This window comes from Acanthopagrus latus, chromosome 22, assembly GCF_904848185.1.
Source record: "Acanthopagrus latus isolate v.2019 chromosome 22, fAcaLat1.1, whole genome shotgun sequence".
Classification (NCBI taxonomy): Eukaryota; Metazoa; Chordata; class Actinopteri; order Spariformes; family Sparidae; genus Acanthopagrus; species Acanthopagrus latus.
This window is the reverse complement of record NC_051060.1, coordinates 5,626,307-5,914,664: the sequence shown is the minus strand read 5'-3', so window position 1 is coordinate 5,914,664 and position 288,358 is coordinate 5,626,307. Positions and strand designations below refer to the sequence as shown.

Sequence of the window (288,358 nt, the reverse complement as noted above, 5' to 3'; positions counted from 1 at the left end):
TGATAACGCTGAAATATTCCGGTTGTAGCTGTAACTGTTGTTTAAAGGTCAGGACTACAGTCAGAATTAGGTTACATTTAACGGGAAAGTTCAGGGCGAGACAATGTATGGTGTCGGCTGAGGGTGCGCACAAGTGTAGAAATACAATATTGTGTGTGTGTGTGTGTGTGTGTGTTTGTGAAAGCCTAAAGCTCCTGGCTGCACAGGATTAGCAGTCTTGCGTTTCAACCAGAGAGCGAATGTCAGCCAGCCTCCCTCTCTCTGTCTCTCTCTCTCTCTCTTTCTCTCTCTCTCTCTCTGCAGAAGCTAATAAGCTCCACTGGTTTTCCTCCTGCAGTGAGCTGATTACAGCGTTATATCTCATATACTCCCATTCACCTCCCAATACACCCATATACTCCTCGGTAAACTACAGTACGCTGTACTGTACCTCCACATCTGAATATTCCCTCAAACCCAGTAAAAGCCCAGTGCCCTCCTGTTACCTCTTGCTTCGTGTTGGCGAGGTTATTTTTTGCCACTGAGATCACGTCTTGTTTGTTTCCTTAATTTTTATACCCCACAGTAAGACTTTGTGTTTTCCTCCAGAAAAATAGTCCTGTGACCCCTCATGAAAATAGTAAAGTGTCCTTAAACGTCTAGCCCTGTGTAGCTCAGAGTAAATTCAACCCTGTTTCTGAACCGTGTGGTTATTTATTTATCTAATTTTCTCTCCTGAATTATTTAAGGCAAAAGCAGGCCGCAGGTGACCTGTAACTGTTAACTAGAAAACACAATCATATAGTCTTACATGGTCAAAGTTCCGATTTAGCAACAAGGTCGATGAACTTAGCGCGTGCTTCTCTGAGGAAACATCCAGTCTTCACAAATCCTGTGTGACCTGATAAAACACCTGCCTGAGTGTTAAAACTCATTATAATTCTTTATTCCCCCATTAACAACTTTAGGAATATAAAGTAGTCAAAAACATGTGCTTAGGTGGAAAAACAGCCTATACAAACTGCATAAAATGTCATGAACTCGGGTAATTTCCCAGTTTAGGACTTTGGGAAACCAAATTAACTTTTATATTCACAAGTCTGAAATGGTGTTGGCTTCATGATGCATCAATTATCTGGAAGCTCCAGAGAGAGGAGAAAGGAGAGGGTGGGTCCTATATGTTCCTGATCGTTTGTTGGCTGTTGCAGGCCACAGGGTGGGCATAGAAGCTCCTAGCTGGTCAAATGAGGTGTCAATCAATAGGTCAGAGTTCGGCATCCATCTTAGGTAATAATAGTGGGGTTTATGACACATAAAGCATGACAAAGTTTTCACAGTCGCAGTTCATCACAGTTTTGTCACCATTTAATCATAGAACACTGTTTTTATGACTAAATATGCTACTGAATTGGATCTTTGGGAACGAGGGAACAAAGCTTATGTTGGAGGTTGATTCGCCACTGAAACACCCAGATGCATCATTGGTGAGTTGCCAGAAACCTTGTACCTCTTGATTCTCTGCTAGTTTTGTCTGTTCATTGGTTGGTGGTTTATAAAAGCTGCTTTTTCTACATTGTTTTCACCAACATATCCCCTGAAAAGACCAACACCAACAACGATGTTCTCTATAAACAAGTATTGGGTGTGAGTGAGAGAGAGAGAGATTGGGGGCGACTCTACTGGTTTCAAAAAGAAGTCTGACTGTATGTAAGCAAATGACACCACTTCTCACTTGACTTACTACTTCAGTAAATAGTTTCCTCGTGAGTTGACAGTGTCAATCACTAGTTTCAGGTGTTCTTCAACACTGTATCATGTTCATTTTGTAATTGATGGTCCCATTTAGGGTAAAATGGATGATAAGCAGGGTATAATCAAGGGCGTGGCTGCCTTGTGAGCAAAAGTCACTACCTGTCCTTGACTTCTCAGTCAGATCCAATCAGGGAGCCCGACCGACAATAAATGTTCGCAAAGTAGATTACTGCAAAACCACAGGTAAGTTTAAACTGAACTCTTCTTTATGTTGCATATTTGCATTTGTTGTTACATTTAGTTGGTTGGATTTAGTTGGAACCTTTACTTTGAAAAGCTAAGTATTCAACTGAATAAGTATGTGTACTCTTTCTACTGTTTGCTCACTGCTTCCATCATTGCTGAATAATGGTGTTAAATATGTTGAATTGACATCTCACCTAACTAAATAAATAATAGTACATATATAGAGCATACTATAGCACTACACTACACTCACATGGGACATTTCTCTGCGTTGGATGCTTTTACTTTCGATACATTTTCCTGATACTGTCTTTATATTTTGTATTATGTACTACATTTTCAATGCTCATGTGGTATTAGGACTCAAAACTTGGGAAAAGAATGTGATTACGACCACAAACACTGGTACTTAGTTACATTCCGCCCCTGCAGATGAGTGTAAGAGAAGGCGCCAGGTGAGCGTCTGTGAACGTCAGCTGTGCATGTTTCGGGGAAGCATGTTGCAGGATGGAGAGACAAAGGAAGGAGAGACGGTGGATGAAAGGATCTCTCTCTCTCTCTTCCATTCTTTTCTTCTACCCGTCCGTTCAGAGACCGTCAGTGTGTGTGTGTGAGAAAGTGGGAGTGAGGAGCGGAATATAAAGCAGGGAGGCAGAGACACTTGGGATACGGTCTGTCCCAGCACACACAGGAAGGAAGAGAGGAAACAGCGGTGGTAGAATTCCGCAGCTCTGCCGGTCGAATTGGCAGGAAATTTTTTTTTTTTTTTTAAAAACTTCACCATCGTGAACTCAGGACCATCAGGATTTGCTCTCAGAATGTGGGAGAGTATGAAGATATGTAACAGCATAGTAATTATATGTGAGGTATAAGGGATTTATTATGAATATATGAATGCTCATAAAGGTAGAAGTGGGAAAAAAAATGGATATCTTCTATGCAGGCATGTATGGCGAAAACTGGGATACACTGATCTAGAGTACAGAGGACATCAGGTTAGAGAACATGGGGGTATATAGACGGGTATATATGCCCTACATACAGGGGGGATAAATTATGGGAAAATCAGAATCAGCATCCTCAGGATGTGTTCTTTAGCTGGCAGCAGCAGCACGGCAGTAAACTACTCCAAGTTGTCTCCCAATTAAAGATCTAAAGGAGAAAAGTAAAAAATAACACAAATTAAAGAATGAACAGCAAAAAGTGTCAATTATGAAACAGATGTTGTGCGCTGGTGGTCATTGCGGTTTAATGTGCGTCGTGTACAGTTCATCTAGTTGTCCTGTGAGAAGGTTCGTGGTGCTATAGCAACATCACACTACTATTGTCAGTCCAATCAGATGAGGTTGATGCCAGGAAAACAGATGTCTATTTAAAGGACACGGCTAGCAGATGTCTATAGCTGGATTCGTTAAGAGGGGATGAAAACTAACAATGAGCGAGTCTCTCTGTCGGTGCTAACAGTCGAAATCTGCGACAGCTCACAAATATACAGATAACATAAGGTTCAGTAGTTTCCATGAACAGCTGCTCACTGTAGTTTTTATCAGTCGTGACTCAAACAGGAAGAAAAAGCGCATTTGTCGGGGACTATTTTCAGTGGCGGATTAATCTACATAATGGAGGGGTTTGTTGCAGCGGGACAGTGAGTGTCTAAGTAAACAGCAGTGAGTGTCCTTTATGGTAATGACGGAACAACAGTGCGGCTCATTGATGTGTTTTTAATAATTTTTGGATTCACTCGTGTGTTTTTTTTTTATGTATTATCCTGCCAATGAAATATTGAATATCAGGAAAAAGTCAGAAAACGAGTGTGTGTTTATTATTTTACAGCCATTTCTCTGTCGTCATGACGGTGTGTGTGAGGAGGAAGTTGTTTTCAGGTCAGTGGGCGTCACACGACCTGAGATACATCACAGCCTCGCAGCCAGTTATCAGCTAAACCCTGATCACATCAGCAAACAGGGTGTGTGTGTGTGTGTGTGTGTGTGCGTGCGTGCGTGCGTGCGGGCGTGTGTGTGTGTGTGTGTGTGTGTGTGTGTGTGTGTGTGTGTGTGTGTGAGGGAGAGAGAGAGCCAGCTGAATGACCTACAGAGAGGACACCACACACACACAAACATCCCAAACTTCTGCAAACACACAGTGGGTGTCTCTCTCCTGCAGTGGTGCATCATGGGTAATAGAAACATCTGGATGACTCCTCTCCTGCGCCAACCTCCCTTTAACCTCTTTCTCCACCCACCCCCTCCTTAATTTTTGTCCTCCTCTCTCTCTCCTCCTCCCATGTCTTCTTCCTCTTTCTCCTCTGCTTCCCACTTCTCCTCCTCTTGTATTATCTGCCATATTTCCTCCTCTCATCTTCTTTTCTCATCTCTTGTTCACCCCTTTGCTTGTGTCTATTTTTTTTCCCCTTTTATCTTGTTTGGTTTTCCTTGTGTACTTTCCTCATCTCTTTGTCTTTTATTCTCCTCTCTCCACTTCTCCTCCCTTGTTTCCTCCTCTCATTTCCTTTCCTTCTGTCCACTTGTTTCCACTCCTCTCTCGTTTCCTATTCACCTCTCCTCTCTTCTCGTCTGTCCTCTTCCCGTATCTCGTATTCTTTATCATTTCTTGTTTCCTCTCCTCTCTTTTTTCCCCCACTCCCATTTTTACCTCACCTCCTCCACTCCCGTCTTGTTTCCTTCTCTCTTCTCTCTTGTTTACTTCTCTCCTTTCCTTCACCCATCTAATTTCCTCCTCTCTTCTTGCTCCCTCTCCTCTCGTCTTTTGTGCTTCTCCTGTCTCCTCTTTCTAATTCTCCTGACCTCTTACTCTGTCTTGTTTCCTCCTCTCCCGTCTCCTCACCTCTCTGTCATGTCCTTTCCCCCTTTTTTTAAATTTTGTCCTCCTCCACTCCTCATCGATTTCCTCCTCTCTCCTCCTCTTGTGTTTCCTTCTCTCTTCTCCTCTTACTTCCTCCTCGTCTCTTGCCTTCCCCTCTTTCCTCCTCCAGTCTTCATTTGAACTCCTCTCTTTCTCCCCTCCTTTCCTCTCCTGTTTCCTCCCCTCATCTCCTCTCATTTCCTCCTCACCTCCCCCTTTTCCCTCCTCTCCTTTTTACTCTTGCCTTCTCCTTTTTCTTCCTCCTCCATACAGAAAGTTTTCACCTGTGGTTTCTCAGCGTTGGCGCCTCAGGCACAAAGATCTCCTCCCAAAACCTCCTCAAAGCCTATACCACCTCCTCCATAACACACACACGCACACACACACTTGAATCCATATTTGAATTCAGTTATGTGACTTTACTGAGGCCTGTCATGCTGCGACGGGCTGTACGTTCGATGTTCGGATGAGGAGATTTGGGAGTCGTGTGTGCGTAAATTATTCATCGCCCCTTGAAATGCAAACGACAGCCGAGGCGAGGGAGCCGCCACGCTATGTAGGTCACTTCCTATCTCGCACGGCCGCGGTGCTGCAGGAGAGGGAGGTATTGAAGTGAAGCGACCGGCTGATGAATCGCCAATCAAGAGACGCACGCAATCACCGCCGACAGGAAGCGCAGGTAATGGTGACGGCGAACTCTTCTTCACTGGTTTTTTTTTCCCTCGGAGGGACGAACGTCTCCGTGAACTTTCAAATTTCCTCCCAGGTACTTCAAAGTCAAATCTCTCGATTCAAACACGCTCAGGTGTACTTACCGTCTATTAATGTCTGTTTCTAATGTCACTAACTTTTTTGTTTCAAAAGTTTTTTTTTCCTATCAGATAAACTAATCTGCAGGAGAAACACCTCAGATCGCGACAAATCAGAGGATATTATAATCGGTGTCCTCCAGGGCTGTAACATTTTGGATATTCCCGTCGAACAGTCAGCATACGTGGCTGAAGGTGTAGTTTACGCAGCCGCGGGACACTTGGATTGATGCACGCGGCATGGAATCAAACTTCCACAAACTAAAGTTCCTCCTGGAAACTTTGAGCTGTTTGCCATTAGCAGTGCGCGCTGATGTTAGCACAAGATGCTGGTTGGCGTGTGACTCAGACAAGCCAGGCCGACAACTTTTTTTTCTCCTTGGATGGCGAGGGAATGACCCGCCCTACTCCGCCTCTGATTGGTTAGATATTGTTGCCTTTGGTGGCTGGGTTGGTTAGGTTTTGGTCCAAAGTAAAGTAGAAATACTTAATTGCTGTATCTGTGCTCTACTTAGTATGTATTTATCTGACAACTTCTTAGGACACTGGGTCCATGTTGCGCCAACACAGCAGGGTAATGAATTAAAATATAATAATAATACAGAGTAATCTGGTGATTTCAGTTTTTAAATATAGCCAAGATGGAACTAATTAAAAGACGTCTCCTGCACAAGTTCTATCTTTTGTTATTCTGTTCCATTTTGTATTTCCAGTTGCAGAGAATAACCTGATGCTTTTCAGTGTTATGGCCTGTTGTGCCCCCATTTCCCTCTGGATTGTTCAGGGTTTGCACAGCGCAATAGATGTGTTTGAAAATGTTCCTCATATTTGAATGAGCGACGCTACCTCAGCCACAAGGTGATCGTGTTCACCACTGTCTGTTCATATTTCCTGAAAAGGAACACGTGGGTTTTTAGTTGTTCCCCAAACCAAAAGTCCTAAACCAGAATATGAAATGAGCCGAGATCTCTGTGCACCCTTAAAGATCATTTAATCGAAAGTTAACTGAAACTGCCGTAGTTTTCCCACAAAGAAATAATCCAACGCAGAAGTTCTTTTTACCAGCCAAAGTCAGTTACGTATATCTGGCCTCGATCTAAACAAACAAACTTCTCATGACTGTGATTTCAGACGGAGGCACAAAGTGGATTTCAGACACGACGTGGCTGCAAACAAAGTCAATGGAAAGATGTGACTAAACACGACTTCGAAGCTCAGATACAAGCGACGATGTGTTTGTTGTTCGATGTTTGGTTTCTTTTGTGGGGCTGTTCAAGGTCAGAAATGCGTATTTGTCGGCCTGCGGTCGTCACTTGTGCTTTCGCACTGGACCGTGGAGAAACACCTGAACTGTTGTTATTGGCAGAGCAGGTAACCGCAAAATAAATCACCTCGAGCAGAGGGAACGGGACTTCCTGTTCGCCGTAGAATGTAACCCAAAAAACAAAATGTGACCTCCCTCGCTTTCTCTCTCTTTTTCCCGTCTCTCGTGGAAAAAAAGGGAGAATTTCCATTCATCTCCTTGGCGGGGGGGGGGGGACGTCTGTTGTCTCCGTGGAAACAGGCAGCCATTTTAGATTCTCACAGGGAAGCTGATGGCGTAAATGCGGCTGCCATCAATCAAACTACAGTTCCCCGTGGTGACGGGGCTTCTGATCCGAGCTGCAGTGAGAGTCTGCTCGCACGCACGCACACACACACGCACACACACACACACACACACACACACACTACAGTAGATTTAAAGGTAATGCAGTCAGTACACTGTAGTTATATCTCACATTCCCCGTTTATACATTTTTTAAATGTGGTTCATGCATATAGTTAACATGTTTTCCAAAAACGTGTGAAAGGAACAAGAATGGTGCAGACTTGACAGTGAAGTAAGAAATAAAACGGTGATGTGATGATGAAGCTGCTGGTTATCTTTACATTAACTTAAATCTCTCCACTGATTAACAGTTTTGAGTAAAAAAAAAAAAAAAATCAAAAGCTAATGTAAAAGGGCACTGAAACTTCAAAAAATGATATATAAGGTAAGATTATCAGGGTTGATTGTCATACTGCCCCCTAGTGGGCAACATCTAGACCATCGTTCAGTGTTTGTTTAGTTGTCTACTTGCATTATCAAACCATGTCACTTTATCTAGATTAACGGCGTGCTTCATTCGGTTGCCTGTTGCCACAACTTCCAGGAGAGCAGGCCAAACCACAAATACGTTCATCGTTGACATTTCTCGCAAATGTGGCATAGCACATTCAAATGATATGCTTATTAGCTGATTTTCTGGATGGCGGTGGCATTATCGCAGCCAGCAAGGCTGCCAAACGGCCAACCACAGTTTGAGTCACACCAGATCATATTTGCGCGGACATCTGGAGACATTTCCAATTCCATTTGTTCCGACCAAATCCGTCTTTTTTTCTTTTTTTTTTCCAAGGAAGCCTCCATCTCCATCTCCATCAGCATTTTTACGAGAGGAATACAAAATTCAATCTGAACAAACCGATATTTGCAACGTAACGAAACATTTGGTTAACTGATCTGTGGTTTTGCAGAAGTTACTTACCTACCTATTTACCTACATGCTGGTCGTCGCATCTCAAACACACTCGTAGCTGCCAGGAGCTCCTTTCAGAACGCTGATTGGTTCAGCGCCTGTGTGTTCAGGCGCAAATGGCTTGAATCCTGGCGAGAGGGATTTGCGAGATCACTTGTTCGCTTGATCTCGCAAATCCAGCAGCCTCTCGGGGGGGAAAGGAAGTCGGTGAGCGTGACTCAAACTAATGTGAATAAAACCATTAGCACGTTACCTCATTCGTGTACATGTCCTGCCAAGTCGCAGCAGATGCAGCTCCCGCGTTCCCGTGCTACATCACAGCATCATCAAAATACGCTTTTTGTTTTAGCTGATTTGATTCAGAGGTCCCTAGCAGCAGAAACAGTTCTTTTCTCAGACTGGTGAGCAAGCTGGCTGGAAATGTTCAGGCGATATTTATTGTCCCCAGAGGATGAATCGTGGTGATTTTGGCGGCTCCTTCACCTTCAGTCTAACACCGAGATTACTGCAAATATTCTGCATTAAAGGATTATTCAATACTGCTGCAGTGAGAGTCGGCAAATTATCCTAAAACTTACTGACAGTGTTTCAGCTCCCCAGAGGATGATCCCACTCCCTGTCCTCTGGTGGCCCCCTCAGGAAAAAAAAAACTGCACAGTTTTCTAAAGATAACTATCCCGTCTCTCTATCTACCTTGTATTTAAGGAATCTGGCATGTCTCTCAGCAGGGTCTCGGCTTTGAAAAGTTTTTTTTTTTTTTTTTTTTTTTGGGAGGGGGCTGATTTCTGCATAAAGAATGAGGGGAAGATTTGGAGCTGAATTAAGACACACAAAGCCGGTGAGAGCAGCTGAGTCTGCAGGAGGCTGATTAACATTTAATACAAGTGAGAGACGGATAGACAGGCAGAGATGGTGCTGTCGGTGCTACTGAAGGAATTCAGATGAGCTGCGTTAAATGAAGAGAAAAACATCACAACGTTCAGACGTCTGATTATCAACATTACGTTAACGCGTGTTGCTTTGACAGCATAGTTTTGTTCCCTGTCTTGTCGAATAAATGAAGTCCACGGAGCCTGAAAGAATTTCTCTCCAAAATATTGTTTAAAGTCTTCTGCTATTTGTGTCTGTGTAGATTACTACATGCGTTTCCATCCCCGTACTTTAATGTGAATTCTCGAATTGAACAACCCAGAGTGGAAACACTTCAGATTGGAGAAAATACTGAAATATCGCAACAAATGTTTTTTTTTTTATTCTTGGCTCACGTGGGAAAATCAGTGTATTGATAAATGCACAACACAACGGATTTAGATAGACTTACATGAATAATCAGATTAAAGGTGCAGTGTGTAATATCTAGTGGCATCTAGCAGAACAGACTCGGCAGAAATCTAATATTCATAAGCATGTTTTATTAAGTGTATAAATCAGCCGAAAATAGAAGTCGTCGTGTTTTCATTACCTTAGATTGAGCCGTTTATATCTAAGGATGGAGTTGCACCGCCATGTTTCTGCAGCGGCCCAGAATGTTCGCTTGGCTCGCCGGAAATGCACCGATTGAAAGGCAAACAGGAAGACGAGTGGCTGCTGTTTCCTGCGAAACAAGTTGCAATGTGAGTTTGAAACCACAATTTGGTGGATCATACTTATTTGTAAAAGAAACTCCAAGCTAGAAGCTCGTAGCTACTGAAGCGGCACCGCTGACATCTCACCTGAGGAATCCCCGCAGGTCATTGAGACAGACAGCAAAACAAATCTCACTGTTACCTTGAGTAAAATTACGTATTTCTCTCATTTGAACATGGTTCGGAACACTTGAGATAACCTAAAACGGTCAAGTCATTTTTAGACGCGTTTATAATGCAAACATCTGCAAAATCGTTAAAGAATCGACAGAGATTGAAAGACAGACAGACAGCGACAAAAGGAAAAAGGACCACATTATTAAAAATGCTAATTGTTAATTGACAGTTGGCTGTCGAGCTGCCAAAATCCAGCCGTGAGACGGGAAGACTTGTTGAAAAAGTTTCACAATGTTGGTTCCTTCATCTGAGTTGCCTTCAGTCGTTACTGTGCGTTCACAGAAATGAGCCAGTTAGCAGGAATGAGTCATCCGCGGCATCTTTTTCGCCCTGAGTTTTGCCTCTCAGGACACATACAGGCCGCCCTCCTCTATTTATGGATATTTCCAGCCCCACCCCCCCAGCCAGCTGTAATTTTTTTGTATTTTTGATTTGTAAAGGATAAAAAGCATGCCTGATCTCTGATGATAGCATTCGGCATTTCGTGGAAGAACGCCTGACTTCTGAAATCGACGGCGCTCTCCCGCTCGTCGATTCTCGTTTTCTTTTTGTTTTGTTTTGGGTTTTTTTTTTTTCGCACCGAGCTTTTGAACAAAGCCGCAGACAAAACAGGAGCACAGCACCCAAAAAAATCGAAACAAAAACAATTACAGGGGCTCGGGGCTGAGGGAATCAATAAAAATCTGTTTTGATAAGTCTTTTTTTTTTCAGATTCTACTCATTGATACAGAACAGCACAGTACGGTCTGCGGATCGTTTCTATTCACACATCTGCTCTGTTTATCCTAAGATCCTGGGAGTGGGTTCCACTGAAGAAAGAAGGAATTCGAAAGTGATAATAAATACATATAAACAGTCCTGTAAGAGTCGCCCATGGACTTTAAAACCTACAGTTCTGACTCACTGAGGGAGAGGAAGCCCTTTTTTTTTTTTTTGCGAGGCACTGCTGAGAGATCACTAAGCAAACAGCACTGGAGATACTTTTTTGTTTCTTAGTCAATTACGAAACGCCCACGTAATAATTATTCCTCCTATAAGTGAATCACAGAGGAAGCGCCGGTTCCCCCGAAGCGAGCGATGTGAAACTCTTGATACTGAGGGAAGGAATGAGCCAAAAGCTAAAAGCTAATTTATGCAGAAATATGCAGCCGCTCGTTGGCCTGTGGCAGACCTCAGAGGGCTTCACTTCGGCTGCCTGTGATCAAACGATTCAGCAGCAACACACGATCGGTCTCCTGTCAGTGTTTGCGGTGCTGTTTTGTCATATTAAGACCACATTTCCCATCGGCTCCGATTCCCCCTCGCCGGCCAGGATGGGGGGGAGTGGGATTTCACCCCCCTCTCTCGCAGTGATCCCGCGCGTTTGTGGCGAGTTATCGGCGCAAACACGCGCTGCGCAAGTGTGAAATGTGAGGATGGAGATGTATTCAGCGGAGGCAGGGTGTGTGTTTGGGATTCAGACAGTCTGCCTCGGCTGCCGGCTGCCTCCCTGGATCTCAGCCTGCTGCGGAACCTGTGCAGCATTTTAAGAGCCAGCAGGCAGCTCACAGCTCCACAGTGTCCCATTTCTACCAGAGACGGTACTGACGGCAGAGTGCATTCACTCCCCTTCTACACTTAAACGCAGCGTCGAGCCACTTCCCGCCTACATTTCCTTCACAGGGCTTCATTTCAAAGGTTAATATTCTACTTTTAAACCTATTACGTGAGAGGTATCGTCAGTTTCCTTGCAGATTAAAAGCAGCACAATGCGATGGCTTTAGAATAACTGCAAATGGGTGTCTGGATTATATTAGATTCAGCCAGTGCTCCTCAGGAAAACCACCATATAGGTTGACAATGCAGGCAGGTCATCACGACTCATATTGATGTTTTCCCCCAGTGGCTGCAGACGTTATTACAGCTATAGAGGAATTCAGAGGATTTCAGAAACTTTGAATGGCAGTGACAGGAGAGGGACACGTTATTTTATCAATCCCATTCGAATTGTGTCTGAACACACATTAAATAAGGCCCAAAAACGCAACGGTGGTCTTATTTGTTTCTTCTTGACTTGTCATGCTTGTATTATCTTGTAGAGTATATCTTCATGTGTCCACTTTTACTTTCCACTTCCTGTCTTTGTCTGTTTTCCTGGCCCTTTGACCTTTTGTATCAATGATTATCACGTTTAGTTTTTCAACCCACCTGTCCTTTCTATGTACTTGGATCCCATTTTTTTGTAAATTGGGACAGACTTGCCTGGTTAAATAAATACAATTTCTTTAAAAATGAATAACCCTCACACTCCTCACACTGTAAGCTCGTTGACCTGAAATTGGGGTCCAGCTCAGTTTCTCTACCAAAAGTCTCTCGGACCATAAAAGTCCTCCATGATCGACTTTCTGCCATTTTGAACTCCTTGTTAAACAAGGAAAACAGAAAAAGTGTCATCTTGATTTCGGCCCTTTCAGCTGCCTCCTCCTACTGAGTGCAGAAGGTCTTGAACTCAAAATCGCCTCTCGCGTTTGTCTTTTTTCCTGATGGCTGTTCCTCGTTCCCTCTGATTCTACTTTTCCTTTTCTTCTCTGTCAGTCTCCCATCAGTCATCGCGATTCCGTTCCCTCGACCACCCCACTTTCCCTCCCGTTCGCCTTCTCGATCTTTTCATTTTCCCTCCCTTTCTGAGTCACTCTTTCTCCCCTGAAGTTCCTCCCTCACCTCCCCCCTCCTCCGTTTCTGTCTATCTTTGTCTTTCGCCTCCTCTGCTTCCTCAAATGTCCTCCGACTCCCTCGCCGTCGCCGTCGCCCCTTTTTTTCTCTCCTCCTTCTCTTCTCCCTCCCCTCCCTCACCGGCTCTTTCTCCCGCTCTCAATCTCTTTTTCCCCCGCTCGCATCACGTTTGTCCTCTCTTTCGTCTCGTTCCTCCTGTTTCCTGCCTTCTGAAACATCAGCGCTCACAGCGGGCTGTCGAAACCACCCGCGGATTCTACCCACAATTCACCTCTCCTCGTAATGAGGACGACGGGCGCTCGCGGTGCAGAGTTCAAACACTGAACGAAGCAATTAAAAGAAGTTTATGAGTCAGTTTTGGTGGTGAGGTGAGGCGGGACGGTGGCGTTTGATGCCGCAGTCAGCTGTCAGTGTTTCCCTCTGATGTAAAGCTTTTAAAAATCTTTTCTTATGATAATTCTGACATAATGACTTTTATTGTGCGGCAGCGTCTGATCACATCTCAGCTGGACTTCCTGTCTGTTGAAACACGTCCTGATCTGTGTTAAAAAAAAACAAAAAAAAAAAAACAGACTCATCAGCACTTATCCAATGTACAGAAAACTGGAGTTCTCTCCCAGCACACAGAGTTAAGATCCATCAAACCGTTTGCAACTGAATATTCTGCCGCTTCTGGCACTTCGGAATCCTTCCTTCGGTTTTGCGCCCCTGTGGTCACTAAACAGGAAATCGTCTTTCAAAACAAAAGTGCGATGACTAACTACAGCATGTGGAGCGGTTGTGGCTGTACTGACGATGGTGGTGGATTTAGACCTTTTCAAGCATCGTTGTTGATAATTGAATTTGACTTGGAGAACTGGGAATGTATCTGATTTGGGAGGACAGTTGAGATAACTTAACTTGAGCAACACTTCCCAAAATTTTGGCCTATTCGAGGGATTTTTCACAGGGCTGCAGACGTGAAAGTATCCATCGCCCTGGCTCCTATGTTATCTTTGAAGCCCCCCTGACACACGACACTGTAGCTTCCAAACTTGGCGTTGTTGCCAGAGAGGGACGACCTTAGTTGTTTCTTTTGAAAGTGCATAAATGATCCACAACGACTTGTAAAACCGAAAGGGATGCTAATAAAAGACACTGATGGCGGTGGCTGCCAAGCAAGGTGCCAACCAGCACATCGGGAGCAGTTCTGGGCTTTAGTATCTTGTCTAAGGACACTTTGAAAGACGGACCAGGGGAATCAAACCAGCGACCCGCAGCATCTCACACAAAGCAGCATTTCGTTGCGCCATCACGCGAACAAATCTTAGCTTAGCACTGAGTCTAGCTAATTAACAGGCGACTTCATGAGGTTTTTGTTTACAGGTTACAGCGGCGGGCCCTCGAAATGTCTGTGCACGTCCCTGCTCTCTGCGAAGCCTCCGCCCCCCCTCCTCCTCCTTCCAGCCGCTTTCGTCCGTCGCGTTTTTCGGGTGATATCAGAAGCGCGGCAAAGCACGACATCAAACGTCATCTGAAAGCACGAGGCATCTGTGTTTGCATTCATACAGAGTATGTGGGAGCTGACTTCCAGCCATACTGCCTCTGATAATGAACGTACACACACACACACACACACACACACACACACACACACACAGTGCTGAAGAGTGATGCAGACTGACAGACTCACAGACAAACAGATGCACGCTCGCTCTCCTCTGGAGCTCCATCTGTGTAATGACATCTCACGCTTGGTTAGGACTCTGCTGCATAATTAGAGCTCTGGCAGCTGATGGATGGCACTGCAGCACCTCCACCCCGTCGACCTTGGCCTCACCTCGGCCCGGCTGAGGTCTGCGCGGCCCTGAAACTGAACCCGGATCAGAAAACGAATGGAAAACAAAGACGCTAACTCTCTTTTTTTCCCCCCCCTTCGGTCTTCAATAAACCATTTTGGACTTTTTTGTCACGAAAGAGACAACTAGGAACATTAATGACGGTTCTGACTAGTTAGATGTTCTATTGAGCACATTATTATAAATGCAGCCATTCTTATTTGTAACATCAGTTCCACCTATGACATGACAAAGGCCTGTTAGTCTGACACCAGGCCACAGTCTTTAGATCTGTGATCTTTACCGACAGCTTGTGCTGCTTTTTTTCCTGTCTGAACCTGAAGTCCAAGGGAGCAGTAACTGACCCCGACCTGAACTCGATAGGTGTTATTTTTCCCTCGAGCATGACTTGAACCCAACGCAGTTAACGTTACTCTGTCACACAGAGGCCCACGAGCCCACGCCGCCTGGAAGGTCACCAAAAGCCTCCGTGTTGTGTTCAGTGTTGTCAAGTAAATAATAAGCACTTGATATCACATATTTCGCGACTGTATTATTGATTTCAGTAGTATTTTATCACTAAAAGAAGTTGAAAGCACCGTGTCAACCATTGGGCTGAACCTGACGCGCACCCTGACATATACTCTGAATATTTTCAGCGTTTGGTTTCAGACAGGTCCTGACCGATTTGGGTCGAGCATCATGCTCTAATCTGCGAGAACAGCTCCTCTTAAATAAAAGCCTGCCCGCGCTTCAGCTAATAAGATAATCTGCTTTTTTTCACTGCAGACATTTTGTCTCGTTACAGCAGGAAAAAGCACTGGTGTTACTAACAACATTAACCATGGCTCCGTTCTATTCAAGTGTCCCAGAATCCATAACGCCAGGACCCTGAATCTGAACAAGCCAAATATAACCCAGAGAGGTATATTTTCTCATGGCTTATTATCTGACTACATATTTGCAATTCATAGAAAAATACTGCAATACTGGAAAAAATTGGAGTAATTGCATTCTCTGTCATTATTACAGGATGAACGTGGCAACAGTCCACCTTGGGTTATTGTCAAACGTCGCATAGAAAGACGCAATCAAAAACCAATGTGTGGATGTGTCTCATGTCTTCGCTCCCCCGTTTATGCTCTGTGCTCCAAGCACATTGGTTCCCGCTCAAGCCGTCACTCCCTATGAACGCCTCGCAAACACACAGAAAGCAACAGTAAATTTCTTTAAACAGCTGGTTATTGTAGTTCCTCTCAAATGTTTCTTAAACAGTTTTCGGCAGACAAAGCAAACAGGAGGAAAAAGTGGATTAATGTGCATTTGGTGCTCTAGTGAGTGTTTGCGGCAGCAGGATGAGGTGCGTGTGGGATCGAGTCAAATTCGACAACAGTGTGTGTGTGTGTGTGTGTGGGTGTGTGTGTGTTTGTGGTGATGAAGGAACCTGGACGACGGATTACACACACAGTACTCGTCATGAGATGCATTCACTGTCAGTTTTTTCCGATGGGCTTTGTAGATAATTACACAAGATATAGACCCTCACCAGAGTCATCTTCAAACATGGCAGAGCCTCACAGTTTCATTCAATGAATCTAAAACAAATAATTGTTTTTTTATATTTGACTGAATTGCTGATGATAATGAGTCGGAGAGTCAAAACTTTACATTCCTGGAGACTAACTCCTCATTTGCAGGCGAACCCCATGAATAGTCAATAAGTTCAATGTATTTCCATAATGAGTTTTACTTTCATGCCAGTATTCGATTCTTTTTTTTTTTTTTTTTTTTTTCCTTCATCAGAGTAGGCGTCATAATTCCTCCGTGCTGGGAAATCTCATTTTGAAGTGGAACTTTAGAGATGGCTGCAGGGGTGCCGAGCGCGCCAAACTTTTTTCGACGAGGGCACCGATTGATTCACGCGCTTTCTGTCCACGATGCAAATCAGCGGGGAGATGAGATAATGAAGCCCCCGATGACAGGAGCCCTGCCAAGCTGCTAATAGCTGAACCCGCTGATCGGTTAAGTATGAAGAAAAAAATTGATCCCGGAGATTGACTGAGGCCTGTGGTGTGCTGACCCACCTCACTGACCAACAGCTCCATCCACCCAAGTCCGGGCAAAAAATTTTGTCTTTGTATCTGATATGTTGGCAGGCAGCAGTCCATCTGGGACACATGGATGAATTTGCTGTCCATATGCTTAATAGTTAAAGGAACAGTTCACCACCAAAATCAAAATTTGGTTATTATCTTCTGTGTGAAAGTCTGGTGATTTTATATAGTCCAAAACTTATTTTTACTGAACAACTGCAGCTGTTAAGGGACCCAAGCAGAAACATACAGGACTGTTTAATGAAGACAACAAGGAAGTACCAAAATCTGCAGTTCCACAAATGGCCACTTGAGGCTCCGCCCATCGTCACAGCACAGATAAACCTGCTTACAGCCTGCTACAAAAGACAGCTTTGGTCTCTGCACCTAATCTCTTCCTTCACGACAAATGTGCATGGGTGAATTTTTAAACGAATCACCGATCTTCACCTCTGAGACGTGTTTGTGGTGTCGATGCCTTTCGGAGAATTTATGATGTGAATATCATAAAAGTGTAACGTCTTTGTGTGCTGCTAATTGGGCTAACAGACTTGGTGTGGAGGGACAAAGGCCGGTATTTTGGATGAAGGGCGACTCTGTTAACGAGCGCAAACCGGCAGACGGCTGCTGGAGCTCGCGAGCTCTGGAGCAAAACGATGGGGAGTCGAGGGGATCACGGAGTTTTGTTTTTTTTTAACTTTTGGTATTAAAGAAGTGGATTTGTCTTCACTGCATCTTCTCTGTCAACGAGTGACATGAGGTCAAATTCTCACATCTTTATGTGTGAACACAGAGAGCTTGTCAGCCTGAGTTAGCAGACTAGACTCGCTTCGGCGCCACCTTTGCCCGTATTTGATCATCCAGGTGGGGTCGGCCGCTGCCCAGATGGTGACGACCAGCGCCGACCACTGTGAGCTTCATTCTGGCCTTTCAGAGACACGTGGGTGACGTCACGGTGGCTCTTGTCCGCAGTTTTTACACAGTCAACGCTGGGGACTAAAACAACAATACCAACATAAAATGGCTCCATGCAGCTCATGCAGCGTAATCCAAGTTCCCCGAAGCCCCGAGATCCCAGATTGACTTGTTAAGAGGTTATTAACATATTTTCGAAATCAATTTGGGATTTGAGAAACCTGGAATACGCCAGATGAGCCGTGTGGCGCCATTTTATGAAGTCCCCGGCTACTTGATTTGTTTAGGAGAACGCTGGGACACTGTGAAGTCCCAGAAATGTTTTGTGGACTGCAGAGCTTCACCTGACTCTCCATCAGCATGGAGGGGGGGGGGGGGGGATAATGACTTTATTTACATTTTTAAAAGGGTACTTTCGCCAATTTACAAAACTCACAATTACAGACTATTTTTTCAATAGCGTGATCTCAGAATAATTGATGGAAACACCAATGCAGAAATAATTGGTTTTGCTTTAACGATAATTCTGGTGTTGTCTTAATGAGCACAGTCTTGGCAGGTTTTGTTTTCTCTCTGACCTCTTGCGCCTGCTGATATCTGTGATGAAAACATCTTCAGCTGGAGAGGAGGAACAAGCCGCGGCGTTCCAGTTTTCTTGCGAGTTCGCGGGTTCACCCGGGTCCTGCTGGGAATGACGATCCTTATGTAACAAATCAGAGGGTTCTTTGAGCCGGTGCCCTCCTCTAGCAAAAGCCATCGCCCCCGAAAAAACACGAAACCCTCTCTCAGACGCCCCTGCTTTCTCATCATATCAAACGTCATGTTGGGAGCGGAGGAGGTGGGGAGCTGGTTTCAGAGCCAGATGCAGACAGCTGTCATGGAAACAGACACCACTTTGTTCAACCCCGCCATCTTCGAATGCGACTCCTCCTGCGCTCCTCTCCTCCCGGTGCAGAGCTGAGCGGAGCTTCTGCTTGATGCCGGATCAGAAAGAAAGGCGCCAGTGTAAACAAAGTCAGCGGAGTGGATGGAGGGATGATTTGATGAATGCCGGTGAGGAGAGGAGAGGAGAGGCAGGAGCAGCGTTGTCGAAGCCAGATGTGCTCAGATGATTAAAAAGAAGCAAACTCAAGGTTTCACTTTCCAGTAATCAGCGGGTGTCCTCCTGAGTGCCTCTCAATGAATTTGAGAAAGGAGAGTTATCAATTTTCTCTCTGATTTGGACTTGATGCCGGGCAACTCGGTGCTTTCAGGGCAGCACTGGACATGACCTCAGAGACTCTGACATCGGATCAGACATAATCAGAAATTATATCGGCGACTCCCGACCTGACCACAAAGACACGGAACAGTAGATGAGGCCTCAGTGACTCAGACATGAGCTTTGTAAATTAGACATGTTCTCATCAATTCCAGATGTGACCTCGGAGATCTGGATGATAACTCCGAGACTTCAGAAACAAAGGCAGGGACCTCGGCATCTCGAACAGGACTTGGACATTGATTTGGAGGCTCAAACACGACCTCAGATGCTTAGATGTCAACTCGGAGGCTCGGGCACGTCGGCTAAGACGTGACACCTGTAAATGCGGCCCTTGTAGAAGCCACGACTTTCGCAGAAAAATCTGAGACTCAATCAACTCAAGAGGCTCGAATGTAGCCTCGGTGACTGAAACGTGTCCTCAGAAAACTTCAGATATTTACTCCATTGACGAAGATATGACACCTGCAAATGAGGACCTCGGAAAAAAAATTTATCACAGAAACTTCAGACTCACTCAACTCGGAGGTTTGATTGTGACCGCAGCAACACAGATGTGATGTCAGCCACTGCATACGTGGCCTTTAAAGGTGCATTATGTTGTTTTGGGGGAGGAAACTATAATCACAAGTGGAACGTCTCTCTCTTCCTTTTCATTACTGTAGAAACAAGCTGACCTTAAAGGACAGCACAGTTTCATACTGTTTTACTTTGTGTATACGTGGCGGACCCTGCCACCTTTCTAGCTTCAGACAGTGTTCTGGGGACCTTATTTTCCTCTGAGCACAGCTTGTTTATTCATGTGTTAAATAAATAAATAATTCTTCCAAAACTACATAGTGTCCCTTTACCGTGACCAACTTGGCTGTCGGTGACTCGCACAGAACCTCAGCAACTGTGGACATGAGGTCTGTGAGTTGGTCAAAGTTCACTCACTTGACCAGACCTGATCTGTGCGAGGCGTGAACATGAACAACTCGATTGAATCTCACTCCACCCCACTACATGCAAGTAAACACGCTCCTCTTTCCGTTTCTAAAGACCAACCGTGCTGTGGTTTTTTATCAGTAGATCAACCGGTGGAGCCAGCAGGCCAGTACAGACTCACACAGATAATGTGGGGCATTTGTTGAATTTTACAAGAAGGCCCTCGTGATTAAGAATCTGTCAAAGACAGGGAGGGAGCCTGGGGAGTGTCAAAGAAGTGCTGTTTCAGTCAGTTATTAGTAAAGTTTGACATGTTTACTGTCAATAAAATGTGCACTTTCATAAAATTGGTGAAAATTACGGATTTGGAAACTGACTGATCAGTGTGTTATACTGCAGCTAGACACAGCGATGCCGTGACAAACTGATGTTTTTTACAAGTAAAGAAACAAATGAACGTGTCACATTTAGTGCCGGATTTTCACAAGGAGGCACTAACGATTAAGAATTTATCATATAAATTTGAAACTAAATTGAGCCAAGTTTCCCTTCACTCAGCAGCTCTTAAAATTGCATGATTTGTGAGGGGGTCTGGGGGATACTGTGGTTACTAGTTCCATGGTTTGTAACATGCATTTTTAAGTTTAAAGCCCGCGGGTTGAAGTCAGACTCGCTTTTATGTGTCCGGGACCACGCCCAGCAGTGATGTCACGGGGTTACGTAACCACTGCAGGTGAGAAGTTCAGCTGACTGCTGGTAAACAAATTCAAGACTTTACGGAGGTGCTGCCGTATTTTTTTACTCTTTAACCCTTTAACTGGCTGGTCAGGCGTGACCTCAGTGGCTCACGCATGAGCTGGATGTCTTCGCTGCAACCTGAAAAATAAAAAAAAAAAGACAGAAGCTCATCAATCTTGACATGACCTTGGACGAACCACGGCAGCCGACACCCGACCTCGGTGGCCGAACCTGACCCGACGCAGTCTCCCAACTTTGTGGGACTCAACTTGGACCGAAGCGACTTGGCTTCCACCGCGGCGCAGTCTGGTCTTGTTTTCTGTCGAACGGCGTGAGCGCCAGCGCGAAGTTTTTCCTTTTCTTCCCCATCAAGACTGCGAGGCACTTTAGCGAACATCCCCCGCTCGGTGTCAGACGGTTTGTGGTGTCAGAGAGTTCTTCAACCCCGGCAGAACATTCTGGTTTATTTTAGACGCTGTTGGTCTAAAAATTGACAAAACCCTCTCACTGAAGTGTGAGCAGGATGTTTCTAATGTCTGGTTTGTTAAGTTTCTTTACAGTTAGCTCGGTCTTCCTCCCCTCCAGCAGGGCAGCGGTGGACCAATGCCAGAGCTCGGTCTGCTGAGGAGACATGTGTGTGCTGAGGAGGAGTGCTAACAAGGCTCAGCCCGCTAGGAGGTGAAGCTGCTGCGGGGTGACCTTTGACCTCCGAGAGGCGCTCTCTCTCAGGCTGGGCTGCCTCTGGCGGGGTCGTGGCGCCCCACGCTCGCCGCAAGGCAGCAGCCAGGGTCAGAGCGAGGAACCCCGAGCCTCCGTCCTGCCGTTTCCAACATCGACACCGACCAATCGACCGGCCGCAGGAGGACGGAGGAGGAGGAGGAGGAGGATGAGAAAGGGAGCAAGTGAGGAGGGGTGAGTCTCTAATTTCTGTTTCTCTGTGTTTCCATCAGCAGAAACAATTTTTTTTTTTTTTTGTACGGAGACGTACAGAAGGTCTGCCAGGGGGAAGCAGACAAGAGGCAGATACTTTCCTGATACACAAGCGGTAACACAAAAAAGTAAAAATACTCCATTACAAGTTAAAGTACAGTGCTCAAAAGTTGGATTGTTTGTGTTTACATTTACTATACGACTATACAAATAGGATTATTATCACTGATGCAGTAATGTGGGAGTCGCCCTTTTACTGTGTCGACAGGGAACTTTGAGCAAATTTTAATTACTTCCTCTTCAAAACCCACAACTCCATGGATACATTTCTGTGTGTGTAAACATGTCCTAAAAAGTGTATTTTTTCCCTATAATGAGTGGAAAAACCTGTTGATGCAGTATGTTTAGTATAGTATAGTATTTGGTGTAGTTCAGTATGTTTTTTAAACCAGTTTGTTTTTTTAAAAATGCGCTAGAAAGGATTTGAAAAACTCTGTCTGCACTGTGAGATTTTTTGGGGGGATGTAGAAGAAGAAAAACTAAAAAGGATCAGAAGAAGAAGAATGGGAGAAGCATGAGAGGTAAAAGAAGTGGATGATGATGCAGGAAAAAAATTAAAGGATCAGAAGAGGATGAAGAAGAAGAATGGAAGGCGCAGAAGAAGTAAAATAAGTAGAAGAGGAAGAGGGCGATGAAGAAGGAAAAGGGGAAAAGAAGAGGAGGCGGAAGGATGAGGGAAAGAAGGGGGAGAAGAGGAAGAAAAAGACAAAGAAAAGGTGGTGATGAAGGAAACAGGAGGGGAGAGAGGAAAGAGAGAGAGGGAAGGGGACAAAGTGAAGTGATCCACGTTTCACCGCTTGTGCTGAGGCATCTTCTAAAACTCTGCTAGTGAAATAAAAGTTCTGTCGGGTCGGAAAGGGCAGAGCAACAGGAAGTTGTGCAACGGAACCGTGGACAGTTCAGCTAGTTTGAGTTTTGGAGGCGAGGACGAGCGAATATTCATCAGGTGGGAAACGCGGCTCAGAATCAATGGCAGCATTTCTCTGAGTCTGCAGGATGTGTGTGTAAAAAGACAACTGGTAAGATTCTGAGGTGATGTGTCAGTGCGTGTGTGTGTGTGTGTGTGTGTGTGTGTGTGTGTGCAGCGTAAAAACACATTTCCAGCAATAACATTGATTAAACTGAAGTTCCCCTTCAGGTCTCTTAGCCTCGGAGAACTTCTCTCCCTCCAACTTCTCTCGGCTCGGCGGCCGCTTTGACACTCGTCTCTCAATCTATTAATAAAATACAATAATAAAGTTTGATCTGTTTTATTAGCAGCTTTGCTTGAGAGGTCGACCTGCCTGTGCGCTCCTCGTCCTGGTAGCCGCTCGCCTACTGAGGGCTCAAATGTTGCCCGTTGAGCCTGATAAAGTTTGAACGACATAAACCCTCCGTGATTTTTTTGTTTGCTGTACACAGTCTGACCTCCACCTGACCTATATATAGGATTGCAGGCGCGCACTGCAAAGTTTTCGCGCCATTAGCTTATTGTGTTTCATCCCTCAATATCTACTGCATCTATTCAGCAACCAACTGTAATTTCTCTGCTCTGTTTTGACACAATTTCTGTTACTGAGTTTACCAAAGATTTCCAAATTATGGTACCGCTATTTTGACAAAACTGCAAACAGGTGTATTAAAAAGTGCATGTAATGTGTAGAGCCAGGCATGGAAGTCTTTGGCCGTAAATGGAGCATCAAAAAAGAGCGAAAAGGTTTTCTTTTTCGACAGGTGCCGGCTCTGTCAGACATGTAAAGTGCTATGTGAGGTAAACGTTGTATTTCTCCACCTATGAAGTGTATTTGTTGTGTTGTTTATATCTTTGTTTACTCACCATTTCCTCATGAATGTGTATGAACATGAATTTATCTATTAACTTGGTGTGAGATGAAATCCCGGAGAGAGAGATCCCTCCGTTTGATGATGCTAAAGGGGATCCTAATAAATCAAACTAAATGTTTAGTCGGTTTCCACTGGGAGGCCGTGTTTTCATCCTGCCCGGTGTGAGACGATAGGAGGCCTGCTTTGAACTGAACCGGTCTGTCAAATTATAGCTATTTATAATGGGAATGTTTGAAGCTCTTTCTATCTGGGAAATGAATAAATGAATTGAACGCTCGTCCGTACAGGCAGCTTCGGCCGGACACTTTGCGCCAATATTGTTTTAGTAATAACACTGACTGGTTCACAGTCTGCTCAGCAAACTGGATGCAGACATCTCCCAGTTTAATTTTGTGAAAGAAAAACAGGACTTTAGGTCCGGATTTGATTCCCCCCTCGCTCTCAACGGAGTTCTGTTTTTAATAAACGTCTTCCCAAAGCAACAATGTGTGTGAAGCAATATGAATCTAATGTGCCGATCAGTATTTAAACAGATCCTTAAATAAACAGACATCCTGCTGGGTTTGAGCTTTGTCTGAGCTGTAACAACAACCTGGAGCTCCTCCTGCTGGACGACTGACTGCATTACAACTACTCTGAATCAGTTCTGCAGGTTTTCTCTTTTAAGCAGTCAAATTAAGGGTGTTTCTTTCTTTTTTTTTGGCGTACATCACATCACTATCTTTTCTTGTGTCCTAGCTCCTCAGCATGAGTGAAAGAAAGATGTAAGGATGGATGAACCCGACTCCTCTCCAGAAGCTTCCTCCATCCACAAGGAGCATTTAAGGGATTAGAAGATCCTTCACGATGGAGGGGGAACAGTTTTCAGTTCATGAGGAGAGGCTGCATGGCGGTAAAGTCAGCATAAGAGAAGGCTCCCTTTTCCTCTCCTTGTCTCCTAAAGGCTGCATTTCAGGGATTGGAAGCTCCTCCATGATAGTGAAGGGGAAAAAACTGCTGAGTCATAATAATAAATAATGTTTTTTATGTAACAACTTCAAAGGGCAGAAGGTCAAAGTGCTTCATTCTTCATCCTTCCTGCTCATCTCCCTTCTCTTCCTCACTTGTCAATGCTGCCTTCTCTCTTTCCAGTCCCTAACTTCCTTCACGCTGCATCACAAAATACAAATCAGATGTTTGAGGCAGAAACTTAAAACTTTATTTAGAGCAGAAACAAAAAATGAAAATCAACATGTCGCAGAAAATTGGACAAATACAGATTTCTGGTTTCATCTCAGAACGCAGAGAGAAAAAAAAAAGCCTCTGTATCACAGAGTGGATAAACAGTCCTGCTGCTGATCGCTTTAATCAGTGTCGTCATGCTGCTGTGGTAAAGGCTTCGCTGCCCCTTCCCTTGACAGTCTGTCGGCCTCCTCGTTGCCGTGGAAGCCTGCATGCCCGGGAATATGCAACTGGAAATAGAAGACAGAGAAATGATGTCCCCAAGATTAAGCACTTTTTTTTCCTTCTCCATCTCTTCATTCTTGAAAATGTTAACTAACAAGAAAGCGACGGGCTGAGATCAGGGTGAAGTGAGTGGTGATGCAGGCTGATATTTACCCAGACGACCTCCAGCTCTGCGTTCAGTCTGTCCAGCTTTATAAAGTCGTCTTTGTTGGTGATCGGACCGCCAGATTTCAGCCTCCAGTTATTCAGCTTCCAGTTCTTCACCCAGCTGGTCACACCTGCACCAACGACACCACAGACTTCAAACTAAACTGTTCAGATGTCAATCATAAGCCCTGGACCTGTGACATGTTGGAGATGAACAAGACTTTGATCAACGTTACACCACTTGGGTTTCATGTACAGAAAGCATTTCATTTTTTTTTTGACTCACCGTTGATTGTAAATTTGCTGTCCGTGTACAGAACCAGCTTCTTAATATTCTTCTCTTTAGCTTGTTCCAGCGCTCGACAGGCTGCCTGGTCCATACATGAAAACACACAAAAACTCAAGCTATTAACACTGTTGTACTTCTTGTATTTTTTTAAATGTGTATGTTGTCTGCATACTTTAGAGACCTTTATAAGACTTCACTAAGACCTAATATTTTTCAAAGAATAACATTTAAGGACACGATTTTTAAAAAAAGGTCTTATATTTGCAAAAATGTTCACTGATTCGTTGCACAACTTTACAGACCTGCAGTTATACTGAAATTCTTATTATAAAAACAGTGATTTTAAGTTTGTGATTTAAAACACAAAATGCGTCCAGTTTAACTAGTCCAAGCATTCAAAGTTTTCTAATATGGACACATTACTTCCTTCAGAATAAATCAGGAGTTTTGGACTGTATTTAAATCCACCGCAGGGAACATTTTTCATTGATTTTGGCGCCCCCTGTGGACAAAATGACAATAGTCATACAAAGTCCTCTTTGTTTTCATGCCATATCAATGAAGAGCGTCTTTCCTCAGGTTGTGAGGCTCAGCAAATTAGTCCTCAGCACTTAAACATGATTTAATCTTGTGAATTATCCAACCCAGTGACAGATATTACAAATAACTATATCACACAGCTTGCTTATGTAGGTCTTATGTAGTTTATAGAGGCAGTGGTATTCATTTGAAATGGTTACATAAACAGTTTAAAACTCTTTTCAGTACATTTGAGTTCTGGTGTCAAAGGCATGTGTGTGTGTTAAAGGGCTTGCTCAGTTCGAAAGGGAACAAAGATTGTTGTTTTTCATCTAAAATAACTCCTGCACACTACACTGTTAACATCATAGTTAGAATCTGGCTTTTAACACTGAAGCACTTGTGTTGAGTGGCTTACCTGCAATTCAGCACGCTGATTAGTTTGTCTTCCCTGCAGTCGATCTGCAACATTTCTGCAGGAAAGCAGTGATAAATATGTGTCCCATGAATTCATTTATGTTGGAGATTTTGTGTGCGCTGGTAGCCAACATAGGGAAAGCAAAGTTTATTAGGAACTAAACTTAAAATGTGATGGTGTTACAAGTCTATAGCCATTACACTGTGCAATCAACATTCACCTGGTAATAAGTTAAAGCAAAAAAATGTATGTTTCCAGTTTTAATTTAGATAAAACTCATCTACAGTCTGTATGCGCGTGTGTGTGTGTGTGTGTGTGTGTGTGTGTGTGTGTGTGTGTGTGTATTTTCTCACAGTGGGTGGTTGCGGCCCCAGTACACCCCGATGCCAGCTCGAGCACCACGCTGTCCATTGGCTGCACAACAACCGTCGGTGTAAACAACAACGGCATCACCTGGACAGAGAGCGAGCAGTGGAGAGATCATCTACACATTTTTAATTAGAAAAAAAAAAAAAAAACTTACATATTTCTTGTCATGTTGGAGAAAAACAGATGAAAGCTTCATACCACCATTTATATTTTACCTTTACCTCATTCTCCAGACTTCTTACCCATGTATGTGAATCCGTCTGGGCTGACTGAAGACGAACTTTCTGACTGTTTGACTCGTTTGGGTTCAGACTCAGCCTCCTCTTCTGAGTGACATCTTTTCTTTCCCAGAGGGATGTACTCCAGAGCCTCCGGACCTCTTTTTGGAAGCAGATGTTCATTTGACTCCACAATCTCAGCCACTGAAAGCCAAAAACACAAATTGTTATTTTTTTGTCTGCAAAGTGCCATTTAGAGTTTCAAAAGGGGGTATTCATCCCTAATCCAGAACCATATACTACGCATCAAATTCCTGCATAAATGTCCTGATTGTTCCAGGGGTAATCTAGCCTATAAACTGGGGAAAAAGTATGCCAAGTGAGTGTAAATTATCATATACAAAGTACAGAACCCTGTATCAGGCAAAAAGTATTTGATTAAGTGTCTTCCCTGCAGAAAATAAAGCTGAACACATCTGACTGTTGATGGATTAACTTGCTGCTGGGATCAAAACGTCGACCTTTTAAAAGGCAGAGCCTCATGTTGGTCTGGACCAGCGTACCTTTCTTCACCACTGGAGGTGCAGACAGTTCGACTCCTCTGAAGAACGCCCAGGCATCTTTCTCTGAAGAAAATTTCTTGAAAGAAGCCGATGGAAATTTGTCCACCTGGCTCTTGCATTCATCCCTAGATCAAAGTGAAAACTGGTGATCATTCCTAGATAGATAGATAGATAGATAGATAGATAGATAGATAGATGGCTTCCAAGCCTAATTCAAGAGTGTATTCTTGCAATTGCAAAATACTTTCAAATGATCTTTTGGCTGGTGTGTCATTTTCACAGAGGACAAAGTGACATTTAAGTACCTGATATTTAGATGGAATTTGGCGTATGCCTCCTTTCGCTAAAGGGAAGGCGCTTTGAGGAATCAACGGCTTTGGTTTTCCTACAATCAGATGTGCTGACATTAAGATGCAAACAGTCTTACCATGAAGTGTAGACTCCTGGTTTGAATCCTTTCCTAACTGCGTAGAAAAACTTGCCCTTCGCCATGTCGTCGGCGGCGCTGCAGACAGCCCTGCGTGCAACTCTGAAAAAGCCAGTCAGTCTTAACATCACTCTTTGCCGAGAAACTGTCGTGAAACGGAGGAGACTAACATCGTGACGTAAGCTCAAACAGTGAGGTACCACTGAATCTGACTGGTCATTTGTGTTTTGCGAGGAAACTCAAGCCAAATTCAACAGCACGGCATACGCTCTCAGTCAAAATGCCAAAATTAGCTAGCTAGCACGGTTATTAGCTAGCTGGTTTTCTTTTTCTTAAGAACAAGACACATACACGCAAATATTCCAGATAAGTATGACTCCTCTCTGGTGTTATATCTCTGGGACTAAGCGTTTCTTTAGAATTTTTATACTGCTGCAAACAAAGAAATCCAAAAGTCCTATTTGACAACAGTTGACAACCACAGCAAGTCACTTCCGTTTATGTTCTCACACAGCTCTCGCGATGTTCTTTTCACTCCCAGCGAGCACATCAACACTTCTCGCGATAGCGATATGAGTCTCCCGGATTGGATTAATACAACTCTCGCGATGTTCCGGCCTCTTCCTTGGCCGTCGTTGACAGAGGTTAGTCGTGCTATTTTTCACAGGACTGGCTTTTCTGATCCAAAATGTGCCTTAATGTCGTTTTATTTGTGTGTTCGCCCACCACCGAGAATCTTAAGTCTCTGATACCTTAGATTATGTGGTTTGGGGTGGCGGATGGCCGATTTATGTCATGAAATAAAGCGTAGTAGAGAAGCTCGGGTGAATGGGTTCTTGTAACGGCGAGTAGCTAGCTAGGCCGTGCATGTGTTCAGATAGCTGCTAAAGTAGCGACTGGAGAAGGCAGCAGGTTAGACCGAACACTCGAGGCCCTGTGTATGAGTCGTTTTTCTGAATTAAAACTACTAACTTCTGTTTATAACTGAACTGACGCGAAATTGTTGCAGAGACAAGTGACAGCCGGCTAATTACTGTTAGCTAGCTAACCTAGCTCGAACTTCTTATTGCTAACATGAAGTTTGTATTGATATAGAGAGTGTCTAGCTTGTGTCTGTGTGTTCTTATTTGAGGTAATTATTTTTGCCCTAAACCGTCTTCTATGTTGGCTATCCTTCTGAGTTAGCCTGCTGCTCCCGGCTAGCATAGAGCTGCTCTGCCTTTAGCCTGGCGCGGTAGCGTTACATGCTGGTTTGAAGGCGTTCTTCCAGGATCCGTATCAGTTAAGAAGCCTGCAATTGGAACCCACATGTCTTTTTATTTCTCTCCACAGAGACAAAGGCCATGTTCAGTACCAGCGCCAAAATAGTGAAGCCTAATGGCGAAAAGCCAGACGAGTTCGAGTCTGGGATCTCCCAGGTAAGAGGACCAGGATCACATCAACTCACGGGTGCACTGTATACTTTTGTCAAGTTGCATGTAGTGTGTGGAGTGTGGCTGTTCTACTGAAGTGACCACCAAAGACTTGAATGTTGGGACATCGTTCAAAGATGGCATAACATGCATTGTTCTGATTCAGTTAAATGGGCTCCTTATTGCTATTTGTAGTTATTTCAATTGTGGTGTCCAACATTCACTTACTTTGAAATTCAAGTGTCAGTTGATATAGTTTGAAGGTGAATGCTGGAGGGAAATGTTGATGTACATGTAGTGTGTGTTATAGAAACTACCAACAAAATCTACTGGACTTGTTGACTGAGCAAGTTGCTCTTTAAATAATCATTCGTTTTGTTTGCATGTAAACACAAACATGTAGGGAATGTAACTTGATCTTGAAAATCATTGTCCAATCGGACAATAAAGTTAGTTGCAGAGGATGTAAATGTGTCCAGGAGTTGTTTTAGAAGGGACAGTCACAAGTGCTTTTCCTCTTCTCTTGCAGGCTCTGCTCGAGCTGGAGATGAACTCCGACCTCAAGGCTCAGCTGAGAGAGCTGAACATCACTGCAGCAAAGGTAAGGTGGCTTACAGGAGTCCAGGATTCATTTTTTTTTTAAATTCAGTTGAAGTTGCAGTTTTAAATGAAATCCCGACGTGGACATCCAGCGAGCTTGCTCTCCTGGCTCTGTCCTGGTGGCGTATGGGAGCGTAGCTCTTGAGCTGAGACGTACAGTCCCGTTCCACATCGTCGGAGACAAAGCTCTGTCCCCGGCCTCTGGTCGGTGAGGACGGGCGTCCTGCATATTCCTACATCTTCCCAGAGTCCTTTGGGGCCATTACTGGGGAGCTAAACCATGCAGTGCACATTATGCAATATTAAGGCTCGACTTGAATTGCTATAGGTGTAACATTCTCCTGATTAAAACTTAATTGTTCAGTAAATGAGCTGTCAATGCGCTTAATGTTTTTTAATTGGGTTGTTGTATAGGATATTTTCAAACAGGTTATATTAAGTCTGTTCTGTTTTTAGGAAATCGAGGTTGGTGGCAGCAGGAAAGCCATCATCATCTTCGTTCCCGTTCCTCAGCTGAAGTCCTTCCAGAAGATTCAGGTGCGTCTGGTGAGGGAGCTGGAAAAGAAGTTCAGCGGAAAGCACGTGGTCTTCATTGCACAGGTAAGGATGGTGATGGATAAAGCAGAGATAATAGAGGTGTCTTGCCTAGTCAAGGGTGTCATGAGTGCCGATGACCCTCTGGTGTGATATAGCGAGGCTCTTTTTCTACAGTTAAGTGGAGGATTACAGCTCACTGGGATAGTATTTTATTCTATGAGTTGCACCAAAACATCAGGGGAGAATCGGAGATAGCTGGATTTGTGGTCGAAGCTGAAGGGGTCTTTCCATCTTGTCGAGGGCGGAGTGACTATTCTGTTCAGGAAAATCTGGCATGTTATAGATAAATTGATTTTTGAGTGCCAGTAGAACATTCTGAAAATGTCTTCTTGCACGAATATGCAATTTCATTTTCTGGAAAGATCTCAAGCCTAGTTACCAAGCTTAAATCCTGTGAAAAGTCAAGGTTTTTTTTTTTTTTTAAAGATTTCATGGATTTTCACCACCTGCAATAGTCGGTCTTGTTTTGACTCGAACAACCGACTAGATGAATTCATGTAGACAATTTGAAAAAAGAAGAAAAACAGACCTCTGCCATGACCTGCCACAGGAAGGATCGGGGGAGATTGTGATCTGTGTTTATCCGACGTGGACATCCAGCGAGCTTGCTCTCCTGGCTCTGTCCTGGTGGCGTATGGGAGCGTAGCTCTTGAGCTGAGACGTACAGTCCCGTTCCACATCGTCGGAGACAAAGCTCTGTCCCCGGCCTCTGGTCGGTGAGGATGGACGTCCTGCATATTCCTACATCTTCCCAGAGTCCTTTGGGGCCGTTACTGGGGAGCTAAACCATGCAGTGCACATTATGCCTGAAATGTTTCCCAAGTCAGATTTTAATTGGTTTATTAAAATAGTTTGTCATTTGAACTTTTTTCTATAGAAAGTTATGCTGCTATGGAAACGTGAAAGCAATTTTCAGTGCATTGTTTTTGACCATTGTGTTGAAAGCAGAAAGAAGCCAATAAGTACAGGTTTACTTGATTACTCGACTTCAGAATATCCTGCACTCAATAGACTGTGATTTTTTTGTTTTTTGTTTTGTTTTTTTGTTGTTTATGCTGAATTAAGTTTAAATGCTTGTAAATCCTGGCTGGAGATTAATTAGATTATGTCATTTTTCAGAGGAGAATTCTGCCCAAACCCACCAGGAAAAGCCGCATTCAGCATAAGCAGAAGCGTCCCAGGAGGTGAGTAGATATTCTCAGTTTAATGTCACATAAACTCAAAGTTGTTGATGGACTCTCAAAATAATTTATTTAGGATGTTAGTCAGGATGATATCAATATAGATTTTAGTTCTTTTGTATTCCTGTTCTTGGCTGCTGTGGTATAATTTAGTAAAATAAACCTGCAAACACTGGGGTTGTCTAATATAAAATGTTTTATTAGCCAATGATGGTAACAGATGAAGCAGTTATGAGAAATTGGTTTATTAAAGTGTTGGAACAAAACAGGACTTCAACTTCATTGAAGTCATTTTATGCAAAACTATGTTTTTTGGGTTTGTTTTTTTATTGTGACCATTTGCTGGTTTTCATCTATGAAACAGTTTTACGGGAAATGTTTCCTTAAGTTTGCGGTGCAGAGTGAATCAGACGGTGATGATCATGTTCAGTATAAACCCAGTGTTTATCCGACGTGGACATCCAGCGAGCTTGCTCTCCTGGCTCTGTCCTGGTGGCGTATGGGAGCGTAGCTCTTGAGCTGAGACGTACAGTCCCGTTCCACATCGTCGGAGACAAAGCTCTGTCCCTGGCCTCTGGTCGGTGAGGACGGGCGTCCTGCATATTCCTACATCTTCCCAGAGTCCTTTGGGGCCCTTACTGGGGAGCTAAACCATGCAGTGCACAACACCTGTTTTACAGGATTTATTATGAGCTGGAAACCTCAGTGTGAAGTGGACTTCATGTTTTTATATTTAGTTGTACTAGCATAAGGAAATGGAAAATGCATTACAAATAACTTTTCCAACTTTTACAGGTTAGATTCATTTAGCTTTTATTTAGGCAGCTGCTAACAGCTACCTTCCATCCGTTATGTGTTCGATCTCCAAAATAAGATCGGATCTCCTCATTGAACACGTTAGAATCAGCAAGTGTTTAACATTCTTGCTTGAAAAAAATATCAGAATAGTTTGCAGTAACTGACTAATCATTGCAGCTCTAAGCACAGATCCCTGAGCTTGCAGCTCTTCCTATGTGATTTGAGTATTCATGTGATTTATTGTTTTCTTCCCTCAGTCGTACTCTGACTGCGGTCCACGACGCCATCTTGGAGGACCTGGTGTTCCCTAGTGAGATCGTGGGTAAGAGGATCAGAGTCAAAATGGACTGCAGCAGGCTCATCAAGGTCCATCTGGACAAGGCCCAGCAGAACAACGTGGAACACAAAGTAAGTCATTAAAAAACAGTTGGAATAGCTGTGTCAGGAAGTGTTAAATGACATGTTTATGGCTGCAGTTTTCTATATCAATTACCCTGCTGATTATTTTGTTCATCCTTGTGACTATAAAACATCAATTTAAAATATCATAAATAAAAAATATCAATGATTAGAGCTCATAGTGACGTTCAGTTTCTAGTGTTGATGGCTCTGATCTTCTTCAGATATGTCAAACTTACTCATCTTATTGGGCCTAGCATTGATCAGATGCTGAAACAATGGGCAGCAGTAATAATTCCCCACATCTGTGCAGTCCTTGTGTTTTGGTTTTGTTTTATCCGACGTGGACATCCAGCGAGCTTGCTCTCCTGGCTCTGTCCTGGTGGCGTATGGGAGCGTAGCTCTTGAGCTGAGACGTACAGTCCCGTTCCACATCGTCGGAGACAAAGCTCTGTCCCCGGCCTCTGGTCGGTGAGGACGGGCGTCCTGCATATTCCTACATCTTCCCAGAGTCCTTTGGGGCCGTTACTGGGGAGCTAAACCATGCAGTGCACAAAGTCTTCACCTCAGTGATGATTTACATGTCGCTGACTGAATTCTAAATGTTAAATTAGAAACCAGTTAAAGGGGTCCAGTGTAAAATCAGTTGCAACTTTATTGGGTAGAGTGTAATTCATCCCACTGTATTGCTGTGAAGTCTACTGGTGTGTTTTAACATGTGTTTTGTTTTTTCTTAAATATAGAATCCCTAGTAAATGGGACATGGAGTATAGAATGTATTTGTACATCAGTGCTGAAATTGATCTGTCAGTTTTTCATTTGAAGTCGAAAACTGGATGTTGGCTGCTTTTAGACTGTCAAATTTGAAATCTTTTATTATAGCATTGGAAATTGGCTACATTGGAGTTTTCTCTGTTCTGAGACAAAAGTTAAATTGTGACATTTTCTTGGATTTTAAATGCAGGTAATTCTGTCGATGTCTGATTTATTCTTAATACAAAGCTTGGGGTCTTAATGTGGGTTCAGTAAAACCAGCTGAACCCCTGTTAAAACTGATCTGAATAAACTATCGGGATATTGAAGTATAAACTGTTGGGATATTGAAGTAATGTGTGTCCTGTTGTCTTTCAGGTGGAGACTTTCTCTGGTGTCTACAAGAAACTCACAGGCAAAGACGTCGTGTTTGAATTCCCAGAATTCCAGCTGTAAAAAATGCAGATGACAAAATAAATTTGTTTACTGTCAACATTGTTGGTGGTTGTGGTGACTTTCTACTTTGCTGAACAGAATCCTGAATAGTTTCATAGGTTTTATTTTTATCCCACAGGGGCAGCTAAATGCTTATAGGGTTGTGGTGTGAATAGCGATGAACAGCAAAAATAGTTTAAAACAAGTGTTAAAACAATTTTTATTACGCAAAAAACTCAATGTCCAAACAAATGACTAACAAGACAACTATAATCTCTATACTGCTTAACCTATGAGTGGTGGATGTTATAAAACATTTTAAACTTAAGGTGATTAGTTTTTAATTGAAACATCATTTCATGGGCATTAAATGCAATGTAACCTTAATAAAACTTTTAAACTTAAATGCATTTAATGAGTAATACAGTTGATATTCTGCAATCGTAAGTTTATCCTGTGGACATTTCAATTTGGCCAAGCTCTTAAGTGCAGTTTAATTCAGTAATTTGGTTTTAAATTGAAGTGCTCTATCTAAACTGTCAAACACCATGCTGTCAGTGAGGTCTGGGCTCTGTCTTTGTCTCATTTCTTCATGGTCTGAGCAAGCATCACACTGGAGTTCCATTTACAACCTCTGTAGACTTTTCCCCACTAACTTCACTTTTGAGATCATTTCACACGTGAAACCAACTTTGTAGATTCCAAGTGATTTAATTGGTATCCGTAAGTGCCAGCAGGTATAGTTTCCATTTGGCATTTTTTCATCTAATTGCCCATATTAGAAATCTACAGCTGATTTCTCCATGAAATATTCCCAGAAGTGAGGAAAAGGTATATGAAAGATGGTAACTAAAACTACAGCATTGTGCTTACCTATAATTTAAGGACTAAGGGGATGAAAATAATCAAGCCCAGATCTCACAGATGGGTGCAGTGGATAGACAGGTTAGATGCAGCACTCTTACCATAGTTTGTCACAATGGCTGGCACTGCAGCACATTTGTTAGAGCTGCTGTTGATCCACAGCAAGAAGGACCGGGGTTAAGCCCAAGCAGGGCTTTGCTTTGTGGAGTTTGTATGTTCTCCCCGTGCCTGTGTGGGTCCTCTCTGGGTACTCCAGCTTCATCCCACAATCATAAGACATGCAAAAGTTAGGTCCATCGGTTACTCTTAGCCAGTGTGATTGCAGTTGTTTGTCCCTATATGTCAGCCCTGTGATGATCTGTGAAAATAACATTTCTCTCCCAGAAGAAACATTTTATATATGTGTGAAACAGTACGAGAAAAAACCTTTAACAAGATTTTCTTTCTTATGTTGAACCAAGTGAAAATTATTTTATTTAGGAGAAAAAAATTTTTTTGTCATGTGTGAACATGAAAAGAAAGTTTGGCAGGAATAAAAACATTTTTGTTTGTCTTTGTAATAATCATTTTGACCACAAGAGGCTGTCGTGCACCACCACCACGTTCAGGAGGATTAGTTATATTTCACTCAGTTATAAATAAATAAAATCCTGTGAAAAACAAGATATAATGGAAAAAAATATGTTTGTCTTTTCACACATTGGGGGGAATCTAAAATGTTTTTTGCACTCATTTTTACACATGAAAAGTTTTTGCCTTTGGGGGGCAAAAAAGGAACTAAAAAGGAGGTCAGGTCATCCACACAGGAGAGAAAACAATTTAGAATACCAGGCGAAAACGATCTTTACCTAACCCTCAGGGCTTCCGTACTCTAATCTAAAATGAAACATTTAATTCATGAGAAACTTTTATATCAAAAGTCAAATTGTATCTAATTCCTGTCAAATGAAAATTTTATTAAAAAAGCATACGAATCACAATTAGTTTTCAATATATGTTTAAAGTATCCGACCCCTCATATAACCTCTAGTACATCATAATTTATTCATTTATTTTGCATCAGTACAAATCTGCAGAGCTTTAAATGTAGTGGAGTAAAATGTACAAAATCTGCCTCCAAAACTGTAGTAGAGTAGAAGTACCTTAGCATACTACTGAAGCACAGTACTGGAGGGTACGATGACACAGCACCATTGCTTAGTCCCAGTTCACCCAGTGAGATTCACCACAGTAACCTGCTCTCTGGGCATGCTCCTCCATGCTGATGTGGCCTCAGGTCTCAGGAGGTCTGAGCTCCGTGGCGCCCCCTGCTGCCTGGCTGGATTGAATGATCTCCTGCAGCAGGACGGGGTTGGACACTTTCCACTTCCTGTATGTTGGCGCTGTGAGTGTCGGGTGTGCCAGGAGCTGATCGAGGGCCCGCAGCTCTGACTCTTTGGCCTGAGGGACATGAGGCCAATATTGTAGTGAAACCGTTTTACAAATGAGAGTGCAGTTGTGTTACTGTACGCAAATAAAGTGTCATGCAGTTTTTCTTGCAATCATGTTTAGCCTACGTGGGAGATAATCAAAGATGTTTTTTGTCTCAAACAATTTCTTTCTTAAATTGAGAAAACAATCTTAAAACAATGTTATTTTGTTATTTTTAAGTTTTAACATTCTGGGAAATATATCCCCATATATTTGCTTTCTTTCTTTCTTGAGATTATAATATCAATATAAATCTTTTGTCTTTCCATCAAGCTAAAGGCTGGAGGCTAATTAGTTTAGCATAATGCCTGGAAACAGGAGAGTAGCTAGCCTGGCTACGTTCAAAGGTAGAACAAATGCCTAACCAGTAACCCTGCAGCTCACTGATCAGAACCTGTTTCATTTGTTTCAACCAGTTTTTGACAACCAGTTGCTGTAAGTTGCAGGATTTTTAGGATTTCAGGATTGTCCCTCCTGACCTAAAGCATCTTTCCGTAGCCCCTATGTTTTTGGCTTCTATATCATTTTTCTCTCTGGTCGGCTCACCTTTAAAGTGCTCTTGAGGATCCGGAGCACGTGGAGCTTTTCGTTGACTTTGTCGTTCCGACATCGCCTGATGAACGACGCTCTGAAGTCCCGCTTGCTGGACTGACCGATCGGAGACAGGCTGGCTGCCTTCAGGTGGTTGTAGAGGCACTCCATCTCATCGGGAGGCTTCTCTGGAGAGAGGAAGATGAGAACAACACAGATGTAAAATGGTTCAAATTGCCCTTTAAATCAGCAGTTGCTACGGTAACCAGGTGTGGTTCCAAGTGTTCACCGAGGACGTCGTCTTCATCTTCTGCGACTTGGATCAGACGGATGGACACTTCTCCACCTGCCCCGTCTGGTCCAGGGAGGTCAGGACAAGACAGGCGTTTACCTCCAACTACAGGTGTTCTTCTTCTACTGTGTCTATTCAAAGTACCGCTCTCCGAGGTGCTTCTGGTTCTGTTTCCATCGGTCGCTGTAGGGGGCGGGGCCGAGGCGCTGGACGGAGACTCGCAGACCGGCTGAGGACGAGAAGGACAGATTGTTGGGAGGATTCGAATTGACGTCGTAGTTCTGTTTCACTCTTTGGACACTCACACTTTCAGGTTCTGCTGTTTCCTGTTCGGGGTCCGTAGAACAGGAAGTGGACTCACACTCGTCGCCATCCTGATCGCTGTCTTCACTGTAACACTCTGCACACAGAAGAGACGGACGAGTGAAGGGAGGAACTGTGGGAGACAGAGTGCCGCAGAAAAGAAGAAATGGAAGAAGAAAGTGACCTGCTGCAGACAGCGTAGTTTCTTATTTTTCCTCCATCTTCTTCATTTTTTTGATTATCTATTTATTCTGGATAACTTTCCTTCCATTCTGTTGAAGAAATACGTTGACAGACCCTTTAACGCCTATTCTCATTCTGTTTTTTATTACCATTGCCAATTTATCTTGTATTCTGCACGTATCGTAACGTGTTTCGTTGTTTCACACAATGACAATCCAATCTAGAATTTTAACAATGTGTCCTCAATGACTTTGTAAGGACACTCCCATAGCTCCCAAGTTTAAAAGCCTGCAACTCCCCCTCAGGTTAGTTAGACCTGAAGAAGCCTCTTGGATGAGAGGTCTTCAAGAAAACTAAAACAAGTCCAGCTGCCGGCGACAGTGTGCTTAGAAAAAGATTTAAGAAGGATAAAAGAAAGGTGACAGGAAGAAAAATTAGAAGACAGAACGACAAAAGAAAAGGTCAGTAAAATGACAGAAGAATGCGTTCGAAGGATTCCAAGGAAGGGTCAAAGGGTGGTGGTGAAAGGGAGGGGACATTTGGAAGATGTGAAAATTTAGCAGGAATGGAGAAGAGTAACCGAAAGAGAAAATGGGAGAGCGAAAAATAGGGAAGAGGAGACGACAGAAAAAAAAGACAGGAAGGAGCTGATGAAGTTGAGAAGAGTTAAATACTTTCAATTTCTGGAGAATTTATCATTTGTTTCCTGTATACATGATGTATGTGAATCCTTCTTAAATGGCCTGTGTTAATTATTAAAGACATGAAACCGTGTGTGAACAGCCTGACCTTCAGCGTTGATCACCTCACACGACTGGGCTGCTTCTGACAGTTTACTGATCCACCTGCAAACAGACGGCAGGCCTTTTAATGCTGCCGCCACCCTCAACATGACTGACTCATCAGTTTCACATTACAGCACAAAACAAGAAGTGGATGAATACTGAGAAACGACAAGAAGAGGAACTCATTCTTAAAATAAACAGCAGTGAGCACAGAGAAAGACAATGAGTCAACGGTGAAGTAACAACTATCAGCTTGACTGACACGGAGTTTCATCCCCTCTAAAATCTCCTCCGCTGGCATCAAAATGTGACGGATAGATTTTGCTCAAACTTGCTGATCGCATTTCTGCTCCCCAGAGATGGAACCTTTTTGAGTTCAGTGCATTCAAACCATTACTTACTTATTATCAGCTAATTTTTTTAAAGTATCCAAAGTAAAAGTACTTTTTTTAACAGTAAAATGCTCCCAATCAGTGTTTTATTATGATATCTGGGGGGAGTTGCAGGCTTTTAAACTCTGTGTGGGAGTGTCCTTACGGAGTCTCTAAGGACACTGAGCTCTGAGTTTAAGAGTGGGTTTCTTTGGCCGGGGGAGCCCCAGTGTGTATGGTAGTCAAGCTGTCTGGGGAGAGTGCTCAGTAAAGCTCTGTGGGTGCGTGATAAGTAATGTGGTCGGCGCCGTCTCCTCCGTCCAAAGACGAATGTTCCAGTTTGACGTAGATGCCAGCATGCAGACAGACGCGAGCCATTTAAACTGCTGTGAGAGGGTGCTTTGAGCTACGTGCTAACAACAGCATGCTCCCAGTGACAATGCTGGCACATTGGGGTTTGACAGGTATGACATTAGCCATGTTGGTTTCACATGCCAGCATTTGCTAATTTAACAGCTCAGTGGCTAACGGGACAGCGTTTTTTTCTCCAGTGTTCATATTGCAGTTATTGTGTTATGTACAGAAATATGGAGACATCCGAGTTTTTATGTTTTGGCAATGTTGTTGTCATTATTTCAGTGTCAGTAAAGGTCACTTGAATTGAATTGGAAAAAATGCTGCACTGTGACAAACTATGCACAACGGTCTGAAATAATCGTTAGCAACCAACTTGCTAAATTTCTGGTTTTACGGTATTTCTGTGCGGTTCGTCCAAGTGGTGTCGCCATACCTAACTAAAGAGGGGGGGCGACAGATACTGACCTACTGTTGCTTGAGTACAGGCACGCACTTAGCATGGCTGAAATGATTTCTATCATTAGTGGATGAAGAAAAATATAGATACAAGAACAATCGAACACAATACACAGACACACACAGAGTAAGATGCAATCAAATACTCACTTGTTCATGTCTGTGAAGCTCTCTGCAGCGATGAAGATGGTCACAACCTGGGGGTGACTGGCTGTCACAGCACTGTAACACAACAGTGAGCTTTTAATGACATTGAATAAAGATTTCATCAGTTCTGTCAGCGTTTTTTTTTTTTTTTAACAACTGCCGCTGTGCTGGGGGTTTGACGGATCGCAATCTTACAGAGGATGCGTTGACTTGTTTGAGTGATACTTTCACAGTTTTTAGAGCACATTTACACCTGCTTCACAATCCAAGGGACAGGAAGTCTCACTTTACTACATCTCGGGGCCTTTGAGAGAGCTGGATGTGTGCGGTGTGTTGAGGTAACTTCACCCTGACTGAGAGCGAACTAGTCGTCAGTGGCAGAATGATCGACTGCAGACAGAGATACTGACTGTGGTTTTTGTTTTTCTTCTCTCCAGCCAGACCGACCTTCACTGCATGACACACAAAAAAAACCAAAAAAACATGTCGTACTGTTTCTTCCTGAACTGTTTGGCCTGTTCGATGGTGAAGCCGGACAGGTTGATGAATCCCTCTGCTTTTTCCGCCTGCAGAACAAGAAAAAAAAAAACACTTGTCAGCAAGCTGTCCGATACACTGAAATCTGTTCACAGTCATAGATCTCTACTTTGGTCTCAGCTTCCTGTTTGAGCTACGTTGGAGCTCAGTGGGCTTGGTCACGGGCTGTGCTCTCGCCACTTTGGGCAGCGTGCGAAAGTGTGGTTTGCTTGTATTTGAGGCCCTGAAAGGTCCTCCTCGCCCACAACAACTCTCCCCGCCTCAACATCTGGCCCCCGGAGCAACATTAGTCATGATGTTCCAGGAATAACACTGACAGGCCCGGTATCAGATCTGAATCTGTGAACTCTCCTCTTGAAGAACATTACGAGCACTTTTAAGCTCGGCTGGCACTTACCATCTGGTCGGTGTACCAGTACAGAGAGCTCTTCTTCAGGACAAACCAGTATCTTTTCCATTTGCTGCCCAGGAAGCTGCGGCCCTGCTTCCTGCGGAGGAGCCAGCCCTGACAGTCCACCACGCCCAGATCCTTGACCGAAACCCGCCGTCGACTCATGGCTGCGAGGGGACGGAGACAATTGAGCTAGTTAGAATTGGAGGTCATGGGTCAGATTTAACACACAGGCACAAAATGCAGATTTTTAGATTCAGTGTGACTTACACTTTCTGAAGACAGAACCACATCTTGATCACTTCTTATCACACCAAACTTGCCTTAAAATCGTCACGTTTTTACTTTTTCATCAGTATCAGAGTAATCCAGCGATTGTTTTTTTGTAGATTGATGGTCACACTGCAAACTGGAGCTGCTAACAGATAATTCGGCATTCTTTAAATGATGCTTTTTTGCCAAAATAGAATGTATATATCTGGGATTGTATATCTCCCAAGCATCAGGGGAACAGTAGTTCCTCAACCTAAAGCATGATTATGCCCTGCGTAGAAGTAAGACAAGGCTTAATTATAAGACTATAATTCTTGCTGTGCTTTTCAATTGGGGATGTTTTTTGTTCTGCTTTTTGTTGTTTCTGCTGTAGTGAACACATATTTAGAGTCAGTGTGACTAACACCTCTTGAAGATACCGCTATCTTGATGTTATCTTGACTAATTAATATCCTCAATTCTGCTTAGAAATCGTAGAGAAGAGCAAAGCTCTCTTCACAACTCCAGAACTTGCCTTAAAATCGTCACGTGTTTAAGTTTTCTTCAGTGTTAAAGTAATCTAGTGACAGTTGTTTGTACATATATGGGCACAGTGGTAACATGAACTGCTAAAGGCTAATTCAGCTCACTTTAAATGATGTTAGTTTGTCAAAGTATAGGCTTGAAAGAGTTTGACCTCAGGTTGTTGCCCAGAGCGAGACTAACTGAATCCTTGGCAGTAAGAGCAACAATATTCTTTCCAGTTGAACTATCAATATATAGTGGTTTTTGTTGTTGTATCTTTTTGTTTGTTTTCTTGAATTATTCCTATGCATATATTATGTTTTTGCTACAAGGAGTGAGGTGGATCGAACAGTCAATTGCTGCTATCGATAGTAAAACATCTATAAAACTTAAATCTCAATCTGTGACTCCAGAACTTGCATGAGAATTATCACATTTTTATGTTTTGGTTTTTTTTTTAATCAGAGTAATGCAGCGGTAGTTATTTGTACATTTATGGTTAATGCACAAACAGGCGCTGATAACAGATCATTCGGCATACTTTAAATGATACCAATTTGCCAAAAAAATAGGCAAAAAGTTCAAATCATAGCCCACAGTGCAACTCAGTTAATATTTGGCAACTTCATACTTCCTGTTTGTGACCCCAAAAGCATGAAGGGAACTGTAGGAACTTTGTCGTTTTTGTTTGTCTGCACCGTGAATACACTTTAGATTAGCTGTGTAGTGTTTCTCAATCATTTTACACCCCCCAAAATCAAATCTTTTGCTATTACCCTAACCCAAATGACCAAAAACAGCAAAACCTTGAAACAAACAAACCTTGATTATGGATTTGACTTAATTTATCCACATTCTCAGATACATTTCTGCCTAAACGTTTAATCAAACTAAACAGAGACAAGTGTAATATTGTGACTTCATTTTTGTTTACTACCTACATTAAACTGACATTTGATAAGAGAAAAAAAAACGCTCCTGATCTTACCTGCTGCAGTCTGGACGTCCAGCAGTCTGGCGTCTTCGCAGCAGACTGATGCTCAGCAGAGGAGGAACTGCATTTTCACAGCACTGACTGTGAAACTTTAATATACCGGCCCACAAACAGACCACAGAGTCAAAATCACACTCTGACATGCATTCACATACCCACACCATCCTTCCTGTTTCACATGTTTTTCGCGACCCTTCTGCTCTCTTCTGTTTCTCACAGACTTCCTCTTGGTTTTTCTGCAAAATTAACCTTTCCTCAAATAAGTTATTTATCCTGCTGATGGTGTTGTGACATATTATCACAGGGGACAGATGGTGAGAAATTTGGTTTAGGGGTATTTTACTTCGACTGGCCACTTCTTATATCACTTATATCAAGTCACTTATCACTTATATCCTGCCTACTATAGCAAACGACAGTTTCAAACTTGTTTTCTTCAGTCTCTAAACATGGAGGCAAGAAATTTAAGATTTTTCTCTGTCATCTACCATGTTGCGAAAGGCGTTCTTGCATCAGCAACTGGTCTGAATAATCTGTCAAACTTTAGCGCCACAGAAAAAAAGTTGTGTCATATATATGAGTTCATGGCCTATTTCCCACCAGACTTCATTCAAAATCTGTAACTTTTGTCAGGCAAGCTAACAAAGAAACTACAAGTGTAAACAAACTCTTGGAGGGGGTAAAAATGGTTATATATTTGAAAATGCGTTATGTACTTGTGTGTTTCTGTTTTGAGGGCTGCACTGAGGCAGATTCCTATAAATTATCGACATGGCAAAAAATAATGATTTGATTTGATTAAGCCTTTATCGGGCACTCATTGAAATACTTGGAAACTCAAAATGTCAAACCTAGAGTGTCACTGCAGGACACTACAAGACTCTTTTACTTTTGTGACATTTCTAAAAATATAGATCTTTTGGTTGAAAATCAAGATCAGTGAAGTTGCCATATATGGTTCCTCTTCCATTGAGGGTTAAACATTTACAAAAGGTGTATATATAGAAAAAAAAAGAAAAAACACATAAACTGAAATGAGCATTTATTTTTAGCATGTTTTATGGAACTTGAATATTTTATATGTCATATATTTACATATATGTATATAAATAAAAAAAACAAAACATGATATAACATAAATAACAAATGTAACATGTATCAGAGTCCACTAAATCCAACCCAGTCATTCATGCAGCGGACTCATGGAAGTCAATAAAGCAGTTGCGCTCAGCACTGAGGCACAGGTGGACCTTGTGGACCTTGCACACCCTGCAGACCACATTTGACCGCTTGATGTTTCCCTTCCTGCTGCAGTGCTTGCAGGTCTGCCAACTGGTGTAAACAGGGGCATGGAAATGGGACGGATCAAACCCAAACCGCACAGGATCAGCTGGGGTGTGGCTGCGGTGTCCCCGGACAGGCCTGGGGACATCGACAGAGGTGCTGAGGTCTGCTGAGCTCCTTCCAGGGCAAAACGTGACTGGCTTCTGACTGCTGGCATCCTTGAACACCTGGAGCCTGAAGTTCTTTAGTGACAGGCCAGCCAAACCAAGAGCCTTGCAGTCCCGCTGGTGGACGACCCATGCATTAGTGAGGCTGACATCAATTGCATATGAAAACAACCGCATTGTACTACCTCTTGGATTTCCAGGGGGTGTGGTAGAGGTCGACCAGCATGTCGCTCTTGTCGGTGCCCCCCATGTTTGCATTGGAGCTCTTGGTAACTGACTGGTGACTAAGACTTACAGTAAAAATAAACAATATATGCCATTTATGTATGATAAAACAATTTACATGGTCACGAAACTGACACAATAACACATTTCACTATTTATAACTGTAAGATTTCTGTAAATGGGTTAAATTTCTCATTGCATCACTGCGTGGTGTTATACAAACCTGTGGCAACATCCAATACACTATTGAGTACTATTGTCCTTAGTCATAATGCGTGATTTGTAAAAGAAACAAAAATGCCCAGAGTATGGCTTCAAGTATGGCTTACTACACGCATCAGGCCTATGTATAAAGATGGACATTCCGTCACTCGCACTAGTTTTTTTGTTTGTTTTTTTTACCTGTATGCTCGAATATGGTCTCACCATTTTTCACGCCAAAAATTTCATTAGTTTATTAGTCATATCAATCATTTGTTTCAACAAACAACGCCAGTATAAACATTAAACACAGCTATTCAAACAATGTGTGAGTTTCAGTCATTTACCATTGCTTGTTTTGATGCTGGGACTTCCTGGGAGTACGCAGCCGTACTTCGCGCGTTCCGGTATAAACAGGGAAGTTGGAAATGCTCTGGGCCGCTGCTGATTGGTCCGATGGCTTGGACACTATCCAGTCTTCGCTGATTGGCCGAGAGAAGTCACTTAGATGTCCGACCTTACTGTGCCGCACAGTAACGCCATTTTGGATGTCCGCGGATATTGTTACGTTATTTACGGTTCCTTGTTGGATAAAGGGTCAAGGGTGTCACTGTTAAGGTTACATGTCCGGGCTAGTCTTGAGGGGAGTAATTCATGCGAGTACATGTGCAGGACTTAACTGAACAGTAACAGAACTTACAGAGGGGTTTTTTCTTTACTTGCAGTAGTTGACTCCGTCCACTAGATGGCGCCATCAGCCATCTAACTTTACCATGCTTCACACTTGAACTGTGTTCATTTTAAGTGTGTGAGCCGCTGGTTCCCAACCCTTTCACTTATGCTGGAAGCATTTAGCTGATTCAGTTATCAAATGAATTAATCGCCACCTATGTTGATAATCGATTCATAAGTTCAGTCGATTTTCAAGCAGAAATGTCAAACGCTCACTGGTTCCAGCTTCTTAAACTTTGAAATTGTGAGTTTTGGAATTTTGGTGGGACAAAAATAGGCAAATTTAAGATTTCAATACATTACATAGACTTAACAATTAATTGGATGTTGTGTGGCTTCCGAAGCTCGACCCAGTTGACCTTCCCCTCAGCCACATTCTCCCATCTTCCCCAGGTGCCCGGTTGCCTTGCAGGTTCCCTTCTCCTCAGTTCTGCCCTCACATCCTATGTAGCACCTTTCCTTACCTCTGAAGCTGCCCAGCTGGAGAGTTGTAAACTGATCCTAGCGCAGCTCGGACCCATGTGACCACTCCCACCGGCCTTGCCTCTGCTTCCTGAACTGCTTCCTCTGCCCTCCCCACTTCCTACCTGTCATCACTTCGTCGAATCGTCTCCTGCTGTCATTGTCTTGAACTCCTCAAACCTAACCTAAGCTCCACTTGGCTTAATCCGATAAATCAAGTTTGATCAGTTGATATTATGTATTAATTGTATGAATCTGTGAAGAAACTGGTGACTAAACCTGTTAAATAAACTATAAATTAAAAAGCAGGTTAAAGTTGCAAGAAATAGAAGTACTGAAGGTGTAAGTGCCTCAAAATTGTACTTAATTACACAACCTGAATGCATAGTTACTTTACACAAAACCTCCACAAAGACAAGACACAAAATGGGGATTCTTAGTGGGTATAAATCTGCATATACACACACACTTATTTAGGTGTAAAAATAAGTAAGTGATTAAGTTGATCAAAAAGTTGTTAATTCACATCAAAATGATGCTGTTAGATAGGAAGATGAGAGCTTTCAAAATAAATTGCACTTTATTTTTTAAGATTTTTGACAAGTTACAAAGCAGTACAGAGGCATGATACTGCAGAGCCTCAATAATCCAGATGTACACATTACACAAATGAAACCAGCTAAACTGAGTGACTCTTACAAAATACTCAACTGGACATAACAGATACAAACAGGATCATCCTGAGCGAGAAACAAAAGATCAGTTTCATCATAAAGTGTAGCTATGTAGCTTTAACTGAACAGCAGCCGCATCGTTCAGAACAGAAATGCGATGTTCATAAATCAAAAATCTAAACTCTTCAAATTGTTTCCATATTTCCACATTTCCATCCAGTAAAGAACATAAAAGGTAATCTCTGATATTTACAGTTTTAATTACACTCGCATAGTCTTTAATACAGACTAGTTCATACTGCAGCATAATGCCATGTTAGCATAAAGGCACCAAACATGAACAGGAAATACTTTGTAAAAAGAAAAGGAGCTGTGAGGAAACACAAGAAGCTTCTTAGAATGTAAACATCAGGGGATCCTTGACGCTTCCCTGAGGAACTCCATCAGAACGTTTTTTTTTTGGTTTTTTTTACATAATGGCACAAGGAGAAACCTCGAACACACAGGCGTTCTTCAAAGAACCTGAACAAGAACCGCTGAAGCTGTTACAGCCACACCTGAAGTACTTCGGATCAGTCAGTTTCAACTGAAACGTGAAGCTGCTTCTGGCAGATCTGCGGCGCGCTATCAGTGGAAAACTAACAATAAAGTCAAGTGTACTTTTGAGATTTACAAGGAAATATCTCAGGACTGTGCAGCGTTTTTGCGAATTGAACAATGACATTTCACTCTCAAACCAAAATATAAGAAAAAAAAACCCAACCATTTTCTGTTTTGCAAAACTTGAGCTGTGAGGCTCACCAGCTCCTGCGAGGGTTTCATGCCCATTTGAACAAATTCAAACTTTCTCTTACAGCAAGTCATTCAGTTTAGTTTGTTATGAAAATTTTACGACTGCTTTCTTAAAATGTATATGTCATTAAAAAGAAAATTGTTGGTAAACTTTGTGTTGAGTATAACTGTCTTATTCATGCTCCCTCTGACACTTTGCTTATCTCAAAGTTGATTTATTTCTCCTAAAACAAGTTTTTATTGTCATCACTGTTGTAACAAGACCTTTGTGAAGCCTCAGAAATATTTAGTAACAACGTTGAGCTTTATTCACTAAACTATTCATTATACTCTGAAAAGCACACTATTCTTAGATATATGAAAGAAATATGCAGTTATAAAATACAACCTATAAAACATATTTACAAACTGTTTTGTCCAGACAATTGACAGTGAAAGGAGCGATAAGAGAGGCACTATGGTCTCCTGAGACTGAGAGGAAAGACGAGATATTGCAGCTTTGATATTTAGAAACTCTTTCCAAGGTTTGACTCGTTCCTCTTTGAACTGAAACGTCAATGTTCATGCCTTCGGCCTCTAAAATTTCACTCAGATTTTAAAATCTCTAACGGTACTTTCTTGTCCTATAGCTCTGAAAAACAATTGCAAATAACTCACATCTGCTGAAAACAAAAACCAGCTTCATTTCCAGCAGATTCAGGCCGCCGTGAACAGAAATCTTCGGGTGTTTCCGAAGTGTTTAAGCCCAAAACAAAGAAGTTTCCATTTAAAAACTGGCTGCGTTAACTGATTCCTAGTTTTTTCATTAGAAACTATTTCATATTCAGGACTACAGTTGCTTTTCAATAGTTTTCTGATTCTGATGTGATTAATATAACTACATTTTTAATTGGCTGTAGTGAAAAAGTAAGTGTCCAAATTTTCTATGAAAAGTCAAAACAAGACATTGAGGTTTCAGCAGCTAAATACACTTCTTGAATATCTTTAAAAAGGTACGGTGTGCAAGATATCGAGGATTTAGCGGCATCTAGTGGTGAGGTTCTAGATTCCAACACGCTCTCGCTCACCTCTCCCTCTCTGAAGATGTTGGAGAAGCTCCGGTGGCCCTCACGGACAGAAGATGACTTTTTTTTTTTCCCCCAATTTCCAACTTTTTACATTATATTTCTGCCGAGTCTGTTCCGCTAGATGCCACTTCATATCACACACTGTACCTTTAGGCTAAAAGAGAGGTATGGTTCAGATGTGTTTTTCTTTCTTGGTTGGAGTCTCAATGTGGCGGTCAGAAAAAAAAAACAAAAAAATCTACACATTTCAACCTCAGTGGCGTGATAGGAATAGTGGATCATCAAAGTCTATAGTATTCATCCTCTGGGGATCATGAACATCCATCCGGTGTTTTCTGAGATACGTCAGTCTGGACTGAAGTGGCTGTAGAGCTGCTAGTGCTACTCAAAAGTTGTAGCCTGGGTAAGATCAGAAACCAGCGTGACTGACGGATGTGGTTGGTTGTACTTTGTTGCGCTGGTGACCTCAGACAGCAGTGACGTCGCAGGACTGAATATAAAGATGGACACTTTCTCCCACTGTGCAAAAACAAACGCACGTGCAGCGTTTTTCTCTCAGACGCTTCATCTAAGCACACCTGAGAGCAACACCAGCTCTTTTCTGCCCAAAGAAAGAACACTATGTGGACATATGATGCAAACTTGGAGGCGGTGGGCTTTATGACCTACACTTCAGCCTGCCACCACGGGGCGATCAACATGTTTTGGCTTCACTTCAAGGAGCTGCCTTGTTGTCCATCTCTACATACTGAGCTGGGTGGCCCCATTGGCCAATCAGATAAAAGTCCAGCTGGGGTTTCAAATGAGTTATTTTCCGACTTTCTTGTATTTATTGTTCAACTGTATAATCAAACTGATCGGTGTGAACACAAACTCTTTAGTAAAACGTTCTTGGTGATAAGTGACATGGAAAATCCTGAAAAACTGTCCAGTCAGTGTAGAAAAACAAGTAACCCTTTAACATTTCCACGATAGAAGTTTGTTTTCCATGAACTGTTGTATTTTAAGTCACAGCTGCTGAAGGCCTCGAACAGACATCATAAAACTTTTTTTTCCTGCCAACACCTTGAGGTTCAGGCTGAGAAGAATTCGCTTCAGTCAGTGGCTGAGCAGCCTGAGACGAGCCAGCCAGCCTCCGAGCAGCGACGTCGACTGTTTGGTGACGGGCAGGGGAGGAGGGACAGCGGCAGAGCCGGAGGCGGCGGGCTTCTTGGACGCCGCCTCCTGGTAAGGGATGGTGGCGCTGTTGTGGAGGTCGGCGTTAATGAAGCACTGGCTGCCTCGGATGTGGTCGACGCCGCGGACAGACGGGTGTCCTCGGTACGGCAGGGGATAACACGGCTCCTCCTCCGTGATGGTGTTGATCCCCTCGTTGCTCAGGTATCTGTGCAGGACGTTCTGACCTGTTCAGGAGACGAGAGCCATGAGTTAACAAGTGGAAACTAGAACAATCCTGTCAGTTTTGAGAGTGTTTACTATCAGACAATCTCCTGTTTTAACTTTTCGATAGAGAAGCAAACTCCCTCATGTTCCTTTGAACCACGAAGGGACCTTATTTCAGAAAAGGCAGAGAGATTATACTAGGATCAACATAAAACATGACGGGTTAATACTAATCCTTAGTCTAAGTGGAAGCAGTCCAACTCTTAATGTGTGTTTGTTTAAAATCCATTAATAGCCTGCTATCTTAGACACACACACGTCCAGATTTCCACAGTTTTGTTCGTCAAGGTGAAGTGCTGTAAAAAAACGAGGCAGCAATCAGCCGTGTGGATGCAACGGCAGCTCCCAGGGTTAATGATTGTCGAGGTAAAAATTCAAAGCACGCAGCCTGTCCTGCTGCAGCTGTTAATGAGTCAGACGGACGGCGGCCGCTGATAAACAGTCAAATTAAGGTTCAGACGGACAGGTGGAGATTACCTTTCCTTCCCTTGGCTCCGGGCCTGGAGGACGGCTCGGAAACTCCCGAAAACGCCTCCGCTGGCATGGAGACGGGTCGAGGTTTACCTGCGAACAGAGAGTTATAATGAAAACGAATTTTGAAAAATATGAAGACAAGATTCTTCTCTTTGTGTTCATCTTATCTGCTCCCATTGATCTGAACAGCTGCAGTGGCCACACGGCAGAATACATTTATATTTATTCTATCTTGATAACCACCAACCGCTGACATGTTGTGGTGAAATTCAGTCTTAAATGAAAATGACCCAGTGAACAGGATGATGCCAATCTATATGAATGCACCATATTCATCCCATAAGACTGGACCACATCCTTTAGAAAGAAAGTTACTGTCTGTGTGGGTTTGTTCTTGTACTTTTTTATTCGTGAGGAACATTTTGAGCTGTACATGTTGACAGTAAGGAATTTTTCTGAAGAGATGAAACTTTTTTTATTTGCTTCTTTGAAGTGGAAACAGGCAACTTCCTCCATTCTATTATTTGCAAAGGCAATGGGATGGTTTTATTTTGATTTAAATGTATTTATCAGAGTTGCAGCTTCCAACAACACAGGATACTACGCAAGTTTATTCATTCATTTAGTCTGTAATTGAGGAATAAAAGCAGGGAGAAATGGTGCCAGGCTGCCTTCCCGGGAGATTTCACACCTTGATGGCAGTGTTTGTTTGTGTCACTCACATCGTTTCGAGGAGTGCTGTCTCATGCGAACAGGGACTGACGGGTTGGGTTCAGGCAGGGGGTTGACTGATGCCCTTTTGTCGTCGGCAGTGGAGAGGCGTCGCCTTGTTTCAGCGTCCAGACACGAGTTTGGAGACTTCGGCCTCATTTTCACACCTTGAGACGCGTTCTTGTTCGCGTCTCTGCAGAAAAGAACAGAGAGGAGGGTTAAAACTCAAATATGAAACCAGTTAGAATTAATGTCCAGGCACTTCTTCTCCATAGCCAAAGAGGAAGTACTTGTTTTACTTTATACTATAATCAGTGTAGACGCAGGCACTCACAGTGGTACGTAAGGTGCTGTGGGAGGAGGAGGGACGTGCAGATCCAATATGGTTGTCTTCCCTCTCTTTCCGGGAGCATCTGAGGTTTCTGGTTGTGGAGTTCTGTAGAGACCCGGAGCTCCCTGAGAGGTCTGGACAGGAGAAGAGAAAGAGAATAACCCTTCTTGTTTGTTTTACACATTTCCCTGCTCAAACTTCTTCTCATCTGTCTTTCTGTTGAGCTTGAACAACATTCGGTCTGAGGTAATGATTCCTGCAGCAGTGTTTATCATAAAACAACAAGACGTTCCTGCTCGAGAGGAGAAACAGCAGACCAAGCTCTTCTGTTTCCTTCCTCACCCCCGAAGCTTCTGAATTTCCTTAAACACAGGAACTTCACTGAGCCTGCTCTGTATGTTGCAAAACAAAAATGTCTCGAGGAGTTTAAAGATGCAGCTGAAAACACGTGCGACTTTGATCACTTCTGTGATGACATGCTTTCATTTATAGATCTGCGATTATTGGGGGTTTTTTTTGTCATCAACTGATCCTTTGGTTCATCATTTGATCTAATTTATGTTCAAAAGGCTGATCAGCGGTCAGTCTTTGTCTTAGTGACACTGGAACAATACATCATTTTGCATTTTCACTTGACAAACATCTTAAATGATTCGTGGACTCACTGGAAAGAATGCCACGCTGAACATAAGTGAAAAAAAACACTTTCTTTATTTCTTATAATAAGTAAACGTCTTTGTGATCGCGTCATATATTAAGTGAAAGAAGAGAGATTTTTTTTTGACAAATCAAAATTTTTGACCATTATGTACTTTACAGCGGAAGGCGGTGAGTAGAAGCACAGCTGACGTAAGTGTTGACTTGCGATGACCTTTGACCTGAATGGTGGGAGTCACAGTGAGACTTCATTGCTGTTTTGATAGCCGAGATTAAAGACGTGAACGCGTCGACCGGTCGAAGCCTATCTCCCCCAAACACACACATCCTGAGCCTCTGTCAACACAAAACCCCCGAAGGCGGATCGCTGAATTCATAATTGTCACATTGTTGCGGCAACGAATGAGTCATGTTCCAAAGATGTCTGACATCGACCCAGCCTGATGCTCGGAGTGTTTCCTCTCCTCTTGTTTTCCAGGAAAAGGGAAGAAAAGATCCATTGTTCCCACACACACACACACACACACACACACACACCTCAAAGGAGCAGCAGCAGACCGGACGGCTGCTGCGTCTTCTGGTCGGATTCCCCGCAAACAGAAACTCTAAAAGCCACGATGACAGACACGGAGAATCCAGCGCGAGGAACGATTTGTTTATGCTGAAGAAGACACTCTGCTTCACTTTCATACAGTCAAACACTGTCACACCTTAGAGGTGGTACAGGGGGTTCCGTGTCTGGCTCAGTGGCATTGTGACAGTAATGACTGTCGGACTGTTCTCATCTTTACTTCCATAGTTTGAGATTTTTGAAGCTGCATCAAACTCTAAAACTCTTCAATAAACCAGATTACTTAAGCCTAATTTGTTAATATTGTCTCCGTTTTTGGTCTCCAACAACTCCTGAGGGGAAGATGTGGCTCTGCTGCTGCTGTGCTTCTATCAACTGGAGAGAAAAGAAGAGGTCGACAGCAAAGAACATTTTGTTTTCGGTGTCTTGCTGAAAAAGACTTCAGCAGCGTTTGATGTTTAAACCTGTTGTGCCGACACGACGATGGAAGGCGGCTCACCTGCACTCGCGGCGGTCTCCAGCGCAGGTTCTTCAGCGGAGCGGCTGCGAAGCCGGCGGATATTCCCGCCGGCCTCTTCTTCACCACCAGGACGACGCCCCCAGACTCCGCCCTCAGCTTCTCCACCAGCTGTTTCAACTGCCAGCCCACCTGGACCAATCACAGATGAAAACTCTGAAGAGGGCGCTTTAAACTTCATCACTTCAACATTGGTTTCCTAATAATTGATGCTATCTGATGTAGTTGTTGAGATGCACTGAGGTTTTGTTTTACCTTGGGGGTACACCTGTTAAAGCTGCTTTTTAATTCAAATTACTTGGATGAGGAGGGTGTTTCATTCTGTAAAACAGCACAGTGAACTCAACCCCAGTTATTGACTGTGTTGGTAAGAATTCCTGTACCTTAAAGTTTTTTTAAATTTTTTTTTCATGTACAATCTCAACAGGTGAAAATTAGGTAACTGGGTATGTGCTCCATCCCTCAACAGTGGCATTTTATGACGACAAGTGAAGAGCAGCACAAAGAGGGGTGACTCCACTGGTATCAAAAAGAGGTCCAACTGCATGTAAGCTTATGAGAAAATGACCCTGCTTCTCACTTGATTTATGACCGCGGTAAACAATTTCCTCATGAGTTTATGGTCTCAGTCTCCTTCCACACTACATTTTGCTCATTTCGTAAATTAGGGTTTAATTTAGTCAGTCAGACCCAATCAGGGAATCCTCCCTCTCATCTTAATCTGGTGACTCTGGCTCCGAAAAAACCTCGATGGAGACAGCTGTTACACTAGAATTAAGGCTACAAAATGGTAATCCACAAACCAGAGGGTGACGTCACAGCGGGTTCACACTGCACACCACTGAGCCTGTATCATTTAGAAAATCAGATCTCCAACTGTTTGAAATCAGAGGTTTGGCTTTTTTGCTTTGTACAGCAAAGCTAGCCGTTTCCTTGGTTTTTCAGTCTTTATGCTACGCTAGGCTAACACCTCGAGCATCATATTTTACACACCAGAGAGAGCCATCGATCCTCTTGTCGATCAGCTGCAAGAAAGCCGATAAGCATATTTCCCAAAATTTTCTTTAAAGACTCCTGACTCACCACCGTCTGCTTGTTGACCTGAACGACTTCGTCTCCAGCATGAATCCTCTGGGTTTTATCTGCAGGAGACTGAAGAGCAGAATCGGTGTTTTACTTGGACACAACACAACATAGTCTGGAGCGTCAACACACAACCTGAGAGTCCATCTGACCGCTCTCAAACCGCTTTTTAATCAGCACACTCACATTCTCTGTTGTCCCTGTGATGACGTGAAGCCCGTCGTAGGTGGATTTGATGTAAATACCCTGAAAGGTCAAACACATTTAAAGGACTCAGTGTTTAAGAATGTATATATGACTCTCCTTTATAAATAACCTGCCGTGGTTGCTCTATAATGCCTCGCTGCAGTGGTGGTTTTTCTCTCTGGACCACCATATGTTTCTGTTTTGGCCTCGGTGCTGATTGTGGTTCATGGTGCAGCAGTAAAACATCAGTTAGTGTTTCTCAGGGGAAGTCGGATTAAATTCTGGGTTTTCTTTTTGCTGTACTCGGCACTTATATGTGACGGTGACGTCCTGCTGATATGCTCTGAATGTAAATACTGATGTCCCTATGTATATATACTCTGTTTTACTGTATTTTCTCAGCTCACCAGTCCCTCGCCAGGCTTGACGTTAGTGATGTGCACCTCCTCCAGACAGGACAGCTCGCTCTTTGAGGGGTCAGAGGTCGCCTGCACGGTCTTCTCGCAGACGCCGTTCAGAGCTCGGGACTGAAACACACACAAGGATACAGAAAACAACTCAATGTCGACAGCTGATAGTTCCAGGTTCTCTAAATGGAAGAATTGCTACTTTTCTCTTGTCTGGAGGGCTAAAAACGGTCAAAATAAGAAAAAGAAAGACAGAAGTTGCCATTTCAATTAATAAATATACCACAAAACACACCACAAATAACATTAAAATTAGCATTACAAACTAAAAACAGGCATTAATTATTCATCTAAAATGTGACATTAAGTTTTAATTTGTCTGTATTCATTTTCTTTTGTATATATTCACCTATTAACTTTCCCATTTAACATTAACATTTAACATTTTATTGATGAATTTAGTCATCTTTAGTTTATCTATGTTTTTATTATCTTTTTTTTGATTGATTTTTTTGATTAGTTTTCTTGACACTGGATACTCAACTCCTCTATATTCTTGGTCTACTGTAAAATCCATTATTTTGGTCAAGAAATTAAAGCATTTTTAAGGTGTCACCTTGGGCTCTAGGATTAATGACTTTTCAAGAATGTACTGGTATTTTTCATACTTTCTTCTTCTTCTTCTAATCTAAAAGATTAAAAGATTTTTAAAAATTAATGTGCAGATTTAACAATAATGATGTGACGAAATTCATACATCTTGTCAATTTTCAGGGTAAAAACACGTTGCAACATTACATCTTTTGGGTCAAATCTTCTCTGTTTGGAACAAGATTCTGCACACTACTCCACTAAACAAGTTTAACAGGGCCAGAGAACACCTTTTCAAAGTCAAAAATGCATTTCAAACTTTACAAACTGAAATCAGAAAACCTCTAAAAGATTTTAAGAGAGGAAGTCAGTGGCAGCACGGTGGTCTCGCACCAGCTTCCCTTCTGATGACTGTTAATGCTGAAGAACTACCTGCTGTGCAGCACTAAAGCTTCCTGTCCCTGACCTCTGACCTCTGTGTCGAAGGGAAACAGAGTGATGAAGTCCTCAGAAATCAGAGCAGGTCACATCGTAAACTCTCTAAATGCTGCAGCACTGTAGTTTTTGTTGAACAACAGACAAGAGGAGGATCTTCAACACAAACTGAACAAAGTCTCATATAATACTGATGAGACGCTGAAGCTCAGCAGGAGGTCGGAGCTCAAGGGAAAAGCTGGGAGGTGCTCAGGAAAACAGAAGTCAACAGGAAATTACAAATAAATCAGGAAAGCATGCTGCTTAGGAGAGTTAATCCCTTCTTTGTCTTTTGATTTGCAATTTTTATGCACATTTCTGGTGTTTTTTCTGCTTTATTTTATGTCTGTATTCACACGTAACTTCATGGCTGTCACAGCTTTTTTTTGTGCTCGAGGTTCCTGCTACTCTATCCTTCTTTGTAGTGTTTCCCATTTGGTCACCTGGACAAACAAACTAAACTGAAGCCTTTCACTGAGGAACAGAACTGAAACACCCACAGTGCTGTTAGAAGTGAGAAAGAGTATGAGACACTACAGGAAAGAGACTGACAGCAGAAATATCTGGGAGTCTGACAAAGTTTAGCTGAAACGGTGACCATCACTCCATGTAATATATACTGCAATACTGGTTTTAATGTTTGGGTAAATGTTGAGTTTTGTTATTTATGTGAAGTAGTGAGCGTCTTGAGACAAGATACAAATTATAGATTGTGTATTGTATATTTATATAAATCAAATATTAAATGAAAAAAGATGAGTAAATAACACAGCTGGATTACACAAAAACTACAAGGGATTTGGTGTGGAGATAAACTTCAGTCTGAGGCCATGAGGTCACATCAGAATCTAAGTGAAAGTGGTTCAACACCAGCCGATTCAGTATTCCGAGAACAACAGGACAACCAACAGGAAGCGTTATCCAAGACAGGAAGTGGATGGTCCTGAGCTGAATAAACAAACCTGCAGGTTCACACACACACACACACACACACACACACACACACACACACACACACACACACACACACACACACACAGGACACTCAGCGGATGACAGGAAAAGGAAATCTGCGTTCCACCGACTCCGTGTCTGTGTCTGTCTGTGTGCGCATGTGTTTTCCGATTAGCATCTCCAAACATCCAAACCAGAGGAAAAAGGAGAAACCATACTCACCACTTCCAGAATCTTCTCCTCGATCTCATAAACAGTGCAGTCCTGCAATTAAACAGACAGAAAGACAGACTGACTGACCGACTGCAATACACTCACAAACATCTGGATTTCCATCAACATATGCCTGTCAAATACGTGGACACTATTTCAGAACTCCAGTTTCAGTTCAGACAGATTGAGAATAAAACAGTTAAATGAGTGTGATATGATTTATTCCTCTGATTTGGGGTTTATACAAGTCATTTCCTCTCTGCTGTGCAGTTCAAACTACCAGAACTTTACTTCTGATTTGAGTCCAGGTGAAATGTTTATGAAGGCAGATCAGCGGTGACAGCAGTGGTCGTGTCCTCAGTGATATTTCTGGGAACCTCAGGACGTTCATTGGTTGGACATGAAGAAATCTGAAGACGTCATTTTTATTGTCATTTTACAGACCCAACAATTAATCGTGGAAATAATCAGCAGTTTAATCAATAATGAAAGTAATCGTTCGTTGCAGCCCTAAACAAAAATATTTTATTATACAATGTGATCAGGCTTTTTGGGGGGCAGAAAAGCTGTACGCTCAGGAGGGTTTGTGCGTCGCGTCTCTGTGTGTGTCTTGATTCTTGACAGCTGCCGCTGAATGATCGACGCTGCCCCTTTGTGGTTTACCATCTCTTTGCTTTATATTTGAAATCGGGCATCAGAGCAAGGAAGGTGTGGGTGCATGACACGATCCATCGGAAACAAAAATACGGCAAATGTCATCGCCTCGCCCAGGACAAAGAAGATGGAGCGCTCTGAAATACAACGCTGCGCATTTTCTCTGAGCGGCCACCTGCTGCCACAAAAAGAAAAAGAAAAAGACCCTGGCGCTCGAAAAATATCCCATGTGGACACAGGGTTATTTTACATTACTATTTTTAATTCGTATAAATACACGTTTGTTTTGTTTTTTTGTCCATTTATCTTAGGTGAGCTTTGCTCAGACAATGGGCTTCTACCTCACCTGCACCTGCATTTTACTAGTATTCTAACTTTTCTTGTTTTCTATACATAAAAGTGCAAATAAACTTAAGCTAACTAAAACTATAACATCAGAATGCTTTTATCAGATCGGATCAGTTTTTTGTCTCTTGTGTATAATCATTACATTCAAGTCATTTAACTACAATCCTCAGACACTTCTTACCAGCTGACTAAATCAAATTCCATTCGCTGCATGATAGATTTTTCTTTTTTTTTTTTTACTTGTTTCCGTTGTGACTCAAAAGAAGACGGCTGACAGAAGAGACGTGTCCCAGCTTGATTTATGATATTTTTGGAACTTTTGAAAGCTCGCTGCAGAGCCACAGAAGACAATAAACAACTGTTGTCACAGGCTGAGTATCGCTCCTCCTGACAGTAAACTGTACTTCATGAGTACAATCTGTAGAGAGCTTCTTCACTAATTTATAACCCAGATGGTTCTGATAGCCTGCACAAAAAACTGCAGATTTGATAATAATAAAAAAGGATGCAGAATAGTGATTAAAAAGCAGTTTTACGCCGTTTATCTTGTCAATACTAACATTCAATATTCAGACACACTCCAGAAACAAAAACATATTTTACTTGTTTTTAAAAGTAATTAAAGTTCAAGTTAAAATTCAAAGAATTTCGAGCCCATCACATGAAATGACACAGTTTCCCTTTCCACAAGCCTGTCTGTGTGACTGTGGTGAACAGAAACGGGATGGGAATCAGCGGGAAAACAAATATTTGAGAAATGACAGCCTTCAGGAGAGTGAAACCAGAGGGAGTGACCGCAAACGCCTCCCAGAGACACTGAGAGGATTCCTCCCGCGGTCGGAGAAATAACAGCTCCCTGCAAAACGGGCTGACAGGATGATTGCATGACAGCGCGGCGGGGCGACGCCTCAGCGCTGCGCTCACATGACGGGAGGCGACACGCTGCAGCACACATCCGACCGAACAACTTCAATCCCTAAAAAACTACTCTCCACATTTTCACCTGTTTATATCGCTGCTGGAATCATGTGGCTTTTTCAAGAGTTTAACACAAATTCAAAACAGCATTTTAAACCAAGTGGGACAATCACACCTTTCCAGTAAATGTCTGGTAAAGTTCAACGAAAAGGAAGGTCTCATAAATGTTTACAAGTTCACTGCCATGTTCAGACAAGGGTTCACCCGCCGTGAAAAGAGAAGGTTGGATCTTCAAGCTGCTATAATTCAGGGTATTTTGACGCAATGAGTGTTTTGCTGGCTGACACGTCACGTTTGACAGCTCAGCAGTCAACAACAGTTCAACCTGAACAGACGAGAAGCAGCAGCAAGAAACACAAGTGAACGCCTGATCGACACATGATTCGACGAAAAACAGCAACTCCTTCTGTTATTAACAAACTAAGTGACGTAACTTCAATTAACTTCAATATCCCCGCCATACAAATAATAAGGCATACATACAAGTTATTTGGTGAATGTCTAACATGTATTAGGTGGAGTAGTTTTAAAACCAACAAGTATCATAGGGAGAAGGAGAAGCACAGGATTTTCAGCCAGGAGACCTTTCTTTGTGTCCACTGTGAAATCAAATGCACAAATGTTGTCAAGTTACGTCACATGCATGAGTAACATGTAGTAAATAAAGCAGTTATTGTAATCCAAATGATGAACACAACCTCCTACTTCACCTTCAGTCTATTCTCAGATTTGCATTAGTGGAAAATGTTTTTTAGCTCAGACTCAGCTACCTCTGCAAGTTTAAACCAGTCAGAGATTAATTTTTCATGTGGATGTTTGAGACCTACACCAGAACAAACCTGTCACAGACTGAATCATCACCAGAGGACACATGCAAAAACAAACAAAATGTGTTAAAATACATATTTAGGACCTGGATGTGATTTCACATTTCCTCCTGGCCTTACGTCTCTCATGCTTTAATCTGATCTACTAAGATAACAAATATGTAAGGCTGAATCTTAGGAAACGCATAAAAAATAATGCACAAGAAACGTTCTGAAACTTAAGTCAGGGGGAAAATCAAAGGATCAACAAGTTAAAATGTAATAACCGCCTCTTGATTTCGCTTGTTTTGGTTAAACTCATATCTGAGAGAGATTCATCATCGGAAGGACTTTGTACATGTAAACAGGAGTTATCTGTTTCATTATCATCATCGACATCAAAGCCTGAAAACAAACAGTCCCAGAGGGGTCACGACATGACAGTTCATGACCTGCTTCACTTCTCTGATGTCCCGTCAACACACAACGCATCTCTTTCAGCATCAGAGACGACGATGTTCTAAACAATGAATCTCTATGTATGAGCCTCACTGACCTTCTGGACGGTGGAGGTGAGCTCCAGGCACAGCTGGATGATTTTGCTCTTGGTGGAGGTGAAGTCGTTGGCGCTGGTCAGAGGAGTCCTGCAAAGAGGCAAAATACAGATGCAATCGCAGTGTGATGACCTGGAGCAAAACCACGAACCCCCGCTGCTTCTGTCGGTAGCTTGAAGGCTCGGAACAAAAAAGCCAGATTCACGGCATTCAAAGTCGACGATAATAACATCACATTCGAATCACATGGCAACATTTGTTAGCGTGAAACCTCTGGCTGTTTTCCTGCCAGTTTGTGTGTTTTTGACGAGACAGCTGCCAGACTTGTGTTGAAGACAGCGATCCAGTAAGCATGAAACCACTGAATATTTTCATTTCTCAGACAGTTTTGTGGCAACAAAACTGGATATGTGTGCTGTTTGAGACTGTTTTTCAAAACCTCTGGATATCAGGTTAGATTTGGTATTAAAAAAAAACAAAACAAAAAAACATTTACCAATATTTTTGACGATGCCAGAGACCACTGTTGGACGCAGCGTTTTAACGAGACAAGGAGACATTTTCCAGCTGGTTTGTGGCAACAAAACTGGATATTTTTGATGAGACGACTGCAAATGAGAGACCACTGTTGGAGACTGCATTTCAACATCTATTGGTGTGAAACCACTAAATGTTTTTCGAGGAGACATCGGGACACTTTTTTTTTTTTTTTTTTAATGGTTTGTGGCAACATAACTGATATTTTTGACGGGATGTCTGCCAAACTAGAGTCTAAGTGTGAAACTTGAAAGTGTGAATATATTTGACCAAACATTTTCCAGCTGTATCTGTGGCGACAAAACGAGGTATTTCAAGCCAAAATATGACCTTTTCCTTACTCTAATCAAGTCATGTTTGTGCTTAACATAACCATCTTTCATTATCTTCTGCTGCTCATGTCTCTTTAAAGTTGCGGCCACCAAAAGCTGCAGATCTCAACTGGACCTGAAGTTTTTGTTCAAGCAATCGTCCAGATTCTAAATGGTATGGAGGCGATACGAGATTCAGATTCAGTGAAACGACTTCACCTCGAGGAGCGTTTGAGTGATCGGACACACGACAGATGTCAGGTGCGTTGCGAGCGTCGGTGCAGTGACTTGACAGCGTTTAACAGCTGCAGCGAGCAGGAATGTTGTTCAAGCTGATACAAGCTGGGAAAAAAAAAGCCGAACGAGTCGAGAAGCCGACAGACAGCACGCGTGTTAACGAGGACCGGCGCTAACAACCGCGAGTGTGAGGCAGGGAGAGTGTGTGAGAGGCTGCTCTTTTACCACCGCTTTGTTTTCCTCTGACACACCTACTGGACCATAAAACCCTCACTGGCTTCATCGTCACACAAATGTGGTGTTTTCTCTCGATGCCGAACTCGCCAAGTGGTTTTTTTTTTTATTAACACATTTAGAATTTACTTCCTCTTCTGACGAGGTGTCTTTATGACCCTTTCTGGAGTTTTGTAAATCTCGCAAACACAATTCTTTTGGCTCCTTTAATGCATAATGGTTTTTTGGTGCAAATGCATAAAATAACTAAATGCTTTAAATACAAAAACATTATGTAGAAACAACACGTGTCCTGTTTTCTCTTTCTCTTTGTCCTGAATTTAATTAACAAATATCTGGGATAGTCAGTGATCTTTAGAACAATCTTGGATGGTTTATACATATACAGAAAGTGTCTAAATTAATATAATGCATTTGAATTAAATGCTCAACTTTGGACAGTGGCTTTTCTCTGAAAGTTAAACGGAGGAGCCTGTACAAATGGTATCTGTGAACTGAGCGCGTCTCACCTGTCGAGCCAGGCCAGCAGACTCTTGGCGGCCCCGATCAGCTCGACCACGGCGGTCAGGAATTCGTTGGAGGGCTGATGGGAGATCTTGCTGTGGTAGGCTGGGTTCTTCCTGCGCTGCGACACGGCGCTGTTCAGGCTGTGGTGCGCCGCTCTCATCTTCCCCACCAGAGTCTTCAGGTTGTCCGACTCCACACCGTAGTTCTGTCCCAACACAAACACAAACACGACATAGATGCTCATTTTAAACATCATCAACACATTATTAATATACAGGAATCTTATATGTTAAAGCTGCAGGGTGAATATTACTGGTAGCTGTGAAATCAATGTTGCTGCCTTGATCTTCTATCATGTACCAGTGGGATACTAAGTGCTCCTCTAACTAACTGTCATTCTTTAGTTGTGTTTCTTTTTATTCTTTACCATATCTTCAGGGGTAGACTGGTTACACTGCCATCCTGAACTATTATCCCAAAATAGTAAGGGAATGTAGCTCCCCTGTGTTGTTTTCTCTGAAATTGACCCATTTCATTTAGTATTTGACCCTCCAGGTCAATCAGCCAGCCACTGGGAATTCTCCTGTTCAGTCCAGGCCTGCGTATCTTATTGTCCTTAGCATACCAATCTTTGCTTATTCATTTGATTGCTCAGTTTTAATGCATAGCATTGTTTTAATTTGCCTGTTTTAATTTGTTTCCTTGCTTTATTGTAAAGCATTTTGATTTAAACCCCCTGTATGAAAGGTGCTATATAAATACTGCTTATTATTAATAATTCCTTTATTGTTTCTATTCTTTTATTTGTTTATATTTTGCATTGCTTTTTCTGTGATTTTGCCTGTTTTATTGTGTTTATTCCTTTGACTTATTATGACTCATATTGACTTTTTTGTGTTGTGAGTCACCTTAGACGAGGCTTCCTTGGGTTTGGCTCCACTGTTGAGTGCTTGTTCCTTAATACTGTCTTCCTGAGTTTCCTGCTTTTGCTTGACTGTCAAAGCACTTTGTGAGCTCTGTTTTCAAAAGTGCTATATAAATAAAGCTTATTATTGCTGGGCCAGTTATAGACAGCTTTTTTTCTTTATAGCTGATTTGAAAGTGCTGCTTCTGTAAAGCTCCAACTGCCCTGAGGCGCTGAGATAATTTTGGCAATGCTCTAATCAGCTTATACATCCTATATCCCTTAAACTGCTCGCTTAGTTAAAGGAGCACTATATAGTTTTGGGGCAGACATTTTAAATCAGATTTTCATTGACTGATTTTATTCTGCTTAAACCAACTTAATAAACAAACTCTCTATGTTTTCATGACTGAATAAACTGCTGTTGTGAAAAAATGATCTGTATCATTTGCTGAGGTTAAGTTCTACATAAGATTAAGAGAAACAACAACAACCCCGATGAGCTCTGCTCAGGAAAATAACAGCCTTCACGTCAGACACAGGACTGATGGGTAGAGACTTTCATGACAACCAATCAACATCCCCCCAACACACACACACACACATTCCTACAGACCAGTCACCATGGAGATGGTCTGACTATAACCTCACACAACCTAGACCCAAAGAGCGCCATTTCATGGTTTACTGAAGCAAAACACTAATGATAATCAATAATTGTGACACATATGAATGTTCAATAAGGACTCATTGGTTACTATAGTTACATATGAGCAAAACAAAAAAAACTTTTTTTTTTTTCTTCAACAAAGTCAGAGTAGAGAGAGCTGCAGCTGAAACATCTCATTCATGCTTTCCTTAAGATTCTTTTTACATGAATCAGTTGATCAGTTAATCAACCAAGCAGCAAATGTTAGGGTGCACAAGCTCCCCGGGGTCTGACAGCACACAACATGTGAAATCATGTGTGCATCAGGACGCATTTTTCCACATTTTTCAAACTTATCAATAACTTGCAGCTGATTAAAATTCCTCTTCTCGTCTTAACTGATCTGTGATTTATTCTGTCAGCTGACGTGTGAACACGCTGGCTTGCCTCAGGCAGCTCAGATGTTTGAGGCGTTGAGCCAATCAAAACATCTGCAGCCAAACTGACGCTCCACCTGTCAACTGACTGCGCTGTAAAATACAAAAAATTTAAAAAAAAAAAAAAGTTTGAAATCCACCTGAACAGAACATGACAGGAGTTATAATCATGTTTCAGGTCAAACTTAAAACCATGTTTGAAGTAAGATGATCTCAACCCGCCAGCAGCAGATATGTCAATCAGAGGAGAGCTCCGAAATGAAGTTAAACCTCAGACACATGGGAGTCTTGCCTTCAATTAACTAAAAAAATCTATATCAAAAATAAAAGCTTTTGCATCAAAAAACTGAAGTCACGCTGCTGAACAGAAACTCTCCTATGGAGCTGCAGCTACAAATTATTTTTAATCACTGATTAACGTCCTGACTGTGTTTTGTTTAGTTTATTAAATGTCAGATAATAATAAAAAAGACTGTTCAGAATCAAAGGCGACATCTTCAGATGAGTTTGCCTGTTCTTCAGTCTGTGATAACACACTTATGGTGTCTGGAAAAGTGAAGTCAGAGCAGAGAAAGAGTCTCTGCTGATCACCGACAGCCAACGGAAACTGCTGCTGGAACAAAACTACAACGGCTCTCGGTGTGTGTGTGTGTGTGTGTGTGTGTGTGTGTGTGTGTGTGTGTGTGTGTGTGTGTGTGTGTGTGTGTGTGTGTGTCAGGGGAAGGGTGGGGGGGTCTCTCTGACAGGTGGGAGGGGTCACATCTGTTTCCTGCTCCACACCAGAGAACAGTAAACTCTGCGCTGCAAAAAATATCCACAACACGTCAACTGACCTTCAATTCAGACCGACAGGAAAACTCTCCCTGAAACAGTTGAGCTGCTGCTGATGAACAATCTATTCATGACCCTGTTCTTTGATTTAGTTCATCTCTATTCATCAACAGCAGGGACAAGGGGGTGTGATCTCTCCTCGACTGCATGTTGTCACATGAATAAAATTCTATACTTTCTATTTACTGAGGAGGGCCATGGGATATGGGTCAAATAGTTTATAATGTACACAATGTACTGCAAACTCTAGGTGTTTTTTAGGTTGACCTCGCTTCTTGCTCAGTGCGCACTGGGGACGACTGAACAGGATGAGCAGCAGAGAGAAAAGCAAATCAAAGTAAAATGCAATGTGTGGTCCATGGCTTCATGACAAAGCAGAAATGTTGGCCCTGAGGAGGGATCGCTGGGAAGCCACTGAACTAAACTAAAGTTCAAACTGGAGCTCTTCTCTCTGCCTGCACACCCAGTAGGAACCAGAACTGCTGGAGCTGATCTGCTTTACTTCAAGATAACGTCCCCATTTTATTTCCAACCAGCTGAGTCACATCAGAATTGAACTTATCTCAACTAATTACTGCATTTTCCACTTACTGGTTAAATGACTGACACTCTCTGGATGAATCCCACACTGCAATGAACATCTTTCTAATCCGATATTTAAACAAATATCTTGAAATAAACATCTCATTGATTCCTATTTTAAGTAAGAACAAATGCTTTACAGATCTTCAGTAACACAGCTTCACACAGTGACTGCCTCATTGCTGCAGTCAGTCGTCCTTTTATTTCCACTGTTTGTCAGCGGAGTGTCAGGCTCCATTTTAAAAGGCTGCTGGACACCATTCATCCCAGTCGCACCAGTAAACCTCAGCGCTGACTGTAAATCCTCCTTTTCACTGTGACACAGACAGACAGAGCTCATAAACAGCTGACTGAGGGCTTCTGTCTGCGGGTCAACACTTTAACTGTTTCAGACTAAAAAACAAATGTTTTGCTCTCGTCATGGGAGGTCGGCCTCAGCTGAGGTCAAACACTGTACCTCAAAATCATCGGTTTAAAACGTTTGCCTTTTTTCCTCTTTTTTTTGCCATTTTAGCAAAATATAGCAAGTGTCACAGCAGGACGCCATGTTTTATTGCTGTCAATATAAAATGTGGATATCAATTTTTCATTTTCTTTTTTTTCAGTCTAGTTTTTCTCAGTTCATCCCGTCGGTGTTAAGGATTGTTATCTCACGTCGTTTTGTTTTACAGTGTAGAGGTATTAAAGCCAGCAGTGTGGGGGCGTGTTGCCATATCCGATAAAGATTTAACAGTGTGCATTTTATTTACATCAGCACATTCTCTGGCACGAGAGCCAGAGCCAGTATAAACCACAGCTATCAGCTACCATGTGACTGGCAAATTCACACGTTTGGAGAATATGTTGCTACTCTGCAGCTGTTGAACTTTAATAGACATTGACAGATGAAGACTGGTAGTCCTGGATAGATCGTACTCTCAGTTAATTAGCCTCAAACGGAGTCATTATGTTTAAATTCTGGTCTTGTGCATGTATTCTGCCACTGTAAAAACAGTGGAATGACCCTTTACACTTTAATGTGACTACAGCATGTAGCATATAGTGGTACAACATGACTCAACTGACTGCAGGTGACTGATAAAAGGAGTTTAGGTGAATTCTGAACTCCAAAGAAGTCAGACAACTGGCTGAAACCTGAGGTGTGTGAAGCTTCCTCTGGCAACGTTTTTGGTTGTAACAGAAAACAGCTGTTTGGATTTAGTTCAGGACGTCTGTCTGTATCGCAGCATGTGCGAACTGAACTGTAGGTCTCACCCAGGAAGCTCTGGGAGTCGCTGGTTGTTGACTGTTAGCTAAAACACGCTAGTCAGACGAACCGAGCCCATGTAGCTTAAGATCACCTGCAGCACACCGACTGGTGTTACTGACCAGAGCGCAGAGGAGATCCACGGCCTCCAGCACGAGCTCCTGGTGTCCGACCCGCGACACGCCCAGAGACAGCAGCTCCTGGTGGGTCATCCTGAGCAGCTTCTCCCCGTCCACCTGCTGCTGCTGGAAGGACGGGATGTACTGCTGCAGGCTGTCGTCCAGACCTGAGGGAATAGGAACACATGCTCTAGTTGATCTGAATACTTTGTGATGAATGCATATGATAAAGAAGATGACAAATACTGTATATGTAAGAAAGGGCAAACAGAACTAAAACAGAGTTCCCGCTCAGCGTCTGAGTTTCAGTGAACGTCAGCTCTGTTATGATCCATTCAAGTCTGACAGCAAACAGAGCTGCTGAGTCAACATTCACTTATTGACTCTTCCTGCTGATCCATCAACGTGACGGCTAACAGCTCACACCGTCCGTCCACCTCACCACACCTCAGCTCAGGATCGGTCCAAGTTTATACAGACAGACAGTCCTTTGACCCCAAGCATCCATCATCATCAACTGTACTACATTTGACTGTTTGTAAAAGTTTAGTTTCAGAACCTGAATTACCAACTCCATATTTCTAAATTGGTTGGCTTTAAGCAGCTCCTATTGGAGGGTAAAGTAACTGACATATAATGTCTTTATAGAATTTCAACTAATATTTGAAGAGATTTCAATGCCAAGTACATCAACTAAGCTGTCTGCAATCCATCAACATCAAAAGCATTAATGTTTACATATTTTTGTCCTTTTAATAAATTCATCCCGCAAATATGTTTTGAGGGAAACACAGAGGCAGATGAATTTCATTTTCTCTTCATATAATGAGGAAATGTTAATGAACGTACATGGCAAGTTGCAAAAATGTCTTTACTGAACATATCTGTGAAATGTTTGCTGACAAAAAAAAAAAAGCAATCTTGCAATTTCTATCCACATGTTAGAGGACGATCATTGTCTCTTTTGAACTTCAATTTAACAGACCGGTCTGGAAATGAATCCTGGACTCTATATAACTATAACTTCATAAATATAAGAACAATTTGATAGTACATAAAAACTATTTCTAGGAGACAGGGTTGACCATTCTGGGCTCGCAGGATCCCACCTTCAATCCCTGTGACCCCATCTGACCTTGAGCGAGACGCCACTAGCTATGGCGGCGCCACTCTGTTCTCAACCCTGAACTATAACCTCTGACCTCTGTGTGAAAGGCAGCGGCGGGAGATCAGATAAAAGGTTTCCCACCGCAGAATCAATGGAGGATCATCAACCACCATCCACCACATGACACGAGTCAGAACCAGAGGACAGAACGGGCGGTGGCAGGATGTGTTTGGTTTGTAAAAAAATGCGTTGCGTCTGCAAGTGAAATGGTTTGTGGATTAATCGAACTGACAGAAAACTGATTGAAAATCTACCCTTAAAAGTTCTCAATTGTGAAATGAATGTTGGTTGAATAAAATTTTTGAGATCATTCAAAAGTAAAAATAATGAAAGGTACTGTTTTGTTGAGTCCTTTGTTATTGTGTCCACCTCCATCCAAAATTAAGATTCCTCAAATACCAGGTGAAGTAGAAGATTGACCAACCAACTACAGACAGACCAACAAACACAAACCACACCGCAGATGGTTTGGTGTTATCCTGGACTAAAAATACACGCATGTTTGAGAACGCTTGTCCGCCAAATGGCAGATGTTGTTAGGCCCTGAAGAACTGGGCCGGACATCAGTTGTCCAACAAAATGCCCTGAGCTGGTGTGAACAGTGGAGAAGAAAAACAACTGCCCCTGCATGTGGTCATTAAAGTGTCCCAGAGAAGCTCTCCCTCCTGTTTGCGTTCAGACGGACACACAGAGCGACAGATGGCCGACACTCAGGCTGCCAGCAGGGAGGAGAAATTCCTCCTTAACTAACTGCTGATGTGACACCTCAGAGCTTTCACCAGCCCACACCTCTGACACCGACACGCATCAACGGCAACACACCCCGAGACTCTTTTTGTGAGACTTACCACAATACAGAGAGGATTTTCGTTCATTCAGTTCTTTGTTTTTAGCAACCAGTGCTAAAGTCAGGGTAACAAATAAACCACCTGTCTCTAGAGCTGAGAGGATTTGTCAATTAACAGATGAACTGAATAAACTAACAGTTTTTAAGTCATCTATAAAGAAATATATCTGGTCATTGCTGCACAAGTGTAAATGTTCTGGCTTTTTTATGTCTTATACAGTATGGAACTAAAATGTGTATTTGTAGTTTCGGGACTCTTAAAAAAAAAAAAAAAAAACGTTGAATCCCCAGGCTATGGGAACTTGTGATGGACAGTTTTCATTATTACCTCAGCCAAGAAGGTTATGTTTTCATCGGTGTCTTTTTTTTTCTTTTTTTTTTCTTTTGTTGGTTGGTTTGTCAGCAGGATTACACAAAAACTACTGGACCAAACTTTTAAGCAAACTTGGATTTTGATGGGAAAAAAACTAACATTTAGCAATAAATTGAGAAAATAATAGGCATCATGTGATCATGAAATCACATATTAGTTGAAGCATTCTATGGAATCAGTGTATAGCTACAAACAAGTAATTACTGATCGATAAAGTAAACATTTAAAGCAGGCACAAGTATATTTCATTTTTGGTTGATTCTGGCGGCCCCTGTGGACAAAAACGGAACAAGCAGCGCCTACTATTGTATAGATCTTGATCTGGCTAGTGTGTGCATCAATAACTGTGATATGAGGGTGATATGATGGTGAAACAAAGTAAAGTATGTACCACCAGACTATAGTGGAGCGTCTTTCCATAGCCAATCGTCTCATTCAGAAGGCATCCTCATGAAATTAATTCATTCATTCATTAAATCATAACTTTGAAAACGCATCCTTGCATCTAAACATATATATATTTTCTATCTTAATCCCAACACAGTTTCAGTTTTGTCACACATCATGCAAAAAGGCAAGATGGGATGGCAAATGAAAAAAAAACGACTAATTGATTGATTAATGTCGGCAGCCTTGAACCTCCACACTGAAGATCTTCTTTCCTAGTTTGTTTTGGTTTCTGCTTGAGTTGAGCTGCAACAACAGATTAGTGATGCGAGGAAAAAAAATGTTCTGCTTCGGCATGTTCCTAGTAGAATACCCAGTTTTACACTTATATGACATAGTCCCTGCCTGGAACACACCCCTTAATGGTGAAATTGTGGAAAATATTTCAAAGAAGTCCTTTCATTGTTGTCTGTCAGAGTTGGACGGCGGCTGGCGAGAGTTTGTGGTGAACAGGAATGTGTTGGCGACAGCCTGGATCACATTACTGACACCCGAGGAGGCCGATAATCTCTCAGCCGCGCAGCAGGGCCGGCTAAATGTCACGCGACAGCCAAATCACCTGCTAATGAAAGCATGACAACGGCAGTCCGAGCCTCCCCACAGAGAACAGAACCCCTGACAAGCAGAGCTGAGCTTCTGTTGGGTCTTTACGCGTGATTATTCATTCAACACGAGCAGAAGGTCCAGATTTGTAAAAACAAATAAAAGCGAACCCTCCGCTGGTAACCCTGCTTTCAATTTGGTTTAAAAATATGTATAAAGACATAATGTAAGCCATGTAAGTGCAAGATACGTGATCCAACCTGAAGAAAAAAGTGCATAAGCAAATATAAAATATAAACACCTCCTGGGTCTGGCACGGTCCCAACATCCAGAGCTGGATCCAATGTTCTCGTGAGAAATAAAAAGACAGTTGAGACATTTTTCTCATTCCACGTTTTGAGCATTGAAGTCGGGTTGGCACTGGGTGAAGCAACTTCAAGCGTCTGGCAGATGGCGAGGATCGAGCCGGGATCACGGCGCTGAAATACTGCTGAGCGGATTCTGGCTTCAGAGACGCCTCTCGAACAGAAACGATTAAAGAAGCATTCTAATTCAAACGCGCTAATCTGCACGGCGCAAACCAATTAAAAACAACCCGTTACTGTGAAATGTTCTTTTATGCTCACAATTTTAATGACAGAATATAGACTGACTGAGTAGCTCAGCACATTTGTGTTTCTCAATGACTGCTAAATCCTAAAGCCAAATAAACTTCTGTTAAGAACAGCAACGGCAATGATTACTAGAATAATCATTGAAGATTCTATTTTTTAGAGCGTGTTTCTTTCTGGTAATCACTTCCTGTATTTCAAAGCTTTCCAAAACTTATGAATAATTATCATATTATTATATATCATTATACATCATTTATTTACAGTAGAACCATTGCTCACCCTCTGATTTACCACAAAAACCTTTACACCTAAATCTAATCAGCTCTGAGGGTTCAACATCACAGCACAGTTCAGCCCGGAGCTCCAGATTCTGTTTGAATCTGGAGCGTTGGCCTTCAGTTGCTCTTTGTAGAGCACTTTGAAACCGACCTGTTTGTTGACAGAATAAATCTGATTCAACGTGAAAACACACGGGGACTGATGAAAGTCCACAGATAATCTCGACCTGACGACTTCGTCACTGACGTCCGTTGCGAGTTTTTTGATCATACCGACACTATCTCGAGACAAAGCCGGTGACAGATCGGTGAGACTTTTACCCCAAGGAACTACATTTCCAGAAGCCCAGTTTCCACAGTTGTCTTTAGCGCCGATGTAACAAAAGTTCATTTCTCTGCCTGTGGTCTCGTCTCCGACCAGTCTGATGTTTGCAGACGCCTCGAGGCCTCTGCCCTCCAGTCATTCAGCTGCCGGTGGGAAACTCTCTGTGTACAGACCGACAGCAGTGGGGTGAGAGAGTTTCACTTCTTACCGCAGCGACAAAACCACTGCTTCACCTCAAAACAAAAAGTCTAGACACAGTCACTGCTTCGCCCAGCTAATGCGAATACTATTAGATTATGAATATCTGATATCAGCTGATATTACACCTGCTGAATAATCTGTGGTATACGATATTTATGCAGTTGGTCGAAGATGCACTGACACCTGCATGTCTGTCTGCTGATCGTAATACTGCCCTGATAAAGAATGATACTGACGATGCAGGATAACAAACACGAGGGCAGCAACTAACGCTTATCTACACTATCAATAAATCCTCAGATTATTTTAGCTATCAAATCGTGTAATGGTTGTCTGATAGATATCTGATTTACAACAATATAAACACAGTATACTGTTACATTTTATAAAGATTAAACTAGGGAATATTTGTCATATCTTGCTTGATACATAACTCAGAATACTCGATACTTGCATATGATAGTGTTTATCAGCATATCAATACAATGACTTATTGTCTTGGTTATAGTTATGTAAGTTAGGGCTGTAACTACTGATTCATTTTATTATCCAAAACCAAAAGACTCGTCATTTACTGTCATAGATGACAAGGGAAAACAGAGGATGCTCACTTATAAGAAGCTGGAACCAATTGATTGACATTTTTTCTTCTTCTACTGCAGCTTCATCCATCACAAACACACACAGGATGAAAACGATCTTGTTCAGCTGTATAACAGGGGGATTACTTAACACACTGTAATGGACTTAATGATCTGCCAAAGTACACAGAGTATAATACGGAAAATCCTGCACGCACGTGTTAACAGATCAACATGTTACGACGATCGCCAAATTATTTGAAATTAAACGTTGTTATATCTGTTATATGTGGCTTATACAGATTAACACATCTCGACACTTTTGAGCTATTGTATTGCAGTTTTGTTATCAAGTCCTACAATCACAGAGAAGAAAGTCTCTCTTTTACTACTGTACAACTCTGGACCTTGTTGACATGGTTACAGTTACTATCCATATCCTGAATTCCTGCCTGACAGCAACTCAAAGTATTTATAAGGCCTGCTGATGATAAAGTGGGTGAGCGATCGGGCTCCAGTCAAACACGTGAGGAAGCCGGTAAAAGGAGCTGCAGGAGAAACTCCAGCTCTCATAAACAGTCCAGTTAATCATTTGTCACAAAGATCTAAACAAACAACGTGTTCGACCTACGTGTTCGAGATATGACAGGACGTCACAAATCCTTCTCACCGAAAGACAACATCTGACATCAGATATTCATCATATTTACCAGTGAAAAAAGGGCTGCAACTAATGATTATTTCAATTATTGATTAATCTGCAGTTTGATTTCTTGATTAATCATTTAATTTAAATGGTGACACCATCAGATGTCTTTTTTATCCAAACAAAGCGGCGATATGAACTTTCAATCAACAGTTAAAAGTAGAAGTTAAAGAAAAAATGACATTAAAATTGAATTAATGACCAACCACAGACGGGCCGACACACAGAAACCACACTGCAGATGGTTTGGTGTTATCCTTATCCCCCTGGGGCCACATGGTATCAAGAAAAACGGATGTTGAAATCCGTGCGCTCGGATTTGTAAATCCATGTGCGCAGATTGTGCCCTCTCCTCATTGATCGGCTGGAGGCATCATGGATACAAGCGACCCAGCACAGCTACTGACAGTCCCATCAGTCCACAGGGAGTTTGCCTGTGAGAGTGATCAATAACAAATAAAGATGATGACAACGACTCCGTTTAACCATACATGAGCTAAATACTCTATTTAACTGGAGGAAGGCTGCGGTGGGTCTCTGTGTGAGTTATGTGGTGAGCGTATCTTAGTCCTCTGATCTGACAATGTAGAATCATTCTGACGAATAGGGGATGGGCTGTGGGTGGGTGAAATAATTGATCTTTGATGAGGAACATAAATAACATAACTTAACATTTTTTGTTTTGGTTTTCTGTCGATTCAACTAATCCAATTATCAATCTGTAAAGAATGGTCACTAAAAAGGTCTGTGATGTCTTTTATTTCATGTTCACAATGTTGTATACTTACTACTATAATTTAACTTGCACTGTTTTTACATATACACAAATGTTTATTTGTTTATATCAGTTGTTACTTGGATAAAGTTGGTTAATAAAGTTCAGAATTCTACATTTTTATCCAATTGATCTGGTTAATTCATTCTTGATCTGATTTGTTTTTTTTATTCAAAAGCTAGAAAGGAAACAACAGAAGGATTATTTCTCATCTTATTTGAAACTCCAACTATATTCAAATCAGGGCATAAAACATCACAACTGTAATTTTGACATTTTAGCTTGATTTTTTTTGTTGCCGATTTTAACGCAAAGTGCCCAGATGAGATCAAACTGCCCAATTACATTTCCCTGCTCAGTGGAACTGAATTCGCTACAACAAATGGCACGTGTTGAAGCACAAAGACGGACTTCGCGCCCGACAAGGCCCAGCTGGGGGCAACAAAAGGAATATTTACCCCACCTCCATCACAACAGGACAAGGGTGGAGAGCTGAGAGGAAAAGTGGCAAAAGAGCACTGAGGCTATTCATAGCTTCACTGGGCCTCTATAAACCCTTCACTATATCACACACACACACACGCACACACTCACACCCTGGCCATTCATTTCACTGGTGCAAGGCAGCGGGGGGAACACACTGTTGAACAAACACTGTTCAAGAGGAAAAAGGATTTCCTTGAGGCCCAGCAGACTTATGAAATCAAACAAACAGGAATTGTGGGGAGTTCACTGTTTAGAGCCGAGCTAAACTGATCCAACAGCTCAGACCGATGTGCCAATCTGCTGCAATGTGGGGGAATTACAATAACCGTCTAAATTAAAAGGTTATAAAACTGTCAAACTGTGCCAGGTGGGGAGGTGCTATAATGTTACACAGTGTTTGTAGAGAAATCAGATTTCATTTTCAGGCACTGTCAGAGAACCTAAAACGAAAGGCTCAAAGCTGTTATCATCACTTCTAAATGTTTCTATAACTGCAGTGACGAAAAATAAAAGTTGTAAAACATGTAGATGAAGGGATCACTTCTTTTGAAAAAATAAAAAATAAAAGATTTCTGGTTTAAATGAATGATTGTTTGGATGAAACAACAGGATTATGTTGGAAATCGGGCGTTTTTCAAGGACATCAGCCATATTTCAGTTAAGGGAGAGTTTGCGGAAATATGCTTATTTGCTTTCCGACTGGCGGTTAGATGAGAAGACTGATACCAATCTTGAGTATGAGCACTTAATATGAAGCTTCACGTTTTCCAGTCTCTGTGCTAAGCTAAGTTAGCATGCTGCTGGAGGTAGCCTCACACTTCGTATACAGACATGAGCGGGATCTGACTTTTGCAAAAGAAAATTCATTTTCCAAAATGTTTCGACTTCAACTTCTCCTTCGCTCACTCCACTGATAAAACTGGGTGCAGCTTGTGAATACGTCCTGCTGTGCTGCAGTTGGAGCCGACGCTGCCGTCACATCACCGTCCTCTGTGACATCATGCGGACCAGTCCTGCAGGTTCTGATCGCGACTCTGAGGCTTGCTGCAGCCGTTATTTCTCACACAGGTTGAACAACTGTTCCTGTCTGTTTTACTAGAATCGATTAAGGAGGCGGTACGTGAATCACAGTGATGTATTACATAGCTCAGTTCCCACAGAAAATACTACGCATGACTCACTCCAGCAGGGACATGGGAAGGTTTGTTTCTACTTACAAACATGACTACCATCGCAAAATTCTATTAATCAGGAATAATTCCCATCTTTGTATCATTAAGGCTTAATAACATTAAAATGTAACAATATTAAAACTTCATTATGCACTCTGTAACTCCAATTCAGAGTCTAGGGTTTATTTGATTCAGGGACATCGGTTTAATTACATAAATGAAATATAAAAAAGTGGAAGATGTTAGTTGCAGCCAGAGATCAACATATTTTCTTATCATAGAGAATTAGAATGTTTTACTGTCAATGCTGAAAGATACTGTAGCGGAGTAGACACGTCGCTGTACATTGACCCACTGAGGTCACTCCTCACGAAAGGGGAAAAAAAGCAGGAAGAGGCGCCGAGCGGAGAGGATCAGGATGTTTCCTCTGATTCATCGAGCTCCCTCAGTGAACTCAGTTTCACTGATAAGACAAATTGTTCGGGTGGGAGACGAGCGGCGAGAAAGAAACGCATCAGCCGGATCACAAATCCTCTCCGGAGACAATCAGTCCACTCTCATCCGGGTAATTGCAGTTAAAAGTGCAGTTAAAGGTTGAGTTCATTTGAACTTTGAAAATAGCAGATTGACAACTGGAGAAGACTGTCAGATCTGGGTTAAATACTGTTTTATATACTTTACTATAGTATTTTATTGAACTTACACGTATATGGTTTACATGACTTTTTATCCATGTTTTTAACTTCAAGCTCTCCCTACCAGCTGGACTGCATCAGACCACGGTGACAATGTTCTCGTGTGACAGAAATGACAGGAGTTCTCCTCCCACTGAACAAATACGCAGCCCTCCTGCTCGCCTCATCACGTGCACCTCAGATCCTCCTTTATCAGAGCAGAGCCAAAGAGTTTCTGTTATCTCGTCGTACAGGAAAATCACTCGTGTGAATCCTGCAGCGACAGGTGCAGGCAGGACAGGAAGCACCGCTCTCTTGATTGTTTGCTGATCTACTGGAAGACAATTACAGCAAAACACAAAGGATTGTGGGTAGAAAGAGACCGTTTCAGGTTTCTCGATATATTTATACACCACTCTATATGCACAGGTTGCGCCATGTAGTATTGGGGAGGAAATGTTAATCAGAAGAGGAAGATCTTCACTGACTTGATTTTTTTTTGTTCTGCCAGAGATTTTATTTATTTATTTTATTTATCTTATCTATCTAAAATAAAGACTGGATCAATGAATGCTTGAAGGAACTACATTGTTTGTTTGCTGCGGATTGCACTTTGGCCAACATTCTTTATTATTTTTTAGATATTTCAAACAACAGACAATTCAAAGAAGAATGAATTCAGTGCTGTTTGAGTCACACTCAGCAGACAGGTGCACTGGAAAAAATGTAATAATTCAAAATTAAGTTTGATTTCCCACACGCTTCATCTTAGGGATTTGTCTCGGGGAACTGTCTCAGGTATTTTTGATTTGACCGCTCTTTTATTGACTGCTGCATCCTGTGTCTTTAGAGCAGTTGCTTCACATTGTGTGTTTGAGTTTATGACCAAAACACTGCATTTACAATAATCTTAAAAAGTTCTTGCTGCCTTCATACTGGTCCATGAGTGTCAAAATCAACTAAAAACAAAAAATGAAACTACGTGTCCTTTTCCTCTTTAACCGCTCAACCGCAGAATTATGTGGAGGTTTGATCACACCCTTCAAATTGCTCTTATTTGGATTCTAACGTGACAGTCTTTGTGGTGAACCTGAGACTGTATAATTGGTTATACGGTTAGAGATAACGGATATTTACAGCCGCCTGGGCCTCTTTTCAATGATCGATCGCACATTGTTTAACAAGCGCGGTTAAAATATATTTCTCAGTCTCACAGACCTGCGACCTTCCTTCCTTCGTCTGAAAAACAGAAAGAGCAGCCAGGAAGGTCTTTGTTCTACTAAATTCTCCAAAACCGAAAGCACAGTGATCAAAGTTTTGGCTGCTCTCCACTGGAACAGGGTCAAAGAGTCAAAGTACACGATAACAATCTGAGTTCATATGCTGAGCACTTTCAAACTGTTGGCTTTTCATGAAGTGGAAATTACAATCCTGTTAAAGGCAGAAAGAGTTCACTATGTGCAGGGGTTTGACAATCTACAATATGGGTTGTCAAACTTCTAATCCACTTAACTTGATAATGCACAGAAACAACTTGCTGCTGCTGCTGCTGCTGCATCCGTCTCCTTGTTTACTGGCTTCATTTCTACACACTCCTTCATTAAGAGACCTGGATGTGTCATCTTATTTATGCAGCCAGCAAACAACTCCAACCAGCCTGCCGTCATTTATGTTGACATGTGTGACTGCACCTGCCAGACAAGAAGAGAAGTATGTGGATGTGTCTGAACACGCTGGGCTGTGTGTGTTTACCTCCGAGCCACAGCTGTACGATCAAGTCTACACCACTAATACGGACCGTGCCTGATCTGTTTGCCTCGGATCACGCCGGCAAGCTGATTGGGCACAGACTGAAATGTGTCGTAAACACTGAAAAGTATCAAAAGCTGGCAGTGAATGCTCCAACCCAGTCTGCAGAATAAATGTTGCAACTGTACGTTTCTGCAGAACAAACTGTGCATTTTCACACGTTGCAATTTTTAAGCTTCATTTTCCACCTCTATGTTGTGACAGTGCTGTGCTCCCGGTCAGTTTAGGTTTAGACACAAATCCAACTTGGTCTCTAACACACACACACACACACACACACACACACACACACACACACACACACACACACACACACACACACACACACACACACACACACACACACACACACACACACACACACACACACACACACACACACCACAATCACTAGTGCAACTCAGAAACTTCCCAACATCTCATTAAACCCGTCCGCTTTTGTCACGACAAACACATCCGGCTCACTGAAAATATCCAGGGGGTTTCACGCTCAATGTAAAAACGCCATCATGAACAGAGGTTTCTCCTTTGTCAGCCATCCGATCAAAAATCTCCAGTTTTGATATCACTAATGCGACTCGGATATGTCCCAACATCTTGTCATAAAATATCAGTTTTTGTCATAACAGATGTGGCTGGAACTTAACACTACACAGGGAGATGTCTGTTGTGTTCCCTCTGACTGAATAAGTCTGAATTCAGGTTTTAAAATGTAATTTTGGGTAAATCAAGTTGATATATTAAACGAGTAATAAAATAGTGATGGTTAGATTATTCTGAAAAATTATAGATAGATTAAATCGATAAATATTGTTGCAGCCCTAATAAAAATTGTTTTTTCATGCTCAATTTAAGATTGTAGACATTTTATTGCCAATTTGATAAGAAAATTAGATGTCAAAACTGAAAGATTACAGAGGAGACTAATGGTTTGATTTGGCCATCAGAACAAAACACCATACAAGAAAGCAAGAACATTTTTAAGCCTTCTCCGAGGACATGCAGAGATCTTGAATATGGAAGAAATTCTCATAAATCTGCTCGATAACGTGCCGTAAGGTCTTCTTGATGATTAACTGTGAATAAAAAAAGTCGCGAGCATTAGCAGAGATCTTAAGCATCCAGATTTATTAACATGGCTCCATAAATCAGCTGTTCTTTGTAGTTAAGTACACTAAGTGTCAAAATGTCTTGTACAGAAGAAATTATGAAGTTGACCCATATTCTCTGACTTCCCCTAAAGAATTCATGGTATTCCCTGACGACACCTCCCCTGGTATACGCCTCAAACTTCAGTGTCAATCCAGGATTATTCCAGGAGTCTGTTTTGCTCCTGGAGAAAGTGTTTCTGGGATTTGTGGTCAGCTGGAGCGGCTCAGTGACAGTCGGGATCCAATCCACATCAAGCACAGAGAGACCGACTGAAGCTTCCAATGAAAAGAACCTGTTGCTTGACTCGTACGATGTGAGTAAACACACACACACACACACACACACCCTGCTCTGCTTACACTGTAAATATTACAACAGGATCTGGATCAATGACATCTCGTGTTTCTTTGACAAAGACTGAAATTCAAAATGAAACCTGAATCTCTGCCCATCGCCTCACCGATCGGATTGAGGTTATCAGTGTATTGTGACTCAATAAAACACACTTCATCCTGCTCGAGTGACAGGAAACACTGGGAGAGAACGCGCCTAATTGAGACAACCAGGTCATGTGACTGACCCCCATGCGTTCCTCCTTCTTTTCATGCAGAACAAAAGTCTGATGGTCAGATGTGGTTAAATGGCTGTCGCGGCAAAGAGTCACGGTGACCTCCTGACCCTCCACGCAGCAGGGGGCCGACCTTTGTCAAGAGCTCCGATTGTCTGGGTCTTTATTGACCGCCAGCAACACTCGGCTCTGTATTGTCTCTGCTGCTAAATGACTTGTATAATGGTGTGTGTGTGTTTGTGTGTGTGTGTGTGTGTGTGTGTGTGTGTGCTTTCGGAGGAGAACCGGGCTGAATGGACGCTCACTTTCTCACAACAGTAAATTCAACTTGTACAAAAAGGAGAGTCGAGCGCCGACTGTCAAGAGCTCCACAATGAACGAGACGCTTCAATCATGCCGCCTGTGTCTCTGCCAATGCTGCACACGAACGCACCGCAAAGACCAGAGCCAACAGCCAACTAGCTGGTACTTTCTGCGCCTGCATGGGGGGGGGAACCATAACAGCAGGTGTCCTCAGTCTGCAGCCATCATTCAAAAAGGGAAACTGCAAGACTCAGGACTGCAATTAGATACAAACTGTTGTTAAGAAAAATATTTGGGACAAAGATAATCGGTGGAGAAGAAAGTGCAAAAGATGTACAGGAAGTACAAAAAGAAATGCAGCAGAAATTAATCTCCTCCCGAAGCTGCCTGTCCAAACCTCCTGCCAATTAAAAACAGCTCTTTATCAAACCAGAATTATGGGCTTGAGTGTCACTTTATGGCTGAACTGTTAACTGGTCAGGCCTGTTTATTGCTTAATGACATGCTGCTATGAATGTGTGTGTGTGTGTACACCCCATCCAGCTGCTACTCAAGAAGGATTTTTTTTGTCATTAGCTGTGCGGCTGCAGTGACGGCAGAAATATGACTGTCAGTAAAAAAAAAAAAAAAAAAAAAGGTAAACAAGGCAATAATCTACTAACACACACACACACAAACACACACACACAAACACACACACCACCAACGCTTATTTAATTGGACCATCATTACATTAATGATGTAAACAGTAAAAACAGTAAAAACTACTAAAATATGGTTTGCAGTTGATGATTTTGTAATCTCATTTTTTGGTTTGCTCCTGATCTACAGTAGAATCTCAATTTGAGACCAATGTCCTTTAAGCAAACTTCTTGCACTGTTGCGTGTGTTTAAGGCTAAATTAAGGACAATTATGTTATGTTTAATGATAAACCATAAATAGCCTTCGTCCATTACCTACATATGTCTTCAATAACCACATTTTACAATGTATAAATGTAAAAAAATATATATAGATTCTGTATAAGAATATCGGCTAAAATGCCGTTATCATTGCATTAACATATCCAGTATCGGTCTGGCTCTAAATAATATTGCAATACACAATAAATATAGCAATATTGTCATCAACAAAAAACAGACATCACAACTTTTTTACCCGAACACTTCAATGACTAGTGGTGCTTTCACAAAATATTAGCACATTTCTTGCTAAGTAATCATCAATAATGACATTTAATGACTATGTGGGTAGAGAATTACATCACTTTACCGAAATGCAGCTTTAACAAACAGGAAAATACAAGGTTTAGGTCACATTATGGCGCAAATCCATCATATCCAAAATCAAGCAGCTGATGTCCAATACCACAAGCTAACAGCTCCCCAAAAATACCAAGTACAGGACTGGTATATCGTCATGCCATATCATAATTTCACAATATTTCCAGCAAAATACCTCGATATCGATATTGCAACAAAATGTGCGGACGATTATTGGTGCTTTCACGAAATGTACACGATTTTGTATTAATAATAATCAATAATGTGGATATAATGACTAAGCTGGGAAAGCAAAGTGTTAGAACAAGTAGAACACACTGCTAAATTAAGAAAATGAAAACGCCCGATCGTGATCTGGAGTATCCAAAAATCTAATACCATGAGCAGTATCCCAGACACGATGTTGCCCAGCCCCATTTAATATCATGTTATTTGTTTCATTTTGCAGGGCAGGAATAAGCAGCTGAGAAACTATTATAAATCTTCATACTTTCCTTAATAAGTTTAAACCACATACTAAAATACAGAGGCTAAGGTAAACATCAGGACCGTTAGCTTCCCCAGCAGGGATCCTCCTGGCAGCCTTACCTCTCATCCAGTCCACCACTTGTTGAGGGCTCCACTTGCTCACAGCCTCCATTTCTCCAAAGGTGTATTAAAATGTGCCTCTCGTGTCACCAAACAGCCGAATTAAACCGTTAGTGAGACATGATGAGCTCCTGTTGAAGCACGGGATAGTTCCGCTGGAGAGCTGACGCACAGACGGTCCGCCGCTCACTGACGGAGTGAGCTCGTGTTCAAAGTTTACAGTCAACGCACACGAGCTGGGCAGCGCGTGTGAGGTTACAAAGTCATCAACCACGCCCCTCTATCGATTCTCCTCCAATCGCAAGCCCCCTGTCGATGCTGCCTTTACGTACTGTGGGAACGACTGAAAATTAGCGCATCATTAGGTTTAAAAACGATTTGTACTGTACAGCGTGTTGTTTAATCACGTGATGTTAACTTACTTAGTAAATTGCTGTCATGTACATGATCTTTTTTATGTTAGCGCTTTCATAATTGATCAACCCTCGTTGAATTTCTTTGCATCATTTAATCATGTTGTAAAAATTGTTTTGTGTTTTTTTAACCGGTATATTGTCTTAATCAATATACACAAGAAAACACTTCATCAACAAACTTTAAAACTTCACAATAGCAAGTTATAGCAAGTAACAAAAAAATTAAGTTGCAATACAACCTTTTTTTTCTCCTAAGACCAACTTAATTTATGAATATAGAATTATACAGATAAAGCTACAAAAAATACAGAAGTAGGCTGTCATTTTGTTTTTAGGAATTCTCAATCATGTAAATCAGCATCATATTTCCATGAGGTCTCCCCTTTCCTGTCATCAGCCAAATAAACATAATTAACCAACTGTAAACTGTACAAATATATTCTCTGAAAAAGTAAACATGTCATTTTTAGCAAGACTTATCTCAGAGAAAACCTTAACCTACCTGTGCATGAACAAATGCTAAAAAAAATGTGTTAATTAAAGCAACAAGACAGTATCCTTCTTTTTTTAAATATATCAAATTAGGTTGTTTTCATACAATATGATGTGTGCATATGCAACCCAAAAGCAGCATGTTGGAAAATGTGTCTTTTGCGTAACAGACCACACCAGAATCAAGCTAATTATCTACTTGTACTTAAGCTGTTATGACTTCCATTCATCATCAGTTGAACTCACATCTGCCTTGATTCAGTTTGTTCACCAGCATGTTGCACTTAAAATGCATGCGAAGACATATAAAAACTGAAGAATGTAAAGTGTTTACATCCTCTCAGCCTCTGTATGAAACAAAGTCTTCAAATGAGCGATTATCACATTAAACATCCTCCTCCAGCCTCTAATCAGACATTCTCTCTGAGCTCCACAGCAGCTCTGTTGTGTGTGCTGGGTGTTGGCTTGTAAAGCTTTTTTAGGGTCTGCAGATGTTTCCCATGGGAAGAGCACATCAGGACACTGAACCGAGCTGACTGACACAAGTAAGATCAACATGGAGTATAAAACAGAGTTGCAGTATTCACTGTACTTCTGTTAGACCAAAGACACAGTAAACAAACGATGAAACTGTGAAGTTTGTCCTAAAGGTTTGAAAAACTGTCATTCAACATTAAGTAAAATCATTCAACCTGATTTCAACTGCCAAACACTGAAGTAACACTGAGGGGGGAAAAAAAGGCATATCCACAGGCTTCTAATTACATATTGGCTTTCTGTGACAACAACAAATCTTTTATGCACATATTTTGATATATATTGCCATATATTTTTGGTTCCCAGATGTTTTGGTTTGTGGTCTTTGAAATTACAACAAACGATTACAATTATCATGAAATTCACTAAAGACAAAAAGCAAAGAAGAGAGGAAAATCAGAATAAAATGTCTCATCATGTGTCCCGCAAGTCGCGACACCTTATAGAGGATCAGAGCCATAGGCTGGTTTAGGGATGAAATAAATGGATAAAATGGACATTAAATGTAAAATGCATTAATAAATCATTAAGTGATATGATTAACTTAAAGCCAATTTGATTCAAACAGTCACTGACATGATGAAAACAGAGTGATGTCTTTATCATATTCCCCAATCATACATTCATCATTCATCATACACAACACAAAAATGCCATTTATCATTTGAGGAAATTGGCCTCAAGGGTGGAAATAAGAAAATAATTGATAAAAATGGAAATCACAAAAATGCTTTATTATTAATGAAATTGATGAAATGAAGGTGATTTGATGGATTTGATTCATGCAAATCTTAAATGAACTGACTCAGCTGATAATTCATCACTCTATTTTTGTTTTATTTCCCATGCATTTTTACCCCTCTGTTTCAATTCACTTGCAATTTCACAGCCTTCCCTTGTTTTTTGTCATTTCAAGGATCTTTTTTTTTATTGCTAGGGAAAACTCCTTTAACAAAAACCCTTTAAACTCAAGAAATTAAAAATAGACAATAATCAATGATGTGATAGATCCCTGTGTTGACGTTTGACTTTTACGAGTAGCAGATGTAAGACGGTAAAATGTTTAACAGCCCCTGAATGCAGCATTATAAAAAAAAAATGACGTTGTGGGCGGGGCTTTCTGTTGGATTCAGTTTATAAAGCTGCTCAGTGTGGTGGAGGGCCTAATAAATCTTTATTTAACCTAAAGAGATGGAGATTAGAGGAGTGTATGGATGATAAATAAGAGGAAATGTACTTGTACATTGTTTAAAAAGTCACAGTTTTGGCCTTTCGGTTTTAGGGAAACTATTGTAAAAAGAAAAACAAAGTTGCAGTATTGTTAATGTAATCAACCATATGTTACAGTCACAGTCATGAATAAAAAACTATAAACATGTATTAGTATGTTTGTTCTGTTAACTTTCTTAATACCGCTCCACTAAAGAACAGAAATGTTATTCCCAGTTCTTTCTCGTTCGCTATAGCTAACATACACACTTGGGTTTTCCATAAACCTACAAATACTTCCAATGTAATCATTACTGAACACTTGCAGTTGCAGTCCAGAGGGACTTTTGCTTTAAACCGATTTAATGATTTCCTGATAAAAAGAAATCCTAAACCTGTTGCTCTCAGGCTACGTGGATCCACTACAGCTATTTTTAGAGAAACGTCGCCCTCCTTTGACACAAGTCAGCAAAAGCAGGCCCAAACACAGATAAATAAATAAATGAAAACATGTAGGGCTGCTTTCTTTCCAATTATTCAGTGATAATGTCATGGGCACAGGGACTTGCAATTAAAACTACTAAATCAAAAGGAATTGCTCTCAAATTTGGAAAATATGTTAATCAATCTAGGATTATATTTCGTTTACTATGGAGGTACTGAAAGAGTGTTTCCACGATGATAACCAGGCAAACCAAGCACCATACAATGCATTAAAATCCATTAATTACTCCAGCCTCTACGTGAAAAAAAGATCACAAAACATTGTAATTAATGCTCTTGATTTCAAAGGGGCAAAACAAGGGCCCCTTGTGTGACCTTTGACCTTCTGTTTCGTTGTGCTCATGCTTGTATGTGAGAGGTCTGACGTCAGGATTCCTGTCAGAGGAGGGCAGAACCCTGGTAACAGACCCTCAGTGTTTACCCTGAGCCGGCTGCAGCGCAGCTCTGGACAATAGGTGCAGATGAAGGTGCCTCTGACTGAACAATATGTATTATCACACACAGTGACTCAGGAAAAGGCCTGGTGGAGTTATTGAGGCATGAGGAAGGTGGAGAGCCAGAAAGGACCTCGCTCCGAGCAAAATAACTCAGTAGAGAGTAGACCTTAAATGGAACAATTGTCCATGTTTTCTTATAAATAAAACATAACTTAAGTTAAAATATTTTTGTTGTGTTTTTTTTTTTTTTTTGTTTTTTTTTTTACAGTAACACAATAGCACTCTCCATTAAATGGGCACATTTAGCAAGGTTGCTTCTTTTTTTCCTTTTCTTTTCTTTTCTTATTTTCAAAACGGTATGCGGCTTTAGGTCACCTGAACGGCTCTTTTTGTAATGCAGTGTATTCATCAGTAGATGGCGCCACAGATTCAACTGATGATTAATTTTAATGGAAAGGACCAGATAATGGTTGTCTAGAGCTGAAAAGAGCAATCACTCTGAGGTACATTTGAGGGAGGTTTATTTGCTTTTGTATTCACTAAGTAGAAATATCCTGTAAATGCCCTGTGCTGTTCAATAGGATTTTTTACATTGCCTCACAGTACTATTGGAATTTTTTGCTTTTTTATTTCTTCCAGAGGTAGATAACTAGTAAGTGTTAGTAAACCCCAACTAGTGACTCATACTTATTCATTGGAGTTACAGAGGTAAGCATTTAGTTAGCTTAGCATCAACATGAGTTTACTTGTGTTTACTTGTGTTCAACTAAGTAGAAACTAACTCGTTACATTTACTAAAAAACAAATGTTTCTTAGATACTTGAAGACTCGTGAAAAAACATATAGGAATTTACACCTAACAGTGTTTAAAAATAAATATTTTCATACAGTAAAGGGAGCCATTTCATTTAACATTATGGTTAGCCTATGGTCTATATATGGGATTAGGGAGATTAAGAAAAAGTCTTATTATGGTGTCATCATTGACTGGGTGTACTCATTTCTCCCCAAATTGGCATAAAAGTTAAACTATTCAGGAAATACGTTTAAACAAACAAACAAACAAATAAATAAACAAAAAGTAATGAGTGAGATAATTATCTTTAAAAGCTAACTGTGTTGGGGCTAGTGTGAGCTAAGCGTTAGCATTAGCTGTGGCTTTGGCACAACCGAATCGATGCTTGCTAAAACTAAAACGTTTGCCCGTGTCACTTGACTTTTGATTACTTTTCACAATATTTAATATTTTTATGATCCCTGAGTCAATATTTAAATACATTTTGCAAAGTCACAGCGGTGGCCGTTTTTCAAATCGGGTTGTTCTAGCTACGTGGTTGTCCAGACGCTTGAAATTCCGTCAGAGTGAGACCTCCTGCCCGTCGCTGCTCCTCCTCCCGGTGCTGTAGTTTGTGTGAGATCGTCGCAGTGATAATCAGATCCGCATGAAGCTTGAGCTGCTCGGTCGAAACGCTGCCCGTCAGAGAAGTTTGGAGAGAAACGAGACGACAAAAAAGTCGAACTGTTTCACGCAGCAGCTGTACTTCTCTCCCCGGGACCTGGAGGACCGAGGACGGCGCACCAACCGGGACTGTGCTCGTTAAATCCCGCCGTTTAACGGTCCGAGCCGCTGCTGGATGAGTTTAACGGACACTTTTCTCCTGACGCTCAGTTTCTGCACCGATGGAAGAGGAAACCCGAGGTAACGATGCTTTTAACTTCACTTTCTGTATGTGTGGATGAACAACCTGCCTGCTGCTTCAAGGGGAACTTAAAACAGTCAATTATACGCACGTATTGTTTTATCTACTGCCGAAAACGATGCGGGAATCCAGATGTGATCAGGTAGAGATAAGGTACATGTGAAAATCAAGTGATCGATAACTTGTATTAATCCATGCTGGTATCCAATTTGTTTTGCTGTTGCCCCCCTCAGCGAACACAGGGAATTAACCTGCTGAAACGCGACTTTGACAATCCTATAAAGTATAACGTTTACAGTAGTTTTTTTTTTTAAGGAAGCAGGGTAAAAGTTAGATTTAGGGTCTTCGTAATGAGTCACATGGGGTTTTAATTGTGTCATCACAGTTACATTCTCAATTTACCACGATCAACAGACGATAACTTCCTACTATACTAAATGAATCCCCTTAGAATTGTCTAGGTACGCTCAGATTTGCTGCAGTATGTTTGATGCATAACATAACATAACATGGCCTTCCTCCCTGTTCTTATCTGTGTAAATGATCCATTCACAAAAATTAGCTTAAAAATATCAGAAGATATGTTCTCACTGCTCTATTTGTTTGGTAATTTGGTTGACCTGAGCTTTTAATTTGCATTCAGAAGGTGTTTCACAAATCAGAATGTTTTTATTTTTTACAGCATTAATGCCCTCTGTACACTATATGATATTTGCTGAAATGATAGTATGCAGTGATGTTCTATAGGTATAGACCTGATAGCCAAAGTTGAATTATCCAGAAAGATCAATAGCACACGACTGATGCTAGATTTTTGACCCATGCCATTATTGATCCCTGAGGTCAGTGTCTGTGAACCTCTGCCGTCATGCGAACCTGTTAGCTGGGGCAAGGTTTGTGTTTGAGTTTAATTCATTCAAAGGAAAAGGCCAAGAAGTCTGTAGTAGCCTTTAAACTCCAGGTTCATCACCATTCAGCATCATGTGTTTCATAAAAACATAGTTTGGGGGTATTTTGATATTAATCTTTAGGCTAAAGTCACCTTCGTTGTCAGTTCTGCCATACGTGCAGGACACACCAAGGAGTGAAATCTTGTTCCCTTTGACCCATGGTATGAAAATAAAAAGATAAAGCACAGGCAAGGACCGAGACCAAAACTGATTTTTGAAATAATAATGTAACGTCTTTTTTTCCCAGAGTATTGCATACACTCATGACATTAATAGTTTTTTGCTGATTACAGAAAGTAATTAAAGTACCTGCGTAATACAATATATGTTGTTTTTAACCATCATTACCTCAGTACTCTTCTTTTTGTTTTTTGTATGTCTGTTTGCCATATTCATTTATTAATTTAGTGTAACAGTGATTTTTTTCATCAATTGTGTCTGCACATTCTTTTACGTCTATCATTATTCTAAATAAATACTTGTACATTTTTCCCATCAAAAAGTCAGCTTTACCTAGAATGAATGTTTCAAGGTGATTAGGTATCTAAATGTGGAGTATTACCTCCATTGTTTTATGCACCTTTGACCAGATGTGTTTCAACCCAGGGCATTCTCAGAATATATGCCTGTGGTTTGCATCCCGACCTCCACAGCCTCTCCAGCGATTAGTGTCTTCACCTGTGTATTGAATTCTTAGCTTTGGCGTTATGTTAAAACTTCCTTAAACATTTCCATGCAAACTCCCTCTATATGTGTGAGCAAGGACATTTCAATTGTAGTTCACAGTAGCTGTGCCATTCCTTCTTTGTTATCTCAGTCTCTCTCTTTTTCCCATTTATTTTTGATAGAGTCTGTGGACCACATGTTTTGGGTTTTTTTTGTCAGGAAACCTTTATACATTCTGAAAATAGTACCTTTGTTATATTCACATGTCTTATACATGCTTAGAATGTCTTTCAACACTGGATCTTCCAAATCTATTGGATATTTTGTATCACATTTATTAAAGTATATATGTAGTTTTAAATATCTATAAAAAAAATCTTGTTGTGCTAGAGAAAAATCTCTTCTTGGAGTTTGAGAGTCCCTTAATTGCCCCTCGTGTGTTTTCTGAGGTCTGGTTGATCATGTTTAAAGTCAGGGTCATGTTCACTTCATCCAATTATCCATAATTTATACAGCCATTTATATTCTGCCTTGATTGTATTCCAGATTTTGAGTTGAAACCTAAACCATGATTTTTTTCTGCTTATTTAGTATTTGACCCAACTCCTTATTGCCTACAACTGCCTAAAATGGTGAATCCTTGATTAAGGTCTTTTCAGTGTCCTTCTTTTTTGCATCATAATCTTGATTACATATATTTTAATAGAGGCCTGATTTGGGTTAAGTAACAGCAATCCCACCTTCTTTTTTGGTGAGTTGCAATGTTCTGAATCACACTGTAGATTTTATTCAATAAATTGCTGTAGGAAGGATATTCATCTTAATAGACATAATTATATTGCAGCTCGTTCCCAACTCAGATGAAACCGGTCTTCAAGTTCTCTCGGAGGAACGTAATTTGATTTCAGAATTTGTGTTTTTGGATGTTTAGTTCATATCCCACACATTTACCAAATGATTCCAGTAATTTGAATTTGATTAGCTCAGAAGAGATTTACAGAGTTCATTTAAATACACCAAAACATAGTTTGCATCTTGTCGTCAGCATTATTTATGTAAATTCTTTTGGTGCTATCTGTTTGTCTGATCCAAATGGGCCAATGGCTCGATATGAAGAACAAAAAGAAGTGATGACATACCAGCCCTGTTTAACATCTCGTTTTAATTCAGTTGTTTTTTTTAATACACACGCTCTTGTCCGTTTTCTATGATTTGTGCATTTAGATTATTATATAGAGAGCTGATTCCTGTAAGCCAATAATGAAAACCAGCTTTCTAAAGACCCCTATACAAAAACTTCCAGTGCATCCAAAGTAACCAGTAGAATGTGCTCATTTTGTTCTTGAATATTGCTATATATGTTTGCAGATAGTGTATAATATTGTATAGTGTATTTCAATATTGTAATGATTGTCTCTGTGAAATAAGTCCTGTCTGATCTGTATGGATGAGCAGGGGAAGGACCTCTTCGACTCTTCTTGCAAGAACTGATGAGTGTAATTTATAACCAACGTTGCAAACTGAAATTGGTCTCAATGAACCGCAGTCTAATGTATCTTTCCCCTCTCTGGGTATAACTGATATAGTGGCCTCTGTCCATGTTGGAGGAACGTTACTTTCTTTGGCTTAGTTTTAATGTGGACACGAGGGTTTTATACCATTCAGAACAAAGTCCGTCTGGTCCTGGTGAATTGTTCGTTGTCTGGCCTAGAAATCGCTATATTCAATTCTTCTTCTGTGATCTCTGCCATCAGTTGATTGTAGTCGTTGGTTCCCTGATTGTATAAATGATGTTGTTCTTGGAGTTTAACTATTTGGCACATTTGGGAACATGGCAGGGTTGCCACCTGCCAGTAGCTCATGAATGTACCAGCAAAAAAGATCAACCACTGCAACTGAATGTCATCTTATTTGTCAACAGGCCAATAGCAGCCAACAAGGAGAGTAGCTGCCAGTACCGATGTTCAGCTGATATATTGCCTTTATCCTTTTTCATAGGATGCTTTTCGTTTTATGCTTCACAACATGTCACTGGTGACATTTTGTGTCAGTGAAGTTGTGTGTGTGATAATATTCTGATCTTCATATAACACTAACCCTAAATAAAGTAAACTATAGAGTTGTGAACTTATATTATCCCAAATGTTTCAACAATGCTCAAACTCTTTGCAATCTAATTTTATTCAAGGTAACAGTGCATTTTAGTGGTAACTTCCAGGAAAGGGTGAGAAAGGAAGTCAGCGGACGAGACCAAACCTAAACGTGAATAAAACTTTAAAACATTACTTTGTGTGTGAGCATTTTTGCCCAAGTCACGTAGATAGATTTACATCTACTACTTAATGTCTTTTGATTTGTTTTGATTGAGAGACCCCTAGTGGCAAAACTTTGAGAAGTTACTGTTGAACATTTCTAATACAGTTGTAATATATAGAAAAGGAGAGAGAAACTTTTTGGAATACTTCTTTACCATGCTGTCTTTGATTCTCAACAGATGCCTGTGGTGAAAACAGTTAGCAGAAACCACAGACCTGCAGAGTGTTTTTCTGCTCGCAACACGATCAACAGCATCACCCAGCAGGAGGCCTGACGATTGAACTCTGTGACTCTTTAAAGTTAAACTTCGGCGGAGCTGTAACTTCATGTATTTTCTCGGTTAGCCTCTACTTGGAAATGCTCAGGAGTGAGAGGAAACCTTTCTCACAGGATTTAAGCGGTGAGAAATGTGAACCGGGACAGAAAACACTCGGCTGACGAACGAACTTGTGCAGTCGGACATAATCTTTTGGATGTCGTTTCTCCCGCCCGCACGACATCACAGATAACAGACGATGTCCGCCGACAACAGCCCGCCGCCACCGCCGGCCTCCCCCCGGTCTTTCTCCGCCCTCCCTCATCACGCAGCCCCACCCACGCCGTCGCCGTCCCCCAGCCCGCCTGCCACGCTCTGCAGCCGGCTGTCCAATGGCAGCCAGACAGCCCCCAGCCGCACAAACTCGAGAGGCTCCATCCATGGCGTCTCCTTCCTGCTTCAGATTGGACTCACAAGGGAGACGGTCACCCTCGACCCCGGGGACCATTCGCTGTCGGCTGTCAGGGAGCTCGTCTGCTCCATTGTGGACCAGAAGGTAAATATAACTTTTTTTATTCTATTATTTATTCTGTTATCAAACCAACCAGTCTTTACAATCAGTCGCAGAGTTTTGTTGTAATCTGCTGCTTCTCAGACTTCTCACGTAGCTCAGGCATCTGTTCTCGACTCCACGTTATCTCTCACCATCTACTGGTTTAACCTGCTGCACCACCTGTCTCTACTGCACCACATGCATTTCCCAGCCCTCCACACACACACACACACGCACACACACACACGCACACACGCGCACCCACACATACACACACACGCACGTGCGTGTACACTTTGCAGGAAACCAAATGAATTCAACTGTTTTGCAGGGCATGACGACAGAGAGAGGAAGCCCAGACGATGCTATCATCTCATCTCCTCCCAATAACTCTTACTTTTAAGTTCTTACTTTTACAACCCTTCAGTAATTTATTGATTGATGAGTTGATTGATGGGAATGTTGGGAATGTCTGTCGAGATGTTTGGCTCCGAACCAAATTGCATGGCAGATTTGTTGTCAGATACTTTCACTTGTTGTCTCCTGTCACCGGCTGAGGAAAGGTCTGTTCACAGGGAATGTCACTTCCTGGTTGGTGTTGCTTTGTCAGCGCTCTTCACTTCCTGTTTCACAGCTGTGTGTTCTGTTGGAGGAGCAGCAGGGTGGTCCGTTTGTTTCTAAGTGCTGCTCCGTGTTTCTCAGATGAATGTGTCTGACCGAGGAACCTGGTAGGGTGATGTCAGAGGTTGCAAACGTGTCTCACAAAACCATAAATTATTTATTTTAGAAATTCACATGAAGAGGTGCTTCAGAAGAGGTGAAATGATCTACCGAAAGCTGAACTTTGTGAGGACGAGGTTAACTGACTGCAGAATGTTGTGTTTTTTCTTTCTGTTCAGTTGCAGGTGTGGTAGCTGGTCATGAATGTAATGAACGATGACATGATGTGATATCAGCATTTTTGATTGGCTGCTGCATCATGTTATCTGTAAATGTTCATCTCAATTATGGCTGCAGCTAAATATGACTCTCATTAGTGATAAAACTGACCAGTATATTCAGTATTAAAATGAACATGATCAGCTTATCTCTTTTGATAGATCATCAGAATAGTTGTCCAGGGGCGCCCCGCTGGCCTGCACACATTTCTCCAGCCAGAACCAGGCCTGGGCAAGGTTATCTCTTCTCAATATGTCATCACATTGTAACACAGTTGCGGCACAATGCAGAACAACCTAGAGAACATGACTAACTCAACTTGTGACTTATTCTGCTTTGTTTTGGTCATAGATGGCCCTCTCACATTCCTGAGTTTCTTGATTGTGCAAGGCGGTGTGATACACATGATTATACTTCATTTACACTTTGCACACCCGTGCTTGTGCTTGTTCATGAGCAAGCGTACTGTGCCGAAGCACTTCTCTTCCGACCGTGCCAGGGCTCTTGAGCATGGTATGGAGCGCTCACACTAGTCAAACAAACAGGACTTTGGGGGTCAAACACTCTTGGGCACTGTGTCTGTGCCTAGTGTGACAAGTCATCAGTATTTGGTGAAGGTTCTGGTTATCAGGCCATGGTAATGCTAAGATCTATATTGTATGCAACTGGACGACTTTATATCCTGGAAGTAACTAGGAAATAAAGCTGCTAAATATTTCACTTTGAAATGTCGAGGAGAAGAAGCAGCAAGTGAAGCTCAAGTGCCTGAAACTTGTACATGAGCACAGTACTTGAGTAGATGTACTCTTTACAATTGTACAGAAAGGGGGGAAAAAAGAAAAGGAATAAATGAAAAGAGAAAAACATCCTAAATTAAAACAAAAATAAGTCAAGAAAAACATGCACAAACACAAATTAAAACAAAAACAAAGTGTTGCAGAACATTTGAATATCACAGCTTCTTTCTAGTTTTAAAACTTGCAGCAGGAACCTTCAGTGGGCAACATGGTGGAACTACAAAATGACATCATCACTGGAATGTTCTTGTTCCTGCTTTTGTGTCCACATCATGGAGCTGTGAGCTGTTACTGTGGGTGGATGGAAGCTACAGGTCTGATTTACTGCCGCTAACGTCACCTCGCCGCTGCTGTCAGTGTTTGTGTGTGTATGTGTTTAGTGGGGTCGGGGCAGTGGTAAGGAAGTGGGGAAGTTCCCCTCCCTTGTAGGTCACCACATTGACCACCCCCACCGTACAAACACACAGTCCCATCCTGAATTGTGTAATGAAACTTTTTACTCAACCTTTTCTATCAGTATTGACTCAGTATGTTATATGAAAGTGGAACTGACGAACCTACAGAGAGTTTTCACGAACTCTGCAGCTCTGCTGAAATTTTTTGCCTATTTCAGCTCATTGTTTTGATTAAATGGCATATTTACCAGCAGCGGCAGGCAGCTATTTACTCTGTGCACCACCTGCATGCCACCAGACAGCAAAAAGTTAGGGGATTATAAATGAGTTTACCAGATGGCTAAGAAAGTAAAAGAAAAACATGAAGCAGTTCAAGAGCTAGACACATTTCATTTTCAATCCAGAGCAAAAAGAGGATTGAATAGACTTCACAGGGATGATCATGTTGCTCTGTGTCTGCTGTATGTGGAACTAGTCAGCTGATTGCTAACATGTAAGCTAGAACAACTTTATAAAGTGACAGTTCCTCAAGTGGGTAAAACTAAGTGAATGCAGCTTTTACAAAGACCTTGAAATTTAATGTTTTGTTGTCTTGGCGCACATAAAAAGTCTCCCAGCACTGGGGTTGTGTGCCATTTGTATTAGAACCAATACTGGCTCCAGTAACTGGAATGTGGTAATGTACTTGGTGCTACCTTTTTCGAAGCTTGATTCATTTTGTGATAACAAAAAAGTAGATATCTGAAATAACAGCGTGTTTCATGCCTGGAAAAATGTGAAGCAAACATCAGCTAAGACAGTGAAAAAAAAGTTATCTCGAACTAAAACGTACCCAGCGAGCCGTGGCAACAGCTGTATTTATAATTTTATGGCGACATGAAGATGCTGCAGGCGGTAGCTCCTTCCAATTAAGTTTAATTTTTGTTCTCTGTCTTCTCTCTCACTCGGATCCTCTCTCAGGTCCTGAATGCCGGCACTGATTAATATAAGGGGAATTTAAGAACTTTATATCCAACCCCGCCCTGCACAATATGAAACATTTTGTTTTAAAGATAGATTTATTGTGAGTGATTTGCGGCCTTGTGAATAACCTGCGTTATGACATCACTTTTAGTGGCTGTTTTTAGCTTTGCTGATGGCAAGTAAGTTATCTCCAAGTCCAACATTAGTAAACAAATGTAAAAAAAAAAAGGTTCCCTCTAGCACTCCTTTTGAATCTGAAAATTACAGTAACATATGTTGTAAAGTACTAGTATTGACTGAATTGGACATTCATGTATCATTACTCCTGTAAGTCCATGTGATTAAAGAAAAAATGTCATCTTGGTTAATTCTGAAGTTTGGGAATTAGTGAAGAAGCACAGGCAAGTGTTTCGACTGGTAATGATGAACCTGGAGTCTCTTTATTTTCTTTTGGAAAGATATACCTGTGTTATTACAGCTAAAAGTTTTTGCAGATGTTAGAAAGGGGACCTGGGATTATTTAATCACAGTGACAGTTTTCCAGAAATGTTTTTTTTTTAAATTTTGTTTAACTGATAGGAGATTAAAATGTATAATTAATCATTACGATGTAAACAAGTTTCAGAAAGACTTCAGTAAGACAAATTCTGTAACACAAAGTTGAAAAACATACTGGGAGAGATGGGATATAAAGGACTGTAAATAAATAAAAGTGATTAAAACGGTCCCTGAACCATCATTTAAACCATAAAACAGCTTCTCTGTCTGTCGTCAGCGGCAATGAGTTCTCTGCTCAGCTGGTTTCCACGGTGACCAAGGCCAGGCGGTGGTTCAGGTAGAGACATGAATGATATTGACAGAGAGAGAAAGAGAGATTTCAGTGTTGTTATCTAGGCGCTTGACCCACCTTCAACTATCAACTCCAGAATGTATCAATATGCACTTAAATTTCCTCCTTATCATTCTTTGAACTCATTATTTTACCACAAAGAAACAAAGGAAAAATAATCAGTATATTCAGTTGGTCACTGGCAGAGATGAAACCTTGTAAATAAATGTATAGAGAGGATGAAGTTACATTCGTTTTGCAGACTGAATCATTTATAGATCTGAGTTTTCAGCTGAAAGCAGCTCTCATCTTGTAGCTGACATCCTGCTTGAGTTACAAGGACACACCGTGAATACGTTTCTATCTTTCTCCGTCTTTTCCCTTCCACTGTTATCTCAATTCCGCTCAGTTAGATAAATCACTACCTGGATCAGTATTTTTAAAACCTCCAAGACCAGGCAGCCCAAACTTTTTCACCTTGCGAGGCCTCAAACTGAGACAATGGGCCAAAAGCAAACACCTAGCTTCACATAAAACGGCTTTGTACAGCTCATCTGGCACTTCTATCTCATTATCTCTACTTAAATGTGGGGATTTGATAATCAGCACAAGAAATGTAGAGCTCAGACTGATGGGAATGTCAGTTTTGCACGTTTTAGGTCATTAGGACTGACATTTACACCTGAGAGTCTTGCAAATCCCAGCTCTGGTCAATAGATTATCAAAACATCCTTTAAGGAGGTTGAGAAACGAATGAATCAGATGATTTATCAGATGATCAGATTCCTGTTTCTGTCTTACTCCCACATTCCAGTCTTCTCTCAAATGATGTCTTTTTAAAAAGGCCAGATAAGATGAAACTTTGATGTATCATTTTCTTGGCAGCAACGAGTTATCATCAGAGATAAAGTGATCAAAAGGTGATAAGACCACATTGAGGATGACTGAAACGGGACTATGTTAATGACAATGATGATACAAAAGTACAGGCAGGTGGATTTGTCTTACTTAATGTGGGTTTTAGATGTGATTCATCATTGAATGGCGAGGTTTAATTTTCTTTTATCTAACATGTTACATTGACAGCCATTAACAGCGTCTGCCTGACACTTATTTCAGCTCTTTGAACTTTTCATAATCCCGGCTTAACTTTTTGAACTCCATCCTGAACGTCGCTCACAGCTTCTGTCTGAAACTAAATCTTGTTTTGAAATCCTGTCACAGTTCCTCTTTAATGTTTCTGACCTGCTCTCGTCCTCTAACCTGTCCAGGTTTGCTGCTTGGGTGAGAAGATGCACATCTTAAGGAGACCCAAGCTGCCGTTCCTCACTTCTCTCTAGAAATACAATACAAATGTGTCATTAATTCTGCAGGATGTTTGTCTCAACAAGTTGGCTTGTGAGCTTTCTTCAGGAACGGTTGTCTTGTTCCTTGTTTTCTTGGATTTTCGGAAGCCCTCTCAGACAGTGACAGGGAGGCATTGTTTATATTTTGATGGACAGGCTAGACACACAATTGGGGGAAATATCATATGTTTTTTCAATGTCCAATAGCCCAACACTAACATTTTGTCATAGTCATTATCAGGGGCTTTTATGTCCTGACAACTGCAATTAACATTTTCATTTTTATAAGGTGGACTGGCTAAACCAGACGGTGGCTGCTCAACAGGGAAGATCGAGTATTTCCCTGCCTCTGAAGTCAAACTTTTTTGGCTTTTTTTTTTCTTTTTTTTTTTTTTTTTTCATAAGAATGAACAGGGCTCCACCGCCAACGCTGTGGCTTGATTTATATAAATTGTCCGTGGTGGACGCATATATCCTTCGCTGCGAGAAACGATGTAGAGTTTAAGATGTACACCTGAATGCATCATTAAGTCCATCTGAGTGACAAACTGTGGTACAGTCAGACAGCAGAGGAGAGAAGCAGAGATAAATCTATGTAGATGAACGCCACCAAAACACTGCAGAGATGCTCAGAGGAGTTTTTTTTTTTTATTAAATTACTTTCAGTACAAACTGTGAATGTGGTGGAGAGTCTTATGAGATTTACTCACCAAAATGAAATCATGTCCTCGTTTAGTACTTGGCAGACTCTTATAACTGCATTTACAGTGGTTGTAGAAAGTGTGTGCTGAAAAAAACAGATGCTTTATGTATCTGCAACTTTAGGAGCATTCTGTTGGAACACGCATGAACTCAGTAACGACACACAACACTCTCTTTGCTCTCTTGAGCAGTGGACTCCGCAATGATCACCTCCTTGTGAGCCGCAACAAGCTTGCAAAAGAAAATCAATGTTTATTTACGAATAATACCAAAATGATGGGAGTCTGGAGGCCAAAATGAACAGAAAGATTGAGGAAGTCTGGTCTAGCCACACAGTACCAAGAGCTACTTTTCCTAAATTAAGAGAAGACTACATAAACTATCAATGAAACATCAGAGCTCAAGCCAGAGTGGCCACATCTCCAAAATCACAGTCTCTGTCACAGTAACTCTGAGTGTCCTCTGAGAAGATTTGTGGTCAAGTTGCAGCTGAATGAATCCAGAGGAAACTCGGAGGTCACTTTAACATACATAAGCACGTGCACGCGCAAACGCGCACAGCCACACACTGAGGAGGAAGTGCTGTATGTTATTGTGGTAGTAATGACAGATGTGGAACATAGAGTACTGTCTGTGTTCAGTGTGTGTCATCCTCACAGAGATGCTGTAACACTGAGCCGATAAACTCTTGTCTTCTCTCTCTGGAGGTAGATCAAGACACTAGCGCTGCAATGATTAGCTGATTAATCAATTTGTCAATTCATCAGTTTTAAGTACAGTTTTCAAGGAAATTCATGACATGAACTGGCTGAGTTTGTATGGAATGATCGTTAGTCCAGTACTTTGATTTATGGTCAAATACTGACAAAATCAATGACACTCTTCTCAGCGTCAGCTGCTTTTTTTTTTTTTTTTGTTTACTGCTAATTATTGAACCCTCACACACTGACATCCAGGTGTTAATGTTTTTACATTCGTAACATTCAGCAGTGATTTGAGCGTTTTAAAAAAAAGTGGATGAATGAAACTCCCCCGCACTCGCACACTGAAAACCTTGACCCACTCAGCGCTGCTTCCTGTTGTTTCCTGAACGAGGTGACAGAGCGAGCGGATGCAGGGAAAACAGGCGCGCTGCTGTTTACCTTCATATTTCCCATCAGTCCCTTTTAGCGTCATCCCTGCAGGCTTATTGCACGTGTACGCCGAAAGAGTTGAAGAGTTTTATTGGAGCTGAAAGGCTCTCAGCTTTCTGCAGCGGAAGGGAAGGGCCGTTTTAATCTGTTTGCGCTCTTTTCATCGCCGCTGGTTCAAGTTAGAAACTGCTGTCAGATGTTTGGGGAGAAATGAAATGATAAGCTGCTGTTTGTACGTCACGGAGTCATGGTGTTAGGATCACAAGTGGACAGCTATACAGGTGTGAATGCCCCCAAGACACATTCAGGACAGAGCAGATATGCGCCACGTATGACTCTGATTGAAGGACTCCCTACTCAGCTGTGGTCTGTGAAACAAAAAGGAGAAGAAACTAGCAAGCAGAATGGATGACGCACCGTCTGATATCCATGTGGTTCACAGTAATGCACATTACATGTTTGAGGTCTCTTAACCTGCCGATGTTGGCAGCAGGTGTTGTGAACACACTGCCTGTATCAAGTGACACATATGTTGAAGTAGTAACCACAGTATCACCAGACTCCCTGAACAAATCATGCAATTTGGAGAGTTGTGGAGTGAAAAGAAATGTATCAAACTTTGCAGAGCACCTACGGCAAACTCTAAATCATTTGAGCCCTCTTGCGTATTCAGTGTGTCAAATTTTACAAATACTGTAAACCGCAACACTCTTTTCAAGGGAGTGTGGGGACTTTCTTTAGCGGTGTCAAAGAAGTAGCGTATTACTTCTTTGACACCGCTGAAAAAAGTCCCCAGACTCTTGAAAATTGCTCAGTTCTAACTTCATAAACTTCTGGAAACACTGTCTATAGCAAATTCTTAAAGTTATTGGTGCCTTCTCATGAATTTGGCTTTAAATGTCAGTTTGCCACAGCATCACTGCATCAGCCTGTCTGTTTCCATGTATAAAGTGCATCTCATCTGCAAGGGGTTTCACCATCTCTACCAAATTTATGAAAGGAAACGGCATTTATTGATGCTAAACATTTTCAACATATACTAATTATGTGAGCATTCTTGTAAATGGTGCATTAGATAAGAAACAATAAGTTGGTTCTTATCTTTTTGAAATAAGACAATTATCGAGAATAAACATGTCAAATTTTACAAATACAGTAAAGAGTAACCAATGTAGGCCAGTTTATTGTTGCCCGTGGAGAAAGTCCCCAGGATCCCTCAACAAAAATCTCATAATTTCTGAGTTGTTGTGTTTGGAAAATCAAACTATGGACTTTTGGAAACACTGTCTTTGACGAATTCTTAATTAGCTGAGCTTTCTTGTAAATTCGGCATTACATACAAAAGTTGTTTCTTTCGTTGTAAAACTTGTGTTGACCTGCAAACACTTAGAAGCTGTTTGAACACACTGATACTACCATTTACATCAGATTTCTGAAAGGAGACAACATATTATTGATGGTAAACATGTTTAGATACGGATACAATCAACTATAACCACTTCTTTGTTGTCTGTGGCAGAAGATGCCAGACTCCGTTATAAAATTGCTCAATTTTGCGAGTTGTTGAGTTGGATAAATGTTATGAACTCTAAACGCTTTTTCATACAAATTCTTAAGTATTTGGGCCTTCTTGTTAAATCTGCAAATGTAATGTATGATCTTCTTTCTTTTTTGTGTGAAAAAGTGTCTGTTTGTCCCAGTGAGACATACACATAATACATATTTATTTGCATATAGAGCAGATAAGTGAGACCAGTGGTCACTCTAGACGCATGTCCATCCTTTACATTACGTCACATTCCAGATGTAAAGTTATGAAAGTGATTCAAGAAAATTGCACATTAAGAAGATTAATTCATGACATTTAACTTCATGAAGCAGTTGTGTGTTTTGTGTGTGTGTTTGTGGACTGGATATTTCCTTTTGAGAATCGGGATTAAAGGGCTCCATGAACACTTAATCTCTGCAGCACTCATGCCATTATCAGGGAGGCTAAGAGGTGATGGATATGCTTTTGGCTCAGTAAAAACAACTGAAGTTAGAAACACAGACATCTCTCAGCCCCCCTGCTCCAGCTCCTGCATCAGGGTCAAAGGTCACGACAAGGCCTGGAGGCTTTGGCCTCTGCGACCCTGAGGACCAGAGACTCTGGAGGCGTCAGACGTATGGCTCCAGATCTGTGAGGCAGCTGAGTTAGAGAATGTGAAAGGGATTGTGCGCGTGTGTGCGTGTGTGTGTGCATGTGCGTGTGTGGAGGTTAAGCCCGGTTGATGGAGGATTAACCATAAAGAGGGGATCAGTGTGTATTAAACACACACTCTTGTCCATTAACAGAACTCTTAGTGTGTTTCTCTGCTCACCTCAGAGAATGCCGCAGCTGACAACTGCCTCTAACGTGATTGGACGGAGTCCAAATGCGTCGTCATGGCAGCTGAACAGAAGTGTTTTCACTTCTGGTTCAGGCCTCACCCAGTCCTCGTGAAGGACCTTTTTTTTCAGCTTCCTGCTTTGTCATGGTTTCATAGCTGCTGGAGAATGAGAGGACAGGCAGACACAGAGCTGTTTGTCCTGGTGCATTTTCTTTACTTATTTCATAACTAGGATTTAATTAGATTCAAACATCAATTAGGATGATGATGAGATGTAAATAGTTTGCTAGTTTTGCCAGAGTCAAAATAACAAGATAACAAGAGACATAAGATGACAAGAGAAGGATGAAAGAGAAGGAAAAGAACACAAAGAAACACAAAACAAGCATAAAGAGTTGCACAAAGTTGACTAAAAATGACTAGAGGTGCAAAATGGCTAGAAAGTGACACACAAAGAGATACAAACAAACATAAAATGAGCATAAAGTGATGCATAGCAACTAGAAAGAGATAGAGAACGACCACAAAAACACATAGAGATAGAAAATAGCCACAAAGCGATTAACAATCGATTTAAAAATGGCCAGAAGGAAACACAAAACAACCTCACTCACAGAATGACCACAAAGTTGACTAGAAATATATGCAAAATCATAAGGAAACAAAGCAAAAACACCACCTATAGACAGAGAACATACATAAAGAAACACAGAGCTAGTAGAAAGAAGTACAAACTACCACAGACACAAATCAGCCACAGATGCACATAACTAGTTGAAAGAACACAAATAAATACAAAACTACTAGGAAGAGATGTAAAATGACTCCCAAGAGAAGACTAATGACTGCAGAAAGACTTAGAACAACCACAAGGAGACACAAAAATACTAAGGAGAGATGCAAAATGACTTCAGACATGAAACGGCTACAAAGAGATCCAAAATGACAACAAAAACATCCAAGAAGAGATGATGTTGTATGTTTTTGGTCAGTTTTTTTTCACCACTTCAGTCCAGGGCTGTCATGTGTCTGTGCTTTTATGATACATTCATGTGCTTCAGTTTAGAGAAGGATATTGTGAGAGTGCAGCAGAACTGAGCTTGTCCTTGAATGCTGAGAGAACTCTTCCATTATAAAACCAACACTATGACTTTTCTGTCTTGACTTAAAGACCAGACTGATCCCTGTGTTTCCATCTGTTATTGTCTATTTGTTGGAGCAGTGGTGTGTAGCCACATGGATAATGACTGCTGGGTGTCAGTGACAGGACCTTAGCCATAATTCATGATGGATGTTTTGTGTTTGTGTGTGTGTGTGTGTGTGTGTGTGTGTGTGTGTGTGTGTGTGTGTGTGTGTGTGTGTGTCTGCGCGTGTGTGGTATATTTAATGCGATCCGTGCAGCTTCTGCCTCGTCACCTGGCTTCCTGCTGTTGGTGTGGGATCCAGGCTGCATGCTACCTGCACACTGCTAACATCCTGCTAACACAGAGAGCAGCTCAGGGCAGGAAGCTACTTTATCTGCCTGTCTGCAGGCTGCAGAGTCAGTCTGCTCAAGCCTGAATCCACTACACACACACTTTAATAACAAGGAGCAGAAAGAAATGTGAAACAACTCGAAAGATATGCCCAAAAAGATGAGAAAGGGACATCGAAAAGATGAAGAAGAATTGCCAAAAAAGACTAGAGGGAGATGCAAGATTACCACAGAGATGCAAAATGACTAGAAAGGGATGCAAAATCACTAATAAACACCTAAAATAACTGGAAAGAGAACCAAAAATTACTTGGAAGAGACTCAAAATTACATCAAAGGGATGCAAAATGACTAGATGACGCAAATTGACTTGGAATTGCCAAAAATGACTAGAAAGAGACCTAGAATAATTGTGCCTGTCTTTCTAAAACGGAGGCATAATATTCCTCCTTTACCAAAAGCCGCCACTGAGGTAGGCGTAAACATGACGTGCGTGAAGCACGAAGTTGGGTAGTGAACAGCGACAACAAATTTGTCTTCAAAATAAGAGCTTTACATTGCACCCGATTGGAGTTTAGAACTGGGTTCTTAGCGGGGGGCTTTTAATTTGAAAGTAACTACCGTTAGTAGCTTGCCGCTACAACAAGTGGACAATGAAGACAGCTACAGAGACCAAGGAGGTGCTAGCATCTCCCGGATCTGAAATAAGTGTACCCTCGAGGCGGCAAATTGGCGGACCAAAACGGACCCCCAATTTGCCAGCCTCTGTCTAAAACCGCGGGCTGCGCCGCAAAAAAGGCAGCCAAATTGGCGGCTTGCTGCCCCGTATAAAAACAGCTACAGAGACGCTAAAAGACTACACAAACTCAAACAGAACGACAGAGGACGCCTGATGAGGGCAGTGACCCAGACTTGAACCTCCACAGTTTGTAAGGTTCTTTTATAAAAAGGGATCTGGCTGCTGGGAAATCTTCATGTGTTAGAAGCTGGAGTTTTTAACCAGAAAATCAGATTTAAGTTGGAGTTTGTCCGCTGGAAGTTTCCCGGTGTGGTTTTTCTCTGAATGTGTTTCATCACACATCATGTGTTCCTCTTATGAAAAGGTTAGGTAATGGTTAACTCGGCTGCACTGACACCAGAGATGAGGTCATGTGGAAAACTCTGCTCATATTGGTTATCAGGACATAACATAAGAGGGTTTGAAGGTCAGCAGGTTGGAGAAGTGACTTGCTCATGAGCCATGGATTAAGATAAAAAGATACATGGTTTTTTTTTGGCTTTTTTTCATGTTTGATTTACTTTGATTTTTGTTTTTACCCGAGCATCGGGAATCAAGTCAATTGAGTATTTGTTTTTTGATAGTGGGGTGTTATGTGCCTTTTTGAAGCAAATTTATGATGAGTAATTTTGGGCTACATAAATATAATTGACTTTATTTGTCTAGTTTTTTTAACATTGAAAATCTCTTTGATATAAAATATCCACCATCAATGATCAGGAATGTTTTATTGAACTTTTTCGTTATTATTATTTGGTGATATTGAAATGATTCGATGAAATACTTTGATTTGTCATTTATGTAATTTGGTGGATTAAACACAAAAAAAAATGCAAAACAAAACATTCACCTTTGGTAGATTTTTAAACTTCATTTATTTTTTCCTATACTATTCCTGTATATGTTTATATATGTTCTCCTATATCTCCTGTCTTGTGATTTTTGTATGTGCTCATGAAGTGTAGTCACACTGTTTACAGGTAGCTGCCAAGTTTGCGCTCAAGTCATAGCATTCGAAGTACTGGTAGCAGTAACATCACTCAGTACACGAGACTCATCGATGACCTCCTTCTCTTCCTCAGTTCCCTGAATGTGGATTTTTTGGGATGTATGACAAGATCCTGCTCTTCCGCCACGACCTGAACTCAGACAACATCCTGCAGCGCCTGACCTCGGCGGACGAGATCCACGAAGGTGACCTGGTTGAGGTGGTGCTCTCCGGTAAGAAGCTAATTCGAGGCGTCGAGTACTTGAGACGTGTACTCAAGTACTGTTCATATAGGTGAAGCTTGAGTATGACTTTTGGATTTAGGTACTTTTTACAACACTGTTCAAAATAAATGCACGCACTTACCAAATCAAGATATTTATGACAGGAGGCGGCAATGTTCATGGTGCTTTTGTCTACAGGAGCCGCCAGAATCAACAAAAACTGAAAGTTCCTTTGAGCAGCTTTAAGTACCGGACAGATTAAAAGTTTGATCTGATGACTCTAAAATCTGAACCAAATATCACTGGTATCAATTCAAAATTTGAGAATCTAAGTAGAAAAACAAATTGATAAATACTTAATCTTTATTTGGTTTAAGTCAAATGTGTAGAATTAGACAAAAGGATTTACAACAAATTTCATTTCATCTCTTTTCCATCATCATCATTATTATCAGTTTAACAGTTGTTTATGTTGCACATTGACAGTACAGTCTCTCAAGTTTCAAGTCAATATATTTATTTATTTATTTATTTATTTGTATGGTTTGTTTTGTCTCCTTCTCCTCCTTCTGTCAATCCACCTCTGAGCGAGAGCGCTGAGGTTGCCTTGTTTTCGTTTCCTTCGCTGCGGCATCGCCCCAGGTCACCCCGTTCAACCATAATATTGTGTATAGGATTGTCATTTCCTTCGTCGTGTCAGCGGGTTGGGTTGTAAAAACTAAAGCCGACACCTTCACAGCTCAACACCGGGCGCTGAGCAGCGGCAGGTTTAAATTACACGGGAGGAAGAAAACAAAGTTGCAGCCTTGAACCGCATCGGGCTCGAACCCGCGACCACTTCCTCCTCCTCCTGCTCCTGCTGCTGCTGATGCAAAACCCTGCAGAGCTTCAAGAGTTTATTTCACTGTCAGTATGTCTGCCTCTGGTAATAGAGCATATAACTCACGCCTGACGGAGAACAGGCTCAAAGAGAAAACAAGCTTTAGCGAGGGCTGCAGCCAGAGATTATTTTCATTATCGAGTAATCTGCTGATTATTTCCCAAAATAACGTAAAATTAAATCAAACCAAATCAAATAGTTTCATTCGCCCAACCAAGAGTCCAAAACCTAATGACTCTTCGTTTATTATCATAAATGACAAGGCTGTCGTAGCAGGATGGGAAGCGTCCCGTGTCATCTCATGCTTTTTTGTTTTTTACTCCTCTGTGTCTGTTCATTTCAGCTCTCGCCAAAGCCGAGGACTTCCAGATCCGACCTCACACGCTGTACGTCCACTCCTACAAGGCGCCGGCATTCTGCGATGACTGCGGGGAGATGCTGTGGGGGCTCGTCAGACAGGGCCTCAAATGTGAAGGTAACAATGTGGAAACAAGACGGCAACAAGAGGCCAGGGGGGGGAATTTAACTCCCCCCACGGTCATGTTATGATGAGTCTGTGGTTAACTCCTGCAGTCACATTAATCCTGAATCAAATTACTTCATTCAGCCTGAAGCACATTCAACTGAAGTGTTGGAGGCGGAGTTTATTTGAGATGCATCCAGACTGTGATTGATGTATGTCAGTGTGTACAGATCAAGTACAGTATCAAGCTACAAATCAGGTGGTCGTGGATGAACATAATTGCGGCCGCTGTCTGTGGCTTTCAATCTCCTTGCAGCTTCATTCTGAACAAAAAAAAAGATTTGCATTCCACCAGTCTAGAGTGAAACTGTAAGGAACCTTCTGTCCCTCTGTTCTACAACTGTTGATCAACAGGGTCTACTAATCTTAACACAGTCAGTACACATCACACTCATGCTCTTCCTGTGATTCTTTCGTATTTATACATTTATTTCAGTTTATACATTTAGTGTAAACAGCTTGAACAAGCATATTGACCAGCTGTGGGGCTTTTCCATTGACACTTGAGAGATAAACCCTCTGTGTGGTGGGGGAAAAGCTCACCTGCCCCGCTTCTGAGCGAGCTGCGGTGATGTCTCGCAAGCTGTGACGAACTCCCTCCATCCCTCGTTCAGTCGCGTGTTTTGTTTGTGAGGTAGACAGGAAGAGAAGACATTTAAAAAAAATCTGTGTATTCAGCTGTCAGTACTTTTTTAGTTCATGGCAGATTTGAACAGACTTCATAAACACTCAGCGGGTCAAATTACGTCACCTGAAAGCTCTGTAGCAACTACAGAAATAGAGAAACCTACGTACAGGTGAGAGGCTGTTCAGATTGTCAGGATATCTGGTCATTTAAAACAATTCAGACTGGCTTCCTCGCAGTTAAATTTATGAGAGTGTGTTTGTGGTGACGTAAGGCAAACTTTAACGAGTATAACAGAGACGAACAGGAAGCTACACGTCAGTGACTGTTGCTACACAGTGATGAAGAACATAAAATCGATTGTTTAATGGTAGAACTCGACTCCTCTTGCCTCCGTCCATCTGAGAGATCAAAAGTTCAGCTTCTTGGACAGATCCAGTCTGATGTCATGATAGTTTTATTAGATATAATCAGGTTTTGTTCTCGCCAAGGCTGTGTGAAGTGACTCGTCAGGGTTCAGCTTCCACTTTGATTTGCGGCATGTCCCATCTGACCTACTCATCAAGGTCCAGGCGCACCTCCAACACACACATACACACACACACACACACACACACACACACACACACACACACACACACACACACACACCCTTTCACACACACACCTGCACACACAAAGATTTTCACACTGGTTTTTAAACCGGGCTGTACAGCAGGATGTCTTCATTGACTCTGTGACTTCCTGCCTGTATTTTTCACATCTTTGATGTCCTGATCTCAGCATTGGAAACCTCAGAGCACCAGAGAATCTTAACTGTAGTGATTCCAACAGAGAACAGAGACGTTTGATGCTGCTGTCAGCTCAGAAATACGGCCTCTTCTTATATAACTTGTTTGGAGGTTGAAACGATTAAAAAGCTGATTTTTTTTTTTTTGCTCTGACAGAAGAATCTGCCCACTCGCTCTGTTGAAGTGGGGGACCTTGATGGAAGAAAAGGACTTTTGTCACTTTTGTTAATCAGTTTAATTTCTTGGTAAACAAATTCTGTGTCCTGAAGCCACATCCTGAACTCTTTATAAGTCACGTACCTGCATTCTGAAAAGTTCTACAGAGATATTTTAGTTGTCTCACCATTTTAGACAGTGGTTCAGGTCCTTGGTTCAGACCTGGGTCCTCGTTCTTTCTGAGTCTACTGCATGGATAAACCATTTCATTTTCGCATCTTGAACACGCTTATCCCTTAATAGGGTTATTCAGACATCTTGAAAGATATCACCTTAAATAAATAGTTTGATACTACTACTGGATGGCCTGGGTATGGAGGTGAAATATTGTGTATTATTTCCTCCCAGAAAATCCCAGGGAAGCACGTGGCCTTATACACATGCCTCCGGTCAGCATTGGGAGCTAAGTGATGTTACAAGATTGCACGGAACAGTCATGTCCCAATTTATTCAGGCAAAAGTCAACAGGTTAAGTTACAAATCTCAAAAGAATGGTTCAGGAAATGCACTTAATAGCTATCTTGCCATGACTTGGATGAGGACATCGATATCCCTCTCATGCTCATGTTGGTGTGCAACTAGAACTTGGAGTTGATTATCTTAATCCTTTAAAGTTCAAATGTAAAAGTAAGAAGTTCTGATGTCGATCAGTGTCCTGTTTTTTAAATGAGCAGCTGTCTGACGCAACACCACTGCTGCTCTTTTTTCTGGCTACAAAACTGCTGGGTAAAGGTCAAAGTAGAGGAAACGGTAGTAATATGACATGATTAAAGGTCCAGTGTGTAAGATTTAGGGGCATGTTTTGTCAGAAATGGAATACGATATCCCTAATTAAGTTTTTATTGGTGTATAATCACCTGAAAAAAAGAAGTTATATTTTCATTACTTTCACTACTATTATACCACTCCTAGCTGTTCAGTAGTACATGAAGCCAAAAAAGCTTGACTTTGTGGGATAAGAATTTCCAAGATCTTGTTGTGAGGCCCAAGCAGCGCGCACAGTAGAGACTTCCACCAACTGAGCCAGCAAACTTCCGTTTAGGCCCTCGACCAACTTGAATAGGAGTTAAATAATTTAGTCTTGCAGCTCGTCCGAATTGTTTCGGAATGTCTCTGGACAGAGCAGCTGAAATTATGAGTCATTTCACAAGGTTAGTGAGGCACAAAGAGATGTTTACACCATTTCACCACTGCTTCTTTCACAATGCAAGTTTATGGGTAATGTTTTTTTTGGTCCCCAGTGCATCATGTAATGTCGTAATTACATGGTAAGATAGCAGGCTGCGCTAACCAGTTTCGTAAATGTTTATAGCTCTAGAGGTGTAAATAAGACTCGCTTCATTGATCTGTCTTTTGTCTGAGGGTAAATAGATGTGTAACTTGGTGTGTGGTCTGTGGTTGCAAAGAGCTCTGTGCCTTCATGCAGGCTGCTGTATGTTAGCATGCTAACAGGCTAAACTAAGATGGCGAACGTGGTCAACATTATACCTGCTAAACATCAGCATGTTAGTATTGCCTACTTTAGCCTAAAAGATTTGGAACTTTTATAGTTTTTGGAGTTTAAACAAAGTTTGGCTGCACAACTTGGGCTTGACTGAGCCGCTGCTCAAGACAAACTGGTTGATCATATCAGAAGACAACACCTCAAACCAAGAGCCTAACAGCAGGAGAATCAAATGAAATGACATGACAGTGAATATCATTTTCCTCTTTACAGGATGTGGACTGAACTACCACAAACGGTGTGCGTTCAAGATTCCCAACAACTGCAGTGGGGTCAGGAAGAGACGGCTGTCCAACGTCTCTCTGCCAGGCGCCGTCATGTCTGTAGCTCGTCCACCTTCAACCGAGTTCACCCCGACGCCGCAGGAGGAGGTACGTTCACCACCGTCACCTAAAGTCTTTCACACCAGTTAACCAACTTCTTGTGTTAAGGAGAAAGATGATTTTTGCTGGACCGATTTTTTTTCCCCTCTCTCTTTTTTAGTCTGATTTGTCATCATGTTTTCCTCTTTCCTGACACGTTTCCTTCTTCTTACCTAGTTTAATCAAGGCTTGGTGGTGACCATGAGTGACCCCACCTTGACTCAGCTGTCTGGCATTCAGACATCACTGACTAGTAAACGTTAGTGTCGCTCTCATTTGTTTGTGTCCATGAGATGTGTCAGTCTGCACATGTGCAAGGTAACGGTGAAAACATGGTTGATTTGGACATGTTATCAACAAGCAAGTGGAATGGATTTGATAATGAAACACTGACACAGCGCTCTGATAAACTCATGGATCATGGAGTGGGTGTATTTTGGTGATGTGGCCCTTTAAAAGATGATGAAATGACTGTGAAGTTACTGTATTGCTCCTAGAATATTTTAACAGCAGCTGATTTGATTCTCATTTGAAAGAATGAATGAGAATTGTCTTTTCTCTTTGTGTCCAATGGCTCTGAGTGTGTGTGTGTGTGTGTGTGTGTGTGTGTGTGTGTGTGTGTGTGTGTGTGTGTGTGTGTGTGTGTGTGTGTGGATAACATTGTGATGGAGCTGATAAAACTTTGTTCCAGTTAGCGTATAGCTCTGAGTGTGACTCATTTTGTTCGCTGGTTTGAACGGGATGGAAAATCCAGTGGTTTGCCTCCAGGCATCGGAGAGAGCGAGAGAGAGATTGTGAGTGTGTGCGTGTCTGTGTGTGTGTGAGAGAGAGAGAGAGAGAGAGAGAGAGAGAGAGAGAGAGAACTGGAAATGGCTCACTGGTTGCACAACGTAGATCTGCAAGCGTGGAAAGTGTTTTATCGTCACGTCATTGTCACGATCTGTCAGAAACAAATCAAACCTTTAAACTGACTTTCACTTCACTAACAGCTCATCATCATGTGCCGGATTTTCTACACAAACCTCTGAACAGCAAGCCAGTAGGAACCGATGTTCTTACAAATACTTGATTTGAAGGGTCTTGACACGTAAAAGGGTGTCAGAGTCAGTTAGAACAGATGTGTGTGTGGTGTGAATTTGGGATCAGCTAATGTCATGGATTTGATGAAAGTGGTTCCCTTAAACCTCAAAAAGAGTTAAATGCAACAAGGAATTATCATAAATGGATGCTTAAATGGACAAAGCAGCAACAACAACAAGCATAGAATACAGAATATAGAATATATATGTGTGTGTGCATATATAATATGTACAGAATTACATATATACACAAACACACAGAGTAAATCATTCTTTCAATATTCCAAGCTTTTCTTTCATGTAATTTCTAAACTGGTGGAGCAGGTAGGGGTTGCCCATCCAGCCAGACCCCAGCATGCACGGGGTGAGGGACAGGGTACATTCTGACACACATATAAACACCTACAGGCAATTTAGAGTTTCCAGTTCGGCCGACTTCACATGTTTGGACTGTGAGAGGAAACCAGAGCACTGAGAGGAAACCCAGACAAAAGACAACACATGCAGATGAGTCACACACACGTCTTCTTATTGTAACAGGATATTTGTTCCCACATGTGTCCTTACAATCATTTTCTGGAGAACTGTTAAGTATAGAGAGCTGTCATGGAGTGCTTCATCATATAGTAAAGTAACACTATGTTGTGTTACTTATCACTGCGCCCCCACACAATTTGTGAGTGCAACACCACTGTCAGGAGAACTCTTTACATCAAAATAATATTCTGTCTTGAAAACTAAAGATGTAAGTAATACTGGGATCCCACCTGCCCACTGAAGTTACATGTGCCGTTTTTCCATCACATCTGCCGGCCTGGCTCTTACCTGCTTGACTTGGCACGGCAGCCCGGCATTTCCGTCACAGCTGGGCCACCTGCTTGAAGGTGTGTCTTAAAGCAATGACACACTTGTCAATAAAAAGCCCCTTGGTGTTTAGTCATTTAAAAGCTTGACTGTTTGAAGTGATAGTTTGGGTTTGACATGTTGAAGTTTATAGTCTTTTTCACAACATTTTGTACCGCTCAAAACATGCATTAGGAAAGGATAAATACAAGAGCCCGACTGATACTTGTATTTTTGGGGCCAATAAAAACATAAAACATTTTAATATCAGTAAATAGTTGGAGATACAATTTTCCTTTGCATTGTCAAACAGTTGTGACAAAAAGTAACAAGGCGAGATATTTTACAGTTTCACAATAAACTGTAATATTTAAAATGCCATTGGTGCACTGAAACAGCAAACTTATTGAGAAATGTCTAATCTTTTTACATTTCTGCATTTTAATCTCTAAAAAAAGATTGTTGTATTTGGACACAGCAAGCAACTTATAAGCAGACACCAATGTTCAGTATCTGTGAAAGGCCAATTTTGGCCAACCAATATATTGATCAGATGCAGTGTTTAGCTTGTTTTACACCTAAAAATGGTTTAAAGAAAAAAATTGACTTAAACATCTTCAGAGGAACTAATGTTGCATTTTCTGTTTGCTTGAAGAAAATCAGACAGGCTTAACTTAACAATGTGAAAATGTTTTCATCGTCCCCTCCGGCATTTCATGTATGTAAACAAAAACAACATGTGCACTCTGGTAGGCCTCACCGGGTTAATGGTGATCATTACAATCTATAACACAAACATATTATCACATCTGTTGTGTCAGAATCTCTTCATCGAGCATTTCGACATTGATTCAACGCCACAAGGTTTATCCAAACACTATTAATCAGACTGATGATGTGAGAAGGAGGATTATCAAACTGTTCTGTACTAATTCAGGCCCATTGTGTCACATGCTTCCTGCTCTTGCCAGGCACGGCGGCCTGTTAGCAGCATGTTGTACAAGGACAGCCATTGTTCTTGTGGATAGAAAAGATTTCATCGGTGTTCTACTTTCCCAATGAGGGAACAGCTCTGCAGATCTCATGTCCCAGCTGAACCACCTGAACCCTGATTGTTCACTTTCAGGGTTTTCGATCAGTCACTTCAGAAGGAAGGGGGTGGGGGGAACTTTGGTGTCTTTCAATTAGAAAAAGTCTTCAAATGTAATTCAGAAATTAACAATAGCTGTACTGTAATCTTTGGAGTGTTTGTTTGCCATCTTAACTTCTGGACACGAATCAAACTCATCATTGTTCTTTATCCTCTCCTGGTGGAAGCAGCGTCCTCTCCTGGGTGCCGGAAAGCGTAACTCTCTGCTGAGCGGTCGTCCCATCTGGATGGAGAAGATGGTCCTGGGTCGGGTCAAAGTCCCTCACACCTTCTCTGTCCATACCTACACCCGTCCCACCATCTGCCAGTACTGCAAACGGCTGCTGAAAGGCCTCTTCCGCCAGGGGATGCAGTGTAAAGGTGACAGCAAACACAAGTCAGCTAATCAGATAACCATTTTTTATGGATTCATTAGCTTTGAGGGATGGGCCGTGTGTTTAAACGTTCCTGCAAATTTGCGCTGGTGTCAATTAGAGCCAGCGCTAGCTTGTTCTGGAGGTAGAACACTAAAACTACCAAAATAAAAAACACAAAAATCGGCCCAACAAATTGCCTAGAAACTTAACTGCCGATCAACTCAGTGGCTAATATATTTTGTCCAGTTGCCTAAACCTGTTAGCTTGACACTGTGGTCACCAGGTGAGAAGGATTGACAAAATCAGTCATAAGGTTATTTTTATTCATTTATTTTTTCGGGGGAATAGATTAATGTTTGATTATATTTTCTTTCAATTCTATGTTTCTCCTCTACTCCAGACTGTAAATTTAACTGCCATAAAAGATGCGCAGCCAAAGTACCTCGAGACTGCCTCGGGGAGGTCGACTTCAATGGAGGTGAGTTTGTTCAACTTAGTTTAACGATAACTTTGTACAGACAACACGCCTAGCCGCCAGGTATTCTCATTGTAACATGTATGTATATGAAAAAACTAGTTTTAAGGTTAATATACTCCACACCGGTCTTTTTGCAAATCTGAAGCAAGAATATGGGGTTTTCCTGTTCACTTCAATGCAGTTGCAAGTTTTTGTCTACATTTTGTATTATATAGCTGACACTTAGTGGCCATTAGAGGAGCAACAGCTTAATGAAAATGTTGAGAAAAATCTCAATTTTATTTATATTGCGCATTTACTCAAAGACATTTCACATAATATAAAATGAAAAACAACACACTGAAAAGTTATTTTAAGCGTTGTACTCAGCCTCTTTACATTGTGTCTCTGCAGAACCTATCAGTCCCAGTCCAGACTCCGAGGCGACGATGGAGGTGGACAACTGTGATGTCAACAGTGACGGTGGTCACAGCATGGATGAGCAGGACGAGCTGTCCACGCCCGATGACAAGCTCTTCTTTATCGAGGGTCCCTGCACGGACAGCGAGAAGGACGATGAGACGATCAGAGCCATCAGGTGGGCTGAACCTCTGGATTTAACGTACAGATTACATTATGTGCCATGTTATTATCGTGTAAACTTTTAGTGGAAACCAGTGCCAGTTTCAACACTTAAATCTCACCCCACGCTTTTTTAAAATATATACTTTTAAACTTATATTAAATAGAATTAGATAGATCAAAAATAAGATTAATAATAAAATAAAACCCAACCTTGCTCAGTTCAGTGCAAACAAATTTTACTACTACAGGCTTATTTGCTCTGTTATGACCAGTATCTAAAGTAAATATTGCACATTGTTGAATTTCCTCTGTGTTATTTGTTGACATGCAGCCCGTCCACCAGCAGTAACATCCCTCTGATGCGTGTGGTTCAGTCCATCAAACACACCAAGAGGAAAAGCTCCACAGTGGTTAAAGAGGGCTGGATGGTCCACTACACGAGCCGTGACAACCTGGTGAGTGCCTTGTTCTTGTGTAGGCACGGTGAATCAGGGCGAGAATGGCAGACTTATATACTGTAATAATCCCAAATTGGGAAGTTATTTTTTCCATTCACATTCCACACAGAAGCACACACACACGCACGCAGTGTAGAGGAGATGAGTGACGGGGCTGCCACACATACTATGGTGCCCAACGAGCAGTGTTAGGGGTCGGTGCCTTGCTCAAGGACGCCTCGGCAATGCCCACGATGTGAACTAGCATTCTCCAACTGCCAGTCGACGTCATACTTTTTTGGTCTGAGTGGGACTTGAACCGCTGACCTTCAAGTCCCCAAGCCAATGGCAAAATAAAAGTAATTTTGGAGATTTTTCTTTTTCTTTTTTCTTGGAATATTACCCCCATCTTAGTAATGTTTTGAATATTTTTTTTTTATTATTGAAATACACAGTAACCCGAAAAAAATCTATATCTGTCACATATTGGAAATGCAGCCGAGTAACAAGGTGTATCCAAAATGTAGTGGAGTTGTATAAAATAAGAATAAAAGATACATTCAATACAAATTAGTAAGTAAGTACAAATATCAAATTGTTAAAGAAGAACTCTGTCTAACCCTGTGGCTGAAATCAAACATGTGTATATATAGTTTTTAAGTTTTTATCCTGATGAACTTCTTGTGTGTTTGCAGAGGAAGAGACATTACTGGAGGCTGGACAGCAAGAGTCTGACTCTGTTTCAAAATGAAAGCGGAGCCAAGTTTTACAAGGTAGGAGAGCCGCTGAGCTCAGATCTGGTTTCAGCTGCTCGGCCAAACAAAGCAGCAACACGAAGACGACTGTAGGGAGTCGGGTTCATACAGTAACATTCATGAGACAGTAACACACAGTGAGGTATAATTATATCCAGCGTATTCGGTGTGATTATTCTTACCAGGTATGACTGTTTGCAGTAAGTTAATCATCCAACAAGAATATTTAGAAAAGAAAAATATAATAAATGTGGTGACAATAAAACATTTGTCCTCAGACTGAGCTTGACACAGTGATGCTAACAGAAGAGAAATATTTGGTCTGTGACAATGAAATAAGGAAAAAAAGTTATGTACCACTGACCTCAAAAATGGAGGTTGAATTATGAAACAACTGCACAACAGGCCCCATTTAGTTGCTGTTCTGGAGATTTTTGTTTTATTGTATTACATGTTCTTCCTTCTTTTAGGTGTTACAATACGAGCATTTTAAGACACTAAATGGGATTTGTAGTGAGATTGTTTTGTCAGTTACTGTTTTCAGAGTCAAGAATAAACTTTGAGGCTCAAAATTCAATTAATGGTCTCATATTATGAAAAACGCGTTTTCTCTGGTCTCTACATATATAAACTGGTCCTCCCTGAGCCTACCAACTCTCAGAATGAGGAAAGCAAACGAGTCCTGCATGGAGTCTGCAGCCCACCCACTGGTAAAACGGCGATCCTATAGGCTGTTCTGACTCCTTTCGTTACGTAACAAAAGGAGTCATTTACATAGGCCGGCCTATCGTTTTGATAGTACTTACAGTTGCCTACGAGTATGGCGAAGTCAGCTTGAAATTGGCTAACTAGTTGGCTCCCCTTCGGTCCACTATGCAATGGCGTTTGAAGGGAATTTAATGTCAATAGTATTACGATGGAGCTTGGCTGTCACATCCGATACATCCACCGTAAACATTAGCGCATGCTACCGCTAGCGCAAGTGGTATCCTCTCCGAGAGGGAGGTGTAGCAGGCCAGGCAGGTGTTGACAGACAAAGCTCATTAGCATTTAAAGGTGCAGGCACAGAAACAGCCTGCTCTCAGTAGAGCTCACTTGAGCAACTTTTAGACAGCTGAAATTCAGGACCATAGATGGGTGTGGGCCAATGTATTTCAAATACAGTTGTTGGACCTCTGACAGCTGTGTGAAATTGATTAAAAACAGTATAATATGGGACCTTTAATTGACAGTGACATGCAAACAAACAGTCAGGATTTGTTGTTTCGGACTCTCACCACAATGCCTGAGGTGCCTTGGTATGATAAAATGATGGTGAAATCAGCTTACGGGATCCTCACAGAGTAAGGATGTGAAAGAAAATAACGATTGAGCTTTACAGCTTTAGTGGTTACCTGCCAACCGTTCAGAAACCTAACTTGTGTGAAGCAGTAGGTTAAAATTTGAATTTAAAAGGCCTTTCCTCTGACTTTTACAGCTTTTTTTGTCCCAATTTTAAACATCCACTGAGGAGAAATTTGTTTCCTTGATGTATCAAATGATCAGACATGAATCCAGGTCAGTGCAGCCACAGCGCTTTCATTCTCTATCATCTCCCTCTCTTCTGCTCCACCTCCTTTCATCTCGTGTCTGCCAGCGACCTGTTGCCCTTTACCACAAAGAGCTGCTGAGACCTTCTTTTGAAGAGTAGGCAAGACCGGGACGAGGGAGGACGGCGAGGCAGAGGGGGAGATTTGTGGTGGTTTTTTCGGGAACCTCGGGTTGCTTCCCTGCCGTCTCTCTGGCTCGTCGCCACGCTGCCTCGTGCCCAGAGCGGCCGAGGCACGTCCTGCCTTTTAATCAGAGCGGCAGGATGAATGGACACTGAACGCAGTCTGTGGTTAGTGGTGAGGAGGGGAGGGGGTGACTTGGCAGAACACAAAACGTTCAGCTGACACTGAGGGGCATGAAGACACCACTGGGCCGATCATTCTCCCTTTATGTGTTTGATCTGGCAGGGTTTGGGTTGTTAGGAGGGGTGGGGTGGTTTTTAGGGGGGGTGGGGGAGATGAACTGTGCCAGAGAAGGAAGGAAGGGAAGTTTCAAACACTCAGACCCAAAGAGCGTCTCATAGTTTAGCAGAGAGAGGAGAGGTGTTAGGATGGAGGGAGCTGGGAGTAAAAACCAGCTGAGGAACATTTTGAAACCTTTTAGATGCTTTTTGTTGACTGAAATTATTTTCAAGTGGTGGTACTTTCAGTAAGAGGAACGTTTCTTAATTGTATCTTTGAATGAGGTTTTTTTATCCAAACACACTCCAGGAGATCCCCCTGTCCGAGATCCTCCAGGTGGAGCCAGCGCAGGACTTCAGCAACCTCCCCCAGGGCAGCAACCCTCACTGCTTCGAGGTGATCACGGGCAACATGGTGTTCTACGTCGGGGAGGATAACAACGGCCTGTACCACAACCCCGTCATTGCGGCGTCCGGCGTGGGCCGGGATGTGGGCCAGAGTTGGGAGAAGGCCATCCGACAGGCGATGATGCCCGTCACGCCCAAAGCCAGCATCGGCACCGGACCGGGCCAGGCGAAGGATCACAGTGAGTATAAAATGATCACATGGTGAAGACTCAAAGGGAATTTTACCGATCTTCACCAAATATACTGCGATTTCTAGTGAGAAATACAGTAACTGCAGAATGTGGAGGAAGGCTGTTGTTAGATATGTAGCCTACTGAAACTAGCGAAACCAACACAGTATCAAAAGACATTGCAACAGCCAGGCAGACTTACATAGGAACAGTTCAGGTCTTTTGATGTGTGGTTGTATGAGGTACTTATTCCTCGTCAGTGTACTCCCTGCAGTAGATGACCGTCAGGAAGCAGGGCTTTGTACTGCTCAAACCATACCAGCAGCAAGACATATTTCAACCACCAAAAATAAGTCATACCTAAAATACATACATCTGTTTCAGTGTATGCTATGTTTAAACATTTTTTGCACTTTACATTGCCATCAAATAGCCTCCACCATTTGGCACTACATTCCCTCAACAGCGCATTGTCTCTATCCCCACACACAGGTGGAATGTAGTGCCAAAGTAAAAGGCTTTTTGATGGCGCTGTAAATCGCCCAAAATGTTTAAAACAATCTCTCTCTTTCCCTCTCTGTTTTTTTTTTCAATAGACAGAAGGTTAGTCCACCAGTTCATTGATCATGGATGGTGTTAGATGAAACAAGAAAAGAAAAAAATCTATAAAATGGGTCCCCAGAGACACTTGGGTGACTGTTAATGTACCTTGGTGTCTATGTGTGGGAAACAGTAGCACAGACGCTAATAACTGTTTGTTTACCACAGCCTCAGCTTCTGCGCATTTTGTTTAGCCCTGAGTGGACAGATGATAGTACAGGGACCAATAGGAAATAAGGGGAGAGAAAGATGGGTATGACGTAACAAACCCTATGAAAACACTAAAACTTTTTGTTTCATTTGGTCAGAGTTTCAGTATTTTCCTTCATCTATTATGTATTACTTAAACAGGAGAAAATAGTGCATTTTACGGTACTATTTTAGCTACAGATTTGTTACATCAGTGCGTATTTACTGAATGGTAGCTGTTGGTCTTATTCTTTAAATGGGATTAATTGACAGAAGAGAAAAATATAAAATATAAGACTTTAAACAAGTAGATGTTAAGCTTCCCAATGATGTGTCCTTGGTGAATTCAGGAAAATGAGCCTGGTCACAACTAAAAAAAATAAACTTCCATTCTCCATACACATATTTTGATCTGTATTAATGCGTAATGTTTGACAAAAGGCAGATTTTGTTTCATGCTTATTAGAAAGCCATACCCATTAACTTCCACAAGGAACTGAACCCACAACTCTGGCAATTTAACGGAACGCCCTCACCCTCTGACACAGTAATGGATTAATTCCTCTGATCAGATTAGACTCTGATGTGTTTTTATGTTTTAATGGATGTTTGGATTTAACTGTGAAAAAGGTTCCAAATATTGTTTCAGGAGACAACTGTTATACAACCCGACCACCTCCACCTGCACACACGCACACGCGCACACACACACACACACACACACACACAGCCTGACCGCCTGCTGACATTTCAACATGATTGAAGGGATTTCAGAGGATTTTCCGCTCTGTTTCATCTCAGGTTAAACTGTCTTTTTGTCTGAAAATAAGAGTTTTAAGTTTAATCCCCAAATTAGATCTCCACCACTAAATGCCTAAATGGAGCTCATGGAATTAAAACAAAAAAAAAATAAATCACCATCAACTTTGATGGAATATCTTCATTATCATAAAGCAGTTGTGAGGAAGCAGTCAGCTGTGTTTTCCACCTGTTGAGTAATTAACGTTGAGCTTCAAGTTCTTTCCAAAAATAGACGTTTTGTTTTGCAATGAAATTACGGCGACACACATCAATAAGTTAATGGAGAGATGATGTAACAAGGCTTTTTGCTTTTTTATCATCTCTCTGACAAACAGTCTCTCAGTGGACCCATGACACTAAAATAATTCATAACAGAGTAACGTAAAATCAAAAAGAGTATGGCAGGAAATGAAAAAAACCCTGCACTTTAAACAAAGCAGGAAAGCATTTAACTACATTATCAAACACACTGAAACTCTAATACAGATACAGTTGTGTCAATAAAGTTATATAAACTCCATTTACAGTGATCTGCAGGCACACAATGCTGCCTTCACAGTCAGCATGTTCTGATTTATACAGTAATCTTTTTTCAGTTATTTCAGTCAATATTTAAAATTAGAGCAATATAATTTGACTGTGGTGGGGAAAAAAGTAACCAGTAGCATTTAAATTGAAATGTCACTCCATCTTGCCTCTGATCATGAAAACACATTCTACTGCAGCTGATTTGAATTCAATGTATACAGTTTTTCAAAAGTGTGTTTTTATTTCACAAAACCAACCAGATTTTATGTGTTTTGTCTGTGTTTCTACTAAAACCTTCATAATGACTGAACTAACAATGAAAACTAGCACTCGTCTCCTCTTCCAAGAAAACACTGTTAAAGATTAAAGTGAGAATTTGATGACCCCAAAACACAAAGATTTAAGAGAAATTGTCTTTGCAAAATGAATAATATATTTCTTGGATTTATCCTTCTACCCAATGAGAAAGTGCCCTATATATGTGGGGAGAAATATGTTGACTATTGACTTTAAAAGGTGGAGTTGAAACACTGCAGACCTCTTACTGGTCAGTTGGAACAGAGTAGTGGCCAAATTGTGTAATTACAACGTCATGATATGTACTCGTGCCCAAAAAGACCCAAAAGCTTACACTGTGAAAGAAGTTTATGTAAAACGGTGGATACATTGGTGACTTGTGTCCACACCATTTGATCCAGACAGGACAACAGACACTTAATCACATAGAAATGCAGTGTTTTCTTTCCTCACAGAAGATGCTGAAGACTCGACCTGCTACCAACTTACTCGATGTTTGGTCTTGTAATGTTCTTTTGTGGGTTGAAATCTCGGACATTTCTCTTTTATTTGATGAGTGAAGGATCTGTTTAGTTGACAGTGAACACCATCGGACCGACACACCCTGATCTGCGCTGGCGGCATTACCATTCACCCAGATGTCTGTGGAACGAACGGTTCCCCACGTCGCCTCTGCATCTGTATTTCACACAGACAGCGAGGCAGAATATCGCCGCATGATTCCCGCCTTGAAAGGGCGGTTTGAATGGGACTTAAGTCTTCTCATCTAAGTCAGAAAGAAAAACAATAAGTTCCTGTGGCTCCTCCTGTAAAATAAATTCAATGCTTAGTGCACATTTTTCAAAGTAAAAGCCTTTTAATGGGAAAATAGTTGGAGGAAGTGTTGCATTTTCATTAACAGCAAGCAGATTTTTACCAGAATCTCATCAGATATATCAAATAGGTCTTTTTTCAAAATAAAAGCCTTTTCAATTTAGATCAATAAATGCACTGCTGTTTAAGGGTTTTAACTACAGATCAGGTCTTCCCACAGATCTGTCGATAAAGTTACATAAACTCCCTGAATGGTGACCTAACAGATGGCCTGAATATCAACAGGCTGCCTTCCTCAGCAGCAGACTGCTGCTATCTATCGCAGAGGGGATGACCCGATCAAACCCTGACCTGCGATCTGAAATCAATATCAGCTCATCAGTGGAAATTCACTCGCACACAGTATGCGCCCTCGGCTTTTTAATGCCTGGCTGGATTAACATTAGCAGCAGTTTGTGAGAGGAAATGGGAAACAGAGGTTTTAATTTAGTGAAATCTGGAAAATGATTCGGAGATGGAAACATCCTCCGCGTTCTTTCATCATGTGTTGAACAAACAAACGCGTTGGTTTGATCTCAGCTGGAAATCTCCTCTGTTACTTCATTCCTTAACAAACAAGGAAACAGAGGAAATGAGATTTTAATGATTTGAAGGTTAGAAAAATAAAACCTCACACGTCTCTGCTGTAAGTGAGGGGGTTTACACGTATGTGTGTGTGTGTGTATGGTTTATGAGTTACAGTATGTGTGGCTTGAACATTTATATAATGTGTTTGTTGTCTTGTGTCTCATCAGAGGAATTATCAATCAGCATATCAGTATCCAACTCCCAGATACAAGAGAATGTGGTAAGTCCTCACTCATGTCATCTTCTTATGTTACAGATGTCATAACCAACATGTTATGTGTTGAATTTTAAAAAAGTGGAGGGAAAGATAACAAAGATTTGAGTTTACTAAGGAGTCTGAAGTTGAGATCAAACAGATTTGACTCTTTTGGAGTCCTAATGCGACAAACTAATTCAACCGTTATATAAATCCTGAAAAACATTGAGGTAGAGACATCATTTAGAATATATCCAAGTAAAAAATTAGACTGAATATTCCCCTTTTTTCTTGTTTACTCTTGTTTATTATTGAATTTGTGTTGTCCAAGGGGAGAATGACAATTATGTCTTTGTTTTAGCAGTGAATGCAAATTGGCCCCTTTCATAGTGTTGAAGTAGGGCTCTATGGCAGACATTTTAAAAGTCCGCATTTCAGCAGAATTATCCACAGTGCATAGTGTTGTAATGTAAAACATACAGGCATCATGTGTTATCAGGTTAACCTCCAAAAACACTTCAAATAAACAGCGATGATGTTTTATCATATCACATGTAACAAGGTAACAATATAGCATAGCTGAGCTTGATGTATCTGGGTAAAGATAATATTTGTCCTTATTATTAGTAGAAATTTTTGTTTTTTAATATTTAAATTAGATGATTTGCTGATTAATTTGATCTCTTTGTTGTTCAGGATATCAGTTCAGTGTATCAGATCTTTGCTGACGAGGTCCTCGGCTCCGGACAGTTTGGGATCGTCTACGGAGGTGAGTCAGGAAAATCCAACTAAACTGCACTTATTGCACTGATGAAAACTGGTTTGCTGCTGTCTGACCATATCACCCTCCTAAATCTACCAGAAACGGCCTCAAAGTGTTTTATATGAGGCGCGATCACATGACTCTTCGGAAAAATCTAGAGAACTACATTTAACATTAATGATCGTATTTTACATTTTACCTGCTGATTCCACATCACTCTCAGTCAGTGGAGGGTCAAAGATGTTCTCCCTTCCACTCGTCTTCTGCAGGTAAACACAGAAAGACGGGCAGGGACGTGGCGATCAAAATCATCGACAAAATGAGGTTTCCCACCAAACAGGAGAGCCAGCTGAGGAACGAGGTCGCCATCCTCCAGGTGCGACACACACCGACTGCTAGCAGCGTCACACAACACTGAATAAAGTGATATTATAAGATATGATCTAATCTAACCCGCGTTCATCTTTTACCTCTCGTTTTACATGTTGCACTGCAGTTTTTTGTTTTTTTGTTTTTTGATTAAATAGAATATTGAAAGAAAAATGTTGTCAAACTTTGGTTAAATGTTTAACCTGTTGTCATTGTTCTTGTCTTGTGTCTGACAGAACCTCCATCACCCAGGCATCGTAAACCTGGAGTGCATGTTCGAGACACCTGAGCAGGTGTTCGTCATCATGGAGAAGCTCCACGGCGACATGTTGGAGATGATTTTATCGAGCGAGAGGAGTCGACTGCCCGAACGCCTCACCAAGTTCCTGGTCACGCAGGTCAGTGAGACCAGGGACAGATACTATCAGTAGTATCTGTAACCTGAAGAGGCTCAACCCATCAACGGTGAGCTGTCAAGGTTTAATTCAGCATGTACATGTTGTATCTGTAGATCCTGGTGGCCCTCAGACATCTTCACTTCAAGAACATTGTGCACTGTGATCTGAAGCCTGAGAACGTCCTCCTGGCCTCAGCAGAACCCTTCCCTCAGGTGAGAGTAATTCATGGGTCACTGTCTTTTCTTTCTGTAGCTTTAAATGTTTGATGGGACTTCAACATTCACCTCTCTCGTCCTCCAGGTGAAACTCTGCGACTTCGGCTTCGCTCGTATCATCGGTGAGAAGTCGTTCCGTCGCTCAGTCGTCGGCACGCCAGCATATCTGGCTCCAGAGGTGCTTCGCAGCAAAGGCTACAACCGATCTCTGGACATGTGGTCAGTCGGCGTCATCATCTACGTCAGTCTGAGCGGGACGTTCCCCTTCAACGAAGACGAGGACATCAACGACCAGATCCAGAACGCCGCCTTCATGTACCCACCCAACCCCTGGAAGGAGATCTCAGAGGAGGGTAAGGGATGATTCAGACCCTCCAAATTTTCAATTAATTGACATTACTTTGCAGAAATCCATTTTCACTTTGATATTAAGGAGTTTTTTTGTACATTCCTTGTTTTATATATTTTTTTATATTGACCATGATTCCATTTATAAAAGCAATAAAACAAGAAAACAATTAATGGGGCGAATACTCTTGATAGGCACTGTACATTTCTCTTTCACTTAGGCCGCAACTATCAATCATTTTCCATCACTGATTCATCCGCAGAGCATTTCATTATTACTTACTTTTTAAAAATCTTTTGTCATAATATAACAAAGAAATTTGAAAAATACTCAATACAGTTTCCCAAAGACCCAAAGTGATGTCTTCGGTTTGCCTCTTTTGTCACGCCAGCAGTCCAAAACCCCAAAACACTAAATTTACTGCCAGAAATGACAAAGCAGCAAATGTTTGACTTTGTTTACTAGATAAATGAATGAAAAAATAATTAATTACCAGAAAATTGGCTAATAATTTTCTTTCTAATTGTTGCAGCTGCACACGCCTTTGATAATGAAACTGAAACATGACTGTGAATTAATATTATTGTAGTTGTACAGCAAAGGACTGGAGATGCTTCAGTACAATATGACTTTTACATTTATTTCAAGACTTCAAGGTTCATGAAACCTAAATGAGACGAGTGTGCTGGCTGAATGATTCAGAGCAGGTGGTGTCCTGTGTGTATGTTAACACTGAGTGTTTGTTGTTCCTCTCAGCCACAGACCTCATTAATAACCTGCTGCAGGTGAAGATGAGGAAGCGCTACAGCGTGGACAAATCACTGAGTCACCCCTGGCTGCAGGTAATCAGACTGATTTCTACTCTGATGGACCTTCAGAAACACTGCAACAGTAGAGGAAATGTGTAAACTGAGGGCATTCCTACAGTTCTCCAATCACGTCAGCTTTCTCTTTTAATATAGCATAATATCACAAATTACAAAGGAACTAAGGCCAGTGCTGCAGGAAAACATGTAGTAGTAAAGGGACCAGCTGTTGCTTTCCTTTACAGTTTGAATATGTCTGAATTTTGTTTAAAAAAAAGACATGTAGAAGCTTTTTTGTGTCAGTTTCAGTGTTTAAGCGTCTAAATGTTACAAAACAGTGCAGTGAAGAAGAAAGTAATGAAAGAACTGTTCCCACTTTAAACAACCTTCACAGCCATCAGAGTATGCTGTACATTGCCACTTGAGCGGTGTGTGAAATGGACTGACAGCAGAGAAGACAGAAGCATGTCTGTAAATAACAGCAAAAAATGGAAGGGACTCTCAGCATAGTTTTTAATCATATGACTGTTTTGGTACATTTACCCAACAGTGTCGCTGTAGTTCTACCTGCATCTGGTGCTTGGCAAGTGCTACTTTTTGATCTACATCCATGTGGAAATGCATATTAAAAGTTTCAAAACTACAAATCTGTTGGGAATTAACCGAAAACCGTTCAACTTGGATTGCAGGATAAAGACGATTGAGAAAATGTGTTTTCAGCGTTCTTAGGTTTGAGTGTTACAGCTGCCTTTTTCTTTTTGTTCTCTTCATCTTTCAGGACTACCAGACCTGGCTGGACCTCAGGGAGTTTGAGACGCGGCGAAGAGAGCGCTACATCACCCACGAGAGCGACGACGCCCGCTGGGAGGAGTACGCCGACGAGAGAGGCCTGCACTACCCCAAACACTTCATCATGTCTCCCAACCTGGACGACATGGAGGAGGACCCCTAGAGGCCGAGGAGGGTAAACGCCTCCAACGAGGAGGCAGCAGAACTGAGAAGTTCATCAGCGTGACGATCTGGAGTCCATGGAGACTGTCACCGTGGAGACCGGGAGCTTTCCCCGAAGGTGGCATGGGATTACATGTCCGCTGACCATCAGGACGTGGTGCTCAGACAGCTGTGAGGACACTGTGATGATAATTCAGGTCCAGACAATTAACATTTTTCCCATTTTTTTTAAAAACAACCTGTGAGCCAAAATCTCTTTTTTCCCCCAGGATTCAACTCAAAATGTCTGCACTGCCAGTCAAGTCGCAGAAGGGCTAAATTAAAAAAAAAAGAATAAAAAAAAAAAAAAAACTTTTTCACCCAAACAGAATATTTTTATGAAGTCGTCGTTGCATTTTAGATGTTATAAAGCTGTCCAGATGTGGTATTTTCTTAAAGTCGTCCTGTGTGAAGCTAACTGGAACCCAGAAGAAACAAAACATGCCTCGCTGATGTTTGATTATGATGTTCATTTTTTCTTTGTTAATTGTTGGGATGTTTTTGCACTATTGGGAAACTCTTAAGGAGAATTTCACTGATAATACCTTTTTTTGTCCGTTCATCTGCGAAAGTAAACTTTATTGCTTCATGAGATCTGAGTTGAAGAACAGAGCTGCAGGTTTATCTCTTGTACAGTGTTCAGACTGTTTGTCACGTTTCAGAGGTAATTTTAAATCTTTGACTTGTAATTTTTAGAAGGAAAAGTCAGAAAATCACCATCACATTCAAACTAAGAATGAACAATTGTATGTTGTCTTTGTCATGTTAAAGCCTAAAAAGCCAGAAAAACTGTTAAAAATGATGTCTTACAACTCAGGACTCAAACTCTTTTTATAAAGCAGACATCAGGCTGCGGCATGGAATATTTTTGCAGACAAACATATTATTGAGTTAATTCAAGAGTGATTTCTTCTAAAACTTTGGATGAAGACGAGCTGAGAATCGAGCTGCTATTGTCTCTTTGTCTTTCTGTGGAAGCTGCCTGAGAAAAGACTGACGCTGGTCCTGAGAATTTATTTCATGCGTTTTATATTTTTGCAAGAAATGTCGTGTCATGTTTGTGACTTTGATGGAAAAATATTAAAGCCAAATGGTTTACCTTGGGAAAGTCTCATTTTATATTCTGGCTGTCTTGTTCAGAGCAACTTACTGAAGCAGCAGTAGAAAGAAACTTGTTACATTTCAACCAGCAGCAGCAGCTTTTGTGTTTACATCTCCATCTGTGAGATAAAGGGGATTTTTATATATTTTTAACAAATGGCAAACTGATATGGGCCCTGACCCTCATATAGTTAAAATCGCTGGCGAGCTACTCAAAGAGGGACAACTGAAAAATATGACGTTAAAATCTGAAAAGATGCATCCCATCTCTCCCCTGCAGAGTCTCGGTGTGTGTGGCCAGTGGAGCTAAACACACAGCAGGACAGAGTTTCTGTCCAGAGGAACATGAAAGTTTAAACAGTGAATTTTAGTCTGAGTTACAGTAAAATGTGCTTAAGTATTTTCACCTACAGAGTACAGTTTGGGGGTAAATGTTAATGCTTTTAACTATCATCTAAAGTTGATGATTAAGTAAACAAACATTGTTTTTGCAACTTGTTTGCTCTGAAGTCTGAAAAATCTTGATACTCTTGTTCGGTTTCAGGTTCTTTGTTTATCCTGCAGAGTCTTTTGGTGAGTAGTTAATAATTCACTATGTTTAATATCCAACAGACAAATGAAATCCATTTGTCTGTTGGATATTAAACACAGTGAATGGACTTCATTTGGCTACACCAGGATTTAACAGTTAACTTGCCACTAGTTTTTGGAATGTAATTTTTTTTTTTTTTTTAAATAACCAAGTAACAAACTGATAGCTTTTGCTGAAATGGTGTCCAACCCCACGCTACAGTCGCATTTAAAAGGAAATAAAGTTTGAACCAATCTGGTGGCAGCTTCAAGGTGACAAACCTTCTAACCATCTTTTGGAGGAGTTCATTAAAATCCTCCTTTGTTCCAAACGTTCGTGTCAGACTCATTAAACCTGAATCAGAGGGAGGGCTGATAACGATCGGCAGCAGGATGTTTGGAAACGATCATTTAATTACCAATCCTGAACACGATCGCCTCGCTGCGCCGCTCTGGAGGACGGGCGCTTGTTTTGGCAGCGGTGACCCCCCCCCACACACGTGTAACTGAATCTTTTAATTGCTACCGGAGTAGCGGGCAGCCCGCTGTGAGTGGCCGCTGCACAACTGTGAGCTCAGCTAACTGCTTCAAGATGTGGACGGAGGCCGACGGGGAAGAGTTCGTCCTGACGGGGACGACCTCTGACCTTTTAGCAGCGTCACAGGTTTCTCCCGTGGCTCAGCATCTCATGACCGACAGCTTCATTATGGAGAATTTTGTTGCCATTTGGATTATCAGATTTTTTTCGCTCAAGAGAGTTCAAGAGAAACTGACTTTTTATTGCACTTAATGTTCGGCATAAAAACCTAGTACAGTATAGCACATCTCTTATCTTCTCTTGCTCACCTTCTCGTGAACATGGCCTTTCGGAGATATCCCATAATATTTGTCAAGAGTTCAGATACATTTCCAGTCTTTTACCGAAATGCTAAATGAGGTTCGGAGTTCGTTTCAGCCCATCAGGAGAACTTGAGCTTGGTAAATCCGGCCACAGGCAGCGGCGCCGGGCTCCTCTTCTCCAGCGTCAGCCCCTCTAGCTTCTTGGGTTTGGCCAGCCGGCTGCGGTGCAGCAGGCTGAAGAAGTGGAAGCGCTCGCCCATCTTGCTGGGGTTGGTCAGCATGTCGTAGCTGCTGATCAGCTGCTTCCTGGTGGACGGGTCGCTGCAGTTCCTGAGCAGAACCTGTGGGAGAACCAGGTGAGTTAAAACCCTCCCTTTACTAACCCTGACTCCCATTTCTACACACTGAAAATAAATTACGTTGCTCTTCGGTACTCTTATACTTCCTGTGATGCTGAGCTTGCTCTGGAGAACCTGTCAGACCGTCAGTCTCACCTGCATCCTGGAGTCGATGCCCATGTTTTTCAGGAACGTCCCCTGGGTGACGGGGCCCAGACAGGCCACGTCACCTCCGGCCATCCTCCGCAGGTAGCTGAAGTCCACGTCGGCGGTGAGGTCGGCCGAGCCGGGGGAGGACAAGACGTCATGGAGCTGGTGACCCTTAAAGCCCTGACCAAGAAACAGTTTCCCCATCAGGTGCTGTTCACTTCAGTTCTCGCCAAAAAACACAGTCACAAACACTGCTGAAGCTCCAGAAATGTTTTGTGGACTACGAAACTTCACCTGACTTTTCATCAGCACGGGTGGATAAGATGATGACCTAATTTCCATTTCTGCATGAACTGTTTCTTTAAATATTAATTTCCCATTTTTCCTTGAAACAATGACAGTTCAAACCTTTCGGGATTGAATGATCCTGATTCTCCAATCATCTGCTCATAAAGTACAGATATCTTTAGGCAAGCTGATAATGACCGAATTTCCGTATTTTGCGTGACCTGTTCCTTTAAATTATTTTGTCAATACTGAGGAAATGAGAACATCAGAGGCAGATGAGGAGCCCATCGACCCTGGCTTCCTCTCCGCCTGCAGCTGACGGGCTTCGCTGCTTCCTCCATCTGTTTCCTTCAGCTCCAACTAAAGAGAGGACGGGACCAAATGTCCAGAAACGTCCTCAGCGTCCTCCTTTGAGGTCCAGAGTCTCACATTGTTCCTCATAAAGACTTACGTGTTTATCAAGAGGAAGGAAACATGTAAAACTGTAATAACTCTAAATACAAATTCTGAGTCAAACACTACTCTCTTACATTACAACCTTCTTAAACACAGGTTTTATGAGCAGATTTGTTGTATCTGACTGCATTAGATTCTACAGGTGTACCCAAGAAAAATGTCCCATCTTACTCTGAATGTGTCCGTCTTGGTTCCGTCGTGTCCGTAGTCGGCGATCAGCGCCGCGCCGCCGTCCTCGACGATCCGCCGGGCCAGCTGCTGAACGATGACGCCGCCCTCTGCACACACCTCCACGTGACTCCGGCTCTCATCTGCCTGACGCACACAAACACAAGATTATCTTTGACATGATCAATCCAGCAGCCACAAATCTAAAAATAATAAAATAATGACATTCATTCAATATTCCTTATTCAAACCTGCCCTGGCGCTGCAGTGCATTCTGGTCAATTTCTGCCCTCTGTGCCTCTTCTTTGATCATTTCCCCTGCGTATGTTTGATAAATGCTCATGCAAAACAGCATCAAATAAGAGGACATTCAAACAGCTTCTGGAAATGTCTAGATGCACACTCGTAATCTGGAAATATACACCTAAATAAGACCAGAAATGTTCGGTTAATCATCACCAACTGCTGCTTTACTGAATTCTTCTCTTGTTTACAGTCGCCACATCACTCACTAATGCCTCTTTGAATCTATAAAGGCAGCCGAAACGGCCAAGTGTTTCAGCTTTTAAACAGACGACCTCAATAAGAGATGAAGAGCTCTTTTCTTCCTCTCTGCTCTCTAAAGTTTCATAGTTTGAAGACACGGGGGCTGGACTCTGATTTCAGAGCAGCTTCTTCATCCAAACAGACTGATGGTGATGATCGTGATGATGATGATGATGATGATGATGTCAGCCTCTGGCAGGAGGTTCAAAGTGTCTGAAGTGAGCCAGTAAAGCCAAATCAAACAGGCTGTGAACGTATAGCTGGTGGAACTGTGGGCAATAAAAACCAGATGGAGGCTGTAAAACAAACCTCAGAGTTTATCTGAGGAGTTCATTTCCACAAAACTGTACAGAACCTCTTCATTGTTAACTTCTAAGTTCAAACTACACAACTCTTATAAATGTCATCAAGTGTAGTTAAAAACCTCCTCTGCTTTAAAAAAAAAAAGAAAAAAAAAGAGTCGACATTTGTAGTTCTGGTCTTTTTTTCATGTGTTCAGAGCTTTAGCGCTACATAAATAAAGTTTATTATTATTATAATTATTCAATGCTGTTAGTCCACAGACAGAAAAATATATCTCTGGTAATCATTTGTTGAAAAAAAAATTCCAGCTGCTCCAGAATCTGCTGATTTATTCTGTTTATTACTGAATTTCTTGAGCTTTAAACTGTCGGTCAAATGTAGCAAAAGATTTGATTCAGTGACTTTCTACATTTTGTTCTACTTCCTAAATAAATGTAATGTCCTTGTGTCAATTTTGAGAAGCACCAGATGTAAAACTGGAGGAGTAAAACCATTCTTTGTCTTTTGAAACAAGACGAGAGGACATAAAATCTGCTCCAAAAAAAACGGAAATCTAAACATCGAGTCATTCTGACCACTGAACAACTCCATCTGCTGAGGAAGACTGTGTGATGCGTTCAGAACCCCTCGACCAGCTCCAGGTGAGTCACGTGACCGAGCCGCTCGGGTACTGACCTGTACGAGCGTGGACGAGGACAGGGTGGGAGACGGCGCCACGACAAATCTCAGCTGGCCCTCTTTGTCTGGGTCGATGTCCACCATCACCTCCCGCCAGCCTTTCTCTGTCCGCTAAAAAAACAAAACAGATGTAAACAGGTTGGCAGTGAACAACCAAGAGAGGGTTCTGCTTATTTCTTCTTTTCATAGCAAATCATTTATCACAGGTTTTTTTTAAAAAAATCTATAAATGAAGGTCATAGCTAGAGAAAAAAAAAACTGAGTTTCTCTTCGTTGGATGGAAATAAATGATCTCAATAAAGGTACGTGTTGTCTGATCTTATCTTAAATCAAACATGAAGGTGATAAATGTTGACACAATCTAAATAAAAGACCATAAAAACCTGCTGTTGAGAAATCCACACTGAAACTACAAACTCCTCTGATCACTCTGCTGGGACCTTTTTCATTTTCAGATCTCTAGAGATACTGTCATTCTGTGAGTTCATGTAAGCTCCACCTGGTGGCAGTATGATATAATTACACTGTGACTGACTAACGCAGGCCACTGGTCTACAACCCAGGGAAAATCTTAAAAACAAATGCTTATAAAAACATCTGTAATCACACCGGGATTCTGCCCACAGAGGCCTTAAACTTACCTGAAACTTGTGGATCGGCAGAGCGTCAAAGAATTCATGAGCGACAAAGATGCTGAACCCTGTGAGAAGAGAAAGAAGAGGAGTGTATGTACAGATGCAAAAATGATGATATGCTTTATTTTTTGTGTTCAAGTTCATATTAATGACAGGATTGTTATTCTATTGTTATCCACTTGAGTGCCTGAAATGTGTTATTTTAATGCCACATCGTTGTGTTGCACAGCCCTAGTTTTCTGGTGATAAGGCACTTTGCATTCCTGGTTCTTTGTGGTACCTGCGGGGACGTCGTCTAAGCGGCGGTACCAGGACACCGGCAGCCCCGCGGCAGTTTCCCCGCTGCGGTAAACCGGTTCGTCCTCGGCGTCGGCCTCCCGGCTGCTGTCCCCCGTCAGATTCTGGGCCTGAAGGCGACTCAGCGCCGGACTCACCTCGACCAGGTGGAGAGACACCGAGGCCCCGCCGAGCACCGACCGCAACTGACCCAACACCTGCGGGGGATAAAAACACAGAACGTCATTTTTCTGATGAACAGGATCATAATGTTGTTATTAACATGTTCATGTTGCATCAGTAAGGATACAGCAGAGAGGAATTCATTTAGATCTGAAAGGTTTTCGGGTTTGCACGCCTAATTTTTTGACAAATAATACATTTGTTCAAAATGTGAAACTAGGTATGTTCAAATTACTTGAACATAAGTGATTCAAGAACCAGAGCTAACTTGGTTGAAAAGAGGAATTTGTGGGCAGGACACCAGGAAGCAATAAACCTCAAACTTCTAATGTGTTTGTAAAATTCCCTCCGACGTTTCAGCTCTTAAACAGACTGTTGATTTTCAGTCCTGCTGCTGTGAGTAAAGTTCGTACTCTGAGGACGTCGCTGGCCAGAGATCCTTTTCCCGGGCCGAGCTCGACCAGCTGCAGCTGTTTGGGCTGACCTGCTCCCATCCACTCACTGAGGATCCACACACCGACCAGCTGAAACAAACCGGAAACATGTTCACAACATGAACGATTGACTGTTTATTCAGTCAGCAGGAAAACAAACCATTGAGAGTTTGATTTATCATTGCAATTAATTGAGTCAGTTCTCAATCAAAGAATATTAGTTTGCTTTAATCATTTTTTTTTTTATAAGTATTAATTGTTTGGGGAGTTTTTACTCTTGATGAAGCAAAGAAATTGATCTGGTATTGTGATTGGAAAGTTTTAATAAGTTTTTCTTTTCAAAATTTTTCAAAAACAGAAAACTAACTTTTAAGCTGACGTTTTCCAGGCTTTCCATGTATTTATGGAATATTTTTATTGATGGTGATTTATCATATACACAGTAACACTTCAAACAGTCAACAGTAAATGTATGTGTAAAAAAAAAAAAGATACATCATGTCTAACTGAATCTGCGCGTCAGTAACTTTTTTGGTGAAATTTTCAGCCTCACCTCTCCGAAAATCTGACTGATTTCTGGTGACGTGATGAAATCCCCTTCAGGTCCCAGCATGTTGTTCCTCACATAATAACCCTGAAAGACAAAACAAATCGGTACGAATGAAGGACGATGAGCAGCAGCGAAAGGTGTGAAACTCTTTCAGGTTAAAACAAATAAAGGAACAGTTCATCTTAAAATCAAAGAGTCGTTCATATGGATAAAGGACATGCTGGAGAACACCAGGCTTCTTTAGTTTAAACATTATTTTAGTCAGAATGCTTGTTGGCTGTTGTGACGATAAATGTAAGTAAAGGTTTATTTATCAACACTTAGAATTGGAATGATGGATGCACTGTGGACAGAGACCAGTTAAGGCTGCTACATATGTCTCCCCCCCCCAAAGCAATAATGACAGTGGGGGGAAAAAAGATTCACCCTTTAATCTGTGTTTCAGTATTACTCCAAAATAAAATCAAGGACACAAGGACACACATTAAACTGGCTGCAGGTCAGAGCGCTGAGACAACACTGCGCTGACTGATGATCACTTACCGTCACAGGGTTGGTGAGCACCTCTCTCATGTACTCGGCCACTGTAATGGGACCTGTGGACTTTATTTTGGAGGTCAGGTGCCTCAGCATGGAGGGCTGAGGCTTCTCATCTGTCGATGGGCTGCAGAGGAGTCTGCTCTGAGCTCCTCGCCATCGCACTGCCAGACACAAACATTAAACAGACACTTTGTATGATTTTTTTTTATTACATTTTCTGAATGAGGTGTACAGTCATTTACACACACTGATCACTCTAAAGATCACAATATTGCACATTACGGTGTTAACATGTCCCCACAGATTAAAATGTGGTAAACAACATGTAAATCTTTAGCAAAAAAAATAGATCCAATATCACATAAAAAGGATGTTTATATGTTTATCCCAATTCAGTCGTATTTGAATCAAAAGTACTGATCAGATCATCTCTGCACTCACCTGCTGCCGATGGACCGACAGGATGAATGAAGACTCTACTGATAAGCTGCTGTGTTCTAGCACCAAAATAAGCCCTCATTCTGCCTTATGTAACTACGAGTACACCTATAGTACTTTTAATATTAAGTTTAATATCATTGTATGAAAACAAACATAACTGTCAAATCTAACTTGAACCACATGGACAAACTCTGCTCACTCCTCTGACAGGAGAGCGGCTAGCCGCTATGGCATTAGCCACGTTAGGTAAGTTACAAGTACGTCAGCGGTCATCGACGAACGGAACCGATGAAAGAAATAACGTTTCAGTTTCGGGTATACACGATTAAAATATTAATATGTTTATTTGTGTCTGTCGGCCATTTAAAGCTGCTAACAGCCACAAAGTCCTTGTGCCGGAACGCAATGCTAACGCTGACAAAGTGATAAATGATGGGCACGCTGCATTTAAAGATGGATGCTCCGGCCAACCTTTCAAAATAAAAAAAGATTTGCCGGATATGTTTGCACATCCAAATGAAAACAAAACGTAGCGTTTTTCAAAGCAATGTAACATAAATCTGAGTCAGTCTGAAAATGTGCGTGTATTTCCTTTATTTGTGGGTAAATTCATCAATGTAGAAAACAATGCGTCCATCCTCAGCTACAAAAGATGCGTGTCCCTTCTAGTGGCATGTGCTATTTTATTTTGAAAGACACTCGGGCTATTCTTGTGTCATAGTGAACTTGACACTTCGAAGGCACGATAAACGCTCTGATTGGACGAAAGTTGGTTACGTAAAACCCTGGTTAAACAGATTAGCTGCGCACACTTAGTATACAAAAATGAATTAAAACAATCAGAAAGAAATGTCTCATGTTCTATTTAACATTACGTGTGAACTGAAAATATATATATATTATTAGTTTAGTTTTTTTTTTTAATCCGGAAGCGCCGTCGCGACGTCGCCTTCCACATCCGGGTCACGTCTTCCTCATGCTGCAGCAAGCATGGCAGCGAAAAACAAGCACCGTAAAAAATCCAAAGCGACCAAAAAAGTGACGTTTCAGCCCGAAGAAAGCGACATGGAGGCTGAAAACAGCGGCAGGGAGGAAGACGAGGATGGGGCAGCTGCTGGAGGTGAAGACACAGCGGAGAAAGATGAAGAGTTCAACCTGGAGGAAGTTTTACGGCTGGGAGGAACACAGGTGAATTTACCAGATACAGCCTTACTACAGGCACAGCTTCAGTTGGTAAACGTGGAGGTGTTCGAGGTTTAACGAACGTAAACCCACGCAGACAATTTTTTTATGTGAAATTTAGAGGTGAGGTGACGTCAGTATAAACTATCTTAACATCTTTCTAAAAGGTAAACTGGGTTGACTAACCCATATACATATACATGACCATGGCTGCAAAGAAGGACTATATCCATGAATAAATTATATTAATATTTTAGTTTATCATTTCAGCTCTGACTGGAACAACAATGGGACAACAAGTTAAAAGATAAAAAGCTGGAAGTGTTGTGGGACTTGATAATCTGTGAGAATGTATTTAAAGGAAAACATTTCTAAAAGTTAATTTTTAGTCCATAAAATGTCACAAATTGACGATGTCCAAGGTGACATCTTCATATGACCCGTTTTGTCCGACCAACAGCCCGACACCTAAAATCGCAACCAATCAGTTATCAAGAGAGTCTGCCAAATAATATTCTGTTTGGAACAGAATCAGTCAATTGAAAGAAAATAAATTGGCAGCTATTTTAATGACTGATTCATTATATTGTCCCACTTTAAGAGTAATGTAATTTGATTTTGTTTAAACTTATTAAGCAGGAATATTTCCATTGACATTCAGAATCCTTTACAAAGATGGCCTGGCTGAGACGGCATAAAAGCTTTTCATGTGGAAACAAACAATAATGACTTAAAACAAACAGCATACATTTTCACATGAAAGGAAAAAACATCAGCGTTGAAACAGGCATTAAACTTGTAGTAGACATGTATTGTACTCTATAGTGACGGGTTTCTTATGACATTTTCTTCTCTTGTCTCTCTGTAGGCTGACTATGTCATGCTAGCCGCTCTGGACGACTCCAGTGAGATCGTGGACGGAGGGAAAAAAGGAGCGATAGACGACCTGGAGGAGGGCGAGCTGGAGAAATTCATCACCAAACTTGGCATCCGGTCGTTCAGTGGAGTGCAGATCATCGCAGACGAGCCTGAGGACGCTGCCGAAAAGGAAAGTAAAAAAGCCAAAGCCAAGACATCTTCAACAGAGGAACAAGCTTCCAACTCTCAGCAGAAAATCAAACAGGAAGTGGAGGACAAACAGAAGGCAAAGAAGACAAAAGATGCTCAGGCCAACGCTGTGAAAAAGGCAAAACAGAATGTGAATGTGTTTGAGTTCCAGCAGCGACAGGTGCTGCTGATCAAACCTGGAGGGAAGTGGTACGACCTGGAATACTCTGCCGAGGGCTCGACGTCCCCGCAGGATCCCTCGCTGGTGTCCCAGTACAAGACGCTCGCCCAGCGACTGTTCGAGGCCGATGTGGCGCTCTACAAGAGCAAGAAGAACCTGCAGAAAGGGGCCAACTCCAACTGGATGAAGACCGTCGTTTCCTCCGGCGTGCTGGCTGACAGGATGGCGGCTATGACGGTTCTGATCCAGGACGCTCCTGTTCACACGCTGGAGCACATGGAGAACCTGGTGTCCATGGTGAAGAAGAAGGGCAGCCGGCGGATGGGTCTGATGGCTCTGGACACCCTGCGAGAGCTGCTGCTGTCTGACCTGCTGCCGGAGAACAGAAAGCTCCGCCCCTTCACCCAGCACCCGTTCGACGAGCTGGAGGAGAGGGCCAGCGGCAACCGAGATGCCCGCGACCGCCGCCTCATCCTCTGGTACTTTGAGCACCAGCTGAAGCACCACGTGGCCGAGTTCGTGGAGGCTCTGGACACGATGGCCCATGACACGGTGGCGGCCACCAAGGCGAAGGCGCTGGCCACCGCCCACGAGATGCTGTGCAGCCGGCCGGAGCAGGAGAGGGCGCTGCTCATCCAGGTGGTCAACAAGCTGGGAGACCCCGAGTACAAGACGGCGGCCAAGGCGTCGTACCTGCTGGAGACGCTGCTGCACAAACACCCCAACATGAAGGTGGTGGTGTGCTGCGAGGTGGAGCGGCTCATGTTCCGCCCCAACGTCAGCCCGAAGGCGCAGTATTACTCCGTCTGCTTCCTCAGCCAGGTGAAGCTGAGCCACGACGAGGCCGAGCTCGCCTCCAAACTCCTCACCATCTACTTCACATTCTTTCGCGCCTGTGTCAAGAGGAAGGACATTGAATCGAAGATGCTGAGCGTGCTGCTGTCGGGCGTGAACAGGGCGTATCCCTACGCCAGCACCGGAGATGAGAAGGTGAAAGAGGAGCTGGACACGCTGTTCAAAGTAGTTCACCTGGTGAAGTTCAACACAGCTGTGCAGGCGCTCATGCTGCTGTTCCAGGTGATGGACTCACAGCAGACCATCTCCGACCGATACTACGTGGCTCTGTACAGGTGAGACCACCGTCTGCACTGCATCAGACAGTCCCTCCAGGGGTTTAACATCTTACAATCACACAATTTCAATGAAAAAAAATGGTAGCATGCTTTACTAATCACTGTAAACTGATTGAGCTGCATTAATCGATTAACAAATGTTAAATTAATTGCCTGCTATTTCAATAAGCGATTTCTCACCTCAGGACTGAGGTGAAGAAGTCATGAAAATTAAAAGAACGTAAGAGCACAGACAGAGTTAGATAATGGATGAGTATGTTATCTTTTCTTCTTCGTCTGTGCAGGAAGCTGCTGGACCCCAGGCTGTCGTCGTCCTGCAGACAGAGCATGTTCCTCAACCTGCTGTACAAATCTCTGAAGGCCGACATCGTGCTGCGGCGGGTCAAAGCCTTCGTGAAGCGGCTGCTGCACGTCAGCGCCGAGCAGAGCGCCAGCTTCGCCTGCGGAGCGCTTTTCCTCCTGTCTGAGGTGATGAAGGCCAAACCCGGCCTCAAGATGCTGCTGCAGGAGGGCGGGGTAAGAAGGCTGCGACGAGTCAGCATCATTAACTCAGCAGAACAGTGGACAGGCGATCCTTCTCTTTCTCCCCATATGCCACAGTGAATAGTTCTTCTCATTCTTTACATTTCATCAGTTGGCTCCATAAATAAAAATATATCATCAATCTCTGAAAATCTTTAAAATATCTTCTTAAATACTAGTTTTGTTAAATTGTACTGTAAATTTGTAATTTATCTTGTCGGTACGCAGGACGGGGAAGAGGAAGACTTCAAAGACCTCGCTGAGGAGAATGAGGATGATGATGATGAAGAGGAGCGCTTTGTGGACGCAGACAAACTGGAGGAAGCAGCGGAGTCACAGAGTGCAGTGACAGAGGAGGCAAAGCCCACTGCATCATGGGTACATCACAAGAACCTGGAAGGTCAGTGAGCTGCTCTGAGATTTGTCATCAGTGTTGTGTGTTCAGTCGTGGTGATGGGAGTCAACAGATGTTGTGGGATAAACAGATTTTAGTGTGATGACAGCTGTGTGTGTATTTGTTTTTATATATCTTTACATGAACCCAAAATATTCTCAAGATTCTATCTCTGCTGTGTTTTTGTTTTTTTTATGTTTTTATAAACAGATTTAGCTAATCTTGAAAATGTGAGCGAACTATCACATTTCGTCTAATTAGTGATGAGCACTTTCGTATTTCATTTAAAGATTTGGATTCTGTAGAACAACAACATCAGAAATTAGTCATTTTTTTAAAGTATGCTCTCATTTTAAGGTCAAAGTTTCAGCATAATTACTGTGACTGACAGTCAGTCTTCTATATTTTAAACTGTGGATACAGCCATGTTCCATGTTGTTGTTCTTTTTGATAATTAAATGTTATTATTACTTCCTGTTTATTTCCAGGGGGGAAGAGCATGCAGAGCTACGACCCGCTGCACAGAAACCCGTTATTCTGCGGTGCCGACCACACGACTTTATGGGAGCTACAGATGGTGAGAACAGCCAACTGTTACAAAGTTGTTTTTTTTAACAGTAGAAATAACAAAATGTTTGAAATTTAAGACACTAGACACTTAAACCTTTCTACTCATTATATCAGGACATTAAATGACTGCAGAGTTTATCGCATTTATTTGTGGGACAACACTTTTTTCAACAACAAGGTTTTGGTTTTTTTTTTTGAGTTAACCCTCAGCAGGGATCTGACCTCTATAAAAGTTTCTGACCACATCTAAACAGCTTTTTCTAAATCTTGAATGTTTCTTGTGTTTGTGTGTCTGCAGCTCGCTGTGCACTTCCATCCGTCAGTGTCGCTGTTTGCAAAAACCATCCTGCAGGTAAAATGTGTTTTAATACTGTGGAGTTGGTTTGAAACATTTCTGCTCTTACAGAAACTCTGTCCTCTTTTTCTGTGGTGGTTTAAACATGTTATTAATTTTCTCTGTTAACATGTTGTTTGTTCATCAGAAGTTTTATTTGTTGTTTCCACAGGGAGGGTCCATCCAGTACTCAGGTGACCCTCTGCAGGACTTCACCCTCATCAGATTTTTGGACCGATTCGTCTTCAGAAACCCCAAACAGCTGACGGGAAAACGTAAGAAATACTGCCTGTATTTTATTCCATGATTCCTGCTGTATTGGTGGTAACATACAACATATTCTAAAACACATTAAAAGAGAAGAAAACTGTGATTTAATATATTCTGAAATCTACAACTTTAGTCATGAAAAAAAAATTAAAAATCTAAATTTTTTGCTTTTGATGTTTGTATTTCTTAGAAAACACAGTTGCTGCAGCAATGAAGAAGTTACCTGTCAACGTTTTACCAGGTGAGTCCCAACAAAAAACATGCTTTTTTCTTGTTTTAAAGGATTTATGCATCAAATATTTCATCATTAAGTGAAAAGTCTCCAACATCTCTGGTTTGTTTTGTTGTTAAAATGTGAGTTTCTCATCAGTGACGTGAACTTTTTTTCTGTCTCCGTCAGTGAACAGTGAGGAGTTTCTGTCTAAAGAAGAAAGTCAGGTCCCCGTGGATGAAATCTTCTTCCATCGGTGAGTCTGAAACTTTTCCGTAGAGATATTAGAATTATTATTATTCACCAAATTAAGTGTTTATTCCTAAATATATTTCTTTGTCTTCACACACACTGAACAAAACTAGTTTTTTTGTTTGGTGAGAGTCTCTGTGACCACCTGCATATTTATAAGTTACAAAGCATGTTATATACAATACAAAAAAAGACATTAAGCAACACTTTATTGTAAAGTACATGAATAAATTAAAAAAATACAAACAAACAGTAAAAGCAGGCAAACAAACAATAATTCTGGTTTAGAAGATTTTCCTTTGCATTGTTCTGTCACAGATATTTTGGACAGCACCTGTCTCAAGTCGACAGATTCACAGTTTTGATGCAGGTTGTGATTTTCATTCCCTTGACAGTTTCTTCAAGAAACGGCAGCAGGAGAAGCAGCTCAAGTGGCCACGACCAGACGGCGACAACGAGAGCGTCGAGGACGTGGATGATGACGAGTTTGAGAAATTACTGGGTGAGTTGAGACACTCGGTTCAGGTTCAATTAAAGGCCTGCAGAGGGCGCCAGAAATGTGCTTCATGTCAGCTGAGTGTAATTAACAGTTTAATTTGCTTCTTCAATTAATTAAATGAACAATGTGTTTTTCTTCTTGTGGTCTCTGTTTTAATCTCTAAAGTTCATTATTTTAATAATGTACGTACAAATCTTTTGTGACAACTTGTTCTTGATTTGAACAGATTCCTGTGAAGGAGACTCGTACTTCACTGAGATGGCAGATGATAATCTGGACTTTGCAGGGTGAGCAGATCAGCTCTCAGCTTCATTTGTGTTTTGTTAAATGAGTAATTTCAGTCACACCATCATTCAATCGCTGCCGTTTTCCCTCCACGTCTCTTCAGTTCTGTAAAGGACAAAAAAAGAAAGAAAGCTGCAGAGGACTCGGAGTCGGACATGGATGACTCAGACATGGGTGACCTGGATGACGAGGAGGTGTCTCTGGGCAGTATGGATGAGGAAGACTTTGGAGACGAGCTGGAGGATGATGGAGGGATGTTCATGGATCCAGATGGAGGCGATGATGATGAGGATGATGATGAAGGTAAGGAACATCAGTGTTTCACTTTGGTTCCTGTATTTCTGTTGATTTGAGATTGTATCCATGGTGATGTTCTCGTGTCATTAGGATCAGGATCTTGTACAGTGTGAGTGTAAAGTGATCTTGGCTGTTTAACTGTTTGAACCTGTGATCTTACAGTTAGAAGATGTTTGTTTGACTGAACCCTAAATTAAATATCTCCCTTTTTTTATTAATTAATTGATACATATTTTGGTCTTCTTTTAGTTCCAGAGCTAGAGGAGGACAACGACGAAGATGGTGAGTAAAAGTTCACATACAAAATGTGACACAATCAGTTATAGTCACAAAAGGGCCCTTTTAATTCATTCAAAGAAACAATCTTTTCATTTAGTTCTTTTACTTTGCTGCTGCTGATTTCTGTTATTTCAAAATTTACTAAAGAATGAAAGTAAAATAAGGAGCTATTCTTGTTACTCGATTTTAAAAGATAACTTTACTGAATATATCAGCTCGTGTACCTTCTACAGAAATTTTTAAAGAAACTTTCCTGCTTCAAATAATGAAATAAAACATGATTTTGTGTGCAGGCTCAGATGATGGGATGGACGCTCCAGACATAACTCCTCATACCAAGAAAGGAAAGAAACGGAAATCCTCAGAGGAGCTCGACTTCTCTGGATTTACAGGTCAGTTTTACAAGTTATTCATATTTTGTCTGACCCTCACAGAATTAAATCATCTTTAGTCTGTCTGCTCCCAGGCTTTGTGAGTAAAGTAAATGATGATGATGAAGTTCAAGCTGCTGCATTAGTTTTATTGCAGGTTTTAATGTTGATGTACTGATCACTGCCCCGTCTCACAGGATCCAAACAGGGGAAGAAGAGAGGAAAGAAAGATGTGGCCATGTTTGCTTCAGCTGAAGAGGTGAGACGATAAGAAGACAACTTTTTCTTGTCTCACTAAAATAGTTCAGTGGTTCAGCTATGAATCTAACCTGAGTCTCTGCACCAGTCTTGTGGAAAAATGGCACTCACAGCTTCCAACGTTGTCCATTCATTACTACAACTCAATCTAAAAACAGCTGAAAATAGTTTAAGTTAATCAGCTAATGGTTTCATATTTACTTGATGCAGATTTTCAAGTTGATGTTTGATATGTGTTAAATATATTGTTTTTGTTTTCAGTTTGGCTCCCTGCTGGATGAAAACGCCGGCTCCAAGTTTGATAACCTGGGACTGAACGCCATGGCCAACAAGGACAAAGCAGGTAGGAAACGCTTGGGTGAACCTTTCACCACATTTTTATATTAAAAGTTCTGTATAAATAAAATCTATTCATTTTGTGGAAGTTTAAAAGTAGAATCTAAAGATGTGTCTACAACAGTGCTGGAAGCTCTGGGTGTCATATCAGAAGTAAAAGACAAGATGAATCCAGAAGTCAACAGGAAGTTTTTTTTATTCAGTTTGCTGGATACCAGCCAGGTTAAAAACTTCTCCATGGAGAGAAAATCCGTCACATCAGCAACAGTCAGTTTTACAGAAGCTCTACTTCTCCCTGCTCTAGTGCCTTTATGTCCATGTCAACTCACCAAAAACCCAAAACTTTTCCAAGTTCACATCATGGATTTTGTAAAAAACAAAAGAAAAATCATGCTTGAAACAATTTGAAGATGTTGCTAAATACTTTTAAAGTTTAAAATAGTTGTTGACAGTCATCAAACTAATAACAGGAAGTCCTGTTTAACTGGAACGAAACATGTCATTTCCAACAGTTCATGTCTCCTCTGGTTTTTCACTTTTTTACAACTAAACTTTAGAAGTTATTTGGTTCTGAATTTAAAAAGTGCCACAGATTTAGTAAATTATTCCATCATTGTTTGCGATGTTTTTAAATTAGCATTTTTTGTACATTTTTACTGGCTGTAATGTCACATTCAGTTGTTTTATTTAACCATTAGATAATGACACTGTGTTGACTTTGAGTTTTCTGTCTGTCTGATACCTATTGAGCCTGTTTATCATTGGTTTCTGGAAATTTGCAAGTCACAGCTTGAAATGACTGTTGTATATAGGTGATGTTAAAGTGGGTTGTTCAGCTCTGAAGCTATACATTTATCTATGGCACTCAATTTTGTATGCACGACCAAATAACGTATATACATACTAACTACACAGAACCAAAAAATTGACAGGTTCAGTAAAAAATGACATCCTGTCATTAATTTGATTACTGTAACCATTCAGCAACAACTACTTAATTGAATACACATTGCCACATCTCCTAAAGGTCACTTGGATGTTTAGGACAAATTTTAACCCAATCTGGTGAAAAATAAGTGATTGGTGAGGTTCAGAATTCACATACAAGTAAATCACTAAATGCAGAAATTAAGCTCAAAATTAAAAATTCTAGCTGTAGGATCTTGCAATGTGCTATGAATGTAATAGATAAATTAGTAATAAATTATATTTTTTATAAATCCTAACTAACTGAAATGGTACAGAATGAGCCTATTGTATTAAAGGTCGAGAAGTCCCATAAAAAGATCAAAACCAACTAACAAGTGTGATATCTTCTTCTTCTTCTGTCCCTCAGAGCTCCACTGTAAAATAGTCCTTAAACTATTAAATTTGTCTTTTCATGGGATTTGTTGACAGTAACTAATTGTTTGTCCGTGCAGGTCTGAAGCAGCTGAAGTGGGAGGCCCAGCGTGACGACTGGATGCAAGACCGCGATGTCAAGACGCTACGCAAGAAGAAGACAATGTTCAAGAAGAAGATGTTCGGCCGAGCGAGGGCGGGAGGAGGAGGGAAGACCTTCAGGAGTAAGAAGAGGAAGAAGTAGACCATCGGTAAACTTCAACTGACTGACAGCTTCAGTCCTGTTTGGCCGACCAGGCTTGGTGGTCCCCCTCTCGGATGCCGTAGACCCCCGCCCACTCGTTGGACTGGTAGTAAACTGGGAGGAAACACAGCAGGAACTGGTTTACAGATCAAGTCAGCTGATGGAAGAGACACAAACTGTTTCTGTGGTTAACGGGACAAAATACGATCTGAAGAGGAGCCGGATTTAGTTTTTTTCTAAAATGAAAGACATTTCATGGTTTCATGTTTCTGTCAGTACAATTTAATAACATACTAGATTTTTCTTTTTCTATTTTGACTCTGTACAGAGTTCATATTCATATTGCAACTGTGTTATATGAAAAACAGTAATTAAAGTTATTGATATTTTCTGATGCAGCTTGTTTAATTATGTAGACTGCAGACAGACAGTTCTGATTAATTAAACACGTTCAACGTTTTGTCTTGTCTCAGTATGATAAATGTGTATAACGAACACCTTTGTGCTTAAACTATATACACCAAAGAAATTCAGTTTACCATCATAGAAGAAGAAATAAACCAGCAAATATTCACATTTAAGAAGCTGCAGAAGTTCAGAGAATGAACTTTTTTCTTTTAAAGAATGTAAATTAAACTTAATAGTTGACAGCTAATCAATTAATCATTCCAGCTGGGAGGTTTTCTTTTTGAAGAACTCATTGGATGCATCATGAGTTCACTGCAGAAGGTCATAGCTTACAATCAGATCCTTTTAAAATAACACTGACCTCGGTATTCACTCACAATAGAGCAGCTACATGAAATAAATATGGCTCCTTTTCTAAGCAGGTTTAGTGACTAAATCAGGATCAAACATCAACACCCTGCAACACTACATTTAGTCAAAAACAAATCCACAGTGGAGGAGAAATATCTAAATCTGCTCACCTTCTAACACTGATGGGAACCTTCTGTTCATGGTGTTCCTGAAGTCTGCAGGTGGAGGAAATTAAACATTAATTTTTTAGAGAATATAAAGTCACTCAACACAGGTTTAAGTGTTCTTCAGTTTGTGTCTGACAATAGTTATTGTCAGTGTTTTACCTCGACTGTTGTTCATCATGTGAAAAAGACCGTACACCCCGAAGACGCCCGCCAGCTCCAGAGCGATCACTCCCTTCATCAGCTTCTTGGCCAGAGGCGCCAGAGGTTTTGGAGGCATCTGAGGACAGATCGACACACAGAAACAAAACTTTATTTCTGCCAACCAACACAGTCTATTCATTTCAGTAAGCTATGAAAACCAACTTAGAAAGACATAAACCTGGATGTGAGAGATAATCACAGTTAACATCTTGTTTCTTTATGCACTTGAAAAGAGTCAGAGGATAAATCAGTGCATGATTTTAAAAAGCATCCAAGAAATCCCATAAATCTTTTATTTATTTATTAAATGGGGCTTAAATGATAAGTGGATTAATTGATTACTCAATTAACAGAAGGTTAAAGGAATTTAAGGATCACCTCAATTTTCTTACATTTGATAACAATGAACTAATTAATTGAGAAAAAAACTTCTTATAGAGTGGGTTAATTTGTGCCAAGGGGCAAGTAGTGCCACCCCTGTTATCTAGAAAACCATAGACGTTGTTGGTCATGTGACCACATATTTTTGAAGAGGCATCCATTTCACTCATCCTGCAAAGGGAGACACATGTCTTGAGAGGTGAGCACATTTAAGTTCAAAAAACAATTTTTTGCCCTCCAAAGTTAAATTTCTATGATCAAGGTTTTCTGATTGCTGTGTTTGAACAATTATAGGCAATTTTGAAAACAGTTCACACATATTTTAGTAAGCTACACCATGAGTCTATACAGTTAACATGATGCTAGCTCAAAACAGCTGAGGGATGCATTTTTTTCAAAATGGTGGGCTTGGGATGTTTTGTGCCAAAGGGCCAACTTATGATTATTTACAAAGCATTACTTTGTTGTGTTTTATTGTCATTGTACATTGTATTCTTACATTTGATCACTAAAACTATGTGACATTCTTAATTTTAGACCAAAATCCATCATGCTATGCAAATACGAACGGAAGACAGACAGGGTTCCAACTCCTTTTGAGGTGAAACAGGGGAAGACCATACAAATTTGTCTGGCTTTTAAACAGCACTGTCATTTGTGAGATTAAAATGATCTGTTTTACTTAAATTATATATGGCATAATTTACCCCAGCGTATTCCATCTACAAAACCACTTTTTTTCTAAAGCTATTTTTCTCAAACAGTTTAGTTAAGAGCCAAAGTGATTGTTCCCAGGGATGCACAACTTCCTAAACTATATGTACATATTTTAGTTGGAGGCATTACTGTAATCCCCTTGCTTTAAAGGCACTTTAAGTAAAAATTGGCATAAAGTACCCCACTCTCCCCTACCTAATTTAACTGTGGAGATTTCCATTATGTTCTATTGACTTCCTTCAATAGAAATTTAGTTCTACTGCAATAATTCATATTGTGCAAGCCTTCAGCATTACTTGATGTATTTTGCTTTTGATTTAAGATTATTTCATTGTGATTCTCTGCATGTCACAGCCTCCAACATAAACATAGTCTGTCTCACTGATACAATTAGTCCTGGAATGTTTCAGCCATGATCTAACCTGTGTAAAACAACTTGAAACTTAATCAAAGTTAAATTAAGAAAACTTAAGTACTTTATAAGTAGTAACACTATGACTATTATCATTAAAAGTACTAACGTTAACGCTCCCAACAAACTACTAAAAAGGAACAGTATTTTATTTACACTTTTATTCAACGGTCGTCCAAATAAATTATTTATCAAATTCATTTTCATGCATTCAAAGCAACAGTGACTACAGTAGCAGTGATTTCTAATGACAGTCAATTCAACCACGAGGTAACTTGAAAAACAATGAATGAACACAACGTTTATCTATTCCTCATCATACAGACATGATGAACATGAGCTACAGGCTCGTTGCTAATTTGTTAGCAAACATTTTGAACCTTCCTGAGTCAACAGTGGCCCTCACGGTCTCTTCAGTCTCTAAAATAACCTTACCTTCAGATTCGTGGCAAAGAAAACAACTCAGACAGTCTAATGAATAAATTTAAACGCTAAAAGTTGTTAAATAACGCCAGAGTTCCCCCTCTGCCCTTGTGTTATACCATCTGTGATGTACAAGAACAGCTATCAGACGCTACTTCCGGAGTACGGAAGCTCGGTTGGTACAAAAAAATCGACAACAGTAGTAGAGTGTTGTGCGCTTTCTCATACAGCCATACAGACGATCTCTGCTGTTGTTTAAAAAACCTGTTATCGCCTCTGCACACTATTTCAACGACTGCTACTGCTATTAGTAATAATAATAAAACATCTTCATTTATTCCCTTTTTTAAAATCAATCAATTTTTTATTTTAATGACCACTAAACCACTCCTGGTACCTTACTATTAAGAGAAAAATGTTTTACTTGACAAAAAAGAACATTTACTTATCAAAGCTGAAATAGTGTGGGCAGGAAAGACAAAACAAACAAAACGATATAAACGAAAATGTTAGGCGATCAACACTTATTAAAGGGAACCAGAATGAATGAATGAATGAATCAACATTGGGTACTGTATTAGGGAAAACGAAAAAAAGCAGAGATAAAATAAATGAGTGTGTGGGTTCTAATCACTTTGCTGAAACAATGCCATTTATTGGGTTATTACATGCCCAGGTAACAAGGCTGTACCATTAAATTGAGTTAATCTTTGTAATGTAAAGTTGAGCAGATTTTTTCATTACGCTTCGAACAATTAAAGATATAGTATGTGTATTCATAGCGAACATCGATGATAGCAAAATAAACAACACAAATGAAAAGAAGAAGTGCTTTGCCTTTGACATTGTGATTTGGGACCTTTCTGTTTTTTTTTAAACATCCTAAAGAAATGACAGACGTCATTGTCATTTTCAAACGGGTGCATCAACTCACACACCTGCAAAAAGATCCACAGCCGCCCTTCTCTTGTGCCCACACTGCTCTGAGGTTCCATTCGGCTGTAGTTTCAGCAGCTCACCAGCAGGTGTCAGCGTGGTCACAATGAGCCGCAGCTCTCAGAGGTTTTAAATGAGAGGAAAGTTTATTTAAACCTGAGAAGTGTACCTGCAAGAACCGGACGAAAAGATGCAGATTCACCTGAGCAAAGTGTGCAGGTTTATGAACACAGTGAGGGCGGTTATTGTTCAGTGCAAATCACGCACAGGAAGCCAAATCAAGTCATTAAAATAACTCATGAAACATGCAAAGAAAATGCTAAATAATAAGCAGACCCCTCTGTTTTGGGGTATTTTTCTGAGGGAAAACAAATAAATTGTGGGGTTTTGTAAAATATTTTTCTTCATGCAGAGTCAGTATTCTCTCAGGTGAGTGATCACCTGCTGCAGGTTAGATTATGCAGCATGTGGAGAGTCTCACAGGCGCTGCTCTCTCAGGACTCCCAGCAGCTGCACATGCTAAACTATGACAATATTTGGTTGCCTGAGTCACAAACACATCAGTTTACTGCAGCAGGTTCAAGTTTGCTAGAGCGAGGGAAGAAAGTGAAATCTGACTGATAACTTTAATGTTTTGGACACACGTCATTCATAGAAAATATAACAGCGCTGTTGGATTATTGTCTGTTAGTTTTGAATGTTAGACATTACTACATTACCCATGAGTCTCAGCAGCCAAGAAAAAAAGGCAAGGTAAGCTATGGCCATTTTACATTTTAGTCCATGTAGTTAACAGGATCCAAAGTTCGCACGTGAGTAAAAGTAAAGATGTCACATTATACATGACTTTGGTAGCAGTGAAATTCACTCATACAAATTGTACTTGTACTATTACTTAAAGTATCTAATGTTAGATGTAGTTAGGTATCAAGTAAAAGTAATTCCTGCATATATTGTCATGTCTGTATATACTCTAGACATTGGGTGGACTGATTATCAGATTTAATACTGAGCATTTTCCTGATGTCAGATTCAGTGTTTTTAAAAATCTGATTGCTGTTCAAATAAATTACTTGGCTTAATGTGGCTCTGATGCGACATGTAATCTGCAAAGTAACAAGTAACTAAAGTTATCAAATCAATATAGTTGAGTAAAAGTAAATCTTTACCTGCTGCAGCCATCAGACTGTCTAACTCAAGTTCTGAACAATCACAACAATTCTAGTGCAACAATAATCAAGTTGATTCATCGAATACGTAACCTTTCTCAAGCAAAAATGCCAACAGAACTGATGATTTCAGGTTCTGGGTCTGTAGATTATGATTGATGATGATTTTTAACAGCTAATCAAGAAAAATCATCACCATTAATGAAATGTCTCTATAACACTCATGTTGTCTTCAGCTGCGGCAGGATTCATCAACACCACCTCATGTAAACATCAGGCGTCAACAATCACCATCAATAGAAGATAAAAGTGATGGATATCAATGAGAGTGGAAGTGGAAAGTAACTGCATACATTTACTCAAATACTTCAAGATAACTATACTTTTACTTATGTATTTCCATTTTATGCAGCTTTGTAATTCTGCTGCACTACAGAGGCAGAATTGTGACTGTTTGCCTCTGAGATGTCACGGTAAACAACAGTTTACACTTGAGTACAGTACTCGAGTATGTGCTCAGTTACATGCACCACTGCTCAGAACCAGCACAGTTGCTTGTGATTCAGTTACATACAGATAACTAGTGGAGGGTCCAGGTTTCCTCTCCTGCATCACTGCTCCAGGAAAAGTTCAGATTTTGTGTATTTTTTAGAAAATGTTGTAACTTTTATTGTGTTTATTGCTTATTTTAAAAGAAAGAGTCTTAACTTTTGTTGCTTCAGCAGATTTTCGCAGCAGCGGATGACCTCAAACCGAAGAATTTCAGCCCCCTCTCTCCCGCCTGACAGTCTAAGTCTCTCGCTGGACACAAAAGGTGAAAATATTTGGGTTGTTTGACGTCCACACAGGGAGGACAGGTCTATGTGTGCAGAGAGCATGGTGGTCCAGCGTCTCTTGTGTCTTCACCTCGGCTGTGTGTACCGTCCGCCCGCTCGTCTTTTCAGATTCATCACCAGGTAAATACACTTGGTCCGACCGCAAACAGTAAAACCTGCAGAAGAAGAGGAGGAGGAGGAGGATCCCAGACAGTCTCGGTCTAGAACAGAGCATTGTACAACATGAGACCCAAACTGTGGGACGTTTAAGTTTATCTAAAACAACACAAAGATCAATTTCTACGAGTATAAAACAGACAAGAAGGCACTGCAGCAGGAGGAGTCATGGGAGAGTTTGAGAGTCATTTTAGGGAAAAGCAGTGAAGACAACAGTGGAGAGTTAAAGGAAAGTAGATTCACAAAAAAAAAAGTCACTTTCATCCACAAAATAAAGGACAAAAAAAACAAAAAAACAGCTTTGAGATTGTTTTGAACTTTGAAGTTATAAAAGATAAGGTTTTTGTGAAATCGAACCCTGTTCAACGCATTTACAGTCTGTGATCAATTCTAGTTTGAATTGTTAGTGACAGAAGAAGCACTTAGTGTAGAAATACTTCACTGTACACTGAGTTATAATCATAAATACAGGCTTTTTACTAAATGTATTATAATCATTCAATTATATAATGTAACTAAGTACATTTACTCAAGTACTGCATTGACGTACAGTTTTGAAGTGATTGTCCTTTTACTTGACTATTTCCATTTTCCAGTGTAGTAAAAAGTGTCCTCAGGTCTTACAAAGTAAAGATATCATGTTGAAGTACTTTGGTAAACGTGCTTGAGTGAAAGTATCTGATATCAATCATACTTATTATTAAAATTATTATAAGTTCATGTAAATTACACAGAGAAGTCTGTCAAACAATTATCAGCCTGGCTGATGATCAATATCAGTGTTCAGTTCCTTTTTCAAATTAATCTTATAATGTGTCACTTTGGCCCTGATGCGAAGTAACTAGTAACTGAGGTCAGTAACTAAGATTATCGAGTGAAAAGTACATTATATTTGCCTCCAGAATGTAGCTGAATGGAGGCGTGTAGTACCAGAAAATGGAACTACTCAAACTTAAGTACAGCATTTGAGTAAAAACACATTTCCAAATCCTACTTAACTTGAAACAGAGTACTTTTAGTGTGATCAGAGTACTTTCACTTTTGATACCCTGAGTACATTTTCTTGATCACACTTAACCTATCACAGAGTACTTTTACAGTTTGGTATGAGTACTTTTACTTTCAATAGCAATTTTCCCTGATCGTACTTAACTTAAACAGAGTATTTATACAGTAGGCTATGAGTACTTTTCATTTAATACTTTAAGTACATTTTGCTGATCATACATATGTATAACAGGGTATTTTAGTGTGATATGAGTACTTCTACTTAAGTAACCCACACCTCCCTCCTGCTCGTGCCGAGGTGTTGACTGAATATTTAATTCGCGAGCTCGAGGAGGGCTGACGGAGCGATCTGATTGGACGCTGGCTCCGGCAGCAGCTCGGGCGCAGGTGCCAGCGGCTCAGTGAGCAGAGTCGGTCCCGGTCAGTCGGTCACAGCCGCCGCTGCAGGTGCGAGTCAGTCCCGGGTCTCAGCAGCCAAGGATCCAGCGGCCGGTACCTGGAGGACAGGTGCGTTCCATGCGCGTTTTCCCGCCTCGTGCGAAGCTGTTTGGATGAGCGCGTGCTGGAGCGTGCACGATGCTGAGCGCCGTTAAAATGGAGGGACACGAACATCCGGACTGGAGCGGGAGCGGCTACTACGGAGAGACCGAGGTCCGTGCACCCTACACCGGCAGGGATCTGACCCGATTACCGCCACATTAGTCCGGAGGGAATGTTATAACTTGCTGACCGCAGGCTGAGAGTGGATCTATCAGAGGAGGCAGATAAACATCTGAATTTACATTATTATATACAAGTCAGAGTAACATAGGCCAGGTTTGTTTAACAAGCCTCCGCGTTTTAATCTAAAGTCACAGATACACTTCACAGAACATTTTAATCTGTGTTTTGCAGTTAAAAATGTAGTTTCTCGCGCTACCCGTTATTGGGTTAGCTAATGTTTATATATATTTTTGAATTATTTTATTACCATTAACCTTGAATTCCCGCAGTGCACTCAAATCAGAGATAAGAGGGAACCAATTTTGGAGCAAAAAGAATGTTGTGAATGTTTTAAAAACGTCTTGAATCAACTCCAACCTGTTCATTTGATAATGAAAGTTTTTTTTTATTATTATTATTTCTATTATTATTCAAATCCGCACCTATATGTTCTTTAAGAGTCTTGAATTGTTCTTGAGATAATTCCTTCAATTTCCAGTGCAGGCGGACATTTAATCATGCCACTGAGACGCTGTTCGCTCTTGAAACAAGTGACTTCACCTTCTCTTTACCTATTATGTTTTGGGTTTTGTTTTTTTTTTTTTAAAAAAAAGGATTATTTGACTTTTGGTTACAGTAATGTAGTTACTGCCACACAATGACTCCTGCCATAAAATGTACTGCATCATCATGATGAGCAAAGACTGCAAAATAAAAAAAGAACATCAGAGCATCATAATCAGTGTTGAGGAAGAGGTTAGATCATCATTTATTCAGGCCTATTTTGATATAATTAATATTAATTAGAATAAAAGACAAAAAATAATTAACCAAATAACGGTGTGATAACTCTTTCTGTAAAAACATTTTTGGGCAGATTGCAGTATTTAAATGCAATACTTTTCTTTTGTTGTCTCTTTTTTTGCCCCTGAGGAATTAAACAGTATTTCCTTTCATATGTATAAGTAAGGAGAAAGGTCGGTAATATCCTAATAATTTAAAGAAAGATTCCTGGAAAGAGAAAAAAAGGTAATTTTACAGTGAAACGTTCTGAGTTTGTTAGAAATGCTCAGTCTAAATAAAATAAAATAAAAAACTGCAGAAAATATGGTGGGGGCTAAACAGTAACACTATTCACTCTACCTAATTAAATATGCAGATTAAATATCTCAGGTTGATTGTTAAGATCATTCATGGAGTTTACAACACAAGGCAACCTTTAATACTCAACTATATAGAATATGGCTGACACTGATGATCAGCCTGCATGTTTGGCTATGATGATGAGGCTGGTCCTTTGAGAATGGAAAAAATGCACCAAAAATAATTTAAAACAAATGTATTAGAGCAACATAATGTTTAAGGAGCCACAGAATTTCAAGTCAGTTGCTGGTAGGCTGTATTACAATTAGGCCTTTAGGCTACAGTAGAAAGAAAAACAAATCCATCTGTCAGTCAATTGTTTTGATAACCTAATGATTTAATAGTTGATATATATAGATGATTTAAGTCATTTCTAAACTAACATATCAAACGTTTCCTCCTCTCAGACGGGAGGATGTGCTGCGTTTTATTGTCTCATGAGATATCTTTGTGTTTTGGACGAAACAATTGATCAAGTAATCCGAAAAATAACCAGCAGATCCATAATGAAAATAATCAATAGGCTAAGCTACTTGCGTCTATGATTTAAAAACGTATTTCTAAGTTGATTAAAAAGGAAATTTCGTTTAATTTTCGGGTGCTTGTTCTTGTGTGCAGCCTACTGTTGGTTTGCTTGATCACAGCTAGGTTTATTGATATAATTGTGATTTTAATTCAAGTATATAATTAATTTCTTGTCAATTGCCCCTGTATAAAATAGTGTATAGATATACATATATGTATACAAACAATGGGCATTAACAGTTGTGTGAACTTGTGTTGTTTCTGTGTCTCAGTGTTATTCTGCAGCAGGAAACATGACTTCCGGTCTCTCCATGAACTCTATGAACAGCTACATGAGCGCGCCTGGCATGACCGGCACCGGACACATGAACGCGCACTACGTGAACCCTGTGGGGGTCAACCACTCGTCGATGCCCGCTGGGGTGTCTCAGAGCCCGGGGGCCGGGATAACGGGGCTGGGCGCCGCGCTGCCGCCGAACATGAGCTCCATCAGCCCGCCGCCGTACGGCAGCATGCCGGTGATGAGCCCGGTGTACGGCCCGGCCTGCGGCGGCCTCCGAGCCAGAGAACCCAAACCGTACCGGAGGAGCTACACGCACGCCAAGCCGCCGTACTCGTACATCTCCCTGATCACCATGGCCATCCAGCAGTCCGGCAGCAAGATGCTGACCCTGAACGAGATCTACCAGTGGATCATGGACCTGTTCCCGTTCTACCGGCAGAACCAGCAGCGCTGGCAGAACTCCATCCGACACTCGCTCTCCTTCAACGACTGCTTCATCAAGGTGCCCCGCTTACCGGACAAACCGGGGAAGGGCTCCTTCTGGGCCCTGCACCCGGACTCTGGGAACATGTTCGAGAACGGCTGCTACCTCCGGCGGCAGAAGCGCTTCAAGTGCGGGAAGCATCCCGGGGCAGGTGAGAAGGAGGCGGCGGGGAAGCCGGGCTCCGAGGGGGGCTCGGTGAGCACCAGCAGCGGCAGCGGGCCCGACTCCCCGCCCCCCTCCTCCTCCTCCCCTCCACCGGCGTCGGAGGTGAAGACGGCCGGGCTCGACCTCAAGCCCTCCAGCCCCGTGCGCGTGCCCTCCCCACTCGCGCACGCGCATACGCAGCACCTGTTCACCCACCACCACCATCACCAGCACCACCCGCTGCTGCTGCACGAGGCCGCGCACCTGAAGCCGGACCACTACCCCGCCCACCCTCACCACTACTCCTTCAACCACCCGTTCTCCATCAACAACCTCATGTCCGAGCCGCAGCACCACAGACTGGAGCCGTACGGAGGCTACGGCTGCCCGGTGTCCGGGGCGCTGGTGGCCGCCAAAACCGGCCTGGATCCGGCGCACACTGACACCAGCTACTACCGCGGCGTGTACACCCACAGGCCCATCATGAACTCCACCTGAAAGGACTTTATAATGTAAAAATCAAAAAACAAAACAAAACAAAACAAAAAACATTTATAAGAGGCTCTTAAAGTGTTTTTGTTGAAGGCCTGAAGGATTTAAAAATGTTTTTTCCACGATTCTACATTTCTCATTTGTGTGTTTGTACATGTGCAACAGATAAAAGTCTTTATATGAAAACCTCTTTTTTGTTTTATTTATTTCTCCTGAGCCTGAACTCGCGTGCTCTTTATCTGAAATAAGATATTGCATATTTGTTTTAATGCAACAGACAACACACACATGCAAACAGAAGTTATCATCTGAAAACAGTGTAACCTAAAAGTCACACTTAAGTAAAAATAGAGATATCATGTTAACTTATTACTTTAGTCACCCTGATTGACCAAAAGTCTCAAAGTAAGCTGTCTATATTAAATGTAGGCCTACTTAAAGGAGCACTATGTAGTTTTGGGAACTATGAATGTTAACATTCACAATATTAATGAGGTAATAATATGAACAGGAAATATTCATTTTTTCCACAAGTGATACCACAAGCTGTTCTCGGATGAAAATAATGTTTTAAGGTAGACAGGTGGCAGGGTCCGCCACATATAAAAGTAAAACAGCATGAAACTGAGCTGTCCTTGAAGGTCAGCTCGTTCACACATAAAGAAAAATCTGTCAGTGAAGATCTTTATCATCGGAATGATATTTCTTCCTCAAAACGAGTGTTAAGTTATTTTATTAGCATTAAATGTATACTTTAGATTATAACCGTTACTAATAATGGTCAATTTATTGACAAGTTAAACAATGATGATGAGGCAAACTGTGATTCAATGACAGGTACAATGAAAACAAGACAAGAAACAAGATAGAATATTAATACTTATTAAGACTGTATAGTTCATCAACATTAAATCATGTTTCTAAACATTTACAGTTGTTTCATAAATGGTTTATAAAGAATTTCATTGTTTGGTAATGTTAAAACATTAATCTTATATATATTATTAATTATATTATATATATTTTAGTATCAAAATGCAAGTCAAGTTAATTATACATGATATATCTACATGTATGTATAGAAAGGCTTAAATGATTATCGGATCTGATTTTCAGTGTTTTTCTGATTTTTGGAGTCAGTGCTTTTTAAAAAAAAATCTAAAATGAAAAAGTTGATTTAAAGAATGCTCTGCTTTGGCTCTAATGCAGCATGTAGTCTGTGAGGAACTAAAGTCGTCCAATAAATGTGGTTGAGTAATAGTAAATGTACACTTCATCGCTGACATTTTCAGACTGACACTTCACTACATTCTTGAGGGAAATATTCTAGGAAAAAAAAAAAAAATCAGATTTAGAACCAACAGTCAGAAAAATGCAGAATATCAGTCGGCCTGCAGGGTAAAATGTCAAGTAGCACTTTCGACACATTTGATGCCAGCATTGCTTTTGATACTTAAGTTTTACCGATATCTGGAATTTGTGATTGTTGATTCAAATGAATTAATCTTAAAACGCTCTGCTTTGGCTCTGATGCAGAAAGTAATCAGCAAAGTAGATATCAAATAAATGTAGTGGCTGTAAGAAGGACAACATTTGCCTCCAAAATGTAGTGAAGTGAGATAAATAAAGTTCCATCACTGGTGAAAACCTGTTTTAAGCTCCACACACTGTAGCTATATGTTAATAAGAGGCAGTGTCTCTCTTTAAAGTTCATCATTAGCACTAAATGGATTAATTATCAGCTGCGGGTCACAGAGAGACCCATGAATCAGCAGATAAGGACCAGAACAATGACACAGTGACAAGGTGAACTGTTCTCCTCTCACAGCACATTAACATCAGACAGACGAGATGTTTAGCAGCAGATAACAGCTCGCGGCTCACAGATGAGGGAGGATGGGAGGATATCTATCAGCACCGTGTTAAGTAGTTTAAGTGTCAGAGGTATTAGGAAAACATCTAGTGTTTGATGTGACACAAAAAGGACACTTTTTCACTCGAAACTTAGATGGCGATCACGGTGAAGATACCTGCTGTTGTTATTGTGAGCATGCTGACATTAGCATTCAGCTCAAGTGCAGCCTCACAGAGCAGACACTCTTTTATTTACTATTCAAATAGATTAATAAATAAATACTCTTGACGCAAGAACTGACCAAAAAAATAAATAAAATAAATAAATATGTCAGGGACATTCAGTATATCGAATATGTAAAGTTAACCAGGACAGGGGAAGTAACAAAAAAAAATAAATCACAAAAACCCAAAATATGCTAATGATTTTTAAAATCTTTTTACATTTGATGCATTTGAACTTAAAGGACTTAAGGGACTGATTCCATTGAATGAAATATTATGGTAAATAACAAACGTTTAAAAAAAAAAAAAAAAGGTGAAAATATAAGATGTGTTTCCTCCAAATCTCATAAAATGTTTCGATTACAAATTTAAAATAACTTCAGATGGTAAAAGCCATTTTACTTTTTTTTTTTATATACATTTCCTATTTTTCAGACTGTTTAGACAGACCAATAGTTGGTCATTTTGGTGAAATCTCTTTTAATCAGCTTAAAAAAAAAAAAAAAAAAAAAAAAATGAAGGTTAGTATCAAATGTAAACTGCACGCTTCAGTGATGATCAGTCCATCCATAACCAAAGAGCCAATCCACATTAACTGACTGATGTTTATCTCTCACATACAGACAAACAGACTGTTATTGTATTAGCGATTTAGACACTGGTCTGGCCTAACTGAAGTCAAATTATTATCATGTATTAAAGGGTGGAATAGGCCTGTGATAAATTAATAACATGTCCACTTACGACAGGTTTGTTTCAGCTGCTCATTACTTTGATTTATGATTACACTGTTATTTAAATGTACTTGTTCGGAGTCCTTTCAGACAAATGAATGTACCAAATTAATCTAATGTAATATTATAGCTCACAGACATTAAGTAAGGGCTTCCATGTTCATAGTGTCAACACATTTTCCCCCACAGACAGCTGCTGCAACAACTAAGTATAGAACCCCAAACAACCTGAAATATTCATATCATCTTAGTCATCCAGTAAAATGCTGCTTACATATAAATATGTCAGGAATAATCTAATAATGATAAGAAAATATGATATATGGTTGTATAATATTTACATGCCGAAGCTATTCGGTGGCCTATACAGTTTATTTTCATTTTGCTTTTGTTTTTTTTCTCTTTTAATACGGGATATTTATGTATATTTAGATATATATTTTTTTACAGTGTATTGCTACTTTTGCATAAGTAAAACACTGAGACAGTTCCTCCTCCTCTGGACACTAGTGGTTTAGTGTTATGTGTATCCTTTACAGTTTGAATGCTATATGCAATTTAAAAAAAAAAAATGCATGTTTTTGATTAAACTTGAGCATACTGCAACAGAATACTTCTAAAACAAGTACATTAGTGCAATATAATCAAAAGTAAATAACCCAACAACACTAACACTGGGTCAGAACAATGCAGTGGTACAGGGCAAATGTAGATAATGGTGTTCTGTTAGGAAATGTAGGGGGCCTGTAATATTCTTGGGAATAGTTTTTAACACTACTACTAGACAAATCACTAACTATCATAATTCTGGCTAATAATTGACTTCATAACTGAATTTTCTTCATAATGTCCTGTCATGGTCTGGTTCCTTGCATCACAGTTCACTAAATCCTGCAGTCTCATCAGAAACAAAAGCAGCTTCAAACTGACTTATTTACAGAATTAAGTTGGTTTCCTTTCTTGTGAATAAGAAATTGCATTGCGACTCCCTTGTCTGTAAATTTAAATGTGCCTCAGTGTGAGCGGTGGTGATCAAAATCTTGCCTGTCATCACGACACAATAGTTTAAAGAAGAGTTAGATCGCTGCAGGAACTGAAGTTGACCTGAACGGTTCGGGTGCGTTCCTAAGAACACCACTCCTCCCCGCTGCTCAGTCGGACTCGCTCATAAAACATCCAGTCTTTACTACTGAGAGACACTCTGTGTGTTGGCAGTGAAGCAGTTTTTCATGAGACTGAAGAGAAATAACGTCTACAGACACGTCAGGTTGTTCATTAACTTTACACACAAGAGATCAATGCAGGACGGTCAAACAAGCCTCTACACCAGCTCATGTTGAATATTAAACACTTCAAACTCTGAGGGTGGAGCGCTCGCAGGAAAACCTCGCTAACAGCCAGTCAGATGTTGTTCGTTACGACCAACGTATTTAGCTGAACATGGTGATGTAAGAATGCAGGATCAAAAACAGAAAAGTTCTTTTGACGTAGTTACTCACTGTGCTGTTTTTGCATACGTAAATACCTCCAACATCTCTGAGCATGACTCTTGTTGTTTCCAACTGTCACATGTGAGTCTGTGTTTCTGACGGGAGTTTTTGTGTTGAAAGTGGTTTAAAGCCACAATGGGCCTGTTGTAAGTCAACAAAGCTTAAAGTTTGTTTATTCCCCTTTCAAACAAGACTAAGAGTCTAAAGCTATGCTCAAAGCTCTGTGAGGCTGAGCTAAATGCTAATGCTAGCCTGACAACATGCTCATATTGACAAATGCTAACGTGCTTATGATTAGCCAGTACAATGTAAATGGACCTGTTGCTGTTCCTGTTGTAATTGTACTTGTTCTTATTCTTGTTTTTTTTTTGCTCATTGTTGACGTTCTTGTTGTTTTTCTCATTGTTTTTCTTTTCTTTTCTTGTTGTTGTTCTTGTTGTTGTTCTCCTTGTTGTTCCTGTTGCTGTTCTTTCCGTTGTTGTTGTTCCTATTGTTGTTGTTCCCACTGTTGTTGTTCTTCCTGTTGTTCTTCTTGTTCTTCTCCTCACTGATGTTGTTCTTGTTTTCGTTCTCGTTGTTGTTCTTCTCAGTGTTCTTCTCCTCATTGATGTTGTTCTTGTTTTCATTCTTCTTGTTGTTCTTCTCAGTTTTCTTGTTGTTCCTCTTCTCGTTGCTGTTCTTCTAATTGTTCTTGTGGTTCTCGCCATTCAGCACAAGCGAGGGTGGGACGAGGGGTTTTCAGTTGGATCTAATCTGCAACCTCACCACTAGATGAGTAAATAAAATTAAATACAAATGGGCCTAAATAGAACTGGACCTTTAACCATACTCAGCATCTTAGTTTAGCAAGTTAGTGTGCTAACTATAGCCTGACTGATATTGAATTTTTGAGACTGATATTTAGGAGCTCAAAAAGTCTGATACAGACCGCAGTTGGAGTGACACCCGTGGACATTTTAAGGACACCTGGGGATATTTCCAGCTCTTCATGTTTTGATTAAACTTGATGTTTCTTAAGGAAACCAGCAGACATTTACAGCCCTTACTGTGGCATCAAAAACCAACATTTTTTCACCGAAAATCAGATCTGCTTTATCTCTGATTGTTTTCCTAACCCTGACCAAGTGGTTTTGTGCCTAAATCTAACCAGACTATAATCCCTGTGACAATAGAAAAATTGACAATTCAACCTAAACAAACCAAAAGTGCAACAGAAAGAAATGCTCAGGTTTATCTTATCTGTGGTTTTGCAGGATGATTTATTGGACTGCTTCGTGAGGACCAAAGGGACCATAAAGCCATCCATTAGATATCTGCCAACAATTTGAACATTTCACTTGGTGTAAACATCATGTAGCGTTAATTAAGAGCGGGGACATGATGATTAAATATACACAGTATATATGTGTTTTCTGAGAGACAAATACGTAAGTCACGAGGACATCTGAAGGGAAAATGAAGGGCAAAAACAAAAGGCACAGATCTGCGTTGAGGTGTGAGGAGGTTCTCTGGACTCGCTGAGCGTCTCTGTTTGCTCAAGAAAGCAATCAGCCTGTTATGAATAATAATGACCTCTCTCTGACCAAGAATAATGGGAAGGCTGCATGCCGAGCAGCTCGAGGTCAGAGCTTAGCCAGCGGTGCTGTGTTTGGACAAGGAGCTTTTACCACACATACACACACACATGCATACATATGAGGGATGTCCTAACTCGAGCTTTGCATGCACCCTCCAAGAAATAAAAGGGGCCTTTTAACATTTAACTCAAACAGTGGTCTGACAAATATGTGTTTAAATGCGTGCCAATATTGCCAAACACGAGACTGATTACCAAAAATTGGCTTGTGTCGTATGAATTTTCCTCACCAGTGCTCTTAAAACATGTATTACCACAACCATAATTTTCATGTTAAGTGTCTCTAATCTCTACTCTTGACACCATGTTGTGATTTTAATATCCAGAACTGTCCTTGATTTTGCGGAGGCTCAGAAAAATCACATCTTTTGTCTCTGAAAACACCAGCCTTTCCGCCTCTGCCATGTTTAGACAGCGAGGCTGTAATTTCTGCGCACCATATCGGTTCCGGCTGAAATATCTCAGCGAATGACCAAGAAATTGTCCTCATGGATGAATCAGATTGACTTTGGTGAGTTCAGGTTGTACCAAAGTACTGTACCTTTAGATATAGACTCAGTCTGACTTAAGAATGTTACACATGATGCTTAATGTTTTCCTTAACCGTACTATCTTTATTCATGTTAATATGCTTAGAACAAGGTGATCAAATAAAATCATTGGGGCTTGCTGTGTGGTCAACATCCTTTCATCAGATGTCAGCAACAGGATCATTTTCGGTGTGAATTCACCAGATTACTCATGCTGAACACGGCGCCATTAGCATGCTAACAAGCTTACGCGCGCTCAATGCTGCATTACATACTAATGTCACCATGCTAACAGGATAAACTGTTGACATGCTAACAGGCACAATTTCAGCTCAAAACGGCAGCCGAGTGTGACATAGAGGCAGCAGCTGACGTGGGCTACACTGGGCTAGCATCAAAATGCTTTAATGCACAAAAGATAACAAAGACATAAGAAGGGTGGGATCATGAAAGTTGTTGTCTTCATTGTTAAACAACCAGCATTGCTGATGTAAATCTATCTATTGCACTCAGGCAGAAACGTTCACAGATGATGTTATGTTTCACTTCATTCATGTGACGTCATTTGCTGTTGACTCTCTCCTGAAAGTGACAGCGACAGGAGATCAAAATGCAACCTACCCTTACCTTGAATAACATTACAGATCTCTCTAGTTCCTGGAAACATTTGGGATAATGTAAGTACATAACTCAACAAAATATAGAACTATGGTCTAGTTGTTTTTTTGCAGTCTTAATGCAGAAATTGAACATATTATATTGTATCTTTAACTCCAACACTGATAAAAGAGCCCATAAATTGATCCCAGTCTTATAGTGTGAGCCTAGAATTGCCACAGAAAAGAAATAGAAAGTCAAAGTCAAACAATTCAGGTTCCAAAACTATTATTGCAGCTGTTTAATGAGACAAGAAACTCTTTGACTTTGTTATGCATAAAGTTGAATTAAAAGCATCCTGGTGGCAAAAAACGTAAATAAAATTAATACTATCAATATCTGTGACAACTTTGTTTCTTTTAACCTTTTGAGTGTTATTATTGCGGTGGAAATTCTATGACATTTGTCTGCATTAAAAAACTACCTTCTAACTTCAGTTTTTAAACATCACTACTGTGCTGGGTTTGGTTCTCTGGTGGATGACATAACTAATAAAGGTGTGCAACTTTATGTTTCTTTTATCAGTTTTTCACCCTCAGTCTACAACACTTTTCTGAGTCTGTGCTGCTGTTGTTCTCTCTGCCTCCCTGTCCTCCTCAGACCTCTGGTTGCTCTGCAGAGCTCGGCCGAGCCTCTCCTGCTGCCATCAGAGTATGTGTACACTGAGTAAACCTCCACATGCTGATGAACGTCTTCCTCATATTTGCGCTTGGCTTTATCAGGCCCTCGATTGGTTTCCGGAGCAAACTCGCCAGAGAGAGAGAGAGAGAAAAACACTGCTGACGGGGTGAAACCCAGCAGACGCTTCTCACCTAAAAAGGGCAGGGAGTGTTTTTATTTGGTTTATTTAAGGATGTCAGAGAGACGTGACGGGATGGTGCTGGAGGTCAAGGTGAGGTCATGTGAGCTGGACAGCAATCAGATACAGCAAGATCCAGGAAAACTGAGTCAGGGACACTGCCACCATCTTAACTGAATCCTAATTTTTTGTGTTTTTAGCTGCAGTTCTGGGAAAGTTACTCAACAGTGTCAAAAACAAACACCTTCTGAGAATTACTGGGATGGGAGTGAGTAGTATTAATTGGCATTATTAGGATTATTTATGTAACATTTGAATTAACAGTCCTTTGCCTGTCGTCAGTACTGAAGTTACAGACAGCATCATATAAATCTACAGGAAGAACAACAGACAGGATAAAGACAAAGAGCTCCCAGGATTGATCATGTACTCCGATTATTCCAAAAATCTGACCAAGACCAATAACAACCATGGGCTACCGTAGAATTCATCCTCAAACTGTGGATGTTAGCAAACATTATCATTCTAACATGTTAAATTATAACAATGAAATATAGTCAACATACCTGCTATACAACAGTATGTTAGCAGCAGCGTCTCTATTTTCCCAAGGTCCTATGTTCTGACGGTTTTGATCGTAAGTTCCAAAGATCCAATGTTACCCAGGTCCTAAGATGTAGCATTGTTAGTTCCTAAGGTCATATGTTCCCAGGGTCCTAGGCTTAAAAGGCTAAAGATCCCAAACTCCTATGTTTCCAAGGTCTTATTTTCCAAGGTCCTATGTTCCCAAGGTCCTGAGTTCCCAAACTTCAAAGTTCCCAAGGTCTTATGTTCTTAGGGTTCTATGATCCTATTTTCCCGAGGTACTTAGGTCCCAAGGTCTTAAGTTCCCTGGGTTGTATATTCCTAGGGTCCTGAGTCCTTGTGTTCCAAGGGTCCTAAGTTCTTAAGGTCCTAAGTTCCAATGATCCTTTATTCCCAAATGCTATCTTCCTCCAAGTACTATGTTCCCCCAGTCCAATATTCTGTTAAAACACATTAACTCTCCCACTGTGTTCAACTCAAAACCCTAACTTAACCCTGGGGACAAAGAACTTAGGGAACATAGAACACTAGGAACATAAGAGCATTTGTCTTGTTCCCATTATGTGCCTTACACATCTGCGAAATACAGAACCCCGGGAACAAAGGGATGACTCCTGCTGACATTAGCCTTCAGCTGAAAGCGCTGCACACAGAGCTGCTAGTGCGGCTGCAGTTTTCGTATTTGTTTATTTATAGTATCTCATCACTTCCTGATGTGTCTCCCATTAATCATACTTTCATATTATACATTTGGAAGAAAACATGTTGGAAGGATTCTATGTATTGATTAATCAGTCAAGATAAATTGCTCCCACTGAGTCAGGGACACTGCCACATGTCGACGTTTAACCGAAACCATAATCTTTCCTTAATGTAAACCTTTGGAGTCTGACGTTAGATTCAGGATGCAAAACCACGTCTCGGTTATAAAAGCAATCCACCCCAAACTCCCCCAAACTGAAGCGCTTCCCTCTCTTATCCTGTGAAAATGATCCAGGAAGAAATTTCCCAACAAATTGTCTCAATTGAAATGTGATATCAGCCCTCAAAGCCCACCATCGGTTAAACCCTGCAGTCTCCAGGAAATGTCCTTGTTGTTGTGGGTTGGTGTGTGTCAGAGTGTGTCCTCCCTGACTTGCAGCCACCTGTGTTTGCTCAGCAGCTTTCCCTCGGCCGGGCAGAGTGAGTGGCAGCAGCCAGATAACCCAAGGCTGCGTCCGTCTGCAGAGGCAGCAGCAGGTTTTTTAATACAGTTAATCATCATCTCTGCTCCGCTTTGTTCAGCGGCTCAGCGTGGACGCCGAGGATCTGCGGTGTTTTGTGTTGGCTTCAGGAGAGACACGAGGCCATGAGTCAAACACCAGAGGCTTTCATGTTGACTGTGATTTGATGCATTGTAGGATTTGAATACAACTCTAGTAAACCCTTGAAAAACTGCTGAGCAACTTAAAATTATGACATAATGATGAAAAACGTAATTTTAACTTCATTTTTTTTTTTTTTTTTTTTTTAAATAGCAGCTGGGCAGAGTTTATATGCTGAAGTTTATTCAACATTTCATACACGTACTTCCCTAGTCAATCCCAAAATGTCGGCATTGTACTTTACTACATTATAATTCTACGTTTCGTATGTCCCATACAGAGATTTGTACAATGTGTCATTACTCTTGGATAATGTAATATATGAGCTGAATTTCATGTCAGGTGGAGGATGGAATGGTGATCTTACAGCAACAAAAGATTGCTGTTTGAGACGGTGTTTCAAAATTTGTACTCATGAAACTATTGGATATTTTTGACAAGATGTCAGAACATTTTCCTGTCATGTTTGTAGCGACAGAACCGAGTACTTTATGCCAAACACAATCTTTTCTGACCCTAACATTTAGTTGTTGTTTTTTTTTTTTTTTGCCTAAACCTAACCAGACCACAAGCACAGCTCTGTACCAGCATTAATTGGGCTGAAGTTATTTGATATATGCAAATATATAATAGAGAATAAAACATTCAAACCAATAGTAAAGTGTAATGTGAATAGTCATTGCTCAGAAGTTCATTAACCTGTATTTAAAGCAACAGTAACAGTTTTTTGAAGTGCAGTGACAGATACATTATCACCTCTTATGGCTAACTCTGGCTAACCCACTGCAAAAAGCTATCTGCATCCAGAATATTAGCATTCATTTGGGCAGGTATTTGTGTCCATCCAATGACTCAAAGTCCAATATTTGCTCCCATTTTGGCTCCTCAATAAGACTTGTGGAAAAACTTGTGGTTAACAGTGCAAAACGGTTGCAGTTTGGTTGCATTTAGGCAACAAAAGTTCCACTTTGTAAGAATTCACAACTCTTAAAATACCGATGTTTTGTAATGGTGGCTGACCTAATCTACAATCCCAAAGCATTTGTATCTGACGAATCATAAATGAGATTACAAAAGCGACTTTCTTACTAATTGGACCTTTAAATAGAAGAGTAAGTAAAAGTGTCTTTAATGTTGCAACTTTTCCAAAGCTTCATAAAGTGCTTGACAAATAAAATTAATTAAAACAAACAACAAGACAAGTTTCTAGAGTTAAAAGTACATGATGTTACGTTACTTACATAACATTAAAAAAAGTTAAATGAATTGAAGACAGAAGTTAAAATCAGTTAGCACTGTCTTTTAGTTTCACAAGGGACACAAAGGGCTATCTCCTCAGTTAAAGTCTTATGTTTTACCCATTTATCTTCCCTGGATTCTCCCTGCATGGACATGTTGTACACATCATGTTACCTTTTCTGAGAGCGCAATATTGCCAGTTTGAGACTCTGAGGAGACCGAGAATGTTAGCAGACCGTCATCAGTTGATCTGAGATCTGAAGATTCATTTTGATTTTACAAGATTTGAAATTTTTAGTATAAAGTTAATCGAAAACTTAAGGATACGAATATATTTATTCCATGCTAAAAATGAAATAAACCTCCATACTTCAAGATCACAGGACTTTGACATTAAAATCCTGCCAAGTGCAATAGTTCCGCGCTCGGACGTCAGAGTGATGAGAACAAACGGTGAATTTGTGGACTCACAGCAGCTCGAAGTCTTTGAACTGCAGATACTTAAAAAAAAAAAAAAAAAAATCGGGTCCATCTTAGATAAACAGCAGTTTGCCATTCATGGAGATGTACAATGACGCTTTCTTAAGGTGAAAAGAGCTTAAGCGTCAATCTGGATGCCTTTCAGACCTCCAGGCCGGCCACCCAGAGAGCTCTGAGTCTGGGGGTTTGGGGATAGAAATTGGCGGGGCAACGGTCAACTACGGCTAAACGTCAGAGTTATTGGCCTAAATGTCGTCTTCATTCTCCCACGTTTGAAGTGCGGAGACACTCGATGAGCGCTGGATATCAGGCTGAATATTTAGCCGTTTTGAAGTTGAACTGCAGCGCCACGCGCAGCGCCAAACTCAGCCAACCGCCTCGACGTCAACCAGCCAAATAAAACAAGTGAGAGCGGGTCACCTGACTGTACAGTTTTACAGAGAAAAGCCTCTAAATGGCATGAAACCAGTTATATGTAGTGTTGTTTAATAACTGGCGACGCAGACCCGCCACAACAAAAAGGCGCCTGAGACGGCGCCTTGATTCATGGGAACGCCTCGGCTCTGCCTTTGTGGCGGCTCCTCCACTGAGCAAATACTCCAAACTGTTCATTCCCCGCCGGCCCTTTCTCTCCTCCGGCACATTGTTTGTGCCCTCGCATTTCATTCAGGCTGGGGGGAAGATTGCTCTCAGAGCCACTGAGCAAACAGTGGAGAAAGGAGCCTGCCATCTTTACTCTGTTCCCAGGAGAACTTGCCTCTTTTTTTATTTTTTTTTATTTCAGCTCCAAGCTGTCGAGCTGAGAGTTTGATGTCAGAAAGCTGAATTAATTGCTTTAAGCCAGAGGGGCGGGCCACCCATCACCAAACGCTCCCCGAAATGTTTTACTGGAGATTATTAAAGCTTTCCCACTACACAAGGTGGACAAATATTGGGCAGCAGAAAGCGCCCAACTCCGTTTTCAGCCTTTTATTTATGGTTTCAAATCATTTCAGGGAAAAATTGTGGATGTTTTGCTTGCTCTTAGTCAGCAGTGTTTCAGGATTACGTCTCAAGATTATTTTAGTTGTGTCTTTCTTTCAGAGAAAATCAGGTACACAAGAAACTAAACATGGTGGCAGAGGACAACACTGAGGACTTGCAGGAGCGCATGTCCTATTTGTAGATCCAGCTTTTCACCTTCCTTTAATGTTGCAAAACTGGAGAATTTGATATGTTGTCGTATATGGTTACCTTAGGCTACCATCAAGTGAAACATTTCACCAAAGCATAAATTGAAAACATTACATGGCTTTTAATTTTCTATTTAGACACTCATCAAAAATGACGATCACCGCTTAATGAATTCAGATTTAGAACCCCATAGTTTTTATCTTCTCCTCCAGTCTTTTCATCCTGATCTCAAAAGAACATTTTCTTATCCTATTAGCAGCCTCAAAGGGCAACTCAGTATTGTACTTACATATAGTTGGTGCAGTCAATACAGAGTGGTTGCAGCTGAATCCGGAGAGGCAGAGATATCATGTCTTGTAGTCCCTAATGGAGGTGGAAAAACATCATATCAGCTATTTATGACATTTATTTAAGTTAATTGTTAGATCACAAACTCTCGCAACTGTAGTAATTATTACTGCAGCAAAGGAGGAAGTCAGTTGAAGTAGTCAGGATACCGTTTTTAGTATCCTGGTGAAAGCGAAAATCAAATTACTAACGTAGTCAAATTGTGTCACGTACGTTACGTAACAGAAGTAACGTTTGAAATATAGGCATGGTGGTGACTTCAGTAACATTGCTAACGTATTTATTTGAAGCCAAACCACAATGTTCTCTGAAACCATACGATTCTACAAATTCAGTTTGATTAAAACAATGAAATAAATCTGCACTAAGAGCTGTGCTTTTGTCAAACTTAGGCCTTTATAACCCTGATAACTGTCATTTACATTTTCACATTCTTTATTTGAAAAGAACATAGTATCTTATAACAGTAATCTATTTGCAGGTTAGTGTTGGATAACTTCAAATGATACTCGCCAAAAGTAAAGACTTTAGTGATTTAACAATTGTCCATTAAAGTAAGAAGATTGCTCAAGGATCTTTAGCAATGTTAGCAGTTTAGTTTAATCCAGTTATCTCTGATACTGCATTTGAATTCGATTGTCGCAATTGAACGCTCATTTAGATACATTTTCGATTTATAATCAAAAGGTGACAAACCCATTGAACAGACCATCCTTCTTAGAAACACTACAGCATTAGTCACGTCAGTAAATGCCCCAAAACAGTATTTTTTTTTTTTATGTTCAAGTGATAAATCTCTGTAGCAAGTGTAGGAATAGTGACTATCATTTTGTATCGTTACTATGGTGATGAAGATCCCCTAAACCTAACAAAGGAGTTTTTAACTTAAAACCGTAATGATATCCTAACCCGAACCAGGATGTTTTTATACCTAAACCTAAAAAATCCTAAAGAAAGCAATAAATACATTAACTGACTTCATAGTGAAACAATAACAACAACTTTCATTCTTTTCTAATAATTTCACCATGGTAAAGAACTCATTCTGCATTCAGACACCTTAAAACATATTGCTCATGCTATGTACAGGTCCTGCTGCCACGTCTCTGACCTCCACTTAACATCCATTCAATGTAAAGCACACAGTGGACTGATAAACACATCTGTGCCGTGTGTTATCAGCAGATTAGTGGCTCTTTTGTTAACGAGCCGGCAAACACTGAGCGAGCTATCAAAAATCCTGAACAAAGACAATGAGAGCACAGAAGATGAACGTGCATCCTCCGGGGTTAAATATGAAAGAAATCCAGCAGTTTGTGTCGTTAAAGCGAGGGAAACACAATTCTATTCCCTCCAAATCCCCCAAATTTACAACATATTATAGGACTCCAAATGTTTCCCTGTGACTTATAATTGAGTTCTCACTGAGAGCAACAAAAAAAATTGCCAATTTTTAAATGGAGTCTGGTGGAAACTTTGGATCCTCTTTCATGCAATAAAACGAGATTATTCAGACCAAATCTAGCCATTTGAGCTAAATCTGATGACTTTACAAAGAAAACAAATAATGGCAGAGTTCCCACACTGGTCATAACCAGTTGGTAAATGCTGACAGAATGTGTCTGGAAAAAATAAACTCATCTATAAAAGGTTCGTTGTTGGACGAAAGTTGTGTCCACTGCGCTGAATATATCTTATAATTCATTTAAATATCTTTGAAGCCAAAAAAGGGTCTAAAGAAATAACAGTAGACCAAAATCGCCATTTAAAGGAAAAAAAATGAGCAGAAAACGAATGGAGTCTGGTGGTAATTTTTTCCATCCCTCTCAAAACTGAGAGAGAAAAACTGACATAATTCGAGCTCATGTCAAAAGGTGAAGCTCAAACTGGCGTCTCTCATAAGTTTCTGGAGAAAATGCATGCCAGCGACTCGATGAGCGAGCATCTTCTCAGGTTTAACCCTCAAAATCTCAAAATCTTCGACGGATCAAAGAGAGAAAAATCTATGCAGCTGTCATCTCAAATGACAAGAAACCAGCTGCTTTTCTGCACGACGTCCCTGAAGAATTTTTAGAAATCTGACGTGTCAGTAAGACGCCAGATGATGCCGCTGGAGGAGGTGCTCAGGTGCTAAGCTTTGAGATTAACACCAACCTTAGCATGCTCGGGTCACGATTTAGTCATACCAGTTCACAAAATAAACACTTCGAGCACACAATTTAGTTAGCAATACCTGCACTGACAGATTTTTTCTTTTTAAAAGACAAAACTTCCCTCCATCAGCGAAGAAGCGCGCTAGTTAGCATTAGCGTGCTAGCATCAGCAGTTTGGACCGTAGCGCCCTGCTGTTTGCTGAAGAAGAAGGAAAGTGGATTTCCAGATGAGCCGCAACTCACTGAGCCACAACAAACAGTCTGTTTATCTGCTGCTGCTGGAAATCATTCAGCACACACGTGCACACACACACACACTGAACTTTAAAGTCCCAGTCAACAGTACTCTGACCCTGTGGTGTGTTCACAGATTGAAGAGTTTTAAGTATTGACAAAAAGTAAATGTGATCGTTTTCGTGTTTATCTTTGGATAACAGCTGAAAATGTGTTATCCTGCTGTGTTTGTAACCAGATGTAAACAAACCTTTACCACCATAAAATATTTTCATTATTTTGTTTCTAACCCTAACCCATTGGGAACATTTATTTACACATCATTATTACTATTATTATTATTATTATTATTATTATTATTATTATTATTATTATTATTATTATTATTATTATTATTATTATTAATAATAATAATAACAACAACAACAATAACAATAATAATGTATATACTATACAAAAAAATAAGTCCCACTTTATTTAAACTCCCTATTTCGCATTTATAAGCAGCATATAAAAGGCTATGGATATGAATATGAGGGTTAAAACACAGTACATACAGTAGCTGAAAGCAGATTTAAGGACATTCTAAATGTACAGCAATAAACATTTATATTTGTCAATATTTCTTCCTATGAAACACTCATGAGTTTTCAGTGGGTTAAAAATAACATATTTATGTGCTACTAAATCCTGAACAGGAGAATAACATTTGTATTATCCACATTTTTTTTCAATGGTCCACACTGCTTCCTGCTACAATCACCAAATAATGTATAATGTCTCTACATATGCTGTATGATGAGTTTTGTATTTAAATTAAATTACAGTTAAAACTCCCTACCAACCTCATGGAGGCTTACAAAATCTATTACTGTGCCCAGTAATTATTGAATTTTTTGCACATTTGTTTACAGAAAATTGACTCATATATACACACTGTGTGTTGTCATTCATTGTTGCTTTTTATATATTCATAAATACACCAATTTCTCCACCTATAGAATGTACATAACAGTTCAATGTTAAGTTTTCACTATCTTTGTTTGTTTTTGTTGTCCTTACTTTTAGCTGTACATCTATCTCTCTTTCTGTATATTTTTGTACGTGTAACATTGAGGGCAACTTAATTCGAATTGTTCTATGTGTTCTGCTTCGTCTGTGCCATCAAATGCTTTTCCGTTTGTGATGGTCTTCTGAGGTCCAAACATTTTCCAAGACGCAAAGGTGCTAAGATGATGACGTAGTGACATCATATATTCAACAGAAGTAGAGGGCATTCAGGCTTTTCCTCAGGAAGTGATGAACAGGTTGAGGTATAGACAAGTGGCGCCATCTACAGCCCAAAATACAGTAACACAATTAAAAAGACAAGATCACAGAACACTCCTCTAATGCCCTGTTGTTTCAGTTTAGTATAACAATAATCTGAAGTTATTTTAATTCTCTCGTGGATTTCTCCAATTAAGTTAAGGCTTCTCTTTTTCTTTAGTAACCTTTAGTAGTAAAAGGGTATTCAGCAAGAAAAAGCGTCATGGACAGAACTTGAGCAAATGTTTGATTCTATCATAAATGTATATGTGTACTGATGAAAAGTAAGCTACAGTAGTTGGGAATTAAAACTAGAGTTTTGACCACTTGTGGTACTGCGAAGCAATATTTTGATGTTAGACTCACATTTATTGTTTATATCTCATGCTGTAGTGGCAGACATGATTCAAACATGACTCCGACCACAGGGGCAGTAATGGTGAGGGAGCAATAGATTAGATGGAAGGGAGGCTCCACTGAATAACACTTGGTTTCTTGCTATTCCATTGATCAGTGTGCCAACAAACACAGCACTGCGCCATATACAGCAGATACAGGCGAACAGTGTTTAGCTGCCACTATTAATTATGCTGTCCTCTCATTTCATGCTGGTTTCACCTCGTTTCATGTGATATCCCTGTATTTTTACACTGTCTCATGATACAGAATATATTTTGAAATGGCTTCAAAACTACTTTATAAATGCTGAGATCATGATAGTTTTGACCAAATACATCAATATTAATATTGTGACAATAAAGTAGGGATGGCTATTGGTACTTGGTATGAATTATCATTATATTTTTTGATAAATAATAATCAGTAATGTGCATATAATGACTAAAGGCAAGTACTAAAACAAGTAGAACAGTGCAGTAAATAAAAAAAAAACTAACTAACATATTTTAAGGTAATACAACATTTGAAACCAGGAAACGACCTAATTTGTGATATTGTGATATAACAATATCCAACATCTCAGACGATGTATAGTCATGATAGTGGTGTATATGTTGTTTAAATTGCCCAGCTGTATGTTGCATCTTTAACAACGCATAACTCATCACCTGAAGAACTGAAAGGGCTGAGTTACAGTGACTCCCAAAATTACACTGTTCCTAAAACAACACGACTATTGCAGCAAACCAGCAACAGATGCTGGACTTTCATCATACACTCAGAACTTGGTTAGGTTTGGGCGGGAACACCACTTGGTCAGGTTTAGGAATATTTGGTTTGGCTTAATTTACTTATTAAACTTAAGTTATGTATGTATTTAGGCCTACATAAGTGACATAACTATGTTACGAAGTTCAAATAATTCACTGTTGACTTTCGGTTTCACACTGGAATAAACAGCAGCCTTCCCTCCGTCCTTCCTATAAAGACTTGTCGCTCTTAATACTAAAGTCACCTGACTTCCTCCTTTGCTTCTGCAATGATTACTTCAGCCACCAGAGGGCACCTCTTAACGGTTTACGTAATTAAGGGTTGTAACAGTTTTCTGATGAGCACGACCCCACAGAGGTGTCAGTGTCCTGCAGCACACCTGTACATCTCTGCAGCACACCTGTACATCTCTGCAGCAAGGTGAAAAGTCAAAACACTTGAGATCAACATTAAGCATTTTCAAGGGGTGTTCAGATATTATTTAATGAGGAAAGAAACTGTTCCAGCACATAATATGTTTTGGCAAGAAACGGTGAGCATAAACATGACTGTTTACTGAAGACTCCACAGGGCGCCTAGAAAATTCTCAGTGTGATACCTGCATGTTTCCTTTAACAAACCCTCTTTAAATTAGGCCCTAAAGCTATGTAATTATTATCTAACTGTTTTAAAAAGGGAATGAGCAAAAGAAGACGTAGGAAAGCCGGTGAGGAATACATTTAAAGAGATCACACTCTCGGTCTTAGATTTCATCTCTCATTCTGCATTCAGCAGCATGACGCTTCTGTCTGCCGTCCAAATGGGAATCTGGGAGAGAAATCCCTTTAAGTCTGAAACCCTGAGAAGTGATCGCGGGTGAGACGGCTCGTTACGACGACCAGCTGCTGTGTCAGACTTCCAAATCGAGTCTTAACGTTCCAAAAGCCTGCAAGTCATTTTCTGCCAGAGAGAGTAAAGCTTCTGTAAAGCCGTCAGTCTCGCCACGCTAAGCCACCATGACCATATGTGCAGTACAGAAAATCTAAATATAATGGAGGTTAACATCATTCGCACCAGTTTTCACCTGAGTCACATGTGAGGAATCACTCGACTCTCTGGGTCCAAATAAAAATGTTCGGAGGTCTGTTGTTCGTAACAGGGATGCCCCGACAGAAAGAACACCAACCACACAAAAAGTAAATAAAAAACACACACACACACAAAAAGTAAAAAAAAAAAGAAAAGAAAAAAAAAAAAAAAAAAAAGAATCATTTAAGTGAATGTACAGTAGAAATCAACATAATTACATGGTGTGTGCTGCCCTAAAATGGCGGAGATGTGATATGGTTGCGCTCAAGTGGCTAAATCATAAGAACAACAATGTTAGGCAACCGCATCTAGAAACTGCTGAGGCTATCACTTGAGCAAGCTAGTAAGAAAAATAATGTTAGCAATGCAAAGATGTCAAAAACATGAAACTGTCAACGTCAATGTCAACTTTTCCTCACACATATAATATAATTCAGAATAAAAAAAATATAATAATAAAATAATAGCAATTTACATAATCCATGTATCATTTGTTCTTCCATATTCAATTTAACAAAATGTAAAAACATTTTATGATTTAGTTGGATTAAAATCAGGAAATGGGGAAAAAAAGGGTTCTAGGACAAACTTTTTGATCATTTTAACATGTCCGATTTGTGAGACCAGGAAGTTATTGATTTTGACTTTATCAACTCACACAGTAGCTATGGTGGTATGATCTTGGTTGTATTTCAGTTGTGGTTTTGCGGGTAAACACACCGAACTCTTTGGCCTCTCTCCTGTTCTATTGCTGCTCCGCTTGGGGTCACTCATCCTCTGGAACAGATCTTCACTGTCAGATTAGTTTTATGATTTTACATGTGTGGCCCCTCCTCTTCCAGGTCACCAGGTGAAGGGGAGGGCTGTGTGATTTGGGCATCACTTGGGGATTCCTTTGCTTTTTCCATTGACTATTTGTTTAGAACTTTTGATGAGTGGTTTATACTCAGAGGAAGGTTAGATAAAAGCTGATGGTACAACACAGATAGCGACAATGCTTTCTTGCCATTTCGGACACTCCTCTTCTCTGTTACCACATACAGTAGGTCAGTACTGACACAATTCAGCAAAGTTGAATTGAACAAAGCAAATTTGCAGCTATTGACTTCAAACAAGATGATTCCATTGAACTGAATTGATTTTTTTTGTGACTGGATCTTTACTGGTTGAAAATGCCATTCAAACAGGGACTGATCAAACCTTGTGCTAGCTGAATGCTACCACATATTAGCAAGATGCATACCAACGTTTGCATTCAACTAAATTTCAAGGATTTCACTCAGATGAAGTCCAGCTTAGACAGGTGACAGTCCCATTCAGTGTCTGACAAGGACTACTTGACACAAAACAATCGACTTTCACTTTTCAATGAAGTGGCCACCATCTTGGACCACAAATCACCTTCTTTCTACACCAATGAGAAAAGTTATTTTGACTCAAATATGGACCTTAACAACAACAATAACTCAAATGAAACAACAAAAAATATCAAAATGTACTTTTTGTCACCGATGACGCAGTGAATCCTCTAAATGATTAAAAACAAGACATCACACGTTCACCCAACTGGTTCCTCTCAGGGTTTTTATCTTCAGCCTCCTCTGTGTTCAGTCCATTATTTTTGATTACTCTAATATGCACGTTTTGATTCTAAATCATCACTAAATCACAGTTACTGACACTCCAGTTTACATTATTCTGGGCCCAGCTCACCGCAAACTGGACAGAAACAATGATGTGAGCTGGAATGAAATACTCCTCAGGTCTCTCGAGGTCAGCGTCTATTCGAGGGTCCAGCTTTCGGGTCCGGAAAATTCCACTTGGTTACTGCATTTGTGAGCTTTGGAGTCAATATGTTAAATAGTTCCAGAGGGAGCGTGCAACGTATTGCACCCGCGGTGTGCTTGACGGCCAAGGAAAACATACAGTGTGGGAGGTATCGCCATGTGGTCAAGGCGAGGATATTTGTGTAGATGACTGGACTGTGCCGTCTGGTTCTGGCCCAGTACGAACTCAGAATTTTCCCTCCAGGCCGCCGTCACGTATCTATAGCTGACCGCGAAGCTGAAGCATCAGATGGATGTTCAGCAGAATTTAAGTTTTTATTCTAATCAGACTTTAATCACAAATCACAAACTGACAAACAAACAAAAGGGACAGCACAGTCTAATTCATTTACTTTTATATTTGCAGGACCATAGAAGGCACCTTTGTAGCTTGCAGCAATCAGCTTTGAGGGAGTCATATCACACTCTGTGGACAGTCTGTCTATTCAGTTATGGAAATACATAAAGTAAATATTTCTAATGAATACATTTCCGAGTATGTATTATTAACTTAATAATAATGTAATTGTAATCAATTTTTTGACGAGATGGTAGAAGAACCTGTTGGCCCTCTCAATGGGATCTTTGAGATTTATCTTTCCATACCTACCACAACAAGATACAGAGAAAATGGGAATTTTCCGGGTGTAAATATGATTGGTGATTAATCGTAATTAATCCACAGCTACCCTGTGACTAATCTGATCAAAAATGTTAAATCGTCTGACAGCCCTAATGTAAATGTTACCCTTCTCAGCTGGAATTTCCGTTCTATATCTGCATAATGCACCTTTATATGGTGCACAAGAAATTCAGGTGTTTTAACTGTCATGCATACTTTCTATTAAGAGTCATAAATGAAGCATGCACAGGATTTAGAGTGGAAGCTTTCAGATTAAAGTGACAAAAACAACAAAAAAGGTTAAAAACATTTTTTTTTTTTTTTTGGCGCCCCCAGTAGTCGTATCAAAAAAGAGCAGGTTCACTAAAACTTCATGCTGGAACACAACTACTAACCTATTTGTTTTCCTCATTTTGGATTCTCTGGCTCAGCGTTGCATCATCGGTCACCCATTTCATCAGCATATAGGGCCACACCGTTAAATTGCATGTCATTGTTGAACTCAATCTGAATGATTAGCATGAAGTTATTTCACCTTTATGAGCAAATCAACACACAGTGTCCACTTTAATTGGAAAAGTGGATTTTACCATAACATATTTGCTGTGACTAAACCTTACTCAGAATAAGACTTTTACTACCAAAATGTGACTCACAGGCTTCTATCTTTACTCCATGTTCTGAGTTTATTACAGCTTCTGTGTAAAAGATTACTGCTCTGTGTGCAGAACATGCATGAACTGTAATATTAGAAGCTTCCAAAGTGACTCTTCCTGTCCGTCTATCTTTGGCCGATCGGCCCACTGATGGGCTTAAAGTGTCTCAAACAGATGATGGATGTCAAACATAAACACAGTCGGTGTTTTCAGCTGCGGACGAGCCGTCCGGGAGGAGGACGGATGAACGTTTTTCTTTTCAACTATTTTTACTTCGTCCATCTAACTCCCAGCTGGGTCGTTTCGGCTGAATGTAAAGCAAGATAGTGCTCAGCCCTCACAAGACGTTTGCTCGCTTCTACTGCAGGTGCCACTGACAGATTTGGAATGATTGTGAAGGTCATAAATCAGAGTTAAATGTCCTTTTTTTTTTTTTTATTACAGTAAGTTATGCGTCTGAGAGGAGGAACAGACACTGTATGGGAACAGAGGATGGCCGTGCTTTGGATTATTTCTTCTAGTGTCATTTTCTTGAGACAACAAGATAATCAAGGACACCACAATCAGTAAGAACTATAATTTGTTATGGTACAGAACATTTCAGAAGACTCCAGCAGGGGATTAACAAAGGTACATCCTATCTTGTCTTTATAAAGTGATGGAGACAACATTGTCTATTTAAAAAATTGTTCCCAATGTCCCAAGTGCACACCTATAAAGATGATAGACTTGCGATCTTGAGATTATGACAGTGACATTAAAAAATATCTAATTCAAGCAGAGCCATTGATTAAATGCGAGTACAGTAAAATGCTCCTCCTTTAGTTAAAATTTGAGAATTTGAAAAGATATTCATCAATATATACTATAGCCCACAAATTACAGTGTAAATATAAAGAATACACAAGATCAATAAAATACTTACAAAGCAAAACTTTTTTTTTTTTGCTGTATTTCCCTGGAAAAGTTTTTGAATGGCCCAGATCCCACATGTTTATCCCTCATGTAAATACACTAATCAAACTAGGTAGAGATAGTGAGATATTTTGCTGTTTCACTTGATCGTCTCTGTGACATAATTACATTTTTATTTGGTGTTTTGTGGATACTATTGCCCCTTAATGCAACACATTTCATTTGACTTGCATACATGCATCCATATCCCAGTCTCCCTTACTCATGTTGAGCAGTGTGTGTGTGTGTTTTGGCACTAGGTGGCAGCACTCTGCAGATGATTCTGACACTGTTTGACTCTGTGAAATCATTTCAGTCACCCAAAACAAGCAGGTATCCATCGAGATGTTGACTCAAACTGCAGTCTCACAGAACTTCCTGCTGTCTGTTTATAAAACCTTTAATATTGTCACATCAGGCACTTTAAACACTGTGTCTGTGTGTATTCATCTACTTTCAGCCATTCCTGTCTCCCTTTAAAGAGCTGCTGTGGTTTTGAGTGGTTTCATTAACTTCTTTTCATTGTTAGAATTGTCTCGATTTAGAAAAACAATAAGCACTGGATTATCAAAATCAGGCTGAACCGAAAATTTCTCATGGTCTCTTCATGGTTTCTTGCATCAGATCTCGGCCCTCTGTTAGAAGTGAGCTGATGACGTCCTTAAACCTGTGTTAATGGCCTCTGTTGTTTTTGCAGCAGAGAAGAAGAGAAAGATCTCCGTGATTCCACCATGATGTCATGCAGTCAGCTCCACCCATGTGTGTTATTACTTCTGCCTGTTGTGTACAAGCGAGGCAGCTCAGCCAGCGATTGGCCGTCTTTGATCTCAGTCTCACGGCGCGCCGTCGGTCTCCGAGGCCTGACACTGCACCCCCGCCCTCCAACGTCAAACTAAGACCCGCCGGTCCATTGTGACGGTACAGGAGGAGGACCGCAGACAAAACACAGGGATGAGGACTCCTTCAGATCTGTCACTGTCTGGGCCCCCCCTCACCCCTGGACGTGGACCCAGAACCCCCCCCACCCGGAGGACTGAAACCGCTGATGTAACGAGCGCAAGGCGGGTTTGGCAGCCATCTTGTTTTCACAGCTTCTTCATCTCCGTCTGGTGTAGTTGCTCGAATTGCTGTCAGATTTTCGCCTGCCAAAAAATGACTTCCTTTAGAGCGCGACGCAATTCAAAATGTGGACCCAAGTGGGTTTAGAACATCAGGAGAACACCAGGAAGCAGAAAAAATGATGAAAAATGCACAGACAGAGTTTCCGATTTTTACCATTCATGAAACAGACGGACAAGTTTTATCTTACAGTTTACAGTGTGGGGTATGGCTCGTCTCAGTGTCCAGTGGTGTTTTTAAATGACTTGTTTTGATGGATCAACAGCCCACACCCAAAGATATTTACTTTACGGCAATATTTCTCAACTCAAATGATTAAATGATTGTCATTAATTGCTAAGATTTTAAAAGATTTAAAACATTTGACTTGAAATCAAGAGAAATTTGAGAGTATACCACAGTCATCTACCATTGTTTTTACTTTGATAGCTACAAACCCAGATGCAAAAACTATTTGACTGAATAATCTTCAGGCCCACTTGTTGATTCTGTGCACAGCCAAGACAGTGTGATAATTGTAAATTAACTCCACGTCATAGATTTAATCATCTGATTCTTCCATTGAGTGTAAAAATACACACATTTACTGAACCCTTATTGGTCTTTTTTCATGTTTGTGTGTTATTGTCCAATGCAGCTAAACTCTTTCGGACTTTTCTGAAATAGTGTCATGTGTAGACTACATTTGCAGTTTGGGGAACACAACTCACTTCGAGGAAATGTTACTGCGTGATTTCTAAATGAAGGAGGGGTAAACAGCACACATCCTCATACCTATCGACATCGCTGTTCCTACACAACGTGACTGTTGTACCCCCCAATGCTCCATGGATATACTAGTTTGGTCTAGCTACCGGAAGACACAGATGTCATCAAACCGGTATGTAGCTGCTTGCACAAACACACTGTTTTAACTAAACTTTTATTCATTTTGAGTCATACACGCTACAGTGCTGTGTTGTAAGGTGTCTGCTGATGTTGCAAAACTTTTGGGGTGAGATGTGGAGCCTGTTAAGATGCTTAAAACACAGTGCAAAGTTCTGACCCCATGCTGTTAGCTGTCAATGCTAACTCTCCGTTCAAGGAGCCCTGTAAGGGTTTGACCAAATGTGTTCGCATCTTCGGTACTGGCAAGTCAAGGGTAGCTTGAGCAATGAAGCTGCATGATTAACTTCTCCTTTAAGTCCAAGCCCTGTTTATGTCATAATTTGACTCAAATCCCTTGTCTGAACAGGAATGGTAGAAATGTTATTGTGCCCAGATTTTAAATTCACATTGATCGGACGCGAATCATCAGAATTTGGGTGTATTTAGCTGCGAGTCGCAGCACGTAAACCGTCCTCCCCTCCTCGAATTCAGGCTCACATCACGTGGCTGAGAACGTCAGAAAACCCTCGGTGGGACTATCTCTTTGCGTGGTTGGATATTTTCCACGAGCGATGGCGTGATTCTCTTGGCCTTTCTCTCACATGCCAGCCCCCCTCCCCCTCCCCCTCCCCCACACACCCCGTCCAAAACACCCGAGCGTCCCCGAGCTGCAGTAACTCATCTCAGAGGAAATTTATTAGCCTCCGCTGTCGGTCCGCAAGACACAGCCCTGGAGTTAAACCAACGAGCTCTAACTTAAATAGCTGATGAGGACATGAAGAAGCTCTTTTTTTCTCTCCTGTACAGCAAATATCTTCGTCGTCAAGCTGCTGGTTTGAGTGCACAAACACATAAATACGCCGTCCTCCTCCCGGTTCGCAAATTCAACAGGTCGGACACGAGTGACCTGTGGAAACGGAGTAACTGCCCTCTGTGGACCGTGTTTCAGCAGCGGCAGGGTGGGTGGTCCGTCCATGTTTCTCCATTACGCGTCTCTTTACAATGACTGCAATGTGTTTAACAAATGAAGAAACATTTCTGCGGATGAATCCGTCCTGAGGGCTGATGGCTGAGTTAAAGGTGGAGGTTGTTTCAGGTCCCGGCTGCGCTCTGCTAAAACGCAAAGGTTAAGTCAGAGCTCAGCAAGATGTCATATTAACTACTTTTACAGAAGACATTTAACATTCCTGATGAATCACTGGTTTTCGCTGCAGTAATAAAAAGGGCCCATCTGACTAATCGCGGACTCGGTCTGCAGTAAAAACCATCACAGACCAGAAGTGCATTGTGTAATAAAAAACTGTCTTCACCAACAATAACTTATTTCGGAATGTAAAGAAACAGCATAACTGCAGCCATTGTATTCACTTTTAAAAACAAACTTTAAACCACTGACTGTATAAATTATGGACAGAGGTTTGACGAAACCAACGAAGAAGCGCTGTAAACCTGAATTCTTCCTAATGTCCAGCAGGGGGCGACTCCACTTGCCTCAAAAAGAAGTCAGATTGTATGTAAGCTTATGAGACAATGTCCCGAATCCTCACTTGATTTATGACCTCTGTAAACAGTTTCCTTATCAGTTTATAGTCTCAATCTCCTGGAACTCAATCTGACCCTGTGATTGACAAGTTTCTACCGTGGCGTGTCCTCAGGTTCGCACTCAGATCCAATCAGCTTATCCTCCCCAGCTACACCCTTTCGCGATAATATGCTCCTTTCTGCCAACAAAAATGCAAGATGGCGACTGCTAAAATGCCAAACGAGAGAGATGGTCGCCGCCTCTGTTAACATCGATGGATGGAATTCAGCACAAGTTATTTTGCTTGTTTTAACTTGTGTTTTGCTTCGTGACACTTCGAGCTCACGTCATCACACATCACTGTACATGCATTAGACATTCTCATCCCCCCCCCCGCCCCCCACAGGTCCAGAGTTTAGTTACTGACCTGCTGATTTATGAGATCCACGGCGCCGTGTCTCTGGGCTTCACTCGCCCTTTATAAAAACCAGCGACATGCTACGCTGCAATCGGAGCGCCCTCGTCTTCATCTGCTGTTGATCAGCCGCCTCTTTAAACGTCCGACCGGAGGTTTTACTGCTGCTCTCCACCCTGCGGAGCCTCCAGGAGTCAGGTTCACCTGGACGCTGGTCGTAAACAGGTTCAAAAACGTATTAATGAAGATATAACAAGGGGCGAAATGTTCCATCGCAGACGAGGTTACAAAGACAGATCAGATGGTCTAAAAACATTGTTGTTGTAAGTGTGTTGTTTAATAGAATTAAGAGTTGCTTTTCCATCATTGGGGTTTGAATTATGAGAAATATTAGTGCTGTTTGCTTTTACAGTAGGAGTCATTGTCATTCATTGGATAAAATCAACACATTTTCTTGATTATATTTCAGATTGTGGATACAAGTAGCAGCTGACAAATACATCATGCTTCTAAGGAGTCACTTATTAATCCTAATACTGTATTTAATAAAATTACGAGTTATTTTGCCCATAAGTCGTTTATTTAACCTTGTAATGCCAGAAAGGCGCATGAGCATTGGGATTTTTCCATTTATGGTTGATTAAAGGCAGTTTTCTGTCAGCAGACAAGATGTTAATGTAGTGGAGAATACTGTACAATCGCTCTCACATTCATCTGTTTTATTTCCGCTAATGAGAGCCACTGTGCCGCTTTGGTGCAGATGGGGAATTTTTATTGTTTTTCCAGACTTGAGATCAAGGTGACAACAATTAATGACCACGGCGAGCAGACCGGGTTTTAAGTGTGGTTAAAACACAATACTGATCACCTGAGATTTACTGTACCATCGTACAGTCGGTGCTTCGAGCAGGACGAGCTCCAAAGCAAACAGCCGCGGCATCCCTCATTACCTCAGAAGAACTGGACAAACATTTCCCAACTGTCAAGATTGTAGTCTCATAACTGTCCGGACGGCTGTGGGCATCAGGAGAGCGCAGCTTTTCATAAGCAGAGCGAAATGAAGAGTTATTTGCAGGTATTAATGTCTCAGGACTATGTGGGCTTGTTATTCGACCAGTCTGAACGGATGATGGAGAAGAGGATCAAATCTCACTGCTGTCATGAAAGTAAGAAAAGTGACATCATGCAATTTATTCTATTCAGCCTTCCGTGAGGCATTTATTTATAGAACGTGGCGGGATGCGTCACACTACTGCCACATTCGAGGTACCAACACGACTGTTGGAAAACCTCCGGAGAATTGTTTCCTTTGCTTTCACGTCAAAGTGATGAGATGAGATAAATGTTGCTAAACATTTAGCCCAGTTGGATACGTTAACATTTGTACATGCCATACGTATCATATTAAACTTTTAACAATATGTTCCTTAATTATAACTTTATGGGGCGATGTGTGAATGCTGCCAAGCCAGAGACCACTGTTCAAGCCAGTGTTTCAACATTTGTAAGCATGAAACCACCGGATATTAATAACAATACGTCTGGACATTTTCCAGTCATGTTTGTGGCAACAGAACCAGGTAAGAACAAACTTGATTCTCGCCCCCAACACTTACCAAGTGTTTTATGTGTCTAAACCTAACCAGGTGATTGCAAATAAATGTAAACATGAACAAATATGAGCTTATAGATAGAATAGCCCTGTGTGTTGTAGTGTTCTTAGGTATGCATGGCACCCCTCTTGGAATGGCCCTGCATCACTCGCGATTGATTGGTCATAGTCGAATAATTCCAACTTATTTGCTGCTATGTTTTTACATTAAATGCAAATTAAAACCTGGGTGGAAAGAAAACAGTCCTCAGATATAAAAAGGTCTTCAGCTCCCTGTAGGATCCTTTCAACATTTTAAATAAACTGGTAGATTGGACTCGAACATTTTTACCCCACATTAATAAAAAAAAAAAAGCAGGAAATAGAGACGGTGTTTTTGTCCCTTCTCCTCCTCTGCCGGCCACACCAGATTCCCTCGGCTGATGTCTTTACGGCTCGGAAACATAAAAACCCTCTGAAAACAAACAGTCAGATGTTAAACGGGAGCTGAGGGATTGGTACATGAAGATCCTCATAAAGAAAGGCCCGTGACATCTGTTTCCTTCCCCTGGTGACCCCTGGGACGTCACGGCGGGGTCACGGGCACCATTAAAGGTCACACGGAGGGGAAACTGTTAACAGTAGTCAACAGCAGACCACCTACCACCCTAACCGAGGGTGATCACCAGTAACTCATCGTTTAATTAAGGGTTTTTTTTTAGCTGTTTTTTTTTTTTTTTTAGTTTTTTAATCTGTTAATCTGAGTCGTGATGAGCAAAAATCTGTTTTCTTTCTTTTTCAGACTTTTTTTGAGACTTTTTTTTTCCCAGCCACCTGTTCAGATCATTCAGAGCTCACTGGACATAGAGTTCTTTGACTTAAATGTATACTGTTTGCTGGATGACAAAAAAGTTTTAAACAAGCACGTGTTTTTCTGGAGCTTTCAGCAACATATCACAGCTTTCACTGGACGGAATTTGGTCACTTGTCATCTCATGACATAAATATGGAACACTGTAGATCAATGAAGAACTGATGAAAGCCAAAGATTGGGCTGAAAGATTTTGGGAGTTTTGGAGTTTTGGAAAGTAATTGAGTACATCCAGCCCAGCAGACACAATTTTGAGGTACTTGTACTTGCACAATTTCATTTTTGAATTTTACTTAAGTAAAGAAACAGCGTTCATGTAGCTCTCATTGAGCCTTAATGAGCCGACTAACACATCATTTTACACTGAATAAAGTCTGATGTACTTACACCTTGAGTCTTTCTGGCAAGCAGGGTGTTTGTCTTTTGAAATGCTGTCCAGCCTTTGTTGTGGTTGTAATCTGATTATTTCCTCCTAATTTACTACAAAGATCACAGCCTGGTACAAACAGCTCTTATCATATTCTTGTTAGTCAGTCTTGTTCGCACAGTTCCCCACATGGCCCTGAATCAACTGTAGTGCTGCACAGGTGTTTTCACTTCCTGTTTGATTGGAGCTCTCAGGACTGATTGGACAGACTATTGACTCTTCTTTCTCACTTTGCTTCACTTTTTTAAAGCAGACACATTTGACACTTTTTGTTTTTCAGATACTGCCTACCTGAGTTCCTTAGTGTTACAACTGACTTTAGATCTTAACTTCAGACATGTTATTGCATTTTATTCCTTCATGGTATTTGGGAAACATACAGTCAAGCCCTGAAATCTACAGGAACAGGTCACGTGTGAACAGAAGCAGGGTTTAATTACCATCTCTGCACCTGGTATCAGTTTTGGTAACATGCCAGTGTGGCTGTATTATGAATGAAAGTAGAAACATAACTAACCCTAACCCTTTGGAAGGATAGTCTTGCTCATATAGAGACTATTTCTTCAGTAGGAAGTAGTTCAGCTAAACAAAACTATTCTATTTAGTTTATAGAAATATATTTTTCAAGAATACAAAGAGTGAAGAACATATTCTGCAGTGATCGATGAAGTCAGATTACTTTTCTAAGCATCAGTGATGCCTCGCAGTCAACAGGGTTCATCCCGATCGTCCTCTCAGAGCTGCAAGAATAACAGGGCCTAACATAAAAAAGTTAATTCTACTCTTTTTCATGGTGTCCTGACCAGTTTCAACAGGCCTGGTGAGAAGCAGAGCACAGCGGCAGCCTGAGACGCTTCACTGCTCTTTTAAAGAGGAAACCTGTGCAGGTGAAAAAAGATATTTTTGTTGAAAAATTGAAAGTTTGACATAAAAGACGAGTGCACTGGTGATCTATTCTACATAATATACTCTACAGTGATAAAACTATAAAAACAAACTATGTTCTTAGCCGAAGGACAACAGGATATAGGCCATAACGTATCTGCAGCGTGATGCCTTCAGGTACCAGGGGAAACCTCCCTTTCACTGTGAAACCCGAGATTTTTTACCTCCTCCTCCTTCTCTCTGCTCAACTATTTTAAAAGCCTTTCGGTGTTAATCCTCAGGTCAAACACTGCGAGAGTTTCTGCTGATGTGTGTGAGCTCAGAGCCTTCCTTTAGATCTAAAGGCAGCATTAACGGATCAGAACAGCATGGGCGGGAGATCAGGAGATCGGAAGGGATGGATCCATGCAGGGTCCCTGGTTTAAAACAGGAAGTCGTCATTTGAGCTGAACATTCAGACAAGATGTTACTGAAGTTTGAAACGACACATTGAAACTGTACCTTTAAACACTTGATGGGATGTGAGCTTTGATGACACATCACCACAAGGGAGCTGTAACCGGGTAGAATATCAGTCAGCTGGCTGGTGTCATTAAAAACATTTAAAGAGAGGTCAAAGAGTGCATTTCATTGCATCCTTAAAATCATCGGTCCATTGTGAACATACGCTTTATTCCGCAGACTTATATCATGGTTCAATCTCAGTGTTTCCTCACACGGGATGGATGCTCACAGTTCCCGACAAAGATTCCTCAACACCAGTCAGACCTCCAACGAAGATCAACTACTCACTCAGGCGGTACAATCAGCAGCCGCCATCACAAAAAACCTTCACGGCAGCACAAAGCCGAGCTGATGCGTCGGCCTGCCAGCAGTGCCTGGGTGGCAGCAGTGAACCCTCCAATCAGAGTGTGCGAAGTTAAAGCTGGCAGTCTGCAGGCTGTGCAGCAACATGGACGACAGTCGGAACAGTTCAGATGGTATTTGTGATTTGTCAATTCAGCGGAAACCTGTTCCGTCTGTCTGTCAACAGCCCGAACGCAAGCAGCCACTCACCAGAGATGTTATCAGACGGCGGCAGGAGGACATCGAGGTGAGATCTGTGGGAACCATCACTGATCTGGACCATGAGCCAGTTGTGTTTAGAATCTCAGGGCAGCTGAGTCCACTGCCGTTATCAGACGGACATCTTGTGTCGGCACCTCAAGAAGGAAATCTTTCTGCGTCTTTTAATTTCACAAGGTTAGCTGTGCCCTGAGGCTGCTCGCCGGAGAAACACTGTGGTTATCTGTGGTTTTGCAGAAAAGTACTTAGTCAGCATTCATTCTGGTGATTAGGTTTGATTTATCCATAAAGCAGAAGCATCTCTGTATAATTCAATACGGTTGAATTGACACCTCTCTTAAACAGTTTCAACAGCGGAAGTTTGCTACGAGCTAGCCTTTCTCTGATGGTTCACAATCATCAGTCGATCTTTACTGAGTTTGCGGGCCTTCACTTCTACTTTGTAAGTCAATATGGCCCAACCCTGGATTAGACTGTATACATTTCAGCTAGGTGTACCTAATAAACTGGCTTTGATAATCAGTTCATGAGTTCATATTAACAGAACATCTTCCAGACAAATCCGATAAAAGAGACCAGACAGTGGATTTGCATAGTGATGACAGCTGGATAATAGAAGTCGAAGTCGTTCAGGAGGGGAAATTCACCCGAGAGGACAAAAAAAAAAAAAAAGAGATTCTGTGTACGACAAGTTAATCCGTCATGATTTATACCTGGCTACAACACAAAGCAGAGGTGACGCTGCAGAAATTAGCCAGAGACGCGCTTTGTGTAACGCCACGGTACACTGACACGACGGCAGCCGGCCGTTTAGTCACGAATGCGAGAGGTGTGATTAACAGCCGAAGAGATGAAATCAGCGGTGATGAGGAGGGAAACACGTCTGTCGATAACCGACTGATTCTGCTGTGCTCATCTCCCGTCAGCAGGACGTTACTGACATTCTGATTTTAGGGAACGCTCCACAGTCAAACAGGTCAAAGTGAGAGAGATGTGGTGTGTTATGTGGGTATTGTTACTATGTCTGGCGTTTCTTTCTTTCTCTTTCTTTCTTTTTTTCTTTCTTTCTTTCTTCGTGTGGGGGACAACGTGGCAGCACAAACATGTTTGACCTGACAGAGATAAACGGGGGGGTGTGAAGACCAACTAAGCAGAAAGATGGAATCGCAAACCACATCGCAAAACATCATCGCAGCTGCCAAACACAAAGTGAGTCGTGGCACAAGTATGAAAGCAGCTCTAATTCATTGGTCTGATCCTGTTTCATCACTGTGTTCCCTGATCTCACTTTGCTCAGAGGAATGATGGCAAAAAAAACCCCAACACAAAATTAGACCAGAGAGCCGGACTCATCCTTTACCGTCCGTCCCTGAGAGTCCAGATGTTTGTGGACAGAAAGCTGCCGACCCGCTGAGGACAGAACGAGGACTTAGCCGGCTTCCTAAAAGACTCACGGGCTTCTTAAAGAGAGAGTTTTAAACAAAGAGCCGATGTTTGCTCTGTCCGTCTCGGCATGAATCAGATTGTTCAGGTTTACTCTGAGCTGTTTGCCGGTGGATCACCTTACACCTTTTCTCTTCACCTGCAGGAAGCATTAACAGATAATGAGTCCAGAACTGGAGGGTTTCTTTTTCAGCTTAACATAAACACAACCGTGGTGAAGTATTCAGATCCTTTATGTAAATTGGTTAAAAAATAGATGTGTTATTTTGGATGGGTCTGTGAATCTCTGGGTTACCTTCAGTGTGTTTAAATGTCTAAACAGTCCGGTCTGTGTTTGTCATGAACACATACATCCTATAAAAATGGCGGATATTTAATAGCTGAAGTTTAGGTTACAAATATATTTTTATATCGTATTAAGCCATCTGTTATTCTTCTCCGCTCCGCTCCAACATCTGGAAAACTGTCCTTGTTTATGCTCTCTGAACCACTGACATACAGCTTCTATTGCATTACGTCTTTATTAAAGCACATTCATAGAAAAATATACTTACAGCTTTACCGATATAGTTTACAAGATCATGCGGCTCCAATGCACTTTAAAGATATTCCAATTCAAGACGGAATAACGGAAAAAGGTGGAGCGTCATGCAACAGTTTGAACAGATGGGGAAATACACATGCACAGGATTCGCTTTTTGGTGGCGAGCTAGATGAAGGATTAATGCTGAAACAGTCGGCAGCCGGTTAGCTTAGCGTAGCACAACAACTGGGAGCAACAAAAAGTATCTCAACTCAATCACTAGAGGAAATGTTGGTAATGTACACTTCCGCAAACCACAGGTATGTTGAAACTTAACATTCCTTTTCTGCTGCAACTTGGGTTTGTTTAGGGTTCAGTTTCCAATTTGTCTTGTCACAACGCTGTGTTTATTGTCTGGTTAGGTTTTAGGCACAAAAACCACTTGGTTAGGGTTAGAAAATTATTGTTTGCCTTAAAATAGGAAGAAATGTCGATCTGATTCCAATAACATGTACAATAATGTGGATCGTATGCATTGATTGCAGAAATGTGTAAAGCCAACATTTTATTCTAACATCTGGGCTAAAAAATCTCACCGGCCCAGAAACCATACACAAGAAAAATATCAATATCACCCTTGGCAAGAAAGAGAAGAAGCATATTTCCTAAAATGCAAAATTATCCTTATCCAACTGTGTTTGTTGGAATGCAAATGATTTCTGTTCAGGGTAAAAAAACAAATATTTAAAAAAAACAGACTTCATTTGGTGGTGTACTTTACATTTCTGGCTGCCTTTGGTGTGTTTTTCCTTCACCACATGTCTGTGTGCTGCTCGTCCTGAGAAACAGCAATAAATCATGAAATAATGTCCCGAAAAGGAGTTCATGATGGATGAGCTGTAGCAACCCGAGGAGATTTCTCCCTCAGGTTGGAAGCAGGTTAGTTACTTCATCACGAGTCTCTTCAGAAACCTAAAAGCTGACATTCGGCCCCTCAGCTTCCGATCTTCTTCTTCGTGCTGCATTTCCTCATTGTCGTCATGTGGCTGAAGACACTCTGTGAGCAGCGTGGTGATGTTTGCACAGAGGACTCTGAGGTTTCCTGTCCTCTGCAGAGAAAACAGCAGAGACAAAATGATCTATCACCATTTGGATCATCACTCTCGTGTCAACTCTTCATTTTACGTTTGTGTTCCTCATTTAAATTTCAGTTCAGATTTGTCTTCTGGACTTGTGCAAATAATGCAAATGAGTGCATATTTAATATTCAAGACTCAAGGCACTTTGTTGTCATTGTACTGCTGCACACAACAAAAGCAGCACAACAAAAATGCCACAGCACTCGCTGTCGTCAAGGAGAAACAATATAAAAAGAGCTATATTTAAATAAGAATCGGATGAACATTATAGAATTATATATATATATATATATATATATATATATATATATATATATATATATATATATATATATATATATATATATATATATATATCAGGCACAGTTTGACACAGTAAGATAGTCAAAGTGGTAATGCTGATGTCTATTAGTTGAAATCTTCACCCTATTCATTTTCTGCCTACTTAACACAATTTCAGAAACTGGCTTTATCCAATCTTCAAAATACTGTTGCTGGAAATGTAGGAGAATTGTATTTAGATATTATATAATGTATATTTTTGTATCTTCCAAGGTGCTATATGTAAGAATTGGTCACTTTTCAGATCTATGCTCAAAACAGGTGGCAACACATCATCAGAATCACCACAACCTGCCACACAGTTAGCTGTGCAGCTGGTGGTTTGGACTGGGAGCTCAGGGACCAGGGGAGTGTTTCCTCACACAGCACATGAGCTTTGGACCGGGATGGACCGGAGCTTGCTGGTTAGCATCCTCACTTCAGTAGAAATCTCTGAAGCACAACAAATAGACTTCATTCTGTTTATTTGCGATCAGCTGATCATTTTTGTTAATTTTTGCTACTAAAATGACAAATTGGCCCTTTAAACATCAAAATCTAATTCAGAGTAAATGTCTTAATGTCAGTGATCGCCGGCAGGAATTTCGTAGTGATAGCTATCAGTCAGAATGTTTGACTCTATTTACTTTAGAGCTGATTGTTATCTGTTTGTTTGTTCATGAAGAACTGGTTCTGCCTGCTGCTGTGTGTTTATAAGCAGCTGCAGTGAGGTCTGAAACTGCTGGTCAGAGATCAGATTTGTGATCATTATTTTCATTTACTTTCCCAGGTAAGATTATGGCTGTGTAGAGACCAACTTGAGTCCGTAAAAAAACTGAAATTAAATCATTTATGTGACTTTAATCACACTGGAATTCAGCCTCGTTTCAGTCTACAATTTATTACTAAAAGCACAGCAGATATGGTCCATTAAATCACCTGTATTTTAAGCTTATACAATGTACCAACTAAAGATAAAATGTGACTTTTTGAAATAAAAAAACCTGGAGCTGTTTCTTCTGTATAATTTGGGACCATTTAAATCTCAACACGACCCGCAGCGTTTCCTAAAAACACAAACATTGGCGGTCGTTGAGTCGAGAAACGCAGCATTTAGCAGAAAATAAAGCAACACAAATAAAGCCAGATGTGTTTTTATAGCTTGAAACACAGGATGGAGGTACTGCGGCTTTCTGAATGACAGTTTTTTAGATTTGTAATTTTCAGTTGGGCCGCAAAGTCAACTTTCCCTCCAGCATCCATCCTTAAAAAGACTGAAATACAACTGGGAATATCAACAGTGGGCTGGAGGGAAAATTAGGAATTTGTGGGAGAGGAAACACAGAGGTTGAGTCCTCTGGATATACAGTGTCAGAAAGATGCATTGTTTTCCATCTAAATAATGAGGTCATCATAACGGAATCAGTTTGAACAGCGTTCAACTCACCTTCTCTTTGTTGAAGTTTAAAGCATGCTGCTGTGTGAAAGTCGGCGGCCTCCGGTGGAGCAGCAGTACCGGGACGAGTCGGACTCTGAGTCAGACTGGGAGTCAGACTGGGAGTCAGAGTGGTAGACTGGGGCTGCCAGTGGTGTCCAGTGCTCATGTAGTTGGCTGCCGGACCGCCGTAAACGCCGTACTGGTTCGGCGGAGAATACGCACAAGCTGAGACGTAACCAGGCAGACTGGACGGAGACTGAGGACGAGAAAGAAAGAAAAAGTTGTTCAATCGCTACAAAAAACAGGATCACACACAATAAAGAAGGTTTTTCAGAAATAGCAGGTAGAATATTTAACAAGCCTGAGTTTGACCGACTGGTAGCTCCAGATTAATGTCAGGGAGGTCACCAACATCTTTGGGATTCATCCTCTGAGGATCATGAATGTTCTTAGAAACATCTGGCCAGCAGGTGTTAGAGTCACACTATGCTGAAACTACACATTAGACAGACTGACCAATGTGGAAAGAAAAGTTTTTTTGCTTTAATGTATCATTTACAGGAAAATGTTGATTTCACGGTGTAATGGCTAAAGACTAATGAGACCCTCTGTGGTGAGGTCCCCTAGAAAATTGCCCTCTCTATGTCATTCTGTATGCCACTGGTCACAAAGTCTCCTGGGAAAATGAAGGCTGACTCATGATCCAGTCAGGCTGGCAGCCCGGCACCATTTCTATCCGCTGTCACTCCCATTAAGGACTAATTGAATGAACAGTGATACCACAGTTGTGTGGGTGTGGCGAACAGGGCACACACACTTTCTTTGCAAAATGGTTGCCATTGCAGCTTCCACATTTTATGGCAACAACAGAGGTAAGTGATCATTTTTTCAGATGCTAAATTTTCTGGTGCTAATATTCAAATTGTTTCTTCAATATAAGAGTCTACTTCAATTTAGTAAGATTTTAACCCTCTCAAAACACAACTTTTATGCAGTGTCCTTCATAGTGGACAGCAGGACTTACTACCTACTATTTTTACTTTCAATACTTCAGGAAACAGAGGGCTGAGTGAGGATTTTACTCAGAAATGTGGAATGGGAGTCAGACTTTGAGCTGTCAGAAGCAGAGGTGGAGGATGGTCAGACAGTAGAGCAGGAAGGTGAAAGCTCAGAAGAGTACTCATGTGTTTTGAAAGGTGTCTGAGCAAAATGACGACACCCACAGTCCGTTACATTACTTTGCAGGACAACCCCGGCAACCACCGAGACTGGGGGCCCTCTGATTACTTCCAACAGTACATAGTGTAGACGGTTTTGGAAAACAGAGAACACAAACCAGCAGGAGGGGTTCATCTCTGGAGACAGACTTAACCCACACCAGAGGAGCTGAAAACCTTTTCTGGCAGATCTACGTGTATGTCTCGGATACCCTAGGATCCGGATGTACTGGGTGGAAAAAATGAGGTTCCAAGTTATAGCCAATTCAATGAGTCAAGGCAGGATTCTTCAAGATTAGGCAGTCCATCAAAGTTCCATCTTGATGTGTCTGATGAGGAGAAAAAGAGCTGCTGGCCGCAGAAATAATTGCTCAGGCGCAGGTTGGTCGAGGTCAGCAGGTTGACAAGGTGGCCAATGACGATGAGGTGAGCGCTGATGATGAAGAGTACATTCAGACAAAGAAAAGGAGGCCTGTTGACAGACCAGTGGCAATGGGCAGCTGTGGCTCAGGGGTGGGGCCAGTGTTATTGGAAGGTTGCTGGTTCAATTCCCTTAGTCAGCATGTCCCTTGGGCAGGATACTGAACCCCAAACAGTTCCTGATGTGCTAGTCGGGACCTTGCATGGCAGCCACCGCCATCAGTGTATGAAGTCGATTTGGGCAAAAACGACAGCTAAATGCCGCAAATGTAAATGCAATGTAAAAAAAAAAATACGGGCCGCTCCATTTGCCATTTGCCAGAGACCAAATACCAGAACTACAGTATACTAAATTGCAGGTAACCATAGCAACCATGAATTAAACTCATTACAAACAAACGTTATTTTTACAGATTCATAAATTGAAGCTCCTCTGATATCAGAACTGGAAGAACACTTCCTGTGTCATCTTGTAGCAGTGCTGCTGACTTCTTATTAACAGCCTGCAGCTGTTTGAAGGTTACAATTAAAACAGCTGGAAAACAGGAAGAGGGCCTCGATCACAGCCAATCAGAGCTCTGCTTCCATCACACATGCATGCCACAGTGTGCCACAAAATAAAAACACAGCTGGTAAATATAAAAATACCGGGCAGTACATTAAATAGTGGAATTAAAACCATACATATAATTTACCTTAAAAAAACAAATGTGTTCATGGATTCAGCTGTTGTACCAGTTTTACCCGTTTTAATAATCAATATGTTTATAAACCCCTGCTTTAATTTGTCAGTGACTTATGAGTACCTGTTTTAATGATCTGATTATCGATAATATCAATGTATTAATTTCAATATTATCTTTTAAATCAACTCTTAAAACCCACTTTTAAACACTTGCTTTTATGCAAAGCAGTTTTTCATCTGTCTTTCTGTTTTTTTTAACTGCCCTTATGTATCTGTTTTTAATTCCTCTCATGTGACTTCTTTTTTCTTCTATTCCCTCCTTCACCACTTTGTTTGTTTCTTTTTAATCCATTTATCGTCCTTTATTCTTTTTACTGCGTGTAAACTTTTTTTAATCTGTTCAATTCCTCTGAACTTATGTCATGTTTCTTTTTTTATCTCTGTTTTTGCTTTTTTTTCCTCCCTTTTTCTTTGTCTGTGATGTCACCTCACCTTACCTCACCTTTTACTTGTGATGACTCGTATTTTCTTTTTGTGTTTTTACATTTTCTGCTCTGCCTCCTTGTTTTAATTTGCCTTAGATGAGACTTTCTTGTGTTTGGCTCGACTGTGACGTGTTTGTTCTGTATTATCTTCCTGCTTTTGCTTGTTTGTCATGTGGCTTTTTACAAGTTTCAGCAGCATAACTTTGTTATCTAAAACTGGAAACAGAAATGGGTGTTTTTTTTAGCGTTTAAGTCGTTTACCTGCTGTGGATATTTGAGGTCGGACTCGTTGTTGGTTTTCTCCACTCCATTGAGTCCAGAGGGAAACGCTCTCACACTGGTCCAATCCTCCATTTTGGCAGTGTGCCCATCGGGTCCAGACAGTGCTGTAAAGAGAGACATTTATGTCAGATGAGCACTAATTTAACAGTTAATAAATCAACATTTTTGGATCTTGGATCTGTTATTAACATGCTGTAGCCCACTTTAAAAGATCACTTCTTTGTATTCAGTCCAGTTTAAGGGAGCTAAGATAAGCCATATTCTGTTTTCATATATTTACGATTTTAGAAAGGTTTTGTTTAAAAAAGTTGCCAGTAACCAATAAGCCGGGGAGTACAAAATGTTTTACAGGAGTAACTTCTCATGAAAGAAACAGAGAATAATATTAATGTCTCACTTTCTTACAGATTTGCATCAGACATCTTGTCTTGTTCAATCATAAACAGCTGTTATTTCCTCTGTATGCTCTCGACCTTAAAAGCTTTTCCCTCTGTGGTTGAACTTTTATTAATGGATTTTATTTTTAGTAATCAGTCAGTCAAGCAGTTTATCACAGGTCATCAATCAACATAACTTTCCGTACAGATTAGTGCTATCCAGCTTTACAGAGAACAGAGAAGTTGATCATTGAACAGTAAATGTAAACAGCTAAACGATTTTGAGATGATAAGATGTAGTAATAAATCCAATACAACTGATGTCAAAAGATTTGAAATAGAAAAAAATCCAATTAAATACAGAGCACAAATACATGAAGCACTTTAGAACAACTTAAAATCATTATGAAAGAGTGTGTGTGTATGTATGTATGTATGTATGTATGTATATATATATATATATATACTTTTACAAAGAACTTAAGATAAGTTTTGATCAATAATCTAAAAAGGGAGGTAAAGAACTGAAGCTAGATGAAGGTTTGAACAAAGTCTTCCTGTCCGACATTATAAAGTTGATGCTACGGATGGTTCACCAAGAAATGAAGCATTAGAAAAAAAATTAATTAAACAAACTCGTATTATGTTTTGTCTGTGTTTTTTTTAGATGTCACTGTGCTCATTACCTTGGTATTTATTTTTTCTGGGAGCGTCTTTGATATTTTTGATATTCCGTATGCTCCTTTGGTAAGTTTGGCTATTTCAAACCAACAATAGACCAGGACCTAAACCATGACTAAATGTTTTTTCAAGTTAGTGGGATGTCGAAACCTTTTCTTTGGGGGAATGGACCAAAAAGGCAACATTTTACTGTATAATTAAGATGCAAAAATGGTAAAAGGATTTCAAGTTTTTTTAATTAATCAACTTCCTTTGCATAGTAACTCCGCCTGCAATGCATATATATAAAATTAAAAGATCAAAAATAGAGAGCATTTTTATCTCACAAAATAAGAGCATGAACATCATCTTATTTTTAGAACATTTATTATTAAAACAAAAAACACTTTGGGCAGCTCTGATGCCAACAGTGGGCTGTGTGTTGAACCTGGACTCATGACCAAGGCTGGCATATGTTGCTAAATTCAACTTCAAACCTTTTTAAAAACATTTTTGTGGAATGATCTACTTTACAGCATTCATCTAAAAACTCATTTGTAACGTAAATAATGTTTTTTTTGCTTTGTCATTCATTTTCTGTTGTCTTTGAAGCATTAACTCCTCCATCCAACTAAACTCATTATGTTTGGAAAAACATTAATAAAACAATATAACTAACAATGATAATATATAAGATCGAAAAAATATCAAACTCAGGGCCATCGGATGCTACATAATATCGATTTTCATTCTTTTCTATTAATATCCTTGTTTCATTTAATGTATTTTCCGTGTAACATTCCGTTTAAATAACAGATAATAACATCAGAAAAGATATTTATCATATAGAAGATATTTAGGATCATATTTCTGTGGCGTGTAGAAGGTGTTTTCGGTAAGTATAAATCAGTATTATATGACGAGGATATTGAAACTTTCTAAACTGACCTGTCGGGTCCATGAAGGCTCGGAGGCCCAGGATGTTGTGCCAGCTCCGCGGCAGGCCGACGTGTCCTGGCCCGCCGCTGGTCCTGGTCCCGGTGTGGCTGACCGCGGCCCCGGTGCTGTAGGAGGAGTACGGGTAAACGTGTCCGTACTGGAGCTGAGCCGGGGCCGGTCTGTTGCTCTCAACAGTCCCGATCTTATTCCTGAGGATGCGGCTGATGGAGCTCACGGACGGCACGTTGTACTTGTCGCACACGCCGTCCGCCAGCAGCCGGTCCCGGATCTCCCAGGCGAAGATGCCCGGGTCGCCCTGCTTGTAGTCCCGGATGCTCTTCACCACGGCGGGGGTGGTGACCCGGGGCTTGCTGCCGCCGATGGCGCCGGGCAGGACGGAGCCGGTGTCGTTGTAGCGGGCCAGGATCTTCGACACGCAGCCGTGAGAGACGCGCAGCTGGCGGCTGATGTCGCAGGGCCGCATCCCGAGCTGCGCCAGCTCCACGATCCGCAGCCGCACCGCGTGAGGGAGCGGCCGGCCGTTGACGAAGAGCCCGCCGAGCTGGTTCACCTCCCCGTAGCTCTGCTCTGCACACACGGGACACATGGACGGGATTTTAGTCGGAATACATCACAGTTACATGATCTGTACTCCTGATTTCTCTTAATGATTCACATATTTATCTGCAGTGCCCTGAATATCAGCAGAAATATGACCTTTTATTATTTCTCAGGATGGAAGGAGAGTTGTCAGTCTAGGTTACTTATTTTCCTAAACGTGATGTCAGCAGTTACTCCTTTAACAGCTTCATTCTTTAAACTGTCGTTCCTGTTTTGTTTTGTTTTTTTATTTAATTTTTTAATTATTATTTTAATTTATTCACATGTTGATGTAATTTTAAACAATCTGTAGCACAAGAATCTTCTTTTCCCAACCTGTGTCACATGTGCACAAATAACATCCGCTGTGATCTCAGACACACTAAATAAACTGCTGATAAAATAAATTATCTTTCCCCAAATGTCTTCTTATTTTAGGGCGATCATACTGAATATTTTTCATGAGTATTTAACACACACACTCGGTAGACGCATAGAAAATTAAATCCTGCTCTGAGTCACTTTCTTGGACTTTTTTTTTTTTTTGCTTTTTGCTCAGAGCCAGAACTGAGACCGAATGGTGCAAAAATTTGGATTTGGAGTCCAAAGTCCCTGCACAGTGTGTAGCTGTTCTCAGATGATGAAAGTAATTATTATTATTATTATTAATAATAATAATAATATTAATAATATTAATAATAATAATAATAATAATAATAATAATAATAATAATAATAATAATTGATCTTTCATCTTTGAAAAGCACTTTTTCCTATTAAACAATTGATGACTTATGTTGTCACTTTCTTAAAAAAGCGTACTAAGCCTAACTGAAGTGCATTTTTACCTCACAAAAAAGGAAAGCACAAGACATTTATACTTTTTAACATGTATTATATTCACATGTTATTTAGCTCAAAACATCTCGCGGGTCCTCCCGGAGGGCCAACTTGGGCCCCAGATTTGGCAGCCCTAGGTTATAGTATAAAGTATGGTAACATATTATACACTTGTTGTTTCATATCTTGCCTTTGATGATGATATGGATGAAATCCCAGATTTGTACTTCTCCTACTAATGGGTCTTGTGCTGAACATTTTGTAGATTTAGAGTGCAGAAGAGAAAAATGAGCTGTTGTGAGAGCGATCATGACTTCTCTGCTGTCGTTGCAATGCATAAACCAGCTGCAGGAATCCAAGAATCAATGAAATAATTAGATGAGGTCGATGAATTGTGTAACTGAACCTCTTTATAAAAAGAATTCTTGCTGTTATTCAACGATTACGTCTCTGTTTTCTGCACTGTGCGGTCGAAGCCATTCCAACTGCATGCCATTATTAACTACAACTTTTCGATAAACTGTGTATTCAAATTGATTTAATCACAATAATGTCAATAAAAAAAAACATTTTGTTTCCCATTTCTTGTTCATTGTGTCGCTGTATGCGGCAGCAACACGGCAGATAATTGTCATTAAAGGGCTAAAAATAACTGTTGACTGATTCAATTTCAGGTTAATTCACATTTTACCAATGAAGGGCTTAAAGAATATCGTAGTAGAAAAATGTGTGATCATGTGATCATAACACAAGGCATTGACACATTTATGTTAGAACAACACGTTCTAGTGTCAAACAGCGCTCAGAGGACCTTATTCCCCCTCAAAGATAACTTGTTTATACTGAAGTATGATATCAGATTAGAAGAGACTGCAGGTTAAATTTCACTTTTCCTGCCGGTAGAGCGACTACTTTAACTAAAACCTTATGATTACAACAATAATTCCTTCCAGGAGCAGATCCAGACTCCAGTTCCCTCATTCAACAGAAAATAGGCTCCTGAGAGATCTGCAGCGTTACAGCAGATCAAATGCTGTGTTTGGTGATTCATTTACATTTCTGTACAATCACACAAACTGCTTCCTGTGTCTTGACTGCAGCACAAGCCAGCGTTCGCTTGTCTCTTGTCTGTTTATGATTAATGTCATCTGACGTGTTAATCCTCTGATGGTTTATGTACTTTTCCAGACATGCAAGACGCAGCGTTTCCCCATTTGGTTTCATTAGTCTGCAGGTCTCAACTCAAATTTTGACAGCGGATTGATCTGCATAAAAACATGATCAGAGTCAAATGCAACTGCATGCAAAACATTCACTTTGTTCTAGCTTACTTCATGCATTTGTCTGATTTGTTTTTCTGTCTTCAATTTAAGTATAATACATCTATATTCAAAAGCAACCAGACAAGTGAAAAGCTGCATGTCTACTTAGTGTCCAGTGTAAAAGGACACAATCTTCTAATTAATTACATTTCACCATATCTGACTTTGAAATAAAAGAACAAACTCCACACAGTCATGAAGCTGATATTTTATGTAACAATCTAATTAACTTGAATTAAAGAAGTTGCAGGTATATTTTAAGTTTACTTTTAATTCCTGCTGCTGATGTCTTTACAGGCAGCAGAACAAGAAACACCATTAGAAAAACTTTTCCCAAAAAAAGACATGTAAAATGGAGAGTGAATTTCCTTTTAGCCTGACATGAATTCACTCTCTCTGCGTGTTGAAGTTCAGTGTTTGTCCTCTCACCCATCGGCTGCCGTCCACAGCGTCTCAATGCTCCACCATACAACACTCCGACTGCAGACTGCAGCCTGCAGCGATCTGAACCGTCTCCTCTTGCTCCTCCTCCTTCGGGTGGAAGTCATGTCATCGTTTCCTGTTTGCAGAGCAGGAGGATCATTCAGCGTCAGCACCCAGGAAAAAGAGGGCTCCTGGAGGGCTCTTTGGAGAATGTAAAGCTGCATCCTCATTCCTCTTAAGTCCACATGTTGACACTGAACACGTCATTACAGGCTGATGAAACGCTGTCCCATCTGACTCAGTGATGCTGGATTCCCTCCTCTGAATTTGAAGAAGTCCATGAGCCCACTCTAGCGACTGATTTCCACACAGGGGTATGTCTTCAGAAGACAGGGGTAGCACAAGTCATTTGATAAAGTAAAGTTAAGGTCCCTCCACACTGAGTCAGCTGTAACAGCTGAAAACCAGTTGCTGACAGAGAAGTCAGCTAGTTAGCAAGTGAGCATAAAAGTTGACTCAGGTTCACATTGATAAATGGTTTTAAGAATTATCCATAGATTGTTATCTTAAAGTAACATAATGGATATACAGTTGAAATTGTTAGCTTTAAATAATAAACAGTTAAAATAGTTTGCTTAAAATAATCAATAAACACTTAAGATAAAGCCTAACCATATGGATAAACAGTTGAACTATCTGGCTGACAGCAATGGAAAAACAGTGTACATAGTTAGCTAAAAGTACAAGCTTCACACATGAAATAGCTAAAAGTAACCCTATAGGTAAACCGTGGAAATAGCTAGCTAACGTTAATAGACAATAAACAGTTGAAATAATTAGCTAATGGTAGCCTAATGGATAAAAATGGAAATAGGACACTTGAAATAATCAATAAACAGTTGAAATGATGAGCTAAAAGTTGCCTGATAGATAAACAATTCAAAAAGTAAGCCAACATTAATAGATGAACATGCTTAAGAGTTAGCTAAATGTAAACTACTATACTGCAGGCTAAACAGTTAAAATAGTAAGCGAAAGATAGCAAAACAGGCTAAAAAGTTAGCTAAAAGTAAAATGTCGGCTAAGCATTAAAAATGTTTGCTAACAGCAATAGATAATCAGTTGAAATAACATAGTTAGCTTAAAAGTAATAGATTAAAAAAACGTGAATGCTAGCTGAAGGTAGGTTAGGCTAACAGATCCTCTACACAGCTGAAATAGTTATCTTAATCAATCATCAAATATTGGTAACGTTACTATACAACACTAGTGAAAATAGATCAAACGTGTGACTTACTTTCATAGTTTGCTTGGGTTTTTTTTTTCCAACATGTCCATCACAGTTTAGGCTGAAATAGGTAATATGCCTTTATTGCACAGGAGCACTGTGTAGATCAGAGTTGAAGATGGAGACGATCTTAAAACTGCCGTGGCACTTAAGCTACACATGGAAACATAGCTGCAGTTCAGGTTACACATATAGGTTCCGTCCCTGGTTTTCAGATAAAGGCAGATGTAAGAGCTGAGGAGGAGCACTTGAACGCCTCATTAAGCGGAGGAGCAGCAGGTTCAGTGTTCACAGCTCATTCTTTCAGACCTGCAGCAGCCTTAATATAAAGGGGCAGTTCACTTCAAAACTGCAGCACGTTACCACAATAATGTTTCAGTTCCATAGAGACACCAGAACATTTTCGCTAATAGTCTGAAAACATTCGTAGTTTATATTCAAGTCGTTTCCATCTGACATGTATCATTATATTTTGGAAATGCTAGTAGGCTTAATAAGTAGCTTAAAAATCATGATATGAGTGAGATGTGTTAAACAATCTCACCATTAACATTCCCACACTGACTTTAAAAGCGTCTCGGTTAGATTTTAGTGCAATGGCGCCTCCTCTAGGACAACTTCCTCCATTACAGGTATTTCCCCCCCTCTCAGTCGAGGGTTGATAAGCGAGGACTCAGCTGTCATTTAACAAACTTTAAAGTTCAAATGTAGTGAAATACCTAATGAGGTGAAACTTTCTTTTACTGGTCTGTAAGTTCCAAATAAGTTCCAAGAGAGCACAGTGGAACTTGGTATCCATGAGGACAGCGGGTGTTTAGCTGGTACACTTCCAGTAAATCAATTTCAGTTGATCGCTAAACAGTGTCAGCTGACAAAATCAGCCACTGTGGATGGATGTTTTGGTGGGAATCAGTGGAGCAGTAGAGTCAAATAACATTTGGTTCTCTTTAGGTAAGTTTCAAGAAATGTTCAGAAAAGTACTAGAATAACAGACCCATAAAAATACATTATACAGATAAGAGATCATTTCATTTGAATTTGAAATGATTGCAATTTTGGGGCAACAGCACACACAGCTTCCTGCCAACCTTTTCAGAATAAATGAATGAATGTAAACATCATGACAACGTTTGGTATGATTGAATATAACATAATATCTGAATATTTTCATCAAAAAAAGTTTCATCGTCATCACTGTATGTGTTTGCTTTATTGGTTTTCAAAATAAGAGCGATGTCATGACAAGGGGAACAATTGATTGGCCATTGATGTATCTACATGCTGCAGCTCTGAACTGAGGATGCGAGCTGCAGTTCGTCAGTGTGACAGCAGGGGGCAGTGTGAGCTCAGGGTTGAACTGAGGGTCAGCTGGATTGACAGTCCGTTTAAAGCTGCAGGCAGGGATGCGTTCAGTTGTCTCATCTGCAATGTAACTTTAAAGGGCTCAAATGTGAGTTTGACTTTTTCACTTCCTTTTCATATCCTCAGGATTAAATGTGTTCATTGTATTTTTTTAACCTTTGGTTTGATCTGACAGAACAGTTTTGTTTCTCCATATCACTTTTAAATCTAGTGAGCATGCTCAGTAGGTGCCGGGTCCTGGTCTGCGTTCCAACCTGGAGTATTTAAATGTTCTTGTTGTATGTGACACTTGTCTCAGAGAGGAATTTGATGAATTCTATAATCTAAAAAGCCACTTAAAGGGAAAATGACACCAGAAAACAAAGGTTTTAAGTGGTTTTAATGGTTTTGGAGCTGATTATGTCAATAGTGACGATTAAAAATGCACTTGTGATGTTTGTTTGGAATTTGAGATCTGAGGTTACAACTGAACATTTTTTTCATTTTGTTTATTGATTAAGATTTTAAATATTTTGATATTTTAAGATGATTAGAATATCTTTATGTTATTAGCATTTGTTTTGTTTTATACTGGCATTTATTACGTTTGCTTGCAGCTACAATCAAACCAGGGTCCTTTTAATGCAATCTATTTAATTTATAATTATGTTTGCATAATCTTGATTTTATTTGGCTTCATTTATTTTAGTTTCATATATGTTTTACTTGTTTTCTTATTTCAATGTTAATGTATTCAACATGTTTAAATGTTATTACATTGTATTTTTTATTTTCCCTAATTTTCACTTCATTCTTTTTTATTTCACATTCATTTAAATGTAATTTTACATAGATTTATTTATTTTCATGTGAACCTCAGTTTGCTTTTATTTGTTTGTCTTTTACTTTATTTTTTAATTGACTTTCTTATTCAAGTGTTTTATTATTTCACTTTTATTCTGTTGTATTTTTTTCACGTTATTTTCATTTTATGTCATCTTATATTTATTTAAATGCACATTCTTATATATTTTTTCTCTTAATGTGAAGCTCAAATGTATTTTGTCTTTTTTTAGTTTAATCAAAAAGTCTGTTTTTAATTTTCATTATATACATTTTAGGTTAAATAAACTCTGGCTAAAGCCACTAACTACTGGAAATGGGACCAGCTTTGGTGTGTGTGTGTGTGTGTGTGGTCATGAATATAGAAGACAGTCTATTGAAGGCAGCAGTCTGAGTACCATGACAACTCCGAGCAGCTTCACATATATGCCCAGCAGTGAGTGTGTGTGTGAGAGTGTGTGTGTGTGTGTGTGTGTGTGTGTGTGTGTGTGTGTGTGTGTGTGTGTGTGTGTGTGTGTGTGTGTGTGTGTGTGATAGTGTGTGTGTGTGTGTGTGTGTGTGTGTGTGTGTGTGTGTGTGTGAAAGTGTGTGTGTGAAAGTGTGTGTGTGAAAGTGTGTGTGTCAGGCCATTATAAAGTGTTCAGGGGGAATAAATGGGATAAATGTGGAGGCTGTGCGGTCTTTGTGGCCGTCGACTCATCGTGTGTTTGTTTGCAGAGTTCGACCACCCAGTAGGGACTAACACACACACACACACACACACACACACACACACACACACATACACACACACTATGAAAGCTCAATCGTTGTCAAACACATCACACACACAGCAAAGTGGAAAAAAACCTCTGATTCTGCTGTAAAAAATGTTCTAAAAACAAGAAAAATCATAGAGAAGTTTGGTTCCAAAATGTTCTCTGACACATTTCCAGCACTCATCAGGTCGTACAGTCTCGTAAATTAACATTCAAGCCTTATTTTGTCTTAAAATATCAGACAATTGTGTGGATGTGGTGACATCATCCCTCTCCTCTACAGAACCGTTTGAGTTGTTTTGGGTCAGAACCACAAATAGACAGAAGAGCAGAGGAAGGTGAACCAGTGCACCAGAATCTAGACGCTGAAAACAGAGAGGGCTTTGGTATTATTTTAAAAAGTAATGTCTTGATAATATATTATTTTAAAAAGTGTTTTTGTTGTTGTTTGTTCAAAGTTAAAGCTGACTTCAGCACATTCGATGTTTCCAAACCACGCAAACTGAAATTCTGACTTGTTAACGGCGGCGTGGATGAGAAGCCGGAGGATCGCTGGAGTTGTGACACTTCATCCTGACACGGACGTGAACGATTGCATCCAATTTCACGACCATAAGATCAAGATCTGTGGCGACATCTCACCTCGTGTGGGATCTAAATCCTCATGTGGGATCATAAAAAGTCTGGATTCATCCTCTGGGAGTCACAAACATCTGTACAAAACTTCATCTGAATTTTACAACATTTTGTTGAGCTATTTCAGACTACAGTGATACATTAATGCAACATACAGCATTAACTGAGTAGTTAATATGTCACTCAGGGCTCGGTTAATGAATGTAAAAAACATGACCATTATTCCTGCAGTATCACTGTAAAGTATCATCTATACACCTCATCAATTTAAGTGAATTCCTGCACTGTAGAATCTTTACTTAATGTATTAATTATAATTGGTTATGCTTGTTTTTCAGTCTTATCTATATTCTTATAATATCTGTGACTATGATTAAAAGCCTGTTTTTCTAACGTGTGTCTGTCAGCCTGCAGGTGAGGTGGGATGTTGTATGTAAATGTTTGAAAACCCAGTGAAATCCTTAGATTTGTGGATTGACTGATATGTTTTCGTTCAGGGCCGATACTATCATTGATCATTAGCAATCAACGGCACCAATAAGTGATGTCTGGACAATCTTAGTGTCAAAATTTAGAATGACCAGAGTTGGAATAACTTTTGAGGCACTTTACTAGAATATTTATGTGTTCCATCCCCTCCGCTACATTTTTCCCCCCCGAAAACTTTAGTTACAGGTAACTCAGACTCAGATGATTCAGTTTGAATAGGCTTTTACTTGTGGTGTGTAACCACTCAGATGGTTTTGTGGATGGAACGTCGATTGAAACCACAGAGAAAGAACGCTGCATCAGAGCCAAAATATTGCAAATTAAAAATGAATTATTTTACCGGCAATCTGAGACAAAAAAGAAAAGAAAAATGAAAAAATACCGATGCCGATAATCTGAAATTTGCTGAATGGCCGATTCTCCAGGCCGATAATCAGCAAGGAACCAGATACAATACGTGAATGGGACAGCTTTAAAGTTGGTCTCTTTTGGTGGAGGCAGGCTAACAGCTCCCCCCGGCTGATGGGCTTTGTGCTGAGCTCGGCCAAACAAATCTACAGTGAACGCAAAGCAACTTCTTCTCATCGGACTCAGGGAGGAAAATGTGTTCGGATTACTGTCACAACGATTGCAGATCACAGAACAAAGAGAACAAATCTGAGACTCTGGTGTCAAAACATGGACATGAAGGATTACAGTGGCTGTTACGAGGATACAGAGGTGGAAGAAGTTCTCCGATCCTCCAAGTAAAAGTACAAAAGTAACTATATTAATTACTCCAATGAAGTGAAGCAATCAAGAGGTAATGAAGATCAGTGCTAATTAACTGTGTGTGTGTGTGTGTGTGTGTGTGTGTGTGTGTGTGTGTGTGTGTGTGTGTGTGCACCTCTGCCCCTTCATCTGCTGCTCGAGTTAATCCTCACCACAAACACTGAAACACACTCCAGCCCTCCTCCGAGCCTTTGGTGTTTCATATTTGAGCATCATCTTAAATTCAGTGTTTTCTCAATGAGGTTTTGTATGCAGAGTTGATAAAACTCAGAATGAAGTGCAGAACAGTGTGGTTCATTGCTTCATCTTTGATTTCTCTCACAATAAATTTATTTGCACGCATTTCGAAATGACTTTAGAAGACACTGTGGCCATTCTGCTTACTTATTTATTTCAGTGTGACTTCCTGGGCCTGTGGTGGGTCATTTTTTCCATCTTAGTCCAGTGTTCTTCCACTCAGTTTGCTTAATTTTGCCTTATTTTTCATTTCTTATTCTATTACTGAATATGTGGAGCCTTCAGCATTTCTTCAGCAGGTGACTGATGCAGCATGGAGAACAATTCAAAAAGATATTAGAACTTTAGATAAAATAATAACAAAGATAATAAAAAGTTACATGTAATTGAACTAATTTGTTGTAGGCAGGGGCATAAGTATTTTTTCATTTAATTCTTATTTTTTCTATCTATCTATCTATTTTTTGTGTTATTAATTGAAAAAGAAAGAATAAATAATAGTTTTGTAACTCAGTAATAATGCTGTGATTTGACCAGCAGCTGCAACAATCCTGCATTCATCTCATGCCTCATAAATGATAAGACAACAAACACAGAACCAGCGCTGATATATTTATCTCTTTCTTCTCTCTCGAACGCATTTTTCTCGCTTTTTTCCCGACACGCTCGCAGATTCTCTGGCTCTTTTGTAAACAGGAAGCGGATCAGTGACTCTAACAGGCCTAAATGTAAATGAGTCGCTTCTTCTTTCTCTCTAATCCTCCATCATTAAACATTCACCTCCTCCCCGGAGCTCCACCAGCGTCTCTCTTAATGCGCTGCTCCCGGTTTTTTTTCACACCCTCCACCACTTGACCCTCGGGACCCGCCTCCGTCCTTTTTTTTTTTTTTTTTTTTTTTTACCGGCTCACACACACACACACACACACACACACACACACACACACACACCCAGGCCGTTAAAAGGGGGACGGAGGACACACACTCTCTTCATGTCTCCCCCCCCCCTCCTCATGTATTTTTCATGCTGTTAAATCCTCTCCGGTCGGCCCGAGCAGCTCCGGGCTCCCGATCCCTTTAACGGCATTCATGGACCCGAACCCTCCGCTGTGCGCTCCTCTCTAACGGGCTGCGGCGGCTCAACCGGCGCGGACACAAACCTGGAACTCGTCCTTTCACTCTCCATCCGCCCCCCCTCCGGCTCTTCCCTCACCCCGGTGTGATGTCTTTTGGCCCCGGCGCAAAAACGGGCTTCTCCGTGCGGGACATCCTGGACCTCCCGAACCCGAGCGGGAGATGCGGCTCCGGGACCGAGGAGACCGAGGAGGACGACACCGAGGAGGCCTCCGCGGAGGCTGCGGCGGCGGGAGGCGCGCAGAAATTGGGATTTAGCGGCCGGAGTTTCTGCGAGCGCGGCGGCGGAAGTTACGGCAGGTGGAGCCGCGGATCCGGTAACCTGCACTTCTCATGTGAGGAGACTTGGTTTGAAAAAATTCAAATCTTTATTTACATCACACTTTTAAAGCCAGAATCATTGATCTGACGTTGTTTTGCTCGTGCGTAAAGACCAATCCAAGACTACATTGTACTGATCTGCTAAAATAATGATAATCAATAATTATGCTGCTTTTATGAACCTGTTTAGAAAATCCACCGTCTGTTTTACTAGTACAATTACAAAGCATATAATTTGACCGTAATGTAATCCTTATTTCTGTCCGGAGAGCCGTGCGTAACTGCAGACCACCTTTTCATCTCCCTTCTTCATTTTTCAGGTTTTACATGATAAAGTAAATTATATTATTAATCAAATCATTGCCTCGTTATTGAATTAAACTGTTGTAAGCAGCCAGACAATTAGAACGTGGCTCCTGGTGTTTAGTTTTCGTTGTGTCTGTGAGGGAAAGCAGCGTGGAGCTGTCCGGTCAGTCAGACTCGCGTTGAGCCTTAAAATCGTATTTTTGTGAATGGAGTTCTGCACGGGGCAGTTTTTTTTTATATTTTTTTTTAAAAATTTTTTTTTTAAGGAGCAGCTTCTGGGGAAATATAATTCCTCTGCATCTAAGGAGTCTTCATGGAATGACATGAAACACACTGAGCTGAATAATTTGTTCAGTGACTTAAAAAACGTAAAAATCGTTGATGATGTGTGGCAGTGGAAATATTTCTGTTTCACTTTAAAGAACTCCAGTCTGTTCCTGCGAGTAATCTGATTACCTGTCGTGTCTGCCTGCAGTACACCGTCTTTCTATAGAGCCCCGCATCGAGCCCAAATCTCCCGAGCTCTCCACGGACGAGTCCCCGGACGCGGAGCGGGATCTGGCGGGCGGCGCGGCGCAGAAGAGCCGCGGCAGGAAGCGGCGGGTGCTCTTCTCCAAGGCGCAGACCTTCGAGCTGGAGCGCCGCTTCCGGCAGCAGCGCTACCTGTCCGCCCCGGAGAGGGAGCACCTGGCCGGGCTCATCCGCCTCACCCCGAACCAGGTGAAGATCTGGTTCCAGAACCACCGCTACAAGATGAAGCGGGCCCGGGTGGAGCACAGCCTGGAGGCGCTGCAGCTGCTGCCCGCCCGCAGGGTGGCCATCCCGGTCCTGGTGCGGGACGGGAAACCGTGCGACCGGATCACGGCGCAGGACCTGGAGGCGACGCTCAGGTCCGGCCTGAGCCTGCCTCTGTGTGCGTACTCTCCGCTGCTGCACCCCGCCTACGGCCCGGACCACCCCGGCCTGCCCCAGCAGCACCCAGGGGTGCAGCAGCTGGCGCACATGTACCACTGGAGCTGGTGAAGCGAAACTCTCACTGAAGGGGCTCAGTCCCGAAAACACAAATGCATCTTATGAACTCGAGTTCGGCTTTAAAATGACAGCTTACACTCTCCTGAAATATAAATACTTCTATTTGCAAAGTGAGACAAGTCCATCTTTTCTGAATGAGGTTTGGTACAAATATCTGAAAATTTGTGTTCCCTTGAAAAAAAAAAAAGTAATTTTCCAGAAAGGATGAGAGTCTTGGAACAAAGCGGAATCAGTTATGTCAAGTCAGAAAATATAAAACGAAGTGAAGCGACCGCACAAGTTGCTGAAACTTCCTGTTTAATTATTCGAGCGGTTATCTCGTGTAACGGCGAACTTCTCTCACAGTGTGTCAGCCTCACACAGCTCGGTTCAGATAACGGTAAACCTCCTGTCACCCGTCCGGACGCGCAACACGTCTAAAACTACACGGTAAAAATATGTGAATGTAAAACAAAAAAAAAAAAGAAAGAAAAGAAAGAAAGACTGAAACTGCTCAGACAGACGGATCAAACCAAACTCCACACTGTTTTTTCATGGGGGGACTTTCGTTGTTGGTTTTGTTGTGTTTTGTTCCCCCGAACAAGTGTCACTTTTATCGCGAGAAGATGTTTCCTGTGTGTTTTGTAAATCTATTTATAATGTTGACCCGTGATGTTTTGTAATGAGCTGGATATTTATGATGGTGAATAAAAGTTGGAGCAGGTGTGAGCGGTTTGATTTCAGACTGTACTGGAGTTGATGAAGGTGTGAACAACTTGCGCTTTATCACACATCTCCAATTAGTCATTGTTGTCATTGGAGTCATTGTTCAGATGGACTTTAATAGTCAGGATGTACAATATAAACTTTAAGGTAAGTATAAAAGGTAAAAGTTGAATTGATTGTTGCTGGTGAATGTGGAGGGCTCAGGAAATGATTTTTATATTTAGCCATGTGAGAAAGAGTGTATTAAAGAAACATAAAGTGATTTAGTGTAATATTTCAGGAATAACTTTAAGATATGTAAAATTAAATTAAAATGTTCCCAGAATGATTTTTAGAAGATCTCTTGAATTTCTCAAAAAGTTAATGGAGTTTGGTGCATTTGCAAATTTCTTTTTTTTTTTTTTTGGGGGGGGGGGGGGGGGGGGGGGGGGGGGGGTAATATTGAGGTCTGTAGTGACTATATCTATTTATTATTTACCAGCTATCTTTCCTCCTCTGAATCATACAAATTAGAGAAACCTGAAGATCATCAGCAGGATCTAAAGCAGCGGTTCCTGGACTGGGGATCAGGGCACCTCCTCAAATTCCCAAGATAAACCTGATGTGGACGCATCATGATTAAAAAATAAAAATAGACAAATGCAATTTGTTGTCATTTGATTGATAATACGGGATATTTTCACCTTTAGGTCTTTAAAAAAAAGACCATGTCTCATGTTCACATAGGTGAGAACCTGTCTCAGATATTACCTAAATTAAAGGGTCCACCTTATAAAGTCGAGTTTGGCTGTAAAATGATTGTTTTCCTTCCCAGACTAGGCTCCTTGAAAATATAAATGCTATATACATGTTCATATGTTATGATTGGACTTGTGTTTATATGGGGACCATCTCCATTTATTATCTACCAGCTTTTGTTCATCCTGTGAATTGTAAATATTAGAGAAAACTGAAGACCATCAGCAGAAGTTAAGGCAGCGGCTCCAGACCTGGGGATCAGGGCCCCTCAAAAGGAGGACCCAGATAAATCTGAGGAGGTAGCAGCATGATTAGAAGAAGAAATGTCGATGTTGATGATGTTGAAGATGTTTTTGTTTTCCCTGTAACCCTGTAACTGTTGTCATTTGAGTTTAAATACCTAAATATATTCACATTTGTATGGTGTCTCAAAATGTCCACGTCTCACGTCCATATAAGGTCTGGTCAGAGGCTATAAGTAGTTCTGGATCAAACTAGTTTGTCAGTTGCACAAGAGCCCAAACTTATTTGTGGAGTTTTGATTATTTATAACTTTGCTTGGGAATGTGACACTTAAGGCTGAAGCATGATATCGATGGACTTTCTGAGGGACTGCAGGTGAGTGTTCACCTGATCCTGAGGCTTCACGTCTCATGATCTCTCTCAGATGGACGTTCATTCATTCAGGTGCTGAGTTTATTACTGCTGCATCCTCAATGAATCTGTGTTTAACACCTCTCAGACTCCAGTGTCATCACATTTTTGAGAAATGACGCGCAGAGAACAGGAGGACCTGGGGGTCAGGATTAGGTTTCGAATAATAAACATTTGAATAATAAAGGAATAGTTCAATATTTTGGGACATTTACATTAACTTTCTTGCAGAGAGTTAAATGAGAAAGAGTGATGCCACTCCTGCGTCTGGTATGACATACCAGACATACCATTAGGTATGAAGATAGCATAGAGACTGGAAACAAGGTGAAACAACAAGCCCGACTCTGTCCAAGGGAAACAAAATCATCTACCAGCTCCTCTAAGAACTCGTACTTTTCTACAGACATGAGCAAACAATACGATCACACAAAGCCTAACTTTGGATTTAAATGAATAAACAACAAGGAACGTCATCCTAATACCACTACTACTACTTTCTTGTGTCATGAATGAAATAGTTACCTGCAAGAGTTGCGGCAGCTGCCGGTAAAGTTCCTGAACCTTTGGAGGGCATTTCACCTGGAGCAGGAACTTTTTGCCGTGTAAAGGAACTAAATGAAGACAAAACGGAGATTTTAATTTTTTGATTTTCTTTAAAGGTTCTAGGCTATCTGGAAAAGTTCTTGCAATGGGATTAAACCTAAGCTTTTGGAGGTGTTGTAAGATGAATTTCATTACAAGAGCTAGCAGTGGCTAACAGTTTCCCACTGTCCTCTTGCTGCCGTGATGAAGAGATTTCCCTGTTTGTGGGACAAATAAAGGAAATTCTGATTCTGATTGTAATTCCAGTCTTTGCGCTGAGCTAACTGAATCCAGCATTACATTTACAGTGCTGGAATTTGTGCTAAAATGTTGAACTGTTCCTTTAAAGTTGCTTCCCACAATCGAACAAAACACCTAAAAGTGTAAAATGTCATAGCTGATGAGAGCTGGCTGAACATCTGCAGCATCAGACGCACAGAGAGTGAATCTAACGCTGAAGATTTTGCGGTTTTATTGTCTTCAGACTGAATGTTTGTGTTTTCTCAGGGGATTAAAACATCTTTACTGCAGCAGACGACTTCATTCAGAACAAGACAACCAGCTATTTACTGAGAGGTGACAAAAGAGAGAAAGACCCCCTGTGTGTGTGTGTGTGTGTGTGTGTGTGTGTGTGTGTGTGTGTGTGTGTGTGTGTGTGTGTTTGTGCGTGTGCGTTGGGGGGTCTCTGTGTTCAGCGGTGTCAGAGGTCGGCTCATCTCAGAGGGGATGATGTCACAGGAGGAGGGGGCGGGGTCAGAGCTTTGAGACAGTAATAATGTGTCACCTGCTGCTTTAAAAGAGCAGGAGAAGAAGAAAAGCAGGAAGACACAAGACAAACAGATGTGAGCTGCGGAGTTTGAAGGACGAGTTTGGTGTTTTCAGCTCTGTCACATGGTACTTTACTGCAGACCTTCTCAATTCTGGTGATATATCTGATATTTTTGACCAAAACAGTGAAAATCAGCCTGACATATCTTCTTCCTGTGTGCCATAGAGCACATTTTTCTTATTTGTTGACAAAAAAGAAAAATACAGACCGACAGATTTATTGGATAATCTGCTCTCATAACTTAGAATTTCTGATGAAACTAAATCATGATGTTCCCTGTGAATTTTAGAGGATTAACACTTTGGTACGTCATATTTTAAATATAATATCAAATAATTTTTATGTTTATATCAGGGAATGCAGAATGCACTTTGATATAAGTGCTTGATGTACTTAAGCCATTAATGTCCACAGTGGAATTTTATCATTTTATGTACATTTATTCACCAACCCATCAAAATGTTTTCAACTTGATCAAAGTTTGAGGCTGCCGGGCAAGTTTGCCTTAATTCAAATGAACGTTAAACCGTCCCTGTGTGATTTCTTTTTGTGTGTTTCGAAAAAGAAATCAACTGATGATAAATATGTAGAATTTGACATTCAGATTTTCTGACATGCCCAGAAATATATGTATTTGAAATGTCCTATGTTTATCATTCTGTAGTTGATAGACAAAACTGATGAATTTATTTATTTGTAATTCTATTTTTACCGGAAACTAATTAAATGCAACCAATGCAATTTATGTAGAGATGTGCTTGTTGATTTACAATCCTTTTCCCCGGTTAGGGTTTTGAGGAACAAAGCACACGATACAGCATTCTCAACTAGACATAAAAACAGACAAGCAGCCACTACCACTTTCAGGTAATTCCTTGCATCTTTTCTATATTTTCTAATTAAACAAACAAAAAAAGAAAACATTTTATTAACTTCAAGCCATTTTCCCCATCTCTTTGTATGCAGTCTGACGGTTCTTTATGTTATTTCCATATTTTGTTCTAGCTCTATTTTGTATTTGATTAATTCAGCGACGGTGGCCTTTTTTTAAAAAAAAATAATGTCATTTTTAAAATGTTAAGTGCAGCAGATGGCATGCTTGCTGTTCATCTTGCAGTCAGCAGGTGGCAGCAGAAGCTTAATGAAAAAGTGCTTTTGCGGGAGACATTTATAACACGCTCAACTGTACTTGAGAGCGCCTTCATTCATCCCCCGAACCCATGCATTGTGCAACTCCAGCCTTTACTCCGAACTGAATCTCAACCTTATTCTAACCCTATCCAGGACTCTGATATGTGCAGATGCTTCACAAGGATGAATCCACCTGAGGAGTATGGACCTGATGGCATCCTCGCTCTGAAGGTGCGTGCAGGTCACCTGTCAGATGTCGTAACTTTAAACTTGACCATTTCTCTCACTGCTCATGTCTACAGTCACGTGCCGATTATTCGTGACTGATTTCTATACAGGAGATCTGTTTTCACACTCTGTACATGAACTTAAGATTCAGCAACTAGTTAACGAACAGAAACATTACAACAGCACAGCAAATGTTTCAAGAAGTCCACAACATTCTCGCTCTCCTACAAAATACCATGAAGCCTGTTCACCCAGTTCAGTTTGCAAACAGACCAAACTCTCATGTGAACATGAGAAAGCTGTTCATGGACTATAGTTCATCGTTCACCTGCATTGTGCCCTCCAAGCTCATCTCCAGGCTCAGAGATCTGGGACTCCACACCTCCACACTGTGAATGGATTCTGAACACCCTGATGTGCAGACCTCAGGCTGTGATGACAGACACCACCGCATCCTCCACCCACGCCTCCGTCAGCTTTTAACACCATCATCAATTTTTCTCACAGTTGATCCGGTTCAGCTTCCTCAGGGTTCACATCTAGCAGTTCCTGACCTGGACTCATGCCACCACACCAACACCGTGACAAAGCGAGAGATCAGCTCTTCTTCCACTGCAGACTGAGGAGGTGCAACATGGACTTCAGGATACTCTGCAACGTCATGCAGGCGCACCATTGATTATGCTAACGGGACATTACGTCCAAGTATGTCTGACGCGCTGCAGCCTCACTGACATGGTAGTTCTTGAGGGCCTCAGTGAATCCACAATTTCACAGTGCATGATACAGAAGACAGGTCATGGTGGATCACCTCTGGACCTCTCTCCATCAGAAACACTATATATATATATATATATATATATATATATATATATATATATATATATATATATATATATATATATATATATATATATATGGAAGTCATTTCGAGAAGACGGGTCGCTACAGTCAATGAGACGGCTGCCAAGCCAGAGACCACTGTTCCACACAGCGCTTCAACATTTGTGGGCATTTTTTTTTAAGCCAACCCGCAATGTTTTCCTAACCAGGTGGGTTTGGTGCCTAAACCTGAAGACTGACACACAACTGAAGACTGACATAAAGAAAGCGATTCAGACATATCCTGAAGACACCAAAATAAGAGAGAGAGGTATTTAATAAGCGTTTATGCAATGTGTCTTTTCAATTATCTTCAATGTTGAGATTTCTTCAGATGAAAACTGAAGAAAGAAGAAAAACATTAACCTCACGATGGCGCTCTTGAGCTCCAGTGTCTTTGTGCGGTTTACACAGACAGCAGAGACACGTGCGCGCGCGCACGCACGCACGCACGCACACACACACACACACACACACACACACACACACACACACACACACACACAGCTGAGGATATGTGAGCATTTTCCATGTTTCTCATGTTTCTTAATGCGTCCTCAGCTGCCAAGTGGTGCCGAGTCAGCGCCTTGACCTCCCCCCCGACCCGCGCACAGACACACTGAATAATTTCTGAAGAACACTTTAGACCCAGTGACCTCTAACCTCTCCCTACACACAGGTGAGGTCAGAGGCTTTCATTGTCCTGATGTGTGAGCGCAATGCGACCTTGATTTTTTATTTTTTTTTAAATACAATAAACAGCCTCTCACAGGAAGCAAGAAGATGAAATGAAACGCTCAACTTTAATGTTATTATAAATCTCCTGTGATATTCAAAGGGCTCCAGTTCAAGTTAGTATCAAAACGCATTCTGTGCACAGAAGCGCAGCACGGTTACACAGCAGCACAAACTCAAACTTTCAAAGCTGCAATATGTAAGAAGTGGGGAGAATTCAAAGGTCGCCCCAAACAAATAGAAGGCAGCATATCACCAGATCTTTGCCTGCTGCCACTGGCTGCAGTTAGCAAGTTAGCTTAGTTAGCCGTGCAGTTAGTGGCCCTATTAGCTGACTGACCAGACTCTGCCTGGACCGGCCTCCCAGTGGACACTTCTGTCAGAGAACACACCGTTTTAAATGAATGTTACAGACAATTTAAAAAAGAAATGTAATTACAGAATCAGGTTTGAAAAAAGCTGAACATTGTATACACATATATATGTAAACACGATATCTGGTGCTCAGCTTTTAGTACATTCTGTGAAAACATATTTATTCATTGTTTGACAGTAAGACAGAATAACTCCAAACTTTAATCCTTTGCACATTGTGGTACAAATAAACAATTATCTTAATAACAGCTGTGAGTGGCTCCTTGGGCAGAGAAAGAAAGAAAGAAAGAAAGAAAGAAAGAAAGAAAGAAAGAAAGAAAGAAAGAAAGAAAGAATTTTTTCAACTAAAGGGTTTTGTCTCATCCCCTCAGCGAGTTGTCCTCCTCTCAGTTTGAGGTTATAGTTTGATGGATTTTTCTACATCCAGGAGCCAGGTGGTCTGGACGCCTCCCCCCTCCTCCCCACTTCTCCCTCCAGGTTGGAGTGGGCTGCCTGTTCAAGAGGCGTTCAGGGGCCCAGCTGCTTGGCCTAATGCTCCTCCAGAGAGCCGAGGATTAAACTTAGGGGAGACGGAGAGGAACAGAGTCTGCAGAGGAGGAAAGAAAGGAATCCATGAGCCAGGAAACATGGAGGAAGGGTGAAAGTGGAGGAGGAGGAGGAGGAGGCACACTACAGCCTCCACCCTTCCTCGATCTGAGACGAGTCGAGGCCACAGGTGGTTTGACCTGAATACCAGGTCTACAGAAAAAGAGAGAAACATTACATTTAAATATTCTCCATTACAAGTGAAAATCCAGAATGTAAAATACTATTCACGTAAAAGTAGAAATACCCATTGTTAAAAATACTGTATTATAAGTAAACATCCAGAATTTAACAGCAGCCGTAAGGTCACAAAGGAGGACAGCAAACCCAAAAATTGCAGCTGATTTTACTGTCATCGCTGAAGGAAATGAGCACAAGCTGTGAATGTAGAGACAGTAGAGTTCCTCCCGCAGGCGGAGGAAACTTCCCGTTCTACCTCAGAATATCTGAAAATGCAAACTTTTTCAATTTGCAAGTGTAACTGCAGGACACAGGAAGTCTCCTCCTTCACTGTAGCTTCCATTCTCAGTGTTTGATCGCTGGAGGCTTCAGGTTTCCACATCACACTTGTGCTTGCTGAATATTGGACCAGGACTGCTTGTAACGCTATTTGTGATGTCACAAATCGCGCCTATAGGCCCCGCCTCTTTAAAAAAAAAAAAAGATCAGATTTGCACACTCTGCACACACATCACATGTCTACACAGTGACCGTCCAACACTAATCTGTACGAACAGATAAATGTGAAGCTTTGTTAAAGTCTTGTATGGCTACCAAACAGCGCCATCTCAGGCTAACTGCTAGCTTTGGGAAAACTGTGTTGCCCAACGGGTAAATTTATGAATTTATTTTTTTAGCTTTGGGGAAGAAATTTTAATCTGAAGGTAAACATATTTTTTTCTTTATGTCTAGAAACTAAATAAACAAACTCTTTGCTCTCATGACGGAATAAACTGAATAAACAAAGTGACCTTATAGGACAACACCATTTCATACAGTTTTACTTTGTTTATTTACGTGGCGGACCCTGCCACCTTTCTAGCTTCAAACACTGTTCTGGGGACTGTATTTTCCTCTTAGAACAGCTTGCTTATTCACTTATGGAAAAAAATATATTTTTTTTATTACTGCCTCATTAATAGTGCAACTATTACAGTTCTGAGTTTGAATTTCTTCTCCAAAAGCACTTAGTGCCCCTTTAAGTTGTGTGTAAGCTGATGTGTGAAGCTGGGGTTCTTCACCTTCTCCTCCGTCTATAGCTTAAACTCTAGCTCTGAAAACGCGTTGCTGCGCTTTAACAAGAACAAAACGGATCTTCATGTGGAAGGTTATTTGAAGTATCCGAGCTCTGAGCGACTTCAGATTTACAATATTATCACATTAACTCGTTTAAACACTGTGAAGGATTTGATGAAGGCTCTTTGTCGTCATTAAAGCGTCTGATTCAGGAATGCGTCCGAGGTCGAGGACGCCGCTGCCTCAGACTTGAAAGGCGCTTTTCTCCTCTGATTTACATGAAGATTTTTCTTTATTGATTACAAATGAGGAAGAAGAGAGTTCGCTCACCTTCAGAGACAGATGACACCCGTCTTTACAGAGGGGAGCTCGGCGGCTTCAGACAGAGATGGAGCTGCTTTTTGACGGGGAAGAAAGACGCGAATGTTTCTCTAAAGGAAGGATCTTTTCTTTTTCTTCTTTGTGCTCAATTACTGCTCTGGTTTCTTAATGTTTAATACTTTCTATCAGTCTCCAAAAAAAAAGAAGAGAGGAGCCTGATCTGGCTCTAAAGAGATTGATGGAGGTCAAGGTTCTGTTTGGTCTGCAGGGAGTTGAGGCTTTATGGACGAAGAAAAAAAAAAAGGTTTAAATAGAGAAATATTTAGGCTTTTTGGAATAACATGTAAGAAACAACTGTGTCAGAGGAAAACTTTAAAAAAAACCCCACAGTGATCTGAAAATAACAAAAAGACATGACAGAGGGTGCAGGGCTGTAACATAGTTTCCTACATGTATTTATAATTAGTATGAATGCTTTCAGAGAAGTCTCCACAACACAGTGAAGAAAAAAGGCTAAAAATCTATTTATTCATTGTTCTGTTGAAAATTAAAAAATTGAAATGCTTTTTAAACAGAGCACCTCCAAAAACTGTTTTTTAACTGTTAGAAGTTAAGTTGAGATTTGACACATGATGCACTGTAAAAAGTCAGAATTAGACAAATGGTTCATGTGAAATCTGAGCCTGAATCATTTCTCAGTTTGTCGATACATCGATTCGGCAATTATTTCGTCGTTTACGTCATTTTTTTTTTTTTATACGATCATGACTGAAAAATTTCATGTGAGGATCTTTTGTCTTCAGTGTCAGAAAACTGAATCATTGTGAGGTAGAATAACACATTTGAAGACGTCACTTCAAGCTCTAATTAATTCAAACTACTGGCCTTTAACATATGACACATCATTAGATATACGCTCATCTAGGACATTTCTATGCATTAAACACTTTTACTTTAAATACATGAGTACATTTTCCTGATTATACTTTGACTTTCAAGGCCACAGGATTAATATAGGAACATATACATGAGAGTATCCCAAAATCATAAACTAGTTAGTTTTCATGAGGGTAAAGGCTTTGCTGAGAAAGTGAAGACACCTTCAAGTTCAATGAAATCACCGTAAGCACATTTAATGTCGCCTACAAACGTCTTCATTTCGAATTCAAACAGACTTTAAAACTGATATGTTGGCAACGCTACACCTCGCAGCAAACACACACAGTCAGTCCTTATAACTAAAATAAAAGAGGATCAAAACAAATGTAAGAGCGGTCCAGTTAGTTCTCACATCAAAATTAAAAATAATATCACTGAAACAGTCTACAGTTTTCTGTTTAATCAATTACAAGACACGTCACTCTGGGAAATAATGACATTTTAAGTGCTGGTATGCTGTTTTACTTTGTTTATATGTGGCGGACCCTGCCAACTTTCTAGCTTCAAAAAGGGATCTTGTTTTCCTCTGAGGAAAAGCTGGTTTATTGCTTTAAAGTAAAGATTTCTGAGTTTGTGTTATTACCTCATTAATACTGTAAATATTAAAATTCAGTGTTTGAATTTCTTCTCCAAATCGACAGAGTGCCCCTTTAAGTTGCTGTAAAGTTAATAGACAGTGGCAGAGATTCATTATAAATGTATGTAACATAGAGTACATGTAGTTCCTTTAATATTACAGTGAGATTTTATTGTACAGTTCTGCTCTCCATTATTGGCACCCATGAAGTTTAAGTAAATAATGTGGAAAATCTTCTGAGAAAAAAAAAAGTGAAACATTACTTTGCTATACAGAACTCGTGTTTGACACAAAAGAGCAAATGATAAATAACAATTTAAAATAATAAACAATGGGAGGAAAACAATAGAACTCACCTGTGGTAAATCCCAAACAAGAATTACCTGTGATACGTTGTCTGTGCCCATGTGACATGAACCAGCCAATGAATGATGACTTCCGTGCTTTAAAAAGCCATCTGTTATCCCCTGTTCCTTTGTCACAATGGTGAAGACAAAGGAGCTGTCTGAGGACATCAGAAGTGCGATAATTAGCAAACACGAGACCTCCAAAGGGTATAAGGCCATCTCCAAACACCTTGGTATCTCTGTTTCAACAGTGCCTAATGTTATGAAGAAGTTTGCCAAGCATCGAACTGTCAAGAACCTCCCTTGACGTTGGGGGGAGGAGGAAAATTCGTGTTCGAAGGTTGGTGCGAATGGTGGAAAAAAACACTACATCAAACATCCAGAGACCTGAAGGCCAACCTGGAACAGTCTGGGGTCATTGTTTCAACAAGCACCATGCGCCGAACACTAAACCAAACAGGGCTTCATGGGCGAAGGCCAAGGAAGACACCATTGCTGAGGGAAAGACATAAAACGGGACGACCAATCTTCTTGCAAAGAAAGAGTGGGAGGAAATACCAGCTGAGAAGTGCAAGAAGCTTAAAGATGGCAATAAGAAATGTTTGGAGGCATCACTGCCAAAAGGGTTTGCAAAGAGGGGTGCCATTATTGCTGCACATGCTGTTTTTTTTTTCTGTTTCTTCATTGAAATTACGATATGTAAGTTGAAAAAACTATTTTCTTTTTTAAATTACTTTGGACCTCTGATTTAAAAGATCTTAATGATATAAACTGGCACATTTCCATTTATTTCTGAAGTAATTGTAGGACTGTATGCACGCAGTTAAAAACATTCTCACATTCTTCAATTTATATAAAACCACAGTGAAACTAAAGAGAAGTGGAGCCAACACGTAGTCCCCATGGAACACAGTGAAGACGCACATGAACTGCACTTCAGCATTTTAATCCATATAATTAACCGGAGGCTCGTTAGTCATTGTATAAAAGACATTACACATTAGAACATGAAAAACCTGATGTAGTAACTTCAGAGCTGCAGAGGCACCGAGCATGTACACAGTGCACAAGAGTTCTGGTCTGGCCCCAAACTGAAAATATACTCCAAGTGTTTGAAGCCATGTAAAGAAGGACTACTACTACTACTACTACTACTACTACTACTACTACTACTACTACTACTACTACTACTACTACTATTAATAATAATAATGATAATAATAATAATAATAATAATAATAATAATAATAACAATAATAATACACTTTATTTACATACTGTAGCACCTGTAAAAACAGAGTTTACAACGTGCTTTGACAGGAAACAGGAAAACAATATAACGGAATAAACACTCACCAGTCGAGCCAAGCACAAGGAAGCAAAAACACAAAAAGATGATAAGAGTCATCACAAGTCAAGGGAGTAAAAGAGATTTAAACAGGCAACATCACAGAAAAACAAAGAAAAACACTGAGAAAAAAAACAGAAATTAATAAAAGAAAAAAGAACAAAGGATGATAAGAAGATGACAGATGCAAAGATTAAGAGTAATTCACCAAAGCGTCACAGCAGATCTGACCGCGGCGCTGCTGGGTCTGATACTGAAAGGCACTGATGGGACAGCTGGAACACATCTGTTACAGATATTACTAACAGCAGCAATTAAGTGGATTACAGTTAAAACCTGACATGGCAGCATACAGAATTTGGATTGAGAAGGTGGGAAAATACCTGATGGATCAAATAACGTCTCCAAAAAGATGCATTCCTCTATCCAAGTCTTACGCGCCTTCAAAATAAAACATTTATCTTAGTTTGCCCTTTCCTCCTTCCTCTCTGTGTATAAACACATGTTCACATTTTACTATTTATTTGCCTCAATTACTTTTTTTTTTATCATTTACCATATTTTCCTTAATGTCCACCCGTGTTGTATTCTAACCACTTAAAACAATACTCACTTAAAGTTTTTTTTTCTATGTCTTATTTTATCCTTTTATTTTCATTTTCATTACATTTTTGCTGAAATATGGGAAAGAAAAAAAAAACAGCAGGCAGAATTGAATCATATAGTCAGCAATTTTCTGATTATCAGAATGTGTTTTCTTTATTCTTAAAATCTGATTGCCAATAAAATAAAACAACTGATGTCATTTTGAAAGTAACCAGTACCTCCTGAAGTTATCAAATACATGATTTGGAGTAAAAGTACAACAGTTCCCTCCAAAGTGTGGTGGAGTGGAATTTAAAGTAGCAGAAAAAGAAAATAAAAAAACTCCATCTCTAAAATTGGACTTAGATCTGACTGAAACTAAACATTCCATCACTGCCTACATTAAAGTGTTAACGTTAAAATAAGACTAAAGAAAATCACCCTTCACTGTGATCGTGTGTAGAACACTTACCTTACAGAGTGGCTGTGGGGACATGAAGACAGCAGCACTGAGGCCTCAGCGTCAGAGAACACCAGCACCTCTGTTGGACCTGAGAGCCTGTGGCAGAGAGAGAAGGCCTGTCAACTGTGATCAGTCACCGCAGTATCGCGATAAACCTCCTGCAGGATGAGTCCAGCTGGAAACATCTGTGACCAGCTCCACGTCAAGTCCGTCTGGGTTCAGCTTTGTGTCGCTTCGGCCCGGTCCGGTCCGGCCCCTCCCGCGGCTGCAGCCTGATGACTCGTTGTCAGTCCGCCGCAGGAGAACTACACAGAGCACGTGGAGTGACGTGGAGCCGCAGGTCAGCAGGTGATTGGCTGCTCGGACTGTTTCCAGTGAAGCTGCAGGTTTAAAGGTGAGTCGGTGTTGATTAGAGAGGAAACACCTGCTGCTGCTCACTGACGACGCACACAGCGACTCAGACAGTTTAACATCAGAGGACCAATTTAATGCATGTATTAATACAACCAAAGTGATTAATGAGTAATTCAAATCATAATCATGGAGATGAAACGTCATGAATCGATGGATCAGTGACAGATTCATCACTCGAGGAATTTGAGGGATTTTGTGAATATTATAGATTTTAGTTTGGTTAAGTTTTGTTTTCTTTGTTGCTCAACAAACATCCAACTCAGTCTCATCAGTTATTTCTAAATCAGTCAATAAATCGATCTAAGAAATAATTTAAAGAGGTTAAAAAATGTTTTAAAAGTCACAGAATTCCTACAAACAAGTTCGACTTTTTTGATTAAAGGTCTGCGCTGTTTTATTTATTTATTTATCTATTTATTTATTTATTTATTTATTGTCTATATGGAGCACTTTGTGACGAAATATTTTTAACAATATTGAAATAAATTTAATTACTCTATCATTTATCGAGTATAAAAAAGCAGCTTATACAATTCTCATAAATCAATGTATTAATAATTAGTAAAGCGGACATGTGTGTTTGGTTCAGTTAATAAAACTGAGCGTGAATACAGACACACATGAAAGCAGGCAGGACACTTGGCAAAGTCCTTTGTTTTTAAAACCCAACACACACACACAAAAAAATGGATTAACAGAGACTAAATAAGTATTACCACACATAATTCGGCGATTTTTTTTTTATCGCCTCCAGAAATGATTAAATAGTAATTTTCGTGGAATTACAGACTGAAAAAAGAAACAAATGAACAAAAACGAAGTTCTTTTCAGGTTTTTACGCGTCAGGCCGATCTGGAACAGAGACAGAGAGAGAGGAAGGTTAGCAAGTCCTGAAGTCACAACACAGTTCAGAGTTGATACTGAACACAGATCTGCTATCCCATATTGAAATAATAATAATAAAAAAGATTGAACTGTAAACAAACTCAAGTTTCCACCAGCGCCACAGATGTAACTCAGCTGCTGTTTAATGGAGCAAATAAAAACGATGCTTCAGCCTCAACAGTCCTGAGTTTGGCCGTCAGCCCACCTCCTCATTTCGTGCGTAACTGGAAATGAAACCGAGCCCTGAAGTCACACAGCTGAACACAGATCATCATGTCAGTAAAGTTGTGGCGCAGATCAACTCTCACCTGGAGCGAAACATCCACATTGGTCTCGCTGCTTACATGACTAATACAGATCATACTGATCAAACAACAGCTGGATTATCTGACAGATGATCACTAAAAGCTGACTGCTGCTCGTTTAACACCAGCTCAGTGATCATCATTGATGAGGAAGATTTAATGTGATAAAATCGAGAACTTGAAAGAGTCTGAGGCTCCGTCGGTGAGTTTAGGAGAGTTTTCCTGATCCTCGCAGCTCAGAGCAAACATCACCAGCGGAGGAAGAAAGTAGGTCCAAACCATTCTCTCCTCTTACGTCTGTAATGTCAATTGGCATTGTTGGCGGCCCGCCGTGTCCGCATCGCTCCGCCCCTCCATGTGTTGGAGTCTGAGTCCGGCGGGATAAGGGCAACTCGTCTCTTCCCGCAGCCGATCAGCTGGACTTCTTCCCAGGGAGGCGCAAGAAGCAAGAAGCCGGAGGGAGGGAGGGGGACGCAGGCAGAGAGAGAGCCGCCCGGACCGGACCGACCCGACCACATCCAGCGCTGAGCACGGGGCGGGGGGTGGGGTGGGTGTCCGCACCATGTCCTTCAGCCCAAAGCACTCCACTCCCTTCTCAGTCACCGACATTTTGAGCCCGATGGAGGACAGCTACCGGAGGTTTGGAGGGATGGATCACGCCGCGGGGAGCCTCGGGTCCCAGCTGGGCGCCTACCGGCAGCAGCAGGTCCCCCAGCCCGGTATGACGCATCAGCAGCAGGCGCAGCAGCATCAGTCGCCTCACCTGCACCATCATCACCACCACCATCACCATCACCACCTGTCCTCCTCCACTTCATCCTCATCCTCCTCCTCTTCTTCAGCCACAGCAGCAGCAGCAGCAGCCGCCGCAGCTCTGGGACCCGGCGGGCCCTACCACGTGCCCCACGGGGTGCCGCAGTTCTCCGGGGCCGTCGGCGGGTTCTGCAACAGCGGCATCGGGAACGTGGGAGACCTGCCGTCCTACCAGGAGACGGTGCGCAGCGGAGGGGCGGCGGCGGCAGCGGCGGCCGCGGCGTGGTACAGCAACCCCGAGCCCAGATACCCGACGAGTAAGAAGTTTTGGCCCCAACAGTTTTACGCACAAAGAGTGATTTCCCACAGGATGGATACAAAACACAATGTGGCTAAAAAATAATCATTATGAGTTTCAGTGTTTGTGTTCGACACTTAACTATGACTGTTAATGAAATATTTCAAAAAGAACGTTCATCTTTATTATGTTCCTGTGTGAGGACTTATAACAGGCCTTTTTCTGGATTCAGATGTGACTCTGAATCACTTCGACTTAACATGTCTTGTGATTTCAAATTAAAATCACTTAAATAAGTGAATTAACTCTTTAAAGTCACATTAAGCATTTGTTTTATTTATGGACTGCTCATATTTTAACATTTGATGACGGGACAGAGGCCTCAAATTAATTAGCCATTTAATAATAAAAAAAAATCGAAATTTCTCCTGTACTTTTCGTCTTCTATAATTTCAATACATGTTTTTATGTTTTAAGATTTATTGAAACCATTAAATTCAGAATTCTACTAAAAGACAAAAAGCTGTTTTGTGATAGATTTAATGATTTGATTTTGGCGAAGATGTGAAATTAAGCGGCGGGCTCGTTACTTTTCATGTTTAAACACTGGTCATTTTTCCTGTCAAGTTTCCAGATTTATGGGCCCCTCCGCCGGGATGAACATGTCCGGGATGGTGGGCAGTCTGGCCGGGATGGACTCCACCAAGTCCATGGTGTCGCTGCACGCCGCGCCGCGCAGGAAGCGGCGGGTGCTCTTCTCCCAGGCGCAGGTGTACGAGCTGGAGCGGCGCTTCAAGCAGCAGAAGTACCTGTCCGCCCCGGAGCGGGAGCACCTGGCCGGGCTGATCCACCTCACCCCGAACCAGGTGAAGATCTGGTTCCAGAACCACCGCTACAAGCTGAAGCGGCAGGCCAAGGACAAGAGCTCGCAGCAGCTGCAGCAGGACGGCGGAGGCGGAGGGAGCGGCGGAGGTCTGTGCGCGACGAGCCACCGCTCCTCCTCCGTGTCGCCGGTCCTCTCCAAGAAGAGCTGCCGGAACGACTCCAGCGGCTCCAGCCAGATCGGAAACCGACAGGGCGGCTCGGGAGAGGCCTTGAGCGGGACCCCGCAGCAGCATCAGCATCAGCAACAACAGCAGCAGCAGCAGGTGAACCATCTGTCCTCCACGGACGAGCTGGAGGATTTGTCCCCGAGTCCGCCGCTGGGACTGCACGCTCAGATCAACATGACGCAGACGGACGCGGCGCTAATCGAGTACACAAACAGCATGATCGGCTCCAATTTACTGTACGGGAGAACTTGGTAGGGACACCGAGAGGGACGACGGACCGGATCGGGCCTGTGGGGCCCTCATTCCCGTGTTGGATTTTTGAGAGAACCCGCTGCAGGACAAAAAAATTAAAAATAAATAAAACAAAAACAAAACAAAAAAAAACAGACTCGTTTTCTTTTTCTCTCCGCGCGTAAAGTTATGGTTCCTTTACGCACACAGGGACTCAAGAGACACTCGGTGGTTTTGAGCAACAAGGCGCGAAAATAAACTGTATATTAGAGCCTGAACCTGTTGAGAATGTTATTATTTTTCTCCCTCTGCAAAAATATCTGTGAAGTCTTTTTTTTTGTTATCGACAGCTGCTGGAAACAAACCCACTAAATCTGATGTGAGGGGATTCAGGATGAGGCACGCGCCTGTGCTTCCCGTTCATTTCTACGACTGATTAAATTATTGCAGGTTTATATAGTATATATATGGGCTGAAATCTACAGCTACATTTTCTCGGTTGGAATTAAACGAATTGAGAAATCTTTTCAGTGGAAGTAATGTCATCCGATATTCTTTGTCACCACTGGTTTTTATTTGTTTTCAGTATTGAATAAATGATATTTTCATTTTGGATATTTCGATGGTTTTTCTTTTTGTGCAGCGTGAAGCAAAATCGTGGTTATTTTCAGTGTTTTTTTAAAAATCTTATTTAAATGGAGTTTGGTGCAAAGACAACAGTTATTATTTGCAGCAGGCAAGAAGCCGCAAAATCAACAAGAATGTGGCTATAAACGGTGGTTTGGGGCGCAGCAGTGACGCGTAATGTACCGGAACAGTCTGAAGAATCCCTATATCAAACCTGAATTTAAAAAAAAAAAAAAAAAAAAAAAAAATCATTTTGTTAGGAAATCTCGATTCCATTTGACATTTATCTAAGTAAAAAAAAATAACTGACTTTTAAAATGTTTTTGCTTTTATATTTTAGTGTGAAAACCCCCCAACATTTCCTCACAGCCAGGAGATTCCTCCCGTAAAACAAATACAATCCAACATCAACGTTTTATTTCATTTTTTTTGTTCAGAAACACGTGAACATTTCGGAGATTTCTCTCAAAAAATAAACACAGCGGACACTTCGTCCTTTGACTCACTTGTATTTTACAAGTTTTACAGGCCTTTCATCTTAAAAATCACAAGTTACAGCATGAAGTTTTTTTTTTTTGAAGTAGAATAAAAAGAAACAAAAAATTAAATTGTACAAGAAGACAATTAAAAATGAAAAAAACACATGACGTGTCTCCCCCTACAAATATTCGCCCCACTAACCCTAAACCCCACGGTCCCAAAGTCCAACATCACTTGGAGTTTAATTCCAGTGATACCGGCTGGATGGAGGAGGAGGAGGGTAACTTCTGCCAGAGCTGTAGCCCTGAAACACAAAGAAGTCCTGCATTAAATAAAAGCTGCAGGTCCAGCAGATGCATCTACAAAAACATTATCAGTTATTCATATAGATTCAATTTATGTCTAACAGTGACTTAATTTTTTAAAATAATTCTTCGTTTTCACCTTTTTCAAATTTTAAGATCAAATCAGCTGTTTTATTTCTCAAAAACAGAACAAAAAGCATGCGTACAAACTTTAAAATTTACCAACTAACACTGCTGTTATAGAAACAAGAAAACAAACGGCCATTTTCTCAAATTTGTATTTCAATTTAAATATTTCTAATGTGTTGGAGAGGTCCATGAACCTTTAAACAACAGGCAGGATTTAAACGCCTTTGTCAAACTGATCACTTTATGAAAATCTTTCATTTTGTCTATTGGAGCATTGTTACTCATCGGGTCAGTTTATACAGACTATATCAAAAATAAATCACTGCAGCCACGTTCTACTGAACAACGGTCCTTATTGTGTGGATCATTCTGCAACTTCGTCTTTTCTTTGTGTCAAACGAAGAACTAACCAAGCAACTGAGGAAACGTCCAGGGAAATTATTTTGTAATATTTGTGGAACTGAACGGTTTTAAGTTTACAGAACATGTTTTCTCAAGTTTAGTTAACTTTCATTTGGTTTCACATTAAAGACGACTTAAGTTTGGTTGAATAATAAGTCTATTTGTCAACTAAAATTATATAAAAGGCAGCAGCTAAAACAGCCCAATATCATAACATTGTTATGTTTAATTTTTTCAAAGTAGCATCACAATCTAAATCTTATTCACCTCCACTGGTTTGGGTTGAAGGCTGATACCCTCTAAAAATTAAATATGAGAAAACTTAAATAAATAAAACCAAAACGATCTTGGACAGTGGAGATAACTGAAAAAACAAGGTATTTTAGTCAACAGCCTGATGGTGTTTTAATTGAATAAACCAAACAAAACTGAAATGTTTGAATTTTACATTTTAAACAGTGAACTTCCTCTCTGCTGCATCAGTAAAGTCTAAATCAAAGCTGAAGAATCATCTGACAAACACAACACCGTCCATCAGATATTAAGCCCAACTAGAGTTAACTTCCATTTTGATTGTTGATCAACCAGAAGACAGTCTGTTGTGTGCCGATTCACAAGTTCAGCTCAGGGATGTTTGAGTCTCGTCAAGGTCAAATGTCTCTTTTATAGAAATAAATCATCATAATCTAAAGAAAGAACTGACAGATAAACTGATAAAAATAATACACACCCGATCCTCTAAAATGCAGTTTAAAACCAAGTTTGCATTAACTTTTTTATCAGCTGGAAAAAAGGATAAACAGAATACAAACTTGACATTGTAATTAAAAAAAGCTTCCAGAAAATAGATTTTACGCCACTAACGACACAATAACCTGAAAGGAATTTTAATCTGAACAAAACAAGTAGAGTGAGCTGGGAAGAAATTTAAACTACGACTTAAAAAACATCCGGTGCAGCCACATCAGACTTGAGCTCTTGCCAACTTTTATGAATTATGTTTAAAAAAAAGACTGACTGAGCGGAGGTGATGGAGCTTTAAATGATCAAACTGAATGAAAAAGCATCCCCACGCCTGCGAAAAACCTAGATTCTTGCACAGATTTGTGTTTAGAAATTGTTTTTCAGTCAGGAAATAAAAGTTTAAAATGTTTGAGCTTTTGGAAATCTGAAGCAATTTAAAATAATTTTTCAAGTATGATGATCACAAACACAACACGACCAGATATTTCAAGTTGAAGAAGAAACTTAAACTCCGCCCCCCTGGCTCACCAGGACAGTTTTAAGGCGTATTTACCTGATGCTGCTGTCCCCGATTGTCCCTGCGATCGTGCCAGTTGTCTCTCCGCTGATCGTAGCGCTGCTGGTAGCCGCCCGGCCCGGCCCCTCCCTGACCACGGCTCGCGTTCTGCTGGTACGCCGACTGCTGCGACTGCATGGCCCGGTCCCACCCGTGACCCCCACCTCCGTACTGCTGCTGCCTGGAGATACGAACAAATCACATCCGTCAGCCTCTGAAAAAGCCCCGTCGAGTGCTCTCCAACAAGGTCTTAAATTAATATTTCCAACCTGTCGGTGCCCAGGTTGCGTTTCTGTGTAAAGTGGAGATAAAGACCTTGTGAGAAGAGTCACCTGCTCTGACAACATCCCCGAGTCTGTTAAAGCAGTTTTAACTCTACAGCTCAGAAACTAACTCAGATTCATGTCACAGTGAAGTCAGAAATACTTTAACACAGGTTAAAACTGGTTAATTCATGTGGACAAGGCCATGTTGAAGAGTTAATGCATGTTGACATAATCACCTTTAATTAATTTCTGATGAGCTTTTACTCAGAAAGTTACACTTGTTATAGGCTGGACAGTGTTAACCAGTGTGGATTAAAGGCCTTTTATTGGTACAGTTGTATCATCGGCTACATATAATATCGGGGAAATTCTTGCAGATAAAAGACAAACCGTTCGCATGAAGGTAAATTGTTTTCATCGACTAAACAAGCACAACATTTACAAACTGAGTAGGTGGTTGTTTGCGCTGGAGTCCAACCGATATGCAGTTTGTGGGTCCAATGACGATATCAGGGAGTAAAACAATTCTGATACCGATTTAGCGAATGATATACACATTTTTTTGCAACGATTCCTCAGATGTGGGTATCAGACAAAAAGTTTGACAAAAATGTTAGTCGTCAGTGAACTGAAACAGTAAACTTAGATGTTTATAGATCACCCAAAAACATCACTTTCAGCACTGCTTTTTTAAAACAGCAACAACAACAACAAAAAAGTCTATCAGCAACATTTACACTTACTGATATCTGTGACACGTCAATATCGGCCCATAATATCCACCAACTGATACATCAGTTGGGCTCTAGTTTGCATCTTAAAAGTTGGTTAGCACTTCGCCAATACACAAAGAAGAAGAATGGAACATTAAGACAAATCCATCTTTGACACTGGAGGGTAGTAAAGGCTGAGGTGTAGTGAGCAATCGACTACTGATTAGAAATTTCTTTTTAGAACACAAAAATGTGAAATTATCAGTGTCTTATCAATATTGGTATCAGCTAATGATATCAATCTTTGATTATTTACACAATTAATCAATTCAAATTTTGGTCTAAGAATTTCAGAAAATAGAAACGTGTCCACAACCCAAAGATATTCTTTTTTTTTTTAGTAAGAAAGACACCACGAAATATTCACATTAAGAAACTAGGACCAGAGATTTTTAACTTAAACATCTGCTTCAAAAAGAAGTCTGAACTGATTAATCCCTTATCAACTTTGGGGACAAAAGCTGACAACTAATCAATTAACTGATTTACTGTTGCAGCTCTATTCATAGGGCTAAAATGCTCCTATTTTAAATACCTTCATCTAAATAATATAAACTAAATAAATGCTAAATTAATATATTAAATTATGTTTTAAGACACAGGCACAGAAAACAGAAGATGAAACAGTTGACTGACAGAACACTAAGAACAATCTGGAACTATTTGTATAATTGATTTAAGTACAAAGAGTACAAAAGCTCTAATTAATTTCTGGTGTGAGTATCTGTTGCTTTTTCCACTGAGCATTTGGGTTTTTGGACTGTTGGTCCAACAAAATCACATTTAAATGAGTCAGCTAGTCATTAGTTGCAGCTCTAAACAAAGCATTCAGCAAAATTATTATTTAGATATAGTAGCTGTTTTCGCTGCTTAATTTTACATTAAAATTTGTCCTCAATAAGTCCTGCTGTTCTAAAAACCAAATAATTCACGTGTGCCACTTCATAGGTTTAGATCGATTCATGTTATGTTTCATTCCAGCCAGCAGATAAAACTCTGAACTCTCTGGTGGCAGCCTTCATCTCTGACCTTTCTAAACCCCCATCGACATGCGTTTACCGAGGGATTGAGCTCTTAAAGAAGATAAAACAGCCTCTCTTCTTGGATGACTCTGTAGATGCACATGAAAGAACAGAGAATGAAATGAACCATATTCACATATGGCTCGGATCGCCCTTAGCCCCGAAGTGAGGCGTCCGTGGGACAGAGTGAAGAGTCGGCATGCCATGGCCCTCCAAACCTCCGCCGGACAATGTGTCAAAGCAACAGTGATATTAAAAGTCTCTTCTTTGTAACAATGAGGAGCGAAGAGAGTGAGCAGCAGCCCCATCCCTCATTACTGAACCATGTCACACTCTGACCAGCGCCGGACTTAACCGAGCACTGGAATCCATAATCCCCTCTCTCCAAGTTCCTCCTGCATTTAATTTGGTCCGGTCCCGAGTAGTTAAAGAAACTGTTTTCAATCGCCGCTAATAACTACTGACCTGAGGTGACAGTGAGCCACAATGGGCATGAAAAAGTTGAACCAAAGAACCTGATTAGGACTTTGGAGAGGGCTGGAGCCAGAATCAATAGCTGGACTGTGCGGCCGCGGCAGAGGGAACGATGCGGCCTCCAACAGCATTAGTGATGCCTCATTAAGTTGCACAAACCTCCTCGAGAGAAATTTGTTTTGGACCGACAGGGAAAAATCTTAATTCGGCAGCAGGAGCAGCACCGGCAAAGCCCCCCGACGGAGGAAGACAGAGTGCTGGTGGAGAAATCAACGAGGGGATTTAGCTGGAGACGAGCTACAATAACCAGAAACCAGGGCCTTGACATGTTGAATGCACACAAGTTCTACCTGTGAGTCTAAAAAGGAAACGGAGAGGGGGAAGGAATAGAAGATTTCTTGCAAAACAACATTTCTTACTTAAGTGTTCTTTCCATAAAGTCCTTAGCTGATAATGTAACAAAGCCATGTCAAAAGCTAAAGTAATTCTCTTTTTAGGATCACTGTTTATCCAACCCAACCACAAGAAGGGACGGGAGGTAAATGCCAGCACACTGACCGTGAACTTTACTTCCTCTGACAACGAGAAAATGCATATACATGTACTCCAGCTCACAAATCGGCCAACTCACCTTGGATACTGAGGCTGGTGGAAGGAAGGAGGCGCTCCCAGCAAACTGTTCTGTCTGGAATCTGCGGAGAACAAAAGACGACATGTTCAGAAGTGGTTCTACTGGGTGAAGTCTCAAGTTTTCCAAGACGCAAGGGAGCTCAGTCCTTGACCAGAATCTGAAAGTTTTTTTCTTTTTTTTTTTAAAACTCAATATGCAAACAGAAGTACAGCGCAGAATGTTCTCAGCTGCTTTACCTCAAAGTTTAACGTGTGGCTCAGTTTAAATACTCGACTGGAAGGAGAAGTATTTCTCATTACATCATCTGAATCGAAATTTCCAAGTTAAACTGCGATGAAACCTGAGAAAATCCTCTAGCCAAAATCGAAAGGATTTGACATGAAGCATCAATGTTAATTAACCCAATTCAAATTCAGTTTTAACCAAAAAAAAAAAGAGAAGGGAAAAAAAAAGAAAAAGAAAAATACCAACTATTAATTTCTGTCATGGATACAGAACGAATCGGTTGTCATGATAAAATTAATCTCTTTCAAACGTCGAGTCGTGCCGGGCTCTGGGGGTGGAGGGGGTGAGGAAGAGGGGGGGGGAAGAGCCAGTCGAGGGAGAGCCGGAGCGCAGCATTTGCATTTTTTGTTCAGAAAATGAAATAAGCATTCAGCCGGCAGCATTGTGGACACCTCAAGTACCCTGGTTCCATCGCTGCAAGCCCTTCACAAAGACGCACTTAAAAAAAAAAAAAAAAGGAAAAAAAAAAGAGGAGCTAACGGCTTCTTCCAGACTCACTGTTGCCAAGGCGATGACCAGCTGCGAGCTGCGGACTTGTTTGTTTATAGGGGCAGGCCTGCTGAGTGGTTCAGCTCAGGGTGGGTGAAGGGTGCCATGAAAAGGACCTAGAGACTCACATTTACAAACCTGTCGGTGTTAAAATTCTGATTCGACCGATACAACTTCACGGAGGCTTACATGATTGGAGATATAACAGTTGGATATTTATTGATTATCAGGCTCTGAAAATTTACACCACGCTAACTTTACAACTACTGACGCGATAGGATATTAAATCAAAATACCCGCACTAGCTGAAATTTAATTTTCTATTTACTGATTACTCTGTTTAGAACAGAAACTTTTAGATTAATCATTAAGTCTATCAGCCACAAACTTTGAAGAAAATATTACAAAAAAAATGTGTTACAAATTCTCATACATAAATATTTGCTGGTTTTCTTCATCTTCTATACACTCGTTTTCAAGTTTCCAGAATAATTTAGAAAAGAAAATACAAAGGTGCACATCAATCAGCAGTTTCTTTATATTTGCATCAGTGAATATCAGGAGATGAGTGCATTATGATTAACAGTTGGTAAAGCAAATTTTCCAGGTAGGTGCTATCAAATCTAAACAGAAGAAGAGGACACAACAAAATGATGTAATTAAAAAAAAGTGTCAGTCTCATTTCATCTTCAGGCATCTTCAGGATTTACTTGCAGTCTTCCCATTACACTGTGTCAAAGTCAGGTACACTTTTGAACACATCATGCGAATGACTTCTTTTCTAGTATAATCTTACTTGCACCAGGGAGTTTAGCATAACTACCATCCAAGTTTCCAGAGATCTACAAATATGTGTTTACATGATCTGAAAGATTCACCATTTTGTCACCAATGATGTTGCTTGAAATGTAGTTTTAAAATGAAGAACTGAAGGTGATGTGAAATAGCGGACAGCTCTTGGGAAAACTTTCGCTGAACACGTTAACATGAGGAAATTAAATCTTTCCTAACTTGCAGCTTCAATAGATTTACAGGTTTTATCAAACTGGAAGCCAAAAATGTAATTTGCTTAACGTTTCTTTGTGATGTGAGTGACCCAACAGTAACATGGGATTCTTACAATCCCTCGACACATTCATGATATAATCAGAAGTATTCTGGTTATTGTGTTTTTTTAGCCACACTAGCAGTTCAGACATTCCTGTTCCCCTCAGAATAGATTATATTAACTTCGATGACCCCTGAAGTTTTCATCTTGCCCCAAAGCAAGGTCAGTCTCTATTAAATTGTCCAATAGTTCAGTTTACGAATAAATACCTGCTTACATTCCCATCAGCCTTAGGTGCACTTCTTGTTTATTGCTAGAATCAAATTATTTTGAGAAACGCTAATGTTAGCATGTTAATTCAACATGATGAACAATACACTTCCTAAACATCAGCTTGTTAGCATTCTGACAGCTTTTAGCATGAGGTTTCAGCATTCTCTTAAGATTTAGTCCTAATAGACACTGAGTTTGAAGTCAACCTTTATTTGTACCGACATTCAAAGTTCTTATCCAACTTTTCTGGCTTCTAGAAAACATGTTTAAAACATTTTGCGTCTTAGGACATAAAAGCTTCAGCATCTGGAGCATCATAAGACACCAAATGAGCTGTAACTTGTTTTGGGATTTCCATATCGCAAAATGATTGATCCCATTTTCTAAAAGTCTACTAAAAAACTATATTGGTGTCCTACAGAAATGAACATTGGTGTCCTACAGAAATGAATTACAAACTGAATACAGGAAAAAACAAGAACATTTCAAATGTCACAGCAGGTTTACAGGTATTTGGTCAGAAAGGAACCTCGATCATGTTGCAAGAGTCACTACTGTGATTTTATATTGGAAGTCAATTGAAATGCTTTTGCTTTGCAAAACTAAACTGAATCTTTTTCTGTTTATTGTTGAATCACTGGCTGGCATTTTAGTTGAACTCTGAACTCTAATTATTTAAACTTGTCTAACTCTAACCTGAAAAAAGACACCAAGATAGTCAAACAAAAGTTTGTTTTTTCCCTGACAACTGTCATTTACATTTTCAAAGATAGCTTGATCTTGACAAAACCAGATGTGTAATGGCACAGCTGTCAGTGATAAATATCAATTTAAAAATGAAAATCGTATCGAATTTTGACCTCAACATTGTAAGTCAAATCGAAAAGTAGGTTTGGAGAATCATGATGACCCTACTCCAACAGGAAAAATGGATATTCATAAAAGGCCCAGTTTCAAATCCATTCAGTATGCAACTTTGGCGCACTCAGGGAGACGTTTAAGCGTTTTAGAATGCATGAAAAGCATTTAAATGGAATAAAAAACTGAACTAAACTGAACTTGAGCTGATATCTCAAAAAGGAAAGTCGTGCAGGAAATCTTCCAACAGCTCACTGTTGGCTGCTGCTGAAAGTAATAAAAAGACACAATTACAAGCCAGCAGGCAGACTGCTGTCAGCACATTATCATTTTGTTTTTGTCATTCAGTTTTCATGTTTGATTATCTCCTCCACCAACAAACCTTAAGTGGACCACCCAGTTGGGCTCCAATTATAACTCTACAACACTCTAGTCTTCTTTTCCTCGTCGCCAGCGATAACTCAAAAGAGAGAATTACAAGTGGACACCTGTCAATCTCCTTAATTAACAATGATCTGAAAGTGTATAGACCCCCAGTCTGCGACGGATAAAAGCCAACAAAGGATTACGCTTTAAATCCTTAAAACACGCGGTGTCCACTGTATTAATGCAGGGATTACAACTGTGCAAAACAACTAAACGTCTCTCTCCAACTCTTTTCAATTAGTTCAGCGACAATTTGACTCAGCTCCCTTCCAGCCGGCTCAGGTCTGACAGCAGAAGCAGGACAGTAACTTTTCTGTCTGCTGGACAAAGAGACTCCCAAAACAGCATCTGCTGCTTCAACAACATAACACAAATCTTGAAATGGACAGCTGAGGATGCTACAGTTCAAATCAGAATATCTTCATTGATGTCAACATATCCCAAAAGAACGACTCTGCATTGTTACTACACTTGTTACTGAGTGTATGATATCCAACTTCCATTGAGGGCTGCAACTAATGATTATGTTGAAGATAAATCGAGTATTTGTTTGGTCTATAAATGTCACACAATGGTGATCAGTTTCCAAATGCCCAAGATGAAGTCCCAAAATGTCTTCTTGTCCACAACCCAAAGATAGTTTACTGTCACAGAGGATGACAGAAAACAATAGTTAGTCGTATTTCAGAAGTTGGAATTTTTAAAAAGCTGATTTTGGAATAGTTGGCAACTACTCAATGCATTTTGGCAGGTCTCAATTCTTGAAAGGCATCAGTGCTTTATTTTGAGCTTATATAAACTAGGATTGAGCAATTACTTGGCTGAAACATGTGTCCTGTAGATAATGTAGTTTTTACAAATATCATCCAAGTAAAATGTGTGTTGATCTGTGCTTGTGATTTAAAGAATATTCTCATTCATTGGCTGACTGAAGTTCATTCATTCAAATTCTGCCAATAGTTCTCTTACTCTTGTGATCCTTAACATTGGTGTAAAGGCCAATTCTGATGCCTTTCTATAAATTGTTTTCTTGAAATAATTACAGCAACTTCTAATAAACCACATCCAATTAGTCCCGCCCACCTTACATTTAAGTCCCATCTATTCTGAGTACAAATACAGATAATGGCGTACTTGCCTTTTTGTAACAAAATCAATGTGCTAATTATTTATTTAAGTCAGGAACTGGACAACTAAGACTGTAAGAAATCATTTTTACTACATTTTGATTGGTTCTCAAAAAAGTATTGAGGTACAAAGCCTTTTAAGCTACAAAAAGTTTAAAATTTGGTGTGCTATGTATTCAGCTGAGTTCCACTCATACATTTCATATCCAAACAAAATTACATACAATTAATTTGTTATTAAACAATAAGATATGAGCACAGTCTTCAAATACCTTCTGGTCTATTGGGATGCAAGAAATGGTATTAAAAAAAATCTTTAAAAAATTTGATATCACGATAGCGGTAAAATCCACGATCAGTGGGAATGATAATTTTAGCACCACAATGTTCATTTTCACAAAAATTCACTAAGCTATACTTCAATGTTGATAATATTTCAGTTGGAAATTAGATTTGAAGAGGTTTCTGTCAAAGTCTGATACATCTTTTTAAAGCTCCAGAGCTTAAATCAATAAGGGAGTATGAAACTCAAACGAAAACAAAATTGAAGCTTCCGTGATTAAATTATTTTGAGAAGAAATGACAAAAATCTGCGGGACTGGTAACAACACTCCGCTTTAAGAAGCCCCACATTAAACATGATGTTTTGTGAGACATTTCAGGTTTAAGAGGACATTAGTTATCACGGCCACATGTTTTGCTGTGACTCCTTGTAATTGAAGTTGGTCCACCGGCCAGCCTGAGCAGCTATTATGTGCAGTTGTTATTCTCAAGTGGTAAGGGAGGCTGGAGGCTTATCAGCCACTGTGGCCACTGGATGAAACAGTTACTTTGCTGCCCTGGTTAAAATTTGGTGTCACTGTGTGTCAAGAAAATAATGGCCACCAGCAGAGACTCCCGGCTGGTTATTACACGCCAGCTGGTCCGGCTGCAGTGCACAAAGCACAGCAGCATGTTTCAGAGGCAGCATGTTGATACATCACCGCAGGAGGTAGCAGTGCCGTCAAAGGGGGAAGTTAACTTTGGTTTCAACCCTCTTCACAGCGCATCACACACCCAATCAAATGGGATCCTCCCGGATGCTTTTATCATAGGGGGCCACTGTGTCCAGTGCAGCCACTCGACAGTCTCATTACCAGCCCAGGTCTCCCACAACGCTAATCAGCAACCCCCACCCGAACCGTAAAACCACAAAAGCCCAAAGGAGCAAAGCCTGTAGTGATTATTGGCCGAGCAGAGGATTGGCCCTGAGAAAGTGTTAGCTGGACAAAAGCAAGCCACTGGCCTCCTGCTGAAGGATAAAGATACTTGTCTGGATAATCACATTCCTAGGTATGGCAATATTGCTGCTGGCCCACGTTAAGTTCAGTTTTTGCCTTCAACGTTCAACAGAAAGTAGAAAAGTCCCTGAGTAAATTGTGTTATTGAAAAAAGACAAATTCTTCTTGAAATCATATTCTAGACCATAACTGAACATGTGACAATCAGTTAAAAAAAAAGTCAAAGGTTTGAACAAAAATTAGCAGAATTCAAAAACAATATGACTGCTTCCTTCAATAATGGCATATAGGCACCATGTACTAAATAATTAACCTGATATGATAAAAATCAGATGGAGAAACTCAGCTAAGGCACAAAGAAGATTTACTAACCCTTTCTTAAATGATGATGGAAAAAATACTGAGTGAGTCGGATTTTAAAATAAGGTAGTCCTGGTACGCTAATTGGCAAGTTTAACATTAAGAACGAGCAGCAGAGGCCAGCAGAAGTGCTGCCGCAATCCGGAGGAGCCGAAACCCCCCATTTGCATCAAGTGCCACCAGAATAGCTTTGACTCCCCCGCACGCTATCAGTGGGCAGATGAGATTATTCATCTACTTGCAAATTGGCACATCAAAGTCAAACTGGAGAAGAGCTGGCAAAGGAGCGTGGGGCCGAGGCCGGGATGAGCGTAGAGCATGATTAGGAGCTTGGAGAGAGATTCTGCCTCCATATGTGACGAACTGCTCAACCGTCCCTCACGTGGTGAACAAAGGGCTGTATAAATATATATCACTAATATTTTTATATATTAAACAGCAACAGTTTGACAGCTGTGCATACAGAGCGTTCAACTTCCTCTAAGGGTAAAAAAACAACGGAATAATGCTATCTGTTGGTGGTATATCTGTCGATTGGATTTTCTTTTAAGGCATTTAGATGATGCCGTTTATTCTAAAGGCTGTATACTGAGAGCAGAGATGCTGCGGTGTTTGTAAACTAGTAGCGCAATTTGTCTGAGCGGATGTCAAGTTGGTTCAGTAGCCTTCCTGCTTGAGATAGTTTATAAAACTTGTTTAGAGGACCTTTTACAGATATGAATCTGCATTTAATCTGCACATGATCTTTATTTCAAACAAGTGATATGAACATGAGGAGGGACATCCCCATCAAGGTTTGATGAAGTGTTGATTAAGTGGGTATCTGTCACATTGAAATAACAGCTACAGCTAGTTTAAGAACCAGCTAATCACTGCTCGTGTAACTGGCTGATTCTTCAGTTATCTTGTGTGAGGATTGATATGAGGGTCAAGACACACCACATTGACATCAGAGAATTAGAGGCAAAGGCCCACTCTCCTGTCACCTCATATCACTTACGTCTCGCACAGAAAGCTACATTTAAAGAGCCAACTAGCATGAGAGGAAATAACTAATTTGCAAATCAGTGAAGAGGCTGAGCCGAAAAATAAACCTTGAAAACCCTAAAATGGTGAAACCATGGGATTCTCATGCATTGATTTGCTTAGCTGAATGGCAAACCACATTGATTTCTCTCACAGATAGACTCCGCCACCAATTCTACATGTCTAACCCACCAAAAGGCACCAACAAGGGCAGACTAGTGCAAATAGTGACACAGCAAAGACTATGCCTGGCAAGACGGTAGATGTAGTTGTGTCACTTATAAAAACTGCTGCCAGACGTTTGTCATTTTACCAGTCAAAAGAGATGCTAAGCTCAGGTGAAAACTGAATGATTCCACACTAATCTTTGCTAATGTCAGAGTTTAGTGAATACATGTAAATCATTTTGTGCTACAACACCAAAAGGACTAGCATAGTTTGGTAAAAATGAGACTTTGATTGGCTTAATTCTAAATGATCTTTTAAATCTGCCCTGATGCAGCTCTGAGGATCGTCTCGGCTTGTCTCTAAATATGATGTAATCTGTAAAAATACAGAGATGATGGTGACTAGTATCACTAAATGTTAATTCAAGATTTGACACCGATCAGTTAAATTCTTCTACAGGATTAATCACACTCATATTAAATCAGCTGGTTAATGAACAAGTATCACTAACCACGTCATTTCTTTTTTCCACTTATATATGTCCAAAAACATTATAAACAGTTCAAAATATTCCAGTTTTGTATCTTTTAACAACTATTTATCCACCAATATCTCATTTTATTTTCTGTTGCATGTGCATCTGGAGTTTATGCAACAAAAGCCTGTGAACTTGATGACTAGGACGATAGAGAGTGTAAAAGCAACAAATCAGAATCTAGCTTTTATAAAAATGTACCATTCTTCACAAGTGAAAACACTCAGAATAACTCATGAACACTTGCTTCACAGTGACCCATCTTTTCATGAAGAGTAGAATGACATTTTGAAGGGGAAGAAAATTTGATCCAAAAGAAAATATTAGCTGGTCAGGATGTAATAATAGAGAACAAACTGCATTGTCCAACACAAGGCTACGGCTGTGAATCCATCTTCACCCACTTCATGACATTCATGCATGTAGTAGTTTGACAAGGTCCGTTTACTTTTTACAAAACTTTGAACAAAGGCCATTGTTCAAATCTTGTAAAGTGATGAGATTCTTCATTTGCAGACATGGCTAATTTTACTTCATTAAAGCAGGAACACACTGGCCCAACTGTTGGATGTCTGAAACGTTTGGGGAGACTCAGATGAGGTCAGGAACAAATCTGTTTGGTGTGTTCAGCTGCATTGGAAGCTTTTGGAACTGTGTGAACAACGCCTGCTCCGATTCAACATGCGAAGTCTGAGAGGGTTGGCTGTCGGCTGCCTGAGCCATCTTTATACGCTGATTGGTTGTGTGCTAGATGTATGACCTTTCTGATTGGCGGCGTGGTAGCGAATCAGTGTGGTGTGTGGGAGGGGTGGAATACTGTGTGCACTTTGGTTTTCTATGCACTCCGTTCCGTCGTTTCCTGTTTTCATGTTTTGGAGTACTGGCACGAGACTAGCGCCACCTGCTCATTGCATCTTGCGCAAGCGCAAAACGTACACGCTACTGTGGAGATGGCAACACGTCGAAGCGGTGCAACTTCTCTGCCGAACAGGTCAGATGAGAGGCAATGGAGTGGTCGGATAAAGGCGGTTGGCTGTTGGTTTGAGTCTGGGCGGTGTGTGGGGGGGGGCCTTAATATCCACATATGATAAAATGTTCTTTCTATTGTAGATTAACTAAGACCTTTCAGCATGTGTGTGTATCTTACGTTGATAAGAGTGCTGGCCCCCGCCGTGTTGAGGACGGTAGTTTCCTTGTTGGTAGCTGCTTGGTGGCGCCGCATTGCTGTACTGTCCTCGGCCACGATGGTTTCTGTTCTGACTGTGACTGAAAGAAGAGAACAACATCAGAACAACACAGAAAAGACTATAAATCTGTATTCATTCACCATCTGAGGCTTTTTTAAGTCTTAAGCAGCATCAGGGCCACATTGACCATCAAAAAACAAAAAGACCCACAACCTTTGTATCGACAATTTTGAGGCAAACAATATAAATATGTTCACGTTAGACAGCAATCTACCAGAAATGGGAACTTATCACTGCAACCTGCGGCCAGATAACACTGTGTACTTAAAAGTTGATCTTGGTTCACCAACAGAATCATTTTAGCATTTCAAGAGAGCTTTTTTGGAAGAGCCCAGACACACCAAACCATCTAGAAATAGCGACATCAAAAGGCCAAAAGGCCACACTTGAACACAACCAAAAAAACTAGAGTCAAAACATAGCTTGTACCTTCTTTATTCTAAAGAAATGGGAAATTAAATGTTTTTATAACTGAATTAGGGGAGCCACTTTGTTTGCGGTGATTTGATAGTGCCAATAGTGCTCTGTAAACTGAAAGCGACCAACAAGGGCCAACTAGTGCTAACAGTACCACACACTGAAAAAACTAGCGTAACAAACTATGAACAAGTGCCTGACATTGGTGTGTCAGGCTCTGCACTTCTGGGTCGAAATGGAGATAAAGTCGAGAAACTGATATGAGCCAATGGATTGATATTTAAAGCCAGATATTCGTCATACTTATGGCATAGTATTTAGGACATTTTTAGACCTTTAAAAGATTCTCACAGCCTGAAATTAATAAGTTGGTCCAGATTTTACAAGTGATGTAACTTGCACCAACTTCAAAGTTATTGATGTTTGCATGAATCATAGTGACATTTCTGTAAATAATATATCTTGACACCAGAGGGCTGTAACTCAGCAGGTCGAGTGAGTCATCCACTGATTGCAGCTCTTAATGACAAACAAATAAGTATAAAAAGACAGGAATCATACCACCTCTATCAAATCAGGGGTGTACAACACTGACTGGACTTCACACAAATCTTTGTCTCCAGTGAACAGTAAATGATTTGAAATCAAGGCAACAAAAAATATCTTTTTCCTGCTCACAAGCCTCTAAGCACCTGCCTGTTTGGCCCCATCGAGGCACATTACTGCCTGAATTACTGAATTAACAACTCAGTTTAGGAGGAAAAAAAAAAAAAAAAATTGGAATACATTGTGTTTCTTCAAATCGGCGCATAATTAATTCTCAAACACGCGACAGTCGGACCGAGCCAGATGTTCAATTATTCACATTTCCTTAATGATAATATCAATGTGTGGAGGAGAGAGCTTAGATCATAATCAAGGATGGCTGGTTAATGGGGACCATTTTGGGGGACACAAACATTTAAACACATTTTCTATTTTAAAATACTGTACTCCTCTCCCAAATCTGAATACTGAGTCACTGCAGAATCAGCAGTCATTGTTTAACACTCCTCACTATAAATTATATCATCATACCATGAATGATGGTTTAGATGCAGCTGTGTGATCAGATTTAGATCTTTCTTTCTGGTGTTGCAGGATTTATCGAACTACTGTGTTTATTAGGGTGGATTTCATTAGACTAACAACATTTCAGATGTGGATGACAAAGGACTGATGTTAAAATTAGCTTTTTGTGAATATGTTTTCTGTGCTGCTTCACAAAATATCAATTTAAATATCCATATGTCTTTGGATTGAGCAAATCTACTGTGTTTTCAGTTCCTGAGAGGTAGAAAATACCTTTGTGTAATTTTTATTTTGTCTCACTTCCTTGATTTAATTTATCTGTCAGACAGAGATATGGTTAGTAATGTTATAATTTCATAACACAAGAGCATCATCGGACCCTGGATCTGTACAGATTTGAAAGGTGTCTGAGAAACTTACCTCAGAGCCCGGAAGCCAGACTGGTCCAGGTGGGCCTGCTGCCTGTTTGGGTTAAAGCCAAGCTGGGGTCTCCATGGACCCCTGTTCCCCCTGTCGAAATCCTCTGGTTTCAGAACCTTATCGGGAAGCCTGAAAAAACAACCAAGAGTCAAAGATGCACTGAGGAAGATTTTAAAAGAAGGCTCATTTACACTCCCTTTATGAACTAAAGAAGATAGATCCATTTCAAACAATATTTTTGCCATCATTGCACACATACTTCTATGTGCCCTTCACGTTGGCATTGATGTTTAAAATACAACCACTAGAGAGCGCTGCTCTGAGGAAAAATCAGTCTTGAATGGGCCTTTACTCTTCACTCGCCACCACCCAACTCCCATTTAATTCCCAAGTTTCGTGTCCATACGCTTTCAAAAGATGTGCAGAAATACGGACAGAAGACTGCACGCCTAACGTTGAGCATAAATTAGCCCTGAATGGGTCAAGCACAGGATTTTTATTCCTGAAATCAGAGTTAATGTGAATCCATAAGTCAACCCTGACCTCTTATTTTTAGACTTACAAGCTCGGGGTTGCAGTTTGGTTAGTTTAATACGTTCCAAAACTACTTGGTAAGGTTTAGAAAACAAATCTTTACTTATCACTGCCCCATACACACCAACTGTTGCTGTACTTTTGTGTATTTTATCGTTTTAAACTGAAGACTGTGTGAACGTTGGGGAAAGATCTAACAAAATTAACATTTTAAAGAGATCACTGTGGGCGCATCACTTTTGGTAGAAAACAATTTGTTATCACAACCTGGAGACGGTGCAAATCGACCATAGCATACTTACATTTTGGGGCAGATTTCAATATGGTCATGCTATTCAAATGTGTAGGATCCATAATTACGATTAATTTTTCAAAATCTAAGAATGGTGGTCTCTTTGCACAGGGAATTTGGGATCCTTGGAGCATTTTATATCTTAACAATAGAATAGGGGTGTGATTTTGGCCCGAGGCACACCATAATATTTCTAAAATGAACCAGTTAACTGTAAATGTCCAAAGGAAGTGATGCAAGACACCTTCAAGACAGAAAACGGCATTCGTAACCAACACCAAATCATCTAAGGATCCTTCTTTTAGAAATCATTCAAAGTTGTATATATAACATCACAAGTACTAAAGGAACTTTATTTTGTGGGTATTAAACCCACAAATGGCAGACTGCAGTCTTCTCTTCTGAGCGTTAAGAGCTGCCAGTAAAATTTCGAGATTGTTGAGACTTTGTTTGAAAGGGTAAATGTAGTGATGGTACTTGTCAGTAGACACACTCACTGTTGGTTTGGGTCACATCTTCTAATTTTGAGACATGCCGTCCTGCTGCCACAAATACTCACTAGAGCACCAGATGTGATTTAATCTGCTGCTGAAAATAGACCCGGACAAAAGCACCATTTCCTTCTGTTACAGTGAGTTTTTAAAGTTATTAAAGAACTACAATAGTTACTTAAGATTTCTGTCTTCAATAACAATCAATGGGCTTTGAGCTGTGAGCCACAGACAGAGTAGGATAGTTGGAAAGTATTCAGAGAGGGACTTTTAATAGGATTTATGGAGATGAGAGAAAAATAGATCACCAGCCTTTAATCAGAAGTGCAAAATGAAAAACACTGTTATCCACACCTGAAAAGAATGAGGCTAGAATGTTTGGCCAAACATGTCTAAGATAAATAGAGTTTAACAAAGAAAAACCCTCACTTGGCTCCAGATAGGAGGACTGCCTTGAACACAAAGCCATCTGCATACTGCGGATCCTTGAACTTCACTCTGGAAAGCAGAAGAAAATAATTTTCAATGGGACAAAAATGGTTCTATTAGCTCACAGTTATGAAAGGAAAATTTCCCCTTCGACTCAGAATAATCCTCGACATGAAACATGACAAATTCAGGATATCTGTGATGAAGTGTTGTCATTTTCCTTCTCAACCTGCCTCGTCTACTTCACCCTGTCATTTGCCACATGTGCCTGAATGTCTTTTCAGCTTTGGAGAATGGCTGCACACTCCTATTATTCTAATAACAGGTGGGTGTACAAATATACACGACTCAATGCTGCAACGTGTCTCTAAACAAGCTGTGCTGCACATATACTGATGTGTGAATTCACACACGAAATATACAGGAAAGAAACGACGGAGATTGTTTGTTTGCATAAAGCATGTGTATGTGTACATGTACAAAGAAAACTATGTATTGTTACCTGTCAGATATAAATCTGTCACTATCTTTTCATATTCCATATGAAGGTTGGTTATGTTTATTTTCTACTTCTCTTTGTGTTAAGCTTTAACACTTTCATCAAACAATATTTTGATTAAGATTGTGCTTCAAACTCCAGGTTGTACTAATGTGTGGACAAAATAACAGGAACATCTGACCATATAATAAAGAAATGGTAACAGAGATTGGTAAAAGAAAAAAAAAAAAAGAGACTCAGCAGAGTCATTTTTGGGACTGTTCATCCCAAAATTTAAAAATACATATTTCTCCTCTAACCTTTAAGGCAAAGTCTCTATCTTGCCTATTTTAGAGAGATCGGCCACGGAGATGTCTTTTAAAGGAACTACATGGCACTCGCATTCTAGCACTCAAATTGCCAATACATTTTTTTGTTAAAAAACATTTTAAAAACTCAACTCTTTCCAGAAATCATGACCCAGTTATTCAAGACAATCCACAGGCCTTATTATGAGTAGTTTCATGGAGGAACCATTTTATCTTTACCAAACTACACATGCCAAATGTATTACTGCTCAGATTAAGTTGTGGCAACTTCTTTGGCTGCTTTGTAATGTTGGCAAGTCAAGTCAAAAAAATAATTAATATCAAGACTGGCTGATGATGGCAAACATCATCTGGTCCAGGCAACTCAAATTAGAGGATTTGCTGCTTTTCTCTAATCTATACATGAAATATATAACACTGAATATCGCGTTTCAAACAGCTGGTCAGAAAAACAAAGAAAGGTGTCAAAGAAGCTCTTTGCAGACATTAAACGATTAAACACTTAACAAATAAAGGATGAATACAGGAAGCCATCATGACTTGTTGCAACCCTAATTCAAAGCTTCACAAAGAAAAGGATCTGCTGCATGACTTTTGTGCGTGAATGTGTTAAATTTACAGTTTCTCCTGTTGTGTCCACCTCTCGTAACTGACATCAGTCTCTTTATTCCAGTCAGACAAGGATTTGCGAAGCCAAAGTTCAAGTACAAGCATTTGAAAGAAAAGCAACAGGACTTTTAGTAAACGGTATGTATAAATAAAGAGTCGTCATCCTGTTGAGCTGCTTGAGCATCATTGCAACAAACCAACGTGACCACCCAACCTTTGAAAAATGTTATTAATTTGTGTTTATATGTGAAAATGTTCTACTCTTAGTATCTATATATTCCCCCTCTTTTTTTAAGACAATTAATGTTGATATGGATGGTTCTTACCCAATCGAACTGTTCTGTGAAATGTCACGCAGCATTGGGATGGGTGACATCACTGTCCTGAAGGATAAATGTAAAAAAAAAAAAAACAGTGAGTGAATAAGTGGATCAGAGCTGTCATAGTGGACCAGTGCTCCCTTTAGTAGGTTAGAATGACTGTTAAAAACATAAGATCATGGGACACAAAAGTGCACAAAAAGTTTGAATAAAGCAGGCGTTCCTTACTTATCTGGTAGAATAGGGTCGTCATCAAGATTTAATGTACCTTGGATTCCATGGCAGAGCTCTGCAGGGATCTCAGTGCCCTGAGGGTGATAAATGTGGAGTCTGAATTTGCTCAGTAGAAGAATATCCAGTCCTATTTGTTAAAATGTTTTATTATTTATCCACTTCTCATATTAGATGATTGAGTTAAAAAAAAAAAAAAAATCAAATAAGAGACCCCTTTTTTTAACATATGATGGTAGACCACAAGAACAAGGTTGAAAGCTGGTATCAAGGTGGCAAATCAGAGACATCAGCAGAGACTGGAGAGGTCACAACACTAACACTAAAGTTATATGGCAGGAGATACAAAACATCACAGGCTAAAAAGGTAAGTGTGCCCCCTATGTGTGAGCTCAGGTTGCAAGATAAGCTAAACACATTTTGTGCTCAAACTCTACTACTGCTCTACTGCTGTAAACTCTACTCCTCTAGTCAACTTTTACAAAGGAGTAACAGAAAGCATCCTGACTGGAAACATCACAAACTGGCATGGTTCATGCACGGCCTAGGACAGGAAGGCTCTACATCAGGTGATTAAAACCACCCAGAATATCATGGTACAATCTACAGCGCATCAGTCAAGTAAGATGTTTGCACAGAGCCAAAAGCATACTAGAAGACTGCTTGGTTTAAATCTACAGAGCATCAGCTTTATTGGTGACATGTCTGCACAGAGACCAGAGGATACTAAATGAGAAAACCTGCTCCAGCCACAGTCTCTTCACTCTGCTGCTTTCTGGAAACGGACACAGAACTGTCCACTGCCAAATCACCAGAATATATTGCAGTTTCTTTCCTGAGGTTGTGTGACTCCTGAACTCATCTTGTCATTAGCTTATTTCTGGTACCACCATCAAGACAAAAAAATGTTCAGCTTTACTACTTGTGAGACTCTAAAAGAAACGCATCAACAGTATTTGAGTGTGCCCAAACCAGATCAGTCCAGATCATGTCAGCAGTTTCACTGCATTACTTCATACTGTTCAGACTTGCTTATTAAAAAGTATTTACTCAGCAAATAAAATACGGGTCCAAACAATTGCTTTGGTTAACAAATGCATAATCAACAAGACTAAATCCAACTCAGACAACACCTGCACAGCTACACAAACATCTGCAGCAGAGTGACGCAGGAAGAAATGCAGATCTTTTACTGGATGTGAAAGTTTTGATCCGAAAAACACTATTATTACAGGCACGTGTTAAACTGACAAAGCAGCTGACTGTATGCAGATTGGGTGGTGTCAGCTGAATGATGCATTAGACCTCAGCCAACATATTTAACATAATTTCAAATAAGCAATGAAACAGCCAACTGTGAGAAACTAATTGCTTTACTGCGACATTTCCCATCGATCCCTTAGTTGCTTCTAGTCTAAAAGTGCACTGGGTGTTTGACAACCACATACAGCTAAAGCACTTTTTGTTTAATTTTAAACACACATTCACTGCTATTTAACTACCAGTGTGTTTTGGACTGGGATTTTGTGACTGGAGTTTTGAGTCTTGTTACCTCGAGAGATTCTGCACGGTAGAGTTCGTGGATGAAGTCGAAGAGCGGGTGAGACCTCCCTATAAACAATACATCGCTCCCCAGGCTGTTTCTTTTCTCTGTAACAGAAGAACAGATTGTGCTCAGAGAGGGAAAACCAGTGAGCGAGTGAGAGACTGGTGCTCTGACTTTATGGAGACTGCGTGGTAGTGGGGAAGAAAAGAGAGTTGAGAAAATGAGAGGGCTGATGAAAAGAAAACACCGAAAAACAAACAACCACACAATAGACTATTAATATCAGGAGGAGAGAGAAGAAAGAATGAGATACCAACATTAATCTGTGTGACATTAGGATGATGATAATATTGAAAAAAGGACAGAAAAAATGCCATATGTTACACAAATTGTAGTTTCCAGAGAAGAGAACTGTTTCCTTGAAAGCAGTAGCTGGTACAATCAAAGTCTTTTCAATGGCTGTCATTAGCAGTCTTGAGTTTGACCCATTAAAATATGCAAACTTTTAAAAAAGCTAAAATTTAAAAAAAAAAATAAAATCTCAAATTCATCCATCATTATCATTGCAGTCAAATACTGTAAAACAAATGTACAGATATTTTATGATTCTTTAACGACTTGTCTACGATATAAAGAGGACAGCCTCTCACTTATATGATGTAAATTGAATCTTATCCAAATATTAACCAACACTTTAAGTGACAATCATCAATATAAAAGAGCAATCAGCTCAGCAAACCAGCATCTTTTGCTGCAAAGGTTAATTACAAAAGAAACCCAGAGTTTTATAGTGTGGGGATTTTCTTACCTTCCTCAGGTGTGAGGTCGGGGTAGACATCAGCAAGCGCGGCCCTCAGCCGACGTTCATCCACAAAAGGTAACAAGGCCACTCCTTCAAAGCAAAAAAACATATCTAGATCAGCTGAAGTCACAATGACATTATACATCATGTAGTTTACATTCAATTAAAAAAGCACAACACTGAGAGTTTGATTTGGAATTCAACCTACAGTAATATCTATTCCCTAGACAACACAAGTCACATCATGTCATGAAGAAAGTTGATGCAGAATATTTTATATTTTTCATTGGATTCGAAATTTTTTTACTTCTGTTCATCAGTAAAAATGGCAACAATACAGCTGTAAATAAGGTTTCCCCTTGACTCCAAAAGACCATATTCCCCATCTTTGAAAAGCAAAGTTAGGTCCAGAGGTTGATTCTTTGTACAGCTAGTCCAGCACCAAAAAACAAGCCTGTGAGAGAATTACAGGTGTTTTTGTGATAGGGTATAAAACTGCTGGAACAGCATCCACTGTTGGCTAATTGCCTGGGTAAAGTGACTCACCCTGCCAGGCGTATTTCTTGCCGTTGAGATCAATGGCAAAGTCATCGGGGTAGAAGTCGATGATGGAAGAATCCTGTGAAAGAAGAATTTAAAATAAGATATTCCTAAAAAGCTGAGTCAATCTCCGGATCTCTTTGCCCTTCATTTGCAACTCAACGCTTACCGGACTGCTCATGAGATTTCGCCACGTCTCAGGCAGAAAGTTGCCGCTGGCAGCAGGAAACACTCCCATCAGCTGCTCCAGTGGCTTGAACTACACACAACAACCACACAAAAGTAAGATTACATACAATGGACTGGTAGTTAAATTACTCAGCAGGATTTTAAACTGTTTTTACACCCCCCAAAAAATGGATATGTCGATTCTTTAGTTCAATAATCTGGCAAAATATAGGCAATTGGCTCCTTTTCCCAGTGTCGGTCTTTGAATGAAATTCAATTCAAAATTGAGTGATCTAGTCAATTTGAGAAATCTACATTACAAAGTCAAAATCTTCATCATGAATAGTCTGTATCAACATGAAATATGCTCTCCAACTTCAGTTTCGGAATTTTTACAATAAAGAGAGAAACTGTTGAAGTGATGTTTTAGTAGATTACTATAATGATGCCTCTACTTAGCCTGGCTGGCAAAAACAACCTCAAGTTTACTGGCATTTCACTGGAGCAACACATTCAACATGCTTGCGTTTGTTTGAGGGTGATCATGGAGAGGAGACGACACTGTAGACCGGAAATGACAAAAAAAAGAGGAGTGGGGTATCCTTACCGGTTTGGTTCCCATCTCAAAGTCTGTGAACATCTCTTTGATGTCTTTGAAGTCGGAGGCGAACGGGGCATAGTGGAACGGGAAGTACCACTCCCAGGAAGCACAGCCCTGCAAATCAACACAGAAACAATCACTGACTTTAAATTCAAATTCTCTAGAACCCCAAAACATGTCTCCATATCATTTGTTTTATCCAAAACAATAGATATCTAATCAATAATGATGTAAAACAGAAAAAAAAAAATCAAATCCACACATGAGAATTCAGGAGTAGTTGCACACCTTATAAGTGATTACTGATCAAGTATCAATGTGCTGATGCATTTTCAGAAACCCAGTCAGGATAGTCAGACAAAACAGAAAAAACACAAAGGCTTCCCACTCCCACATAAACGGGGTTAGCGCCTGCATGTTTTAACTCAGTCTTCATTAAGGCATACAACACCATTATCTCTTCGATTTAATGCATCTGCTCATTACATTTTCATTTGAATTTATCTCCTGACCAACATGTGAACAGGATCAGAAGAAAACAACACTTAAAGACAATGAGGAAATGGAAAGAAAGAAGCTTTTCTTTGCCCTTTTTCCACTGAAGTTCCACTGCAGCATAAAGATTAAGATCCAATCTGATCAGACTAATGTGGCTGAGCTGACATTTAAAAACCCTCACAGGCCTGAATCCTGTGTGTGTGAAACAGTCTGAACTGCCCGCTATGTGGACCCAACTCCAAAATTAAATGTACGTCTGTCATTGCTTTAAACTTCTGTGTCGATGGTGATTGGGGGTGGATTTCTGTTGCTTTAATTACAATGAAGCAAAAACCAATCCAGTCCATGGAAAGAAAGACTGTACCAGGAACCCTGGAGCATCTGGGGACAAAGTATTCTCCAGCTCCCGCTGAGAGGCTCTGACATCTCACAAATAATTCCCTTCCTTGGCTCTGTGTTTTTTAATGTTTATGCAACAGCAAAGAAGAAGAGTACAAGAAAAAAAAACTAATCCTGCAGGATTCAGTATTTGGACGACTTATCTTTCCTGAGCAAACACGTTTCAGTGCAAAGAATGACCTTCACTTCCCACAATCCACCTCTGAGAAAACGAGGCCCTCTGATAAATCCTCCAATCCTCACATCTCAGCGAACCTCACCACTCTATTATTAAAGATGGTCATTCAAATGATAATATGGGACTTTACCATAATAAAAGGTAGAAGAGGCGCCCATCTCCACATTCAAATAATCGCACAAATCATTTATGTTAATATAACCGAATGTTTTGTCTCGAGGAGAAATTCATTTGTGACTGCAGCCGGCAGGTCAAAGACCACAACGACAGAAAATACATTTACCGCCTCATAAAAGGAGGGAAAAAAGCTGCTAGCTCATGTAATCTCCCGTCTTTCAGAGTAATCTTACCTTTATGATTTAATCACATTGTGTTTTAAGATACTTCTGTTGCCAAATGTATGCCTGCGACTAACTAGGATTTTATAATCAATTAATCTGACTGTCAAAGAATAGGCAGGTAATAGCTAAACAAATGTCCATACCCCAAAGATATTCAGGTCTTTATGCAAATTACAATGATATAATAAAGGCAAGGAATACAGAAAATTCTACAAGAAACTAGAAAAAGCAGTTGTTTGATATATTTTCTAACAATGGACTATAACATAGCTGGTAATTTTGAGTCCTTCGTAAAATGTACATATGTCAGCACCAGTCACCATCAGTGACATAAAATTTGATTTAAACTGCATTCTGACTGATTTATTAAGCAGTAGAAACTAACCAAATTTCAATTTCACAGGTAAAGAATTTTGCCAAATAGCTTTGACTGAACAAAATTATTAGTTACAACCTTATTATTAGGTACATGGAGCTGAAAATGATTCAGTCTGATACAAAAGTCATGAAAGAAATCCTGCCGAGGTGTTTCTAATGTTTTGTGTAACACATTAAACTCAGTGAGGGGAGACTACAAAATAGCTCTAATTAAATATCTACCTCCAATATCATAAACACAGAGCTGCAAAAAATTAAAAACTTGTCTACTATTTTGATAATTAAGTCTTTTACGTGAGATTTGCTGCTTTTCTATAATGGTCAATTGGCTGAATCGATAATGAAAAAATTGTTTATTGCAGACCCAAACAACAAAAAACAAACTTTCCAACACTGAAGGTTTTGTATTAGATGGTAATGGTTTTAAATTGGTGGACCTGCTGTGACAACAAACTTTCACAGAATGAAAGCAAACACATTTCACTGTAAACAGGTATTAAACCAATCAAATAAAATCAACGTATGACAAAAGAACCACAGCCCATACATCGGGTCAAAATAGATGAAGATAAATGAATTAAAGATAAGTGGTCTGGCTAATGTTGGATTGTTGGAAGAAAAATAAATAAATTAAACAACTTGTTTTTAGACTGTTACCACAGAAAACGTCTATATCAGGGTGACAAACCAACAAATGTGAAAGGATGTGAAAAACTGATGCCAAAAAAAAAGTGTGAATCTTTTGCGTTTGGCATAAACTGAGCTCCTCCATCCCTGATCATTTGGCGAGGTGTGCTTGATCATAACTCTGCGACAGCAGACAGAACCGTGAATGTGTGGCAGCAGAGCGCAGACACGTCCCCGTCCACCGAGGGCCTGTTAATGAATTCATCCAGAACATCCCCCTGAGACGGGCTTTGGATTGGCGAGCATGTGGAGTCACCACAGAGTGTGAATATACACTCGTCACAATCAGCCTGGACAAATCCCCCCGGCTCAGCCCGAGACGCCCCAGCTCTTCTGAAGAGGGCCCACAGCTGATTATTTCATTTCAAGATAAAGATCAATATTTTACAACAATAAAATGATTTAGTGCATAATCACACAGCAAATAATAAGTGCAGAACTCAGAGATGGCTGCTTGGAGGTTTGTTTGTTGAGACACTCCACAGTAAGGAGTTCTTGACTTTCAACAGAAAACCTGTTGCTCTGATAAAATCTCTGGTCGCCAGAGAAGTGTTTTTTTCATACTGAATCAAGTCTGATCTGAGGTCAAAACAGTAGAAAAACCTGAATATGGGTATATGTTTTTCAATGCAGTGGGGTTAGTTCCATTTTTGTAAATTTAGACAACTGGAATACAGAATACAGCTGGCATGCTATAAAAATCCAATACTAGGGCGGCAATATGCTGCCATTGTTTTGTTCAGCATAAGGAAACCGAGCAGGCGTAAAGAGGGGTCTTCGGTGGGTAACACCAGGCAGTCTCTGTGTAAAAAGTAGGCCTAAAAACCCTTTTTGAGCTTCAGCAGCAATCCACAGTAATTGTTGGACGCTTCAGTTGGGGGAAGACGGAGTACGGAGGATGACTCCAAAGGCCTCCAGACATTTCTCTGTTCTCAGTCAAAATGGAGTGCATAGCTTGCAAAGCATGTCTTTCTGATTAATGAGAGGCATCATTTTTTTTTAAAGATTCTACTGTCCGACATATGTTTCCATTGTTATCTTTCAGTGAATGAAAATATTGGTGAGGTTTAAGTATGTCTGTAATCAAGAGTGATTTGTTTAAACAAGGTTACATAGCAGCTTTGGTTGTAGTTTGACTTTATCAATGACTGCCTAAAGATTGCACACAAAAAAACAAATACAAAGCAAAAATGTGAATACCTGAATCCATACATTGCAAAATACCTAACCATTGAACGAATGTCCAAATAATTAGGTCTTGCCTTTGTAAAAATATAAAATTATAGAGTTAACTTATGGAAAATGTTGATATTTGAGACACTAGCGCTAGAGGAGAAAACCCCCTAGCCTTTGAGGATTATTAAGATTCATAATCTTCCCAGAATTATTTTGGGAAAAACCTCATCAAATATGCGGTTCTTGGTTTGTTGGGGAAGACTAAATACAGCTGAACTATTCTTGGGCAGATATGGTCCAACTGTGAAGTGACATGAAAAGTCACAGGTCATAAAATTCATTAAAATTGTTCAAAGGAAGCCAATTCAAATACGTAACATTCATATTTAGTCGTGTTTGGGCAACTAGTCAAACAATCATCTTTTAGGCCCCACTTAGCTGAAAACATGTCGTTTCTCAGCAGAACAGACAACTCAGGATAAAACTCAGTCAAAGTTCATATCACGACACCATCTTACAGTAAATGTAATAGACATGACACAGTGATTTCAGTGTTACCTGGTAGTAGTAGCGCAGCACCCAGCAAAGACCTTCAACGTACGACTTAACCACCTTCTGTCTGAAATCCTCATCTGTCACATCCACGTCAAACTTGGTCTTATAATATCTCTGCTTCCAGCCCTCCTCCCACAACCTGCAACACACATACACAGACACACATAGTTAACCTTAAGTGATCAAAACTATTCCTTGGCATGGAAATTTGTTCCCTCAAAAATATGGACAGTACTGGAATAAAAAAAAACAAACAAAAAAAAACTTGGCAAGTCATTAAGACTGAGTTCACACTGTTCGTGATACTTCAGGATGGTGGCAGAGTAAATATCAGTATTTGACGGGTCGAGTAGGAGACTTACAAATCATCTTTTCCAGTAATAGGACCTTTAAAGCCTACAGCTTCAAGACCCAGGAGCAATTATCTTAGACTTAGAAAAACACAGTAGTCTTGCACCAGTAGTTGGTGTTACATGGTAATGGTGATTTGTGGTTGCATGTAGGCTCTACGCAGAGCCTTTGCCGTAGCCTATGAAAGTGGCCTCACCGTAGTGAGCATTTTATACATGTGCGACAAGCCGAGTGCCTTTGCACTCCCTCATCCAGAGACACACCGCCAGCAAAGAGAGAGGCTCTGGAGGAGAAGCACGAGCAGCCAGCCGGCCTAGGGTTTTAACAAGTTTAATAGCTGGGGAAAAGTTCCTCACCGTGGGATCCCTACTGGACAGAAAACATATCCATTGGCAACCTGCTAAAATTGTCTGGACACTGTGGCTTTAAAACAAATATTTTTTCATTACAAACGCAGTCTGTGACCTTAAAATGTAAATAAATTCTGCTGGTGAACATGAGCGTATGCGATAGGGTCAGATGTTTGTAGTGTAAGTGTAACTTAATAATACATTTAAAATCGCTTTGAGGATGCTGCTCTGCTCATCTATAGGTTGAAAAAAAAAAAAAAACTGCATTAACTTCCTCAATGCTGCTGGAATAGTTTAATGGCTTTGACTTCTTGGTAGATTTGGGGTGGTGATGCCATTCTGCACACATAATCAAGTCTGTCCAGCATCTGTGCCGTGGATCCTTGCAGCAGCCCACAGGGAGCGCCGAGTCCTGAGAGGAAAGCCTCCATGAATACCAATTTAGCCCGATGGATTTAGCAGCTTTGACGAGTGCGTCACAGAGGAATTTACTCGAATATTCCTGCTTTCCATATTAATGACATGCAGAAGGAGGTAGGAGCTGTTCAGCAGAGGGATGAGTGTGTGTATGTGTGTGTTAGGGAGGCAGCAGAGGGTTAAACAGCTTGTGCTGCAGCTCTGTGGCATTAATGAGTCCATCTCTCCAGTTGTGTTTGTTAACACCATCTTCACTGAATGAAACTGTTCTGTAACGAAGTATTCTAAAGCCATTTTATTAACTACATGCAGACTGTCCGGTAGGCTGGCAAAAAAAAAAAGGTATCATCCAAGAAAGAGCCTTGATCCAATCATCCAATCAGCACAGCCATCTTGTTGGCTACATCACTCTATTAGGTTTGTTCACTTAGTGCAGATCCTCTTGTCAATGAGATTATGTAAAATTTTGAAAAAGACGTAAAAGGACATGTAATACCACAATCTTTATGATTCACCTGAAATTTCAACTTTACAGAAGAAAGAAAACATGTTTACAGACTGGTACATGAAGTGATTTAGGACTCTATACCCAATTTATCCCTTCATCATAACTGTACAAGGCTTGAACGTTCATACAACTCTATTGTTTAAATTATATTAAAAGGGGGCACGAGGAAGCTATGGATCAGAATTTCACATTTTAGTATTAACTACATTAATGAGGTAATTACACTTGTCCAAAAGTGAATAAAACAGCTGTTCTCAGAGGAGAATAAGGTGCTCAGAGCACTGTTTGAAGCTAGAAAGGTGGCAGGCTCCACCAAAAATAAAACAACAACAACATGCATCTCTACTTTTGAAATGTCCTCAAAGCTCTAAAATGTCAGGATTAAGCATCAAATTACAATACTTTTGACCAAATATCCTGATAGTAATATTGTAACTATATTGGTACTTCAGAAAAGTAAGTTCGGAAAATTCCATCACTTAACAGTAATGCAGCCTTTAAAACCAGAAATGGGCAACACCTCATGATACAACAATATCAGAAATGTCAAATTTCTCATATTACAAAAGTAGACCTACAGTATCTTGTATTGCCTAGCCCTAGGTGACGCCACAGTGGCTCTGTCCACTAAATCATGCAGTCACTGGTATTCCCTGTAAATCTAAAACAAAAAATGTGTTAACACTGTCGTCCTAAACCCACCCTCCACTTTGACCCAGCCCACCCATTATGCAGGTTTACCTGACATTGTCTTCAGGCTCTGGCTCGCTGTCACTGTCCTCAGCTTTCCTCTTCACCCCCCTGTTGTCTGCGCTGTCACTTGTCCCTGCAGACGACTGGCCAGAGCGACAAAAACCCATGGTGAAAAAAACAAAAGAGATGGAACATTCAACACTGAAAGGGACATTCAACATTGAAAATGAAAACTCCATAAAGTTATATTTAAATGATTCTTTCAGTGTAAACAACGGAAACTAAGGACGGCTTAACATTACCAACTGATCAGTCAGCAACACATAAGACAAAGAAAAGCACTAAATGATCTCATACTGAGAAAATGGAATTGTGGTATTAAAACCTTTTGGCTCAAAAAGTGACTTAAAAAATGAGTAGCTGACGTTCTAATTTTCAGCCCCGAACCTTTTTTATTGGTTGTCTTTTACTAACAAAGATCGCATTGTAATCTGTAGAGACATAATCAATAATGATATCTGAAATTAAAAATATTTCACACACATTTTTGCCATACAGATAAAGACAATACAATGACAGTTATGTTCATTGTAGCATCAATAAAAAGTATTGTATTGAACAGTGGTGTTTCTTACTACCTCATTCAGAAAGGGCCGTTGAAATATCTTTTTACTGATAAGGAGTCATCTGCTAGCTGCTACAGCTGCTGGAAGTTTGTGGTTTTTTTTTTTTTTTACATTTGAAAGGAGGTTTTGGAAAGAATCCCCCCAGGAAAAAAACAGTACCTTAGCTACTTAGCCTTCCCATCTTCCTGAAGCCTTTGTGCTCTTTTCATTCATGTGCAAATGTATGGCTTACTATTGTTTGCCGATGCATTTAACGCTTCACATGGGCAGGAAATTTAACAGCTTAACAGACACGTTAAATAGAAACACGACCATGAGCTGAACCAAAATACGGAGCCCACATTCAAACAGACTGCTGTTCAGCAACAATCCAACTCACCAAGAAGAAAAGGTGACACAGATTCAAAATGACTGGCGGCATGAAATTTTAACAAGTCAAAGGACATTTTCAAGGATGCTGATAAACTTTTAGCTGCAGAAGAATTAAATACTTCTGATTTTTAACATGCTGTACTGATCAAGGACTGTTGGATTACTACTGGGTGATTCTAATAGAGTTGCACTGCATTCTCCATGTCCCAGCCAAATGGCACCTCAAATGTTTAAAGCGCATCTCTTGTCAACCATGTGTTCATGGTAAAGTACAACTCTTATATATGCAGAAAAAAAACAACCAATTTCAACAAGCTGATAATAAAACTACATGTGACCATTTGCTATTTGTGATCATTACTGACTGAAAACAACTCCACTTCACCAGTTTAACACATTAAAATGTGTTTAAGGTCTTGAGGAATACTATTGCACATGTGAGAAGTAGTTTAAAGCCCTTTGTGGCTCCAAAGGGATATGATAAACTGCCTCCAAGGATGTCACTCAGCGGTCATTTGCATTGTATATATTGTGGCCAGGTTTTGAAAAGCAGCCTACAACAGTACTAAACCTCTGTAACTCTCTTGAGACTCATTATGGACAATTTGTTACAAAACAAATGATGAAAATTGATACAGCAGACCCAGAAATATCGCCTTTTTAATTCACACGGTTTTTTCCTTTTTAAAACCTGTGGCCTTCACTACCCATGATGCATATTAATGTTTACGTCATTAACTGTCGATTTTTGTAAATATATGCTTGTTGTGAATTTGATGGTAGCAGCATGTTTCAAACCAGTTGGGAAAGGGGCAACAAAACACTGGGAAATTGGGCTAGTTTCGCCATTTTGGTATCAAGGATATTGCTACAGGAGTACACTACCACTTTGTAAAACTGAACAGTTTGTTTTCAAGTGCGTGCATTCTGTTTTGGGAATGATCATCTTTCAAAAATATGTTTTAAAAAATAAAATGTTTTTTGTGCATGTGTCCACTTTCCAATTCACCACAAACTTACATTGCCACCGTTCCTCATCATGGCCTTCAGGGACTGAGCAGCATCCTGCAGAATAAAGAGACATGATGATGATAATTTATCACCACGTTACACTCCCAGTAGACTCACTTGTGCACTGTGCAATACAAATTCTACACATAACTCATTTCTCATTTGCACAAAATGAACAATTTTTAACACCCATATTTATTATTTGTTAGCAACACAATGCCACACTGTTTATATTTACACTGTTCACATTGCACAATATTATATATGTATTATATATTATATATGTATATGTATGCAAGCCTATTCTATTCCCTACCTATTATTATTGTTTATTGTAATATTACTGTCCTTGGCCTGCTGTGACACAGAAATGTCACAAATAAACAAATAAAAGAATTCTGAATCTGATTCTGAACATGAGTCTGACTGGACCTGAAGAGGAGTGACAGAAAAATATAAATAATTTGAGTTGAAAATAAAAAAGTTAACATAAATTGTATAATGTATTTCTGCACAAAATACATAGGGGCAGCCTCAATTTCTTGTTGTTCTTTAGTTTAGAATCAGTAGTATTTACACACATTTAAATTCTTTTTGTGGGGATTATGATGTGTAAACTGAACTTTCACCCATGGTGATGAGCTTAGGAGGGTAAAAATAAATCAGGAAACCAAAAGTCTGTATGTGGGTGAGACAACTAGACAGATTTTTGACATAATTCGTGTGAAGATAGAATAAGATGATTGTGGTGAATTTTCATTCTGCCACAAAAACTTTTGTCTTATCCCTATATGTGACATCTAGATTGTGATTCATTGACACACATGTTGAAGAACAGGTCAAAATCTGTGAGGTAGCTCTTTGAAAACTGTGACTATGACAACGCACACAAAATTTCAGTGTCAAACTTCTTCAGCAAACCCCGTTGTTTTTCACAGACCTGGAGCTTGAGTTCCAGAGCGTCACAGAAAGCCCATATTATTCATGAACAACCTGTCGTACCTTATTGTGTTGCTCCCTGGACTGCATCCTCATGTCGAAGGCCTGGTGCCGAGCGTTCTGGACTGCCTCAGGTCGGTCTCGTCTCCCAAGGGCATGAGGGGCAAACTGGCCCGTAGTCATGTAGGCGGGACCCCGCTGCTGATCCATCTATGATAATACAGGAAAAAAAATAAACAAACAACTGTCACCCCTTTGAGAATTATCTATACTGTATATGAACAATAACGTCTATTTTCTATAAATTTTTTTGTTCCATCTCTAAAGAAGCCAGGGTCTACAAAAAAACAACTCAACAAAATCATCATCCACCTACTTTACTCACCTTCATCCTCTTTTTCTTCTCCTTCATTCTCCTTTTGAAACCTTCCTAAAAGAAAGTAAATGTGAAGCCTTATCAGATACTGAAAGAATTAAACAAAGGTAAATCAAGCAGACATGAATGGTACAGTTGTAATGTTTCTGGCTGAAGTCAAGTGTTTCAGTTTCCGTTTGTCATTGCTGGGTATCATTTGACCTTGAGTCTGGGTCCAAAAACCAGTGCAATCTTTTCATATTACCTTATTTTGAGAAATATAAAAAGTTAAACTTAAATGTTAACACCAGAGGCCCTACAGCTGTGTGAAAGTCTCACATCGTCCTCTTTGCGCTTCTTGAAGATATTGTCCTCAGCCACGCCAACTGCCTGCATTATCAGTTCGACTCGCTCCAGCTCGACGTAGCCATTCTCTGTCAGGTAGCCCTACAGACAAACACAGGTCGGATTATTCACAGCACAGGACAGTCCGAGATTCTCTTAAGAAAAATAATCCGAACTGGAAAAACTGAACTGTACACATTTTTGTATATACTCACTCCAGTTTTGTGCACAACGTCTTTGTAGATGTTGACCAGTCGATCTATTGCTCCCTCTCTGTACAAAACAACACCAGTGAATAATTAAAGATGAGTCAATCAGTGTAAATTTAAATGAGGATTAAGGCAGGACATTAAGTTGACACCAAACACTGATTTATCAGGAAACTTGGCTGGCCTCACAGGCATGCTGGCAGGTAACCAAGTAACATTTTAAGCTCTATTTACCCTCATACAAATAAACACTATAGAAGAACAGTACAACACAACAACTGAAGTCTGAGCTTCTCCGCCAGTGTTGGAGGTTATAGTGAAGCGCAAGCAGGATTACAATGAATGTGAAAGTGAATAATGAGGCTGTCTTCAACACCTGCGAAATTTAAAGCAACACAATGCAACTGTCCTGCAATTAACCCTGGTTTTGTGGAGCTTAAAGAAAGCAGAAGTCTTGCCCACGTCTGGGTCAGCTTCTGGGGTAACACCAGAATTATTTAGTTGGCAGAGAGGAAACATTAAAAAAAAAAAACCTGTATATCTATTTTATTATTTATTTTCAAGACCAAAGGTCTTTAATTTTAATAACCGAGTCCCATTTTTAAAAAAGGACCAATGCGTACAATTTCCACTAATATTCAAAGCAGATTTAAGAATGAAAACGGGGTCCTGAAGCTCACCTAATTTCTAAGGAAGGCAGATGTGGCAGGAAATCATTTCCAACAAAGAAACACATGAAGACCCAGTCGTCGATGCTTCTCTCAAAATCAAACGGAAACGGCAGACTGGCCATGGTCAGCTCTCTGGCGAGGTACTGAAAATGTGAAGGGGCAGTAGATGCTTTTATTTTTGCTCTTGTCATTGTTAGTTCAAACACATTCATAACACAACACATTCAAAGATGCAACCTGTGCAAAATCAAAAATGTCTTCAGAGAGCAATGACAGGCATCATTCAATCATATGAGTCAATTCTGAAATACTCTGTACTATGGTCATTAAGTGGATGCAATACGGCTACCTCTACATTTTCAGCTGTATAGGCTAAAAATATGAGAAATATCATACCTCACGCAGCACACACAGCCTGATGAATATGAACTCCTGTTCTGACACTGGCATCGAGCCTGCAAACTCATCATGCTGAAAAACAGAAGACAAATGTATAAAAACAAATCTTGTAAAATTCACATCCGATTATGACAAAAGCAAAAAAGGGGAGGTACCAAGCTGACAATTATCCACTCCAGAGTCAGAGCTTTCATTACAGTTAAACTGCATTACTAGATACTAGGTATATTGCTCCAGTTACTGAAATTTCCCTGTTAAACTTTGTCATCAAAATGCTCTTATTGACCAACTAGAGTTTAAAATATGCTATTTTTACCCTTAGTTCTGGTATCCAAACAAACATTCTGCTATCATAAAAACATCATCCATGTCACATACTTTCTATACATTATATAATTAAAGACTGACAAAAAACTAAAATGAGCAGAACTCACCTCTCCCTGTTTCTCTCTGGCCGTCCCCTGACAATCTTTGATTTCATGACCGACCTGCCCGCAGAGTGCGCAGGGGCGGGGCTTGTTGGGTTTGAACTCCTCTCTGATGATTGTGAAGTTTGGCTCATGGGTGGCCAGGCCCAGCATGATCAAGTCAGCTGACCAGGCAGAACGAAAAAGGATGTATTTTAAAAAGATGCAAGATAAACAAGATGGCTGATAAATATCAGTTTTTAATGTGTATTTTAATGAAACATATTCTATAATTCAGAGGGCTGATTTCAAGGCTTACCATCAGCTCCACACAGGCAGTGGTGTGTGTTGGGGTCATGGTTGGGTTGACCTGTCAAAGCGAATAACAAAGGTGAGTCTGTGCAAACATCTGAGCAAGAGATTTAGACTTGGCTTGTGTTCATGTCAGTATATTCTTGATGATGCTACACTTTTACCTTCTATGTTTATCAGTCTGTAAAGTGTGACTGAATTCAGACTGGAAATAATGTATAATATTGTTTTGTTTTGTGTGCTTTATTTGAGCCTCCGTATATTTGTGCACATGTATCCTATACTGTATATGTGCTTTAATGTAATCCTTAGTATTACAAAGGTGTTTGGCAGCTCTACCTCTCTGTCTCCTGATAAAGTCCATAATCTTGTGTTCGCCTTCACCGGGAACACTGGCATCAGACAGGAAGACCTGAATAACAATCAGTAAAAGTTAACAGTTCATGACAGTGAACACTGTTCATATAAAAACACACCACAAGGGTGCAACATCAACAACCAAGAGGTAAAAAGATTCTTATTTCATGGTCAGTCTTCATGTTTTATATTTGTCTATCATTTATTGTCACAACAGTTGCTAACAATTCTGGCAGTATCTGAAAGCCTGAACAGTGAAGTTACACTTACGGTGATATTGCTCCATCCTGGATCATTGCTGAGTCTGTCTGCGACGTAGTATCGAAGACACTTTGCCAGGTTGTCCATAAACTCAGTTCCCTGGAGACACGCATAATCAAATTTGTAATTCTTCTTTTATAAGAGAATATTAAAACAACTTTTATTTAGACACAAAACACACACTGAGGAAAAGTCACCCTCTTTTGCAAGTGAGACACGTGCACATAATAAAACAAAAACCTAAATTGACCTCAAAATTACATAAAATGACAAGTAGCCATTAAATAAGTTAACGTGATCTAGCAAAATCAGACTGATGGATTAAACTGAATGTAGTGCTTAACCCACTCACCGGTGTGATACAGTTGCTGTCGAACCTCTCTTTAATCTCCTCGGGTGGTAGATAACCTCCTGTAGAGGAAAACAACATGTTAGTTTACACTGAGCATGACGTGTTAATTAAAAAGAGACAGTGAAACAATTATCAATAAAACATGACTACTGCTAAACAAGAAGAATTAATTCACAAATCTAGAGTGAGTTGTCAACAACCGTTAATCAATTAACTGTCCTCTATCAAATTATTCCCAGACATTTCAAATAGTTAATCAGTTTGAGTGCATTTTAAGCAAAACAGTCAAACATATCTGATTCCCGCTTCTTAAATCTGAGATTTTTCTAGATTCTATCCTTCTCTATGACAGTTGATGAGAAATCTGAGTTGTCGACAAAAAAGACATTCAAGGATGTCATCTTGGCATTTGGAAAACACTGATGCACATTTTTCACCATTTGCTGACATTTTATAGACCAAACATCTAATCGATGATTAGATGATGATCCCTTCAAAATTCAACTAATTTAATCATATTTAGCAGTGACAATGATTGTGTTGCGGTCCTGGGTAAGAGCGCTGAGGGCTGGAGTGAGTATTTCCTCTCTCAGATAAGTGTAAACTATGCTTCAGATACATGAAGCTGGTACAGGTACAACTGTGGTGGAGTAAATACCACTGCAAAAAGACACTCAGTGGGACAGGGGTGAGGCTTTTAATAACTGTAACTTACTGTATAAAAAAGCAGCTCACCAGGTGTGTTTCTAAAGTCTGGATATGTCTCTACAACTATGCCCCAACATGACCAAATATTTGCTCTTTTGAGTCATCAGTATTTTCCTTCCCAGAGTTCAGACAAAACACCATCACGTGGATAATGCTGGCGTTATGGAGCTCAGTCAACATATATTCCCATTTATCCATCATCGAGGAGGGTAGGGATGTAAAAATATCAAACACCTCTCTGGATGATCTCCTCCCTGATGCGATTCTTCTCCTCAGTCAACTCCACTCCTTCTTTCGAGGCGCGAAACCGCCGAGAGCGCTGCTGGTTCATTTTGGCCCGTGGAGCCTGATCAGTTAAACAAGATGTTGTTTTCAAATGTGCAGTAAAAACCAGTGAAACTGATGACTAAACTACCAGTGAATAATCAATTCTCTGGCAGATCTGCAACTTGGCTTCTCTGGCTGCAGGTTTCCGTCACTGACAGTTACTCACCACTCCATCGATGGCCATGTAGAGAACTCTCCTGGGTCGCACAATATTGAACAGGCGGTCTATGTACTCAAAAATGGCGACCATCATCTCATCTTCATTTTTGGGCGCAGGTCTGTGGATAGCAGAGATCAGAGAGTGAGCTCACTACTTTGTATATATCAGATGGACCCTGCCAACTTTCTAGCATCAAAACAGTGTTCTGGGGACCTTATTTCCCCCAGAGGACAGCTTGTTTATTCATTTATGGATAAATAAATGTTTTTAGTTTGTTTTTACAACATCATTGCAACTTTACATATTTAAATTTTGAGTTTGAATTTCTTCTGGAATTTTTTTCTCTTTAAAAAGGAAAAACTGTAAAATTCTCTTACTCCAGATTAAAATAAGTTAATTAATATGTTCTGATTTATTTCCTCCTACCAGAGTACACTAAAATAGAGACAAAATAGTTATCACCAGTATCACTTGCAAACAGAAAATGTGTTTGTGAAATGCACAAAAGTTAGTTCATACTTGTCTTCTGGATGTGTACAAGGGTGAATGATCCCGTTCATGTCCAAGTACAAATTGTCAAATTCCACCTCGTTGGGGTTCGGCTTGGTTGTATCAACGGGAACACGGACGCCATTGCACTCTTTACCCTGTGAGGATTAAAATACAGAACAGAGAATTAACTTTGACTGAACACATCCCAGACAACTGTCTGTTTCTGATCCACGCATTTAAAACATAACTGTGTGAATCATCTGTATTCCCCATATATGTTAGTTTCAATCGTGTGTTAACGGGTGTTAAAGTTAGCTGAGGCGGGAAAACCTTAAAATCTCAAATGTCATTCACCAGACTCAGTATAGAAGTAATACAAGTTCTTACAGATAGTCGGTCAATATTTTCAAACATTATAAACGTTTTCCATCTTTACTAAACACTAAAACTTCGATTAGGGTATCAAATAGTGCTAGGCTGTATGTTAAAACAGTCGGCAGGGAAGTCTGAAGTTGAGGACAAACAGCTACGCAGTTTTGTTTACATCCTCGCACCAACTTCCCCCGTGTGTCGCGTTTTGTCAACTGCTGTCTGACGAACTGAAACCTTCAGTGCAGAAAACAGTACATGGACGACACATTAATTGTCATAGCTTCAGCACTGCGTGCAGTCCGTGAATATTTAGTTTAAAACGAGGACAGCAACCCTCACATTTTTTCCGTTAATGCGACATACAAACTGACCCGGTTGCTAGCTAACATGCTATCCACTTACCTTCTCCTCAATACAATGTACAATGATTGACGGATATTTTCGGCTGAGCCATCGGAAAAACGCCGGGACTCCCATCTCCGGTCAAGAGTAGCTTCTCTATATGCTTATAAAAATACGAACTCGTATCAAACAGTTAAAATAGCTCAATTAAAACACGCAACTGGACCAGAGTGAGTACCAACAGCTCTGCTACATGCTGTTCGCCATGAACATTGTGTACTTTTTCCGGTTCATATCGTGTGTTTCCGGAGAGTCAAGTGGGCCCACAGCGACACCAATGGCCTTTATAGGCACTACAAGGCAGCAGTATGATTATTTCCTGGGAAGAATTAAGCTTATTTTGCTATTTTGTTTTTGTTTAGCAATGTTTAGCGTAAATTAACATGGTGGCTGACAGTTGACAGATATAGCCTTCCTATACTTTAAATATAGCCTATGTGAGGTAGCTTCAGATTTCTTCAAACTGCCGTCCGTTAAATGTTCTGTTGCTGGTAGCAACCAGGTGTCACTAACACAGCTCAAGCTGAACTGTTATTGGTAGATCACTTTTACTTTATCGACAGGAACCTTTTATCCACCGTCTGAGTGAGTTTTTATTGCAGCTCTTTTGTGATCACTGATTTATAAATGTTAGTTTCCCTGCGATCACTTTATTTCTAATAAAGCTAGTTAGTGCAGCTAGTTAGCATTCTGAAGCCAACATGTTGCTAACACAACATTCTGAGAACTGTTTGTCAACTGTTGAAGATATGAAGGTTTAACTAGCAATTAAACTTAAAGTGGAAACATAACTTTTTAAATTCGCGCCCCGGTCTTTCTGTGTGGAGTTTGTATGTTCTCCCTGTGCAAGCGTGGGTTTTCACCGGGTACTCCGGCTTCCTCCCACAGTCCAAAAACATACTGAGGTTAATTGATTATTCTAAATTGTCCGTAGGTGTGAATGAGAGTGTGCCTGGTTGTTCGTCTCTATGTGTAGCCCTGTGATAGACTGGCGACCTGTCCAGGGTGTCCCCTGCCTTCGCCCTAAGTTAGCTGGGATAGGCTCCAGCCCCCCCGCGACCCTGCAGAGGATTAAGCGGCGTACATATAATGTGTACAGATAATGGATGGATGGAAATGCTATTGGCGCCACAGTGCAATGCAAAAAAAAAAAACAACAACTGTAAGTTTAGAAAAACAGCCGCTTGTATTGTAGTATTGTATTGTATTGTTGTATTGTGTATTACTTACTGTTCTCATGGAAAAAAAATGCTGGTTTTAAAGTGCCTAAAGTCGCAGTGGTAAGAGGAACCACATAACAAGGGGGGAACACATTTAGGAGCATTGTCCATCGAGTGAATGCCTATCCACTCACTCTGGTTTTACCTCGGTGTCTATCACTCTCCCTCTTCACCCTTCTTTGCCCCCTCCATCAGTGGGGTTGTTTTTCATTTGCAATGTAGAGTTTCCACAGTTATTCCAGTTGTTCCACCGTTGCCTGAGGATTGTGGCTGAGGAAAACAATGCCTCTTCTTGTTTTGGATGCACAACTGTAGACTTCATTTTTGTGGGGAAAATCCAGCCTGGTGACAGACCATATTACATAATAAAAGTGAAACTTATTCGGACACAGTCTTTATGCAGATGTTGTCACTTACAGCCATTACACTTTACTTCAGAAGTTAAAGCTAAAAAGTTGTCTGTTCCCAGTTTAGGGAGGGTTTTAGATTGCTGAATATCCCTCGTCCTACCGTCCACTACGCTGGCCACCGAAAAACGAAATAACACGGAGGGCCCCTTTGTATGGTCAGTGGTTAGTTTCGGGCTACTGTAGTAACACTCTATAGACATAAACGTCTCATTCTAAGATAACAAAGACACTACAATTGTTAATTTCAGGTGGCCATACGACTACATTATGTTCCTTTTCCATTCTCCAATAAATCCCCTTAAATCCTACACAATGGACCTTTTTAATAATAACAACAACTGTCGTTGCACATTTCATTAAAGATTGCATCTTTAATATGTTATTGAACGACCTTCAAATGTGCGAAATGTGTGAGCCTTGCCCATATTCCCTGTAATGGTATCGTGTTTGAATCTCCATCATCCACGGTCTGATGTTACATAATGCTCCTTTAATGGGGACTCTCTGAACAGATGCCCTCTCGCTTCACAACCCCGCAGCACCACGTTTAAGGTGAATTAGATTTTTTTCCCCTCCTCGTCTCTCTGGCTGATGCAGGGAGGGGGGGAGAGGGGCCATTAGCCTCCCCTCTTCAGGCAGGGCGGGTCTGACATCAACACTGCAGTATTATTACTGCAAAGAGCTGCTGATGGAAAACACTTGGCCTGCTCCGACAGGCCATTTCCATAAACATTTACGCTAGACTCGCAGGTAATAGGATGAAGCCATCATTTTGGTGTTTGTGGAGGAGACGGAGGAAGATCTGATGTAAATCCCAGATGTGAGAGTCGCACCGCACACCATCCCCACTCAGACAGAGCTCAGGAATGTGACATGAACACACACTCTGACAGCTGCAGATGATGCATTCACTGATTCATGTAAAGATTCGTGCTGATTGTGGGCTTCCGTTTGCTGTAGGCTAATTACCACAGAGACCTTGTTAATAAACAATTGAAAATTAACTTTACTTAAACAAACTTAAGAACACTATTTTTATCCCCAAGTCAGTCAGTACTTGAGTTTAATTCAAGCAGCTGAAAGCAGAAAAAAGGTTTTCTTTCTTTAAATAGAAATAAATCAAATCAAAACATGCAGATTGAGTCCTTTATGAGCTGATTTTTCTATCATCTCTGACTTGATTTCTGGCAACATGCAGATGACTTAAAGAGGCAGAGCGCCCTCACCTGGTAGGTTATGAGCACTACAAACAACAACTTTCATCCTCCTGTGTGTTCCTGTGGTGGAATGTGACTATGTACATTTACTCAAGTACTGTACTTTTGTTATATATCGAAGGACATTTTGTATCACATGCTTTACTTATCAGATACTTTTACTTGACTTCGTCTTCACAACGTCAAAAATCTCCGTCTTATGTTTCCATTATTGTGATTGAGAAACCCCTCGTGCAGGCCTTGTCAACTCCTTTTAATAAAAGGGCCAGATTTAGTACCAAGGGGCTGAACATTTACATTCCATATATCTGACGTGTAAAGCTTGTAATTTTACCACGTTAGAGCGATGCTCTTCCTTATGAAAGAAAACAATGCACTGTTTTGTTTGGGGTTTTTTTGACTCACATTTGGCCCACGGGCTGCCAGTTGAGTAAGTCTGCTCTGGTGGCATGAATAACATACAGGTCATTTAATGAGATGTTATTACAATTGAAAGTGTGCAAACTACTTAACAAGAGAGCAGAGTGGAAGAAATTGTTAGGAGTAAAAAAGAAATTAATAGGAACAAGAAAAATAATGGATAAGTAATTCAGCTAAAAGGATAAGACTTTATAATAACCACCTTAGTTTATACTTTGACTGTCAATGTCATATCACGTCATTGTCCGTAGCTGCTTATCCCTTTCCAAGGAGTCGTGGGGTGTTGCTGCTGGAGCCAATCCCAGCCTTGTAGTCCTCCCTTGACAAATCTCCAGCTCATCACAGGGCCCTTACTGATGAGCAATGTGGGGTTCAGTATCTCGCTCAAGGACACTTCGACATGCAGCTCAGCCCTGCCTGGAGCCAGGAATTGAACCACATCTGATTCACAGACTGAAAAAGAGATAAATACATGAATGAATGAATGAATGAATGAATGAATGAATGAATGAATGAATAAATAAATAAATAAATAAATAAATAAATAAATAAATAAATAAATAAGCTATATTGAGCTATAAAACAAAACTACACAACAAAGTACAACTGAAACATTAATTGATTAACTGATAACTGATGGCAGAAAATATGTTATAAGCATGTCATCAGTGTACGGGTCAGGTCTGCAGGGAGCGGTGGAACCTAACTAAATATACTTACTCAAGTTCTTTTCCTTTCCTTTCTTTTCTTTTCTTTACTTTTCTTTTCTTTTCTACTAATTACCTTACATATTAATGTTCTTGCACACAAAACATATGAAGAGCTTAAACATACATGAAATAGGTTTCGTTATAAAATAAACTACCCAAAAAAGTACAGCTGAAATGATTAGTTGATTAATTGATCGACAGGAAAACACCTGTAAACTATGTGATTCTATGATCAAGTCATTCGAATGTATTTGTAACTATGTTTAGGTTTGGACTTAACAAACACTGTGAAGGATATTGTGTTGACATTTCTGACCCAACAATCAATCAATGGATTCAGAAAAGGACTAATAACAATAACAATGATGTGAATGTATGGCTTCACTTAACCGTTTAATATATATGATCATTGTATCACGTAAATGCACGTTCAAGGCTTGAACAAACTTAAGATCTTCTTTTTACATCAAGTTGCTCTGGTCTTAAAACAGTGAGATGAAAATAATCTACACACACACACACACACACACACACACACACACACACACACACACACACACACACACACACACACCTCAATGGCTTCCCCCCAGTCTCTGAGGATTCATTTTCTCACCAGGACGCTGCAGTTCTCGCTTAAGTATTCAAACAACAATTAATCTTATTGAATCTTTAATCTCTGGCTTCATCCAGGAGTTGATCTGTGTTTCAATGAGTTAAATTCTCACTTTAATGATCACACAGCCGGAGCTCTGCGCAGGGAACATTTCACACACGAGATATGAATTAAAAGAAGTTTAATGAAAGCGCTCGTCCAGGAAAAAGGATCTCTTTTTCCGTCTTGTTAGTCCAATTCAGACTGTACTGTAGTTTCATGCTAACAGCGACACTGTGACTAAACGCATTAGGGCCTTTGATTAGCTGCTCCCTTTAGCCTGCACATGAAAAGCTCAGCATGAAGTCACACGGTTTAGTACAGCAATCTGTGTCGCCAAGGTTGTGATGTGTCCTCGGCGGCTCGCAGAATGTCTTCACATCTGAGCCTCTTTGAGTTGGTTTCTACCCATTGTGTTGCAGGAATAAAGGCCCGCCGGCTCTCCATTTTTTCATCACTCCGATGAAACAGAATGAAAACTTTTCATGTCGGCACTCTTTCAGCTTAATTTTTCCAAACGCTCTCATGTTTCTTTTGCTAAATGTTTTCAGGGGCCATGCAATTGGTGCCATTTTTATTTTTTATTTTTTTTTGTATTTGTTAGATCATCGGAGGTAGAAAAACTAACCACTAAAGGGAAAAATACTCAGTTCAATAATCATTCTTAAAAACGGCTACAATCAGTCCAATTGTATTTAAGCTAGAGTTGCTAAGTAATCCATAGATCAAAAACAATGACAAAAACAAACAATGAATACAAAGAATAGAAGAAGACCCATGTCGATGGCTGTTGCAGGCCTCTTATAAGCCCATGTTGCCTACTCCTCTGTACCTGCCTGCCCTAGCACTCATTGTGCATGACCGGAATATTCCACACGACTGTTGCTTAAGCTATTAGTGAGCTAGTTGCACAAGAATGGAAGAGAAAATGCATCTGAAACCCCCTAGTGCTAACAGGCTAGGTTGATAGCGATATGTACTAATAACAACAATGTTAGCTGTTTATACTCATTGAGAATGATAGTGGTCAGTGTTTTCTTACATGTGAGACATTTGGTAGATATGGAACGCGATGAAAGTGATGCGCTGAGTCTGTCGCTTAACCGCTAACCAAGCTAACACAAAGCACGCAAGCCACTGCAGCAGCAGCAGGCCAGCTCAGTCGCTAATGTTAGCACAAAACACACAACCACAGCAAAGAGCAGCAACTGCCTTACTAACTTTTGGTGTGAGGTAAGTTCACAACAGCTGTTTTGCTAGTGTTTACATGATTGTGTCATTAAACAGAGTTGTGTATGTATTTATTCAATTAAAAAAAGCTTGGTGAATGTTGCAAACTAGAGGCTAATGCATCTCCATGTTGGCCAGCATTGCACCAGCGCAGTCAGTGTGTCAGTGTTGTGGCTCTGGAGCAGTAATCTAATAAGTCTCATGGATCAAAACCTGGATACAGTGTTGGAGGTTCAACTCCCTGGGTGTGTCTTATGTTTGGCCAATAGGGCGCGCTCACTGGACTTCCAGTTCAGCACTCTGCTACTTTGAATGGTTAAGTACACGTATGGAGCTACAAGTCTGAATGTGGCTATGGTTTGCAGAAACTAATAAATTAATAACGTTTTCTTTCAGTGCCTGGGCTGGGATCACCAAAGTCTGTTAGTTTCTCCCTAAGTCGACAGTAATTGTTTGTACATGTATGCCCAGACCAACCATGATGGACTGACAGACTGACCTTTCCATCCCTAAAGCTCAGCTGCCTGCATGGCTAAGAACCAATGTTAGTTACATCTCCTGAGCATCTATCAGTCGAACACTAATTTCCCTGTTTTTGAATTTTCAGGCTCGATCCTTGTTTATTTATCCCTCCGGCTGTTTGTTTACTCTTGTTGTGAACTGTTAAAAACATCCTTGATCTCCATTATGAAAATCGGGGGTTATGTTGACAGAGCAGCAGCCACAGCAGCGGGAGGTTTTTCAGCGCCTCAGTCGCAAAACCCAAACAGTAATAGGATCAGTGGTGAATCTGCTCACGGCGGCTAATTGAAAAGACCGCTCCGCAGCACTGATGCGCTGAAACACTCTTGGCAGAGGTAAAGCGGTTTAATTGAGCTAAATTTGTCTCAATGAAGGCACTCACTTAAAAGCGAGAGACGGTCCTGGCAGCGGGCCTGCAGTGAAGGGGTCCTTACCTGCACATTAGAGGAGGAGACATTTTAATAACAACACGGCCTCCCCCCTCCTCCCCCCTCATCCGCTGGCATCTCACTGGAGTGGGACTCAATTATTGTTAATGGAAGTTCAGCACACATTTAAAAAAAAAAAAAAAAATGGGAGCTCATCTGCTGCAGATCTGTAAGCTGAGTCTCAGTTACATAAACATTTCTCACAGGCAGATATCATCTTAGTGGCTGACTTAACTTAGGATACGCCAAACAAAAATTGTTGGCATTTGTTGACTTTGCAAAGAGGGAATACAGATCCGGTATTATGGACACGGACAGCTCTCAGCAGAAGTGTGAAATTTCCACACATTCTTTCCTTCAGCAGAAGTACAGATACTCATGTAAAGCAAGACTGTGGCAAAAGTAGAAGTACTGATTCAACTTTGTTACTCCAGTTAAAGCAATAAAGTACAGGCTCTGAAATGTACTCAGAGAACCAAAGTAAAACGTCTCCCTTTGCAAAGCTAACTGAACCTCACCTCATATTAATAGAACTATTAAACTTAAAAGTAGAGTCAGTAGGATTTGTCCCAGCTGTTCCTAAATGCACCACAAAGACAGCCGATTGTTGAGTCTCATTCCCAGGACGTCAAATAACCACATGTTGGGTTGGTAAAGCGTCTCGAGCAGCAACAAAGTGAGAAAATAAGAAAATCCAGGCAGAGGTGTCGAACTAAAATGAAGGTCCAAATAATGAAGAATCTGTCAGACAAAGACACCCTTTTGTTTTGGGTATCTGGCACCACCCTCAGGACAAACTTCATATTTTTAAACCAATTATCATAAAGACAAAAACGTTATGACACAGAGATCCCCTTCTGTCACATTCCTCTCAGGGTCTTCTTACCTCATGCTACCCCCTGGTGGTGAACAGCTGTAACAGAACCTGGCCCCCCGGCGCTCTGAGGGCCCCTCTGGATGGGTCCCAAGTCCTAAACCCAGAACTGTCTGAGAGGGGTTTGATGTTTTCTCATCAGTGTGATTATAAGTCAGTGGACTGGACCCTGAGTTAGAGCTGATTCACATGGACAGCAACCAACACACTTCACTCTGTTGAACTTGAGACTTTTTATACATTGAAAACATTATATATATATATATATATATATATATATATATATATATATATATATATATATATATATATATATATATATATATATATATATATATATACTTTAAAATCAAGAAAATTGTACAAAAATGATCAGTTTTGTGCCTGGATCAAACAAAAAGGACCGTCTCACGTTGGCATGCAGATCTCAAATACAAGAAATTTTGAATTTCTGAAACATCTGAGTGGACTAAAGTTAAAGGGCCAGGCACTAATGATCAACACTGACACCACATCAATAGGCCTCTCCTCTTCCTGTGGTATCTTTCAGCCAACGATCCTCAGCAGCAGTGATTTGACGCTGCGATAGAAACAGGCTCTACGCTTTAATCTCTCATCGCACTGAGCTCCTCCTGGGTGTTTAACTGCACAGGTGGTTGATATCACAATCTACCGGTTATAATGTATTGTTGTTAGAGGCAGAGAAACTGTCTCAACATGCATTTTTTTCATTTGCATGTTTCTTTTCTGTTTTGTTCTTTCAGTTTCAGCTCCTCCGAGGCTTTAAACATATTCCGAATGTATGTTTAAGTCAGTCAAGTCTTCCCATTCATCCAGACTGTGTGATGGTTAACTCTATAAGTACAGAACACCCTGTCTGTCTGTCTGTCCTTCACTCTTTCTTCCATTTTCTTCCATGTTGAAGCAGGCTGAATCCAAATATTAACCCTCTGGACTTGTGGACTGAAAAATATCCAGTGGTGTGATGCTTAAAAATGTTGAAACTCAGACCTGAACTGCGGTCACTGGCTTGGCAGCCTTCTCGCCTGTAACTCCACCGCCATCACACCCACCTCCCTGTCATAATAACAAAGTGGTGAAGACCTGAATGCAGACAGAGAGACAGGTTGGAAACAAAATCTAAACGCGCGAACAATAAAGTGCCAACAAAATGACACGAAAAGAAATTTAAAAAACAAAGTGATACAAATACTGAGGACAACCCAGAAGGCCACGAGGTACAAATAAGAACACACGGAACACACAAGCCCGACTGGATGTCTGGAGAAAAGTACACTTGTAAATTGGAAGAATTGTCCACAACTCTGTGAGGTCTGGAAATTTTGGATTCAGTCCAAGGATTTGAATGCGGCATTACTTTGGGCTCACTTTGGGCCAGATGGCGGAGCGGGTCTTCCACTCATCAGGTGGCTGGTGGTGGGATCCCTGGGTCCTCCAGTCTGCATGTCGAAGCGTCCCGGGTGTGTGTGAATGATCATGTGAATGGGTTAATGTCACGTGTGTTGGTTGGGAAGAGAAACAGTGATATGAATGCAGTTTATCTACCATATTTCTAGGTTTAGGATGAAGGCTGATGTGTGCTGGACAGATCGTAAAGCCCCTCCAAGCAAATTTGTGACTTGTGATGTTGGGCTATATAAATAAATCCGACTGGCTCGACTTCTAATTTGATAAAGAACTCGTTCTTTCAACCCTAAAGAGAAACTTTCTCAACTGGACGCGTTGTCAGAACTGTGGAACTGTGAAACTGTTTGTGTGTGTGTGTGTGTGTGTGTGTCTTTGTGTTTCCATTACATACACAATGTTGGAGCAAAAAAACTCAACCAACTTGTGACAACTTCCCTCAGCCGTGACAGCAGCGGCTCGATGTTTTGATCTGTGTGTCATACGCCCGGCCCTCCGCCTCATGCTGCGACATTCAAACAGAGCAGCGTGTCATTAGCCTGGGAGATCTTTGGCTGCCACATGAAAGCTGCCAGATCAGCAGCGGCGGCTCTCCGGGGGGGCTGTCGCTTGCATCCCAGCGCCGGAGGACGTGCATAGGCCTGCGGCCGCGGCCACGGCTTCTCTTGTTTCCCCAAACAGGAGGCTATTTAGCGGGCGATTTACAAATGACCTGGGTTGGTCTCGTTTGAAGTGAGGCGGAGAGGGGGCGGCTTAACAACGCCAGAGTCCCCCCGCGCCGCTCACATGGCTCATTACTCAGACAGATAATACAGTAATCGGACAAAAGGCGACAGGGAGGAGAAGTCACTAATGAGCAAAAAGGGAAGATACTAAATGGAGGAATTATGAGGCTCCTCACCAGCGTCTCGGGTCCTCGTCTGTGACACAGAGACTCTCTGTCTACTGCTGCCGCAGAGTCACCTGAGCAGAGCTGGAAGCACCTGCTACACCTGTGAGATCAAAAACAATTAGTTTAAAGCTTGAGATCCACAGAACTCAAAGAAAGAGGTGGCTGGGGGGTGATAATTGTTTGAATATGGAGATGACAACGCATATTTTCAGTCAGTCTCTCCTGGTGTGCTCACAGCGTTGGACTTCACATTAATAGTGACCAGATTAATTTGTCAAGGATGACTTTCTTACTTTCACACAGCTGAGCAATCAGCAGGGAAGTGAATATCAGAAGTTGGTGGAGAACGCCCCCCGCCTTCAAATCCGTCATTGGAAAGGTGTTTGAGGAGGGGTTTAGAAAGACGCTCTACCATCGTACAAGCAGTTCTGATGAAGCACACCTGTGTTTAAAGATCTTGTTGTCAGGAGAATTTATTATTACTAATAATAACAATAATAGACTCAAATTTATATAGTGCCTCTCAGGGTACCCAAGGACACTTAACAAAGTGGAACAAACGTGTGTGAAAACAAACAAAACAAAGAATAAATGGAGCACCTGTCAGTCAGCACCGCCTCCAGCACCACAGGGAATAGCACCCTCCGTCCAGAAGCGAACTTGCATCTGGAGGCCCCGTGCACACAGCGGGGGGCGACGCAGGAGACCCAGAGATCCGGTCCCAGCGACGGAGCCCGGGGCGAAGTGACAGCTGAAGTCCAGGAGCTGCCGCGCTGAACACCCGAAGACCCACACCAGCAACGGCGGAGCAGCGACCATCCAACAATCGCAACATCATGGATGGCCCACAGAACATCGAGTAGTCTGCTTATAAGGTAGCGTTGCTATGCTAACAGCTGATCGGTGAGGCTGACAGCTGATCAGCGGAGAAAAGTGAGTCCATGGAGCTCATTCTTCAGGTGTGCATCCTTCAAAGGTAGTAGCACAGCCTCAGAGCTTGTAAAGACAACTTGGCTTTCTTTATTCAACAGAAAAAAGCCGTTTTGCTGCGGATCGAGAAGCGGCGATATTCACGTTAGCGTCCTCTCCCATCCAGGCTGCCATGAATTGCCATCAATTTGAACTGAGCTTTTGACTTGTCGTGTGTCAATCAACTGAGTGATTAAACTAGGCTATGCAAAGCATGGCTGCAAATGAGTCAAAGAAGTGGAGAATGTATCAAATTTAATCTGGATACAGCTGTTCATTCCTATGAAACTGCTCAGCAACACATGAAGCCAGAAAAAGCTTGACTTCCAAAATATACAATTACCCATTTATTTGGTGCTGTGGGGCCCATACGCTAGAGTACACTAGAGACTTCCGCTGACTGAGCTAGCTATCTTCCACCTTAGCACCCAGCTAAGTATAGCAATGCAACGCACTGTACTGTGTAAGGGAAGATGGACCAAAATAGTCGCTTTTGCCAATTACAGTTGGATGTGGGAATTCATATGGGAATGTTAGTACGTTACTGCAAAACAACAACCTGAATGTTTCTTGGTGGTACAACTTGGGACAAATTTGTTCAGGGTTGAATTTTCTGTCACTCTTGTGTTAATGCTCTGGGCAGCAAGGCGACACAGTGGTTAGCACTGTTGCCCCACAGCAAGAAGTGAACTGCATCAACTTTTTTCCCATGAAAGGGTAAACACTACCTATAAGCGAGCGTGAACACTTTTTTGCAAATTTGAGAAAGTTATTTACATTTTTGACATTTTCCATCAACACTTGCTTATATGATCTTCAGGTTTCAGAGTTTCCCTTCAAACATGAAGCACACACCAGGAGAGTGTCGACATCAGAGGAGTCATCTCCTGTTTCTGTAGCATTCAGATTTTGGATGATTCAGAACAGAACAAAAATCAACAACTTTTGATGTTCGTCCGTGACAAGAAGGTGCCTACGGGGATGCATTACTCTGCGGTGTGAAAACAGCCTTGAACTGCAGCTGTGCAGAGATTAAAGTCGACTCTTTGTTGAGCAAGAGTCTCCCAGTAAAATGTAATTGGTGCCTCGCAGCAGGACACCAGCTGCAAACATGGCTGTGAACATTAATAAACAACAACCACAATGACTGACTTGCTATTCACGTACATTTCAAATGGGGATAACTCACATTTCCTTGTGTGGAAACATAACAAGTGTACATGAGGAAAAACAGCATTTCGATTTAATCATCTCTGCCTCATGAAGGAGACATTTACAGAAAGACAAAGAGACAAGATTGAGAATGGTCTCTAGATCAAAAGCAGTATTTCAAATCCAGAACATCCGCTTAAGGCTGCTGCGACGCCTTTCAATTTATCAGCAACAAGAACTGAGCTGCTTTAGTTGACTGCATAAAACTGCCCCCGCCCCCCCGGGGGGCACCGGGGCAGACCACCAACGCTTTTCTGCCACCATGCTGAGTCAAAACAGCAAAACAAAAGCACAAAGCTGCAGCGGGGACGCTTTGTGGCTCCGCTTTAATGTGGCGGCCGGCCGGCTGCCCCGCTGACGTGCGGCCTTGTCCTCCCAAAGCAACACAGACACTGAAGACCTTCGACCGGCGAGAAATGTTCAGGTCTACATCCTGACTGGGACCAGGGTCCAGAGGCGCTTTTTGCTTTTTATATCAATGAACAACAAATCACATGTATTTAGCAATATCTTACAAACTGTCCTTTAAAGGGGCACTATGTCATTTTGGATACAAAATTCAAATTCTGAATTTTAATAGTTAGAAAACTAATGAGGTGATAATACAAACTGTGGTGGATAAACAAGCTGTTCTCAGAGGAAATACGGTCACGGAACACTGTTTTCAGCTAGAGAGGTGGCAGGGTCCGCCACATATAAACAAACAGAAGGTCAGTCTGTTAATTCAGTTTTCACATATGAAAACAAAAAGAGTTTGTTTATTTGGTTTGTTATGGCATAAAATCAGCCAAATGATCTGCTGATTAATGTTTCTTCACTAAAGCTACATAGTGCTCCTTTAAGTTATTTCTGTTAAAATCAACCTGCAGAGAGTAGAGGGATAATTCATCACAGTCATCATCTATCTATCTATCAAAATGTGACATGTTAAATCAATATTTCATATGTCAATTTAATATTTAAAAATTTTCTGCTATTGTCACATGTGAACTGCACATTTTCAGAAGTGAAAAATACGTAAAAATATACATATACATATGTGTAATTGGCTTTTTCACATGTAAAATCACACTTTCACATGAGTTCAAATTAATGTAAAAGCCTAAGAAATAGCAGAGTCTGGCTTTGTGCATGCTAATGTTACCAAGACATCAGTTCCTGTGGTCCCCGAATCAAGCCATCAAGGTAGCAATTTTGACAGCTAACATCTTTTGATGAACTATTTATACAGCAACATTTCAAAAGATATGTCTGTATTTACCCACACACCATCTCAACATCATTCACTTGGCAAATCAGGAAGAACGGACTATAATGAATCTGGTGGGATGATGAAAATAACACTACTCAGTTCTATCAACATATAATATAAAACGGTCACAGCCCGCTTCAAATCTGCTTTACACTCAAAGAAATTGACAAAGAATCAATGTAAACATTTAAACAACTTCGAGAGCGAACCCCAAACCTGAGTGTACATTTCATTTGAATGTATTTTCCCCCCAGTTAAACATGAAACAAACAAATGTCATGTTTCCAACATGGTTTTTGCATCAATTTAGGTTTGACTGGAGTTCTTTTAATCATATCACCTCGTTGCAATAAAGATTTGCCAAAAATGTGCACAATATTTTCATGAAAATGTGACGATTGTCACATGGGTTTGGATTTTAATCTTGAATCTTTCTTCATTTTCATATCGATTTATTGCGGTAGCTTTTTTGGTTTTAAATTGTCTTGTTTAATGGCGGCCGGCCCATCCTATAAGCCCAAAGCGAGCTGGGAATGGGACTTCAAACTACTTTTCTTTCAAATAAGACCCTCAATTTAAATCTGAATGCACAGCTTTCTGCAGCTGGAATGAACATTTTGTTAACGTGAACTTGAAGATGGACTACAGAGGTGCTGCATGATGTGTTTAATATGATTTTGATCAGAGCACAAGATGAGCTGATCTCCAACAGCAAGTCAACAGGACTCTTAAAGCCACATACGCTCGTGATATTTGTTGTTTTGTTCTTATTCTACATAGATTTTATGTCACATCCTGGTATTTGTAGAAACTAATCCAGTTTTCACCTGGACACTTCCGTTCACTTTCAGTTAAACCAAGAGAAAGACGGGACTGACAGAAGAACCACACAACTAACAGAAGAAAGGGACTATAGAAACATCTAACATCAAAATTTATTTTGGACTGTTTTCAGCGGCAGATTAATCCACATTTGTTGCTCTGGTGGGTACTTGCAGCAGCAGGACGTTGTGTGCAGTACTGAGTCAAAACGAACTCCAGTGTGCGTGTTCATGAAGGCACATGTCAGCAGGCCGGCATCAGACAGCCTGAGCTCCAATTAAACTCCGTGGACTGGATTCCATCAAAAGGCTGTTACCACTCCCCTCTCCCCTCCCTCCGTCCCGCCCGCCACACGGCAACAGAGGCCTTCCTTTCTTCGCGGCGGCGTCCATGACCGAGCTGAGGTCATTGCTAATCCTCAGCAGGAGGGGGCTATCACTTTGTCTTGTCACAACCAGGGGGGTCAGAGGCTCTGAAAGGCCGCAGCTCAGTTTAACATCTATTAGCAGAAAGCTGCGACCCCCGCAGAGACGATCCTATTGGCTGCTAAGGACAACTGTGTGTGTGTGTGTGTGTGTGTGTGCATGTCCGGAAGATGGAGAGACAATGTTATTAATCAAGGACGGCATGTAAAGTCACGCTACATGTTGTTATCGGCCAAAATGCTCAAACATCATCACACTTAATCAATTTTTATCCATTGTAATTGACAAACCACAGCAGCATCACTCTGTGCCATTTCCTACTGACTGTAAAGCCAGACAAATGCAGACAGCATGGACTGCTCTGCAGTAAAGTTCAGTTCTTCCACCACGGCACAACCTCAGTTCAGGCAAAACGTGTAATTTACTGGTCTTGTAATGTGAAAACATGCTCAAGACACTTCATTACAGATGTTTTTTACACTTGCCGTGTGATAGATCCGATCCAAGAGCTGCTCGATCTGTGAACAGATGCGAACAAAATCAAAACCCAGAGCAAGTAAAGGCAGCTGAGATGGGTTTATCTAGCAGATATCACCGGCAGCCACATCAGCTGCCATGGTCGGTCTATTCTGTTGTTTCGTTGTGCTGAAAGAGATAGTTGACCCAAAAATGTTAATTCAGTCACGTTATTCCCCCCCCCCGATGGAAAGTCAGGTCAAGTTTCACAGTCCGCGCAACATTCTTGGAGCTTCATGGCAGAGCAGCGTTGCAGCATTCTCCTGAACACCTGAATCAGCTGGCATAATTCAAGTCTCTGCAAATCCCTGTGAAGCTCCAAAAATGTTTTGCGGACTACAAAACTTCACCTGATTTTCCATCAGAAGTTACAGTGGATACTTTAAGATGATTGAAATTGAATTGACCTGCAAAAGACTTTTTAAGAATGTTTAAAGCTCATATATTTCAGTTCAGTACAGCATAGTTGTGGATCAGAGTTGTCTACTGTTACAAATGTAAGAATCTTTTATATTTTTATTCATGAGAATAGCCGTTTTTTTCCAAAGATCCCAGACAAACTTTCAAGGACCCGTGGGATCCTTGCTCTCGCCCTGTGAACGCGGTTTAACGACCAGCTCAGGGAAGCCCGTCCTGTCGTCCATCTCTCTGGCGAACAGCAGGTCGTCCGCCTCGCCGACAACCACCTCGGCCGTGGTGAACAGCTCCAGGTCTCCCAGCACGTGACCTCCGACCGTGTGGCCCTCTGCGTCCGCCAGGCAGATGTGGAGGTGGGCCTCTGGGTTCAGTGTACCGACGAGGGAGACGATCTCGTACCGGCCGCTGAGGTGGATCACCTGAGGGGACACCATGACGACTACACTGTAAAAACCATGAGGATCCACACCTACTGCCCTACAGCCAGCTCCTATAAGTGGTTTACAGATTCAGGAAGGGTTACATTTGAAACATTCACTAACCAGCTCCTGAGCAACGTTTATTAACAGTAATAACTTTATTTTTATGTCAATAAACCGGCAACAGTTAGTCAATTAACTTATTAGTCAAGTAGTCGATTGAAACTGGTTCCAGCTTCTTATGTGTGAGGATTTGCTGCTTTTCTTTGTCATTTGTTACAGTGAATGCAGAGTTTTTGGGTTTTGGACTGTTGGTTGGACAAAAAAAAAAAAAAAGAGAGAGAGATTTAACGATGTCGCTTCGGGTTTTGTGATGAAAATTTTTCACAAATTCTTTTGACATTTTATTGTCACTAAGTAATGTATAATATTTTGAGTGATTATTACCCAAGATCTGTATCTTTTAACTGTTCATGTATAATTTTTCTTGCATTTTGGTTTCCTGTCAGCTTTAAATATATTTATACTCTATATAATGTATATAAGTCTATATGAGTATATTGCAAATATCATGATGTTACTTCAATTTATTGTTTAACTGAATCGGTGTATTTTCATTTGAGCACAAATAAAATCAGATGATCAAATAATAGCCAGGAGAGGTCGAGATGCCATCATGCTTATATGACAGCCCTCCACCCTCCCTTACAGAAAAACACAATACAAGTCAATATAACATCATTTGGGAAAATACAACACAATCTAAATAACAAATCACACACAATAAACAGGAAAAAACAGACTAATCAATAGACAATGATCCATTAAATGTAGATATACATAGAGAAGTTGAGCGAGGAAAAGGGGAAAATATCTAAAAACATATACAAGAATAAAATTAGACCTTGTGATTTAAATGTGATGGCACTGTAGGATTTAAAATTTGCACACACGATATCTGAGGGAGCAACACCTGTCACTGGAAGGGCTTTCATGAAAACAACAAATTCAAACAATGAGTTAAAAAAAGGCATTACATTAATTATGTCATGATGCAATAAAGCACATGTTTACACATCTACACTGTTTTCACATGTAGAACTACTGAACTAACCAGAGTTTGGGAGATCTCCCTGATTCAAGATGGCAGGAAGCTCAAGGACTTTGCTGATTTCAGATAAAAAGCTGTCTGTGCGAAGGATGTTGTAAAATTGATAGTTTACAATTGACTTTGAATGTGATGATGATGAGGACCTTATTTCTGCTTTTCAAAGCTCGACTGTTGAGACACTTCGCAGATTTGTTCACAGACCGACTGGCCTGGGATCAGGTAGTTAAAAAATAGGACAGATGTGAAAAAAACATCACTGAATTTAGAAACTACACATGTCAAGCAATTTCTTTTTCTTCTTCTTATTTTTGCCTTACTCATTATTTATTCTGGGTTGTTGAAATGAACGCTCAGTACTTTTCCAGGAACAGGCTGATCACATTCACACAACCTTCTTAAAAGACTAGCCTGAATCATTGTACAAATCTTTTTGTCAGTGACTTTTAATTGAATCAGTTTAACTGACTACCTAAATTACTTCCTTCACCTCTGTTTCCTGGATGTAGGGATTCTTAAACAAATTATAAATGAGAGTTAGTATCAGCATCTCATGCTGGTAGGAAATTCAAAAGATAATTGTTTTTTTTTAAAATATAAAAGTCTGTTAAAAATGGACCAAAATGAATGTGGAAGAAGAGTACCTCATTTGTGTTTGAGGCCGTGGCGTTGGCCAGCCGCAGTGTGGCCTTGGTGACGCTGCCCACGCAGGTGATGATGAACGGCGCCCTGAGTTGCCTCTCCTCCACAAAAGCCTGCAGAGACCCAAACAGCTCCTGACCCGGGCCGAACCGGACCGCGTGGACCTGCATGGACGATCCTCCTCCTGCTGAAGTCTGAGAAAATGATGGTTTTACTTTTGATTTGTGCAATTTATTTGCATTTAATTGACCTTATCTGTATTAGATGTACTTTCTGTGACCGTTTACTGTATGTATTTATTTTTACTATTGTCTCAGAACATTTCTCAAGTTGGATTTACACTTGTTTCCGTTTACATGTCAAACAGTTCTGTGATCATCTGAGCAGAGTTTCTCTGTGTAAAACAGCTCAAAATGTGCTGAAAAGAATCACAAATGTACGAAATCAGACACAAATCTCTTGTTCTGTGTGTGTGTGTGTGTGTGTGTGTGTGTGTGTGGTCCATTCAGCTCTTTAACAGGATCACTGTGCCAAACCAAACAGCAGCGTGACCTCTGACCCTGCAGGAGAAGGAGCTGACACTGATCCACAGTTTCACAGAGCTGACAGAAAACATCACATTACTTTATATTTATTCACTGACAGTGTTGTAAAAAGTACCTAAAACTAACACTTTCGTAAGAGTAAAGATAAAATAGTTTCCAAAATTTTAAATTACCATCCGGCAAAAAAACACTCCTAAGCATGGAATGTGACTACGTTACTTCACTCCAGTACTGCACTGAGGTACAATTTTGAGGTACTACATTTATCTAATACCTTAAACTAGTTACTAGTTACTTTTCACTAACCCTACACGCTGTATTTAATGTTATTTATTTTATTGCTTATCAGATAAAGAGAAACAAACAAAAGAACTGTTAATCAGAAGAATGATCAATATCATCCATACTGTACAGTATCTACATACATGTTAATATATTGTAAGTATATTTTACATTTACTTGTGCTTTTGATACTTAAGAACTTTTTTTTTTTCCCCTGAAAATGACTTTTGACATTGACTTTCATTCAAGTACTATCCATATTGGTGACTTTCACTTTTACCAAAGTAACATTTTAACACAATATCTTTATCTTTACTCAAGTATAACTTTGGGGTAATTTGCTTACACATCAAAAGGTACAAACACCACTTAATTATACTATTTACATGTTTTTTTTATCATTTAAAAATGAGTTATTCTGGCTCTGATGCAGCATGTGATCTGCACAGTAACTAGTAAATACAGTTATCAAATAAGTGTTAGTGGAGTAAAAAGTAAAGTATTTGTCTCCAAAATTTTGTAGAGTGGAAGTATAAAGCAGCAGAAAAAAGGAAATACTCAAGTAAAGTACATTTACTTTAACTTTCTACTATACCACACTGTAAAATATAACAGTTACTTTACTCTAAAAAAAAAAGACATTGAGGAAACTGATTACTTCAGAATTTCCAAGTAAAGACTTATGTTGTTCAAACTTTTCAGCACATACAACTTCAAGTTAACAGTCTACTCTACTTAATTAATTATTCTTAATTCTTAACTCGCTTTCCTGACCTTTTGAAAAGTAAAGTCAACTTTAAAATTTACAGTGTGCTGCAGTAAATGTTCTCAGTTACATGCCATCACTGTTTACTCATCAGGCTGATGATTAATTGTGCAAACTAACAGTCCACTTAAACAGTAAGCATATTTGAACATCTAAAAAGTCACATTTCGTTATTTAAAAAAAACAACAACAAAAAACAAGCAGTTTTCTACATAAATCAGAAAAATTTCAAAACTCTGGTGAAATCCACTGAGCCAAGCTTGAAGCTTGCTGCCATTCTTGTCCAGGTCTCCCTCGTAAAAGACATCTGTGATCTGAATGGGACTTACCTGGTCGAATAAAGGCTTAACATGAAAATGATCAATCTATATGGTTCATGATGAGACACTCTGACTTTGTTTTGTCAGTTTAGTCATACATTTCTCTCATTTTGTCAGTGTTGAGGATCTGCAGCTCTGTGAAACTGAAAGGATCTTTAACAAGGCATCCAGTGAAAATGATATTTTATACCTCTCATTCCCTCTGCTGCAGTTCGCTTCGATCCAAACACTGGAGAGAGCTCTTTGTGAAAATGAAGGTGGTGTAAAAAAACAAGACAAGCTGTGGAGTGAAAAAGTTTTTGCAGCCTTTTGACTCACAAGTCACAGTGAAACAAACCATAACCCTAACCCTGCAGAGTGCTTTCAAACAAGCTGAACTCTAACATGAGTTTTCTGTTATTCTGGTTTGGATTCATTGGAGTGAAAAAGTTTGAAAAGTTTTTTAAAGAGCAAAAAAAAAAGAAAAAGAAAAAAAGCAGTGAGAACTCACCATTGTGCACGATTGCAAGGCTCCTGAAGGACTAAACTCTGACCACAAACACTCCAGTCAAACATTTACTGTCACACATGTTGAACTGTGACAGTTTAGGTTGAACTGAGCATGCTCAGTGAACAGTACAATCTTAGACTAACAGCTTCCTGCAGAGGGTTCAGTATAATTGTATTCCTGGTCTATTACTGCCACCTGCTGGTGCTTATAGAGTGAAGGACCCCAAATGAAAGTTTGGCCACTAATTAATGTGACTTAATTGAGTTGTTTATTGGCTATTCATTGGATACAGTGTGTCAAAGATGCTTTTACTGTGGAGTCAGAAGATTCTCACTCAATGTGCTTTTAATTCTAACAGTTGTAAAAGACAACAAAGAGTCCCGTGCTTCACTGCCTCGTCTTTGATTCATGTTAAATTCATATTAACTGTAAATAATAAAAAAGAGATTATGTGATTTTTAGTCCGAAAACATGCAAAAGTGGTGACTGGATATTAAAATTTGTTTCTGAAACAACATGTTTAAGAAATAGCTAATGTAGTAACAGAATATCGACTTTATTTAAGATAAAATGTAAATGTAAATATTTGACCACCATTAGATCATTGTTTGTTTTATCCCCTTTGATTTTTACAACCCCGTCAAGGAAACAAACGATCAGAGATGATAGAAAAATCTTTCAAGATGTGTCTCAAAATTCCTCCAGTACAATCCTACTTTCATAAGCACTTTTAGTAGAGAATAAACATATTCCTAGAATGTATGTTATTTTCACTTCTGTTTCGTTTTTTATCATTATTATAATTTTTTTTTACATCAGTGCATGAGGATCTAAATGCTGTTTCAATACATAATAATAATAATAATAATGATAGTAATAGTAATAATAATAAATAGAAATTACACTATATATATACACTATACTACACTATATATATATATATATATATATATATATATATATATATATATATATATATATATATATATATATATATATATATATATATATATATATACTGTAATTATATACTGTAATTTCTGAATTCCCAGTAATTAACCCTCCATATTTCCCCAACAGAGAAATATGGATCCCAGTTCTCGGTTCCAGAAACTCTGAGGAGCTGCTTTGTTTCTGACCCTAGATGGCGCTGTGGTTTGTAGAATGGACTGACAGCAGGGTCATCTGAGCACCATTAAAGTTCTCCACATGTGGTTTGTTACAGACTGACAGATCTGAAATGTCATCACAGTTATTTTATTTAAAGAATCGACCACCCAGCAGTACGTCCCGCGTGCTTTCATTACAGTTGTATAAGGGCGAATGCTAAAGTGAAGGACATGTAGGTGTTGGACTTTGCTCAGTTTTCTTTCATATTCTTTTTTTCCACAGTTACTGTGTGTGATGTTTTAGCTGGAAGCTGAGTTGCTCTGTAATTTATACGTTTTTATGTATTTATCAAATCAGGTTTTCACATCGAAGCTTTTACCCAAAGTTTGATTACAACCAGTTAGCTGAAATATCTAATTGTCATCAACATCTTCATGTTGGATTATCAGTTTCTATCTC

The 288,358-nt window shown here is 40.6% G+C and overlaps 14 protein-coding genes, 2 long non-coding RNA genes and 4 other non-coding genes across 37 annotated transcripts; 11 read left to right on the top strand and 9 right to left on the bottom strand.

Annotated features, from left to right (window-relative positions):
- Nucleotides 1–24,461: 24,461 nt before the first annotated feature.
- Nucleotides 24,462–28,178, bottom strand: rnaseh1 (ribonuclease H1). Of its 3 annotated transcripts, XM_037085553.1 has the most exons (9): nt 28,036–28,178; nt 27,685–27,786; nt 27,258–27,382; nt 26,719–26,898; nt 26,461–26,560; nt 26,108–26,162; nt 25,168–25,252; nt 24,888–25,012; nt 24,462–24,739 (listed from the first exon to the last, which is right to left on the bottom strand). In XM_037085553.1, exons 2-9 carry the CDS (start codon nt 27,747–27,749, stop codon nt 24,632–24,634), a joined length of 843 nt encoding a protein of 280 aa, XP_036941448.1. In that variant the 5' UTR covers nt 27,750–27,786; nt 28,036–28,178; the 3' UTR covers nt 24,462–24,631. The 3 variants fall into 3 exon arrangements, with proteins under 3 accessions (XP_036941448.1, XP_036941447.1, XP_036941449.1); XM_037085552.1 differs by having other exon boundaries at nt 27,685–28,152; XM_037085554.1 differs by lacking the exon at nt 24,462–24,739 and having other exon boundaries at nt 24,933–25,075; nt 27,685–28,154.
- Nucleotides 28,179–28,254: 76 nt separating this feature from the next.
- rps7 (ribosomal protein S7) lies at nt 28,255–33,921 on the top strand. Its single transcript, XM_037085555.1, has 7 exons — nt 28,255–28,328; nt 29,017–29,102; nt 29,626–29,697; nt 30,153–30,296; nt 31,413–31,477; nt 32,530–32,680; nt 33,803–33,921. Exons 2-7 carry the CDS (start codon nt 29,028–29,030, stop codon nt 33,878–33,880), a joined length of 585 nt encoding a protein of 194 aa, XP_036941450.1. The 5' UTR covers nt 28,255–28,328; nt 29,017–29,027; the 3' UTR covers nt 33,881–33,921.
- On the top strand, nt 29,772–29,991 carry LOC119013158. Its single transcript, XR_005072705.1, has one exon. It is a non-coding gene; the product is annotated as a small nucleolar RNA SNORA73 family (small nucleolar RNA).
- On the top strand, nt 30,877–31,096 carry LOC119013161. The gene has a single exon (XR_005072708.1). It is a non-coding gene; the product is annotated as a small nucleolar RNA SNORA73 family (small nucleolar RNA).
- LOC119013159 lies at nt 31,923–32,142 on the top strand. The gene has a single exon (XR_005072706.1). It is a non-coding gene; the product is annotated as a small nucleolar RNA SNORA73 family (small nucleolar RNA).
- Nucleotides 33,010–33,229, top strand: LOC119013160. Its single transcript, XR_005072707.1, has one exon. It is a non-coding gene; the product is annotated as a small nucleolar RNA SNORA73 family (small nucleolar RNA).
- A 111-nt stretch (nt 33,922–34,032) lies between the features above and the next one.
- ipcef1 (interaction protein for cytohesin exchange factors 1) lies at nt 34,033–43,071 on the bottom strand. Its single transcript, XM_037085551.1, has 9 exons — nt 42,312–43,071; nt 40,553–40,713; nt 40,111–40,184; nt 39,622–39,693; nt 38,292–38,347; nt 37,322–37,416; nt 37,014–37,245; nt 36,740–36,912; nt 34,033–36,163 (listed from the first exon to the last, which is right to left on the bottom strand). The coding sequence occupies exons 2-9, from the start codon at nt 40,709–40,711 to the stop codon at nt 35,996–35,998; spliced, it is 1,029 nt and encodes a 342-aa protein (XP_036941446.1). The 5' UTR covers nt 40,712–40,713; nt 42,312–43,071; the 3' UTR covers nt 34,033–35,995.
- Nucleotides 43,072–43,342: 271 nt separating this feature from the next.
- LOC119012082 lies at nt 43,343–45,346 on the bottom strand. The gene is made up of 3 exons (XR_005072362.1): nt 44,542–45,346; nt 43,954–44,058; nt 43,343–43,885 (listed from the first exon to the last, which is right to left on the bottom strand). It is a non-coding gene; the product is annotated as an uncharacterized LOC119012082 (long non-coding RNA).
- A 603-nt stretch (nt 45,347–45,949) lies between these two features.
- On the bottom strand, nt 45,950–81,577 carry cnksr3 (cnksr family member 3). The gene is made up of 13 exons (XM_037085550.1): nt 81,362–81,577; nt 66,471–66,634; nt 61,702–61,904; nt 59,876–59,963; nt 56,543–56,584; nt 54,302–54,421; nt 53,895–53,954; nt 53,709–53,777; nt 52,608–52,757; nt 50,884–51,014; nt 50,561–50,742; nt 49,842–49,928; nt 45,950–49,324 (listed from the first exon to the last, which is right to left on the bottom strand). The coding sequence occupies exons 1-13, from the start codon at nt 81,411–81,413 to the stop codon at nt 49,020–49,022; spliced, it is 1,653 nt and encodes a 550-aa protein (XP_036941445.1). The 5' UTR covers nt 81,414–81,577; the 3' UTR covers nt 45,950–49,019.
- A 3,910-nt stretch (nt 81,578–85,487) lies between these two features.
- LOC119012638 (serine/threonine-protein kinase D3-like) lies at nt 85,488–126,509 on the top strand. 3 transcript variants are annotated; one of them, XM_037086631.1, is made up of 19 exons: nt 85,488–85,664; nt 90,767–91,400; nt 104,205–104,343; nt 105,558–105,689; nt 109,087–109,244; nt 112,478–112,667; nt 113,064–113,141; nt 113,535–113,718; nt 114,037–114,160; nt 114,838–114,915; nt 117,198–117,474; nt 121,488–121,540; nt 122,213–122,285; nt 122,549–122,655; nt 122,885–123,046; nt 123,160–123,258; nt 123,347–123,614; nt 124,367–124,452; nt 125,195–125,368. In XM_037086631.1, exons 2-19 carry the CDS (start codon nt 91,104–91,106, stop codon nt 125,366–125,368), a joined length of 2,679 nt encoding a protein of 892 aa, XP_036942526.1. In that variant the 5' UTR covers nt 85,488–85,664; nt 90,767–91,103. The 3 variants fall into 3 exon arrangements, with proteins under 3 accessions (XP_036942526.1, XP_036942525.1, XP_036942527.1); XM_037086630.1 differs by lacking the exon at nt 85,488–85,664 and adding an exon at nt 86,088–86,655; XM_037086632.1 differs by lacking the exon at nt 85,488–85,664 and having other exon boundaries at nt 91,104–91,400; nt 125,195–126,509.
- Nucleotides 126,510–126,907: 398 nt separating this feature from the next.
- On the bottom strand, nt 126,908–134,352 carry ndufaf7 (NADH:ubiquinone oxidoreductase complex assembly factor 7). The gene is made up of 10 exons (XM_037086633.1): nt 133,904–134,352; nt 133,466–133,623; nt 132,926–133,006; nt 132,352–132,462; nt 131,760–131,973; nt 131,486–131,544; nt 130,842–130,955; nt 129,321–129,464; nt 128,412–128,585; nt 126,908–128,258 (listed from the first exon to the last, which is right to left on the bottom strand). The coding sequence occupies exons 1-10, from the start codon at nt 133,980–133,982 to the stop codon at nt 128,037–128,039; spliced, it is 1,356 nt and encodes a 451-aa protein (XP_036942528.1). The 5' UTR covers nt 133,983–134,352; the 3' UTR covers nt 126,908–128,036.
- Nucleotides 134,353–134,750: 398 nt separating this feature from the next.
- On the top strand, nt 134,751–144,369 carry cebpz (CCAAT enhancer binding protein zeta). The gene is made up of 17 exons (XM_037086629.1): nt 134,751–135,091; nt 135,954–137,443; nt 137,731–137,962; nt 138,197–138,368; nt 138,851–138,939; nt 139,231–139,284; nt 139,439–139,541; nt 139,727–139,777; nt 139,937–140,003; nt 140,395–140,501; nt 140,725–140,785; nt 140,887–141,086; nt 141,330–141,362; nt 141,653–141,751; nt 141,928–141,989; nt 142,250–142,331; nt 143,746–144,369. The coding sequence occupies exons 1-17, from the start codon at nt 134,894–134,896 to the stop codon at nt 143,907–143,909; spliced, it is 3,264 nt and encodes a 1,087-aa protein (XP_036942524.1). The 5' UTR covers nt 134,751–134,893; the 3' UTR covers nt 143,910–144,369.
- LOC119012642 (protein CEBPZOS-like) lies at nt 143,887–184,923 on the bottom strand. 8 transcript variants are annotated; one of them, XM_037086638.1, is made up of 9 exons: nt 184,725–184,923; nt 181,888–182,086; nt 167,903–167,976; nt 149,981–150,110; nt 149,783–149,875; nt 147,908–148,074; nt 144,995–145,112; nt 144,839–144,883; nt 143,887–144,023 (listed from the first exon to the last, which is right to left on the bottom strand). In XM_037086638.1, the coding sequence occupies exons 6-9, from the start codon at nt 147,962–147,964 to the stop codon at nt 143,941–143,943; spliced, it is 303 nt and encodes a 100-aa protein (XP_036942533.1). In that variant the 5' UTR covers nt 147,965–148,074; nt 149,783–149,875; nt 149,981–150,110; nt 167,903–167,976; nt 181,888–182,086; nt 184,725–184,923; the 3' UTR covers nt 143,887–143,940. The 8 variants fall into 8 exon arrangements, with proteins under 8 accessions (XP_036942533.1, XP_036942536.1, XP_036942532.1 ...); XM_037086641.1 differs by having other exon boundaries at nt 149,981–150,065; XM_037086637.1 differs by having other exon boundaries at nt 149,783–150,110.
- Nucleotides 151,164–154,961, top strand: LOC119012640 (hepatocyte nuclear factor 3-beta-like). Of its 3 annotated transcripts, none has more exons than XM_037086634.1 (2): nt 151,164–151,725; nt 153,717–154,961. In XM_037086634.1, the coding sequence occupies exons 1-2, from the start codon at nt 151,651–151,653 to the stop codon at nt 154,851–154,853; spliced, it is 1,212 nt and encodes a 403-aa protein (XP_036942529.1). In that variant the 5' UTR covers nt 151,164–151,650; the 3' UTR covers nt 154,854–154,961. The 3 variants fall into 3 exon arrangements, with proteins under 3 accessions (XP_036942529.1, XP_036942531.1, XP_036942530.1); XM_037086636.1 differs by having other exon boundaries at nt 151,686–151,725; nt 153,773–154,961; XM_037086635.1 differs by lacking the exon at nt 151,164–151,725 and adding an exon at nt 153,319–153,395.
- LOC119012643 lies at nt 184,517–187,280 on the top strand. Its single transcript, XR_005072547.1, has 3 exons — nt 184,517–184,593; nt 185,571–185,651; nt 186,331–187,280. It is a non-coding gene; the product is annotated as an uncharacterized LOC119012643 (long non-coding RNA).
- Nucleotides 187,281–188,659: 1,379 nt separating this feature from the next.
- Nucleotides 188,660–201,484, bottom strand: pax1b (paired box 1b). Of its 4 annotated transcripts, none has more exons than XM_037087481.1 (6): nt 201,125–201,484; nt 199,834–200,298; nt 196,653–197,231; nt 194,647–194,771; nt 191,588–191,834; nt 188,660–189,789 (listed from the first exon to the last, which is right to left on the bottom strand). In XM_037087481.1, the coding sequence occupies exons 2-6, from the start codon at nt 199,835–199,837 to the stop codon at nt 189,719–189,721; spliced, it is 1,026 nt and encodes a 341-aa protein (XP_036943376.1). In that variant the 5' UTR covers nt 199,838–200,298; nt 201,125–201,484; the 3' UTR covers nt 188,660–189,718. The 4 variants fall into 4 exon arrangements, with proteins under 4 accessions (XP_036943376.1, XP_036943377.1, XP_036943375.1 ...); XM_037087482.1 differs by having other exon boundaries at nt 199,834–200,284; XM_037087480.1 differs by having other exon boundaries at nt 199,834–200,207.
- Nucleotides 201,485–207,412: 5,928 nt separating this feature from the next.
- nkx2.2b (NK2 homeobox 2b) lies at nt 207,413–209,465 on the top strand. The gene is given in 2 exon segments (XM_037086745.1): nt 207,413–207,659; nt 208,445–209,465. Coding segments are annotated over 2 exon segments (777 nt in total). The 3' UTR covers nt 208,975–209,465.
- A 13,654-nt stretch (nt 209,466–223,119) lies between these two features.
- On the top strand, nt 223,120–226,335 carry nkx2.4b (NK2 homeobox 4b). Its single transcript, XM_037086311.1, has 2 exons — nt 223,120–224,920; nt 225,529–226,335. Exons 1-2 carry the CDS (start codon nt 224,413–224,415, stop codon nt 226,206–226,208), a joined length of 1,188 nt encoding a protein of 395 aa, XP_036942206.1. The 5' UTR covers nt 223,120–224,412; the 3' UTR covers nt 226,209–226,335.
- An 871-nt stretch (nt 226,336–227,206) lies between these two features.
- xrn2 (5'-3' exoribonuclease 2) lies at nt 227,207–267,013 on the bottom strand. Of its 2 annotated transcripts, none has more exons than XM_037086309.1 (31): nt 266,602–267,013; nt 265,855–265,982; nt 265,342–265,453; nt 265,083–265,194; nt 264,141–264,199; nt 263,798–263,887; nt 263,510–263,582; nt 263,178–263,228; nt 262,886–263,043; nt 262,449–262,523; nt 262,062–262,195; nt 261,388–261,445; nt 261,167–261,274; nt 260,858–260,902; nt 260,536–260,682; nt 259,543–259,587; nt 257,573–257,667; nt 255,209–255,344; nt 251,000–251,107; nt 250,394–250,483; nt 250,231–250,303; nt 249,691–249,774; nt 248,889–248,986; nt 247,334–247,413; nt 247,112–247,168; nt 245,370–245,438; nt 243,624–243,752; nt 241,616–241,734; nt 232,594–232,654; nt 229,425–229,608; nt 227,207–227,595 (listed from the first exon to the last, which is right to left on the bottom strand). In XM_037086309.1, the coding sequence occupies exons 1-31, from the start codon at nt 266,674–266,676 to the stop codon at nt 227,533–227,535; spliced, it is 2,916 nt and encodes a 971-aa protein (XP_036942204.1). In that variant the 5' UTR covers nt 266,677–267,013; the 3' UTR covers nt 227,207–227,532. The 2 variants fall into 2 exon arrangements, with proteins under 2 accessions (XP_036942204.1, XP_036942205.1); XM_037086310.1 differs by lacking the exon at nt 266,602–267,013 and adding an exon at nt 266,215–266,256.
- Nucleotides 267,014–282,215: 15,202 nt separating this feature from the next.
- On the bottom strand, nt 282,216–286,945 carry LOC119012538 (bifunctional protein GlmU-like). The gene is made up of 3 exons (XM_037086458.1): nt 286,790–286,945; nt 284,389–284,580; nt 282,216–282,636 (listed from the first exon to the last, which is right to left on the bottom strand). The coding sequence occupies exons 1-3, from the start codon at nt 286,790–286,792 to the stop codon at nt 282,364–282,366; spliced, it is 468 nt and encodes a 155-aa protein (XP_036942353.1). The 5' UTR covers nt 286,793–286,945; the 3' UTR covers nt 282,216–282,363.
- Nucleotides 286,946–288,358: the final 1,413 nt, after the last annotated feature.

Bases quoted from the DNA above. Each gene is read 5' to 3' on its own strand.
- LOC119012642 (XM_037086637.1), bottom strand. From the start codon at position 147,964: ATGGAACCTCAGAGCAGTGTGGGCACAAGAGAAGGGCGGCTGTGGATC. The intron at 145,113-147,907 runs GTGTGTGAGTTG...ATCTGTCCTCAG, and splicing joins GGCTGTGGATCTTTTTGCAG to ATGCCTCCAAAACCTCTGGC. The intron at 144,024-144,838 runs GTGAGCAGATTT...GTTTCCTCCCAG, and splicing joins GTTCCCATCAGTGTTAGAAG to TTTACTACCAGTCCAACGAG.
- LOC119012638 (XM_037086632.1), top strand. From the start codon at position 91,104: ATGTCCGCCGACAACAGCCCGCCGCCACCGCCGGCCTCCCCCCGGTCT. The intron at 112,668-113,063 runs GTGACAGCAAAC...CCTCTACTCCAG, and splicing joins CCAGGGGATGCAGTGTAAAG to ACTGTAAATTTAACTGCCAT. The intron at 123,047-123,159 runs GTCAGTGAGACC...TTGTATCTGTAG, and splicing joins CCAAGTTCCTGGTCACGCAG to ATCCTGGTGGCCCTCAGACA.
- ndufaf7 (XM_037086633.1), bottom strand. From the start codon at position 133,982: ATGAGGGCTTATTTTGGTGCTAGAACACAGCAGCTTATCAGTAGAGTC. The intron at 131,545-131,759 runs GTACCACAAAGA...CTCTTCTCACAG, and splicing joins CTTAGACGACGTCCCCGCAG to GGTTCAGCATCTTTGTCGCT. The intron at 128,586-129,320 runs GTAAGATGGGAC...TTTCTTGGTCAG, and splicing joins CCAAGACGGACACATTCAGA to GGCTTTAAGGGTCACCAGCT.
- cnksr3 (XM_037085550.1), bottom strand. From the start codon at position 81,413: ATGGAGGCTGTGAGCAAGTGGAGCCCTCAACAAGTGGTGGACTGGATG. The intron at 53,778-53,894 runs GTGAGTGTGCTG...TCTGCTCTTCAG, and splicing joins TCACAGGGACAACAGAGAAT to TCTCCTGCAGATAAAACCCA. The intron at 49,929-50,560 runs GTGAGTGACACA...CTCTGTTCGCAG, and splicing joins ACAGCACTCCTCGAAACGAT to GTAAACCTCGACCCGTCTCC.
- cebpz (XM_037086629.1), top strand. From the start codon at position 134,894: ATGGCAGCGAAAAACAAGCACCGTAAAAAATCCAAAGCGACCAAAAAA. The intron at 137,963-138,196 runs GTAAGAAGGCTG...GTCGGTACGCAG, and splicing joins TGCTGCTGCAGGAGGGCGGG to GACGGGGAAGAGGAAGACTT. The intron at 138,940-139,230 runs GTGAGAACAGCC...GTGTGTCTGCAG, and splicing joins CTTTATGGGAGCTACAGATG to CTCGCTGTGCACTTCCATCC.
- LOC119012538 (XM_037086458.1), bottom strand. The intron at 282,637-284,388 runs GTACTCTTCTTC...GTGTCCCCTCAG, and splicing joins CGGCCTCAAACACAAATGAG to GTGATCCACCTCAGCGGCCG.
- pax1b (XM_037087481.1), bottom strand. The intron at 191,835-194,646 runs GTAAACGACTTA...TCTCGTCCTCAG, and splicing joins ACCTCAAATATCCACAGCAG to TCTCCGTCCAGTCTGCCTGG. The intron at 189,790-191,587 runs GTGAGTTGAACG...TTTTCTCTGCAG, and splicing joins TAAACTTCAACAAAGAGAAG to AGGACAGGAAACCTCAGAGT.
- xrn2 (XM_037086309.1), bottom strand. From the start codon at position 266,676: ATGGGAGTCCCGGCGTTTTTCCGATGGCTCAGCCGAAAATATCCGTCA. The intron at 248,987-249,690 runs GTAAGAAAATCC...CTTCTGTTACAG, and splicing joins CGACCTCACACCTGAGGAAG to AGAAAAGAAACAGCCTGGGG. The intron at 241,735-243,623 runs GTAAGTTTCTCA...CTCTTCTTTCAG, and splicing joins TCTGGCTTCCGGGCTCTGAG to TCACAGTCAGAACAGAAACC.
- rnaseh1 (XM_037085552.1), bottom strand. From the start codon at position 27,812: ATGTTAAGACTGACTGGCTTTTTCAGAGTTGCACGCAGGGCTGTCTGC. The intron at 27,383-27,684 runs GTAAGACTGTTT...ACTTTGATCTAG, and splicing joins CCAGGAGTCTACACTTCATG to GGATGAATGCAAGAGCCAGG. The intron at 26,561-26,718 runs GTAAGAAGTCTG...CTCTCTGTCCAG, and splicing joins AGACGGATTCACATACATGG to GTGATGCCGTTGTTGTTTAC.
- nkx2.4b (XM_037086311.1), top strand. From the start codon at position 224,413: ATGTCCTTCAGCCCAAAGCACTCCACTCCCTTCTCAGTCACCGACATT. The intron at 224,921-225,528 runs GTAAGAAGTTTT...TTTCCTGTCAAG, and splicing joins CGAGCCCAGATACCCGACGA to TTTCCAGATTTATGGGCCCC.
- LOC119012640 (XM_037086634.1), top strand. From the start codon at position 151,651: ATGCTGAGCGCCGTTAAAATGGAGGGACACGAACATCCGGACTGGAGC. The intron at 151,726-153,716 runs GTCCGTGCACCC...TCTGTGTCTCAG, and splicing joins GCTACTACGGAGAGACCGAG to TGTTATTCTGCAGCAGGAAA.
- ipcef1 (XM_037085551.1), bottom strand. From the start codon at position 40,711: ATGAGTCGACGGCGGGTTTCGGTCAAGGATCTGGGCGTGGTGGACTGT. The intron at 37,417-38,291 runs GTCAGGCTGTTC...TTCTGTGTGCAG, and splicing joins TGAGGTGATCAACGCTGAAG to AGTGTTACAGTGAAGACAGC. The intron at 36,164-36,739 runs GTGAGCCGACCA...CATGTCCCTCAG, and splicing joins TCCTCAAGAGCACTTTAAAG to GCCAAAGAGTCAGAGCTGCG.
- rps7 (XM_037085555.1), top strand. From the start codon at position 29,028: ATGTTCAGTACCAGCGCCAAAATAGTGAAGCCTAATGGCGAAAAGCCA. The intron at 30,297-31,412 runs GTAAGGATGGTG...GTCATTTTTCAG, and splicing joins ACGTGGTCTTCATTGCACAG to AGGAGAATTCTGCCCAAACC. The intron at 32,681-33,802 runs GTAAGTCATTAA...GTTGTCTTTCAG, and splicing joins AGAACAACGTGGAACACAAA to GTGGAGACTTTCTCTGGTGT.